At 45.7% G+C, this 202101-nt stretch overlaps 11 protein-coding genes across 30 annotated transcripts; 8 read left to right on the forward strand and 3 right to left on the reverse strand.

The window, feature by feature from the left end:
- The first annotated feature begins 4856 nt into the window (after window positions 1-4856).
- Window positions 4857-18289, forward strand: KCTD21 (potassium channel tetramerization domain containing 21). 3 transcript variants are annotated; one of them, XR_007708706.1, is made up of 3 exons: window positions 4863-4912; window positions 12228-14040; window positions 15598-18289. XR_007708706.1 is itself a non-coding variant. In XM_050712816.1 (2 exons), the coding sequence occupies exon 2, from the start codon at window positions 12258-12260 to the stop codon at window positions 13038-13040; it is 783 nt and encodes a 260-aa protein (XP_050568773.1). In that variant the 5' UTR covers window positions 4857-4912; window positions 12228-12257; the 3' UTR covers window positions 13041-18283. The 3 variants fall into 3 exon arrangements, 1 of the variants encoding a protein (XP_050568773.1); XR_007708707.1 differs by having other exon boundaries at window positions 15602-18283; XM_050712816.1 differs by having other exon boundaries at window positions 4857-4912; window positions 12228-18283.
- A 1768-nt stretch (window positions 18290-20057) lies between these two features.
- ALG8 (ALG8 alpha-1,3-glucosyltransferase) lies at window positions 20058-31029 on the forward strand. Its single transcript, XM_035560444.1, has 13 exons — window positions 20058-20183; window positions 20779-20857; window positions 21848-22041; window positions 22895-23004; window positions 23916-23983; window positions 24550-24676; window positions 25541-25644; window positions 25764-25884; window positions 26204-26343; window positions 26628-26767; window positions 28005-28102; window positions 29193-29265; window positions 30352-31029. Exons 1-13 carry the CDS (start codon window positions 20104-20106, stop codon window positions 30581-30583), a joined length of 1566 nt encoding a protein of 521 aa, XP_035416337.1. The 5' UTR covers window positions 20058-20103; the 3' UTR covers window positions 30584-31029.
- A 1890-nt stretch (window positions 31030-32919) lies between these two features.
- Window positions 32920-36529, forward strand: NDUFC2 (NADH:ubiquinone oxidoreductase subunit C2). Its single transcript, XM_035560464.2, has 3 exons — window positions 32920-33118; window positions 35139-35282; window positions 36328-36529. Exons 1-3 carry the CDS (start codon window positions 32980-32982, stop codon window positions 36375-36377), a joined length of 333 nt encoding a protein of 110 aa, XP_035416357.1. The 5' UTR covers window positions 32920-32979; the 3' UTR covers window positions 36378-36529.
- A 1725-nt stretch (window positions 36530-38254) lies between these two features.
- LOC118254812 (thyroid hormone-inducible hepatic protein-like) lies at window positions 38255-39192 on the reverse strand. Its single transcript, XM_035560451.2, has 2 exons — window positions 38737-39192; window positions 38255-38610 (listed from the first exon to the last, which is right to left on the reverse strand). Exon 1 carries the CDS (start codon window positions 39154-39156, stop codon window positions 38755-38757), a length of 402 nt encoding a protein of 133 aa, XP_035416344.1. The 5' UTR covers window positions 39157-39192; the 3' UTR covers window positions 38255-38610; window positions 38737-38754.
- A 5682-nt stretch (window positions 39193-44874) lies between these two features.
- Window positions 44875-45815, forward strand: LOC118254813 (thyroid hormone-inducible hepatic protein-like). The gene is made up of 2 exons (XM_035560452.2): window positions 44875-45330; window positions 45457-45815. The coding sequence occupies exon 1, from the start codon at window positions 44911-44913 to the stop codon at window positions 45310-45312; it is 402 nt and encodes a 133-aa protein (XP_035416345.1). The 5' UTR covers window positions 44875-44910; the 3' UTR covers window positions 45313-45330; window positions 45457-45815.
- A 9538-nt stretch (window positions 45816-55353) lies between these two features.
- KCTD14 (potassium channel tetramerization domain containing 14) lies at window positions 55354-60277 on the forward strand. 9 transcript variants are annotated; one of them, XM_035560461.2, is made up of 5 exons: window positions 55356-56142; window positions 56248-56349; window positions 56941-57025; window positions 57185-57241; window positions 58267-60277. In XM_035560461.2, the coding sequence occupies exons 4-5, from the start codon at window positions 57218-57220 to the stop codon at window positions 58936-58938; spliced, it is 696 nt and encodes a 231-aa protein (XP_035416354.1). In that variant the 5' UTR covers window positions 55356-56142; window positions 56248-56349; window positions 56941-57025; window positions 57185-57217; the 3' UTR covers window positions 58939-60277. The 9 variants fall into 9 exon arrangements, with proteins under 9 accessions (XP_035416347.1, XP_035416348.1, XP_035416349.1 ...); XM_035560458.2 differs by lacking the exon at window positions 56941-57025; XM_035560459.2 differs by lacking the exon at window positions 56941-57025 and having other exon boundaries at window positions 56059-56142; window positions 56217-56349.
- Window positions 60278-62563: 2286 nt separating this feature from the next.
- Window positions 62564-95891, forward strand: INTS4 (integrator complex subunit 4). Its single transcript, XM_035560425.2, has 23 exons — window positions 62564-62677; window positions 63188-63382; window positions 66140-66257; window positions 67029-67135; window positions 67681-67866; window positions 68982-69032; window positions 70111-70199; window positions 70465-70585; window positions 71104-71175; window positions 72014-72188; window positions 74899-75104; window positions 77029-77171; window positions 78218-78333; window positions 79593-79726; window positions 80501-80658; window positions 83442-83535; window positions 85730-85810; window positions 87725-87855; window positions 88809-88868; window positions 91567-91726; window positions 92115-92258; window positions 92987-93107; window positions 95198-95891. Exons 1-23 carry the CDS (start codon window positions 62624-62626, stop codon window positions 95389-95391), a joined length of 2910 nt encoding a protein of 969 aa, XP_035416318.1. The 5' UTR covers window positions 62564-62623; the 3' UTR covers window positions 95392-95891.
- A 4777-nt stretch (window positions 95892-100668) lies between these two features.
- Window positions 100669-111803, reverse strand: AAMDC (adipogenesis associated Mth938 domain containing). 6 transcript variants are annotated; one of them, XM_050712755.1, is made up of 5 exons: window positions 111512-111803; window positions 106729-106879; window positions 102943-103038; window positions 102118-102228; window positions 100669-100749 (listed from the first exon to the last, which is right to left on the reverse strand). In XM_050712755.1, exons 2-5 carry the CDS (start codon window positions 106858-106860, stop codon window positions 100684-100686), a joined length of 405 nt encoding a protein of 134 aa, XP_050568712.1. In that variant the 5' UTR covers window positions 106861-106879; window positions 111512-111803; the 3' UTR covers window positions 100669-100683. The 6 variants fall into 6 exon arrangements, with proteins under 6 accessions (XP_050568712.1, XP_050568719.1, XP_035416327.2 ...); XM_050712762.1 differs by lacking the exon at window positions 111512-111803 and adding an exon at window positions 110109-110173; XM_035560434.2 differs by lacking the exon at window positions 111512-111803 and adding an exon at window positions 109120-109190.
- Window positions 110417-165652, forward strand: RSF1 (remodeling and spacing factor 1). 3 transcript variants are annotated; one of them, XM_035560427.2, is made up of 16 exons: window positions 110417-110625; window positions 130797-130888; window positions 134955-135047; window positions 135337-135542; window positions 137572-137729; window positions 141131-142863; window positions 145038-145235; window positions 146476-146580; window positions 148216-148295; window positions 152902-152956; window positions 154325-154434; window positions 157319-157386; window positions 158548-158755; window positions 159934-160157; window positions 162413-162604; window positions 164376-165652. In XM_035560427.2, the coding sequence occupies exons 1-16, from the start codon at window positions 110439-110441 to the stop codon at window positions 164948-164950; spliced, it is 4284 nt and encodes a 1427-aa protein (XP_035416320.1). In that variant the 5' UTR covers window positions 110417-110438; the 3' UTR covers window positions 164951-165652. The 3 variants fall into 3 exon arrangements, with proteins under 3 accessions (XP_035416320.1, XP_035416319.1, XP_035416321.1); XM_035560426.2 differs by having other exon boundaries at window positions 110419-110625; window positions 130797-131008; XM_035560428.2 differs by having other exon boundaries at window positions 110419-110625; window positions 130797-131008; window positions 162413-162545; window positions 164376-164557.
- A 10544-nt stretch (window positions 165653-176196) lies between these two features.
- Window positions 176197-185809, forward strand: CLNS1A (chloride nucleotide-sensitive channel 1A). 2 transcript variants are annotated; one of them, XM_035560482.2, is made up of 7 exons: window positions 176197-176385; window positions 177860-177996; window positions 180292-180399; window positions 181123-181233; window positions 181670-181843; window positions 183071-183155; window positions 185207-185809. In XM_035560482.2, exons 1-6 carry the CDS (start codon window positions 176267-176269, stop codon window positions 183136-183138), a joined length of 717 nt encoding a protein of 238 aa, XP_035416375.1. In that variant the 5' UTR covers window positions 176197-176266; the 3' UTR covers window positions 183139-183155; window positions 185207-185809. The 2 variants fall into 2 exon arrangements, with proteins under 2 accessions (XP_035416375.1, XP_035416374.1); XM_035560481.2 differs by lacking the exon at window positions 176197-176385 and adding an exon at window positions 177013-177468.
- Window positions 185810-185963: 154 nt separating this feature from the next.
- AQP11 (aquaporin 11) lies at window positions 185964-201572 on the reverse strand. Of its 2 annotated transcripts, XM_035560480.2 has the most exons (4): window positions 201432-201566; window positions 200429-201108; window positions 195136-195252; window positions 188484-190122 (listed from the first exon to the last, which is right to left on the reverse strand). In XM_035560480.2, the coding sequence occupies exons 2-4, from the start codon at window positions 201021-201023 to the stop codon at window positions 190052-190054; spliced, it is 783 nt and encodes a 260-aa protein (XP_035416373.1). In that variant the 5' UTR covers window positions 201024-201108; window positions 201432-201566; the 3' UTR covers window positions 188484-190051. The 2 variants fall into 2 exon arrangements, with proteins under 2 accessions (XP_050570466.1, XP_035416373.1); XM_050714509.1 differs by having other exon boundaries at window positions 185964-190122; window positions 200429-201572.
- Window positions 201573-202101: the final 529 nt, after the last annotated feature.

Below are 202101 nucleotides of genomic sequence, written 5' to 3' on the forward strand. Positions count from 1 at the left end.
AAAAAGCTGCGAAAAGATAGATCTGAGATTTACCTTACCTTCAGGAAATCTTGGTAATAAATTCAGCACATTTCCTATAGTGGCATCCGGATTGTTTTGTGCTACATAGATTGATAAATACTACTAGAGGAGGGGTAAAATCCCACCGTTCAAATGTAGGCTGATAAATAATGTGACTTCTTACTTAAAAAGAAGACAAAATCATGATCTACTTCCCTAAATGCTCTGGAGGTCTGGAAGTATAGAAACAAGAGTCACCTTTTATTGTCCTTAACTCCTGCTCAAGTGGTTCCTTTTATGTCAGCCAAGACATTACTGTTATTCTTCCTTCATCCTCCAGGCAGCCAGGCAATTAGGGCTCAATCCTGCAGGATGCTGAGCTGCTGCAGGATGGAGGTGAGTGCAGACAGCACCTTCCTAGAGCACAACATACTGCACAACAGTATTCTCTGAAATTTCTGTAAAATTTGCTGTGACTTATAGTGCAAACTTGTCCAAAGAAGCAGCCCTTGTTGCCACACACCTCTCTAGGTCTGTTTTACAGGAACATCGAAGGAATTTGCAGTCCTAATATTTTTATTTATTTATTTATTTATTTATTTAGAGGGAACAAATATGTCCTTAATTCATAAGCAATGGGGATATTTTTGGTCCAAAGTACCTGTCCATCCATCGTGCTGAGGAGGGCAAACAGCCTGCAACACATCAGTACCACATCCATTAGATGTAGCCTCACCAGCAGGTATCGAGCAAGCACAAGCAGTCATTATCTCTTCCCTGACTTTTTTTTTTCCTAAAACGCTAAAAAAACTTCTGTAAATAACCATAAAGAAATTGCAATTGACCTACAGAGTTGTAAATCATCAAATAAAGGCCGTCATCACTGCTGCCACATCCCCTACTCTTTTCTCCCTGTGATCTATTATAGTTTACACAATCAGTTACACTCTTAATTTAGCTGGGATCTAGCTGTTTTGGCTAAATCACCTGAATTAATTGAAGTGATGTGATGCCAGCTCTGTGATCTTCCGTGCATGCCTCGAGCACTCACAATGACTTAATGCTGCGGTTTCTTTCTCAAGTCCTCTCAGTGACACAAGTGCTGCTTCCCTCTTTATTTCTTTCTTAATTATTTGACATCCTGCTGTTCATTAATATCTAAAGCCTCCGACTGCCTTATTTATTATTTGCACTGTAATAATGTCTGGAAGCTTCAACTGAAGTAGTGCCCGCTGTTCTACAAACTGTGTGTATCTATAGGAATATGCACAGAGGAACATGCACAGAGGAACATACATCTCATTTGTGAGACAAGGCAGATAGCACTGACGCTGTTGCAGCAATACAACAGAAACTCAGAGCTAATAACTTCCCCCAAAAATGCAGCTAAATAGCCCTTTAGAAACCAAAGTGAGACTCTACCCATCTGCAGTCGTAGCAGGGAAATATTGCCAGCACGGAAGCCTGGCCAAAATTTTCACATGTAATTACAATCTGCCTTTTCTAATCCACCTTCTCTTTTCAAGGAGATAACATATTCCTCACTTCCTGTCCCAAACTGCTTTCCAGTGACAGATTGCACTTGTGTTGCGTGTCTCCTACTCACTACAGCTAATTAATTTGGGCTCGTAAGGCTCTTCCACGCTTTCCTGCCCTCTGATGTACTCCATGAGAAGCACCCTGAGTGCTTGCGGGGCTCCTCATCCCGCTGCTGGTGGAGCCATGGGCGGGTCTGGACCAGGAGGTTGTCCCCATGCTCTGCAGGACTTCCTGCCCTGCCCAGCACCTTCCTGTCCTCTCCAGAAACTAAAGATTCATCCGAGTATCATCGCCCAGCTGGACCAGCAGCATTTTGTGGGGCTTTGCTGTACAGCAGGAGCTCCGCCTTGGGATCAGCAGGCTTCTTGTGCCCACACATTTCTCTGAGGGGTCCCAAAAAAGTAACCAGCCAAAGTGCATGTGTGCAGTCAGCCTAAATTTACCAGATAGTAGTCCATATCTTTACTCAATTCTGTTAACGTTTCTAAAATCTGTTGGTTTTTCTCCTATGAAGCCAGAGCTGGGGGTGGTGGGCCTGGGGAAGAGAAGGCCCCGGGGAGAGCTGCCAGCGGCCTGCCAGGGCCTGCAGGGGGGGCAGGAAGGCTGGGGAGGGACTCTTGGTCAGGGCTGGGGGGACAGGACGAGGGGCACCGGCTGGAGCCTGGCAGGGGGGAGGCTTCGGGGAGGCGTTGGGAAGAAATTCTTCCCTCTGAGGGTGCTGAGGCCCTGGCCCAGGCTGCCCAGAGGAGCTGAAGGCAGCTGCCTCAGCTACCCTGCTCTCTGATCTCCAGTGCTGCTCCTTGGATCCCTTTGGTGCACACAAACCCCAAAGCCTCTTCTCTTGCTTTATGTTTCTCTCTGTTAGGCACTCAGTCATCAGACAAAAAAAAAAAAAAGGCTTTGGCTAGATGTCAAAGCAATGAGTGCAGTAATGCCAAATAAAGCCTAAGGCCCTGACATTTTATCCTCTCTGTCTCCAGACTCCTCCCAGCTCCATTCCTCCCCTCCAGACAACAGATACACGCACAGCTCTAATACATGTCAGCATCCTTTTCTAATAAAGCATCTCAAAAGCATTGCTAGCATGTTATCAGCCATCATCTCCAGCTGTGGCTGCAGAAACTGAGGCACAAGGAATTACATTTCCCTATCGCATTGCCCCCGAATTCAGTAGGAAAGGCACAGGAACCAGGACTTAGACCACCACTGACAAACCACTGGCTTTATGGCTAAACCCAGCACCAACCACAGACAAAATTTCTTCCTCCCAAAGCCTTCTGCTTTCCTCCCTAGCCAGAGCTCCCAGCCAGGGCTGCGTTTCTCTGCTGCCCCTGTGTGATACCAGGAGTGCCCGGCTCCTGCCCTGACCTTCAGACCAGCGTCCTTTCTCTTATCATCCCCAGGGACTGTAAATACATCTACTCTAGAAGGCTTTTTTTGAGGTATTTATAGAGTAAACATCACTCTCCTTCCTTCACATTTCTGTCTGCTTTTATCTGTGTATAGAAATAAAAGCCCTGGAGATTGCCCAAGCGAAAACCACGTCCCCTTCACCAAAGCACACCGGACTGAGCGCTGGCTGGGATTCATCAGACCCTGCCTGGGATTCATCAGACCCTGCCTAACTGCTTGGAGATACAGAGACCTCCAGTTTTCAGGAAATATGGGATATGTCCCTCATTTTAAACCTCGGTTTCCCTGCAGCCCCCAAATATTCGGCTGTGCCTCAGCCAGTCCAGGAACCAGGAAGGCCAACTGAGATCGTGGCAAACTGAGACCATGGCAAATTTTACTGACCCTGTCACAAAATGTGCTCTGAATCTTTCAGGGCCTTTTGGCTCCCTATGGGATGGGAACATCCCTGGATGTTCCTCTCCCCAGGTCAGGTTCCCTGGGTGAAAACCTGAACACAATCTTGAGCAGCTCCTCGGGGCAAGCTGCTGCCTTGCAAAGGAAGGTTTGCAGAGCTCTGCAGGCACCAGGGGAATGCACACACACCCACTCACCCAGCATCGCTCTGGGGTTCCTCACCTGCATCCTGAGCACCCCCTTTGCATCCCAACCTTTAGTCCAGCCATCTCTTCTGTATACCTGCCTCCAAGCCTTCTCCTGTACCCCGATCCCCAAGCATTTTCCTTCCCTGTGATGCACCCCTCCTGCATCACAACCCCCCTTCTGCGCCCATTCCCCCAAACATCCCTCCCTCTGGGCATGCCTCCCTTTGAGCATCCCAGCTCCTGAGTACCCCTCCTGCATCCAGACCCCCCCCAAGCACCCCAATCTCCCTCCTGCATCCTGAGCCCTGAACACTCCTCCTGCACCCTGAACCCCAAGCCCCCATTAATCCCAGTCCCCTCCCCCATCCCAATCCCTGAGCATCCCATTCTCTGAGCATCCTGGCCTCCAAACATCCCTCTGAGAATCCTTGCTTTATCCTGAAGCCCCAAGCAACCCTCCCTCTAAGCATCCTGACCCTTGAACATCCCTACTTCAAGTATCTTTCCTGGACCCTGAAGCCCCGAGCATCCCAACCCCTGAGCATCCTTCCCTCTGAGCATCGCAAGCCCTGAACATCCCTCTCTGTGAGCACCCCGAGCCCCAAACACCTCTCCTGCATCCCTCCCTCTGAACATCCCTCCTGCATCCCTTCCCCGGAGCATCCTGAGCATCTCGCCAACTCCCAAATAACAGTCTTGCATCCCGACCCCCGAACACCCCTCCTTTGAGAATCCATCCTATATCCTGAAGCCCCGAGCATCCCAACCTCCGAGCATCCTCTGAGCAGCCCGATCCCCCAGTGCCAATCCTGCACCCCGACCCCTGAGCATCCCTCCTGCATCCTGACCCCCAGCATCCCTCTCTCGAGCATCCCTCCTGTATCCTGAAGCCCCAAACATCCCAAACCCCGAGCATCCCTTCCTCTGAGCATCCCTCCAGCATCCCTCCCCCGGAGCATCCCAAACGCCCCTCTCTGAGCATCCCTCCCCCTCGGAGCATCCCTTCCCAGGAGCATCCCTCCTGCATCCCTCACCCAGAGCATCCTTCCTGCCTCCCTCCACCCTTTTACACCCCAAACCACCCCCCAGCACCCCGACCCCTAACCTCCCCCCCTCCTCCTGCCCCCCGTTACCTCCCCCCCGGAGCCGTGCCGAGCCGTGCCAGGCTGCTTCGCTCCTCGCTACGGCAGAAGAGCCGCAGCCCTGCGGGCAGCTCCGGGGGCAGGGCGAAGGGAAGGCGACGAACTACAAATCCCAGCTCTGGCCGCACCGGGAGAGCCGGGCTCGCCGCCCCCTTGCTTCCTCCTCCTCCTCCTCCTCCTCCTCCTCCTCCTCCTGCGGCGCCCGGGCGGGGACGGGGCTCGGCGGGGCCGCAGGTGGGTGCGGGGCCAGCGGGCGCTTGGGGGGAGCCACCCCAATAGGGGGGAGTGGGATGGGTTGGGGTCACCCCCTTCCCATCCCACCCCGAGCTGGGGAAACTGAGGCACGGGTGGGATTTTTTTTTGGGGGGGAGCTGCCTGCTGGGCCAGAGAGGCCAGAGGGAGAAGGGCTTTGGGATGCGGGGAGGGTTTATTGGATTTATTCCCATTATTACTACCACCGTTGTTATAATTACTGTTCGGATGATTTTAGCATTTCATTCTGCTTTAGTGAATTCCCGGCTGTGCAGGGAGGAGCCATCCCCACGGTGCCTCTCAGCATGGCGCAGCAGCGCCCGGCAAACTTTGTCCCCGTCCCCCCCCCCCCCCGCTGCTTTCCCCAATCCGATTTTTCTGCATTTCACGGATTTTCAGCACTTTGGGGAACGCAGAGCGAGCCCTGCACGCCCACTGCTGGCTCCGCGGGCGGCCGGGTCGGATCCTGGCTGGCCCCTACTTCATTCGTGCGATTTCTGAGCACTTTTTGGGTCGTGGGTTGGCGATCGCTCAGCAGGACACAGGTGGTCGCCTTCCACATGTGTAGGATCAGCAAAGAAATGAGTATCTGGAAGGTACTCCAGCGGTGCAGACGCTTGGCCATGAGAAACCAGGGCAAACCTTTACCGGGGCTAGCATTACAGTGGCACAGGCTCCCTCCCTGCCCTCCTGGCGATCTGCTTTGCCAGCACGGCCTGCAGATTTCGGAGGTCACAGCCAGGAGGGTGCTGAGAGCCCCCACACCCTGGCTTTTATTCCCTGAGCATCCCTGCAGCCGCATCTCTCTGGCTCTGCGCTCCCCGTCCCCCTCCATCTTGTCTTGTACGTTCTCCTTCAGCAGCTGTCACCTTCATTTCTTTTCCCTTCTCCCCACCGCGTGCTGACACTCTCATTCCTCGTATCTCAGTATGAACCTGACCTTTGTTTTATATTTTCTTCCCCTTACTGTGCACCAGCCATATTTTCCTTCCCCCATCTCCCACCCCCCCTTCTCTTTGCCCAGAGCTGCACATTGCTTAAATTCAGCATCTGCAGGTGCAGCCTTCTGCGGTCACCTCCATCCCTCAGCAAGCAGCAGCAGCCTGGACCTCCTGCCAGGAGATGCTCCAGACCCCAGGGAAGGAGGGTCCTGGCCTTGGAAGGGATGGAGGTGCAGCACCGCCCCGCCAGCGAGCCGGGGATGTTAGGAAAGTCGGGTTCATGCTTCCCTGTCGTCTCATCAGCAAAGGGGTATTCCTGTGTTTAATGCAGTGTGATTAGAAAATAAAACTCAAGCCACTGGTGAGCTTTTCCCCGGTATTGCAGCAGGCAGCAGATGGCCAGGGATGTTTCCTCGAGGCTATAGGGGAAGGGTGAGGTGGCGTTTCCTGCATGGTGCCTGCCGGGAGCTGGAGTCCCCTCCCGCAGCTCTCCGCGTATTGCAGAGGCTGGCAGAGCTCCTCGTGCTCAGCCCGGTGGCCAGACCGAGGCGGGATTGGTTTCCATCCTGCAGCGACGGAAAAACGTGGGCTTTCCTCTGTAGGATTACTGTAAATAAGCACGTAGTGTGTAGAAGGCGTGTTGCAAATATTTAACCTGCCGGAGCTGAGCATCAGCTGAGATCAGTAAGTGCATCAGTGGTACCCCAGGGGAGGATTAAGCCCCTCCTTATAACACATTTTACCCCAAATCCTTCCTTAAACCCAGCTCTCACGTGATGCCTGCTGGGTGCTGGGGGCTGCCTCTCACTAAGGAAGCTGTGAGCTGAGTTTTATTTTTCTTTTCTAAATCCTTCTTATTTTATTTCCACTTTCCATTTGTCATTCTTCATTATGATTTTTCTCCAAGCTATCACTGTAGGGTGTCACCTATACTGTATGCTGTACTACAGCTGTACTACAGCTGTACTACAGCTATACTGTAGGGTATCACCTGGATGTCAAAGTGCTTTTTCTGAAGTCCCCATAACACAAATTCCTAGCTGAGGGTCTTGCTTTCCCCTACAAAATCACCCCCTAGAAAAGGGACGAGGTGACCGCAGGGCTGGTGTCTCCACCTAAACCCAGATTTCGCAGCCTAACGAATGTTTTTCCACAGGACTCGGATGTTTCGTAGAAAGTGGGATTTTCACCCCAAACTGACGTGCTCTGTTGTAGCCAGACATGCTGGTGCAAAGCGTGGGGAATTGGGAACAGAGCCCAAACCCGATCAGCCTTTGGCTGCTTATTTATTTGACATTAATGCACTCTAACGAAGCAGACTGGAGCCCAGTGCTGGGAACAACCATCTCCTCCTGCCGAACCGTGTCTGAAGTCTCCGGCTGCTTGGATATTTATTTTTTTTTCATCCCTCCTTTTTACCCCAAATCAATCTGGCCCCTCCCGGCACAGAGCTGCTTCCTGCAGTGCATTACCTGGCCGGCCTCGCGCGGCGTTTCTGCAGCCGCCACGGCTCTCACCGGCTCTCTTGGGCAATACTCAAAAGCCAGGGAGGTTTTTTAGTCTGGCTCTTCCTCCTGGTGCTTAGCAGAAACGGTCCCCGTCTTGCTTTCGATTTATTGCCACTTAGGCTTTCGTCGTTGCGCCCACCTAAATAATTCATCTCTTATTTTTGCTGCGTGTGTGCTTCGCTGCTTGTTGTTACTCTGCAGCTCTTTCTTAACTAAGCTGCATGTTTCACTGTCTTAAACACAGGTTTCCAAAGTTTCAGCTGTGGAGGGATGTTTTATGGGTTGGGAATCGAAGGGTACACTGTAAAATTAATCAGCGGGGCAGTGGCATCTATATAAAATTAAAATTAAAATGCACTCCTCCCACATCACAGACCTCGCCCTTTGCTGCTCCGCGTTTAATTCATTTCACTAACGAGATCCTCTGGATGATGCTCTGAGCAGCCTGTTAACCCCGTCTTACGTGCTGCCTCCCCAAAATCCCCCAAAATGGATTCATTTTCTTTCCCTGCCACTTGTAAAGGGAAACCTGTGTCTGTAACCAATTGCTGCTGCTTTTGTTTTCTGACTCCCAGCAAATGCTTGGGTTTACTTATTAGGGAAACCAAGCCATTGCTACACCTTTTCCCAAATAAAAACTTCATTTTGTTTTCTCATCTGCTTAGTATCTTTTGTATCTTTTCTCTGCCCTGCCAGTATTTCTAGTTTGGCCAAGCTAGTATTATCTTTATTTTGTTAATGCAGAGACAGTTTTCTCCAAACATTTAATGAGATTGTGAAACAGAACCAGACATTTAATCCCTCATGTTTCATCAACTCGCTGTTTCGGGGTAGTTTTTTTTTTAACTGGAATGATCAATTTTTATCCCAATAAGCAACCAGAAAACTCATATTAAAAATGGCTTTTCCTGTGCTTTATATATATATGCAAATGTATATATTCCTTAAGGAAAGGTCCCTGTTGTTTTTCGTTTTTTGAAAATGTTATAAACATAATTTAAAGTTTACAGCAACCTGCATGTTCTGGCTAAAAAGGGTAAACTGCAGCTTTGCTCATTTTTCAGAGAGGTTAAATACTTAGCAATAGTTGTGCCATTTGCACCATTTTTACTTAAGGAGAAACATCATGAATGATGCATTTTTGGATGACTACTTGTACACGTGTGTTTTGTTTTTTTCCAAGTTGGGTGAAACTGGCACTCCATTAAATTATACATGCAGAATTTTATTTATTATCTAATTAAAGCACTCTTAAATGCAATGAATAAATAAGAGGGGAAATAAGCTTGTCCAAAGCTGTTTTGCATTTAAAATTGTTAAAGGAAGCATTGCAGATAATGAAGGAACTGAGCTGGTGGTTATAAATATGTGAAGATGTCAGTAAGTGAAAATGGGTAGATTTTGTCATTTCCCACACCGTTTCCTTGCTTCCTGCTGTGTCAGCCCCATGACTCTCTCAGGTTCAGACCAATTATTTGCTGAGCTAAACTTCTGGAATAGAAGGTCCTTATAGAAGTGGTTGCTTTGCATCTGCTGAGGATGCTCCTGCCAGTAAAACCCAACTTAAAATTTACAAACCCTGGTCTGCTGAAATGCTCAGATGCTCAAGCAGCAGCTTTGACTCAGAAGTTGGACTTCTCAATAAAAAATCATCATGAAGCAACGCTAGTTTCTCTCAATTTACATTATCTGAAAAGATTATGTCTTTAAATAACTGTAGGTTTTTATTTATTTATTTCCATAACACTAAATTACATCTGTTTTTTTGAAAGAAAAATGTATTTAAACACAAATCACTCTAAAAGCACCTAATAATACTGTGCTCTTTGGTGAAATCCACATCATCAGCTCTCAAATTAGATCTCTAGGTGATCTAATCTGACTGAATTTTAAGTACTGCTTTGGGAGCAGCTACACAAAAGGCTTTACTGTAATTCTCCGCTTCCAAGAACTATAACCCAATTCGTACTTGTCCTTGGGGACTGCAGGTTATAGCCACCCACGTCCAACTCATATGCTCTCCTGGAACCTCATCTTCGTGCAATGCCACCAAGCAGCAGTGAACTCTGTGCTGCATTCTTGGAGAGCCTTTATCTTAGGTTAGCAAAGCAGCCATGTCTGATAAACCAGGGCACTGCCATGCTGGTTGGGCGAGCAAAGAGAGAACTCACAACCTGTTTCATCTGCTTTACTTCATATTTAGGGGTTTGTAAGGGAAAAGCAGCAGAGATTGATCTTTGACCACACCACCTGGAGTGCTGGGCCCAGCACTGGGCCCCCCAGCACCAGCCAGAGCTGGGCACCCCGGGGAGAGCCCAGCGCAGGGCCCCCGAGGTGCCGAAGGGCCTGGAGCACCTCTGCCGTGAGGAGAGGCTGCGAGAGCTGGGGCTGCTGGGCCTGGAGCAGAGGAGGCTCCGGGGGCTGCCAGCCATGGCCACCAGCACTGCCGGGAGGTGCCGAGAGGCCGGAGCCAGGCCCTTTTTTTTTAGTGTTATCCATTCAGATCAGACTGAGATGTCTGCCTCTCGTTAATATGTGTATAACCAGCCAGGTTTGGGATCAGAATGAACTTAGGGTGGATGTTGAGTTTGAAATGGACACTGTCTTATCTTCTCAGTGAAGATTTGGGCCATCTGGTGGTCTTTAGGTTCTTGATGAGGGAATGCGCCAAGAGAAGGCTGTGACAGACCCACAGAGGGGGACATCTTGATGCAGCTGCCACAGGCTGGCAGACAGCATGCGAAAACTCCTCCCGTGGTACAAATAAGCAGGCGTGGGCTCAAAAATCTGCAAACATGACCTATAAAGAAAGAACAGAAAAATTTGGGTTGTTTAGTCTAAAACAGCCCAAGTGCTGGCAGAGGAGGGAAGCAGTGAACAGGCCTGTGGGGCCACTGTCAGTCCTGCCTCTGCAGTCTGCGTTATTTGCAGGGAGATGTTGGGAACACTTCTGTTCTTGGATGAAACTTGAAAAAATATGCATTTGGGGCTGGTTTTGTGAATGTCAGATTGTGTTTGTAGCAACACTTTTACAGGCATATTGCAAGCCCTTAGGGGAAAAAATACACGGCAGCCACTCGTACAACAGAATTAGACCAGTTGGAGCCTATATATGATGGGTTTAAACAGCTCTTGACTCTAATTTGGGTTGAAGCCTTCAAGAGTGGGAAGTATGCTGAGACTACAGTGCTGAGGGGAGGTTAACACTGAAACAAATAGCTTTTTTTTCAGGGTGCTTTTGACTGAAGTTAGTAACAAGGACGGTCTTTGGTCTTGGGGGTGGAGTGGGTGTTGTGTTGCTTTACACATGCGTCTTTATTTTCCAGTTTTATTGGATACTGGGTGCTAAGGCTTACACAAGCAAAGCCCTCAGTGGATTTACAGATCTGATTATTTCCCCTAATTATTGTGCAGTGACATATAAGCTGTGTGCTAAGGGCCAACATGGGCTAAAGGGCTAAGGGAACGTTATACTTGAAGTGAAATGCAGATTCTCCTTCGATCTGTTCATTCGCTACTTTAGTGTGGGTGAGTTTTTCACAGGAAAATGTGCTTGCTGCCTAGAGGTGTAGTCATTTTAGGGTGCTATTACCAACATTATTCGGGTTTGAGCAGCCATAAAATCGGTATTACAGCACACGATGAAGTTCTTCCAACCTGTATTTTGCTGTGACTGCAGAGCTGATAACAATGTTATCCTGTCTATGATTATTCCATGACTATTTAGGCTTAATAAACTTAATTTTAAGGCAGCTGTTTGGCTGCTTTCTGTTGGATGACCATAGCTACTACAGCAAGAGCTACCTCATATCTCTGCAGCAAATACTGATGGGTTCCCTGCTGTTTTTTAAATAGTCAAAATAAAGCTGGGAATTAACTTGTTGATGGATTTGGATCCAGCAAACAAGGAAAAAACAGATGTGCAATGGAGCAGCCAGATTTGCAGATCCTCATCTGGTTCCAAGGTGTAGCAGAAACATATCCTGAATAGAAAATGATGGACTTGCTCTCTAAATAGGCTTAGCGTGGGGTCAGAAAAAGTGCTAGAGCTGGCGTAAGGAGTAAGGAAAGTATGGTAGCAGGTGAAGGGAGGTATGTACCCTCCAGAGGCAATGATGCTTAACTGCATCATAAAATCACATCCTGTTTGTCTCAGCTGATTGCAGAGGAGCTGCACAGAAGCTACGTCAACTGAGGATATGGCCCCAATTAATTAGGAAATGTTCTCTAAGGCATGGTATGTTGGAATGAGAAAGTCTGATTTTTTTTATTTTTTTATTTTTTTTTTTCTGAATGAAAGCGCTTATGGCAGCACAGTTCGCTGGCTCCCTGGTAGGATGACTGCACACAAATGTGTGCTAGGGGGATTCTGCCACCACAGCTTTGTAGCTTTAATTACATCTTGATATGCAATGGAAGATATTGGGAATGTGTCCGGTTCTTGTCCTGCCTTTCTGTTTCCTCTAAATCCTGTGGTCATGAGGGAGATGAGATCAGGTGAGCCTAGGATATAACTCCTGAAGTCGGCAGTCGTTCTGCTGTAGGCACCTGTGGGAGAGATTTCACATTTAACATGACTGTAAAGCTTTGGACGACCCATGATTTCTGGCACTAAATTAAATTAAACAAAGCCCTATTAAAGACCCTTAGGAGAAAAAACATCCTTAAGTTTCTTCTCAGGATACATCCTCCAACAGTATTTCCCAAGTTCCAATTCCTATGATGAATTATTGCCATGTAGTTACCCAGATATATTTAGTACTCTTTTTTTCCCTGTTCCTTTTGAGCAGGTTAATGCAGCTGAATGTGTGGTGTTGGATTTTTTTTTTTTTTTGCTTTATTTTTTAGAATTAGTCCCAGCACCGTGACTTTTCCATCATGTCAGAACCCATCACGCTCAATGTTGGAGGAAAACTCTATACCACCTCTCTGTCCACCCTGACTAGCTTTCCAGACTCCATGCTGGGGGCCATGTTTAGTGGAAAGATGCCAACCAAGAAGGACAGCCAAGGCAACTGCTTTATCGACAGAGATGGCAAAATCTTCCGCTATATCCTCAACTTCTTAAGAACTTCTCACTTGGACCTCCCTGAAGACTTTCAGGAAATGGGCTTGCTTCGGCGGGAGGTAGATTTTTATCAAATTCAGCCTCTGATTGAGGCCTTGCAGGAGAAGGAGGTGGAGCTTTCCAAAGCGGAGAAAAACGCCATGCTCAACATCACCCTCGATCAGAAGACGCAGACCGTTCACTTCACCGTTCGAGAAGCGCCCCAGATCTACAGCCTGTCCTCCTCCAACATGGAAGTGTTCAGCGCTAATATCTTCTCCACATCGTGTCTGTTCCTGAAGCTTCTCGGTTCCAAACTTTACTACTGCTTCAACGGAAACCTCTCTTCCATATCCAGCTACCTGCAGGACCCCAACCATTTGACCTTAGATTGGGTTGCAAGCGTGGAAGGCCTTCCCGAAGAGGAGTACACGCGGCAGAACTTAAAGAGACTCTGGGTGGTGCCTGATAATAAGCAAATCAATAGTTTCCAGGTGTTTGTGGAAGAAGTGCTCAAAATAGCCCTGAGTGATGGCTTCTGCATAGATTCTTCTCATCCACACACTTCGGATTTCATGAATAATAAGATTATTCGCCTAATTCGATACAAGTAGGAATGGCTGTTTATGGTGGTGCCAGCGTGGAGATAACACAGGTTAAGTGTTTCCCTTTAAAACACACTTACGGCCTAATTCAGAATCGTGCTTACCTGGATTAAGAGTCACTAACAGGGAGATGATTTTCCTTTAATGTATTTACCGATGCGATCTTCCAGAATATGTCCATATTCTAAACAGAAGGAATAGAAGCGCCTGAATTAAGGATTGGTTCTGTCTCTGCCTCCACCTCTAACCTGCTGTACAACTGTGGGGAAAATCACGTAACTTCTACCCTTACTACATTTTCCAGTTGGAAAATGGGATGGTCCTTAACCTATCCTGCAAGGGTGATGAGAATGTTCAGTAATCAAGATCTGGAAAGCAGCTGGAGATCTGATGCGGTGAAAGAAGCCATGGAGCTACAATCCAGTGGCCAGCCCAGGGGGGCACATTTTCCTTGTCTTACCATGTCACCTGCATGGAGCACGCAAGAAACTTGTTGGTTCCACAGAGAAGAAGCCTCGCCACATGGACACATCCTATATAGCTGTAAAGGACGGTGCAAACTGCAAACGAGTAGGGGATCCTGTCCTGTCGCCATCTGAAGGTGACTTGTTTGGTTTTTTTTCCTGAACCCTGGGAGGAAGCCCCTGCTGTGTTCTGCTTTCAGGGAAGCCGTGTTTGAATGATGTGACTGATGCTGGGAACGACCAAGAAAGCCATAACAGAGAGAATGATGTTCTTACAAATTGAGAAGATTGTGTCTGTTGGGGAACTTTGCTTTGGATGCTCTTAAACCTTTACATTCCAAAGTCATCCAAGACCACTGGTCCTTTTCTTTCCCTTACAACGCTATTATTTGTCCCGAGGATGCTCCCGAAAACTCTCAGAGGTGAAGATGTCAAGAGGGCAGAGGCCCCCAAATAGATTTTGAATGGTTGAACCTCTTCTGCCTGGACATGGCCTTCTTTTGTCTCCCTTGAGCAGTGCCAGGAGCATATGGGATGGTCTCGAGGTAGGATGGATTCCATCTGAAAGGACTATTTTTCCGTCATTACCCCTAGTATTTTTAATTATAAAACCAGGGGCTCAGTTTTCCTACCCCTGCACATTGAGCCATTTCTTACGTCCTTGTGAAGCGGTCAGACTGCTAAGGCAGCATTTTGCCTTCTTGCTTGGATTTACTGTCCAGTTGTCAGGGAGGTAAGGCAGGAGGAAAACAGAGGTGATGACAATGATCAAGCCCTTTCCTAAAAGCCTGGCCTGTGCTATAATGATCAAAATGATGATTAGCTCTAGGCATCATTTGTGCCACGTTCAAGGTGGTTCATTCTCAGCTAATTATGTTTGAAAGTATCCTCGGTGTCCCTAACCAGATTGCTACCAGTGTGCATGAGAGACCCTCCAGAACATTTCCCATAACCTCTAATGAGATAGAAGGGAAAATGCAATAACCAATTTTTGCATTTGCAATTTTATTGCTTCCAAAAGTTCTTGGTAGGGGGCTGCAAAGCTCAGTATCGCTCATGTTCTTGTTTCCCAAAGCAGCTAGTCTGTTGCTGTGTTAAGCTGACCCATAAGCAGCATAAAGAAGTGTTTTATACTGTTGTAAAAAACAGCGAGAGAAATGTATTTCTACTGTCCCAAGCTGTAATTGCATGAACAACACAAATCAGCATGCTGATGGTAAAAATGCACGTTCTGCAGTTATTAACAACCTACTATAAGCTTCTTGCCCTGTCTGCCTTGGTGCAAGACCCACCAGCATGATGATGGAAGTGGGACCATGTTGTTAGGAAGCGCTGACTGGCATTGAAAACCTCGGAACCATTAAACCTGGCCATTTTTGCGAGCCTTGAGGGTTGTAACCAGTATGTTGTGGCCAAATTCCAGCTTGTGGCACCATTCTTCTGGGTTTAGCTGCATTAGGAAGAACTTTCTTTTCCCCGCTCCTGCCCTGAACTGTGAAGCAGGAGTCATCTGTTCTAGGAGTTGCCGCATGCCACTGACAAAGCAAAGCAAGGCCAATGTGAATCTTATTTCTGCCACGAGTTTGCCAGTCAATTGGACATTCATAGTGATGATCTATGCATGTGATATTATTATGAGCTATAAAATACCATACCCGAACCCTCTTTCATCAAATCTATGCCTTCAAATAGGTATGCCCTTGCTGAATTTATGATAACAGTTTTTGGGGGATGTCAACCGTGTATTTTTTAAACTCAAGCCCTTGAGAGTAGATTTTAAATGATTCGTAACAGGAATTCTTGTATGTCAGGACTAAGAGTACTAATCTGTAATTAGTTTCCTTTCAGCTTGAGTTCATCAAGGGGCAAGAGCAGTGTGCTTAAATCTCATTTGAAAGGGGGGGGAAGGTCTGACCTACGCCCCTTAGAGCTCTGGATTGGTACTACCCCATTCTGTTTCAGAAAAAAAAAAAAAAGAGAGAGAGATTTGTATCATTCATTTTCTGGTGAAAAGCATGTAAGAGTCACCAAAAGCACTATGCATAGCTTTATAGAGAGCTTTAATCCTCCATTTTGCCCCCACCCCTTTTTCTTTTCTTCAGACAGTAGCAGAACCCACACTAAAAGCAGTCATATAGTTCCTTAAAAATCTGGGCAAGAAATGAAGAGTGCCCCAACGTGGCCCTAGTAACTGGGGCAATCTGCTGAGATGGAAATACGGGTTTGAATCTCCACAGACCAAGGAGAGAACTGATCCAGGTCTTCATCTGGAGTGCCTGAACCCATCAGGCTGTTATGCAAAAGATGGACCACTTGAATCGACATTTTTCTGTGCTCAGGTAACTAAATCAGGCGAAGGTAGGGTTGACCACAAATCTCTGTTATTTATTAATATGCAGAGAGATGCAAAATTTCCTACCACTGTAAAGACAGGAATGAAAACAGGCTTTGGGAGGAACACAAAAGCTTGAAATACCTCTAAATTGTTAGACAGAATAAACACCTTTGAGAATGAGGTATTATTTATAGTACCACAGCAGTTCTGCGTGCTACCAAGTATGTGAAAGAAGTGCTAAGCAAATCATCTGGGATTGCAATCAAACATGTTATACAAACGTAGTTGCTATTTCAGCGTACATGCTAAGCTAAATTTATAGCTGCTCCCTAATTTTGCACTCTGCGAGTTATGTTGTAATGACTGTTTGTAGGCACATTCTCTCTCTGAAGCATTTGTTCCCTTGTTATCTTGATAGCTGGCTTTTGCTTACCTTCTTTTTCTGAGCCCTAGGGGTGTAACTTGCTTTTCTTTCACCAGTCAGTAGCACTGGTGATTCTTGTTCTCTGCAGTTCTCCTGAGTTAAAGAAAAGTGAACATGCACAAAGCCATATCAAGTGCTTAGGATACAGCACAACCTCATCTCTAGTCATGGAAAGCACTTGACATTTATTAGCAGTAACATCTAAAAATTATTTCACTGTTGGAGTGGAATATTTCCTCTGAGAACAAACTTATTTTTTTCCTTAAAACAAGGAAAGAATCTTTCTTTCCCTTAAAGTTTGAAGGATGGTTTCTTCCACACCTCAGAGCTTATCTCCTGTTCTGATTCTGCCATCAGCCTGTCCCCTTCACCACCTCCATCTATAAAATGAGGCTGACATGCACTTTTTTTTTTTTTTTAATGGCCTAAATGCTGAGAGAGTCGCTGGGTAGAGAGATCAATAGTTTTAGAGCAGAAAAACATCAGAGTTAGGGCAGATGATAAATAAGTTATTAGCTGTACCATAATGGCATTTTCAGACATGTGCATGTCCATGGCACAGTGGGATTTCTTATAAGACAGAAAGATTATTATAAAGCATCTTAGTGGAGTCCAGAAAGAATCAGTCATGGATTTATCTTACGTGTTTTTTGGCTTGATATCTCTTAATTGTCTAATAATGTCCAGTTATGATAAAAGGACTGAAACCATACCTAAATACTAAGATGTCTTTGGGTCATGCTGCTGTTGTTCAGAGTCATTAGGAGACGGTGAGAGGAGTGTTTGTTTCTGCAGGTGGTGGTAGGGAAATAAAAGGTGTAAAATGTTAGACCTGGAAGAATTCTTAAGTTAACAAGAATGTGAAGGGAGAGAATAAAGAATCTAGGCGTGTTCAGGAAAAGAAAACAGCAAGGTAAACAATGGAGACAAAGATTTTGTTGTGGAAGAAGGCTGTGATTAAAATGACTCACTGGTCCTCTCCAGTTTTAATCTCCTATTAAGCAACTTAAATATTGTCCATGCCAACAGTTATGCTAGTACCCTGTCAGATGCAGACAGCTTTGCTTAAATTTGCACGTGCTTTAAATCGCCAAACATACGCACTGCTGTAGTTACCCATATTTTAACTTGGATGCTGAATATAAATTGCTACTTGAGTTTACTGGCAGTAAGTATCTGCAATCAATCAGATTTATTCCCACTCTGGAGAAGGCTGGTGGAGTCTGTACGTAAAGTTCAAAGGGTTGATAAATACTGCCTTCATCCCATGCCATGGACTGTGTAAAATAAATCTATAATCTTCTGATACTTCACAGATAAATGGAGAAGTTATGAAGAAGACTTCTTTTGGAAGCTTCGTTTTCACCCCATCCCTTTTAACTTGGTGTCACTGCTCAGAATTTCCATGTCTTTGGGAATATGAAACTGTCCTTGTGGCATGAGCAAAATTCTTTAATATCTCCTTTACCCACACACGGCTGGTCACAAACGTGCAGGGTACAAGCAGTGCTAATTAATATGTGATGCTCCCAGTAAAAGTCTCGCACATGAATTAGTACAGTCAGACATGTAGGTATTCTATGTGAGAAGGGCTGGATCAGACATAAGTATGCAGATCATGCTGTCAGATTCACTCAGGAATAATAGGAGCAATGGTTTTCCTATGGATTCAGAAAATTAAAAATAAAAAAAAAGGAGCTACAGGGGAGGGCTCCATGGAGTAAATAATATATTTTCTCTTCCTCCTCTTTCCATTCTCCTCCCTCTTATTTTCTTGTTCCTAACCCCAATTTGGGATTTTTCAGGATTTTTCTGTTGATCAGAACTTGGTCCCTGATTCACTAAGAGCTATACTTTCGAATGAATGCTTTTTGGAAAGTGTCAAAAGATGGTTTTACTTTCTTATCACTTTTATAGAGATCCTGTTGGGTATCACACTTGAAAATCTGGTTGCATTTATCTGCCTATAAGTCTTCTGTGAACTGTTACTAATATGTATTTTAGAAGACAGTAAATAAAATGTGAATGAAGCAGTAGATGCTCTGCCTGACATACATTTCCATGCAGTGATCTCTGCTGAATCTATAGCTTTTCCTCTTAGGATTCTACACAGTGTGTCATTGCAATGCTTCCCAAGAAGTCTCCACAACTGAGAATTATAGGAAGCTCACAAAAAAATAGTGTCATTTTAGAAAACATGCTTTTCTAAATAATCCAAGCCATTTAAAATGTTGTAGCTCATTCACGTTTCAAACGTGTAATACAGAGTATTCATTTTTGAACAAACCTTAATGTATTGCTGATGTACAGGAAAAAATAAGTTTAACATATTATTAACATGATTTCAAGCTGCCCCTATGAGTACTATTCCTAGAAGGACAAAGGTTTGCTGTAAGCAACCAAAAAAAGCATCTTCTTTGCACGTATCTGCCCTCTAGGCTGGCAGAACTATCAAATGGAGTGTGTTCCTCTAGAAGAGCACGTTGCACCTGGAAGGTGACACCACCCCCAGTGACATTGTTTGGAGATGGCACCTGCCTGGAAGAGGGCTAAGCTGGTAAATTTTGAAGTGGCTTCTGCGCGATTCAAGGGAACTGTTGGCATGAGAGCTGCTACACACTTTCTTCCTGCCTTAATGCACCCACAAACACCGTGCTTCTGGCGCTATGGGGGAACCTTTCACAAATCAGATCAACAGGGTTAAACCTGTGCTGATGCGTAGATTGGCATGGGGGACTACCCAGCACACTGCCCATTGCCGCAGAGGAGATGCAAAGGAATGACAAGAGAGATCCTAAAAGATCACCCAGATCCAGAGTGAGCCAGATCCTCCCGTCTCTGTGACCATATCCCAGGGCTGTCCTGGAAGAAGCAGCAGCTGATGTTGAACCCTGTAGGAATAGCATTTCTCAGCTGTAGTAAAAATGGAGAAGGAGCATGAAGGGAGGGCGATGGGGCAGTGCTTGGGCAAAACCAACCCTGCATGAGACCAGTAATGATAGACGCGTAACTGGCACCACAGACTGTCCCCTCCTCATGGAGGTGCTGGCCACCAGCAGCAGCTCAAGCCCTGGTAGCAAATACAGCCTCAGAGTGGCTCCACACCAACCAACCCCACATCCCCCAGGTCCAACACAACCCAACTCCATATGCAGTCCCGCAGCCACCCAAACTCACTGCTGGTCCCACACCCCTGAACCCCACATCACCCAAGCCTACCACCACCCAATACCACTGGTGGGCCCACAAGAGCCAACCCTACTCCTGGTCCCACAGCACTCAACCCCATGCTTTCTCCTGCGCCATGCCTGACCCCATAACACCCCAGCACCAATCCTGACCCCACGACACCCAATGTCACTCCCAAACTCAAGGGGAAGACGTATGGGGGGTGGCTGAGGACATTTGGTGTGTTCAGCCCAGAGAAGAGGAGACTGAGGGAAGGCCTCATGGTGGCCTGCAGCTTCCTCATGAGGGGAGCGGAGGGGCAGGCGCTGAGCTCTGCTCTCTGGGGACAACGACAGGACCCGAGGGAACAGCACGGAGCCACGACAGGAAGGGTCAGGCTGAGTGTTAGGGCAAAGTTAGGGTGGTTGTGCCCTGGGACAGCCTCCCCAGGTCAGTGCTCACAGCACCGAGCCTGCAGGACTACAAGAAGCATTTGGACGCCGCTCTCAAACACAGAACTTTACTTTTATGTGGTGCAGCGTGGAACCAAGAGCTCCACTCCCAACCCCTCTCTGTCCCCTCCAAGCACCGCCATTACCCCCCCCGCGCCTCCCCTCACGCACCACTCCGGCGCATGCGTGGGGGGGGGGGGAGTGGACGCGTAATGGCGGCGGGCCCATAATGGCGGCGAGCGGGAGGAGCTGGTTCGGCGCCCTGGCGCTCGGCGTCTCCTTCCTCAAGTGCCTCCTCATCCCCACGTAGTAAGGAGGGGACAGGGATGGGGGCTGCTGGTTCTGCCCCTTCTTGGTGCAGGGGACGGGGCATTCGGTGTGGGGACGGCCCCGAGGGGGTTTGTTTCCCTCAGGTATTGCTGTCCCTGGGGTGTCGCCACCTCATCCTCTGGGCGGTGTAAAAGGGGATTAAGTTTGGGCTTGAAGGTGCTTACAGCCAACCTGGCTGTTGTTCGGGGGCTTTAATATGTTGAAACAGGCACGCTTTCTAATTAATAGGGAAAATTAATAGGGAAAAAAATGCAGTTTTCCCCTCAGAAACTTTAAATTGCTATTTATAGGTCAGTAACTCCAGGAATTTTTGCATTAATTGTAAGAAAAGGCTGAGCTATAAGTCGTTCTTGACCCATAATATAAATATATTATACCTATAACGTGCCTTGTCCTATATCCATCTGTGTCCTGGGTACAAAGTTTGTGCAGCATCTCTGTTACTGCCCAAATTATTAGATCACAGTCTGGGAGCTGGGTGATGTAGGCCCCCTATTTATCTGCCTCTGGTCTTGTACTCGGTTATGTTTCTCCTTCAGGTGCATGCGTGTGACTTAACCTAAACCTTCTGTAGTCATTCCACAGATTTTGAAGTGCACAGGAATTGGCTTGCCATCACGCACAATTTACCTCTCTCTCAGTGGTACTATGAAGTAAGTTTCTTTATGGGGCAAGGGTTTAATGTTCTTTTATTAGTTGTGTACAAGTTATAGATGTATTGGTTATGCCAGCCTCTCTGAGTGCTAGAGGAAAAAGAACTTTATTTGCAGGACATACGTGCCAGGGATACTGATGGCTGGCAGCTGGATAGCTGTGCTACAGAAGCGTATCGATCCCAATTCATTGGCCTTATGTAATGCTTAAAAAAATATTTGTTTGGGACAGCTGCTAGTATTTATGAAGGCAAACTGGGAAAGACAATTAATGCACGTGGTTTATTAAAAAGGTTGCCTAACAGGAGCAAGCTGTGTGGTAGTCTTGCATTGTTGCTGTCTTTGCTGTTGTCATTAATAATTCATAGTTATTGCAATAAAGAATGAATCTCATAAACAGGTCTGTGCATTATGAAGTTAATTAGGATATTAAAGTTGTGGTCCTCTGCTGGCATCCTACTAGCATGCATTGATTTTAACCTAGATGGATCACCTTCAACTTGATAATAGGTTAAAACCCAGTTGTGTAGGCCACTATCTCAAAATATTTCTTGGCGTTCTGGGATAAAGATCAGTCTCTAGGACTCCATGTAAGCATTTGGGAACTGTGTGTCCAGGGATAAATGATGTGTGTATGTCAGAAGTTTCCAACAGGCTGATCTAACAGTGTAAAAAAGTTAATCATTGGTTAGGGCATAACAACTGTCCTTTTAAGAAAAGATTAAATAATACTGTTGAATCCAAATAATTCCAAATAAATAATACTATTGAATCCAAATCCAAAAATTTTGGTGAAAAAAGGGTTATTAAAAGTAACATGTAAAAAGTAATTTTGAGACCAAGAAGATTGATTGTGCTGGTGAATTCTTTCATGCAGACAAAACATAAGATTGAGATAAAATGTCAACTGATCTGATGTCATGAACTGGATATGAAGAACCGTAAACAGCACGGGTTGTGTTAAATTATTTATTCTCATTTTATCTTCAGGCAACTTCAGAATGGACCCTGGATTATCCACCTTTTTTTGCTTGGTTTGAGTATGCGCTATCACATATTGCCAAGTACTTCGACCCCAAGATGTTGGTCATTGAAAATCTAAATTACAGCAGTCATGCAACCGTCTTCTTCCAAAGATTTTCAGTCATCTTTACGGATATCCTTTTCATCTATGCAGTTCGTGAGTAAGTCTTAATGCCCTGATTGTAGGGACAGTGGGTTCAGTATTCTAACTTCTAGAGTAACAACAAAAATATTTGTACAAACTTTGTAGGAGCTGTGGGTCAGCTTGGGTGAGCACGACTGTTTTTTCCTATTTTCTTATCACTCTCTTCTTTTAAAATAGAAGTGTATAAGAAACCTGTGATGAAATGTCAGTATGATCTCAGATATGCTAAGTCACTCCAGTGTTTTTGATGTTCTTGGTGATAAACTGATTATTCCAAGTCTAATTTAGCAGTATTAAGATTCTGTGCTTTTAGGGTGCCCTGGCTTTCTGAGGGAGAAGAATGATGCTACTAGTAGCAATAAAACACATCACCCACAAATTTTTAATCTGATCTTCAACATGTGAACCAAATGGCTTCATACTGAAGTTAGAAGATGTTCTTAGCTAGTAAGCATGTAGCTCACAGTACCAGGGGAAAGCCAGCTTAATGTCCTGACTGGGGACTTTAAATACAACCCAGTACATTGTCTCCAGATACAGCAATACTCTCTTCTTTGATAAGAAGCTGACAGCAAACAGGCAGTAAAAAACTGTAGTGTTATAATTGAAGATGAGGTGTGACCGAGACCAGGTTACTTAACAAACCTTAGCATGTGGAAAATGTTACAGCTACTGGTATTTTAAATCCTTTTTTCCTAGTAAACTTTATCAGTTATGTTCTATTCTCTTGATGAGTTTAGCAAGAACTCTATCATTGCCTTCCAGCCATATGATATCCTCAGGTTAAGTGCATGTCTCAACTTTTAAAAGCAACGTGGTTTCGTTAGTTCTTTCAATTAAGACTTAACGCTTCTTCTGCTGTTGTTCAGATGCTGCCGATATGTAAGTGGGAAGCGAGCTGCAAAGGATATTTTGGAAAAACCAACGTTTATTCTTGCTGTTCTGCTCTTGTGGAACTTCGGGCTGTTAATTGTGGATCGTATCCTTTCAAATCAGGTTGTTTGTGGGGTTAACCTTTTACAGCGTGTGGTACAAACCCATGGGTATTCTTACTGTCGCAGCAAGTAGTACTACTGTTCGTGTTCTGGGGTTAGTTGAATAACTTCATGTTTTCTTTGCAATTATCTGTCAAAATGGAAAATGTTCAGGTTTTGGTCTGATTCGCCAGAGCTGCTGAAGGACCAGTCTGGCAGCAACGTGCCTGTTCCGGCTGGCTGCTCCCCCTCCGCCTTCCTACAGAAGTCTTAGCAGAGAGCTTCTTTTTCCTGGGTGCAGTTCTAGGTTTGTCCCGTGTAAAGGAAAACCTTACAAGTGCTTTGTGTCTGGGATGTGTTTAAATGGTAATGCTGTATGATAAATAGCAAATTTTCTTTAAAGAGGATATAAAAATAATGCTGGGAGGTCCAATTATTGTCAGTCAGTTTTGACATAATGTGTGTTGACGTTGTTGAAGAGGGAACAGAAGGGAAAACAGCAGTCCTTAACAGGAAGGACTCACTCTGTGCTTCCCTGTTTTTGTCCAAAGTTGTATGCTGGTAGGTGATAAGTGAGGACTGCTGTCTCCATCGATAAACCAATGTTAGGCAGAAACCGGTATATAAAAATTCAAAAAGTGGACGATTAACCTATTATTATTTTGTCATGTAGCTTCTTGATAGATACGTAGTCAGATTGCTAAGCTTCATTTCATCACGATAATACTCTGGGGTTAGTAGTCTGTGTGTCTGTACTTAACGTACTTACAGGTAAGATTAATGACTTTGAGTCAAGTGAATTTAAGGTTAATTTCTTGACTTAAGTTCTATTTTAATTTGATTATGTCTTTAAGCCTCCAAAACTCTAATAGTAGTAGAGAATGCTTACTTTATTCCTTTCTTGACTCAAATTCAGATATTCACTTTCAGTACAATGGCTTTCTATTTGGCCTGATGCTTCTCTCTGTTGCTCGACTATGTCAGGTAAATTTAAGTGGCTCTTTTCTCTTTATTTGCGTATACATTTTAGGTACATCAATTCACTTCCTTGGGCTGCTACTATTGAAGCTAATGGGAGTGGCTCCAAGTTGGTGTGCCCTAAATCTGGGTGTCGAGTTATTTGTTGAGTCTGGGGGGAAGAAGAGAACCTGAATGTAACCACAGTTGCTTATTGATGCTGCAGCGTTTCAGTTCCCTGTGAGAAAGCTAAATCCTGTGTTACACCTGAGCAAAGTGACATGGTTTGCTGCCATCTTGCCTCCTTCCAAATCACCAGTCCTTAAAAAATGTACTTCAGAAGCTGCAGGCAGGGGGGTCCTTTCCCAGTTTTCAAAGCAACATCTGACAATGCAGCTTCCTTCTCTATTTATTCATGACTATATTGTTTGTAATTTGAAGTAAACACTTAATTTGTTTTTATGCTTATGATAATTGTCCTGTCACCTTAGGATCAGACCAGAGGGCTTTTTCAAAGTTTATACAAAGGAAGACCAAGTAGAAAATCTTGGATTTTTTTGGACTTTTTTATTCTTTTTTTTTTTTTACTTTAGAAAAGGTATTTGGAGGGCGCTCTTCTTTTTGCTATTCTTCTGCATTTCAAACACATCTACGTGTATGTGGCCCCAGCATACGGCATTTATTTGCTGCGATCCTATTGTTTTACTGCAAATAATGCAGGTAAGATGGAGTTTTCCTCACTTGATTTTGAGGAATTGTGTTTAATGGTGCATGGGGAAGACACAAGACACGCAGGTACCATTGGATCAGAATGGCTGTTGGTCAGGTGGGAATTCATCTTGGGGAGCAGAGCTGGAAAGATCTTCAGAGATTATTTAAAATATATTTGAGTGTCAAAAATTCCTGTTTCTAGGTAGTTCTCTATTAAGAAAATGCAATGTGAACAAACTGCAGATGGCAGTTTGAAGCTGTAAGAATTATTCTGAGTAAGAAATAATTAGATGGCTATTCCAACATCCATCTTTCAGGCTTCTGTCCACTTTTTAGCAGGGAAAAATGTGTTTATTTCTCACGTGAGCCAAGAGATTATTTCTCTTTAAAGGAGAAAAATCAAAAGATTGTATAATGCAGGAGCTGCCATGTAGAAAAAGTAAATGGGCATAGGCAAATGAAGAGCACAAACTTTACTTAACTCAAAAGAAGTGGGGCAAACTCAAGTTGTACTTTCCCTCAGTAATTAAATTCAGAATAAACTAAATACCCATAGACTTCCTCTTCTCTTGCCTGTGTGTATATATAGTGTACATAGTACACTGATATGAAATTTTTCATTTCTGTCTGGGTCAGCCTTACTTCCAGTTTTGCCAAGATGGGCAGGAGTATTTAGATGTTTAATGGGCAAAATTGGCTTTGCTTACCTTAAGTTACCTAAAAACTACCTGCTAAAGGAAGTAATTGAATATATTGATGTGAAGGACTAGGTGCTTCTTCTAGATAAGTGCTAGCATTCCACACTACCAGTGGATTGCTTTGCCTCTCCACTTGCCACAGTAACTGCACTGATAATCTGTTTTCTTCTTACAGATGGATCCCTGAAGTGGAGGAGTTTCAGCTTTCTTCACGTAACTCTTCTGGCATTGATTGTTTGTCTTGTTTCAGCTCTTTCGTTGGGCCCCTTCATAGTGTTGGTAATAACCCCTTTTTCACTTGTTATTCACCTGAACAGTTAGAAAGCTTTATTGTGAAACTAGAAACCATATCTCATCTAAAGAGACCTTTTTTGTTTCATTCTTCTTCGTTCCTGTAGGGCCAGCTGCCTCAAGTCATTTCACGGCTCTTCCCTTTCAAGCGAGGCCTCTGCCATGCTTACTGGGCCCCAAACTTCTGGGCTTTGTACAATGCCGTGGATAAAGCGCTCACAGTTGTTGGTACAGTACGCACATCTTGCGGTTTGGTGCTTACTTGCAGATAGAGCTCTCTGGATTTTAGGCTTCCTTCCCCATTTGAAATGCAGGTAGCAAATTATACTTCCAGATTGCCTTAAATCGATCGATTATCTACATAATTCAGTGTGTGACAAGCTTCCAGTGGTAGGTCAGAAATCAATCTTGCCTGTTGTATTTTAAAACAGAAAAATCTCAACCATATACTTAGTTCAGTTCTGTTCTGCAGACCAGTTTGACAGCTAGTATATTTTCTTTATTAATATTTAACAGTTTGTACTTTTTTTTATCTTATTTTTTTCAGGCTTAAAGTACAACTTCCTTGATCCCACAAAAATTCCTAAAGCCTCAATGACAGGAGGGCTGGTTCAAGAATTTCAGCACACTGTCCTTCCTTCTGTGACTCCGCTGGCAACGTTGGTCTGTACTTTCATATCTATCTTGGTAAGAACAAATCATGGTTTGGGAAACTTTTGTTTTGTCCCTAGCAGTTTTTAATCTGATTAGCATGTCCCTCGTACAAATTTTAATTCCAGGTCAAAAGATAACTTTTCTTTAAAAATAAATTATTACAATAAATATGGGGTTAATCCTTTTGGATATATTTATTTTTATTTAATATATATTTGGAGCACAGTTTTTTAACATTGGAAAGCTCTTTGGACAATGGCTTGCATTCAGGATTGCAAAACTTGACTGAAGTCCTGTTTTTTGCCTGTTGTTTCTAGCCCTCTGTTTTCTGTCTTTGGTTTAAACCTCAAGGGCCCAGAGGCTTCCTTCGGTGCCTTGTTCTTTGTGCATTGAGCTCCTTCATGTTTGGTTGGCACGTGCATGAAAAAGCAATACTCCTCGCTATTCTGCCTTTAAGGTAAGTGACTCCCGCATGTGGTAGTTGGCCAAACTGAACCTGCAGCTGCTTGTTGAAGTATCCTCAAAAGAGGATCACTTGGTTTTCAGTATATTTCATAAAATAAACACGCTTGTAGAATGCCTTAAGCTGTGAAGTTTTAATGTGTTTCAAGTGCATTAATTTCAGACACAATAAATGGTGTCTTCCAGTGCTGAGTGCTATTACGATGTGTAGTGTAACAGGAGATCTGAGTGTTTGGATTCAGACACGTGATTTTTGTTAAGATAATGGAGAAAAAAAAAGCTCATAAAGGATTCAGACTTCAGGCTGTGGGTACCCCAGAGCTCTTAAAAGAATTCATTTAGCCTCCCCTTAAAACCTCCTTTCTGTACTGACAACTTGAGAGCAAGCTTGATAAAATCATAGAATCAGAATGGTTTGGGCTGGAAGGGACCTTAAAAATAATGTAATTCAACCGCTGCCCTGGTCAGGGCCCCCTGCCCCCAGCCCAGGCTGCCCCCAGTGCTCAAGTTTGGCAAACCAGGTCTGAATTTAGTGACTAAAATCCTAACCCAGGACTTGTTCTCATGATACGTGAACGTGGCTACAATTGGAAAATAACACTGATCATGTGCTGCATCACTTGTAATTGTACGCAATCGCTTTGTGGTACTGGTGATAGAGAAGAATGGATGCTCGGACACGTGGCAAGGAAGCCTAAATGCTACTTGTGAATATGATTAGAAGCAAGATTACTACCACTTAGCTTATTGTCACAGTTTCAGATAGCTCCTGCATGTGAACTAGTGAATAGGGCTACTGCAACCACTGACATAAAACCCCAGACTGGGGTGGCAGTCGGGGGGAGGGAATTAACACTGGAAGAACAAAAGGAAGGAGAAGGAAGCAGGGATGACAGTGTTGCCAGGCAGGTGGCAAAGGAAAAAGACCATTTGTAGGGGAAAGAAGTAGTACTTCTAGAAAACTTCAGGACTTTTTGATACTTGTGTTCAGTGAGTGTGCGGTTTCCTGGGAGAGGGTTTCTTGGCTGATTTTTCTCCTGCGCTTTTAAGAAGTCAGGTGGCTTGGTAGCAGGAGATTCCATCACAGGTCCAGGATTTGGAAGGACTGGGGTCCTGTGTAACTCCACATGACCTGTTCTTCGTTCTCTTTTGTGACTTGCATAGCGTTTTTGCTGAAATGAAGTTTCTTTACTAAAAGAAAAGTGGTTAACGTAAGTTCTTGTTGTTTTTAGCTTGTTGTCTGTTCAGAGAGCAAAGGATGCTGGCATCTACTTGATCCTGACAACCACAGGGCATTTCTCCCTTTTCCCGTTGCTGTTCACAGCACCAGGTAAAGTGTCTTCTTTCTGTGCTCTCATGTCTTTACTTGTTAGTGTAGAGTGGATAATGGCTTTGGATTGTTTCATGTAATTAGTTGGAAGCTGTGAGATGCTATATGTGAGCCTGGTTTTGTAAATATGAGCTTCCAACTAGTGAAAAGAAATCTTGGTTTAAAAACACAGTGGAAAAATCATAGAATTCGAATTGAAATAGAGATGGGGAATTGTGATAGTCAATATTTGTTATCCCTCGCTCTGCCACGGTTCTAGAAACTTTCCTCTGCCTAACACTACCATGTGAAGGAAGAGGATAAAGTCAACTTGAGACTACAGATCTGTCAGGCTGTTTTCCAGACAACGTTTCCAGCTGACTACTGTTTAGTGCTATCAAATAAATAAAAATTCTTGCAGTAGCATCAATTATGTGTAGGGATAGATTTTCTGTGTGTGTGTGAATGAATGCTGTTTCTTCCTCCTGCCTCTGATTAATCAAAGGTCTGATGTGTTAAGGTGTAAATAAAATAAACAGATAACCATTGTGTAATGATTGGCATACTTCTGGTAGAACTCAAATCCAGATGCTCTCCTTCTGGTCAAATAACGCCATTTATTTGCAATAGAGGAGCTGCTGCCTTTAGACTCTAGAGACTTCCTTTATGTTCTCTGTTCACTAACTCCTGTATAGTTTGTAGCTTTGAACTAGATTTCCCTGTCGTTCATAATGTTCTGAGTTTCCTAGTAATTTCTAATCACTTTTGAATAGGAAAATCTTAATTGCAGTGCTGTCATATATTGTAATTATAATTGTGTTCACTATATATCCGGTGTGTGTTGGAGTGCTTGGCATTTTGTTTAGTAAATATATATATATATATGCTAATTCTTTTGTGCCCAAAATAAGTCTTTTGTGTCCTAAATATATATATAAATATATATTCTATGCATAAATACAAGTCCTGTAAATAATTTTGTTTGGTTTGGAGAAAATAATTAAATTGGACAATACAAGCTTGAATACTAGCACTTAAGGTTGCTATAACTTAAATGGCAGATGCTTGTTGTAACTGATTTTAAATGTATATTGTGTTCCTTACATTTCAGAACTTCCAATCAAAATACTGCTTATGCTGCTGTTTACAGTTTATAGCTTCTCTTCGCTGAAATCTCTATTCAGGTAATGAAATAAACTTGTTCCTGAAGTCAAGAATGAAACCACCTCTGTCACTGGGAACTGTGTTGTCATAAGAGACAAACAGCACTTCAGTTTCATGTTTGTGTCAGTTTTCGGTGTTAAAATGATGATGCCTCTGTTCTCCTCCCAAGAAGGAGGGCTTAAGATAAGAGTTTTATAGGACATCCTTGTTCTGTTTGAGCTGTGACAACTGTCCAGTTAGTCTCAGAAGGGTGTAAACCCAGTGTATTTTTAAGGCCGTGGATCCCCTACCCACTCAACCAAAGACAATGCTTATTATAAATCCGGTAGTCTCCACTGTCCTATTTCCCAAACTTCTTATGGCATAAGCCAAGTTGTCATGAGGATCTCTTGGAAATGCTATGAACCTGTATTTATTACATCAGTCACCTGTTTTTTATAGGTCATCCTCTTTCAACCAGACTGCTTTGTCCCCCGTAGTGTTCTGGACTCAGGTCATTCCTTCTCAAGTACCCTAACTCCCCTGTAGATGCTTAGCTTGTGTAGAGCTCAAGCTTTTGCAAATTTCTTGTTCATAACTCTGCTAAAATCAGAATATGAATGTAGCCTGTTGACTACTTGCAGTCCAAACCCTACTAGCAGTGTCCATTCTGAGAGTTGAACTTAGATTTCCTACAGAAAGCTTGTGGGGAGGGGGCGGTGGTTAGGATAAACCTGACATTTCTAGTCCTTGGGTGCAGAAGAACTTGCATGGAACAAACCCATGTATGAAGTACAGGAGATCTCTGTTTAATTGTTCTTTGGTATGATGTGAAAAGAAGCAGAGCAGCTGCTGAGATTTCCACCTAGATTCATTTCTACTCAGCAAGGGCCTGTTGGAACTCGGTGTAAAAACCACACGATTAAGGGAATTAGCTGTACTGTGTGTTACCGTGTGTTTTGCTACTGAAAACTCTGGAAGTTCTAATTGTTATTTAAAGCGTTGCTGTGAACTAGTGGGTGATACTCTCTGCACTGTTTGTGTGTCACCAGTAGTAGCTGAAAAAAATAGTTACTTTTAGTAACAACATGTATTTTAACATCTTTTTCTTGAATTTTCTCTGACAGGAGAGAGAGGCCTCTCCTTAACTGGCTTGAAATAATCTACCTCGTCCAACTGGTGCCTTTGGAAATCTTCTGTGAAATTGTATTTCCTCTGACCTCCTGGAAGCTGCAGTTTCCTTTTGTCCCTCTGTTGCTGACCTCTGTTTACTGTGCTCTGGGTGTCACGTACGCTTGGCTGAAACTGTACATCTGTGTCTTGACTGAGCACGTTTTTGTGAGGCAGAAGGCTGAGTAAAGCTGTGTTGGTGGGACCCATTCCAGGTTACCCCTTTGAGGGGATTATCCAGCACGGTGAGGTGTTGTTGTAAGGACATATGCTGCCTTACAGCCAGCTGTGTGTGTACCATCTCCGTGAGGAGAGTTTGTCTTTTTGCTTCTGTACTGTCCAACTACTATACCTCTGATCAGAAACACTCATCACAATAACGTGGTCCACTGAGACGACACTTTGCCATGAATAAACTGTGAAGCTTAACGAAAAAGGATTTTGTATTCATATTGACTATGTAAGAGGTTCAGACTTCTGTCCTGAGGAAAACCTGCCTGGCTTTCCCGTTACTGTCTGTATTTTAATAAAAAGGGAACCAGAAATTACAAGAGGTCATTGCTGTGTAGAGAGAGCATTGTAACTGCATACTGTGGAATATGAAAATAAAAGGAACTTTGGTCTCTTTGTTTTCAGCCTTTCTTGCCATTTTTTCAGCACCTGTCCAAGCCATACTGTCCGTGGAGAAACTCTCCTGGGGTGCACTGTTGAGCTTCTGAACAACTGAAGCTGCAGCTTTGCATTTTTGCTTAATACGGCCATGTCTGTTTGATCTTTCTGTTTCACGGAGTCTTTTCAAGGAAGTTTTACTGTATTCTAATCATACTTATTTTTGAAGACAAGGTTTTTGAAAACCTACATAACTGTCCCTCAGAGATTTTGCTTTAGGAATAGGATTGTTTTGGGGCCCAGCAATGTCACCCACAACTGTGGGGGAGTGCAGAGGGGATGAATCTTTTGAGCAGTTTCTGGACTTCATCACTGTCCAAGAATGTGGTCCCCTTTAGAGGGGATACTTGACTAAATGGTTACACTCTGTTCTTCGAATATTTTGAATGTTAAAGTAGTGTGTGGCTCTGGTAGGAAAGCAGGTAGCAGTTAGAGTGGTTGCTGTGGCAGCAGGGCTGCTCTGAGTAGGATTTTAGACCATCTGTGTAAACACAAGGTACTGATAAAACTTTTCACAGATAATAAGCTCATTTTCGGCTTTCTTCACTCCAGTTGTCATTACTTTCTCATAATTTCTACTATTTCTATTTCGTGAAGTGCTTTGCCATACCCCTAGCAGGGGAGAAGATGGGGGCTACTTCCATTTGTATTCCATGCTGTTTTAGCCTCAAACCTGTGCAGTGTAAGGCACTCACAACGCTTCCATCTGTAAATCCCAGGGAGGGGAGCTGTTCCCCCCTGGATGCTGCCTCCCGGCTTCACCAGCAGAGCCCCCCAGGACGTCTTGGTGTGAGCGTGAAATCCCCGTTCTTCACCTCGATGGTAACACCTGAAGCTGGTGGTGATTCAGAGACATTAAGGTTAGAAAAGCCCTCCAGGATCATCTGGTCCAACCAACCCCTACCACCAATGTCACCCACTAAACCATGTCCCCAGTCACCATGTCCAGCCTTGCCTTGAACACCCCCAGGGACGGGGACCCCACCACCTCCCTGGGCAACCCATCCCAATGCCTGACTGCTCTTGCTGAGAAGAAATGTCTCCTCATTTCCAACCTGACCCTCCCCTGGCACAACTTGAGGCCATTCCCTCTGGTCCTATCAGTGGTTACCTGTGAGAAGAGGCCGACCCCCAGCTCCCTGCTTTGAGGGAGCTCCTGCGTCACCTCCAGCACCATGCTATGGGACACCAATACCCAAACATCCTCCTTGCAGAGAGAGGCGAAGTAATAAATAGGGTTAGATGGGGAAGCGATTTAGGAGTTCTGATGCGTTCGACTATTTTTTTATGGTTATGTTGTTGTATGGTTATTGCTCTTGCAAGTGGCTTAAGGTAATTTCAGGTTCATCAAAAATCAATCTGGGTCACTCTGTTGTATTAGTCTTTAATCGTTTTGCAGGAATATTAGGAAGAACTTCTTTACTGAACGGGTTGTTAGGCATTGGAATGGGCTGCTCAGGGAGGTGGTTGAGTCACCATCCCTGGAGGTCTTTAAAAGACGTTTAGATGTAGAGCTTAGTGACATGGCTTAGTGGAGGACTTGGTAGCGTTAGGTCAGAGGTTGGACTCGGTGATCTTGGAGGTCTCTTCCAACCTAGATGATTCTGTGATTCTGTGAAAACGAATGGGGTTTGATTCAGTTTAACCAAAACGTACGCCCCCGAAAGCTGACACCGGAGCAAAAGCCTCACAAGCCGCCGCGACCCCTGCTCGACCACCACGAGAGGGCTCACCCCCATTAACGCCGCCCGCTCTGGGGTGGGGGCGAGGGGTATTTGGGGGGCCGTTGCGTTAAAAATAAACAATAAAACCGAGGAAGGAAGGCGGCGGAACCCGCGTCAGGCGGCCAGCGCGCGCGGCGGAGGGCGGGCAGCGCCGCACGGCGGCGGGCGGTCACCTTGGGCGGGCCGGGCGCCATGGCGTTCCTGCCTGAGGAGGCGCGGGAGCTGCCGCCGCCGCCGCTGGTGAACAAGGTGTCGGCGTGGCTGGGTGCGGCCGGCTGGGCGGCGGCACTGCTGGGCAACGGCTTCAGCCAGCGGCCCGTCCTCACCGCCGGTGGGTGCAGGGGGTAGGGGCAGGGTGAGGGGCTGGGGGGTAGGGGGATGGTGTGTGAGGGGGTTGGGGAGCTGAGGAATTGGGGGGGGGAGAGGCTTGGGTTGAGGGGTTGGGGAGGGGTTGGGGGGGGCTCTGAGGGGTTGGGCAGGGATTTGGGGGGTCCGAGGGGTAATGGGGAGGATCTAGGGGGGACTCTGAGGGGTTGGGCAGGGATTTGGGGGGTCTGAGGGGTAATGGGGAGGATCTAGGGGGGACTCTGAGGGGTTGGGCAGGGATTTGGGGGGTCCGAGGGGTAATGGGGAGGATCTAGGGGGGACTCTGAGGGGTTGGGCAGGGATCTGGGGGGTCCGAGGGGTAATGGGGAGGATCTAGGGGGGACTCTGAGGGGTTGGGCAGGGATTTGGGGGGATTCCCTGGGGTCATAGGGAGGGATGTGGGAGGACTGAGGGGTAATGGGGAGGATCTAGGGGGGACTTAGAGGGGTTGGGAGGGGTTTGGGGGGACTCTGAGGGGTAATGGGGAGGGATTTGGGGAGTCTAAGAGGATGTGGTGAGGAGTTTAGGAGGACTGAGGGGTGATGGGGAGGATTTGAGGGGGGTCTGAGGGATAATGGGGAATGATTTGGGGGGATTCTGAGGGGTAATGGGGAGGGATTTGGGGGGGTTCTGAGGGATAATCTCTGGGGGTTCTGAGGGGTTGGGGAGGAATGTGGGGGACTATGAGGGGCAATGGGGAGGGATTTGGGGTATTCTGAGAGGTTGAGTGGTTTGGCGGGGATTCTGAAGGGTGCTGGGGGGGGATTTGGGATTCTGAGGGGTAGGGCAGGATTTGGGGAGATTGAGGGGATGTGGAGAGGGATTTAGGAGGACCCTGAGGTATAATGGGGAAGATTTGAGGGGACTCTGAGGGATATGGGGAGAGATTTGGTGAGATTCTGAGGGGTAATGGGGAGGATCTGAGGGGATTCTGAGGGATGTTGGGGGGAGCCCTGGGGTGAGTGACTGGAGAGGGATGGGATGTGGGGAGGGGTGTAGGAGGACTCTGAGGGATAATGGGGAGGATTTGAGGGGGTTCTGAGATATATGGGGGGATATGGGGGAACTGTAAGAGCTGTGGGGGGGAAGCTTTGAAGTGAGGGGCTGGATAGGGTTGTTAGGGGACTTTGAGGGATATGGGGGTCGAGGGGATTTAGGGGCATGGGGAGGGGAATCCCTGAGGTGAGGGATGTTGAGGGGGATTTGGGATATTCTGAGGTATAAGGGGTTTGGGGGAATTCAGGGATATGGGGGGAACCCTGAGGTGACAGGCTGGGGGAGGATTTGGGGTGACTCTAAGGGATTTTGGAGGGGGATTTGGGGAGAACCTGAGGGATATTGTGGGGGGATTTGTGGGGACTCTTGAGGGATATGGGGCAGGAGGGGATGGAAGGGGTTTGCTTGGTTTTGCTTGGAAGTTTGCAGGGCAGCTGGGGAAGGCAGGGAGGAGGATTTGGGGGGCCTGCACGAGGGAGAAAATGGAGGGAGCCCTGAGGTGAGGGATCTGGGGGGACAGCATGCCTCGCAAGGGGCTCGGGGTGTGAAGTGGGGAGTGTTGGTGCATGAGGGGAACAGGGCGGCCGTCCTGCTCGTGTCAGCCCTGCAAGGCGAAGGCTGCCTCAGGCACTGCTGGCACAGGTCAGGGGGCGGCCTCCTGTCACTGCTGTCACCACCAGCGCATGGCGTCGTGAGCTGTGTAAATGTTAAGATAACCCAAAAGGGCGCTTTCCGTTGTGTTGGGATGTCCTTTGTGCCACGCGGGGGGAATCGGTGTGCTTCGTGCTGCCGGATGCAAAAAAAAAATCACACAGCCAGAGAGTCACTGAGCTGAATTCAGAGCAGGTTTAAAAAGGAGAGGGAGCATCCCCAAGGATTCACCCGGGAGGTTTCTGGTGTTGTTAAGGGGTTTGGGGCCTTTTTTAGGGGCTATTTGTGTCTTGCTCGATGTCAAATCATCACTTTGGTGTTTCTTTTTCACCTTGCAGGTGTTCACCGCCAGATTCTGTTCGCTACCGTGGGCTGGTTCGTTGGCTACTTCCTTGCTAAACGCACTGAGTATATTCACGCTAAGCAGGACCGAGAAATGTTTGAGTATATCAGGCACCATCCGGAAGACTTTAAGACAGCAGGTTGGTATTTTAAGAAGGACCTCAGCCTGCCGTAGCATGCGGGTTAATAAGCAGCAATATATATAAAGATGTTGATATCCTGCTTGCAGAATCTGCTCTTTTTTGACAAGTCATGCTGAGTCGTTGATGCTTTTTCACGGTATAAATTGTAACAGTAGTCAGGAGTCAGCATCTGAAAGCAGATGTTCTTACCAAGCTGATCAGCTTGATGACCAACTCTTCCTCTTAATAACTTATTTCAATATAAAAATGGCAGGGCCAAAACTAAAGAAGGAAAGTCCCAGAAAGCAATGAAAATCAGAAATCACAATCTTTGTTGTTTTTATTGTAAAATTGAGATGCCCTGGTGGAGATGAGGATAATTTTGTTGGCGTTCCAGGCATTGTACAACTTAGAGCCAGAACAGGTCCTTGTCCGTGCAGGTTTTCCTTTAGCAGTGACAGGTCACGCGTGGGAACGTTGCTCCCTGTTATGTGCTGACTGAGCACCGTCCCTAAGCAGTGCCCTGAGCTGCCCGAGGTTGCGGTGCATTTTGATTCCAAAGCGCTGTGATGAGCCTTCAGAAAATAAGTAGAGCAGGGGGGAAAAGGAATAAATAGAAACGTCAGCCCGAAATGCAGTTGGCTGCCTGACGGGCGTTATTTAAAAAAGCCTCAGTAAATAAATGTTGCGCTAAACGTACTCAGCTGAACCCAGCAATGCAACGGCACGGCTAAGGGCAGAATCGTTTGTTTTCTAATAAAACACAGCCAGGTGGCTGCCTGTTGGGTAACAATCGCATCATGCGGTGTCAGCGGGCATCTGCAGATGTAAAGAAGCGTTGCAGTAGCGAGATCCCTTTTCAGGGATCTGCAGTTCTGCCCCATGGAAGAGAAATTGCGTGCTTGGTTTGTGCAGCAAGCTAGCTGGTAGCAAGAGACAGGTTTTCTGTAGCGTGTTAACCTTTTGAACAGAAAAATAGTGATGGTTTGAGCATTTCAATCTTTAAAATTGATCTCAAATGTTGAGTAGGGGTTTTCCTAAACCGACTCATTGCCCCTTGCAGGAAAGAAAAGAATAGGAGAGCTTCTGGAGGACTTCATTCCGAATCGCTGAGGGTTTCTCCGGCAGCTACAAGCCTGTGTCTCACAAAGCATCCGCTGAACAAATTCCATCCTGAGAACTCCTGCAGGCTGCCTGCAGCCGGTCATGGCTTGGGAAAAGAACTATCATTCATTTTCACTGAATAAAAGTTAAGATTAAATACAGAGTATTCAGTTTTTTATTCTTCTGTTACATTATATCAATATGTTTTGCATTCTTACCTTGCTTTTTCTTTGCTGGCGATCAGGATTCAATCTTTCTGCCCTGGTTTGTGGATCCTCAGTAAGCACGTTGACCCCAAATGTTTTCCAGACATGCTGAGAATCCGCAGCTCTCCCGAATTTCACTGCAGGCTGCTCAGCACGTCTGGAGGCAGAAGTACTTCCAGTTGTATTTAAACGTTCAGGTCTGGAAGCACAAAAAGGTGAGAGAAAATATTGCAGGTGTGGCCTTGGCAAGGTCACCAATGGTTTGAGGGCCTCAGGGAAATGTCCAAAAATGGTGTTTAAACCCCAGCATGGTGTGCAGCCAGCCTTTGGCGTGACTTTTTGCTACCCAGCACCTGTAATTCTCACCTCTTTTCTCGGGGAAGCTCCGGCTGAGCTCTGTGTGCCTTCAGCTTGTCCCAGCGGGTGAGCTTCCAGGCATTGCACGCAGCCGGGTTTCTTTCCTTCTCCCATAACCAGCGCCCGAGTGCTCCCAGCGATGTTTCAGCACAGCTTCCCGGCTCTTTGGAGCTCTGAATTCCCTCGGCATCCCTTGGGAGCAGCCAGGGTGCTGCGGGGAGCTGGGGAGAGCTTCGATGCATGGCAGTGACAGCCTGGGGCGCGTGCGGAGGAGCCCGTGCCCAGGGAGGGTTTTGGAGCAGAACAGAGCCCGGCGTCCCCTGCCGTGGTGGCGGGGGCCTGATCCGCCATGGGGTGCTGCCAGGGACCTTTGGAGCTCGTGGCAGGTCGCAGACCTTTTCTGGAACATCTTGGGGCTCTTACCAGTCACGTTCATCAGCACTGGGCTGTTCCTCCCCAGGTGCAGGGCTTCGTGCTTCTCCTCACTGAACTGCAGGAGACGTTTCTCAGCCCACCTCGCCAGCCTGTCCAGGTCCCTCTGCATGGCAGCACGGCCCCCTGCTGGATCCCCCACTCCCCATGGGACTTTCCTCCAAAAATTTGAAATTTCTCCCCAGCTGCAGGTCACGTTGCAACAGGACAGCCTCAGTGCCTCCCAGCATCACCATCGATGCTCCAACGGTTGGGGATCAGGCAGAAGACCACAACTGTGCCGGGAACAAGGGGACACATGGGACACGGATCTATCCTGAGTCTGGGGCATTCCTCCATGGTGGTGCCACGCAGACACCTCCTTGCTTACCTGCAAGGACTGGAGGTGGCCCCGCTTAATCCCCATTCTGCTGCTTTTGTGACCCCCTCCCTGCCCCATCACCACACGCCCCTTGTTCACAGCCCCGTGCATGGCTCGTGTACAGGGCTGCTGCCTGCCCTCTCCCTCCCAGCTCCTGCCGGGTTTCCATCCTCCTTATGGGCTCAGCCATCCCTGTGGGGTCAGCCCTCCTCATGGGGTCACCTCCTCTTGACAAAACCGTCTTTGCCCCGCTTGGAGAGGTGGCTCCTGCCTCTCCCCAGCACACGCTGAGCCTCACGCAGGGTCCCACGGCCCCACAACCCAAACCGTCCCTCTCCCAGCTCCCCGTGTCCCCTCTCCTGGGCCACCTGTCCCAGCTGGAGGTGGCAGCGCACCCCCAGTGCCCCCCTCCCGCCCCGTGCCGGGGGTGCAGACAGAACCCGGTGTGGGGTTGGGGCCCTGTTTGTCCCCGTGTAGGGGCGCTGGGTGCTGGGCCCTTCCCGTGTCCCACAATGACAGAACCACACGGCCGCTTCAGAGGGGTCCTTTTATTAGCAAAGAGAGGGGAAAAGTCCCGCGCGTGTCCAGGTACCAGCTGGAAACGGCTCCGGCGTTCACCGGGGCTCCGCAGAGCTCAGTGCAAGAGAGCGAGGCCGCCGCCTGCCGCCGCCGCCGCCGCCGCTGCCGCCGCTGCTGCTGCTGCTGCTCTTTGAAAATAAAGAGGAGGGCACGAGGCGGGCAGCTCCGCTGGTGGCCCCAGGAGGGAACCGATGGCTCTTCCTATGAGGATACGGCCCCATCGCGTTCCCCGCGGGTCCCGGCTGCGGCTGGCGGGCAGTCCTGGCGCTGGAGGTCAGCTGCCGCGGTGCGAGGAGGCCGAGCGGGGCTGGGGGAAGAGGCAGAGATGCTGCGTGATGACCAGCACCTCTCCTGCGTGCCCAGCACCCGGCCCTGGGCTCCGGGAGCACCTCCGCGGGGCCCCCCCGGGCTCTGTCCCCCAGCGCTCGCTCACCTGGAGGCCGCGGCAGGTTCACCAGCTGGGCTGCCCATCGCCGGGGCTGATCTGCTCCAGGATCTGGCTGTACCTGCGCGTGAGGGCGTTGGTGTCCCTGGTGAGGTGGGTGAGGACCTGCTGCAAGCCGGCCAGGTGGTGGGACAGGCGCTCCTCCAGGCGAGCGTCCACGGCGGCGTCATCTGCGTCGGCGTCGCCGTCGGTGTCCCCGCTGGGGCTCGGGTCGGTGACGGAGGCCAGGCCTCGCTCCACCACGGGCTTGATGGCCTTGAGGAGCTGGTAGCGCTCGTACAGGTCCGCGGGGCCGCCCTCGTGCGGGGCCGCCCCGTCCTGGTCCTGCTGCGGGAAGACCCCTCGCAGCAGGCTGGGGAACATCACCTCCTGCTCCATCTTCTGGGTGGCCGAGAAGTACTGCTCCATGGCCCTGAGCACCTCTGCCACTGCTCCCCGGGTGTCCTGCCGCTGCCCGGCCCCGCAGAGGCTTTTTATGGGGCCGGGCACGGCCCCGCTCTGCTCTCCTCTCCTCCCCTCTGCTTCCTCCTACCCTGGCCGGGCTGGGCAGCACGGGGCCGGGCTTGGCTCCAGCTCCATGTCCCTGGCTCTGCCCGCGCGTGGCCTTGGCCCCAGCTGGCCCCCGGTGCCGCCGAGTCCCCGGGGGTGCAGGGAGCCAGACAGAGAGGAGGGGAGGTGCTGTGTGGCCTCTGTCTGAAGATTTCCTGTCCCCCAAGCCGCGCCCGCTCCCTCCCGTCCCGTCCCTGGGTACCCCTGGGAAGAGCCGGGCTCCATCCGCCCACCTCTCCCCCGCCAGCTCTTTGGTGCCTCCATGGACGCCCCTGAGCCTCCTCTCGTCCGGGCTCAGCAGAGGCCTCCCCCTCAGCCTCACCGTGCCTGGAGGCTGCTCCGGTCCCTTCACCTCCTCCGGGGTCCTCGGCTGGACTCACGGCCACGTTCGTCCTGCACTGGGGAGCCCTGGACGCGGGCCAGCCGCAGGATGTGTCCCACCGGGAGCAGGGATCCCCTCCCTCGCCCTGCTGGTGCGGCTCCTCCGAAGGCAGCCCGGGCGGCTGGAGGCTGTCTGCTGGTGGGGTGGCTTCGGCTGGGACTTGGTGGCCGCGCCGTGTCCCTGGCTCTGCTCCCCCAGCCCCAACGGTGGTGCTGCCCGGGGGGACGTCACCTCTGTCCCCGTGCCTGTCCCCCGCCGCCCCGTCAGTGCTGCGGGTGTTGAGCAAGGCCCTGACGCAGCCACCGGCACGGAGGTGACGGCAGACGCCAGAGGCCTCGGCGTCGCACGCAAAATGCCCCCGGGGGTCCCAGGGACGTGGTGCCAGCCGGCAGCCAGGCACCAGGGGAGCCCAGAAATGTCCTCTCGCACGGGGCTGCCCCACAGCGAGCTGCGACGGGGATGGGGACCTGGCCTCCTGGCCACTGGCCTCTCCCAAATCCGGGCTGGGTTTGGGCACGGAGGGGACGCTGCTGGTTGTTCCCAGCCTGCCCGAGGGACCCAGAGCATCCCTGAGGTGAATGGGGTGCTGCCACCCCATGCACGGGCCTCTGGGCCACCACGGAGCTGCTGGGACAGGCAGGGCATTGCCGGGCTCCTGGGGCAGAGGGACACACAGCAGGACACCGCCTCCTGCTCCCCACTTCTGGGCTGAGCGTTGTCCTCCTGGGCTGCTGCGGAGCTGGGGGCAGCGGATGGGGGCAGCGGGGGCTCAGCAGCCCAAGGGTGGGCCCCAGCACCACATCGTGTCCCCACGTGGTGGTGGTGCTGCTCACAGGGCACACTGAGGGGGCACAGACAGCTCAGAGCTCAAACCAGGGCTGAAGTTCCGCTGAAATCCCACCGGGAGCGCGACCTGCAGCGTTGCCTGGCGCTTGCAAAAGGGCCAAAGGACAGGCTGCCAGGGAGTGTGGCAACCGGCTCCTATTTTGGGATCGGCCGCAGGGTCCTTTGGCCCTTTTGCAACCCTCGCTGGTGGCAGCTCTCCCCCGCATGCACACCGCGGGACACAGCCCCAGACACACACACGCCGGGGACCCATGGCTGCCCCCACCTCTTCCCATCGTGCGCGTTGGAGTTGCATTTGTCCACTTCCCACCCTGCTGCTCCATGAGCCTCTCCAGCTGCCAAGCGCACAGCCCGAGCCAGAAGCAACGCCTGAGGTGAGCGCAGCCTTCCTCGCTGTGCCTGCCAGCTCCTCCCCCTCATACAGGTCCCGTCCTCCTGCTCCTGCCGGGTAAATGACCGCAGGGACGTCCCCCTGCAGCACCCGAGTGGCTGCTGGTGTCGGGCAGCTGCGGGTCCCCGTGGTGCTGGGGGGCCCAGCGCTGGGCCCAGTGCTCCAGGGGCGGCCTCAGCAGCGCTGAGCAGAGGGGAAGGATCACCTCCCTCGGCCTGCTGGCCCTGCTCTGCCCCAGGCAGCCCAGGAGACCACGAGGCCTCTGAGCACCAAGGGCACGTGGCTGCCTCCCGTTCCAGCCGGTGCCCACCAGGACCCCCAGGGCCATTTCTGCCCAGCTGGGGTCCCCAGCACGTCCTGGTGCCTGGGGCTCTTTTTCCCCAGGTGCAGGGCTTCGTGCTTCTCCTCACTGAACTGCAGGAGACGTTTCTCAGCCCACCTCGCCAGCCTGTCCAAGTCCTTCTGGATGGCTCTATGGCCCTCTGTCCGATCTGCCCCTCCTCCCAGTTTCGTGTCATCTGCAGACTTGCTGAGGACGCAATCTGCTGAATCGCCCAGATCATTAATGAAGTTGTCAAACAAGGCTGGATCCTGCACTGACCACCAGCTGCTCCACGTGTGTCTAGCCTCCAGCTAGACCTTGCACCACTGACCACTCTCTCTGGATCGAGCCATTCAGCCAATTTTCGAAACACCTCGCTGTCCTCTCACCCTTCCCCTGCTTCAGCAGCTTCTCCATGAGGATGTTATGGGGGACAGTGTCAAAGCCTTACTGAAATCCAAGAAGACAAAATCCACTGCTCCCCCCTCACCCATCAAGCTGGTGTTTTCCTTTTTGCAGCTTCTCAGGTAGGTCAGGCATGACTTCCCCTTGTTGTATCCACGCTGGCTGCTCCTAAGCATTTTCTTCTCCTTCGTGTGCCTGGAAATGGTTTCCAGGATGAGCTGTTCCATCACCTTCCAGGGACTGAGGTGAAGATGATCAGCCTCTAATTCCCCAGGTCCTCCTTGTTTGCCTTCTTGAAGCCAGGAGTGACATTTGCATTCCTCCAGTCTTTGGTCACTGCTCCTACTCTCCATGACTGATCAAAAATTATCAGGAGTGGCCTCACAGTGACACCTGCCAGCTCCATCAGCACCCATGGGTGCATCCTATGAGGGCCCATGGACTCGTTTGTGTCCAGTCTGCTCAAATATTTTGTGACTCGGTCCATTTCCACCAAGGGTACATCTTCCTTGCTCTGTTTTTTTCCCGTTGGTTTCTGAGAGCTGGGATTCCTTAAGGTCAGGCTTTCCTGACTGAGGCAAAGAAGGCATTCGGGACCTCGGCCTTTTCACTGCCGTGTGTAACCAGATCCCCCTTTTTGTTCAACAGTGGGCACAAATTTTCCCCAGTCTTCCTTTTGTCACCAGTGTACTTACAGAAGCCCTTCTTGTCTTGACATCCCTGGCCAGGTTCAATTCCATTTGGGCTTTAGCTCTCCTAAACACATCCCTGGATGCTTGGACAATGTCTTTGTGTTCCTCCCAGGCTACCCATCCTTGCTTCCACCCTCTGTAGGCCTCCTTTTTGTGTTTGAGTTTGTCCAGGAACTCCTTGTTCATCCATGCAGACATTTCGACCTTTTTGCCTAATTTCCTCTCTGTTGGGATGAATCACTCCTGAGCTGGGAGAAGGTGATCCTTGAATATTAACCAGCTTTCTTGGCCCCCTCTTCCCTCCAGGGCCTTATGCTATGGGAGTCCACCAAGCAGATCCTTGAGGACGTCAAAGCCAGCTCTCCTGCAGTCCAGGTGGTGAGCTTGCTGGGCACCCTGCTCACTGCCCTGAGGATCCTGAACTTCACCACCTCATGGTCACTGCAGCCAAGGCTGCCTTTGACCTTCCCATTCCCAACAAATCCCTCATCGTTGGTGAGAATGAAGTCCAGCAGAGCATTTCTCCTCATTATCTCCTCTTCTTGTCTCCCGAGCCTACCCTTCCCAAAGAGCCTACTTCAGGACACAGGCATTGCTGCAGTCATGGGAGCCATCCCGCTGTGCCTCTGTCATACAAATAAGACCGTAGCACTACAGCTGAAACACATTTCTAACTCATTTTGTGCATTCCTCATCCTGTCTGTGTTAGTGTACAGGCACCAGCATGCCGGGTACCACAGGGTAGCAGCCAGTGGTGAAAGTCTGGTGTGGGGATCTCCAGCAGCCGCCTGGACGTGGGGCTGGGCCCCCTGCTCGGGGTGGCCCTGGTGGAGCAGGGCTGGCACCACAGGGACCCGCAGCTGCCCGACACCACCAGCCACTCGGGGTCCTGTGCCTTGGGGTCTCCAGCCCCTGGTTGTTTAGTGGCACGATGGGAAGAGGTGGGGGCAGCCATGGGTCCCCGGCGTGTGTGTGTCTGGGGCTGTGTCCCGCGGTGTGCATGCGGGGGAGAGCTGCCACCAGCGAGGGTTGCAAAAGGGCCAAAGGACCCTGCGGCCGATCCCAAAATAGGAGCCGGTTGCCACACTCCCTGGCAGCCTGTCCTTTGGCCCTTTTGCAAGCGCCAGGCAACGCTGCAGGTCGCGCTCCCGGTGGGATTTCAGCGGAACTTCAGCCCTGGTTTGAGCTCTGAGCTGTCTGTGCCCCCTCAGTGTGCCCTGTGAGCAGCACCACCACCACGTGGGGACACGATGTGGTGCTGGGGCCCACCCTTGGGCTGCTGAGCCCCCGCTGCCCCCATCCGCTGCCCCCAGCTCCGCAGCAGCCCAGGAGGACAACGCTCAGCCCAGAAGTGGGGAGCAGGAGGCAGTGTCCTGCTGTGTGTCCCTCTGCCCCAGGAGCCCGGCAATGCCCTGCCTGTCCCAGCAGCTCCGTGGTGGCCCAGAGGCCCGTGCATGGGGTGGCAGCACCCCATTCACCTCAGGGATGCTCTGGGTCCCTCGGGCAGGCTGGGAACAACCAGCAGCGTCCCCTCCGTGCCCAAACCCAGCCCGGATTTGGGAGAGGCCAGTGGCCAGGAGGCCAGGTCCCCATCCCCGTCGCAGCTCGCTGTGGGACAGCCCCGTGCGAGAGGACATTTCTGGGCTCCCCTGGTGCCTGGCTGCCGGCTGGCACCACGTCCCTGGGACCCCCGGGGGCATTTTGCGTGCGACGCCGAGGCCTCTGGCGTCTGCCGTCACCTCCGTGCCGGTGGCTGCGTCAGGGCCTTGCTCAACACCCGCAGCACTGACGGGGCGGCGGGGGACAGGCACGGGGACAGAGGTGACGTCCCCCCGGGCAGCACCACCGTTGGGGCTGGGGGAGCAGAGCCAGGGACACGGCGCGGCCACCAAGTCCCAGCCGAAGCCACCCCACCGGCAGACAGCCTCCAGCCGCCCGGGCTGCCTTCGGAGGAGCCGCACCAGCAGGGCGAGGGAGGGGATCCCTGCTCCCGGTGGGACACATCCTGCGGCTGGCCCGCGTCCAGGGCTCCCCAGTGCAGGACGAACGTGGCCGTGAGTCCAGCCGAGGACCCCGGAGGAGGTGAAGGGACCGGAGCAGCCTCCAGGCACGGTGAGGCTGAGGGGGAGGCCTCTGCTGAGCCCGGACGAGAGGAGGCTCAGGGGCGTCCATGGAGGCACCAAAGAGCTGGCGGGGGAGAGGTGGGCGGATGGAGCCCGGCTCTTCCCAGGGGTACCCAGGGACGGGACGGGAGGGAGCGGGCGCAGCTTGGGGGACAGGAAATCTTCAGACAGAGGCCACACAGCACCTCCCCTCCTCTCTGTCTGGCTCCCTGCACCCCCGGGGACTCGGCGGCACCGGGGGCCAGCTGGGGCCAAGGCCACGCGCAGGCAGAGCCAGGGACATGGAGCTGGAGCCAAGCCCGGCCCCGTGCTGCCCAGCCCGGCCAGGGTAGGAGGAAGCAGAGGGGAGGAGAGGAGAGCAGAGCGGGGCCGTGCCCGGCCCCATAAAAAGCCTCTGCGGGGCCGGGCAGCGGCAGGACACCCGGGGAGCAGTGGCAGAGGCGCTCAGGGCCATGGAGCAGTACTTCTCGGCCACCCAGAAGATGGAGCAGGAGGTGATGTTCCCCAGCCTGCTGCGAGGGGTCTTCCCGCAGCAGGACCAGGACGGGGCGGCCCCGCACGAGGGCGGCCCCGCGGACCTGTACGAGCGCTACCAGCTCCTCAAGGCCATCAAGCCCGTGGTGGAGCGAGGCCTGGCCTCCGTCACCGACCCGAGCCCCAGCGGGGACACCGACGGCGACGCCGACGCAGATGACGCCGCCGTGGACGCTCGCCTGGAGGAGCGCCTGTCCCACCACCTGGCCGGCTTGCAGCAGGTCCTCACCCACCTCACCAGGGACACCAACGCCCTCACGCGCAGGTACAGCCAGATCCTGGAGCAGATCAGCCCCGGCGACGGGCAGCCCAGCTGGTGAACCTGCCGCGGCCTCCAGGTGAGCGAGCGCTGGGGGACAGAGCCCGGGGGGGCCCCGCGGAGGTGCTCCCGGAGCCCAGGGCCGGGTGCTGGGCACGCAGGAGAGGTGCTGGTCATCACGCAGCATCTCTGCCTCTTCCCCCAGCCCCGCTCGGCCTCCTCGCACCGCGGCAGCTGACCTCCAGCGCCAGGACTGCCCGCCAGCCGCAGCCGGGACGCGCGGGGAACGCGATGGGGCCGTATCCTCATAGGAAGAGCCATCGGTTCCCTCCTGGGGCCACCAGCGGAGCTGCCCGCCTCGTGCCCTCCTCTTTATTTTCAAAGAGCAGCAGCAGCAGCGGCGGCGGCGGCGGCGGCGGCGGCGGCGGCGGCGGCAGGCGGCGGCCTCGCTCTCTTGCACTGAGCTCTGCGGAGCCCCGGTGAACGCCGGAGCCGTTTCCAGCTGGTACCTGGACACGCGCGGGACTTTTCCCCTCTCTTTGCTAATAAAAGGACCCCTCTGAAGCGGCCGTGTGGTTCTGTCGTTGTGGGACACGGGAAGGGCCCAGCACCCAGCGCCCCTACACGGGGACAAACAGGGCCCCAACCCCACACCGGGTTCTGTCTGCACCCCCGGCACGGGGCGGGAGGGGGGCACTGGGGGTGCGCTGCCACCTCCAGCTGGGACAGGTGGCCCAGGAGAGGGGACACGGGGAGCTGGGAGAGGGACGGTTTGGGTTGTGGGGCCGTGGGACCCTGCGTGAGGCTCAGCGTGTGCTGGGGAGAGGCAGGAGCCACCTCTCCAAGCGGGGCAAAGACGGTTTTGTCAAGAGGAGGTGACCCCATGAGGAGGGCTGACCCCACAGGGATGGCTGAGCCCATAAGGAGGATGGAAACCCGGCAGGAGCTGGGAGGGAGAGGGCAGGCAGCAGCCCTGTACACGAGCCATGCACGGGGCTGTGAACAAGGGGCGTGTGGTGATGGGGCAGGGAGGGGGTCACAAAAGCAGCAGAATGGGGATTAAGCGGGGCCACCTCCAGTCCTTGCAGGTAAGCAAGGAGGTGTCTGCGTGGCACCACCATGGAGGAATGCCCCAGACTCAGGATAGATCCGTGTCCCATGTGTCCCCTTGTTCCCGGCACAGTTGTGGTCTTCTGCCTGATCCCCAACCGTTGGAGCATCGATGGTGATGCTGGGAGGCACTGAGGCTGTCCTGTTGCAACGTGACCTGCAGCTGGGGAGAAATTTCAAATTTTTGGAGGAAAGTCCCATGGGGAGTGGGGGATCCAGCAGGGGGCCGTGCTGCCATGCAGAGGGACCTGGACAGGCTGGCGAGGTGGGCTGAGAAACGTCTCCTGCGGTTCAGTGAGGAGAAGCACGAAGCCCTGCACCTGGGGAAAAAGAGCCCCAGGCACCAGGACGTGCTGGGGACCCCAGCTGGGCAGAAATGGCCCTGGGGGTCCTGGTGGGCACCGGGTGGAACGGGAGGCAGCCACGTGCCCTTGGTGCTCAGAGGCCTCGTGGTCTCCTGGGCTGCCTGGGGCAGAGCAGGGCCAGCAGGCCGAGGGAGGTGATCCTTCCCCTCTGCTCAGCGCTGCTGAGGCCGCCCCAGGAGTGCTGGGCCCAGCGCTGGGCCCCCCAGCACCACGGGGACCCGCAGCTGCCCGACACCAGCAGCCACTCGGGTGCTGCAGGGGGACGTCCCTGCGGTCATTTACCCGGCAGGAGCAGGAGGACGGGACCTGTATGAGGGGGAGGAGCTGGCAGGCACAGCGAGGAAGGCTGCGCTCATCTCAGGCGTTGCTTCTGGCTCAGGATCTTTGCTTGGCAGCTGGAGAGGCTCATGGTGCCCTGGGAAGTGTCGCATCAGGACATCCGGAGAAGTGCTCTACACCGCTGATGAACGTGATTGATAAGAGCCCCAAGATGTTCCAGAAAGGCTCTGTGACCTGCGACGAGCTCCAAAGGTCCCTGGCAGCACCCCATGGCAGATCAGGCCCTCTCCACCACGGCAGGGGACGCCGGGCTCTGCTCTGCTCCAAAACCCTCCCTGGGCACGGCCTCCTCCACACGCACCCCAGGCTGTTACTGCCTGGGAATGGAGAACCCAAACCAGTCATGGTCACGGATGGTCCTTGTCCTCGCAGAGCCAGCACAGGCTGGAGGAGAAGGGTCTGGTCTCAGACCTCTGTGCACACAGAGGGGCAATGCAGGACTCGGTGCGGCTCTGCAAGGGCTCGGGGCGCAGTCACTGTTGCCAGCTGCCACGAGGAAAAATTCTGCCACCACTCACAGCTTTACCTTGGCTCTCTGCTTGGGGTTCTCCGCTTCACAACAGGAACTGATCCCAAAATCAGTGAGCTGAGCATACAGCCAGTAGCAGGAACACAGGGATAAACCACAATGCTGGACTGAAGGTGTCCAGCACCCACAAACTGCCCAATGCCCTCCCACCACCAGTGCCACCAAGTCCCAACCAAACCCACCCCACCAGGCAGCATGAGCTGCCCGTGAGCCTCCTCGCCTTCCAGCTCCCTGGGCACCCAGGGACACGGCGGCACCGGGGGCCAGCTGGGACCAAGGCCACGCGTGGGCAGAGCCAGGGACACAGCGCAGCTGAGCCCCAGCGGGGTTGGAGCTGGAGCCAAGCCCGGCCCCATGGTGCCCAGCCCGGCCAAGGAACAGGGAGCAGAGGGGAGGAGAGGAGAGCAGAGCGGGGCCGTGCCCGGCCCCATAAAAAGCCTCTGCGGGGCCGGGCAGCGGCAGGACACCCGGGGAGCAGTGGCAGAGGCGCTCAGGGCCATGGAGCAGTACTTCTCGGCCACCCAGAAGATGGAGCAGGAGGTGATGTTCCCCAGCCTGCTGCGAGGGGTCTTCCCGCAGCAGGACCAGGACGGGGCGGCCCCGCACGAGGGCGGCCCCGCGGACCTGTACGAGCGCTACCAGCTCCTCAAGGCCATCAAGCCCGTGGTGGAGCGAGGCCTGGCCTCCGTCACCGACCCGAGCCCCAGCGGGGACACCGACGGCGACGCCGACGCGGCCCCAGATGACGGAGCGGAAGCCAGTCTGGAGGAGCGCCTGTCCCACCACGTGAACGGCTTGCAACAGGTTCTTACCGACCTCACCAGGGACACCAACGCCCTCACGCGCAGGTACAGCCAGATCCTGGAGCAGATCAACCTCAGTGACGATCAGTCCAGCTCATGAGCCTGCACCCCCAGCCTCTGAGGTAAGAGTTTGAGGAGATGCAGAGCCGAGGAGGAGCTGGTCAAGGGGTAACACGTGTTGTCTTCTTGCCCCATCAGCTGGGCGTCTTTCCAGTGTTTGCATCACTCCCCGAAACCCCGGGAGTTTTGAGCCCTGGTCCTCTGCACTTCATTGCTCAACAGATCCTACAGTGTTTGTTCCTCTCAGTTGCCAACTGGCACAGGCTGTGCCGCTGAACAAAGGTCACTCAGTGAGCTCCAGGTTGTCCCCAAGGGTCCCCAGCTTGCAGCATAGGCAATGTCTGGCTCCTGCTGGGCGGACTCAAAATACCCCAAAGCATCTTCAGGGAGGAAAGGGACAGGTGCTTGGGAGACCCTGAGTTTTGGGAGACTCTGAGTTTTGAACTGCAGAAGCTGCCAGACACCAGTGCTCCAGCTGCTTCTCTTTCCTCTCTGAGGAAAACCACAGAATTAATTTTTCAGGGTGTAAATTGGCCCTTTTTGGTCTCCAAACGTTTAAATGTGATGTGCCATCTGCCAACAGCTCAGCTACCTCAATCCTCCCCTAGCCTGGAAAACAAACCCAGGCTCTGGGCTGGTGGAACTTCAATCCTTCAGTCCCTTTGGCCCCTGTACCTAACGCCAGCCATGGGCTCAGGACCAAACAGAGCTCTGACAGTGAAACAGAGTATAGTAAGGATGCCCTACACAGCAATGTCAACCCTAATTTTGGACGAAACACAACCAAGGACGAGGACTTTCCAGCCAAACCGTGTCCGTTCTCCCCGCAGGGTGATCTGTCGTCCACAGCCCAGTGGCAGCTTTTCTCCTGCGCCAAGTCCCACCGAGGAACGTCCTTCGTGACCAGCGCAGAGCTTGGCCGGCTGCCCGCCGGGCGCTGCCTGTACCATCCAAGTTGCCCCGCAGCCAATCCCGCTGGCTTGGTCTCACCTCAGTCCCCTGGAAGTGAAATTTCCCTGCAGCAGGGAAGAAGCAAGTGTTCCGTGTTATTGCTTTGTAGAAGGTATCCATAACTTCGAAGCAATGCTTTTTTTCCTTCTGCGTGTGTCTAAACCACCTCCCGCCGGTCTCTGATGATGTAACTGCTTCCCAAGGGTGGTCTGAAATAAAATGCAAAGCCTCAAGCAAATGTGCATGTGTGTTTTCTACAAGCTGGTGTGTCTATATAGCTACCGTCCCCAAGCCCACGATGACAAGGATGTCTTGGTCACCGAGGTCAAGCTCCAGTGCAGGGAGGTTTCTCCCTTGGGGAGTGGGAGTTGGGTTTGTGCTGGGATGGCTGTTCCTGTGCCAGGTGCTGGGAGCCTGATCTGTCCCCCAGCATCCTTCCCTTCCCTTCCCTTCCCTTCCCTTCCCTTCCCTTCCCTTCCCTTCCCTTCCCTTCCCTTCCCTTCCCTTCCCTTCCCTTCCCTTCCCTTCCCTTCCCTTCCCTTCCCTTCCCTTCCCTTCCCTTCCCTTCCCTTCCCTTCCCTTCCCTTCCCTTCCCTTCCCTTCCCTTCCCTTCCCTTCCCTTCCCTTCCCTTCCCTTCCCTTCCCTTCCCTTCCCTTCCCTTCCCTTCCCTTCCCTTCCCTTCCCTTCCCTTCCCTTCCCTTCCCTTCCCTTCCCTTCCCACTGAACTGGGCACTAGAGGGAGGTGTCCCCTTGCCTCTTCAGGCCTCTGAAACAAACACAACTGCGGAAACACCAATACTTCGGATGAACAAATCCCGGCGCTCCACCAGGCTTCAGTTTTGATTAAAGAAACCGGAGATCTCAGAGCATCTGTGCCTCTTTCCAATATCAGCTCCGTGCCGTGGCCGTGTGCTCGTGTCCACGTTAACCCCCAGAGTGGGACCCTGGTGGCTCAGTAGCACTTCAAGGAAACACAAGAGCAGGAACTTCATTGCTGGCTTGTATTTCAGTGAAACTCTAACAGCACAGAAGACAGAAAACTCATTTCATGATTTATCGCTGTGGCTTCAAAGCATCCCCCACCCTCCCGCCCCCTGCCATAACATCTTCAGCAACGGTAAAGGCTATCCTGAAATCAGCCCCACTGAAATCTCTGCACAGTCTCAAAAAACACCGTGGAAAAACTGATGTCCTCCTGTCCTTGCTCAGGAGGAACCCAGCAGCCGATAGCTGATGTCCCACATCGCTTCTCAGGGGAATAAATTATTTTTGCTCACCCCGTATCCAGGCAGAGCTTTGCCAGCTATTAAAATGAAACCGACCTCTTTTATTCTGCTCTCATAGATTAAAACAGGTGAGGAACCGGGCTGCATTAATTGAAACCAGGCAATTAATCGTGTGCTGCCACGTGTGCCACAAGACCGTGCCGTGTATGTGCGCCACAAGACTGTGCCGTGTACGCCGATGCCATTCACCCACCGTGGGTCAACGGAGGTGCTTTGCTGCCTTGGCTTTTGATGGAGTCCTGGGGACTTTCCAAAGCCAGCTCAGACACCTCCTGAGCCGCCAGCCACACATTCCCCAGGCACGCAAAGGTGGGTGGAGGAGCTAAAGGGCTGGAAGTGCTGTCGGCGTTTGCGCAGCGCATGGCTGTTTGACTTAGGAGTGGCTCCTGGAGCGCAGAGCCACCTGCCCAGCGGCACCGGTGCAATTTCTCAGCAGACCCGGAGCAAACTGCTGCTGGTTTTGCTTTTCGGCCATGCCATGCCTCGTCCCGCTAGGCTGGAGGTGTCCCCAGTCCTGTGTCCCCAGTGCAGGAGTAGGAGCAAATCCCCGGGATGTGGCCACGCGGCGATGTCCACGAGAGCTGGTGTGGATCAGCTCGTGGATCCCAAGGGAGATGTGGTGGGATAATAGCAAGTAAAGTCCAAATAAGAGTTCAGAATAGCTGTGCGAAGTGTGTTGCCTCTCCTCGTTGCCAGCCCATCCACTGCTGTTTGCTATTACCTGGCTCTTTCCCAGCTTTCCGTGGGAATCTCCTTCCCTGAGATGCCCTGGAGCAGGTGGGTCCTGGGAACCGGGCTCTTCAGGTGCCCTTTGCACCAGTTGATCCTCACTCCCAGCAGTGCTAACACCGGTTATAAGCAATACGACTGCAATATGACTCTAAAATGACATGAAGGGTGGAGATCAGCTATGGATCACCTCCTACACGCTCCAGGCAAACGGAGCAAAGTGGCTTTATCTCCTCAAGTAACTTCTACACTAGGCAAAAGGGGGATAAAAGGCAAACAGGAGCCGCTCAGTGCTGCTTCCAAGCTGCTTCCCCGCATCCAAGCTTCTCATTTCCCTTTCTGCTTTCACAGCTGCTTTCTGTAATCATCCAATTATTTTTTCCCCTCGGACTTAGTGTATTTACTTGTAGAGGGGTATAAAACCCAGATATGAATGTCGTTGACCTAATTCTCTTTAACAGAAGTTGCCAACTGAATGTGTTAAGGAAATAAATCTGTTATAAATACTTGTATGGGCAACACTGTTTTCCAATCGGATGTACGTATGAGCATAGAGTTGTTCCAGTTCATTGTTACGTACATATTTACACAATTTTCAGAAACACATATTTATTCCCCACAAAGCCATTGTCAAGTTATCCATTCCTCAGCAGACACCGAGTTATTTATTGTGATTATTTTTGTGACTCGCATTGTGGTTGCTTGTACACAGCCCAGGCATAGGGTAATCCTTTTAGGCAATGAAAGGACAGTCCTTTAGAGTCTTGGAGAGGTTCTTCCATTCAAAAGCTGGGGACAGTGGGAGATCTACTTCTGAAGTGTCTACAGAAGGAAGAAATGTCAGGGCAATCAGCCACCCCAAGAATAGGCAAGAGGCCCAAAGCATTGGTGTGCATGAGGAGCCAGAAGAGGAGTGGAGAACATCTAAATGGCTCTTGTTGGGTGTCCTCCTCGTGGCTCCATGACCCTTTTTGGCATCTGGCCTCTCTGATAGGTGTTGGCAACCTTCCCTTTGAGAACAGGAAGGGATCTATGACACTCCGAGCTTCTCACTAACCTCTCCTCAGTGGCAGGGTGCCCCCAAATCCATCAAACCTCCAGGTTTTCTCTTTCCAGCTCAGTGCAACCATCGGAAAAGCAGCAGAAGCAAAGCCACCCATGCCCTACAAGAAAGGGTGGCCATGCCCGAATGGCTCGTAAACCCCGGTGGAAGCTCAGCAGCACGGGGTGTTCAGCACGAGCCAGAACCAACATGGTCAACAGGGCAAACAGTGTCACAAAAGGAACCAGCAAGGACACTGCTGAAGGCACAGAGAAGGTTGTGTTTTTCCAGAAGAAAGGCAACGGCAGCTCTAGCAAACAAGCACTGGGACCTTTCCCCAGCACCCCATCTTGTTTCCACCGTGGCCATTCCCCAAGCACCCTCAGAGCTCTCCTTTTCCGCCCAGCAGCAAGCAGGTGGGTCCCCAAAAGACCATCAGATGCAGCTTTAAGAGGCTAAATGGGTGCAGGATTTCAGGGATGCAGGCCAAGCGGTAACAAACATAAAGCCCAACAGAGATCTTGGGTAGAAATTCCAGCTTAATCCAAAGCGAATTCCATCCCTCAAAGGAAAAAAACCAGCTAACCCCACTAAAACAGCACGGTGGTGGCCAGAGCCTCCCAGGGGGTGTGGAGCAGCAGCTACAATGGGGCTGCTGGTTGTGGGAATCCCAAGACCCTGGTCGCCCAAGGCTACGGAGACATTCACGCTCTTGGCTTTTTATTTCTTTCCCAAGGGAAGAATGAAATTCAAACCAGCCTGGGTTGGCTGTTACCAGTGCTGGGAGCACTCCTCCGAAACCCTGATCCCATTTCTGCCTTTCAGTGGTTGTTCCCCACCCACCGCTTTCCCCAGCATTGCTGTGACCGTGGGGTAAAAGGAGGGACACGAGCGCCTGTTTCCACTTAGTGCAGGCTCAGAGGGCTTTGATGCAGTCAGATGCTGCCCTGCAAAACCTTCCTCGACTGGGACAGCAAACAGATTTTATGTGTGGTCCCAGTAATCCACGGTGGATTTGGTGTGACCGCCAAAAAAAGGCACCAAATCCCTGTGGGTAAGTAGCGATATGCCAATGGTTTGGGCTGCGAGAAAGTTTTTCCTTAAGGACCCTTTTCAGATCGGATGACTTTGGCAGTTTAAAGTGAATCCTCACCAAAAAGGAGAAAAAAAATATATCCAACTGGGAGTAATTTGCGTAGCAGGACTGAAAAATGCCATCTTCAAGCAAGTCAGGCGGCTGGTGGGATTAAAAAGTCCCAGAAGAAGCACGAATAAAAACAATCAGATTTTCCACATACATGGTGACCTCCAGCCAAATATCTCAAAATGCTGATTCTTTGTCCCATAAAGTGCCAGCAAAAGTGTCCAGGATGTTAAAAAAGGAGTGAGAGAGTGGAGAAAGCAGACCAGGACGTTCTTCAGGCCGAAGGACCAGCTGTGGTGGCCCTCGTAGCAGAAAAGCACTGTGTATGTCAACTAATTCCTGTTGCTGAATTGGCAACGATCAGCGTTGTGGCACTGAAAGTTTGTTCTCTCTTGTTGCCTCTCATCAGCCACCCTCGATTCTGGCACGAGGAAATCTTCTAGGCAAGGTGTTGCACGAAGCAGCCTCTTCTACTGCTCTTCACCCCTTCATTGAGTGAGCAGAGAGGCGACGGCCCACCCATCTATCCCGTTCTGCAGCCGCAGAAGGAAAGGTTATCACCTCGAGCATCGAAGACGTGCTGTGTCGAGGGAGTATGGACTCCACCTCTGTCAGGATATTTTCTGATGAGCCAGCCCATAGAACGAAAAAAAATAGAAATTAGAAATCTGCAGGAATCAAAGACTCAGAACGTTCAGATCTCCAGCTCTCCCTCCTTTCCAATAAGCACTGATTTTTAAAAATTAATTACAGGTCACAATTAGACTTCGTTTTTAACCGTATCCAGCACTATTAATTCTCCAGGTCTGGCAAGGGGGAAATGCCAGCCCTTCTATTCAGGGCAGGAGGGATAACTCAGACATTATTATTTCTGAGGATCCCTCATTATGCTTCAGAGCAGCAGAAGCAAAATATATGTTGGGTTCGGTGAGAGGTTCACCCACACGCACAAAGCATTCAAAAGAATCTGGGTCCAGCTTTGATGGAGCCGTGAGTGAGGATTGGATTTGTTTTAAAGGTGAGTGGATCAGTGCAAATTATAACACTTTTTTGCCCCATGCCTCGAGCTTCTGTTCAGACCTGTGCTATGTTCTGGGTGGATATAAATCCAGCAAAATCCTGGGAGGACGCAAAACCAGCAAAGCTGGTTGTGACAAACACAATGCCGACTTTGTGCATACCGTTTCCTTACATACCACGCTGTCATTTTTCATCATTAAAATCTCACCCAGGGAGATTTTTAGGAAGCGCTGTATTTGTCTGAGATTCTCCTTTTGGTTGCTGGAATCAGAAAGGAGCTTGAAATGAAAGACAGTGAGGCAAGGTGGGTAGAGAAGATAAAGCCTTTTATTAGACTTACGGACAAAGCCGGAAAAAAAGAGGCAAGCTGAAACAGAAGCTGACAGACCTGAGGAAGCCTCGTGTGCCCCAAAGCCTGCATGCTTTTACCCACCTCCAGCAGCTGATCTAATAAAAGACGTTGCCTCTCTTTACAAAGTTTGCTTTGGACAACCACGTCCAATTTGGCCAGTACAATGAAATGAAGACACGGAAGCGATGAGTGGCCTTAAGACAAACCTGTAAGCAACAGGGCACTCAGGAACACTCTGCATTAAAAAAAAAAAAAAAAAAGAAAAGGAATGAACACAGATTTCCTTGTGGGTGTTTCAGTGCTGTGAGAAACCGCCCCACTGCCACGCAGTCTGTGGTGTTTCCCACTTCTGATCTTTGCTGAACACGGGATATCTGAAACCAACGTGCCATGCAAAAAGATACTAACCAAATATTTCCGGCCGATTGAAAAGAATGGTTCAGGCTCCAGCAGAGATTCAGGTTTGGTTCTGTTTACCCTGCACAAATTACTCAGCACCCAGGGATTGTATTGGCAACGAGGAAAATAACACCGCCTTGGCCAGATGGTAGGCACCCTGAGCCGACGGCGTCAGACACGATAGCGGGATCGGTGAGATGGTTTGGGGCAATCGTATCGTTAAAAAAGCAGCACGCAGGGGCCAAAAAGTGGTAAAAATATTTATTTGGTTTCAATCCAGCCCAGGCACGGGTTGTGGGGCTCCCCAGAGGTGCTCTGGGTGAGGGGCCTTCTTTGGAAAGGATCATTTTGCTCTTAGTCACCGCGCAGGTAGTGTTACAGGAGGTGTGCGCTGGCAGCCAGCCCGAGTCCACCCCGCTCCTCGCTGATTGCCAGAAAGCTAACGAGCAAATACTTCCGCTTTCATGCTGTTCCCTCCCCTCCGGCTGGACCTGCAACCTGTCCCAAGGCTGTGTTAGGGCCAAAGTGGAGCTTCCGGGGAAGCAGCTTGCGTAAAAAGAGTGACCCAGAGAAGTAAAACCGAGTGAAGGAGGGCTGGAGAGGCCATCCTGTGTGCGGGGCAGGAGCTGGGCAGAAAGTACCGGGTTTTGTCGTGTGGACGAGCCACTGCCTGCCTTCTTCCCACCGTGGGTCTCGGGGAGATGAGCATTTCGTCGGAGCACAAGCCCCTCGGGAAGCAGGTCACTGGCAGCCTGCACACGGTGAGTAAGGTACGGGCTCGGGGGCACAGCTCCCTTCTTTGGGATCACAGCATCCCCTCTGGGCTTCATTATAGGCTTTCTTGTCCCCCATCTGCTACTTTGAAGACACCAGGGCTTGCCAGATGTGTGGTCACGAAGAGGATTCTACTTTGGTTACAGAAGGGCCACGTCCCTCGCAGGCATACAAGGCAGCAGCAAACAACCTAGGTGGTTATTTTTCTCTTTTGGCAAGCGGTGGAATTAATTTGAAATTTGATGTTAACTTCGATTTGCTGGATCCCTAATGTAAAAGCATGCTGTGGGGGTTGTTAGTCAGGCTACTATATTAACAAATAATATGTTTTCCATTAGTATTAGTGATAAACATTATGAAACTCTCAACCTGCCATCTGAAAAAGGAGCAAAGGCTCGAAAGCATGAGACCCTCCTGATAAATGATCTCTGCTGGGGAAAGCTGTTGTTATCACTTGGAGTAATGGCAAATTTCCTACCTAAGAGGCTTTACTGTAGAAACAGCTTTGGGGCATGCTCTTTAGTGGGTAGAAATCACTAGACATTCTCAGAGTATCATTTTCTCTTCTCTTGGCCCTGTCGCAGATGCTTGCCCTTGAGATGAAGCCACCTATGCTGGGGCAAAGCAATATTCCAGCTGGGTCTTTGGCCAGCATCTCCTGTCGTCTCCCTGGCTTGCCTAAGCTGTGAGCTCATTTCTGCTGGACCTCGTAGCTTGCTGCTGTTTAAAAGATGAGGTCTCCCTCTGCTAAGAGTTGTCTGTTCCTATCCCCTCTTTTTTGCCAGCTCTGGTGCTTGTTAAATCCTCTGTGAGCCGCTTCAGCTCACTAAAAGGAAGGAGAAGCAGAGCTGGCAGCAGAGCTGGCACAAGGTGAGAAGCATGTAGATAGGTACAGGGATGGAGAGGGGAAAAGACCCCCCCGTTTTTCTTGGTGTGAGCACTGAGATCAGCTCACGTCACCTATCTCGTGGGTATGCACCCATCCAGGCTGGATCCAGCTAAGCACTAACGTACACACTTCACTTCCAGCATGTGACTAGAAGCACTGGAGCAGATCCTTGCATGATCGGATCCAAGAAAGAGCAGGTGAGCTCCTGAAAAAGAGGGCTGGTGGTTATTGACTCACTCCTTCCCAATGGCAGGCGTGGTCCTGGGCATGTGATTTGTCACAGGAGTGACGGTGTGAGGGGAAATAAGTGCCTCATATCTTCCTCTTCTTGCTCTACTGAGCACTAAAAAACCCAAAGGGAGGCTGCTAAAATTCTTCAGCAAGGTCAGAAGTGACGCCAGGTCCAGCTCTCTGGGTAGGCCTCACCCGACATTTCAGATAGTAGTGGCATTAACGCACAGTGAACTAAAATAAATACAAATAAAAATCCAAACTTTGCGTTCTTCCTTCTTCAATCCACATCAGCTGCACAAATTATTTTCTTTACTTCCTATCTAATGCTGTCTTACGTAGATACTGAGGTAAAAAGATTCTGTGCTCCACCTCAGACATTCTGGATTTTAGTGTCTTAGGTCAGGGTTTATAACCTATCCCCCATGACAGCTGAAAGCCAATCCCACCACATCTAATGTTTCAAAGAGCTTTAATTTTGCTTTTGAAGAGAAATCTTTAACTCAGGTGAGAGGAACAGAGCTGCACAGCTTTGAGCTCTGTCCTTGTCCCTCTGCACTGCAGCAACAGGAGGGTGAAGGCGCTGATTGCTCTGTCTGAAAGCAGGGATAATGCTTGTGTGGGACTTAGGAGATCAACATCAAACCCCAAAACCACTGACAGCTTCCCCAGGACTCTTCTTGTCTGTCTTTCCTCCGGGTAAAATGACTCTGCTATGTCCCAGAGATGTGGTGAGGACTAATCCATTTAGAAATGTCCAAGTCTCTGCTGCTCTGGTTGTGAGGACCAAGTATAAATATCCTACATCTGCTTTTAGAAATAAATGATGAGGACATTCCCATCTTGGGACAAGGGTTCATCCCGCTCTTTACACTGCCGTTCCAATTTCCAGCCGCAATTGTATTTTTTTCCCCTTTTCCCTGACAATTCTATGCTGAGAGCCACCGATGGGTAATGCGTGTGGGTTTTTGTTCCCTTGTGCTACTTGCAGCTGTCACCAATCGTGGAGCTGAACGTCGGTGGGGAGATGTACACGACGACACTGAGCACCTTAAAGAAACACCCTGGCTCCAAGCTGGCAGAGATGTTCACCGGCCAGCCCAAACTCAGGAGAGACTCAGAAGGCAGGTTCTTCATCGACAGGCCGGGGACCTATTTCAAATACATCTTGGAGTACCTGCGCAGCAACCAAGTGCCCACCCAGTGCATCCAGGACGTCTACAAGGAGGCCTTGTTCTACGACATCGAGCCTCTAATCAAGCAGCTGGAGGACTCCCCGCAGATCTTTGGGGAACTCGTGGCGAGGAAGCAGTTCCTGGCCCGCGTGCCCAACTACAGCGAGAACATCGAACTGATGATCCGCATCGCGAGGGCAGAGGCGGTCGCGTCCCGCTGCTCCGGCGTCATCGTGTGCGTTGTCAGAACGGAGGAGGACGCAGCCAGGTGTCAGGATGCCTTGAACAGTTTGGACATGGACAAAAAATCCGTGGTGAAATTCGGCCCCTGGAAAGCAGCACCGAGCATTTCTGATTTGCTGGACTGCATTCAAATGGATGTTGAAGCAAAAGGGTACAAAATATCCTTTCAGCCCCACGTTGCTGAAAAAGGTTTTCGCTTCAAATCGCACGACTTCTTCTACAAGTTCCTGTTCACCTGGTGGTAGCAAAGTGCCACCACTGATGGAGAGCAAAAGAAAGCTACTATTTAAACAAGTTAACTTAGGCTGTGGAGACTGTGGGCCCACGAAAGACTCTCTGGTTGTTTGCCAATTTAAAGAGCATGTAAGAGCCACTGTTTTGTTGGGCTTTAGGGGATAACTGTACAATTTAAAAGGTGTGTGTGTCTTGAAATGCAGTATGATATTTTCCAAAATGTTTATTCCTTTTGTGTCCACTAGTACTGACTATATTGAGAAGTAAAGGCACTGCAGAGCCAGCCGAGGTACCAGGAAAAGGAGGAAATTTAATCTTTGTTGCCAACAATTAGATTAATTGAGAGAGCCAGATTTTAGAGTTGAGTCAATCTCACTCAACCTAAGGGAAATAAATAATCCCAAATATCTCTTGTGGACATGCATCATTAGTCTCTTAGTACAAACAGGAACACATTGCTGCCTTAGGGTCCAAACTTGTTACTAGGGTTAAGAGCAGCACATGGACTTGTCCCCTGTACTCAGCTTTATTTTGATTCATAAATACAAAGATCTAGAGTCTCTTCACATAAACCTGCTGACCTCAGAGCCTTCTCCTTGCTTTGAACACCCATATGTTAGGATCTGCTGTACCAGAAGCTGCACAGAGTGTAGCAGCCACAATTTTATTCCTAATAAACACGGACAGTATTGACTATAAAGGACACGGACCAACCTCTAAATACTAGCTCACATTTGCAGTGTTGAAAAAAAAATCAATTTTGTAAAGCAAGAGATCAAATTTGGAAGCAGTTTTGAGAGAGAAGACAGGAGTACATAAAATCTTTTCTCTAATTAATATTTCACTGTTTCTCATGAATAATAATCATAATTATAATCAGACATAATCTGAACTATGAAAAAAAAACACATACACGTGCAATTCCAAGTGGAATCACTGAAAGCTGTGTAAATACTTACTCAACTTGAATTTGGATCTTTAATGAGAAAGCTAAAGCTCTGTCTCTCACCGTTTTCCACGCCAGAACCTACGTTAAAAAGAATTTCAGTGTCCCATTCTCTCCTCTTGTTCCTTTCTAGCCTGCTCTCCAGACAATGTATTTATTACTGCTATTTATTATTTATTTGGAAGGAAAGATAGCTTTCCTTTCAGCTATGGTCCAGGATCAACAAAAAATAAAAACACCATCACTGATCTGAGGACACGCACTCCTCTCTCCTGTCACACTACTTCAATTTTTTTATTGTGGCATTCATTATTATTACAGCACTATATCTAATTTTATAAGCTTCTGGAAGAATAGGGAACCCCCCTGTGATTTGACTGGAAGGAAGTGCCACTGAAGCTAAAGCCTGGGGCCTTAGTGGTTATTCTGCTTTACAGCACATGTGTTGGGTCCTAAATCAGGTTTAAAAAACATCTCAATATTCCAAATGTTTTCTGTTGTTTTTGTTGGTGGTGGTGTTTTGTTTTGTTTTTTTTTAATTATTATCATTATATTTTTTTTTGGTTTTGTTTTTACTGGAGATGGCTTTTAGGTTGGTTTTAATAACTGGGGATATCTGAAAATCATGATAGCTATTTTGGTTATGGCTATATTTCTTTTACTTCTAAGAACTCTAAGAACTCCTCCCTGTTAAGGGCAATAATCTCTGGGGTGATAAACAAATATATTTTGACAGTTATTTGAATGATACAGAAGTGCTATATTTACCGACATCCTCCAAGAAAAATCCCTGAATTCAAAAGTTTTATCTTCATGCTAATGGATTTGAACCATTTCTAATTGCTTGATTTCAGATGTGCTCATCCTGACACAAATATTCCAGCAGTAAAAGTTGGGAGCCACACCACTGACCTCCATGCAGTTCAGCCATAGGTGTGAGGGGACGCGTTGAGACTTCTCACATTTATAACCTTGTTAAGAATTGGCAGAATCAAGGTCTGAAAAGGCAAAAAGATTTAGAAAATAGGATCTGTGATCATAACCAAGTGGTTGGTGGCACTTAGCCTGGAAGATAGATGGACAAGGCCTTCACATAGACAAAAGCCTGCTATAAGGAGAGGGAGATCAGTTATTTTTGATATATACTAAGGGTGGAAGAAGGGGTAATTGGCTTAAGACACAACAAAGATTAGCTAGGAAACTTCAAGCCGCATTTGTATTTCAGTTTTTACAAGATCTAGCATCACATACATCAAATATTTCCTCAAATACTTAAAACAGTCAGAGATAACCAGATTAAAACAGAATGAGGTGACACTTAGCCTTGAAAGAGACTCAAGATGTGCACTTTTTGAATAAACCAGTTTTAGTATTTTAGTATTTTCCAACATTTTTCAACCAACTGGCTGCAGTGAGAGCAACATGGGCCATTTACATCAATCAGTTCTGTGGGCCAAAACTCACTGAAGAGCCTGAGAGTTTCTCCAGTTGGCACAAAACTAGACAGCTCTTTCTTGTGTTTCAGTATTTTCAGAATAAACCTTTTGAGAGAGGTTGATGAGGACATGATTATCACGACTGAGAGGAGGAATGTCTCTTCTTTCTGCATCTACACGTGAGAAACACTCTGTAACCAATAACATAGGCTCAGGCGAGGACCTCAGTGAAGTAGCATTTTTATTCGCGATTGCAATGGTGGGCATCCCACAAGCAGGAGCGCACCTACTAGTCACATAGTACAGTTTATATACTTAATTTCTCCACGACTGGGACCCTCCCCTGTTTCCCCATTGACTGGGTAGTCCAGGTTCACAACCTATCCGATGCTTCACAGATAATACACGGCTTTCAGTTGCCAGCCCGTTATTATTCAGATTTCTTTTGACTTTCTTACTCTTTCAGGTGGTAATGTTTCTTCACTTATCTGACTTGACTTGATACCGTCAATTTCACCTAATTTGCACTAAGGAGTCTGATTGTCTGCATTTTACAAGGTTGTCTGTCAAGCTTTCTTATCACTGCAAGCATATCTCAATACCACATTCCTTCCCTCTAAACAATGTAACTGTGTGCAAAAACAACATTTTTGTTCCCACGTACATGGGTTCGCAGCATCTTTCACCACACTCAGGGAAACACCTGAGGGAAGCTGAGGGAACCACCACCACCACTTCTCACAAAAATAATAATAAATAATAAAACCACAGTGGAGCAAACCCACTGGGGCAAGGGTGGTGGGCATCAGTCTTTGGAAATGCTGCCACTTGGCTCCATGTGGAGGGTATTTCTGAGGAAAAACGAGCCCCTGTGGGGTGCACAGTTGCTCCTGGGGAGGGTCAGGTTGGAAATGAGGAGACATTTCTTCTCAGCAAGAGCGGTCAGGCATTGGGACGGGTTGCCCAGGGAGGTGGTGGAGTCCCCGTCCCTGGGGGTGTTCAAGGAAAGGTTGGACGTGGTGCTTAGGGACATGGTTTAGTGGGTGACAGTGGTGGTAGGGGGATGGTAGGAGCTCTTTCCTAACGCTGATTCTGTGATTCTATGCGTCCCCCCCACCCATAGGCGGCGCAGGCCGCGCGGCCGCCATCTTGTGGCGGCTCTCCCCGCCCCGCCGTTCCCATGGCAACAGGAGGCCGCCCCTCCCTCCCCGGACCGCCCGACCATAGAGGCGGACCTCCAGCTGGGATAGAGAGGCCGGGACTCTATGGTGCGGCGGCGGAGGGAGGGGCCAGTACGGTGGCGGCGGCGACAAGATGGCGGCGCACCTGAAGAAGCGGGTGTACGAGGAGTTCACCAAGGTGGTCCAGGTAAAGAGGGCCGGGGGCGTCTGGGAGGGCTTGGGGGGAGTCCAGGAGTCTCCCGTTAGGTGTAGGGGGGGCAGAGTTCGGGGGGGAGGCGGCTGCCGCCTCTGGGGAAGGGGGTGTGGGGGGCCGCTTGGGGTTTTCGGGGGGGGGGGGGGGCTTCTGCGAGGGGTTGTTTAGGGGTGTGGAGGGGTCTGGGGGTGTTTGTTTCGGGATTGGGAGGCTGGAGGGTCACTGGTGCTGGGGAAGGGGGGAATTGTGGTGGTGCTAGCCCGGGGAGGAGGAGGGCAAGGGGTTTTCTTAGGGCTGGAGGAGCTGCTCTGGAGGGGGAGGCGAGGGAGGAGCGGCTGTTTGGGGTTGGAAGGGGCAGGGTTTGTCACAGATAATGTTTATCTGCGGGTGGAAGCTGCCCCAGAGGGCTGGGGGGTGTTCCAGGGTAAAGAGAACCGCCAGTGACTGCCATAGGAGCTTCCTCAGGGAAATATTCACCCAGTGTTTCTGCCCCGTGCCCCGCAGCAGCAGCACGAGGACCTGTCAGCTAAGAAGCTGCGCCTGACCAAGCCCAGCAAGTCCGCAGCGCTCCATGTCGACCTGTGCAAAGCCACCTCGCCTGCGGATGCCTTGCAGTACCTGCTGCAGTTTGCCAGGAAGCCCGTGGAAGTGGAGAGCGTGGAAGGCGTTGTCAGGATCCTGCTGGAGCATTATTATAAGGTAGCGAAGCGGGGAGCCAAGCACGCGTTCAGAATTCCCCTTCTGACCTTGTTATCTTGGGATGGGGTTGGATGTGGAATAGAAATTCTCCGGCTCCTGTGTTGCTGTCTCAGTTGCTTTGCATGAGGAGAGTGAGTCCTTCACATCCACGGCTACAGCTCGTGCCACCTTGTCCCTTTGCTGAGGGTTTCAGGAGTCAGTGGCAGGGATGTGAACTACGTTATCTCTGCAGATGATCGGTGTGATTAGTTCTAAATTAACTTCACAAGCATCAGAAGACATGGCGAGAAGTTTTCCAAGGAACCAGGTTGTCCAAAGCTGGCTTAACTTATTTAAATATTTCCTAGTTTTTCTAGGAGTGGAGAAACATTTTAACTGATCCTTGCATTATGGACAGACCACCTTTAAGATGTCATTTATGAAAAACTCTTAAAGGAAAAACTTTTCAACAAAAAATTCATAGCAGCAAGACAGCAAATAAGTAACGCTTCACGCTATCTGGTTATTGATCCTTAATTTGATAAATCAAACGTTATTGTAGCTAATAAAGCTGCACTGTAAGCCGAAACATTTCTCATAAATGTCCTTGTTCTGTTTGTTCTTTGCTTTATAATTGAGTCTACTCTGCTTTGAATTCACACTAAAGCTCTAAGCTGTGTTTTATCAGGTTCTGTACTTAATTTGCTTCTGGCTTGTGTCTTGAAACTGTTTTACCTTTACGTTAAAGGAATTTACTTTCATTTTTGGACTATTCCACGCTCAAAAGAGCTAACAACTTAAGGAACCTAACTTCGTAGTTTTCTATGAAGAAAACCATGGTTCCTGATTAAATAACGCGATTGCAATTTGTGTTGCAGTCTATATCAGAAAAGAGACTCTTAAAGCTGCAGCTGCGGTCGGATTTTCAAGTGCCCAGCCAGTTACAGAAAGCAGCTTTTGAAGAGCATTGCAGTCCTGCAGCTGACCTTACGGTACTTGAGGTCAGCGTTTTCTGAAGAACTGGTTTCTGAGAATCTCCAGGAAACCTTCAGCCGAACTGGTCTTTCAGAAACTTAACCCTGAAAGTGGGAACTGCGGTGGAGGTGGTTGTGTGATGATAAAGTTTGTAGCATCCTTGTTTTATTTAAGGTCGTGCTGCATCCTCATACTCCTTTATAATGCGATAGGCCGGTAGGACTTCTGTGAACTGTTCCCTGCAATGGGTCAGGAAAACAACCTGCCTTTTTTTTCCCCCCTCCATTTTCACCTCACGGTTCCTGTGGCCATGCTGACGGTTGAATCAACGTAGCTGAGCAGGTGGCGTGCTGCGGTGGTGGGGCACAGAATAAGCTGGCCTTGCTGTCAGTGATGGCGTGCCGTTAAATAGTGCCCGAGGAGATCCCAGAAGTCTCTTCCTGACTCTTGAGCGTGGCTGGGATGAGGGGTTAGAGGCACAGTAACCTACTGGTGTTCTGCTCATTGAGATGGTGATCAGACCTTTAATATAAAGGAAAAGTTTCTCGTTCCCTGCTCGCGAACCGTTAGAAAGAAGGAGAAAAGACCTGCTGGGCTGGGAGGCTGCTTATGTCCTGGTGATGATAACGTTGCAGAGATGCACAAGGCATTTAAGAGTGCCTTTATAAGGTCCTTCTGAAATTGTTGATGTCAGCTGTGTTTGCGGAGAGGATTGTCCTTTTATTAGACGTGGGTGTAAATGTCAGATGGGTTACACCGCAGAAATCTGTGCATCCTAACACTAATGGACGTAGTCCAGCGAGAGGAACTGCTGTCCAAGCCCAAGTTTCCAGTTCTAAAGAGAGAAAATGCTTCTGGGCTCAGTTTAGAAAGAGGTCGCTCCCGCAGGCGTAGCATTTGTCAAGGGAGCATGGCACCGAAGTCTCTCCTGAACACTGCTGGAAGATGTAACAGTAATTGTAATATTACTTCACCTGTCGGAAGATATAATAGTCCTACCTGTAACGGTGCTGCACCTCTGTGTTCAGCATTGTACGCTTGCTTGGTTTAAGATCCAAACTTATTTCTGTCTTTGTATTCTGCGTTGGTTCACATTGACAGTGTGAATTTCCTTCCTCTTAGGACTAGAAGTGTTGGGTGCGCAAGTCTGTAGAATGCTCAGATTAATAACTCTTGGAAATTCGTGAACTTTTTTAAAAAGAACTTTAATAATTTGTGAAGCTCATGTAATCGTCACCTGTGACAGCTTTTGCTGTTGCTTAAATGAACAAATGTATGCAGCTAACACGATGCTTTTATTTTATTATTTTACCTTGCTGTGTTTTCTTAATTGTCAGATTGTCATGATCCCTCCCCGCTGTTAAGAGAAACACTACTTTCCACAAGCCCACAGACCGTGATGCTTAGCAGAGGTCAAGAGAGCACCAGGATCAGTTCATCTTCTAAAATTCTCATGTTTATTTATTAAAAACTTAAAAGATATGAACATTATCGACAATGAATTTTCCAGGATCTTGAAAACCTAATTATTTCAACTTTAAATTTTCAAACAGTTGGTAAGGCAATTTTGAGGAATTATGAATAAAAGGATTATTTTGAAATGTCCTGGAAGCTGCCACAGAAACGTTCCAGTGTGGTTAATTTCCTGTGAGGGGTGCTGTAAAAGCAGACAGGAGGAAGTAGGCTGACATTAAAATTCAGTCCCGTGTGCTGAATTGTAAATGGGTCCTGCCTTTGTGTAGTGTTTTTTTTTTTTGCTCTCCAAACTGAAAAAATAATAAGGATGTCTGTCGTTCCTTCCAGGAGAACGATGCCTCTGTGAGACTGAAGATTGCTTCCTTGCTGGGTTTGTTATCGAAGACTGCAGGATTCTCCCCGGACTGCATTGTGGATGATGCCATTAACACACTTCAAAATGAGAGTAAGTCACGATTTGCAGATGGTGCTTGAGGTCAGGGCAGAATCGTGTGGCATTTAAGTGTTTAGGCCAGTGTCAAGTCCCTTGCATACACACGTGCATCTGAAATCTATGATTAGTAATTATTGCTCGGAGTATTTATTTTCTGAAGTGGCACACAGCTCACTGGTCTGAGGGTAAGAAAACATTTCCTCACAAGTGTCTGCCTTATTTTTGTTTTTGTTTTTATTTTTGTTTTTGTTTTTATTTTTGTTTTTGTTTTTATTTTTGTTTTTGTTTTTATTTTTGTTTTTGTTTTTATTTTTGTTTTTGTTTTTATTTTTGTTTTTGTTTTTTACATTCGCTGTTTATATGCACGTTACTCGATGCAGTTTAATTTAATTTTAATGTCATTTAGTGGCAGTCCGGGTGCACAGTAGGCTCAGCTGTTGAGTGAGCAGTGAAGGTTCACAGGATGTAGCCAGGAGGTCGAGGGAAGAGATTATTACCCTTTACTCAGCACTAGTTGGATTTTGCCTGAAATACTCCAACTTTTGGGCTCCTGGTGCCAGATAAATGCTGGTAAGTTTGGTTGAGGTTCAGCAGAGGGTGACCAGGGTGACTGGAGGCTGTTTTACACGGTGTGTGAGGAGAAGCCAGGGCAACTGGGCTTATTTTTGGCCCTAAAAGGAGAAGGCTTTGGGAGGACCTTCAGACCTGAGTGATTCTGTGGTTCTGGGGCTGGTGAGGAGCTCAGCAGAGAGGCAGGGAACTTTTCACTCTTTTCTTTTGCAGAGTCTCATCAGGTCCTTGCTCAGCTGCTGGACACCCTGCTGGTGATCGGCACAAAGCTCACAGAGAACCCGTCTGTCAGGATGAGGCTGGTAGAGGTAGCCTGTAAGGTAAGGCAGCTGCCCTGAGGACACAGCTCCGTAGCAAAGCTCTGCTCTTGCATATTCATTTTGGGATTCAATCTGTTTTGGGAGAGAGCTTGAAGTATTACAATTTAAATCAGTGACTTGAAACTGAACGTGGTGTGAGCACACCACTGACTCAAGGTAGCAAGTCTGTAAATGGCGCTGGTGTTTGTGAGGCACCTTTGCAGCTTTTTAAGACATTTTTCTTATGTTTTATAAGCAAGTCGGTGTTTTGTAGGTGATATTTAGAAACTCAACTAAGAATATTGTCTGATAAATAGCTTGATTTATTAATAGAAAGGATTAAAAAGCATAAAATATTTAAGCAAATGCGTTTATAATCTTCTTAAATTTTCATCACTGCCAGGGGAAAAAATATGTCCTCACTGCTTAACTTATTTTATTTTTTTCATCAAACTGCTAAAATACTAAAATTTCTTCACTGCTAGAAATCCGACTATGAGTAGTTCTTTTGAAGGGATAAAAGAACGATGCAAATCCAATTATATCTATTCTCTTGTATTTTGTAGCATCTGACAGATTCTTCCCATGGTGTAAGAAATAAGTGTCTTCAGTTAATTGGCTGTCTTGGACCGGTGGAGAAAGGTGTTGCAAAAGAACCTGAAAGCCAGGCTGCCAAAGATGTCCAGAAGATAATAGGAGATCATTTTAACGACCAGGACCCTCGCGTTAGGACAGCAGCTATAAAAGCCATGGTATGTATTGCTAATACAGTGGAAGAAATCATGTGGGGTTCCGTAAGGGAGATCTTTCAGAATTTTTTAGCAGCAGAAATACGAGCCATGACCGTGCACTGGAGAATTTTGGTTGATGTGAGTTGCTTGTGAGTATATGGGTATAGAGAACTTTCTCTGTTACCCTTAAAGTTTATAACAATATCCCATCTAACCTGATGGTGAACAAGGGCATTTTAATTATTATTATTAAACTCTGAAGAAAGAAGCAAGATCCATTTGAGGGGTCACACTTCACTTGCATCTGTCCAGGATCTCCCTCCGCTGGAGGTTGCGCTCGTCCTTCATTTTCATTCGATTTTGACTTTTTTCATATGACTTTTTAAACCTGTTTAGTGACTTCTCTAATGACATTTGAAACAAATCTATATTAAAATGTATGACCTTGATTTTAATTTAAGTCAGCTCTTTTGCTTTAGTTTGAAGATCCTGAATGGATTCAGGGTCACTAACCTTTCCTAGGGTTTTTGATCATGTTTTTTGTTCCTACTGTGTTTTTTGTTGTTTTTTTATTTATTTTACACAATGTCACCAGCATGTTGTAGTTTGAAGAAACAAATACAGAAAAGCAACTGTTTCCTTTGTTCTTGACTGTATTCAAGTAGATATTGCTGCTTTTCTTGTTTGTCAGATTCATTATGTTACTTTATTTACAAAACAAGGTTTAGTACCATAGTTTTCAGTAACCCTATCAGAGGAACAGCGAAGAAGATTTACAGGTCATGAAAATTCACTACTTTTGGGTCCGTGTTTCAGGTAGTGGATGAAACTGGCTAACACTAAACAGTTGTTTGAAGGTTGGGAGAGTGGACAGACAGTGTATTTATATAAATGGTATTTATATAAATGGTATTTTCCTAAGCAATCAGGGTATAAATGGTGGTGACATTTAATAAGTTTATACTGAAGTCAAGATTTATATTTAAAATAATTGCCAGGGCCAAGATCATGAAATAGCATAATCTTAGTGGCAAACAACAAATGCAAGCAACTAATTTTACTCAAAGCAGGAGAAGTGATGAAAAATGACACTAAAACTGTAGTTATGTTTCCTTTTTTTTTTCTTTCCCCTGTAGCTGCAGCTTCATGAAAGAGGATTAAAATTACAGCAGGCTATTTACGGTCAGGTAAAACCTCGTATTCATTTGTATTAATTTTATAGTTGTTTGTCCGTCTTGCTTTTTTAGATTCTATGACAGTGTGCTTTGAGAGGTGAAAGTCAATGAACAGAGGTGAGGTATTTCACATGCAGGTTGCCTGTATTCTTTGTTGCCCTATGGCAGTGGAAATAAACTGTTTTGCATCTTTTTGATCTCGAATGCACTAAATTATGTGCTTTGATTGGAATATATTGTTTACTGGGGGGAGATAACCATAGGAAGAGCAAGGTGTTGCTTAATTATTACTGTCACCTTGCAATCTCAACGTGTTAAACCCTTGCATGTTGGAGAGTACATGTAATGCCTGGGTTTGTTACAGAACCACAGAGTGGTTTGGGGTGGAAGGGACTTTAAAGCCCACCCAGTTCCACTCCCCATGCCATGGGCAGGGACACCTCCCACCAGACCAGGTTGCTCAAAGCCTCATCCAACCTGGCCTGGAACACCTCCAGGGCTGGGGCACCCGCAGCTTCTCTGGGCAGCCTGTACCAGTGCCTCACCACCCTCTGAGGGAATAATTTCTCCCTTACATCTAATCTAAATTGATGCTCTTTTAGTTTAAAGCCCTTACTCCTTGTCCTGTCCCTACACACCCTTGTAAAATGTCTCTCCCCGTTTTTTTTATAAGCCCCTTTAAGCGTTGAATGGCTGCAATAAGCTCTCCCCAGAGCCTTCTCTTCTCCAGGCTAAACAACCCCAGCTCTTTCAGCATTTTTTTATTTATTTTTTTATTTTTTTGCTCCAGCTCTCTGATCATCTTTGTGGCCTCCTGTGGGCCTGCTCATGTTATTTCAGTAGGGTTGCAGAGCTAAGTCCTAGGAAAGATTCATGCTGTGTGCTTCCCACACAGTGCAGGCATGTCTGGAGCACACTGCGTGTGCCTAACAGACTTTATTAGGACTTCCCTACCTGATCAAGCTTGGAAATATGGGGGATTAGAAGAGAAGACTGATTTTATCCTCATTTATAATCTGTCTGAACTGATTTATGGTGAGGGTCATAAATCTGTGGGAAATGGTATATTGGGTTGCACATCTTCTTTCAGGCCTGCAAGCTGTTGGCAGACGATTATGAGCAAGTGCGCAGTGCTGCAGTTCAGCTAATTTGGGTCCTCAGTCAACTTTATCCCGAAAGGTACGTGCTGTGTACAAAGTGACTCAAAATGCAGGCACGGTAATATCCTAATCTTGGCAGTTTTGTGCCAGGAAGTCTCAGGAGCAGCTGTTAAAAATGGATGTGTTCAAAATGCTGACACCTGATGAGAAGGCACTGATCCAGATGACGTTTTGCTTCCTGATATTTATCGTACGTCCACGGGAATTCAGTTCGGTTGTTTTTTGTTTTATGTCACGCTGCATGACATCGGATCAGCAAGCTGAGTTACGTTTCTCTATTCTAGCATTGTCCCGATTCCTTCGTCTAACGAAGAAATTCGGTTGGTTGATGATGCATTTGGAAAAATCTGTCATATGGTTAGCGATGGCTCCTGGGTTGTTAGAGTGCAAGCTGCGAAATTACTGGTAAGGTGCATTCTTTTCTTCTCTATGCGAAAGTGGTTCTTGTTATCTTTTCTTTTTCCATCTACTTGAAAAGAAATGGGAGGAAATTCGATAACTGCTTAGATAAATTCATACCAGAATTCTGAGAAGGAAAAAAGAGAGGCTGAGTGCTTGGTGTTGAGTTTGTTTGTTTTTTCTTAGCTGAGCTCTGCAATGATTCTTTCCTTGAGGTTAGACAGTTGGGTATCCAATAAAAGAGCTAGTACTTGGAATAATTTCCCCTTCTACTTCCCCAGCACATGTAAACAACTGAACTCAAGAAAGACCAGATTAATTCAGTGGGAAAATAAGCTGTTCTACTCGTGTTAAGCAAACTCTTCTGGACTCTGACATGCAGCAGTGTCAAGCACCGTATAAAACCGTTAGAAAGAAAAGAAACAATTTGACCCTGTGTTGGGATGTATCAGGAAATTGTATGGTGAAATTGAGAAGAACCCTCTTACTCCCTTTTGATGTATTTTTTTTTCCCTGTCCTTTAGGGTTCCATGCAACAAGTTAGCTCCCATTTCTTGGAGCAGACCCTTGACAAGAAGCTCATGTCGGATTTGAGGGTATGTAAATGCTTGTGTTTTTTTTTTCACTGTGCACTAAAATGGCACAACACCTGTTAATGTTGAGCGCGTTTGTTTTGCGTGTCCTTGCCTCAGGGCCGCTGAGAGCTAATTGATGATGGCAGGTTTTCTTTTAGATTAAAGTCAGCGAAGCAATTGCCAGTTTTAGATTTCATTAGCTGAGCCGTGTAATAAACAGCTCTAGGCTATTCAGGTTTCACAGATGAGAGGTAAACGCTTGTGTTCTTCTGACAGTTGTTTGGCTAAAAGCTCTGTTTTGTACAGAAAGATTGCATCCTGATTTTGGGAGCAGGCTTATGGCAGCATCCTGCAAGATCTGACTGGTAGTCAGAGACATTTCAAGGGCGATGAGCATCTGGAGACTGGAACCTTTGAGCCCTATGAGCAAAAAAAACCACTTTTCAGTAAAATTTCTTCCTTAAGTAACTTGCTCAAGGTATTATGTTCCGTTTCTCTTGCTTACAAGACAATAATGAATCCAGAGCTGTGGTATCATCTGTTTTTGTAGGTTGGATATTGGATACTTGACTAGACGGGCCTTTGCTCTAACACAGTTTGGTGAAGACAAGTATTTAAGAATGTGTTAATTAGAATATATTAATTATTATCCTTTCCCAACATCAGAAGTACAAAGAATTACTGGCAATTAGAAATATTTGTAGAGGAGAAGGTATTAATAGCTTTTCTCAGCATTTGCATGACTACGTCAGTGTCTAAACCCTAAGATACATCCATTTTTGAATTAAAAAATAATAATATTTTGTTGAGTCATCGTTAAAGTTTACCGTGGTTGTAACTGAAAAACTTGTTTGGACAGAGGAAGCGCACTGCGCATGAACGAGCCAAAGAACTTTACAGCTCTGGGGAGTTTTCAAGTGGCAGAAAATGGGGAGATGATGCTCCCAAAGAGGAAATCGATACAGGTGCTGTAAACTTGATTGAATCAGGAGCTTGTGGAGCCTTTGTTCATGGCCTGGAAGATGAGATGTATGGTAAGTGTCAGCTTACGCAGCGACCAAGTTGCATAGGACATACAGGCTAATAATTCTAATGTATTTATGAACAAAAAGATCACCTGGCTGGCATGTGTCTCTGTGTGTGAGGTTTTTTGTTTAGTTTTTTTAAACTAATTGCAGACTTCAAGGTGTTGGATTTTTATTCCATTGGGATCCAGCAGTTGTTTCAAAGATGTTAGAGGTGCACAGTATTTGCGGTAGAAATATCAAACTGAGTAGCCAAAAACAAACAGTTCCCTATAAACAGTAAAGTTCTAGTAAAATATCTGGGAAGAAGTGGTTGCTTATGCTATTCAGAAACCCACTTTTTTTTTTCTGTGACTTAAATTTAACAGTTGAATGTGTTCTAAACTGGCAACATAAGTTTATGTTGTTTGAAATTAGTGTTTTTCTCTGGAGGAAGGAAAATCAGATTTGCTGAGAGGCTTATAGAACTTGGTATTTAAATCAAGGCACTGCAAGAAACCTCGTCCAGGGGGTCCAGTAAGAATTCCTTGTTAGCATTGCAGCTTCCATCCTCGCAAAGGTCAGAACTAGCGAAGACAAACCCTCATATTTCTCGAAATATTTCAGAATCCTGCAGTTCCGATGAACAGAAGTTCTCTTCTAATTTCTAACTGAAGTTTATCCACGGCCAGCTTATACCTTGTTCTTAGGCAGTGGTAGGTTCTGGATTGAATTGTAGCTGCTTCTCTCAGGGACTGGCTTTCCTAATGAATTAATCAACAAATTTAATTTTGCAAGGGGCTAAGCCGGGCTAAGTTCCTTTTGGTCAACACCGGTGTAAAAGCTTTCCTCTTGGCCAGTTAGAATGAATATTCTTGAAAGTTGATGACTGGTTCTTGATGTTTTTGGGTACGAGGATTTCAGGTGAGGTCTTGCTTATATCTTTAGCAATGTTATTTATAATTCTTTAATGGAAATACCGACGTTTTAAGATCATATTGATGTGTTCTAACATACCAGGGTCTCCCAGCCTTGCTGTGATGAACTTGGAGGCCTTCATCTGCTTTACAGCAGATTATATTTGGTCTGTTCTTTTACAAAGGATAAATTATGAGTATCAAATTGGAACACGGGCATTCTTGAGTTTTTAAACTTGGCCGTAGCATTGACTGTGCTGATGGCCTCAGGAAAGTCTGTGTGTTTTAGCCTTTCTAGCCCGACTTTCCTGGGGATAAAGTGGAGATTTGTATTTCAAAAGGCTGTTGAGAACGGCTGGTATTTGTACAAAACCATGAAAATGCTCAGCTCTGAACGTGTTATTCTGATTTTGATTCTAACACTGCTGCAAGGATGAAACTAAATCAGGAAGTAGAAAAGCTCTAACAAAAATATCTCTAGTTTATTAATCCACGACTCCCGCAAATAAAAGCGTGCTGCCCTAATAGCTAAACTCTCCCTGAAGCTCAAAAATGCAACTTTTTTTCCGACTAACAATACAAATTTTCCACTGGCTCAATCCATTGGTCTGTGAAACTCGTTCTCCAGTTTGCTGAGTATTGGGATTGCTGGTAAAATGGAGAGATGTGGGCTATGCACAGGTCTCTGAGTAGTGTGTGTGTCTTCTTCCACTGCAGCATTTTTAAATCCTGCTGAGCTATCTTCTTCCTGGCTCCCAGCGCTGCTTAATTTCTTGAATTCCATCTTTAACTTGAATCTAAATCAATGTGTCAGTTTATAAATGCAGTATTGGCAGATGCGTGGTGGTGGTGGTGGTGGTTTTCCTTCCAATACCTGGGCCTTAATGACCACGGAGACTCGTGGCTGTGACAAAGGCTTTGTCTTGCTGCGTTTGCATTTTTCTGCTCAGTCAGAATAATCAGGAATCAAGTACGTGCTTTAAGAACAATGGGCCTGAGAGCTACACGCAAGTTTTAAGTAAATGCTTTCAAGATGAGCTAATTTGAATGAAAAATAGAAGTGTGCTTAAAACAATAATGTTTGCAAGACATCAGATTAATCTTCATTCTTATGATGCCAGCACATAAATGTTATGGAAGTTAGCAGGAATGGCTGTAGGGAAGAGAAGCTCATCTCCACATAAGCTTGTTATGTTTGGTTACCCTTAAAATTTTCTGTTCTGCAGCATGAATATATTCTGAATACTCGCGGTTTTTTTTTCTTCTGCTTAAATTGAGTCATTTTAATAATTAGGTGGCATTTTTTTTTCCTTTCTTTTGAGGAAGTCGTGAAGCAGAGGAATTTCGTTCTGTTTACTGCTGAGACGCTGATCCTCTTGAGCTTTTCAGCAATTCGCAACGTGCTGCATGGCAAGCTAAAAACACAGTGAATGCTCTGAGCAATTAAAACGTCTGGAAGAATAAAGCAGGCGGAGTTTAATTATCTAAATTAGCTTGCTTAAGATACCAGGGTTATAGCTACACTTGCAAAACGTGCCATGAAATATTAATAGCTGGGCAGGAGACCTTCTTTCACCTGCAAGTCCCTATGCAGGCACTTAAAGCAGCAGCACGAGCTGTAGTGGAGGTGAGGCTTTTGATTTGAAGGCTTTCCTGTGAAAAGGTCCCCAGTGTCATGGGTCCCTGCTCAGTCTCTGTCATCCTCAGTGTTTCCTTAGCAACTCCTGTCCTTAGCCCAGTCCTTGAACAATCCGAGGCCTGGCTGTTGCTTGGCGTGTCCTTTTAAACAGCTCCAATGATCGAATCCTTCCCTTTCTTTTAAGAGGTTCGCATTGCTGCGGTCGAGGCCCTCTGTATGCTGGCTCAGTCCTCGCCTTCTTTTGCGGAGAAATGTCTCGATTTTTTGGTTGACATGTTTAACGATGAGATCGAGGAGGTGAGGTTGCAGTCGATACACACGATGAGAAAAATCTCCAACAACATCACGCTCCGGGAAGACCAGCTGGATACTGTGTTAGCTGTTTTGGAGGTAAGAGCTTCTTAAGGAGGGGAAAAAACTGCTTTTCAGCTTTCTTTCAGGAGTTACAATAATTACATAATGCTGATCAGCCCCTTCTGAGCTGGAACTGTACACTTTTTTTGTTTCCCCTCACCGCCTTTAAACGCTCCAAAGACTCCTGCTGTCTAGTAAAGACTCCTACTGTCTAGTAGCTTGTGATCTCCAGTACAACAGAATATATATTTTTTAGTAGGTGATACTCAGATAGAAGCTCTCTGCCATTGATAACCGTGCTGCTGCATCATGTGGGTTCCCTTCTGCCTCGTTTTCTGGACCAGCACTTCACAGCACTTTGTAGAATACAGCTTAATCTTTGCATTTCTTTCGTTCAGCCACTTTCCCTACACCGTTGCTCACCAAACAGAGCCAGGGCACCCACCTGAGATCTTTCTCTACTCTGGCAGCTGACTGTTAGCATGCTTTGTGGATTAGTTTTGGCTTTTCCCAACCAGTGCTGTCCCAGTCAGTGCCCAGCTGCGCGTGGTAGGCAGGTTTCTGCTTCTTTGGGGCAGTCTCCCAGCCTTGGGTGAGGATGAAAAGCCTTCATCTCTGTCTCTTTACCTGCTCTTCACTTGACCCTGTGCAACAGTGGCTGCCTTCAGTACTTTATCTTCAGTATCCGCCTGGATAAAGTACCAAAATAAAGGTTTTGGAACAAACAGCATTAACTTTGTTGCCCGAATTGTAGGGGCAGGGGTAACTTCCATTTTCCTTCAGCTGCTTTTACTTGATCTGAGTAACTCTCAGCTGCTCCTTGCTTTTCTCATCAGACTTCGCATTCTGATTTTCATGGCGTTCTTGGTCTTATTTTCAGAGCTGTGTTCCTCTCTGTCCCTTTGTAGTCTTCTGCCTTGCTCGTCTCCACCCTGCTCTAAGTGGTCCATGCAGCTCACCTGGCGTGTTTTATTTCCATGGTTATTTCATTACAGCCTTTAGAGTACATCATCTCTTCTAGTCATATCCTGCACCAAAACAAGGACCAGCTGAGCACCCCCCTGAGCTTTCCTCCTTTGGTCATTTGTGTGTGTTAGCTGTCATTTAAGAGCCTTTACAAGAGGACTGCTCTTCCTTCTTTTGTGTAAGACAGTGATGAATGTGCTGTTGATATTTAGCAAACCATAATTTAAGAAAAAAGAAAAGGGGAAAAAAAGAATCCACCACTGAAATGCAGCCAGCTCTTGTATCCTGTCAAATTTGCACGTTCTGTCCACCAGTGCCACACAAATGCTGACAGCAAGGAAGTAGAATGTATTACGGAGCTGCAAGGTGTTTTTTTGGCACAAGGCGTGCAATTAATTATGCTGGAGTCCAGCCACGCTATTTCTAAAAATACTACTTGAGGATTGCATGAGCTCCTCTCTACGATACCGCCTGAAACCCTCTGAAGGCTGGTGACTGGGGTAAAGGCTTGTGGAATCGGCCTTCAGCTGTTGCTAGGCTTCTCTGAAGAAGGTAAAACAATTTCCTGAGGTAGGTGACCAACAAAAATCTTCAAGTTCCCCAGCACGTTGAGTTTCTGTTAGTGACGTAGTGCCCTTAAGCACAGACACTTAAACCAAACGGTGGTTTCTGTTCTGTTTTGAGGTCAGTGGTGAAAAAGATTAAATTCGTTCCATTAAATGAAACACAAGCGTAGATGAGACCAGCAGCAGACTGCAGCAGTCGCCTGGTCTGTCAGTTCATCTCTGTTTTAGCTATATTAATTAAAAACATGCTGTTTTGCAGATGCCCCTAGTGCTAAGGAACAGTTCCAAGGACCAGGAACTGCTAAATTTAAACTAAGTATGTACACAGGTATGCCCCTCTCCGAGCACTCAAAGGTGGTGACGTTTGTTGTTGTGTTTTAGGATTTTTGTTCAGGAGGTTGTTTTAGGATTCTTGTTTTTTGTTTTAGGATTCTTCAAGGGACATCCGGGAAGCTCTGCACGAGCTGTTGTGTTGCACCAATGTCTCGACTAAAGAAGGCATCCATCTTGCACTGGTGGAACTTCTGAAAAACCTGACGAAGTATCCCACAGACCGAGAATCCATATGGAAGTGAGTGCGTTCAGTGTCCTCGTGTGTCTCCTTAGTTTCCTACTTTCTTAAAAATTGAGGCATTAGGCAAACGTTGAACTAGCTAAGAAGGTAACAGGTCTAAAATCCTGTTACTGGGTAAATCCTTGGAATGGCAGCTGTGCATACGTTGTATGTATTCACGACTGACATAGAGACTCCACATTTTTCTTGCTTTTCAATACTTCTGGTGGGAATCCAGAAGTGATGACCATGCTGGGGAAAAAAAACCTTTATTACAAGCAGTCACAGCATTCCCAGGGTTTCCAGAAAAGGTGTTTTCACCCTCCAGTTTAAAAGTTACCTCCTCTATGCAATTAATGTTCTGTGCTACGTCGAATAGCAATATTCTCCAGCAGCTGACTAGATCAGCCGTGACAAGTGGATGGGCTGTATGGCATTGTGCTGGTGGAGGGATTTCTTTCTGTCGGAGGAAAAATAATGAACACGTGTGGGTTTTTTTGGTTGCTTAATGGAAGTGACAAAGGAAGTGATGCTTCAGCACACGTAGCCTGGGATGGAATTCTTGGTTATTATTGGAAAAACTGTTTTTTAGTCTGCTTTTTCTTCTAGTGTGCTCGTATATTGCTTTTGGAGTTTAGTAGGGTTTGGTTTTGTTGTTTTTTTTTGTTTTGTTTTGTTTGCTTAGTCTTTTACTTCTTCACTCTTCTGGCTTTTTTGAAGAAAAAACACTTAATATTTATTATTTTGTTATCATTTAATATGAAAGTTTTTCTTAGGTTGTATAGCTCCAGCTGTTAACTATCTCTTGGACAGTTTAAACTATTTTTATTTCTGCTTGTTTTTCCAAGCTGTCTTCTCAGTTTTCTTGGATTCTCTCAAACTCTAATGCAAATCCTTAGCCTTGAAGAGACAATGGCGCCGTGAGTTTGCACATAGCCTTGAACAGGAGGATTTTTCTGGCTGCCTGACACCTCGAAGTGCCCCTACGATATAATAATAATGTTTTAAAATGCTGCACTTTGCAACGTACGTGTTTCCTAAGAAATATTTTAATCTGTTCACAGATGCTTGAAGTTCTTGGGCAGCCGGCATCCCACTTTGGTGCTTCCATTAGTCCCCGAGCTGCTGAGCACACATCCGTTCTTTGACACTCCAGAACCGGACATGGATGACCCAGCCTGTATCCTTTTAATGAAACCAGATGATTTGTTTCACTGTAAAAGACTTCTTTGTGTTTTCCTGATGCTTGCATTTATTAAACCATTTCAGACTAGCAGACAATCCCGTGGCTATTTCTGAATCCCTTTGTCACTTTTATTACTGAATTTTATTATTCGGCAAGTGGTGGAATAACTTATCTGTAACCATCTTCATGAACACCAGTGTGGTATAATTAGCCTTTTTGAATGCTGCGATGAGTGATCTGGTTATCAATTTGTCAAGGTTTAGACTTTGTAGATGAGTCCTTTGATGTGAAAATATATGTTTAGCTTGCATTAATTTGGAAAATGCTTTAGCTGAGTGGTTTTCCATGCGTTTCCATGCGACAAGTTGCTCCAGTCTGTGAAGCTAGTCCTTATTTTTCTCACAATTCAGAGGCCATTAGCTAGCAGATTAAATACCTTGTGAGGATTGAAAAAGGGCAGGGATCAGGTAGAGAAAAAGTTAAATCCTTAATCAGACAGTTAAGTAATAATTCGAGTCAATTTGTCGTAGGAGTTGAGGTTCCAAGGAACTTTGAGGGGTGAAAAGCCCTTACTTATCTCCGTGCACCTTCCTGCTCTGAACCAAGGGCTGTTAATTGAGAGAATGTTCCGGACGTAAATTGCCACCGAATTTTATGGAGAAATGTTCTGTGAAGAAAGACTTGGGAGCCAGAAACAACAAGGTAGACCTGGATGGTACTCGGCCAGTGAGTAAACTGTTCGAATGAAAACACCCTTTGTTTTTAACTAAGTGTTTAGCAGATCTGAATGAAGGTGGCTCAATAGCTTCAGCTGAAAAGTTGGAAAGGATTTGGGGCAAAGAGGAGGAACTGGTTCATCAGGTTGAAGCCTTTACGCTTGGCAGCTCACAGATACAGAAGGTTTTCAGGAGTTGAGAAACGGGTTCAGGTCCCTTTTGTGAACTCCCCCTTACCGAGCCTGTTCTGCATTTCTGATCCCTGGCTGCTATCCTTCGAGCTGCCTCGGAGCCATCCCTCGCTGGCAGTAACATCCTTTCTCCGATGTGCCCCATCCCGTAGTGTTTGCTCTTTGTACTTCATTTCTCTCTGCTCCGACAGCTGCTTCTTTGGGTTTTGCTCAGCATTCTTTGCCTGTAAAGAACTTCCTAAACAGTCTCCAGCAAAGAAAGGGCTGTTGAGTTGTTTTTAACTTGCCGTCCCCAAAGAGCTCTTCTGGTTGTTGTTTGTTTTTCTTTAACAATCCATTTCAATAGACATTGCCGTTCTGGTTCTGATTTTCAATGCTGCTAAGAGTTGCCCAACAATGCCAGCGCTGTTTTCAGATCATACATTCAGACACTATGCCTATCTTCGGGACAGTCTCTCTCATCTGGTCCCTCCGTTAAGAGTAAGTGGAATCACCAAGGTTTGTACTTCACCGCTTTGTTTTGAATACTGTTGCTCTCTTCCATGTCTGCCAGCCTGTAATACTTTGATTCTGAAATATTTTTTTTCCCCACAATGCCAAGCAAGTGAATACTGAAATATATGTTAAGAGAGCCAAATACTATATTGCTACAATATGGATTTTGTAATATTTTGGGGGAGAATAAAGTTATTGCTCTCAAGTGAGGATAGCACGTGCTCTGCAGGTTAGAAAAGAATGCTAGGAGGCAGGATCCCAGGAGCTTTCTGTAAAGCCTCCCCTATGGGGAAGGGAAGCTCAGCCTTTGTAGGTCTTGCAACATTTGGCTTATATCCTACCTAAACAGTTTGCTCAGGGATGAGGTGAGTTCCTTGCTGCTTTGAAGCAAGCTTTTCCTGAATGGAAGTACAGGTGGGATTGAAGCTGGTCCTAAATCTTGTTACAGTTCATAAACTGGATTGCAGGTTGTGTGGTCTTGGACTTCCCCTGACTTCACTGCTTCATAGTTAACAGAGGAGGAAGACGTTTCCCTCAAAGGCATGTCGATGTTTAATCTGAAGATCCCGAGCTGCAAACGGATTATAAAACAGAGTGTTAACTAACAATTTACAGACTCGAAAGCCTTGGTATAAATTTTGAATCAGAGAAATGAATTGGAGCTCGCAGTTGGTAGCTGTTAAATAATGCAGCAGCATTTTGCGGTGCTGTTACTGGTGTTGGACTTCTCTTCATATGCACGTGTTTCTTTGTGCTTAGTTGCCAGGTAGAAAGCTGGTGTCCTCCCCTGTCTCTCCCAGCATTACACCACACGAAGATCCTTCCCAGCAGTTCTTGCACCAGAGCCTGGAGAGGGTTTACAACCTCCAGCACCTCGACCCGCAGGGCATACAGGAGCTGCTGGAATTTACCATTCGGTAAGGCTGCAAGCTGTCCTGCTCATCAGAAGATGAGTTAGAATCAGCAGCTTCTCTGAAGTAGCTGCTTTGTTTCTGAATGTCGACATTTTACTTTGCCCTTTGGCATTTAGCCTGAGCCTCCTTCCCGAGAGCACTTTGGCCAAACAGAATTCATGGGATGTTTAAAATAAAACTGACGATCTTGGCTGTGCTGCACTGAATAATGAGTGAGAGTTTTAGGTGGACATCTTTTCAGGGTATGGTAAGAGTCGGATAAGGGTACTACATCTTGGACTGTTCATTTATGATAACTTTATCTTTTCATTTTTATTTTATACTTTGTTTTTATGGATGACAGCCTCGCGTGTCGTTCTTAGTTCTCCGTCCCTGTATGTGTGCCTCATTTTAATCAGATTATTTGTGATGTATGTGCACAGCGTGTTTTTTTTAGTTTGTTTGTGGGGTTTTTCCCTTCGGTCTTCCAATTTCTAGTTCTGTGGGAGAGGACCTGCTTCTGTTGCTCTGTTGGGATCTTATCACCAGTCCCACTTATAAAGGACTTTGTCATTCTTCATCAGTTTGAAATTCAGAGCGATTTTTTTCTGGAAGAGACAATGTTATTGCATGCTGCTCTCTGTCCGTGTAGATACGGTTACAGTGTGGCTTCTGAACGTAGGTTTTATGCTGCCTTTCCCATTTCATCTCGGGACTGATTTGCACAAACAAAGCACTTGAAAAGGATCCTTTCAGTGTGATTTGTCTGCTCGGAAAGAGGACAAGAGTCTTATTTTTGAGAGTTAGAAAAACAGTCTAACGTGCTCTGTTTGGATTACGGAATTCCAAAAAGCTTTTTTTCCCCAAAAAATATCTGCCTTTTCTGTATGTGTAGCTGTAAATTGCTTTCACACCCACCTGCAGTGGAGAATAAACAGCGTGCTCCTCGCTGAAAACCTGACTGTGAAAGCTACGTGGCTTCTCCTCAGCTGTTTTGAAGCTGCAACGCGCAGCCTAAAACGCAGTCGCGGAGCATTTAGTGCAGTAAATGCTTTGAGCAGGTTATCTCTTGGCAAAGCATCCGAAATCTCAGCGGCACAATGAAACGCTGGGAGCCTCAGAGGCTGTGAATGGTTTCCATTTTGAGTCTAACAGTCGTGTCTGAGATGGCTGCACGCGTAGCTGATGTGCAGCAAAGGACAGCAATGTTTGGGAGCTGGTGGAAATCATTTGCTTGGCTTTTTTTCTACAGGGATCGCCACCCAGGAGCTGCGCTAAACCGACTAGTTGTTTTTGGTTTTTTTTTTTTCCACCCTTAAGAGAAGGGAGGATTTGAGACGAAAACAAAAAGGTGCTGAAGGTCATTTTGCAGAGGGGAAGATTTTTTGCGGCACTGACGATTTTGTTGCTGGGAAGAGGGGGATAGGAGAAACAGACAGCAGTGATCCTGTGGTGGAACACGGCTCCCTCCTCATTGTCATCGGGGGAAGTAATGCAGACCTCACGGAGCTGGTGGCTGCTGGTGACTTGCGTTTCTAACCACGCTCAAGCCTGACACTCTACCCCCAGGCTTTGCAGCTGAAACTGCGCAGGCTTGTTAGTAATTTGGTCTTTGTGGTTTAGCTTCCCCGTCTGTACAACGGGATTTTTTGTCTCGTAGGAACGTTGAAATCTGTTTAAGATCTGTAAGAAAATAGAATTAGTGGTGGTGGGAACCACACAAGACTGGAAAACGGAGTCTCTGAGTAGCTTGTAGCTGAAGGATGCCATCCTGCTCCGTGTTAGTTCTCTCTTATCCCCTGGGAAAGGTGGAATCGAGTCGCTGTGTGGGGCTGTCCCTGCGTTTAGGGAAGGCACAACCCCTCTGCTTAGGAAAGGTTTTCTTTTGGTGGCAAATCCAGAGAATCTCATGGATGTGGGGTGGTGGTGGGGATGTGGTGCCAGATGACACGCTTCAGGCGTAGCAGAGCTGAAATTTCAGAATTGCATCGCAGGTACAAAGATAAATATACACCGAAAGAAAAGGGTTACATGAAGGGGAAAAAAACCACATTTTTTGGTAATACAGTAAAAAATATGAAAGCAGAGCGACAATTTTAGCACACCTTTGGATCAAAACAAAATGCAGAGAACAAAGATGCTAAATCCACGTTATCCAACTTATTTTTGGTTCTGTAACGAAAAATTAGTTTTGTTTTCTTAATGCATGTTTTAAAACATCCCTAAGAGTGGAGAACTGAAGCCTTTTCATGTTCCATTAACCATCTATTTTTTTTCCTGTCAGGATAAAAGTTACTTATAGAGCTGTTTGATTTACAAGAAATAATTGTACCAGACCGCACGCAACAGCCAGTTGGGCAAATATCAGTACATCAGATTTGAGTTTGTTTTAAAAAGGCAGCTATATTTCAGAGATGCCTGGTTACACGAGCCCAACGTGTTCCAAACAACCTTTCCCAGCCAACAGGAGTAGTTAGATTTCCCAGCGGCGTAACGCAAATGGGTCATTAGCTGCTGTAGAAAGCTGGAGCGTTGGAAGTTAAATCTGGAACTGCTCTGCCGTATGGTTCCCATCGGGCTGCGGAGTAATGCGGGCTGACAGACTTACTGCTGCCACTGTCAGCCTCCAGGAAAAACGGAGATGCCAAGTCCCAAGGTGCAAACTGGTTTGTAGTGCGTGTTTTTCTGCTGCCCGTTCTCAGGGTAAGAAAAAACAGGATGCAGGAATAGCTGGCTGCTGCATTCCGTGTGCATTTAGATCAGCCTCCTGCTGTCTCAACGCTTTTTTTCTTTTTCTCTTGCTTCAGTGATCTTCAGAGGCTTGGGGAGCTGCAGTCCGAACTGGCAGGGATGGCAGATTTCACTGCGACTTACCTTCAGTGTCAGCTGCTCCTCATCAAGGTTTGACTTCAGCTGGCTTTCTCGGGCTCTTCTTCAAAATGCCCCCAATTTACGGCAGTGGTGAACTTCATGAATTTCGATTTTAGCGCTGAAAACTGGTCTATGATGAAAACTCATACTCAGTGGATTTCTGATATCCCTGCTTCCCTTCTGTGGCAAATAATTTATGTGGTAACTCTGCAAATGACACACCATTGCAGCTCTCTGCTGTTGCACGTACACCTTTTGTTGGTTCGTATGCATTTTGCCAGCGAAGAGCTTGTTTTCTAACAGAAATCACAGTGGGCACAACCGCTCTGCAGCCTTTTACGTTAAGAGAGTTAGCTTTTCTCTGCTAGTGACCACTGGAATGCTTTTTGCTAAACTGCTGCTGAAAGTGGAGTTTTTCTAGAGTCTTTTGTAGACAGCTTTTTTGGCGCCAATGCCAAAGGAATTCTTGAGGCTTGAATGAGCAAAATATCAGTCGTGCTTGACCGTGCTGAAATGATCTATCCATTTGGTATGAGCAGATGAAGTGGTTATTTTGACACCACGGCAGCGACCCTTTTTGAAGTCAGCTTGCTATAAACAGGAACTCCGTTTTTGGCTTTGCTTCTCAAGCTTCAAGCTGACAACAGTGTGTGTGAGTTCCTTTAAGCCTTCAGACATAACCTGTACGGATGGAAAGACCGCAAACAAGTTTCCAGAAGGGATGCAGTAAGAGCTTTGTTATGTAAAACCAAGAAGGAATTTCAATGTCGTCTCTAAATACGTAGCGGCTGCTTGGAATATAGCAGCCCTCAGCTCCTTGGAATAAGTTTATAACCCAAAGAAGACGTTGTAGATGAGTGGTGTTACAATTCCCTTCATAGCTAATCAAGGCCAGGCCGGTTGGGGCTCTGGGCAGGCTGAGCTTGTGCCCCAGCCCCTGGCAGGGGGTTGGAACTAGGTGACCTTTAAGGTCACTTCCAAACCAAACCATTCCACAATTCTATGAAATTCAGAGCTTCTCCCAAAGCAGAATGTGCAGAGGACCTGCATTTGGAAGTGGCCTTGGTGCCTCTCTCCAGGGGCTGACTGGAGTGAGCCAACCTGCAGCGCTCTGTCTGGAAGAAGCAGGTAAACACTGCCCAAGCCATTCGCTCCTTGAGCTGCAGAAGAACCAGTCAGTGTCTCAGTGATGGAGAGGAGTAAGCAATGTGGCTGAAACTAAAACTAACTTGTAATATCATGCAATTAGGCATTTTGATATGTCAGAGAGAACCCTAATGTCAGAGCAGCCCTTTTCAGTAGATTTCTTTCCAATTGTGTCTTTCGCCACCAGAACAGAAACTGCTGGAGGGCGAAAGAAGCATTTTCATTTCCCAGCCCCTCAAATGCCCAAAACTCCCAGACTCTGAAAGGCTCTACGTGCCCTGCCCTTTGAGGGAATCCCATTTTTAAATGGGTTTCTGGGGCCAGCCTAGGCGAAAGATACAGTGTGTAGGTTCTTGAGCTTTGGCTACAGCCACTTTTATGTGTACTTGTATCTGAGGTCAGGCAGCTTTTAAAAAAAAAAAAAAAAAGGCAGAGCTATAAATCATCCACTAAAACCTTCTTAACTGTTTTTAACATAAACCAAAAAGCAAATAGGGTTTCTACAGTGCCAATACCAGTAGCTGTGTTACGCTCAGTAACTCCGGGATCTTTTTGGGCAAATGGGGGGTGGAAACTGTCAACAGTAAGGCTCAGAAATATGACTGCGTGGGCGTGTTTCTGGGGACAGTTATTGTTTCCACTTTTTGCCTGCAATCTGAGAATGCCCAGCTCTTAGTCTCAAGGAGGTGATAATGCAGTGGGTTATTGTTTCTCTAATAAGCGGCTGCGTTCTGCCTAAAGTTCTCCTTAAAAAGTTCTGAAGAGCTTGCAGCTTAGCCAGCCTCTCCTTCACAGCACTGTTAATGTTATTCTCAACTCCAGTTTCTTATTTTATAGCTATGTAGGTGTCTGGGTGTGCTTACATAGAAGTACATGTTTTGGAGGCTTCAGTTCCCTGTGTTGTGCTTAAAAGCAAAAAGAAACCTTTGCCCTGCTCTTTCAAACAACCTGTTGGTGTATAGCCAAGAAACAGGGCACGTTCCCTGTTCCCAAGCCCGTTTCATCTAGCACAGGGTTGTAATGCTGAGCCTAAACTGGGTATTTATTTATGATCCCTTTTCGCGGTTTCCTTCTGCAGGCCTTGCAGGAGAAGCTGTGGAACGTGGCAGCTCCTCTGTACCTGAAACAGAACGCGTTAGCATCTGCTGCAGCCAAACAGGTGAGGTTGAAGCAGCTGGGGCTGTCCTCAGATCCAGGGACCCGGATCTGGAGGCAGGCCCTCAGGTCCAGGCTTCCTTGGCCATGCAACAATAACGCGTTTCTGACCCTGTACCATAGTCTGTGCAAGTAAATCTTAGCTCCCCAAAGCGGAGCAGTTTTTTGTCATCTTCAAAAGATCAAATCGGGTGGCGATTGAGGGAGATTTATGACCACTGGAAAAAGGCAAACATCACACACGTCTTCCTGAATAGTAAGAAAGACTGGAGAACCGTGGGCTGCTCGGTCTCTGGGGAAGGCTATGGTGCAGGTCCTCTTAGAAGCCATTTCTGAACAAATGAATGTAATTGGGAACAGCCAGAATGCATTTCCCGAGGGTGGACTATGCCTGACCAACTTTATTGCCCTCTCTATGATGAGGGCACTGGTGCTGTGGACGTGGGGAGAACAGCGGATGCTGTACAGCCTGACTTCGCCAAACCCTTTGACAGAGCCTCCCTCGTTTCCTTTTCATCAAAACGGCAAAATTCTGGCTGATAAATGGGTGATAATGTGGATGGAAAATTGGCTGGACCGCCTGGCTCAAACTGGAGAGATGGGATGAGAGGAACTTCGTTCTGTTCAGCACAGGAATCCTGGTGTGTAACAAGCTGAATTAAGGAAGGGCAATTGCGTCCTGAGCATGAGAGTAGCCAGCAGGTCTGGGAAGCGATCCTCCTCTGCTTGGTGTGGAGGGGTGTTGTGCTTCGGGCTCCCCACCGCAAGGAAGGCACTGACGAGGTGCAGTGAGGGGAGCAGAGGGCCACCGAGGTGGCGAGGGGCTGGAGCACGTTCCTTGCGAGGAGAGGCTGAGGGAATTGGGCTCGGTCAGCGGGAAGAACAAAAGGCTTCAAGATTGACTGACTGCTGACCACTGCCTCATCCAAGGGTATGGATCAGGCAGAGACGGGCTCTTCTGAGATGTGCTGCTCCAGGACAAGAAATATTGGGCTGAAGTTGGCATATGAGAAGTTGTAAGGTAGAAAACATTGCCATGAGTGTGGTTTAATACTAGAACAAGTTTCGCAGAGAGGTAAGGGGGAATCTCCGTCTCTGGAAGTGTTCACAGAACACATGGCCCTGAGTAATTGGATCTAATTAGATGCACTCTGAGCAGGGGACTGGGCTCTGTGACCTCCAGGGGTCCCACCCAACCTAAATTATTCTTATTTTGTGACGTTTGACGATCCGATCCTGGAAAAAAAAATAAATAAAAAAAAAAATAAAGGTAAGTTCTTCTATCTTAAGGGACAAAATAAGCTATTAAATAATCCGGAAACAAATCTAAGGTAAAAGCAAGTTCATGGATCTGCTGGGAAGTTAGGCTGACATTTTGAGTCTCCAGTTAATTAAAATGTATTAAGAGGCAGCTACTGCTGTGCCTCAAAACCTCCTGTGCTGTTGACAGTCGTCCCCAGGGACGAGTAGAAACAAAAGCCGATCAGCTTCTTAAATCTTCTCTAATTGAACTGTCGTTCTTGGGTGCCCTTCTTAGTAGCGTGTGGACCCCCAGGGAAGTTTTTCCTATTGTGATTGTGAATGTAGATCACTGCCCGTCAGTGCAAGGTGAGGGAATCTTATTAAATAACTTGTAAGTTGTTGCTTCTGTACAGTTTTACTGAGCTCAGCGGTATTAATTTCAGCACTTCTCTTGTCTACTTAAGCCCATCTATTCAGCAGATACAGTACCATAATAAGTGAAACTCTGCGATGTGCTAAGCTTTTAACTGTGTCTAAAATAACCCAGAAGGACACTTATTTTGGGTTCATATGTTGCTGAGCATGAGGGAGAAGGGCCAGAATTTTGGGATCGTGCCTGGGCAACAAAAATTTAACAGTCTGACGGCTTGTTACCCCCCTGGTGTCTGTCTGACAGATCTTGGAAGAAACTTACAAGATGGAGTTCATGTACAGCGGTGTGGAAAATAAGCAAGTGGTCATTATTCACCACATGAGACTGCAGGCGAAGGCGTTACAGCTCATAGTGACTGCGCGCACCGCTAGAGGGTAAGGACGGTGAAAAGACCTTCTTAGGGTTACCTGGAAGCTTTGTATCCTCAAACTTTGTTTCGCAGAGTGCCAAGGCTAAGTTATACACACAAAACGTCGTGGCTTACCAATAACCAGTTGCAGAATGAAGAACCTTGTGTCTTTGGTGCAGCTATATAACGACACGGTACTAAATCAGGTGACAGAATTATTAGGAAGACATGTTTTGAAAGATGAGCTCTCTCAGTTACAAACACAAAGGAACAGAACTAGGTTAAAAAACATTACATAGGTTAAAAACATTGTCAAGAGTGTCTTAGAATTGAAACTTGGGGCATATTTAAATGAGGAAAAATCACATATTGAAGAATGCAGTAGCCACACTACTTTGCTTTGAGCTTAAATCATCATAAAAGAATTGTCTTTTTGACTGATTTACAGCCAACATTTGTGGGACAGACCAAATTCATAGCTTAGATAACAGAAGAGGCTCTACGCGGTTCATTTTGGCTGCCCACGTGAAAAAAGTTACGTTTGGGTTTAAATGGCTCTAGAATTAGAACTTCATCTGGTAGAATTAGAGGAAGATGGTTTAAATCCTTTTTTTCCTTATTTTGTTTTGAATCTGTTGCTATCAATTAACTGTGTTGCCTTAGAGGTTTGTGATATATTTGCCTCTTAACCTCTTTTATAGGTGGAAAGTTAATATTTTCTAGCCATGGCTTTGGGAACTTAGTGTCTCATGCAAACACAAAGGATTTTTTGTGGAGGGGGCTGTGGATGTGGGCAGGAAAATGGCAGCTGCTGTTTTTTTCTTTCTCCTGTGAATAATGTGTTTCTGGCCTCAGAATTGTCTTTATCTTACAGTTTTAAGGGGCTTGAACTGGCTTTCAAAACACCTGAATGCTTATGACCATAGAGCCAGTTTTCTTTATTCAAAAATAAAGTGAGGAATGTTATCTTCGTTACAGAGTGGAACCCCTTTTTGGGATGTGTGAGAAGTTCCTACAGGAAGTAGATTCCTTTCAGAGGTGAGAAACTCCATTGCTTCTTCACTTTGTATTTTAAAACTGGAGTCGATGTAAAATCGATGTAAAATGTTCTTAAGGCTGGTGACAATTCTTCCATATGTAACTTGGTCTAGAATGTGCCAAACTTGTCTTTCGTAAGTATGTAAAACTAAAATAAAATGAAATAAATTCATAGGCATATAACGGGGAAATTCTGCCCTGAATATAGGATACTTGTTTACCCTTGTGCTCACTGAAACTGCGTGTCAGGCTTTGAAAGAGGCTGTGTTACAAAATCTCCACCTCTTCAGCAGGATGCTAGGACTAGCAGTTCTGTACTGAAGGCCCTTTCAGATCTCATTGTTCGGAGTTCGTGTGGGATTTTTCTGTAGCTGGAGCAGTTTTCACATCTTTGCAAAGCGTTTGGAGGTGCTTTGTGATCCCTCATTCACTTCACAGCTTTTGCATTTGCTTGATGATTGCCATCAAATTACCTGGAACCACTGAAGCTCATTGTCATTGGGGAATATTCCGTTCATTTTTGATCTCTTCGCATCTCCCTTCCCCTGCTGCCCTCCTACATGAGGGCCTGCTGTCATGAGATAATGATAAAGCAAGAAGTAAACTCCATTCTAAACATCGAATCAGGAGTATGACAAAAGGGGAATTTCTCTTTTCCTCATACCAAATTTCCAGCTGGTAAGTTAGGAAGTGAACAATCTACGTGCTCAACATGGGGATCATCTTGCCCAGGTGTAGACATTTGCATTGTGGACCACTGCTTATGCTCTTTTTTGCACTGTAAAGATTGGTGCTTATTCATCTTACCCTCGTTTGGAGGTCTAAAATGGGTCAGATTAGTGATGCACGGGTTTTTCCTTGGAGTCAGAAGGGAATTAGCTGGACCAGAGACAGGTATCCAGAGTTGACCAAGCAGAATTCCATCTCTAGTTCTTAATTAAATTCCTGTTTACTCATTGTTTATGTTTGACAATTGTCTGACAGAAGGGAATTGGACCTGTTCCATCATGATTAGCTTATTTGGTAGCCAGTATACACAACTCTTCACTTCCTTCCTATCATTTCCTCACGCTAGATCTTGGGATCGGCAAAACTGAATCACTTTTTCTTAGGAATGCAACTCCTACAGGCAGTGACGAATTCCACAAAAGGCAATCTGAATAGTAACAGATCTTGTCAGTTAGCTGTAAGGTCACCTAGAAAATGCCTGTACTCAAAGAAAAAACAAAAAACAAACAAAAAAAAAACCTATGTCTAGGTTGTGCAGCCTCAGCCTGCCAGATTTGACCTGCATCACATGACAGAGTAGGTGAAATTTGCTGTCTGGGTAGTGGTAATCATAGGAGAGAGCGCACATTCCTGCTTAGCTCTCTTTGCATGTACAAAGGAGAGTGTGATTTTTTTTTTCTCCATCCTTGCCAAGCCATGAGCTGGTGATAGAGGCTTCCGTTTAGGGATTTTGAACTCCCGTCGAGCATCACCAGGATCTTGAAGAAGATCTCACTTCCAGGGCTTTAGGGCCTGAAGCTGATTTTTGTACAAGTCCAGAATTCCTGTCCAGGTTTAACTGTAGGTGAAAATACAGCCCAACGCTGGACTTGAAAAGCAGGGAGGAGAGCCCCTTGATCAAGAGGCTGTTCACCTACAGAAACAGTGCCTTTTATTTTATATTTTCACCAAATTGCACAAAGCATTTACTAGGCTTACAAAATAATCGTGCTAAATGTGGCAGGAATGTTGCTGACAGTAACAAATAAGCCCCCAGGGAGTCAGTTTAACAAAGCCTTTTCTGCATGTGGGGATGTATGGTGGTAGACCAATTTTGCTTCTATGTGAAGAACAAGAAATACCAAATTCTCTTCTTGTGAGCAGCTCTTGTCCCAAGTTATGGAATGAATTCTCTTCTCTGTTCTTGACCTCTAAACTAGCATATTTTTTCCTACTGATTCTAGCTTACTATTAAAATTTTACTACACAGATATAACAATTAATACTCTTACTGGTAGACCAAAGCCATTTTGGAAACTTTGCTGCAGCAGAAGGTCAGACAATTCATGTGTTGGGTGTGTGGTTATGTTAGATCCTCTAATGAGTCAGCTATTTAGTGAGCCACATGAAAGTGCACAACATAATGAGGCACATGCACGTCTTCCCCGAGACGTACCAACCTCCAAAGTTTACAAAGCAACTGTAAGAGGAGTGGCACTTCCGTCCAACTGGGTTTCTTTCTCAAGACACTGAGATTGAACGCAGAGTGCTGGAATTGCCTGTAATTTCATTTAATTAGCACTCTTACTGTCAAAATAGCATTAGAGCGGCACGTGCAGTCTTGCGTGGACACATCCTTACAGCAGCTGGTTCTCATGACTATGCTGTTGACGGGCACTTCAGCATTTCTAGCTCCTTCTGTGCAAATCTAGATTCAAATCCAGATTCCTTTGCCTGCTAGGCTCTGTACTGATGAAGGACTTAAGAAATGAGTGCTGTGTAAACATTGATGTTATCAACTTGAACACAAGGTATGGTCCCAACAGAAGTAGCCAAAATTGTTTTATGTATGAGATGTGCATCAGAAGTAGAATCTCAGTATCTCATTCTGTCATTGTAACTAAATATAAAGATTAACCAGCTTGTCTGAAGATAACAACACCATTAAATGTTGAAATAAGCTCTGTTTTTTTAATCAATCTTAATACAGATGTTTCATCTCTGAGCTCCCGCGTATGCAAGGCAGTTTTGTAGATAAATTGCTGGACTTAATGCCCAGACTTGTGACATCCAAGCCGTCAGAAGTGGTCAAGATTCTTCAAACAACGCTGCGACAAAGTACCTTCCTCCACCTTCCTCTTCCAGAGCGGGTCAGTTTAATGCAGGGAATTAAAATGCCAATAGCCTTGCAGGCTGTCTTTAGCTTCCAGATAGTTCCTAATAGACCATGAAGCTTTTATCACAGAATCACAGTATATTCCAAGTTGGAAGGGAGCCACAAAGAGCATTTAGTCCAACTCCTTTATTATTGGAGTGTTATTTCATATTAGAGGTGTTATTTCATCACTTTCTTCTCCTTAACTAGCATCTCTGAGGCTATTGCTAAAAGTCGAGAAGATTTAATAATTCCTGGCAGTATCGAAAATAAAATGATCCCAAGTTCACGCACAATTTCTATGTTAAGAACAGTAATGATGATCGCTTTCCTTTTTTTTTTTCCCCCTCCCTTATTTTTGGCAACCATTTGGCCTCTTACAGCTCTACAGAGCTAGTGCGAATATCATTGAGCCGACCGGTGAATCCGATAACCCTCTGCGGTTTACATCAGGGTTGGTAGTGGCACTGGACGTCGACGCAACTCTGGAGCACGTGCAGGATCCCCAAGGAACCGTTAAAGTTCAGGTAAGCAGTCGCTTGACACAACTGCAAACAAGACTGTGTCTTAGGGGTAGTTTGCATAAGGATGCCAATACTTCTACATTGCAAATAATTGTGTGCTTTTTTAGTAACAGTGTTGGATTTCTGTGTTTTAACCACACTTTAAAAAAGTGGCCTGTATATAGTGCACTGTGTTGACTTCTGTAGTTCCTGAGAGTTCACTTTGAGCACTTTGAAGCCATTTTGTGCTCCACACATGCTGCCCTCCGCTTTCAAATGCGCTGGGCACGTTATGTACTTGAGCCCAGGCAAGCGCTGATGAACATCCATGTTGTGTAATAGGAGAATGAGGAGCCAGAGAAGGTGCTCTGAACTGTACAGAGCTACGTGCAGGCTCCCGGCTCACCATATTTAAATCTTAGCTTTCCTCCTGCCGTTGAATCATTGGTTTCAAATGCAGCTAAGAAGGTGGCTGTGGTATGATGGCAAGTACAACATGCAAGTTCGCTGCCTAGCAGAGAAACTAAGAACTGCTTACAATGCAGAGGAAGAAGCTGATGGCAGTGTGCCTTTTCGCATATGCTATGGGCGTGGATGGACAAGTGGGCTTTAAATCTAAAGCAGCTGATCTCCTGGCTACGAGAAGCACAGCTTCCTACCTGCTGAACTTGAAAGCACCAAACTAATGCATCTTGTACAAATCTAGTCGTCATTCAGTTTGGTTTTCTACCTTTTTTTTTTTTCCCCTATAGGTACTGTATCCGGATGGACAAGCGCAGTTAATCCATCCTAAACCCGCTGACTTTCGAAATCCTGGTCCTGGAAGGCACAGACTGATAACTCAGGTTTACCTCTCACATACAGCATGGACAGGTAACGTTACCAGTACAAGTTCACGTGGTTGTATTGCTGCATGTTTCTGAGATGGGAGTGTGTCTTCCTCGCTCCTAGTCTCCTGCACATCCACAGTCTTGGCGCTCTGAGGATCGTGGAGTCTACAGGTGTCACTGGTGCTACCCTTAGCATCGCTCAGGTTTCTGTTCTTACAGCCTCTGAGCAGCTGCATCTCCCTGGTTGACAGGGCGTTGATCTCTGGAGATAACAGGAGTCTGCGCATGCAGTCTGCCAGCACTGGGAGCCTTTAAATGGAGCTCGTGTTCAACACGAGGTCACCCATTTCTGTGCAGAGCAAGATTTAGTTGTAGGAGTCAGGCCTGCATCCTCATTTAAAGGTGGTGAACTGATTGACTGTGAGTCGTCGTTTTAGATCTGACAGGTATTTGAGCATGGCAGAGAACCTTTGGATCTGTGTGTACTTAACAATATAATTTCACTGCTAATTAAACTTTTACCCTTTTAATGCCCTAAAAAAAAAAAAAGCTCACACACTCTACTCTGAAATATGCAACCCTGACGTTCACATTCAGTCATAGTTGGCATTCATACTTCCCTGTGAAAGTGCTTCAGTAATTGGCTTGTGGGATTCAAGCAACAAAAGCAAAGAATATTTTTTGGCAGCTCCCTTTCTCCTGTTTCCTTTTAAACCCTTCACATTTATCCAAACGTGGGATTTTTTTTCTGAACAGTTTATTTTCTGTTAATAGGATTTGGTGATCTGTATTTTTTAACGAAGGGATTTTTTTTTCTTTTTAGTGTTCTCTTCTGCTTACTCCATTTTATATAGCACCTCCACGGTGTATTTGTTTATTCTGCTTATCTTTGTTTTGATTTGGAGAAGAAAAAATGGTATTGTTCCTGCAGCTGGAACTATCTGGATTTAAAGGTTGATCCTGTACCAGAAGGAGCTGAATTGGGTCCTTACTTCTGCTTTTGCAGTGTTTTCTGGAAGAGCATTTCATCCCTGAGGGATTCTGCTCTGGTGTCTCCCCTAGCCAGTATTTTAGTTAACATCATTGACATTGGCACTTAGGCATATAAAATGTGGAGTGGACATCCAGCTGGGGCGGATTGAGGGAACAGGATCAGAATTCAAAGCAATTGACAAAATTACCTTAATGTATGAAAAATAAATTAATTAAGACCAGTAAAAAATGTGTGCTCAGGAAGGAGGATGTCCAAATACAAAACGGGGTTGAAGTCTTGTATATTAGAAGCAATAGCAGTGGCTGCGAGCTACAAATTGAAGAGGAGCTGACAGTGTGACAAAACGATGGATCTTGGGGTGGTGTTAGCTGAATTGTGGTAGAACTGTGGAAAAAAGGTTATTTTTTGTGCTCCATCTGGTGCTGATGAGGTCTCAGCTAGAGTGCCACTGTAGTGCTGGGCCTGTCATCTCTAAATTACATAGTTGTCCGTAGGTTTCGGTAATGTGCTCGGTAAGAAAAACCTACAAGAATAATGTTTTTCAGCCTAGAAGGGAAAATTTTTGACATTTAGCCCAGCATGCTATGCTGCTTGGTTGTACTGTGTAGGCTAAAAGCCTGCTTTCATTATGACCACTGGGAGAAAAACAAAGTGAGATCACCTTATGGGCAGTATCAGGAATATTTGTCTAACTGCTGAGCTGGAAAAACAGGGAAAAAGGCGGTCTTCCAGGGTCAGGACCTCCAGCTGAAGAGAATCTTCGAGTAATCTGTGCTGTGGGGCTTCTCAGACATCATCTGGATTTTACTTGATCCTGCCATGAATATAGAGAGGAAGGCCTGCGAGTTCTCTGCTTTTTAATGAATTTATCATTATTTGGTTGGAATAACTTTTAACAGTTATATTTTTGAATTTAGTCATAGGATTCTCTTTTTAAGCTACGGCAAAGAGGCAGAAGGGAACAAAGCAGTGCTTAGTTCTGCTGTGCTGCCTGCAATGACGAGGTTGTATTTTCAAACACCAGGCTGGATTCTGATCGGTCATCCTAGAATTAGAATACATAAGATAAAATTTCATTCAGCATTGCCTGTTCACTCTGAGGGACTCACATTTGGCTTGTTCTGTTTTTTTCTCCTCAGAGCCGTGTCAGATTGAAGTGCGGCTGCTGCTGGCCTACAATTCCAACAGGAGCAAGGCGACTGCTAAGGTTCCCAAATCTACCTGGAACGAGAGCATTGAGGCTCTCCCGCAGCCTGAGAGTGGCATAGAGGGGACCATACCTTTCAGCAAACCCGTCAAAGTTTATATAATGCCCAAACCTGCCAGACGGTGAAGTCTGTCGCTAAGAGAAATGTATTTAGGGGATTGTTGGGTTAAAAACGAAACCCATGTGCTGCGTTCCAAGACACCAAACCAGAACAGTGTTACGCTTCTGCTTTTACAAAACGTGTCAGCCAGAAAAGTAAAGCTGCTGAAGAACATTGGTCACTGTTAAGAAGCAGATAGACCAATACGGGAGTTACTCAGACAGTTAAGGAGTTTCGAGGAAATGTTATTTCTGTATTGAATCAACAAAATCAAGGCAATTCGCATTCAGCATTCCAGAAATAATTGCGCTGGCCCAAAACTCCTCAAGGCCTCTAGGTTTTCTGCTGAAGCTATTTACTATGTAAATGCTCAGGCACATAAATCTCTGCTTTTTTATTTTAACAATACTCTGAAATGAAACCAAGGAGGGTTTTTTTTTTTTTGTTTGTTTGGTTTTGTCTAAAATTTGTATCTTTGCATTGGTATCTAAATTCTTAGCCAAAAAAAAATAAAAAATTCTGAAGTGCTATTGTCCTTGTGTAGGAAGGGCGTCTTGAAGTGGAATTGCTGATTGCTGGAGGCTAAACCCTATTCTCCCTCCTGGCCAGCTGTGCTGAAGTTGGTGCAGTTCTGGGGAGGGCACAGGGTGGTGGTGGGGGTGAGGAGGAACCTGTTGGTGCAAGCAGCAGAACTTGGGTTAGGACATGGACTTTGAGTGATAGCAACACAGCAGGGTGTTACCTCTTTTGTTTACATGAAACGGGGTTGTATATACAGCTGTAGCTCTGAACTGTAATCCCACTCTCCTGTTGCACACTTGTATGCCTTTAGAAACAATGCGATTAAATAGCAGGGGTTGAAAAACGATGTAATCCCATGCCACTAAGTCGTACAGAATCTGTTTCTGAGTCCTGGTCTTGGCCTGAACTGGTACTGCGATGGGAAGGCCTGTTTAGTTTTTCAATTCAGCAGCACTTCTGGCAGTTAAAGCCTGTCTGAGGCGCTGCAGTAGCTGAACACGCTCCCAGTTAGGCAAGAGTTGGGCAGCTTGTCAGCGTTCCCTTAAGCAGCTGCGCTGAGTGCCAGGGAGCCCCTTACCAACGGGACTGGAATTGGAGCTTGTGGTCAGGGACCCAAACGCTCGGTCCTGCAGTCTGCAGCCCCTTTTTTTGTGACCCTCTGTTCACAGAGGGCCTCAAACCTAAATTTGATATTCCAATTTTAGCAATTTGTAGCAATCTTTGGTGGGATTTCCTAGGAGCACTTAATGTGTGAAACTTTGTAGTGCAGCTGCCCAGTGTTACCTGTGTTCATAAATCAGTTGTTTTTTTAAAAAAAGGGGGTGGTAGCGGTGGGGAAGGCTTAGTGCCTAAACGAAGCAGTGAAGAAATTTTCCACTTGTACAGAGATCAAACCCCCTCATGTGCTTTCCTACAATAAAATTGGAAAACCGATTCTAATTTGTTTCTCTTTATTATAAGAGTGAACCTGCGTCGTGTAGCCTAATAAGAGATTACTGGGAGGCTTTCACGATTTTTTTTAATTATTATTTTGTTTAGGACTGATATGTTGCGGTCTGAAGACTCCTAACCATAAAACTATTCAGCTGCTGTAGGAATTCTGAAGTTAAACGGGCTTTCTTCATGTAACTGCTCTTACAACCTGTTTTTTGTACCTCACCTTCAGGGCCTTCAGGGCACTGGTTTGAAAACCTCCTGCACGTGTAAAACAGCTGAGTTGCTACCGGCTGACTTCTCTCTGGCATCCCCAGCTCCGTTCCAGTGGGCTGGGGTTGATGTCCCTCTTATCACGAAGCTGTGTCCCAGGCAGACACTTGATGAGTCGAGCTAGCTCGTTACAGACTCTTTTCTCCCTCACTTTTACACTTCACCAGTATTTGTGCCGTTTGTCATCCCAATAAAGACTTCTAATTACGATCGCGTCCATACGCTCCGAGCCACGACTGGTGCTTTGGGAGGCCGAGCAGGAGCCGAGGGAGCACCTGCTCAGCCCCGCGTGCTGCCTTGTGTCGGGGCAGTGTGACGCTGATGGGCGACACTGCGAAACTTTCCTGCTCCACCTGGGGCTGCAGATAAACCCTGGGGGTGCCGGTGTTCACCAGCTGTCCGGTAGAAACTCGGCCTTTCCTCCTGCTCCGTGGTTATCGGGGAGTTAACGTTTATCGTGTGCTCCCAGGCCACAGGTGATCAGCCGGTTACTCCATTCTGGACATTTTTTCATTGGCAATATCAAAATCTTGGCATCTTTCTCGTGGGCACTGGGACTGTTTCTGCTAGCTTTCTCCCAGATGCTGTGCTTGAACTCCTTTCATTTAACACAGGAGGCAAAGTTCACACTCATTCTGCATTGCCACCGAGAATCAAGCACTGAAAGGCTTTGGAAAAGTTCCACATCTGTAATTTCAGGTGACTGAAATCACTTGAAAATTTAAGACCACTCGAATGTTTCCAACCTCCTACTAAGAGCTTTCTGTAGTTGGCTTCTCTTCTCGGTACCATCCCAGAGTTCTCTTTCTCTGGCTTCTGCTTTGAATTGGAAGAAAGCAGAGGTCCTCCTTTCCTTCGCAGGTTTCATCTCTTCAGGCAGATGACTGATTCATCACCATTTTAGCTGAACTGAAAATTGTTCTGATCATCATGATCTTAAAATTCAATGCCAAGTGGTGTTTTCTTAATGTTGCGATCCTTCCAGGATTCAAGTGTACCTTTGATTTCCCTGTACGCAGCCTCATAAACATCCCCTATATATACATGATATATATGCAGCTCTGTCTTGTTCCCTTCAGACTAAGGTTTTACACTGTACCATCACTCTTGCTGCTGCTTTCTACCTTTTCCCTTTCTATTGAAAATGTCCTTTTGTCTTAAAACTGTTTACCTCGATCTTCCTTTTATTTTTTTTTTTAAGTTTACTAATGGCGTTATTCACACCTTATCCTAACATATAGGGAATGTGAAAGGAAATTTGGCTAAAAGGTAAGCATTCCAAGGTTTCGTTGTAGATTAAATCTAGATGTTGCCTTTTTCCTCCTACCCCAAGGCTTGAGACATTCGGGCTTTTCTGCTCTCAGAAATGTTGGACCTGTGCTTGCTGTGGCGCTCTAGGAGTGTCATCTCAGAAGCACCTCTAGCACCAACGTTCACCGGCTGTCCTTTCATTTTGGATAGTGTTGGAGTTCTGCACTGCGCTAGCCTAAAAGATAATCGGTCTCAGAATGAAAAGAAAAACGAAGGGCTGCGAAGGTAACGCGCATCATTTGTCTCTGTTGAAGAGGGAGCTCAGGACTTCAGATCACGCGCCCGAGTAAGGAGATTCTGTTCTCTGAGGTGTTAGCAAGTGTAGGCGCATGGTGCTGTTACACAGCTGTAGCAACAGCGAGGTTGAGAAATAGTGAAGAGGGGGCAAATAATTGACTAAAATCTAACAGTGTTCAAACCCCTCACCTCCGCCCTGCGCGTTTTGCCTCGTAGTTAAACAAGGGAAGAGGGGTCAAGAAGCTGGCAAAGGCTGACCAACCATGTAAGGGTGGTTTGAAAACGTGTCAGCGTGTTCACCTTTAACTTTTCAGATTTAATTACACGCTGTATTCAAGCCTAGTTTTGCGTGCTTTTAATAGGAAATTCATAATCGGGTCACTTAAGAGCCTTGAAATTAATCGGGATAATTCTTAGGCCTTTGAAACTGAACACTGCAATTACCAAGTCAGGAACGCTTAAAACAATGCACAGATTTATTCAGAACAAAGTCGATGATTATGAGATGCTAACTCCAACCTGGTGTGGCTTTCATATCTTTGTTTTTATGTGCTTTTAAAAGTAAGCAGGCAGGTACAGTCGCTGCCAGAAGTGCAAAGAAAGACCTCTGAAAGAAGAAAGAACAGGGACTACGTTTAAATTGGGACCATACGATATCACCGTGGGTTCCAGCTCATGGACAGGGATTTCCTCTGCATTCCTGTGCTGCTTGCCCAAGTTCTCAGATCTTTGGACAAAGTCAGAGCTAGAAGCGCTGGTTTTATCTTACTTCACTCGCCTGTGCCAGTTCATTCTGAGGAAGTGGAGCCGTAAACGCTGCCCGCTGTCCCTTAAAAACGCTGCTCGTGGCGCGTTCGGTGCGTATCGGAGCTTTTTTACGGCCTGCTCCTCCTCGCTGCCAGCTCGCGCGTGCTGCTCCCCGCAGATAAGGGCCGGGGAGCGAAGGGCTCCGTGGCCGAACAGCTGGGCTGGGAGCTGCTGGCCACCGGCCCAGCCGCGGCTCCGCTTTAACCAGGGCAGGAGCTGGCTGCCTCCTGCGGGCTCCTCGTCCTGGTGGGAGGCAGAGAGGCCGCACACACGAGACATCCCGCCCTATAAAGTGCGTTCCCGTCATCGGGGCTGCGAGGCGGAGATGTTAACTAATTATTCACGGCTCTAGCTGAAAGCAGCCGAGAGACCATTTTGAGCTCCGCTTGGATTTCGATGAATCAGTCCCGGCTGTTTACACCACAGCAACTTCAGGCACCCAGAAGGAAATTGGGCTTTCGGTGGCTGGAGCAGCCCAAGCGGAGCAGAGTTTTGTGGGAACAGCCGCAGCCGACTCGGGCAGCTGAGACGGGAGCGGTGACGGGAGGCAGAGCTGCAAGAGACTTGCAGCAGATCATCTCCTTGTCGGCACCGAATTTTTGTGCTGCTGGGAGCAAGACGTAGCAGTTTACCTTTCAAGACAGAAACCCGTTGCCCTGCCCGCCGCAGCACCCTGCTCGAGAAGTGGAATCTCCTGTATCCTGCCGGCTGCCAAACGAAAGGAACAATCAGGAGGCCAAATGAAAGGAACAATTAAGAGGCCGTGGCACAAAGTGGGCAGGGCACACCTCTGTGTCACCTGGCACCGTGCTGCTGCTCCTGCCTGCGGGAAGGACAAAACAAAACCGGGGTGCCCACCGTACTTATCTCAAATACAGGCTCCGGGTCAAGGAGTTCTGTCGAATGTGGCTTCATCCAAAAAATTACTTCGGTGCCATATGAAAATAAAAAACAAGCCAACAAACAAGAGCAGTAGGTGAGAGAGAAAGTGTTTGCCTAACTTCTAGCAGCATAACGGTATTTAATCAACTGGAATCGTCCCCTTTGTAAAAGCCTCTTCCTAATCAAGGCCTTTTTAAGGCCCACAGGATCATGAAATATCACAAATATATCGCCGCTCAAGAGGCAGCCCCCTGCTATTAGTTAACATAACGCAAATTACATCTTTTACTCTGCGCAGATCAGTAGGAATTGGCTCCGCTGGCGTTCCCCTGGGATGACTGCAGCCTTCTGGGTCAGTCGTTCGTCTTCTGCTTCGCACAGCAAAAGTTATTCCGAAAAATGTTACGGCGCTGCAGCGGCTGAAAAGGAGTTCTTGCTGGTTTAGGTAAGATTTTTACCTCAAATGTAGCTACACGAAAATATCGCTGTAATTAGGAGATTGCAAGATAAAACGTACAAGCACTCGCTTTTCCTTCGCTTTTATGCCACGTTGTATTTTATCAGATGAAAGGTTTTAAACGGTTAGGAGAGCAAATAAACAGAAAGAGACCACGGTATTTTGTAAAGGGCTATTCTTGGGTCTTGGGAAAGTCACCCAGTTCTCGGTACCAGACTGAGCTTCTCTGCTGCTCCTTGGATAGCTCCAAGTCCCTCAGAGTTTTATTGTTCTTCTGGCAATGTGCGCAGACTTAATCTGCCCAGATGAAGACTAAGTGAGCCTAGTGGAAAAACGTAACCTACAATGGGTAACGTGTAACTGGTAACGTTAATAGAAGCCCACCAAAGAAAAGAAACAGTGGAACAGCAACTAAAAGAACTTTTAATCCTTTCACTGTAATAGTGCTTGTTGTCGTGATGTGCAAGTAGGAGACACGATGCTCAGTAAGAACCCTAACTTCCACCCCATGCTTGCTGGCAACACCTGCTGACAGCAATTTAGATTGAATTCCTACAGACCCCCTTTTTCTGCTGCAAGCTAGCTCTGAGACAGAGTTTTTGGATCATTTTAGCAAGTAGGGACTTCTTTAATGCTTGCAAGATAAATATTTCACAGCTCAGTACGCACAATGCTGGTAATGGGAAAATTCTTTAAGGCACAGACTTTACGCTTAGCCCCTGTAGACTTCTTTTTTTACTAGGTTCTAAGTAAAATTTAAAAATACAGTTATACAGTCTTCATTCATCACAGCTCTGCACGACCAATACCCTGACAGAAGTCACCAGCAGGAGGCAGAGTTGTACTGGGGTCACCTCTTTTATTTTTGTTTATTTTATCTGATTCATAACGTGATCCTCTATCACCACTTGATTGTACTCATCAGGTATTTTATGACTATGTTGCAGTAGCTAATCATGTAATCCTGGGCCATTTCCTAATAAAAGTATTCACAACTTAATAACTTAATTTAGCCCAAAGGTGAAAAGCGACCAGAATACGGTCAGTCTTCAAAAGATTAGGTCAATCTCCAGAACGTATTCAAACAGTTCTGTAATTAAATGAATTCATTAACAACCCCCCTTTGTGAGCACTCAGTTTGTTTAAATCCTGAGCTCATAAACTCTCCTTGCACTCCAGATTTCCAGCGTACATTAATGCTTTGGCATGTAAATCCCCACTGCTGGCTGTAACCTGACGCAGCCGGGAGGCCTGCCCGTGACTTGGCTGAGGTCAGGGCAGGCTCTGAGCCCGCGGTGCTTCAGCACGTCGAATGGAAGACGCCCCCCACCTTGACACCCCGAGCAGCCAGGGCGTTGTATTCTTCCACAGCCTTCTCTGTTTGCAAGACCACCACCTCAATCCCGTTTTTCTTAAGATAGTCCACGGTAGACGATGGAACCTCAGAAGGTGAAAGGAAAAAGCAAGGATTAGATACTTCCCTCTTCAAGGCTTGAAGAAAAACTGATGACATTTGTTAGCAGATGCAGTAAAGCACTGCTGGTAGTAGCCAAACTGATAACGTGCTCAGATATTTCTAAGCTTGAAACCATTTTTTCTCTTTGATAAAGTTACGTGTACGTACACACCTCCCCTCTCTCCTTACCGCAGTTTAAAGTGCAGCCTCTTCTTACAAAAGGGAGTAGAAGTTGAGCTAAAGGTAATTAATGTAAGCAAGGTGTTATTCAGCTCTCCAAAAAGAATTCCTTCTCACGAAGCTCGGCACTTCTGAGCTTTGTGTAGCTAGTTTACCTGCTGCAATGACGCCGCCAGCGCTGGTAACAAGAAGGCCTCATTATCCGAGTCTATACAGCAGGCTCGTAGCCTAGTCTAAGAGCGGGGGACTAATGACATTGTAAAAAATCCTCCTTGTTTAAATTGCTTCTGTAGCAGAACGTAAGCCTTTTTACTGTTTGACATTGACACTAACACAGAGGAGCTCAGATGATGCTTCTTTCGGGAAGAGGGTGACTCCCGGCAGGAGTTCAGTCGTGCTAAGTCAGCATCCTGATTTTTTTTCCCCTCTTGGTAAATCATTGTGGATTTTTTCCCCTAATCAGAAGGGGAGAGAAAACAAAGCCGTCTCGTTTCTGTTTAGCACGGAAGGAAAACCTACCTGCAGAGCCTCGCTCATGCCACGGCCGATCACGACGGTTTGCGCACCCTTCTTGACAACTTCTTCAAGGTCAGCCGGCTGCACTCCCGGAGAATGCTGAGCGTCAGAGGAAAAAAATAATAGCCTGAGTACTGACAGCATCAACCAGGAGGGCTTCAGCTACGGGTTCTGAACCTGTTCCTCGATTAGTGGTGTAAAGTACCCCACCAAAATGTAACACAACCCCTGCACGCACGCAGTAGATAACAGTGGTAATTTTAAAAGGTATTTTATATGCAGGTGAAGGATGACGGTTAATCAATCGATGGCAATATTGGCAGTCTTTACTAACCAGTTAAAAATGAATGATGCATTATACATCCCTAAAACATTTATGACTAACGGCATTTTGTAAATATTAAAAGTGAAATCAATAAATTGCAATACGTCGCTTTTTGTTTTCAAGCGAACAAAACCTTTTTCTAATAAAGATTGCAGCGAGCTCACGTTTACTCGCTTTAATTATAAGAAAGCTCCTCAAATAATTAAAATGATTAAATCCTTTGCCAAAGAGGACTGAAACATATTGGTTAGTGTCATTTCAGTTAGTGGTTTCAATTTCTGCTCTGTTCTTAATTTTGAGAAAGGAATATTTGAAACCCAACTCCTTTTAAAGGAAAAAGAAGAGCAATAAGAGCACGTTGGTTGTGTTTTTAAAGAAGTACACTCGCTTACTGCTAGTACCCTTTAAACATACGGATTTGTGCCGTGTAATACACGAAGATAAACCATTATTATATTACACTACTTCTCCCCCAGTTCCATGGCTCTCTGTATGGCTAAAAGTGAGACGTACAACTTGTGGCTGTACAACCTGTTGGCCACTCCTTGGTGTGCGTTATTTTTTTTAACCCACTAATACTTTTCTCCTCTCCCTGCTCCTTTTTTGCAGAGGGTAGGACTCGTAAAGAGGACTGGGACCAGCTTCTCACATGAAGCAGGTAACGCCCTGGTGGACTTCTGGAGAATGTTATTTTTCTGGAGATGCCCATAAATCTTTATCCCCTCTACTTCTTGCTCTTCCCCGAAAGCTTACATTCTTTCAGTGAATTAAGGTCAAAGAGCCAGCTTCTGTTATTTCGTTTGCGAGCTTTGTTCCATTAGGTTGCGAGCTTTTCTCTTTGACATCCTTGTGTCCTCGCCTGTTTTTTTTCTCTCCTGCCCAGGTTGCCAGCGCTGGTCCTGTAGCCTCCCACGAGGTGTCAGAATTGTTGCCAGCCCTGCCCTGTTCATCATCAACTTGCTGAACACAGCAAGAACTTTCCAGCGGAAACCAACGCTCCCGAAATTCCAGGTGAGGGAAACCTTCCATATTAGGGTGCCAGTTCTAGCAGGTGGATTAAATTATCCCACCACGGAGTATTAGGGTTGGATGGGATCTGGGATTTCAGCAGCAGAGAGAGTTCACCTTTACGGTTGCATTCCCCTTAGGTACATTTACAGTTAAAATCCCCACCTCGAACACACAGGTCGCTTCGTTATGCAGAGCTTTCTCAGGCCAAACCGTTGCGAGTACGTGTTTATGATAAAATAGGTGATGCTTTTCCTTTGGGGGTTTTTAAGGTAGGCTCAAGGCTTGGACAAAAAGAACAGGTATGGGTTACTGCAATTACGTTAATTAGCTTGCTGGGGGAAGGTTTGCTGTCATATGATAAGTACCGCTGAGACATTAATGCCGCGGAACAAAAGGATTTGCTGCGGTTACACAAGACGCCCTGATCAGGGGGCTTCCACCTGCTTTGTAGGAAAATAGTATCATCAGAGGAAATATGTAACGTGGAGGAATAACTGTATCATCGCGGTTAATAACGTGGCAGCAGGAGGGAAGGAGGACGGGCAGCAGCATTTCTTGCCCGTGTTGTTGTCTGGTCTTCTCCGCGGGACTCCTTTTTTCCCACTAGCAGGTGGCACGGACGTGCTGCCAGCCAGGGAGGCTGCCTTTTATCCCCCAGGGTTAAGGTCAGGAGCAACAGCAGTGCTTAGTTACAGGACCTTGCAGAGCCAGTTGTACAATTTTTCCCCGATGAAAGAGTGGCGTGCCAGGCATCGGTTTGAAAGCAGGAGAGGAAAGGAAGGGATTTGTTTCCAACTGGAGCGCGGGGCACGAGGGGCACTGCTTTATTGCTCAGTCTTAGGGAGTAGCTCCCCCTAGCCCCAGGTAAAACACGCTCAAAGCAAGCACGCTGCAGTCTACGACGAGGAAACGTGCAGAAAATGAGTGAATCCTATCGTTTCCAGTGCTAATTGAATAAACTCCTTTATAATCCTTCTAGAGTAGGAGATGCGGTCTATAAAAGGCTCGTTTTAGTCCTGTATTTGTTACTTGCCATTCAGTTTTAAAGACCACCCAACTCCCCCGTGGCTGCCGTAGCAGTAGGAGGGATGGGACTGACCTCCAGCAGGAGCTTTAAAAGGATCCTATATAGGAAAACCTAAATAGGTTATTTTTTTTCTGCTTACTGGTGACGTAGAAAGGATGCCAGAAAACCTGCCTCTCTGAATAACCCAACTCTTTTTTTCTCCCCTGATTTTCATTTAAAAGACTCGCCTTTCTTGTTTCAACTGCGGGATTCCTCTGAGGACTTTTATGGACTTAAAGCTTTCGTCTGTCACCTGAAGACATCCCCTGGCTGAAGCTTTAAAAGGAAGGCACGTCCTCCTAAATGCTGTAACCCAAAACAAAGCTTTGAAACGGAAGAATGAAATCAAAATGGGATCTGGAAACTATTGGGGAACGTTTCATACTGCATGTGTTCTGCTTCTCCACTCGTGCGTGCACATAGACTGAGAAAGCGTTACTGCGAAAGCTTGGATTTCTCTTGACAAGCAAAAAAGCGACATCCGCTCGCACCCCATGCCCTCCAAACGACAAAAAATTCACTTTTCTTAATCAGGCCACAAATAAAATACTGTTAAAAGGGCTACATGCACAGCTATGCTTTCCTCTGCAAACCACAAAGGTCTTTGTACAGCAGCACCACCTCTTGCTTTGCGCTGTACGCTCTTTACAGACTGAAATCTGACGGCTTAAGAAATTCTGCTCCCCAGAAGATGACACAGGAAGCTCCAAACCCAAAGTTCTGCCTCTCGCTTGTGTCAAAATGAACACAGCAGCAACCTGGGAGGGCCCACATGGATACAGTGGGGTCGACGACCCAGTGCGTAGGTCTTTTTAGCTTTGTTTCTTGCTTAGAATATGTGGATTATTGTTTTTTTTTAGTCAATACAGCTATCTTAGTGCAAGCCCTATTATAGGACAAATTATCAACTTAGGTTCCCAATGTAATAGGTATAATGCTGCTTCTGAATTTGAAACACCAATACTACTCCATGTACTTTTATAGGATTCTGATAGCAATTACAGATAAAGTTTAAGGGATACAAAATTGTGCAGGGAACCATTTAGTGCACGGCTACAAAGCCAGGTCACTGTGGTTGGCAGCCTGTGAGCTTTTCGTGGAGAAATCGTTGCAACTGATGCTGTACCTGCATACTTCTCCTCAGAAGTAAGTAGGAGGAACCCCAGGGAAAGGGACATAAACTAACTGCCCGCATTGTTCTCTGCCAAACATGTACGGTCAGTTGCTGAGGATTTCTTTTGACTTCCCATAGATTCTTTTCTATCCTACTCAAGACAACTGTTGTTTATGTGGTCTGAAAAAAGGTTGCTACCAGCCTCTTATGAAAACTGTATTCTTAATCAAGTCCTGTTCAAAATGCAGGATGGAAAGTAAAAGGCAAACTCACGTTCGTCCCCGTTTCTCGCCAGTCCCAGGTCCGACTTCCTCCCGGCCATACTTTGCAGTCCTTGTAGGTCGTGGAGCAGCCCTTCACCTTCATCTGACCCCAAGAAAGGGAAGCGATTTCAGGGGAAGACATCGCTACGCTGAACCGAAGTCTGGAAAAAAGGATATTTAATGCTTACCATCAGGCTAACATATGCAGCACATTAATAAAAAAACAAAATTGTGTCCTTGCCCCAAGGAGCTGGGAAGAAAACTCTGTTACAGGCTCGATCCGTGTGATTTTGTGACAACAGAATTGAACACAGGACCAGCAGATTTGTTGAATTACCCGTCCTCTTGGGGCTCTTGTAGGATTCGGAGCAAATCATTTTATATACTACATCTGTTAAAGTATCAGGTACTCAACTTTTAAAACAATCACCAGGGGTCAGTTCCCTGAGTATCTTTCCAAATCTGTTTGTTAATCTTTTCACTAAATATATAATGAAGCAGATCAAATTTTCCTAAAATATTTGTGGGATGCACTGTTTCTTTGGCCCTCTAAACCACGCCGGTATGTTCACGTTTATTAGTTTGAGTTAGTAAACGAGATAAAAACAAACAAGCATGGTGCTGCCTTATTAGCTTTAAGGAAAGGAGAAGACAAATGTTGAACGTGGACTTTAAACTAATGGACTTTCAGAGACCTAAAGGGCTCGAGCCTTTTTCCCAGAGTCACTCCTCAGAGACACCAAATCTCCCAGTGTAATTTCTCAGGACTGTTAAGAACCCAAATAACATCATTTTTAATGTCTAACCTCAATCTTTACTGCTTCAGTTTAATGATAAATAAATTTTAGTTCCCTTTGGCCTTCCCCTCAGTCATGCTCTCTAAATCTCTGCTTATTTTCTCATTTTTCCCCGACAGCCAACAACAACAGCCGGGCGTCAGCAGGCAGGGGCGATGCCTTGGGAAGCACCGCTTTGAAAGTTTCCGCCCTCGTCACAGTCCTTCAAGTAACTGCAACCTGATCGCCGCCGTGATTCTGGCACTCGACGGCAAGAGACCAGTCCCAGGGCTGCCTTGGAAATGCTTTAGACTTGCTCGACAGCCAAGATACGCGACTCAGGAGTGACCTTTCTGCTTTCTGCCCTTCCAGTTCAGAGCGAAGAGGATGGTCTGAAGCCTGCACTGCAAAGACAGATGCTGGTTTCTGCAGTAAAAAGAACTCTGCTCCTGGCTGACCCAGAAAACCTCTGGCAGATGCTTCCAGATATCCAAATTATCATCCTTTTCCTTTTTTTAATAATCCAAATTCACCAGGAAAATCGATTGTAGGAACCCTGGTGGTGCTGATCAAGAAAGGAGCCCTCGCAAAACAGAAATCTTTGGATTACCAAGCTTCCAGCCCTCCTGGCAGCCTCCCTTCCCATCTTGCACATGACCAGACAGGACATGAATCTCAGTGCCCTGCTTCAAACGTCGTGTGAAGTAGAAACAGCCTTACTTTGGATTCAGCACAGGACTGAGGCTGCCAGAACTGCTGCTTCCACAGAAGAACAGGGCAATTATTTCTTTCCTGCTCCTTTGTGAAGCTGGTGGCACATGCACCCTGCCAAAGAGGATGCCAGGCAAGCAGCTACGGGGGAGTGAAATTTGCCTGGATTCATATGCTCTGGATTCTCTCCTCACATACCTACAAAGCAATGGATTGACACACAAAGGGTCATCAGACTGTTATTCCAAAAGTCTGGTGAAGCAAGATTACGGCAGAAGAAATAGCTATCACTAGTCCCAGCGGAGTAAAATCAACCAAAGAGTAAAGGCAGAATCCACTACCCAGAATCTGGCTCCAAAGAATTCAAATAAATTTTCCCTGGGCTAGTTTTGAGTAGAGACTGCAGTGAGGTGAATGGCAGTGAGGTAAATGTACAATAACAAAATTAGGAATATCATTCTCCCAATCAAAATGGTATTTGCAAGGCTGGGTTAATGCAATCAAACAAGCACAAACTGCAAATAGGATGGCGAATGCATGGCTTAGCTCCATAGCGTCCAACTTCCGTCATATCTTCTTCCAACAGCACAAAAATAAGTGGCAGGAACTAAGAGACATAAACTCAAAAGCCATAAATGATGATTAGTGGTCTGAAAGCGTTTCCCATAATACTGCCAGAGAATACCAGAAACGTGAGGTTATTTGAATTAGTGAAGGTATCTTAAATTGAAGTGAATAAGAATGTTTTTTTTTTTTTTAACAGGGACTTTGGACATTCTTCATACAGGGCACGGTCCAATCACTAATCAGCACAGATTGGGAAAATATTTCCCCGACAAATGAGTTGCTTTTTAATTATTCACTATGATATCTGCTGAAATAGAGTGCAAAGTAAGATCAAATGAACTGTATACCACAAACTGTAAACTGGAGTCCAAACGTGCCAGGGAGGTCCAAGAGACAAGGAGCATAGATGGCTGAGAAATCTGTAAGCAAAGTTACAGAAAACATTGGAAATAAAGGAAGCAGAAAAGCTTAAGAGGCAAAATACCAACTTATGCAAGGAGATCGGGCTGAAAGAAAAAAAATGAATTAACGGCTAGGATGGTGGAGGAAAAAATAACTGATTAACCTAAAGAAACTTGACATAGAAGTATAGCTGGGCAAGCAGGTGGATTTAGAAACTGGTAATGTTGCTGTCTTCTGTGAAGTTAAACATTTCTGCAAAGTAGCACCTGTCAGAAACAGCTGGAATAAAAAAGGGGACCGAGATAAACACTGTATTGAGAGCTTGCTAAAGGAAATGTTTCATAAAAGCGAAGACACGCCTTGAGGTCAAGGAGGGCAAAAGAGTAAATCAAGGTATCAAAATAAGTATCAAAGTATCAAAATAAGTAAGTAAGGTATCAAAAGGTGATGTAGTCCTCCAAAACTAACAGTGAGCAAGATAAGTAGGTAAAAAGTAAGAAACTCCCTTGCATCAAAGCAACTTCACGAGGGGTACAGCAGGTACAAAAGCAGGCGAAGACTTAAAAACCGACAGCAGAAGCGCAAGGGGGAAGGATATGCGAGGTTTAAGAAGTGGGTCAGTCAGGGACTGAGGTAAAGTTGAAAAAAAAATATATATATATATATTTTGCTGAGGAGCCGCAGGACGGCGCGCAAGGGGAGGTGAGGGCGGGCGGCCAGCTTGTGACAGGAGGGAAGGCAGGGTACAAGGACACGAGAGAAGCAAGGCTCAAAGCTGCCGGGGGCCAGGCTGGCACCTGGAAATTTATTCCTATTTCTCCACAGCCCCCGACCCCCCAGCCCACCTCAGCGCTCCCCTCCCGCCCGTTCCCGCCTCTTCCCCTCACGGCCGGGGCGGCCGTTAACGGCCGGCACGCGCCCGCAACTCACTCACCGCGCGCGACCCCCGCCCGGCAGGAGCAACGAACCCCTCCCTCCCATTGGCCAGCGCCGCCTGCCGGCACCTCACCTCCACCCTTCCATTGGCCGACCCGCCCGTCCGTCCCCACCCCTGTCCCCGCCCCCTCTATAAATACCCCCGCCCCGCCTTGTTTTCATTCCCGTGCCGCACGCGGCGGCGAGGAGCCGCCCGGCGACGCTCTCTCCCCCTCCCGCCCCCCCGCCCCCGCCGCGGTGCACTGTGGGATCGTGGCGGCGCGCGGCTCGGCAGCGCCCCCTCCCTCCCCGCCCCCTCCCCTGCTCCTTCTCCATCCCCGGCCCCAAGATGGCGGCGGCGGCTCCTCCGCCTCCATCGCCGCCTCCCCCTCCCGCCGCCGGCCCGGGCTGCCCGGGTTCCTGGCCTAACTTCGCCGTCGTCTGCTCCTTCCTCGAACGCTACGGGGCTCTGCTGGACCTCCCCGAGCTGCCTTTCCCCGAGCTGGAGCGCGTCCTGCAGGAGCCCGGCGAGCAGGGTGAGCGCCCCCCCACACCCCCCGCGCTCCCCTCAGCCTTCTCCCCCCTCTCCGTTTTTCTTTCCTTCCCTCCGCCGGCTCTGAGGAGGGACGGGGGGCCGATGGGGGGGGAGGTTTGTGAGGGGTTTTGAAGTGGGGGGGAACCGGGGCTGGTCCCCCCCCGCCTCCTCCCAGCCCCGGGGGTGGAGCGCGCTGAGGGAGAGGAGGGGCCTGGGATTCCCGGCGTGAAGCCCCGGGGGGGCAGCCAGCCTCCTGCTGTGGCCTTTCCCCTTTCCCCCCTCTCCTCAACGTGGCCTTTTCGGGGTGAGCACTTGGTTGGGGAGGGGGGAAGATTCCTCCTTTCCCCCCCCCCCAATAGAAGGTGGGGGCTCCCCCTCCTCTTCCCCCCCCCAATATCGGCTGTGACCCCCCCACACCCCCTCCTTCAGCACCCCTGGGTTTGACTCGTGCAGGGAGATCAGCTTAAATAACTTATTTTTTTTTTGGTCAGCCTAACGCTGGCAGCGGGTCTTCTCCTCCTGTCCCTAGCTGGGGGGTTGCTTCAGTGCCCCCCCCCCCCCTCCACCCGTCAGTGTGTGTGTCCCTTTCTACTTCTCCCCTAAAAGAAGAATAGTGGGGGGGACACCCAGGGCAATGCCCTCAGCCTCTTTATCTTCCCCCCTCCTTTCTCCCCTGCCTATGTGGGGCGAGGAATGGGGAAGAAGGAGGGGGGGCACTAGAAGAGCCCTGAGCCCTCCCCAGTGCTGCTATTGTAGGAAATCTCCTCCCCACACACACAGCCAGCCATTGTGCTTGCTCTCCATCCCTCTCCCCTCCTCCCTTCTCTCCCAGCTGGGCAGGGGGCTAAAAGCTTGGCCCTTCTCGCCCCCCTCCAGCCCCCCACCACCTGAGCTGGGCGAGGCTGAGGGTGGCTCGGCCACTCCGCCGTTCCCTTGCCAGCTGCTCCTCCTCTCCTCTCCTTTTCCTCTCCTCTCCCTTCAGCAGCAGCAGCAGCAGCGAAGGTTTGCTTGCCAGACTCTCCAATTCCTGTGCGATGGCTGTGGGAGGGCCCCGGGCAGCGGAGCAGCCAGGGGGAGGGCTGCGAGGAGGCGGCAGCAGCAGCCGGGGATCCAGAGGGGAAGGTGCTTGTTGCTCTCGGTCTCTGTCTCGATTATTGCTTTGGTTGTTGCCTCTGCACTCTTGCCACATAGGGAGACCGCCGGGCTCACGGCGCATGCTCGCCAGGCCCCATAGAAACTTCCTGCTGCTGGAGAATCCCAGCCCAGGGCTGCTTTTGCTCCCGAAAACCCTCCTTCCTCCCCTTTTTTCCCCCTCCAAATCGACTCCCTCCTCATCAAACCCACCCCGCGGCGTAGGGATTTGGGGGTGAAATCGGCGTGGGGGTGCTTCCTCGCCTCAAGGAAGCCGTCGTTCGCAGGGCGCACGCGTCCTGCCTGAGTTCTCGCCAGCTGAAATGTAATGAGAAAAGCCTCGCGTGCCGCCTCCTCCGGCTCCTAATTCACGTGCAAAGGAAAAGCGAGCCCCACTAACTCCTAAAAGCTGGGCTACCTGCCTGGAATATCTATCAGTTCCCCCCCCCCCCCCCCAACGTTCCTGTACCTGGGATGTTACGTAAAAGGATTCGTTTGCCAAAGTCCTGTTGTGTCAAAGTTGTGCAAAACTTCTGAATAAAAGCCGCCGCTGCGCTTAAGTTTGAATTTGTGATGAAAACACCCCTTTTAAAGTAATGTCTGTAAAGAAAACTAACGCTTTTACCGTGTGACAAAATGTAAACGAGCATGTAAGAGTGATTTTTTTTTTGTGTGTGTGGACTGCAGAATAAATTAAAATTCAAGGCTGAGCTAGTGACCTGTGTTTTTAAGTATACGCATTTGATTAAAATCTGAATTTTCTGTTAACTTTAATTGCGGGGGGTGGGGGGTGGATATCAACAGGATGACAACCACAGCACAACTCGTCCCTAAAAAGCTTTTGCGTGACTTGTGCGTTGTGATGTTTGTGTTGTGGGCTATTTAGTTACGCTCTTCACGTTTCTCTTCCCATTTGGGGGGCAGGACAGGTTGTTCTCACTGCTGTACAGCGGCCCCCACAAATGGGGACGCTTTTACCTTCGGATAATGCTCTCTCTGACCTGCTTGATTTTTGCTTGTATCTGGTGTAGAGAATATTTCCCTGCGTTTGCTTATCTTTAAGGAAAGGATGAGAGTGGAAGCGTGGAAAACCAAATTTAGGTGGCCCTTGAAGCTTGATGTGATGATTTGCGCGACGGGGATTTGTGTTTTATTGATCGAGCCAACTCGCTGAGCTCGGTTCGTGGTGCCAGTAGCTGTTAGTGTATTTATGCTTTCGGAAAAACAAATGCAAAGACTAGATTTCTTTTTTTTTTACATATATTGGTTCCTGACATGGTGTCTCTAAGGGTATAAACCAGGAAGTTGCTAAGCAGTGTTTGAAAACTGAAGAGCAAGTCCTTTTATCTCTGAGCATCCCTTATTTACCAACGGTTTGTACCTTTTCCTTGGAGAGCCAGAAAGGTTTGGATTTAAGTTGTACACAGTTTCACTTTTGATACCAGTGGACTTAGGCAGAAATGTATAAAGCCACCCGAGCTGAAGGTGTTTTTTCTGAACCTCTTGGAATCTAGACCAAGTTTTAAACCTAAACTGCCAGGTAACAGCTCTGCGGAACTTCTCTCCGTGCTCATTTTGCAATCAAGGAAGGAAATCGATAGCTTGGGGGTCGTGTCGATTAGCTTTAACCTGTTTTGATGGTCAGCTGCTTCGCAGGTCGGTTTGTTTTTTAAGCACGGGCTCTCTTGTCTGAAGAGTTAATCGTGGAAGATGCCAGTAAAACAGTTTTCTTTGTACTAGGTGTCTCAAGGAGCAGTGGGAGCTCGAGGTTCAATGTTGCTCACTTGTATAACAGTCTTATTTTCTCCTGGTAATTATTCGAACAAAGAGCTCGTTCATTATTAAGTAAACAAGGTATAACCTTCTCGTGGAGGAAGGGGTGCTGCTACCTGGGAATTTCAGGAGACAGCAGCGACAGCAGTGCTCGAGTGCAGAGATTTCTTTCTCGTCCAACGCATTTAGGTATGGAATTAACCTGTTTCGGCAGCACGTTAGGTATTTTAAATGCCTGTGCAGAGGTATGGTCTTGCCAAAATGCACAAACCAAGGTAAAAGATGTGCTTTGGGATCTGGCAGATAACTTAAACTGCGTGTGAGTAGCCAAATGGCGAAGCGGTGATCCTGCCGGTCGTTATTTGGTGGTCTGAAAGAGAGGAGTGGGGTAAGCGTGGACCCGTGGGGGCACAGCTCATCCTGCTGGTGGCTCGCTCGAAAGCTGTAACTAGTCAAAGTCGCGAGACCCGGGGTCATTTGGTGAACGCTTTGCTTTATGAAGAATGATTATTTTGAGTAATGAATAATTGAATAATCTTGAGCCTTGTTCCGTATCGTGACTTGGGTTGGATTGACGACAGTCTTAAGCTTGTTCCGCCAGGAAGAGATCTGGGTGCTGATTTGGGTGGTGAGAGCCCTACCTTACAACCATGGCTAGTTGCCGTGCCTCAAAGGAAATTGCTTCTCTTAGGATTTATTAATAAGTGGTGGAATAAATGGTTTTACCTGGGGCTTTTAATGAGGACTGCGAGACGTGGTTACCCTCCGTGTTACTGTACTCGGAGGTGGCAAACCAATACACGTCGTCCTGCTGCATCTCCTTCCTTACAAAGGCAGAATGGTGCAAACTGAGCGAGTAATCCCAGGAAAACGATGCTTGTTCTCCTTGTTCTAACGCACCTACCTTGCCTGTTTTCCCAAGTTTCTCGTGTAACAGCACAGCAGTGGAAAATTTAAGATTTCAACACCTGATGGAGGAGAGCAAGAACTCTGCCTGCGCTGAGGGCTGTGTTTAAGGAACCATGATATCACATCGCCTCCTTTGTGTTGGTAAATAGCTCGAGAATTGGTATAAATGTTAATTAAGCACTCGGTCTCTTGTGAATGGAACTATTAGTAGAACGTTCGCTTGCACAACAGAGATCTAATTTTACACATGACTACGCAAAACACTCGCTAGTTTGCCAGGTTCCCCGGTGTGTGAATGGGAGAACCTCTCGCCGAGGTGGATCCTGTTCTCGGAAGCGTTCGGCTCCGCTAGCTCATCCCTTTTTGCAGGCTTTTCGGAGCAGTATGGGGCTTGATTTGTTCCTGATTGAAATTTTAACAAGTAGGCATGCTTTGCATACTGCAGCCAAACAGCGATCTTGCATCGAAGTCCTCCTGGTGATGCTAAAGTTGGGCTTGAAAGCAGCAAGTGTGTTTTGGTGGGTACATCTCCGGGCTGAGGGAGTCTGCTGCCTTCTCCCCAGGAGCTTCGGGATCTCCTTTGACTCTTGCTGACAGATTGAGCCAGCCTAGAAGTCCATCTCTTAATTACCACGTGGATGCGTTGGGTTTGGAGTTTGGTAGTAAAACTCTCTTTTCATGCTGGCTCGGGTTTAAGTGGCGTAAAGAAAGGCGATGTGAGGTGCAGGTGCCTGGGTGTAGGTCCGTTTCTGTAAGTCTTTTCTCCCCTTCCCCCTTTTTCTCTTTACAACAGGTTAGGGGCAGGTAGACTGTGGGAAAACCCGTGGAAGTTATTTATGGTTCCTTTAGTATCAAGTACTCTTAAAAGTTACATTGTACAACTGAAAAAAGTATATATTCTTTGGATCTACCAGGCTTCAGACCTTTTATAAGCTCCTTTATTTTTCTAAATCTTCTGGACACCTCACTTCTTTTTCCTTTCCAAAGGAGAGCCATTTGTTTCAGTGGGTTATGTCAGTTCCCTTACTGTCATTCCGATACCTTTGGAAAGCTTTACAGCATTAAGCTTAAGGGTTCGTACCATTCTCTGAAGAAATTAACAATTAACGATGATTTAAAGTGCTGTTCAATACTTGGCTGCCATCAGCGTACCTGGAGCTCTGTGGCTGTTTAATGCAGCAAACAAAAGCCGACGAGATCTGATGACAAGGGGCGAGACTTTCAAGCTCAAGATTAGGAACGCTCGTACTGAAGAGGGGAATAAAGTAGATTGCTCCGTTGATGTGATTGATTTTCTGGTGTTTAACAAGATCCAGCCAGTTTGTGTACCGCTGGTCCAAAGTTACGGGGTTTGATGCGACTTTTAGGCAAAAGTCCGGATACGTTGCAGTACTTTGCGGTTTGGTCAGTGTTAGAATAGAAAATAAATGGGATATGGAAGTGATCACACGCTGTTAATTACTAAATTTTAACTGAAATGGTGTGCTTGTGATTTATCGTCTGGTTTTGGTGTGGAGAGGGCAGTTTAATGTGCTGTCCTCACGTAAATGAACACTTCTGACATCCAGTATTGGGGGGGGGGTGCTTTGTTGGCTGGGTGGGGATTATTCACACAAAGTGCTGCTGGATCTTCTTCATCAAACATTAAGTGTGGGTATGTCAATATTATAAGCTTCCTGCAGCTGTAAAGATCTATCAACTGGGCTAAAGTAACTCTTTTATAGTTTTGGGAGCCTCTGCTTGTTTCTCATCACGCCCTTTCCTGTACGAGTAAGAAATGTAACTGCTGCTTTGAGTGAGGCAGTCATCCCCTACATGCAATTCAAGCTCACCTGCATTTATAAACAGAATACAGGTGGATCACTCCTGTACCTAGGGACTGAACCAAAATCATAAATACTTGTCAAAGCCATTAATCCACCTGGTAGGAAACCTGTTAGGGTAATGCAGTGTGCTTAGCTTAATAAAATATTAAGAAATAAAAGTGTTTATATTAAAGTGTCTCTGTGGACTTGCAAATAAGGGCGTACCTAGTAAACTTTTGAATATATTACTTGTGTTCTTGTTGCTTCGCTTTTGAGTATATCGGGGTTCTGCGCCTCTGGTTTGTTTAAAGTTCTGCAGCTCCGTGTTTCCAGTCGTCAGGCGAACTGCTTTTGTGAAGGTGCACTTCGCTGCGTGTAGCTGGAACTGTCAGAGTTTAACGGGCTTAAACTTGGAGCAAGCAAGCAGCACGAGTAATTGGTCTTGTACTGACTTTGTGGCAAACGAGGTTAATGCAGACTAAACTCCTCTGGTCTACGTTGCAGTCCTTTTAGGTTAAGACTAGGCCAACGTGCCTGTCCACATGCACTTTTCTTCATTTAAGAAGTGAATTAAGTTTGTCTTGGAATTAATTACTTCGTAATAGAGTATGGATGCATCTCTCTGATCTAACTAACCCTGTTCTGTTAGTTTTTCCGTGGCAAGACTTGAGGTATTTGTTGAAGACTGAGCCGGCACGTCATCCCGAGTGTGCCCAGGGATTTAGGCTGGGAACGCCATTCCGAGCCCTAGCGAGACTCCCCATCATCCAAACCTACATTGGAGATGGGCGAACACAGTGCTTCTGGGTAAACGAGCAGTTCCAGTTTCGTGTCAGTAGCACCGCTCTTCTGAAAAAGATCACAAAATGCCACACTGCATGAAGGAAAGGAACTCGGCGTGCAGATTTCTGGGTGCAAATGAGCTGTGGGGAACACCGGAGGCCCCCTGCTAAAACTCAACCCCACTGGGGTTTATGCAGGTTTTGTTGGACCTCGCACCCCATTGAGGAAGGGCATTATGTGCCTGGTCGGTGGCTTTGTTGAATTCTCTTCGCATAGCACAGAAGTGGAGAAAATCTTTTCTGGAAAGCTGATATTACTCCCAAGTAATTATGGCTTATTTCTTGACAAGTGTAAGAGTCAGGAACGCACGTGGAAGTTCTTCTGGCCAGCACGAGATGTTTACCGAAAGAAGCCCCATAACCCTATTGTGGTATATCTGCAGGAGGGACCTTCACAACCGTCAAAGTGAGCGGTGTGTGACACCATCACATGTAAGCTAGGAGCTATGTTTTGTCTAGCCCTTGTCAGTTTTTTTTGGCATGTTCAAAATAGCATCCCCGCTGGAAAACTTAAGCTTCAGCGAGGTTCTTCCCTGCCTGAAGGACTAAACCGTCCAAGCTGTTAAAGCAGTCCAAGCTGCGCTTCATCCTAACCTTCAGGATTCCAGAATTTGGGATGTCTAAAACATGTGCCAGTACCCGATATAGTGCTGGAGAGATGGGGGCTGCTTCTCCCAGCTGGCTGTGTCGGTGGCAATCCAGGAAAGGAGCTGCAGGACGTGCTTTGCTGGCACTAGAAAGACTGCTCCAGATCAAGGCAGCCATCCGTCGGCGTCTTGTCCTCGGCGCTGGTCAGCTGCAGGGGTCTACAGGAGCTGTGAGTTTCTTAGGATATTCTCCCTGCTTCCAATAGTTTGTAGCCCAGGGGCTTCCTGGTCTGTTTTTTCTTTTTACATCTTTGAAGGGAGCTTTTTTCTCTTGTTTGACGTGACTTCAAGATAATGCTGTCTAGTGTAAGAACAGGTAGCAAACGTGTGTGCAATTATTAGTGCCCCCACCTGGTACCCACACTTCGGAGCCCGTCCTGAAGCTGACGTTTAAGTTGGCTTCTTTGTGGCCTGGGCTAAACTGAGAAGCCCATGGGAGCTTCTGGAAAACTCAGAGCATTGGTGATAGGAAGATTAAAGCAGAATAACTATTCGTGGCGTTTCTGAGCTCTGCAGTAGCTGATGGATGGCATCCCTCAGGCAGAAATAACGTCTGCATACCTGGCAGGGTTTGGCATTAGTGACTTGGTAATAAGATCCTGCTGGCGGCAGAGGACAGGGATGGCAGAAATTCCTTTGTGTGGTGCGAAGGAGGGGACAGGAGCTACTGAAGGAGCTGGCGAGGGGGGACGGATGACAGGACAAACACCCAGCTGAAGATTATCGTGGCTGCGTGCTCACCGGTGCCCTGCAGATCGCTGGAAGCCTCCATTTCCACTTCCAAACCTCTTTCTGGGCCACGCGACGCCTGCGAGCAGTACAGCTGCCTTCCTCCAGATTTACAGCGGTGGGTTAACAGAGATATTCAACACTCCACGTGTGACTGCCGTGGCTGGGCCAAGCTGCCGGTGCTGTTCGTGGTTCTCCTGGTGGGACGGAGCAACGCATCCATGGCTTTGGAGTTTAATAAATGATCCGTTTGGCTCCACGTGTTAAAATCGCACTGAGAAATAAATAATCAAGCTTGTACAAAGGCGTGTGTTTTTTCCTTCCTCCAAGCCTTGCAATAACAGCGTTGGTTTTTTTTTTTTTTCCAGCCGTAGAGTACAGCGAGGTCTGCGGCTGTTCATAACGCCAAGCTGTTCTTTCCACCCTGCTTCATTCCTCTCCCTGCTTCTTCCCAAATCAATGAACTCTCCCTTGCTTCAGTTGTTCTACAAAGCCTGACAACCATTTTGGCCTTAGCAAGTATTTCGGTAGCCTCTAGCGCTTGTCAGTCCCGCACGCGCTTTGCCGTCAGCCTGATGCAGCTATTTCTCTTCCCCAGGAGTGAAACAAAGCTCTTAAAGCTGGAGTGGCGGAGGATTTCTCGGAACTCCAGGAGAAATCGTGGCCCTCGAACAGTCTGGGGAAAAACAAACAATTCCTCAAAGCGAGGCGAGGCGTGCTTGTGAAGGCGCCGGTGCTTCGGCAGCTGCGCTTTAACGTCAGGTTTCTCTTCCTCTGCGATCAGGTAGCTCTTGTAGTACCCCAGAGAAAAGTTCTGCTTACCCTTGGACTCACAGGCTGGATTGGTGGTTGGAGAAGGAACGCCAAGCGAGTCGTGCCTCGCCAGCCTCAGCCTCTTTGGTGTTTCTTTCCAGGAAAACGGCGCTCATCGGATTGCGGCTTTCGGGTATCCACCACAAAGCTTCACCTCTGTGGAGGAGGAGCAGCGGTGCTCGAAAGGGAGATAATTTAAGCTGTCCTGAAGTGGCAAGGTTGGATGCGTTAAAACATAACCCTTAGAAGAGGTTTCCCTGAAAAGATGGGAGGGCAGAAGAACCAGCCCTAAGCCAAGGGGTAAAAATGCTGCGGCACGCTCGCCAAGCTAGTAGAGGGCTCTCGATGCGTTTGCCTGACAAATGATTGTAGGGTGGAGAAGATAAGCGTAAGGGCTGAGCGTCCAAGTTGTTCTGCCAAGCAGAAGTCGTGTGAAAGGTGGAAATCCAGCCCTGGCGAAGCCCGGGAGAACATGCTGAGAGCTGGCGGTGGAAGGAAGGGAGCTGCGGAGTCTGGGGTGGCTTTGGAGAGACGAGAGTCCCACATAAAAAGAAAAGAAAGCCTGGGAAATGGGTGTCTAAAATCAGTAGCTGCAATAACTAGCACAAGGACACTGCTGAGAACTTAAGTAACTCATTTGCATAAGTCGTTATTAGGCTAATTTGTGATATCCTCCCTGTTCTGCCGCCTTTCTGGCAACGAAGGTGAAATATGATAAAAGTGACGTGTTAGGAAATGATGTCCTGGAACACCCGAATAATACGAAAGCGCGCTGCGTTGCCAGGCTCACACACTGCCTGGGCTTTCTGGAAGAGTTCGGGAATACAGCTGGTAAAAATATACAAACTGGAGCTCGGAGGACAGGAGTGGAAAACGGGCGGACTGGCACATTTTAACGAGTCTAGCAAAGATGCAGGGAATCAGACGCAAGTAGCTCTTACATCTGGTTTTGATAAACGGTAGGAAATTGTAGTTTCGTACTTTTGATAGTTACGTTGTCCTCCAAAGTAAAAATACTCTGCTCTTTTCTCTGGCTTCTTTTGAAGCAGGGATGCAGGGCTGGTGCTGGGCAGAATACTGCGGCGTGCATGCAGAAAGTCTTTTAAGGTGGTCACGGGCTGAAATGGTTGACTTGTCCTCCGCAGCACCCTTCCTGATAGGACCAAAATAGAAGCTGTCATGCCCAGCCCTTTCTTTGACGTGATCCTTTGCGGCAGGAGGAATCAGGTGAGCCGGGGAGCTCACAGCCCAACGTGTTAACACAAGCTGCTGTTGCCAGAGGTCTGTGTTTGTACTGCGGAGCGTGGATTCGGACGTGCTGAGGAGGGGATTTGCCTTCTCCACTCCACTGATTCGCATCCTCTGTGGCGGAGGGCTGGAGGGACGTGGAGGAATGCATCGCTCAACCTCTTGGGAGTCGACAGCCCAAGTGGTAATCGCTGCCGAGGGAAAGCGTCGTCCTAAACCTTAAACTGATTAACCGACGGGAAGCGGGTCAGAAGAAAGTGAATTCTCGTCATCGTGGAATGAGTAAAGTGGAATTCCTTTTTTTTTCTTTTTTTAATGCCATGGGCAGTTAATCTTACTTGCTAGGGAAACAGGAAGGAGATGAGTCCTTAAGAAAACAGATCAAATTGTAAAATGGCTGGTCCAGACCAAGGGGAAACAGCGCTGTGGATAAAACAGTGGTGTGAGCGGACAGCGAAACTGCAAGCGAAACAGTTGTAAGTTTGCATTAGAAGGGGAAATGCTTATGGTGAATACGTCACAGGATTTAAAATGAGCTGCTGAGAAAAGATTCTAGGCACTGGTGTGATGGGTCAGAGGAAAGCACCTGGGTCAGCGTGGAGCTGGAGTTAAAAAAAACCAAACAACAACAAAAAAAAACCAACTAACAGAATACCAGACAGCATGAAGAGGAGGCAGCGAATCCTACATTAAATTTGGGGACATTTTATTTTGGGTATGTGTATCTCCGTCCCATCTTGTCTGTTCTTGCTGGCCTTCAGCTTGATTTTAGTGCTCGGCGGTGGCTGCTTCACCTGGCAGGGTAACGGGGACAGGTCAGTAGGGTAAGCAGAACAGTACAGAAGTTTCTACAAAAAAAAAATAAAGTTTAAAAAAATGGATGCTGTTAACTTCAGAGATTTTTGAGTGTGTGCAAGACAAGGCTTCTGGAGGTTTGTGTTCCCTTCGTATTGTAGAAGCAGCAAAATGGCCTATTAAAATAATTTTAAAAATTAAAATATAAATGCCTTTCACGTGTTGCATAGTTACAGCCGATTGCTGCAGGTTGTTGCTGAGGCCAGAGCTCAACAAGACGTAGAAGGCAAATGCTGAGTTGCAGTAAAATACTTAAAAATAAAAGTAAGAACGCGAAGTTTCTTGCTTCTAAGTTAAACCAGGCTGTGACGACAAAGAGGATTTAAGCTAACGTGGGGGTGGGCAATTGCAGACGCGTGCTGTGGGGTTTCTGTGCCCACGTTCTGACGCAGCAGATGGTGGTCACCGTCAAACCCAAGTCCTGGATTATCGGCGCCGTGGCTCTGATGCGTTTCGTCGTCTTCTGCTCCAAGTGCTTGGCATAAACACGTTTTCTGCATAGACACAAACTGCGCCGTGGCTTTGGGGTGGTAGGTAGTGCCGACCCCACAACTGGCAGTCCCGGCTACCCGCGTGAAGCTGCAACAGCCCCAGAGTTATAACCGTTCCTTGCAATTAAAAGGATTACGTTAACGGGGGTAGACGTTTTAATGTTGTTAGCAGGTCAAAACATGAGTTTGCTTGGAGGATTTTTACTTCGGAGCTACATGTTTCAAGGAACGAAGCTTCTTTGAATCCCTGCGCTGTCTGCGATTCAATTACCAGCTCACGTAAGGACATACGCAGTTTGCTCGTCTCATGTCTGCATCATGTCTTTATTTGAGACCTAAGGTTAAGGAAATTGGTCAGAAACCACACCTGGTTTTTATTTGCTACTAACACTTCGTCAGACAATTGTCTCGGGCAGTTTTACTTCTCGAATTTCTATTCTCGCTCGCTCCCTGGTTTTCCTAAAAATAACACTGGGGAACTGTTTTTGAACAGCCTCCAATCCCGCGTTAATTGGATCAGACTTGCAAACTTTGTGCTTGTGAGTTCGTCTGTAGAATTACTTCATCCAGCTTTATGACAGTCAGAGGCATCCTCATCAGCCTCTGAAATGCGGCGTGTCTCTTTCTGAATCTCAGGTATTTCTTTAAAATATTTTAAATCTTCACTCGAACTGCTGTTAAGGTATGATGATGAACTGACATTACCTTGGAGCAGACCAAATGTGCAGGTCCTTGCTGAGAGGGAAGTGCGCTCCGTGCTGCAGAATGAGTTGTGTTGGCTTCATCTTCAAACTTTGCTCATGCTGATCCTTAAATCTTGGGCTCACACAATGCTCCGATTTGTAAAGAACCAAATGCTTACTGAGTAACGCTCAAGTTTCCTACGCAAATTCATCAAAATCTTTTGCAAAACATCGAATGTACATCTTTATCGCATGGTTATATTCCTGTATTTCTTTAGGGTCCAGTAAACTAAAAACATTTCTTGTATTACAGGACCTAAGTTCGCAAGACTGAGTTTTCTAGAAGTGGTTATCTGCAATATTTGACAGTTATAGAGAAACAGCCAAGAAACAATTCACCTGTTAGCATCGCTCCGTAAAGTTGCTGTTAAATGAAATGGTGCGAGGTTTCTAGCTAGCTGCTAGGCTTGATAGCAAATTCGATGCAGGAAAATGAAGCCTAAAGGTGTTTAAATGGGACTTGGGTGAAGTCTCCGCGCAACGACTGGAGAAAAAACCATGCTCTCTGAAAAGTCGCACCCCAAAAAGGGCAGAAATATCTTCCTGGTAGAGTTCATCTGATATATGAAAATGAAAACAAAACTCAAAAAAAAAAAAAAGATTAAAAACCCACAATACTTTGTTGTATATTTTTTCCATTGAAGGCGGAGGAATGATAACCTAACCTGGGTAATGAAACTTGTTGCAGAGAAGGGATTTTATTTATCCTGCTCTGACCATCTTAATATTGCCTTTTTATTCAAGTGAGAGATGTAGGAGAAAGTGGTTTTAGAGGATCATCAACATCCTTCTTCTGTCAATGCTGAAGAAAACTCTCAGCTCGGCACCTGAGAAATTCAGCAAAACCAACACCAGAGCGATGTTTCGAGTAACTAAACAAAGTGAGGAGTTAAAAAGCATTTAAATTTGTCCTTGTTTTCATATAATGGACTGAAAAATGACTTGCATTCAGCTTATCCTCCAACAGAGCACTGTTAAAGAAGCTCATTTCATTTGTTACGTGAATAAAGAGGACTCTAAATGAAGCTGAAGCCTTCTTAACTCCTGAATGTGCAGTTCTCTGTTGTGTTTAATCTTGATCTTCGCTTGTTTCGCTGCACTGAGGCTACTGATTTAGTTTTAGTATAAGAGGGTATGTGCTCTTTCTCTCTAAATTAAACGCTGCCATGCTCAAAGAATTGATTTTGTCTGCCAGAAATGTCTGTGCATGGACAAACCTTGTGAACCAAGGCTGGGTTTGCAGTGCTAATTCTGTGTCTGAAGGGCAGTGTAAGAGTTTAGGGGGCTGTTTAAGGATGAGATGTAACCCGCAGGAGCTGCTAACACCCCTGTGTCCGTCCCCAAGACCTTACATACCTTGGTTTTCACTGAAAAGCTTGCCAGAAACTCCGCAGCAGAATTCATCTGACTGTATTTATTGACCACGGTCACTCCGACCTCTTTCAGACGTGTGCTTTAGGATGAGCTGCCTCTAGAAGCGTGTTTCTGGCCAGGGGCTCTCGATGGATTATCTGCAACTCGCTCAGGTGTAAATATCTGCCTTTGCTTGGATGAGTCCTGCTGCTGTGCTGCTCCCCTTTCCTAGTTTTTAATGGCAAATACCTAAGAAATCCTGGGAGCTAGGAGTAAGATCTAAAACTCAGGCTCCTTTTTCACTCAAACGAGAGTCATGTTTCCTTTTCTTGTCCTTTCTTTGGCCCCTGGATCTTGTGTTTCTTGTCTTGCTCTGTGCTTTGTGGCTGGGACACCACCCTCTGAGGAGCGAGTGGTAATTTTTAACCTTCTGAAAGAAGGCATTGAATTCAACTTCACCATTTCTTGAATGCTTATGGAACTACTTAGTGCTGGTGCAAGAGGCAAATGTTGCCATCCTCACTTACTTCGCTTGCTTCCTTTTTGGTGTTTGATTCCTTTTTGGCGAGTGCTTCTTCCATTACTGTAACAGCCAGCAGATGCCTCATCCCACCCGAGATCTCCATTTTGCTGCTCACCTCTCCAGAGCCGGGTCCTGTTTCCAGCTGCCTGCCTCTTCAGCATCTCCTGTTGTACAGCTCAAGAATCCCGGCTCACCAACCCGCTGTGAAGTTCTCTGCTGCTTCCCAACTCCGTAAGACACACAGGTGCCTAACAGAGGCACGACAACGGGTGTCCGTGGCTGGTTCCGTGTGGTTCGTGGGCACAGCACGCACGCTGTGCCCGTTTGCCTTTCGCCTTCATCACAGATGCTCTGTATTTGAGAGGTATTGAGCGCTAAAGAGGGAAATGAGGAGGCTTTCCTGCTCGCAGTCTAAAAGTCTTGGCTAGTTATCACTCGTGTCTTAGAGACTCAGCAGGGAAGAGACTCCCAGAGTCATCCTTGAGGATCTCGGTTGCTGGTTTTTCCCCGCCAGAATGAAAGCTGCTGGGTCTTCACGGTTATAGGCTGTGGGCCCAGCGGCTTCGGAGAGTCAAGTGCTTGCCTCTGACTTGCTGCTAGTTAATCAGCAAGTCAAGTGGCCTTGATTTGAAATAGTTGAAGTGCGTGATGTGGTCATTGGGAGTGATTTACCGTGGAACAACAGCAATCTGTGACAATCTCACGTGGCTTTCCGGTCCTGTTTTTGAGTGCCCTCTGCTTGTTTGCACATTGCTGCTCTGCTCTGATTTTTCTCGTTCTCTCTTCGTGTATCTGGAGTCTGTGGATTTGGGCCCGTTTCTTATTCAGTACATTTTTGAGGCAGTAAACGGGGCTTTTATTTGCTGTCTTTTTTTTTCCCTGGGCTATTTCCAGTTTCTAAAATAGACCATGTGCTATTTTTTTCCTGCATTGTTTTCAAAGTCATTTCTCTTTTTTTTTCTACCTCCATTTCATTTTCCTCGCCTAGTGCAATATGCTTTTCTTTCTAAATCTTACATTTTAGTCTGTCTGTCTTGATTTTCTTACATTTTTTTCTCTTTCCTGCTGTTGCTTAATGCATTAGATTTAAAAAAAAAAAATCATCGCCGGGGACTTGGTAGCCAGAGAAAGAAACAGAGGGGACTGGTTCAGGTGAAAAACTAAACCAGCCTCTAGCTGCTAAAGGGCTGCTGAAAAAGCTGAAGTTCCTTGCAGGGATTTTGTTTGGATTGGTACAGTCTCTGGTGGTTCCAGCTGTGTGGAGAGCACCGAGTCCTCTTCTGCACCTCCAGCTTCCAGAGCCACGCTGATGACGAAGCAAACGGGGATTTTTGGTGTACGGAGAGGGGTTGACGGGTAGCAGCGCGGGCATTAGGAGCACAGGCGTGATCGCAGGGTGGATTTGCAGGCAGTAAGGGAGGGGAGGGGAAAAAAAAAAAACAACACATGGGAGGGAAGGGAGCCTAGTAACAAATCGGAGAAATGGGTCGTAAATTCCAAATGTTTGAAAATCTCACAGCTAAAAGTCAAGGTGAATTTGAAGGTCACGTCCTGGTTGCAGCTAGGACAGCGAGGTCCTTTAGGCTGGTGACACAACTCAGTAAAAGAAGCAGGGGGAAAGGCTTTTGTGGTCCAAAGCAGGGCCCCCTTGGTCACGATTCACCTGCGAGCAGCACTGGAAGAGGCTGGGATCTGTGTTTGGGATGGACGGGGGCTCTGAACGGCCCAGGAAAGCAGGCTTCTTGGGAGGCGTTTGTACAGATAAGAGGTGGAGAGGTGCTTGATATTTATATCAAAGCGATCGAGCTGCTGAGCATCCAGATCTCAGAGCCCTTCGCTAGGCTAACGAAGTCATTTAAACGGGAGCGCGGTTTGTTTGTTTTTCGTGCCTGCCAAAATCTTTCTAGGAACAGGATATAAAAAAGCTACTTGGTGACTCGCTCTGTCTGGTTGCGTTTTCAGTTTAATTACAGCTTCTTTGATTGCTCTTTTGCTTCTGCTCGGGAGGCAGAGCGGTTGCGTTTCCCCCCCTTTCCTCTGTGTCGTTTTTATGGGCAGGCAGCTTGGAGGTAGGCTGGATATACTCGTCAAGTGAATCAGCTGGAAGATATTTAGGTTGTCCTTCGGAACAGAAACTACTGCTTTTTGCGTTAGGAAACAGCATAGACATCAAATACATACCTTTATGCCAAGCCTGAATGTGAAGGGAGCCCAATATTCTGCTTGAATCTCCTTATCGTGGTTATTTTTCAGGGGTCTGCAGTAACTTCTTGCCTGGTTCACAGCAGAGGCTGTGTTCTTCCAGTTCTTCAGCGTGCCACGTTCATACCAACACCACCGTTTTCCCCTCTGGTCCGTGAACTTGGTACTAACGCATCCCAACTGTAGGGATCTCCCATTTTTCTTCGAAGGGTTGAGGTGAGGAACAAGTTAAGCAGTTCCCAACTTTCCCAACTGAGAAGTTTCCCAAACTCCTCAACGTTTACCTTGGCATGAACTGCTGCAGAAGATCCTCACCTCTTTCTCTTCCTAAATATTTCGCTAGCCATTTAATGAAGTTATCTGTGGGTGAAACCAGTCTGGAAGACAAGGTGTTTGCTGCCTCAAACTGCCCACAGACCTTCAGTTTGGTACGCAACAAAAAGAGAAGAACGAAGAAGATAAAAACGTGGTCGCTTGTCCTGTGGGCACTCCAGTGCTGATCCCTCCAGCAGAGGAAGGGGAGGCTGAAGGTGGTGGAAGCTGTCTGGCATTTCCTTGCCGTGAAACTCCTACCACGGGGTGCTGGTAGCCAGGTTTGTAGGGTGGTACACGGTGAGTGGGTGAGAAGGGGAGGTGGGATGTCCCTAAAGATCCCCTTGATCTCCACCATCCACCTGCTTAGCGTGGCTTGCTTTGGTGGTGAAGCCACCAAGCGGAGGTCACTACGGTCAAGGGAGAAAGACAAAAAGAGCCAGCAGTTAATGGAAGTACTTGCCCTGTGTCATCTTCAGAGGCACTTTTTTTTTTTCCTTCCGCTTGCCAAAGCAAGTTAGCACGGAAAAAAGGTTTTACTGGTATAACTGGGACGACCTGTTTGTGTTCGCAGAGCATGCAAGCTGCCGGCACTCTTTGCATCCCGAAATGTTACTCCCCGCAGTGCAAGGGCTTCAGCGTGCTTCTCCCTTCCTCCTCATCTTCCTCTTCATGCCCTAGATCTCTGACACTTTTATTTGTAATAGTTTTCATGATAACAAATTCCATCGTCCCTCCACACCCAGGGCTTTTTTTCCAGTTTCCTCCTTTCTTTCCTCTGCTGTTGTTTGGGAGCGTGCTGAGCTGGGAGCGTGTTCGTTTTGGCAGGGAGAAGAAGTTGAGGTCAACTGAGTGTACGGTTACATGGGAAGGTGTTAATGGGTAGCCACAACCAGGGCTTTGATCCGTGGCTGTGCAGGTGCTGGACATTAAGGCTTTTCTAACCACGGGATGGGATTTCCACGTGTTCCTACTTCTTCTCTTCCATTTCCATTTTTTGTCTTTTCCGAATTTACTAGGAACGTGGGACTGATGTCTGGGACATTCCCTGAAATGCTGGAGTAGATAGAAAAGTATTCGAAGGATATTACTGCCTGATGCCCAGACAAGGGCTTGCCCTCCAGGAAGACTCAGGACTTAACGAAATCCCCTAAAGTGCACCCGAAGCCCTGTAATTCCGTGTGCTGTGACTCATTCGTCCTGACTCACGGCTCCTTCCCATCAAAAGTCTGTGTTTCTGAGTATCTAGCAGATGGCCACGGCTTGATTTTTACTAGTTTCCTAAAAATAAGCTGCTTTCGTTTTAAAATAGCACCGTTTCCATTTTTTATTGGCCCGAAGTCTTCTCCACCATCTAAGTGTATTCTGTGAAAGTGGGCCTCGTGGTTCGAGAGTGGTACAATAGATTACTTGCCAGAGAAACCAAAGCTTCATAAAAGTTTGGCAACGTTCATTATTTTAAATATCAGCGGGTTCATTGCGTTTCTGAGATGACCGAAATATTCATCTCGTTTTCTGATGCCCTTCTTCCCCTTGTCAGCGAGGTGTTCCAGCAAGGGATGGATTTTCCACCGCTCTTCGGCCTTCCTTCCACCTCCTCGCTGGGCTGTTATCTGTCTGCGAGCCAGGGGTATGCTGCAGTGTGGGATCTGTACGGTATTTACAGTTTCTGCCTACAAACTGGACCTTGGTTTTCTTCCAAGCTCCCACCTCGTTCCTGGGCTCCTGTGTAACACAGTTCCTTGTAGGGCTCACCAGGGAGCTGGCAAAAAGCTAGCCGAGATACCTGGTCGTGTGAAGAACGTTTTGAAAGGGTAATAAATGAAAAAGGATCAGGAATGTTTGCGAAGTTTCTTTGTGAAAATAACCGTGTCAGTACGTCACCAAGATCCCAGAAATGCAAGACCTGAAATGCTCAAGCCTCAGAAAACAAGTGGGGTTTCAGAGGCTGCCAACACATCCCTGTAAGTGCTGACCAAGGGTGGGTGTGCAAAATTGCTTCCCAGTGTTTGGATTTTTAACATTCTCCGTTTCTTCAAAGAGCAGCGCTCCAGCAAAGATAGCTCGGTGCCTGGGAATTTGGCCGTTTGGAACAAATCGTCCGTGCGTCTTCAAACCGTGATTCCAATCAGTATGTACTTATAAAAAAGAGATTTAAAAAAAAAAAAAAAGGAAAATGCAGAACAAAAGCTTTGATCCAGCGAGGTTTTGAATACTCTGGCTCAGCTCCACATTACACAAACACAAGCTGAGGTTAAATTGTGTGAGCTGGCTTTGATAGAACTGCTCATGTGTATCAAGTGCTCTGGGCTTCATTTTGGCGGTGCCAAGTGCTCGGCACCTAGCAGGGCTGAGACCTTTGCTCTCGTTCCTTGTGGTGGGTTGGAGTTGTGAAATGCATCCATTTTCAGGAGAGCCGAGGAGGAGACGTGTGAGGTTTCTTCAGCACGCAACGGTAATGGAAAAAACGTGAATAAAAGAGAAAAAGTGAGGGCTGGTTCAGTCGCTAGAGAGTTATCTGCATTTAAAGGTCTCTTTTTGGCTACCAGGCTGGTGCATTCTGGGTTTAATGAGGGACTGTGGCTGTGCATTAACTTGCTGGCTGCAAACCAGGAGCTGTGGTCGTCTTCTGAAACAATGCAAGCATCTTCATCAGACCGGCATTTTACCAACTCGTGTGCACCTGGAAATAGAGGCATCGGATTGAAGGACAAGCATCAGGAGAGCGAAATCAAGTTAAATGTTGAAAAGATTCACAAAGAGACTCGAACACTTTATAGACCAGTAAAAGAAATCCTATCTAGTAATGCCTCGTCCAGAACAAATGCATTTTGTGTCCCAGCTGTTTATCGTGTGCCAAGATCAGCAGAAAAAACATAATAATAAATTATGATTGTGAGAGTTCTTGTTTTTAACTTTGTGTGTGTGTAGAGGAATGAAAATGCTTTCAAAAAATAAAGTTGTATGCAAGCAGCATGTAAGCAAAAATACTAAAAAAAGCTCTTTAATATTTTTCAATAAAATATAAATGAGACAGCTCATTTCATTAGTTGTGTGTGGTTGCGTTAATAATTACCATTTAATTAGTTTTAAAAGGCGATGATACTCTTGCTTCTAAAACTGACGTTCTGCAAATTTGCCACTTGGTGGTGCCAGCTTGATTTATAAATCCCAGCTGGGAGCTGAGAGGAGATGCTGAAGTCGCACCCGAGGTGTGTGCAGGGAGCTCCGAGCGTGCCAAGTTGGGACCATCGATGCCACGAGAGTGCAAGAGAATGAGTAGGCAGCGAGGCTGCGTCCGCGAGGACCACGCTTCTAGAACATCTCCCATGCCGCGCAGCCAGCCAAAAATAGTTTGGATTCGGTGGTATTCCAGGCACGGTGCAGAAGGCACCTTTTGGAGTCGTGGAGGCTGCCGCAGGTGTGCTGCTCGCAGTAACGAAGTGTTATTCCTGCAGGGCTGTGACTGGCGTAGTTCCTGTGCGGTTTCTATTTTAATGCTGCCGAGTTTTTAAGTATTTATCATCGAGGTGTGCTTCCTCGAGTTCAAGCGAGGGCACAGGAAGGGCAATGGTCATCATAAATGTAAATTAAGCATAAGACCCATGCAATTAATTTCATCTTGCTCTGGTTTTTTTTTAGTTGCCGGGCTGCTGTTACTCAGACTCCAAGTTACTATGTTCTATTAAAATTTCTCAATTTATCACAGTTTTTCAGTGTTTAGCATTGAAGTTTTATTTGCACCAGTCTTCATAACATCTTTTTTTTTTTTTCTCTCTCTCTCTCAATGCTGCAGTTCCAAAAGAATTGGTGGAGCTTCACTTGAAACTGATGAGAAAGATTGGGAAGTCTGTCACAGCAGACAGATGGGAAAAATATTTGATCAAGGTACAATATGCACGTTGTCTTCTTCTGCGCTGCTGCAACATGGTTACGATGAGCTGTTGTGTCAGCAAGCCCTGGTATGAATTACAGCGAGCCTTGGGCTGCCTTGTGGCCAACATCGACGTGCGTGCCCAGACTTCGGTTGCGTAAGATCCCAGCTTAACTTTCAGTCTGCCTGGGCTTGTACAAAAAGCTCTGAAAATAGACGTTATCTCCTGGGTGTAAAAGAGGTTCAGTAGCCTGCAACCAGGCTAACTTGAGCAGAAGGTTAATGTAGTAACTCTTCGTTTTAACATCGGTTGTTTGGTGACGATTGAATTAGCGTGGTTTGGTTGGTAGTCATACAGGGCCAACTCTATGGAGCTCTTGTACCATGTGCTAATAAATGAAAGTATCGCAGTGGTTTATGTCAGCATGCTCGGAATGGTAGAGCTAAGATGAAAACGTAGTTATGCCGTAGTAAAAATGGAGCATCCTGTTGTTTTACTTAATTTTATACAGGAATATTGATTGTGGCTGTGCCTCTGTTGTTGGCACCTTTCATGCAAATAGTTCTTAGTTTAAAGAATTTAAACTGCTTCAGAAAATAAAAATATACAAATACTCAAACAGATTGGCATTTCCCCTCTAGAGACCTTGCTCCATGAGCCTTTCAGTTCACAGAAACGTAGGCTTGGTGTTGTCTGCACAGCCAGGACTGCATCTTACTTAGGAATACAGTATTAGGGTAATAGCAGCAAAACAAATAAAGGCACTTAGCAGCTCCAGTTACGGTTTGCCCCGCTAAGTGCTATCTGCCAGCTTTAGAGAGGCAGGAATTTGCCCCCAGGTTTGTGTAGTCTTCAGATGATGATGTATATAGGACTGGGAGCATGTCAGGAAACAGCCTGCCAAAGGGCCCGAGGCTAAATCTAACCTCTTCACCAGTTGTAAAGTGTTTATGCTGATGTTTTTGCAATAATAACATAACTTATGCAACTGTCGTGTATTCGTGTATTACCAAGCACCATGGTTACTGAATTGTATGAAATTCGTTAATATACCCAAAGGCCGTGGCAGCGAGCTGAGAAAACCTCACTCTGACTAGAGAACGGGTAAATCCCACTGAGGCAGTTGTGTGGCAAGCAGAAAGAGGGAAAAAAACGAGTTTATTAGGGAATAGTCTGGAAAATCTTCCCTCAGCAAGGATGGGAGAGTGATAAGGAAACCGTCCCACCTACCCCTGTTAAGGCCAGTAATCAGTAATAACTTCTACTTCCTTTAGCAGTCTCCACAGCTAACTTGATATTTATTCTAGCCAGCGGTTCAAAGAAGTCTCGAGAACAAAGGAATTTGAATATAACTAATTAGAGAGGTGTGCTAATACTGTCCCCATTCTAAAAGGTATAATTAGGTTAGAGAAACAACCAACAACACTGGGAAATGCCACAAAAAGCAGGAAAAATGGAAAAAGTGTAGAACCACTGAGAGCATTCTTCATACAGAAGTCTGCAGCGTTGTTTGACTTCTTTGACTTGCTTTAAAAGGCACCGTTGACCTGTTTTTTTCCTCTTTAGACACTACTAATAGCATTGCTTTGCTAAAGCAAAGTTCAGATGACACATTCTGGTCGTGGCCATTTTCTTTTCCTATTCAGGAGGAAATTTTTAAGTGGAGGAAGTTCAAATTTGGGTGAACCACCCAAGCTGGCTCCCCAGCGTACACACCAGTCTTTTGGGGAGAAAATGGCCGTGGGGCTCCAGGAATCCAAATTTCTCCTGCACAAAGAACGTACGTGGTCGTGTACGACTCAGGTGGAGAAATGGCTTGTCCTACACATTTTAGCATCTAAGAGGAACTGTCCAGCTTTTGAGAAACATGTAGTTGACTTAATTCAGACTGCACTGCCTCCTGACCAGATGCTCGACTTGACTATTGTCAGACGTATTTTGCATTTTTATACAGATAAGATTGCTCTGGACTGGTCCGTCCGCAACCTTCAGCCCCGAAATGGGCGCGTATCTGAGCACCCTGTCCTTTGTGCCCCGCTTGTTAGAATTCAGGTGTCTGTAGTCCCACCCAAGCAGACCCCTCTGCTGTGTCTTTCACCTTCCTGTTTTCGTTGTTTAAAGGGAACGTGTGGAGCATGGTAATAGTAAGTGTCGGGTGCCATCGTAGCTGCTTGGGAAATATTTGAGAGAGATGTGTTTCAACGCCTCTTTTACAGGGTGGGAAGGTACCGGCCTGTCTGTAGCCTGCCGAAAGCAGCCGTTCCCGCAAGCAGCAGGAGTTTGATCGGTGCGAAATGTCTCCTCTGTGAAGGCAGAGACCAACGTTGCAGCGGAGTCTGAATCCATGAGATCAATAGTTCAGGGCTGTGACAGCACTTGTCAGGAGAAAGCATGATCATCTGCTTTTTAATTGTCAAGACGTCGTTTCAGTCTGAGCAGATGCCTCATCGGCCCTTGTGTCTCTTGAGTTGTCGCTTTCACAGTCATTCACTTCCGAAGCACATGAAACTTCTCATTATTGCTTTCATACTTAATGAGCAAGCAATGAACAGTGACTGGCACGTGCCCTTAGCAAGGGGGTCGATGTACAATTTCCCAGCGTTCTTCACGTTACAGTATAGAAAATGAGAGAGAAAGCAGAGGAACCTCATTTTGTGACTGTCAGCTCTGTGCCAGAGAGGTACCTGCATAACGTCCCTTAGCCTCAGAGCAGGGAAAACTGCTCCCCAGCAGAATTACCATCATCAGAGCACCGTCTTCACCATTCCCTATAGGTTGCAGAGTCAGAGGATGCTTTATGGTGTGGCTGAGCCAATCTGATTGCAAGCTGATGCCCTAAATCTTCCTTTCCTGGGCAGTCCTGAACCTTACCTCCGCTGACCCCAGAGTGAGCCGGTTTAGGCACCACAGCCAGCAGAAAAGCAACTCTCCAAAGTAAAAAGGAGAAAGAGTTTTCTGCTGTTTTGTCTGCCTTAACTAGCTTACGCTTGGGTCACTTAACAACCGGTGTCAGTGGTAGGGACAGGAGGCACACCACCACCTTGCTTGGTTGTATCCCACGTTTACAGCACTTGTGGTGGGTGAAATTTAGGGTTATTTTTGCTGCTGTTTTTCTTTGGGGATGTTCATCAGGGCTGTGGTTCCTCGCAGACTGGAGTGCAGAAGTACCTCGTGTACTAATGTGGACAGTCGGCATTCAGCAGGGGCCCTGCGAAACCTTCTCACCTGGAGACGTAGCCGTGATTAGCTCTCGCCTCCTTCTGATGGATATTCCCACCAGAGCAGCCTCGCCGGCTGGAGATCCCCCTGCTGTGTCTTCGACTGATAGCAGCTGCTGGATTTTTGCTTGTGACTCCACTCTTTCCACGAGAGTTGTCTTAAGCATGCCTGACTTGTTCAGGGAGGAGAAGGAATTCCTTCTGCGCTGTTATTATTGGAACATCCCCCTGATTCAGTCTGTTTGTCCTCTCCTGCTGCTTTTTTCACATTCTGGGCTTTGTCCACATTGGTGGCACTGAATTTATTTGCTTTTTAGTAAATTGAGGTTGGCTATACTTACAATATTTTAAAATATTTATTAAATGGCTTGAAGCTCAAGATACTTACGCCCCATAATTGCACAACGTGGAGTGAATATCAGTTCCATTTATAATCTGCAGTGCAGTTGTAGGACACGTAGGTCCCAAGAGAGCCTGGCAGCTTATGTGGTAAGTGCTGTAAAGACGTACTAAGAAACCATGTCCACTCAGGAGAATTTATATTCTAAATAGACAAGTCAGAGAAAAATGGAAGATTTTGCACGGCAAAGATGAGAATAACTTCCCAGTTCAGGGCTGTGCTGCCTAATTTAAGAGGTTTAGAGAAATTAGTAGTGGTCAGGGCCATAATGATATGTTTTTCCACGGAGATTTGTCAGTGCCTGCTGACATATCCCAGTTTTATTTTTATTTTTGTGCCGGGTTTTTTGACTTGCAGTCCTGAAGAGATCACGCGTAATTTTTTTTGTATTATTATTATTAAAGTTTAAAGGTTACTTTTATCCGCTAACCCTCCCAATCTTAATATTTCGTTTGTGACAGATATGCCAAGAATTCAACAGCACTTGGGCTTGGGAGATGGAAAAAAAAGGATACCTAGAAATGAGTGTGGAATGCAAGCTGGGGATTCTGAAGGTACGCGTTCCACTAAGTTTCTAAATGTCTTTTTTCCTCACTTGCTTGAATATCCTGGAGATTTGGCTTTCTCAACTCACTGAAGCACCTTGCAAATTTGACTTGATGGAACCTTAACTGGGTATATTGAACGTGGAGCTGATCTTGTAGCAGGCGAGCTGTTCGTTGTAGTGGGACAGGCCCAAACAGAAATGCTTTGCTTGCATATCTCTCATACTCAGACTTTCATACATTATTTCTCTTCATATTTTGATGTTTTAACAGTCTTTCTACTTTCTCATGTTTCCAGTATCTCTGTGAATGTCAGTTTGATGACAATCTAAAGTTTAAAAATATAATTAACGAGGAGGATGCTGATGCCATGCGTCTTCAGCCCATTGGTCGAGACAAGGATGGACTGATGTATTGGTATCAGCTAGATCAAGAGCATAATGTCAGGATGTACATAGAAGAACAGGATGACCAGGATGGATCCACATGGAAGTGCATTGTTAGGTATTCCTTTTTTTCTCCCCCTTTTTTTTCCCCATATTTCGTTGTTGTTGACTGGGTTTGGAAATTTATTTCAATAACTCTCCATTTCTCACGGAGTAGACTCATAACAGCCAGATTTTCTGCCTTCATGTACTAAATCATGTATGATTCATGTATGATTTAGTACAAAAATGTGTACAGAAATGGCTCACTGATCTGTGGGTAATAGCTAATGAGTTTTATGCTCAATCAAGCTATAGAGGATGTACGGAAGAGGAACCAAGCGAAGGCTGCCTTGAGGACAGTAGCTCCATATTGCTTCCTGGCATGCTGAGGGCCTTAGGAGATGGAGGGGGCACTATTGCTTCTTTAACTTCTGCCCTATTAAGTCAATTACAGGTGGACAGTCTTGTTCTAATGAAAATTACGCTGCAATTTTAACTTCATGAAGCTAAAAGCATTGTTGGCAATCCAGATAGGTACTAAACCCTTCCTGGAGTAGAATTCAGCTCGTAGATCACTGAAGATGAGGTATGTGATGAAGATGCAGGCTGACATGTAAATGACTCAGTGCCCCTGGGTCTCAGCTGCTGCAAATTGGTCTGATAATATTTTAGTCATCTTCCTTTGTGATTCGTGTTACATACTTTTTTCTTTCACTTTCCTACTCGATGCAAAGTATATATGGGGTCTTTCTTAATGAAAAAATAATTAATTTTACTTGTGTGTGTTTTTTCATATCTACCAGTTATCCATTTTTAATTTATCTCTGTGCAAACTTACTTTTTTTCAGCTGATTAGTTCCAAGTGGATTTAAAACTGGGCTCAACAGAATCAACTCTGACTAAAAAGTACATAGAGATGCAGAAATAGATCTTAAAAATAATATATGTTATTTAACTTTTTATTTTTCTGTTTGTAAATTTTCACTTTTATATCCATAGCTTGTTCGCATATCCATAACCTTAGTAACCTTAGTAACCGAGGCAGTCACACAGAATGGTTTAAATCACTGTCAGTGTGGGCCATAAAGTGATAAGCCTCACCACCAATGAAATTTAGACAGCTGTTGTGGGTGAACACAGTAAAGTATCTAAACAAGCCAGCCAAGAGCTGAGCAGCGTTTATCTTCTTCCCACATTAAGGACTCCAGAGGTCAATGCCAAAAGCAGAGGAAATCAGGCGTCTGCTGGGAAAGTTCTGACACACTTAGAGCAGAAAAACACAGAAATGCATTATGAAACCTGAAATGCTTCTAAACCTGTGAGATTCTACGTGTCAGGCTTGTTGCACTTCCAGTCTTCCTTTTATTAGTGTAATTAACTAGTTGTTGGATGTTGATTTTGAAAAAGAAAATGAGTCTTATTATTCTAGTCTGTTATGAAAACAACGAATGTGTTTAATGACTCACTCAAATTCATTATCTGTTAAGGCTTTGTTTTTTCTAGTTAGGTGGTCAGTTTAAATAAGGAGTTAAAGTTCACTGAGATTCACACACACACTCAGATACACAAGTATTTTCTCACTGTCATAGTAGCTGGAGTTTGTAGACATCTTTGTATTGTTTCCCGAGAGTATCTAGGATGGGCTATTTTAAAAAGTATCTAAATTATTTAATGGCTTTGAAAATTTCACTTGAATGATGTGGTTGCCCTTCTGCTGCACAGGCAGAAAGCTTACAGCTTCCTCTCTGCTGAGTTAAAGAAGAAATGGCAAAGAAAAACCAGTGAGGATCGTAAGAGGAGGATGAATGAAAGAATAACAAATAGTAGCGGCTTGGATCCGGGCCAACAGGACTTGAGTTGGGGCAGATAAAGTCCTTCCAAAAAAAAAAAAAAAAAGTAGTTTTATTTTGGTATGGATAAATTGGAAAGTTTCCGAATGCAAAATTGCAGTCGCTGGTAGGACAGGCATTTCACTGTGCTTGTGTGGAAGGTTTTCAGGGCAGCGTTCATTTAAGCAGATGGTGTTTGTTTATTTTTAATGAATCCCTTTGGGGTGAGTGAGTAAGTGGCTTATCAGACAATATGTTTTTTCTTCCGTCATCTAGAAACCGAAATGAGCTTGCAGAGACCCTTGAGCTCTTGAAAGCACAAATTGATCCTGCCCTCTTGAAAAACAACAATTCTCAGCAGGAGAATTCATCACGTGAAAGCCCAAGCATAGAAGATGAAGACACCAAAAAGGGTGAAGAAGCAGCTACACAAGGTTTTCTGCCTTTTCTCAAATTTTAAATGCTGTGCTGTGGCAGTGTCAGAATTTTCAACTTGCTGAAAAGTTACTGTTTTAGATTAGGACCTTTTTAAAAAAAATGTTTCTGTTCATAGTAAATCAAGTAAATATTGAATACTTTGATAAATATTACTGAACTTTTTAGTGCGTATTTAGGCTCAAGAGTTATTTATAAAACAAGAGATGTGTATAAATTGTTTTCCAAGTAATTTTATTTATGCTGTACATTTTGTATAGTGTTGTAAATACTTGTCATTGTATGCTTTTGTGGAGCATCAAACTGTTGCCCAGCTTTTCCTGTTCTAATTCCATTAAAATTTCAAAAAGAAAAAAATCTGTTTGTGCAATGCCATGATTGAAGTCAATACAGTATTGTGTATGTTGTTTATTTTTACTTTTAAGTTTGAATCAAAAAAAAAGGCTTTTTCCTCAATTATTTCACAATCTACACGATTTTTCAAGAAGACATGAGCTTAACTTGAATCAATTTGAAATACTAAAATATTTCTACATGAAGTGGTCTTTAGCTGTCTCCACCACATCGTTTTTACCAGCAAATAACCTTTTTTTCTTCCTTATTATCATGTCATTGCACATATTAAATATCTTGCTTGACTTGGTGGTTTGTGCATTGGTTTTACTAACGATCAGTTAGCCTGAAATATTTTGTTACAAAAATCTGATCTTTTAAAGGTTATGAAAAACTAAAAGCTTGTTATCCCAAGTAATTTTACACCAGTTACTACTTGGTGTTAACGTTTTGTTAAACTACAGGAAAAGATTTGCTCAATCAGAAACAAGATTTAAGGATTCCAGCGTGTTAGTATGTTTCTTCAAATCTGTTTAATGTAATTAGATATACAGAATTGGCAAAGACCTGTCTTTGTTCTGAGTACCAAAGATGAACACTTGCTATCTCATTCCCATTCTTTGCAAATACTGTAGAACAGAAGAAATAAATGCAACATTTAGATAAATATTTGGTTTTGTTTTGAAAATATTTAAAGGCTAGGGTAGAAATTGCAGTAAACTGGGACAAACTCCAGGAGAATTGTGTCTCTAAAACGTTTCCAGTATCTACCTTTGCATATAAGTGACAGCACAATCTGTATAGTTACTGTTACTGCAGAATTAATTCTGCAAAGTACTGATCTTGTCTTTGTCTCACTAAAAATCAGTCAAGCCAACTTAAATCGTTTAATTGAGATCTCTACTTCAAATATGATTTTACTTTAAATTGAATTCCAGAGAAGCCATTTGAAAACATTTAAATAAATGACCCCGCTTTGGGATAAGTCCCAAAGTCCTACTGCACACTCAGCCATCCAGCGTCACCTGGGTCACTACTTACACTAATTAGCCTGCAAAATCACTCCTAGGCACTAGACCCATATATGTAATCAATAATGAAATTGTTTACATGTGCTGCGATGTAAGTGCAGTGTGTATTCATTTTTGAGCTTTGATCATTTCACTCGAGAAGCTTTAGTAATTTTTCCTATTAGTCTGTACTCAAATTCTAGGAAAATATTAAAGCCCTTCACAAGTACTATGAAAAATTATCCAAAGGACTCATGCCCATTTGCTTTGGCAGCTTTCCAAATAGCATTACATTAGATTACTCAAAAATAAAGTGAACTGAACCAGTGCTTAACTTTATTTATTTTTTTACTAGCCTGTTTGACTCAAATATCGTTAAGAGAACTTGCGCATCTACTGAGTCATTTTGTGCATACAAAATGCCTTACGAGCAGTCTAGGGAGTTAAAAAAAACAAAAATAAGATCTTAAAACAACCATTGCTTGTCAGTATAGAGAGGTTTGGGGGTTCTGGAGATTCTTGATGTTAGGAGTTTGGGAGAAAGTAGGTGACGGGAAGAAATGGTTGAACAAAGTTTATCCAGAGAGAAGTGAAGAGAGGACAGAAGAATACAGACAGAAAATGTGCTGCTCACACTGTTGCAGACAAACGTCTTCAGAGAGGCAGCTTTTATTTTTATGTTACAAGAGCTCAGAGTGGTGATCACCTCTAGGAGGGGGGAAAAAACAGTCTTGAGCCTTCAGACTATTTCTGCTTCTGGTGTGCTGAGATGCATCTCTCACTCCTTTGCTAACTGCTGAGACTTATTTGGATACAGTGCTTTGCATTTGAAAACATGATAAAATGTACAAATTCCTCCTCACCACTCTTTTCTTTTGTAAAATGCTTGTTTTCTTTAAATGTAATTAATTCACCTGTCACATACTTTGCGTATTTCTAACCACTTTGGGAAGCTCTCATCTTGGAGAAGAATTACACTAGCGCGGAGGGAGAGGGGTGAGGTAGACGAAAGGAAAAACATCCTTTTGTTTGGAGTTATGACATGTTTGCAATAACATCTTCCAGGTGGTAGAAGATAATGTTACAGTGTACGCAGTGCTATCATGTTTGCTTTTTCTAATTAGTTCTATCCCTAGCTGACTCAAAAAGCACGGCAAAATAAAAACCCCAAGATATTAAGTGGCTTTAGTAGTGATAAGTAATAGGCTGAAATACAGAGCAACACAATAAACGTATGGTTTATTCTGGGTGCTGGAAGTGTACTTTAAGCCCTAATGATCCAAAATTGCCTAAGCAAAGCAGGCGTGTTCTAATTCTTTAAGCTCTGCAGGATTTTCTGGTATATGCTACTACTTGCTGTGCATGTCTGAGAAATGGCAAATGAAGTGAATGTAGAATATTACCTGTCACGTGCATTTTGACAGTACGTAGGAGATGTATTCATTGCCAAGGAATGAAGAATCCAGGTGAATTTTGCCATCAGCCCCAGTGTTCAATATTTTTCATTTTCTTTGAAATGTTAAAAACAGTTGCTTCTTGTTAAAAATAGTTAGATGTTTCTTGAAATAAAAATCTGTACAGACAGGGAACTGAATTGAACGTGGAATTTCACGTGAAGAACATGGAAGCTCACACCATGTTCTGGTTTGTGAAAAAAATCAGAAACTCAAACGAGACTTCTCTAAGCTGATGCTTCACATGCTCTCTGCTGAGGATTTATGTGTCTGTTCTCTGAAGGTCTTGTGATACCACTGAAGGAGTTGAGATGTTCATATAAATGAGGATAAGAGTAGAATTCTGCTGATAGCTTCTGAAATTTAGGTTTATCTTTGTGTATAATTAAACTGAACAGTGATTCTGTAGCTAAAATTTGGCAGCCTCCTTGTTTAATGACAACATTAGACAAACCAGCCTCCTAATCATTCCAGGAGAGAAGATTCCTTTGTGGGGCACTTGGATTGTTGTTTTTTTTAGATACGCCTTCGTTTTGATGGATGCTATTTGTAATCCTGTAGATCCCCTGGTTTTGTTTCATAGTTGTTTTTCTCTGTCAACAGAAAATCAATTAAAAATCAAAGAAGAAAAAGAGGAGATGGAGGAACAGCCCAAGGAACTGGAAAGTCTTCCTCTTCCTGTGGTCAAAGAAGATGAAAACACAATGAAAAATGAGAAGGTGGAAGAAAAAGAAATTATAAAATTGCCAGTAATAGTAAAATTAGAGAAACCTACAGAATACAATGAAGAAAAGCAAACTGTCAAAGAAGAAAGCGATTCCTTTAAAGAAAATGTCAAGCCTGTTAAAGTAGAAGTGAAGGAAAACAAGATAGAACCAAAAGACTTAAAAGACGTAAAAAGTTGTACTGACAAAATAGCTGTTCACGAGCCGGAGAGGTTAGAATTTTGTGTTAATGTCAAAACTCCCCAGGAAATTGTGGAGAAGTCTGTGGAAGAAAGCGAGAAACTTAAAAATGACCAGCAGGCAAAAATACCCCTTAAAAAGCGAGAGATCAAGCTGACGGATGACTATGACAGTCCGATAAAGGGCTCCCTGTGTAAATGCGTTACTCCAACGAAGGACGTCTTGAAGGAAGAAGGGAAACCAGAAGAAGAAACTTTTAAGAGAGTCCCTACGATTACTGCTTTGTGTCCTGATGGGAAAATACTGGTAAACGGAGAGGTTAGCAGTGAAAAAATAACCCCAAGTGTCATACAAAACAATAAGTCAGAGCACTCGGTTATTACAAAGGAAGACAGCAACTCGTTAAAAGAGAAAAATGGTAATAAGGGTGGTGAAAAGATCTCGGACTCCCTAAATTCTGTTAGTAGAATTATAAAAGCATGTGAAGTTGAGAAAAACGCAGTAACTGTGGTGAAAGAGGTAGGGGCTGTGGTCTCTGAGCTTTCTAACCAGAAAGTGCCTTTCAAGGAGGAATCTAGTCCTGTGGAAAAAGAGTCCCTCGACAATGCAGCTGCTGAAATGGTAGTGGAAGAATCTTCAAACTCTGAAGACTGTGCCAAAAATACTGAAGAGAAGCTAGCCGTGATAATCAAAAAGGACAGACTACCGCCACCCAAAGAGTGTTTAGAGAAGCTAGAAAGGTCCACAAACGCATCTGCTCCTGCAGAACTGCCCAAGCCTGCGCTGCCTGATGAGGAGGCTTTGAAAAGCAGAAGCGAGCCTGAGGAGAAGCCTGATTCTCTGAAAGCTGCTGAGACGCCTCCTTCATCTACTTCGCCTGTTACTTTAGAGAAGTCTGGTTTAGAAACAGAGGGCTCCGATACTAAACCTGCTCCCCCTGAGGAGAGCAAGGTAGAAGAAAAAGCCAGCCCTGAAAAGCAAGAGGGAGAGCCTGAAGCTGCCAAGGCAGAGCCGGATGGATTAGATGATGCCCACGCTTCTAATATGGAGGACTCCTCAGAGAGTAAAAAGGAATCTCCTGTACCTAAAAGCAAATTTAAATATAAACTAGTTTCTGAAGAGGAAAGCTGTACCACAGATAATAAGGAAATAACTTCTGAAAGACAGAAAGAAGGAATTAAATTAACAATTAGGATCTCAAGTAGGAAGAGAAAGGCAGAAACGCCACCAGAAGAGGTCAGCATTGGCCGCACGTTACGGCGATCTCCGAGAATATCCAAGCCTACCCCGAAAGTTGTGGAGACTCGGGATCAGAAATCTGAGAAAAAACGGCCTGAAGAGGATGAGGAGAAACCTGCGGCAGCACAAAAGCAGGAACGAAAAGAAGATGCAAAAAAACAGGAGAAGGAGTCAAATTCTAAAGTTAATAAGGTAACACAGTTTTACTTCTTGGGAATAGAGATTATCATGGTCTTATCTGTGAGGAGAATATGAGTTTACATAAAATATGAAGGATTACATTCCTTTGGTCAACTTCTGCGAGGAAATAGCTTTGCAATCCAGTTAGTGGACTCAACCGATCTAAAAACATCCCTTAAGAGAGCACTAATAAAATCTCTTGACTTAGCAGCTTATAAAATCATCCATTTAAGCTAAGCAAAGTAGACCAAGCCAGTGGAAGTGAATTCTCCTAACAAACAACACGATCAGACCCAAGTCAGTCTGACTGAGTGGCTGCATGGGGACTTGTAGCTCCTGTGGATTTTCTAGATGGATACTTGGTCAGTATGAGGATGATCATAAGCAAAAAATAAAGCAAAAATGGTGAAGAATAACGTGTTAGGACTTATGTTTCTAGGTGAAGCTAAAGTTATTGTTGTGGTGGCTTCATGATATAAATAGCTCTTCTTATACATGGGATAGACAATTTATACTGTGGATGGAGGTGTCTTTTTTCATTATAAACTTGTCATTGTGGGGCATAGATCTTAAAAGTATGTCAGGTAAATATAGGGAGTTAAATGTATGTATGTATAGTGCTTCTAAATCTATGTAATTTTAATCAACTTTTATTCATTTATTTTCCTTATGTTTCTGGATATGGAGTGCAAAAGAGTAAAAGGGAATAAAGAGGCTGTAATTTTAAGTACACTCTTTCATATCAACTTGAAATCCTATTAATTTTTCACTACTACACATTTCCTTACTGATTTTGTAGTTCTACCAACCCATTCACATATTTAGAAAATTCTTTTACATACTGCAGTGCTGAAAAACCTTCCTAAAAAGAACAGCTCATTTTACTGTGAATAATAACATTTATACTGAAAAATTCTGTCATATATCCAAAATAATTAAATGAAATAATGGAGGTAAAATAAAATGGTAGTAGCGATTCTAAGTTTTACAAGTAGTTTAAATTTTGAAATACTGTTGCTGTAATTTGATCTTTTTTTTTCAAGATACAGAGATCTAAACATGCTTAATTTTCTAGACAGTTTTAAAAAATTATGACAGAGGAAGAAGTTTGATAATATTACGCCTCTGTCATTTTATCAAAATGCCCTAATCTTTAATTGGATATTTTGTGTTCCTTTTCTTCCTAAAAAGGATCTTTAAAAAGAGACTTGAAATGATGGTGACCTGTGAGGAAGCCTAATATTAAATTAATACTCTCATGGATTGAGAGCAAAATTTGCCACTAAGCTTTAATGAACAGTAAAATAGCTTAAGAGCAAGAAATTAATGTTAAGAACCCAAAATGAAACTTTACCAATGTGACAAGTACTGCTGTGTAATGAGTGCATCCTGCAGGAGAATTAGAATATTTTGTACGTTTCAGTTTAGCTGGTTCAGATCAATGAGTAGTTTAGTCAAAGCTGAAAAATAGTTTGAGCTGAAAAACTTAGAAAAGTTATTTTCCTTTTTCAGTGTCCTTTTCAATGTCAGGTAAAGTGTATTTGTGAGAGCATGATGTTTATGAGAAGCAAGACAGTTAATTGCAAGAAAAGTTTCTTTTTTTTCTTACGTTGTTTTAAAGTTAAAATATCCAGGTTGTAGAATGTAGTTTTAACTAATACGAAATATGTACTTGTATGGTGCACTGATTTTATTTCAGAAAATTGTGCTTTTCTTAGAAAAACGCATGAAAAGCAATTAAATTGATATACTTTTTAGAGTGCAAACATGTTTCCTAAAGCAAAATGAAAGATATAAACTACATCAAGAAAAAATAAATGACCAAGTATTCTGTTTGGGTTGAGGAAAACTAAGAAACTTTAAATGTGGAATTTAGCTCGTGCACAAACAAGGTTGCTTTTCCAAAGTGGGGGAAAAGAGGCTGAGTCACCAGTCTGTCTTCCTATTTTTAAACCTCATTTGCAAATTTCTTTCTGCAGGTAGATAGTGTTTTTCTCCCTTTGCTATCCTGTTGAACTTTAAGGCTCTTTGAATGGTAATCTGTTCATTGAAATGCTCTGTTGTGAATTTAAAACTCTTGTGATTGAGATGAATCACTTCACTGTTGAGCCTAATATTTTTTTAGGATCTGGGAAGAAACTGTAAGTTTCCTTTGTGTTTTCTCTTTGAAATGGTGTCGCTCCTAGAGAAGCAAAGTTCGGTGGACGGGTACACGGACACGTGGCAGGTGGAAATACTCAAGTAATGAGGAAAGTGAGGGCTCAGAGAGTGAAAAAAACTCTGATGAGGAGGAGGAAGAGGAAGAAGAGGAGGAAGAAGAAGCCGCACCTGCTGATGATGATGAGCCGTGCAAGAAGTGTGGCCTTCCCAACCACCCGGAGCTGGTAGGCTTTGGGGGAAAGTTTCTCTTGAGTGTTTTTGGTAGATTAGAAGAGTATCTGAAGGCACATCATTCTTTGGGGTGGCTGTATGTGGAGTACCCTCTAGGTTTTAGGTAAAGAAGCCACGATGAAAGATGAGTTAACCTTTAACAAGCAGAGAAGGACGTTACTTCTTTTGTTTACCTCCTTTGAAATGTCTTTTACGAGGTATAACACAACTTAAGACACTGAGAATTAAGCTGGGTGAGGCTTCAAGGTTGCTCCCGCAACTTCAGTGAATACAGAAGAGACAATATAAAAAAAAAGCTGTGCAATGTATGCACTCCAGTGTCTTGTGACAGGGTTGGAGCTACGTAGTTGCTCCAGCTGGATAAAGCTGCACATCATCCTGAGGACTGAATCCAGCAAAATCACATGAAGAAAGAGCACGACCAGCTTTCAGTGTTTCTAATGTTTGTGGTTCTGGTTCATTGGTAGTAGATACCATCATGAATTCCTCTGTTTATCTGGGAAATCATAATGTGCGGTTTTGCTATGACTCCACAAAATAAGCATATTCTCAGGTGCGTGACAGATTCCTCGTATAGCTGAGACAAAGTTAGAATATTAGGATGTTAGAGGTAAATATTGCAGTGGATACTCACATAGTTTATGTCAGTTTTAATGGAATGGGATCTCCAGAGATTTTTTTACCCAGCTAAACAGCAATCCTAATAGCTGCCTAGTTCTGTATATCCCTGCGAGCCTGCGAGGCTTTATCTCGAGCTTTATCTCTACCATCCCTGGACATAAAATCATCCTGACTGAGGAAATTGCCTCAGATTGCTCAGGCTCCCTCCACATGGCCAGGTTTCCCTCGTGTAGACGTGAGCGCACAGGGAAAGCAGCTCACACCACATCTTGTCCAGATGTAGTTTTCCACTTAGGCCGGGGTCTGGAAAGCATTACCAGATTCCACAGTACGGGCACACGCTCTGCGTAGCCCAGTAGTGCTAAGAGCCTGAGAACACAACACGAGACAAAATCTGGTGTTAAAGTGGAAAACTGTGATACATAAACTTACCCATAAAAACCACCCCTGGCCCTGGAAACGGCTAGTAATAAGCGATACAGGATTTTTGGGGGTTTTGACACAGCCCAGAGCATTTATGAAGCGCTTCTGTGTTGGCAGGGAAAACAGTTCTGGAGCTCGTTACATGTTGTGAATGCCAAAAGATACTCACGATTTGTTTTGTTTCAACAGATTTTGTTATGTGACTCCTGTGACAGCGGATACCACACAGCCTGCCTTCGCCCTCCTTTGATGATAATTCCCGACGGAGAATGGTTCTGCCCACCTTGCCAGCACGTATGGACCCTCTTCGACTTCCCTTTCAGCTTTGCACTTGTGGAGGGTTGTTGGGAGTTTAACACGTTCTTCCCTTCTTTCATCTTCTTTCTGTTTTAAAGTAGACCATGATGGAGTGATGATCTTCCCTCTTAGCCATTAGTAAAACTGAGTTTTGTGGGGTCTTTTCCCTTTCCCTTTCTTCTGCTAGTGATGAATGACTACGTTGCTGGTGTGTACTCCAGCCACACTTTTTTCCTATATTTTGTTAAATAACAAAAATAATATTAAAAATATAATATCTTATTTTTTTCCCAAATGAAACATGATGTTGGCATCTGGGAGGGGGAGCAGTAAGCAGCAAGGAATATCTATATAAAATACAGTGACCAAAGCGAGCAGCTGTTTTTGGTGTGCTGTTCCTTTTCCAGAGACGTTTGCTCAAAAGCTGGTAGAGAAAGCTGCTTTTTCGGATGGGTTTCACAGTCTAGTTAGCTTCTGCTGAGAAAGGCCGTGTTGTCCCTGGCAAGTAATGGCCACTTTTTTGAAGGTTAGAAACTCCTTCTGAAGAAAAAAAGAAAGAAAAAAAGTAGTGCACATGCCCAGTTTCTAAAATAAAAGGGCATCTAAAATAGATGCAAGATTTGCAGTGATGATACTTGGAAGGATAAGCCAAAGAATGTGTGATGCTGTTCTTGTTAAATCAATGGGGAACCATCCTGTGCGCATTTTCAGCGTAATCTGCCCATCTGCAGAGGAAAAATCCTTTGCCAGAAGCGCTGTTGCTCTGCAAAAAGCTAGCCATACCAACCATGGCATGTTATGGCTGTATCACGCATCGGTTTTTCAGTTCTCTTCTGAGAAGTGTTTTTGTTTGAGTAGTCATGATCTTGAATAGTAAGAAAGTTTTCCTTACACAATTTCATATTGCAGCTTGCAGTTAAAACATCTCCTTGCTTTGTTGCTGTTTGGTATTTTTTAATATGAAAAATAACAAATTTGTGAAAGAGTGAAGATCCTTGGACATAGCGCAATAAGGCCATGATCATGAAGCAAGGCACAATTTGTCCATAAAAAGTCATTTTTACATATGGCTCCTTGCACATTACATGGCAATATGGAATATTTGGTGAGAAAGTGTTGCTGAAACGTGCCCCTACTTTTTTTTTCCTGTAGACTTTTTTTTTCCTGTAGCCCCTACTGTTTTTTTCCATAGACTTGTGTGCTGTCCAGAGATTAAGTGGCAAACAGAATCACTGTTTGCACACACAGCTTCACGTGTGTGTGTTATGTATGCCTGTGAAATCTTTAAGTTTCTCTGAGGCTAAGTTATAAATACCAACAAAAATGTGATACTAATATGGAAGTATGTTTATGGTAAACATCTTTAGTACTTGCTTTAGGTGCATTGCTTCCTGCAGTAAATTCCAGTTACTGGCAGGATGCTTCTCTAAAGACATTCATGCCCAAGCACACACGTGCTTTACGAGGACAGTCTTTGCTTTAAGCCTTGCTCATCAATGATCCTCCAGTGTAGAAGCGTTCACCCTTCCTCCAGATATCAGTTTGACAAACAGAGAAATAGTGAATGAAGTGTCTGAACAGTAGACCAAAATGGTTTAGGAAAGAAACTAACGCTGTGTTTCATTCCCTTAGAAATTACTCTGTGAGAAATTAGAAGAACAATTGCAAGATCTGGATGTTGTCTTGAAAAAGAAGGAGCGTGCAGAACGCAGGTACTACTCTTTGAACGTGCATTAATGAACCCGGGACTGGGGAGGAAGGGATAAAAGGAACTGGAAACTGGTGAGACCAGTTTTGTCTTCCCACTGGTTACAGAGGTTTCGGTGGTGCAGTGCTGGGAGAGCTTGCAAGAAGGGAGAAGTGCAGTAATTAGCCAAGGTGTCTGAGGACAATTATGGCTTGCCATAGCCGTAGTTAAATGGTTTTCAGCATGGGTTCAGCTGCATGTGTTAGCAATGCTGTCAGCCCCGTGTAAATTTCCTGTGGTAAACAAGGTAAAGTCCTGATTTTGTTACAGAGGTAACCCAGATTAATGTGTTTTTTGGGTCTTGTAACTTTAGATTCTGTTGGCTTTTGCTTGTTCTACAGGGTTATGCAGTTACTGTAACGCAGCTGAATCACAATTGGGAGTGAAATTTTGGGTTCACCTCAGCTGTTATCAAAGGCTAAATGCAAACCAGTTTGCTGTGCTTAGGGACAACATCCTTACTCTGGAACATCCTGTCTGCAGTTCTCAGACCTGAAAATGAGGGACATGAAACACAGTCTGCATAACAGACTGCTTTGGGGCATACATTGAGTACTCTGCAACGTTTAATACCATCTGCATGCATTATTAAACACAACTTTGCATGAACTGTACATTGAAAGGCAAAATTCACCTGAAGGTGAGACCCCTGTAAAGGCAGTAGTGGAGCAGGCTCGTATTTCTAGCACACGCAGTAACACCACACGGGGTGTAGTGATTTGGTGCTCAGGAGTGGAGCACAATCCCTGTCTGCCTTCAGCTTCCTTCAGATCCGTTTGTTAGCGCTGCTGCAGCAGCAACGAGAGTGACAGATCAGGTACCGCCTGTTCCTCGCTTCTGCTCAGAGTGGATTTAGATCCCGCTGTGGTAAAATTCCCCTCGGCTTGCCAATTCTAGTGAATTTGTAGCTTTGGGAATGAAACTATTAGCTATTGTTACGAGTGAGCTCAGCTTACTCCATCTGTGCAGGAGTATGGGCCACAGGAACTGTGTCTGCTGCTCTGGTTTGTGGTGGGAAGCCTCGTTGCTGGTGAACAGTATTTTTGGACCTACTTTGGTAAATATTCTGCTGGCAACCATTACTTGGAATGCCAGGTTTTTTTCCAGTCTGTCTTGCTTCCTTGTAGTCACTGGTGTTGCATGAGAGTACGGCCTTCTAACTGTTACAGGAGAGCGTACAATCGATATCGTAGCAAGTTTTCAGGGGCTGAAACAGATGTTCAACAGCCCTTTTGCAATCTGATCCTCATACCTCATCAAATTAACCTAATGCTTTCTGTTGTACACCATAAGAGGCTTTTTTTTTTTTTTTTCTTAAGTCTCTTAAAGAGAGAAATGAATTTGGGCTATAAAGGATTTCATGATCCAGTAGTTGAATATTGAAGTCCTTCAACTTAGTGGTGGTATATTTTAGGAAATTCTAAGATAAAAAGGCTGAAAAGAACGAGAATTATAATGCCAGAAGAAATGGTGGCCTTTTTTATTACAGCTTGATGTACAAATTGAAGTAGGTTGTTTAGGGCACAGAAATATTTTAACGTAATATTTCTATAAAATCACGGTATTTCTTCTGCCTTTTTGGGAAAGAGAAGACAAACAATTATCTCATCATGGGCACACACACTCCAAAGACTCTGTGAACCAGTGTTGTTACCGTGCTGTTTGAACTAGTGACACCCGTTGTGCTTTGGTTATTCTCTGCTTCTCAAGAATCTGCTTGAAACAGATTCAGCTGTTCAGCTGTATCCTCACACATCCCCCAAGTGCCACATCATGGATTTTTTATGAAAACTTTCAGTGTCACGATGACTCTGACAAATGTGTAGATCAAAGTCATACCTTTGTTTTCCTTCTGTTTGTGAATTCAAGATGCTACCGCAACAGCCCGGCTGAATTTCAGGTGTCTCATGCACACTTCGATAATCGTGTCCTATCACGAGCTGGAAGGAGCGGATGTTCAAGCTGTTATGGATGCCCCTTTTACTTCATGTTAGAGACTCCCAGACTTGATAGAAAATCCCTCTGGGGACTACTTCTCTACTTTTTCCACTCAAATCAGGTGGAGCACTTCCTTTCCTGCCCTTTTTTTTTTACTTCTCTTTAGCAACTTTTGCTGCTGTTTACATGAGAGATGTTTTCTGGGTTCTTCTGGGAAATGTTTGTAACCAGTCAGTGCTTACCTGCACCCACAGCGCCAAACCTGTTGGTTAAAATGTTTAAACCACTGGTTAAAATGTTGAGCTTCCGGGTGCTGCATCCTAATAACGAAAGCTTTGATACTTCATGGTGCGATTTGTTTTAAGACCTTTCCCTTGGCAGGACTGGCTGGTTTTATTTGCTGATTTCTTAAATAGTGTGTACCTAAGCCAGAGGGAGGTAAAGCAGATCCCAAAAACATTTAAAACCAGTTGATTTTTTCTCATCTCTCCCATCTCTTGATGTTTTGCACTGCAACAAATGAGAAACGGAGACTATAAAAGACATTTTCTGATTTTAGGAGTTGCATTCCTTGCCTTAAGATGCTATTTAAACTCATTTGCAAGAGCACAGTGACTTTGCACAGTGTATGAGAAAATTCCTCTCGTCCGACCGATCTCATGGTGCTCGGGTGGACGAAGACAATTTCTTTTGAGCTCTCACTTTGGGAAGCTGATAGTAGGAGACACAATTACTTTAATACAAAGCCAGACTTTTCAATTTAGGTCTAATGATACAGAGTTGTCAAAGCTCATGGTCTTTTTGCCTGTAAAACATTCTAAAATCCATTTCCACGTTCTGTCAGTATTACTTTAGGAACTATACCAGTTTGTGTCATTTAAAAAATATCCTGCTAAATTCTTTCAGCAGACAGTTCTTCAGAAGGTTATTTGGATAAAAATGCAGGAGGCTGGTCAGAAGGCTATTGTAAAATTTACTTAGATTCTTTATAAACTAATCAAAGTTTTAGAAACCAAATTTTTACACATAGAAGCCTGTAAGTATGTGCATAAAATAATGAAGTAAAGGCACCTCAAGTGAAGACGCACCTCAGACCTTTGTGTCCTTGTGCACCTGATGCATCCTGTTGTGACTCCAGGACGTGGGCTCAGTACAGCTGCTCCGTGCAACTGCACAGGTCTGATTCTGGCTGACTGACTGGGAATCTTTATCTCAGAAATTTAGAAGTTAGCATTGGTTCCTGCACGATTTTCTTTCGACTGGAATGGAGCTTCACTGGGCCTTGAAAGCTGGAGGTCTGCTGGCAGATGTCTAGCTCGTCCTTGTCCCTGTGCAGGATCGTTCTGTAACGTGTATGTTCAAAACTACTGTTAGTCAAATAATTTTAAATTCTGTAGGGATGTGGCTTGCTTTTAGAGTCCTTGCAGGATCCAGTAAATGCCACCAGCTTTCTTTGCTGTCTTCATTTATCCAAACTATCCCTTGTTTTCACAGAAGAAGGCCAGGCACTGCTCTTTGATAGCTGGGTTCGGCAGCCCAGAGGTCAGCACCTTGTGCTCTCGGCGAGGTGCTGGGATATCAGAGGCACCTCCTGGTGGGGCTGGAGCAGCAAGCAGAGGCCACGCACCAGGCTTGTGCCCACAGCAATTCAGATGATAACTGAATGCTCAGAGACAAGCTAAGCTTGCTGCTGCTGCTGCTCCCTAAACTCCATTTTACTCACTTTGATTTAATCCTGTTACCTACTGGTGTCCAGAAGGACAGCCTACTTCTCCTTCCAGTCGTTTTTCCTATATTTGAGCACTGTTCTCTCTCCTGCCTTTGAGCTTGCGTTCCGTAGACCAGTTGTCCCTGCTCCTTCAGCCTTTCTCAGCAGGGCACATCTGCTGTACTCCAGTAATTCCTACTGGCCGGCTCACGTCTTTCTTGAAGTATTTGTGGTGCCCAGATGGCACCGAGTACTCCAGCGTGCTGTGGATGGTGCTGAGTGCTGCGGAAGGCTTTCTTCAGTTGTCCTGTAGGCTGTTCTCCCATTCGTGTGGCCTTGTGTAATGTCATTTCTGCAGCAGCTTGACTCCAGCGATCTTTGTTCAGGCTGTCCTCCTCTCGCAAAGGCTTGCTACGCAGATGCTTGCTTGGTCCCTGCTGTTTCTGGAGCTGATTGTTCCTGCCCACATCTGAAATCTGGCACTTGTCCTGTTTGAATTGCACCCCGTCTTCATCTCATTTTTCCAGTTCAGTGTGATTTTAAATTCCCATTTTATCTTCCAGTGCCTCCAAGGTTGGTGGTGATTATAGGTTTGGTAGAGTTATCTTTATCACAGCATTAGGGATTTTCAGTTGGCTTTTTAATTGCTTTTTGTATCCGAATTCAGTCATTTCTGCGGTGCTTGCAATCTTCGAATGTTGTTTGTGAGAACTCTTTGGAAATCACTTACATTATGCACACAGGAAAATGTAATCACATGAGATCTAGTGTCTAATTCCAACTAAAATAACAGTTTTCAGTTGGAACACCTTCTTTGGATGCTTCTGTAAGTGATAGTAAGAGCTTCAAATGGTGCTAATTGCAGCATTATTTTAGATATCTGCAGTCTTTCTGTAAACTTGTGTTCTTTTTTTCTCTCCTAAAGGAAAGAGCGGTTGGTGTACGTGGGCATCAGTATTGAGAACATCATTCCACCACAGGTAAGTCACTGCATCTATGTTGTATTCTTTATTCTTTCTCAGTGGTGTGTTCAGAGAGCTAGTAGCATCTTGGAAAGAAGAATCAACGTATATTCGGGACAGAAATAATTCTGTGGCCTCCATTTTAGACTGAACTTGAATTTGAAGCCAAGGGAGCTTTCTCTTGGTTATTAGAGCCACCTGGTGCTCCACACAGTCCTCTGTCAGTGAAGATCGCAGGATTGCCTTCCCCCAGTTACACTTGGGTGTTGAGTAGAGCGCTGTGCCGTTCTGTCAGTTGTAAGGGTGCGATTCTGTGCAATTAACTCTGCTGGCTGCTGTACAGTCATCTCTGAGCTAATTGTTATAGCCTTTAGAGCTGATGGAGAGAAATCAGTGTTTCTGGCCTATGGGGGGTGAGGTTATGCGGTTCCTTTGCCTACAACAAGTTCATATTGAAGTTTGGTGAAAAACTATAAGCATTTAGTGTTCTATTAACAGAGTTTGTGCATGGTTTCCCTTTGCAGAATAGGAAAAATATTTTTACTTATGTGGTGATTGCCCTTTTTTCACTTCTTGAATGCATTTAAAAGTGAATTCCTTCATGTCATAGCCAAATGCCTTTATCCAGAGTTATATAATCTGTTCCTTACTTGCAAGTTTAAAATGAAACTTCAGTTTGTTTTAAATACAAACTTTCCATTCTGGCTGTAGTAAAGCTAATTTTCTCCCTCTGTCTGTGGATATCAGATACTTGATAACAGATTTTACAAACCTGCAAAAGACTCTCTGGCTGAGAGCAAATATTTAAAAAATATTTTTAAAAATAACTGCCCAGGGACAGATTTTATTTGTTTGTTTAACTTAATAACTTGGAAACAATGTCTTAAATTTAAACTGCGTGGAATTTCATTGGAATTTCATTGAAACTGCACCAAGGAAAGGCGTTTGTGATGGCTTAGACCAAGGAGAGCCCCTGAGCAAACCACCTGTGCCGTTAGCTGTATGGAGGCAGAGACCAGTGCGGGGGCACAGATGCAGTCTCTGTGCTTAGTAGGTAGAGATTTATGTCAGCAACAACGTGTTCAGCTGCTGCTTACAAGTCCTGGGAGGATCACCTGAGTGTTGCAGTGTAAACAGCGATGCAATAACCTGAACCCTCAAACTATGTGTTTGTGGAATTAGGCTGTCAGTAAGGGCACTGTCAGCAAGTGTTCCCATGAGATCTGCGCTGTAACGAGTCGTTGCACTGGAAATCAAAATGTGTTGTGTTGGACACACAAACTTTCTATCTTACATAAAAATCTGCACGGTAGGAGTTCAGTCATAAGAAGTCTGGAGCGAGGGAGGGAAGAGAAAACGTTTTGACTCTCTGTCTTATGTGAACAGGAGCCAGAAATACCTGAAGGTCAGGAAGAAAAAAAGAAAGATTCCAAAAAGCCCAAATCAAAGCTACTTGAAAGGAGGTCTACCAGAACCCGGAAATGCATAAGCTACAGGTAGGCAGCTTGTTTAAATAGCTTCTAAAACAACATAAAAAGTCATTGTCATTTTCTTTCTCAAGCAACCCACAGCTTCTCAAGCAGGCATTTATATTTAAAAGAGCAACCAAATTAAAGTGTCTTTGTTCTTTCCTCTGAATACTGCTTATGCTTGATGTTTCTAAAATGGAGGTGCATATTAGATAGCATAGTGAAGGGCAGATGCATAAAAAATATAAAATGCACACGGTACTTTCTTTGTTCAGGAATATTGGAGGAGATTTTGGTGTTATTGCAGTTTCTGCAGCAAGTTAAAGCAGGCCAATTATGCCCCTCCTTTCTCTTGAAAGAGAAACTTACATTTCTGTCTGAAGGCCTGAAATTCCTCTCCCTCATTTTTCCCCTTTACTGCTACTTTACACAAAAGGGGCATGAAACTTAATATGCAATTAGAAGAGAACAACTCTGCAGAGTAATTGTGATGATAAAAATGCAATTAGTAAATGAAAAATCCAAGGCATTTAGACTCTGCATTCTGAAAGTAAAAGTAGAACGAGCCACTACGGTTTCCAAAATTCAGCACAATCTTCATGTTATCTTTTGTTCTCCATGTATTATCAGAGTGTTCTATAAACTATTTTCTAAACAATGCCCTGAGATATGCCCAGTATCCTCCCCAGGCCAGCAGGGGATTAGAAAAGGACGTGGTTGGTTGCCTGAGAGCTCGTGCTTTTTGTCCCAGCTGGGTTAAGAATATAAAAAAAAAAAATCTTGCCTTTCCCACAGTACTTGTTCTGTGTAGACCTTTATCATAAAAATTTAGAACATTACAACTTCCAAAACCTTCCAGCAATAACCCTGATTAAACTCAGTCTGGTTGATGAGAGGCATAGCCTTTGTGTCTGGTGAGTTTTCCAGCCTGTTCAGAAAACTCAGCCTGACCTCACTTAGCTGTTGATTTTCGGTAACTTTTAAAATCAACAGCAGAAGCCACACTAAGGAAAATGTCATTGCTGGTTTGCAAAATCAGGTATTTCTGTAAGGAACATTATGCCACGGGCACGATTACGTAGATTTCCTGCTGTGTGTGTGACAGGTCAGGCAGCAGCTGACCAGGAGAAAAAAAAACATTGCCTGTAGGATATCTGGCATGACTTCAGCAGGGCACACATGGTACAAAGACAGTAATTTTTATCTGAAATAATGTTTAATATAACGTTGCTCTTGAAAATCAATCTTCTGATACAAAATGACAGTCTTTCCTACGGACTCCATCGTACACATAGCTTTGAGCTGGTGGAAATATTACACACGTCAGGGTGTCACTTCAGATTGATGCGTCTGCAGTGAAGTCCGACTGGTGTCAGTGAGAATTGTGTATGCTTTCCTTCAGAGTGGGAAAATAAATGCTAAACGTCTCATTCCGCTCACAGACAAATCTGTATCGTGTAGCATTCTGCTTCTCCAAAGACAGGTTAATTCCTTTGTGCCATGAGTCATCTGTGTCTTCCTCTCCCGAGCAGGTTAGCGAATGTCTGCCTTACAAATAAAGTAGCAGCAGAAGGAATAATGTTCCATTACACCTAACGGACAAGCAGTTATCAGCTCATGTTTGATATCAGGTTATTTGTTAGCAGTTTTTTGAAAGCATTAAGTGATTTCTCACATTTTAAAGAGGGTGTTTTTAGTGCTGCAGAGGGAAATAGCGTTTGAGTAATGTGGGATAAATCTTATTGATGGAATAATTTCAGAGTTAGTTTCTTACTGTGTAAAGCTGCCTTAAACATGACATACAGTTGTTCTTAGATGTACAGAGAGACCAGAAATCAATCATGTTATTTTTAAAGAAGAGTTTTATGGTTAGTATTGGTACACAGAGTGATTGCCAGATTTATTTTCGTCTTGTTCTGATGGAGTTCTCGGTGGAGGACTGAGATAAACATAGCTGTAATCTTTGGTGACTGGCAAGCCGAATATTTAATGAAAGTATTGTCCGATCACTAGTCATTTGTATTAAAAAATGGGCAAATGATTAGAAGAAAAAAATAATCTAAACAAAACGTTTTTCCTATGTAATTAATAAAATTTCTACTTTTTGCATGTAATATCTCAAGGCATCGTTTTGGTAATGCAGGTAACAGTCTTGTTGCAAGATTTGAGTTCAAAACTGAAGAAAAAGAGCAACGAAGTCATCTTCCATGTAAAAGGGCTGGATCCTTTCTCCTCCATTTGCTGTTCCCTTTCAATGAATTACGCAGTGTGCAGGGATTTGTGCAGTTTTACAAAAGCATACTCCAGTATTTTGCTTTTGTTTTTCCTATTTTTTTATCTAGCATTACATTGTGTCTGTTTGTATATAATTATGAAGTCTGTATGGTATATTTTATCTGTTCGGCTTACAATGTTGCAGATCCATAAGATGTAATTACTGTGAGCTTTAAAGAGGAGAAATGAAGCTATGTGAAATAAGTTTTCAAGGAAAAATTAGGGTGAATAATTATACTTTTCAGGTGCTTTTCAGAAAATCTGTTTTGCCAATTTTCAGTGGATAAAAGGTGTGAAAAACTGGTCTTCTGTTTGAAAAATGCCACTGATACCATTTAAAATAATTTTGGAATTATATATTGCTGAATCCTGTCATGTAAAAACGAAGGTGGTTTTCTATTCATATAAATCAATAGTAATACAGCCTGGCAATGGTAAATACTCTGCTAGCATGTCAAAATAATAAACACACCTTTTAAAAATTTGCTATTTTATCACATATCTGGCCCATTGTCTGTTGTTTTGTCATATATCCAGCCCATTTCCTATGCACTGTATTTTCTTAAGGCAATTTTAGATTTTCAGGTATGTTTTCATGATATCAAATAAAGTCATAAATGAAAGATGTTACTTTTAGGTTTGATGAATTTGATGAGGCAATTGATGAGGCAATTGAAGATGATATCAAGGAAGCTGATGGAGGAGGTATGTTTCTGACTTTGTTTTTCATTGCAGCGGGGTAAGATGAGTAAGACCAAATTTCTTTTGATATGGCAGGCAACAAATATAATCCTCTCCCTTAAAACAACATAGTTTACAGTTTTTACTACTGTACTTTTAGAGTCAGTTAACTTCCCTTGGAAACGGCCATTCCAGGCTGCCAAAAGATGGCGAAAAGTATTTGGTCTTGATAGTTAAATTCGGTGTGTACACGTTTTGATATATGAATACAGTGAAAAGCTTTTAAAATTCATTTTAAAAAAATAATTCATTTAAAATTCATTAATTAAAAATTTTAAAGAAAGCTTTTAAAATTCATTTGCTAAGTTTTGAGTTTCCGAATGGAGCGGCAGCTAGTGGAATTGGCATTTGACACCTGTAAAAATTGGGTTCACGAAGTGGTCCACGGTTGGACACTCTGAAGACTGGGTGTACAACTACATTTGTTGTCTTGAAATTATTAATCGAGATCTGCAAGCATTTCTCAGTTATAATGGATAAAGTGAAGTTACATTCTTTGTTGCTTGTTAAGACACCACAGGGGACAAAAAGAGAGATCTTCTAAAGTATCTGAGATAGATGGATTTGTGCTTCTACATCACCTTAACTTGTGTGGAGAGAACTGCTGTGAAACTTGTACAGCTTCTGGCATCTCCATAAAGACAGCGGTTCTCAGAAGGCCAGTGGCTGTATAGAGATGATCTGAAAATCAGGTGTCTGTGGTGTGTTACACAAGATTTAATAAATGTAACTAAGTCTCTCAACAGTAAAATCAGCTTGTCTGAAACTCTACTCACTGGCCAAACAGCAACTTAAACACCACATCTCCCAGGAAGGGTATTAAGCATTATGAAGATGTATTTTTTTTTTATATCTGCCCTACTCAAAAAGCACTCATATTGGGAATAATGTGGATTGTGGCTAAGTATCAGAATGCTGACATTTAGCTGCTGCCTTCTACATTGACTTCAGACCACAGCTGGGGCTGTGTGTGTCAGGAACAAGACCCCAGGCAGTGTCTTGCATGAAAAAATTATTCTGTGTTACAGAAAATAAACTGAAGCTAGAGACGTGGAAGAAAGATGTGTGTAAAGTTCAATTAAAATAAACTTGTTCTTATTTTCCCCTTTCTCTCACTGAATTCAGGCATTGGCAGAGGCAAAGACATGTCTAATATCACAGGTCACCGTGGGAAAGACATTTCCACAATCCTAGAGGAAGAAAGGAAAGAAAACAAGCGACCACAACGGGCTGCTGCAGCACGGCGCAAGAAACGACGGCGACTAAACGACCTGGATAGTGACAGTAACCTGGATGAAGAAGAGAGTGAGGATGAATTTAAGATCAGCGATGGGTAGGTCCGCAGTTTAGCTTCCACTCCCTGGCTGCTACAGGTTTCTGTGACTCTGCAGTGCCCCTAAAACGCTGATTAGGGGTGTGTGTCCTGTTCTGGAACACCACCGCACAGTGCCAGCAAAAGTACTCCTGGCCTAGTGGAACATAATTGTGCTGGAAAAACTGCACTGCAAATCATCCAACCTGCTTTTTAAGCAGAACGTATCCTTAACAAAGACATAACTGAAATGACGCAGGCTCTTTCCTTTTGAAAATGTCATGTTTTGTGGGATTTTTATTTGGCGTGATTGCCATTTAGAAATCAGAAGAGTGAAATTCTCCACCCTGACACGTGGGTTCCGAAATCAATTCTTGATTTTTGCTTTCTAAAAGGTAGAGTTTGAACACAGTCAAGAGGTTTATACTATAGAAAACAGTTATGTGAAGGTTTAGGCACTAAACGAATATTGCTTTAGCTGACTGAAGTTCTTTTTCCCTGGCATTTCTCATCTTTCAGACTGGGCAATTCCTAAAGTTAAACGATTAATAGTAATTTTAGATTTTCTTTATGCCTCAATGAAGAAACATAATGGAGGTTTAGTCTCTTTACCATCAACTTTTTAAGTTTTACACCAGTCATATGGTCAGTTTACTAAGTTTATGGATAACCTACACAACACAAATGCAAATATTTCTTGAGCTTTTTCTTCACATGTGACTTTGCCAAGGAATTTTCAGTGGCACCCTGAACAGTTAAGCAAAATGTGCTGGAAATTTCCAATCAATCAATGTAGCGTTTGGAAATCTCACGGAATTAATAGCGCATCGGTCCGTTAAAGTGTGCTCACGCATTTTCAAATCAGTTCTCTGCTGAACGCCTTCTGAATGTTGTACTGGAATTTACATTCAGCTGGCGGCCAAATGCAGTCTCAGTTTGATGTAGCATTCGTAGTCACCTGCTGTTCTGATCTGCTGCGTAATGTCACGCCCTGTAAAGCTATCTCCCCAGTATACGACTGAAACTTAATGCCAGTGACAGCAGTTTGCTCTCTGGATCTTTAGTACACATTATTTCTATAAAATTTGTGCATGTTTGTTAAAGACAATGCTTTGCATTTATTACTTGCTCATAAAATGGAGGTCACGTTTTGATCCTTTGTTTCAGATATCTCTGTTGTCTGTGGTCTCTCTGAACAGATCTCAGGACGAGTTTGTTATATCGGAGGAAAATCTGGATGAAAGTGAAGACGACCCGCCATCAAACGAGGACAGTGATTCCGAGTTCTGTGCCCGCATATCCCGGCGACACCTCTCCAGGCCCATGAGGCAAAGCCGGCGGTTACGAAGGAAAACAGTCAAGAAAAAATACTCCGAAGATGATGAAGATGAAGATTCTGAAGACAATTCTAGCAGAGAATCTGGTGAGTATAAGTAGTCCTCTAAAAGCATTTAATACTTTGTACTGGAGAGAGGAGGAATGGAAGTCTCAGTTTCCTGTCATGACTTTGACATTAATGGTTTTGGTTGCTGTGATCAAGTCATATGTCATCTTTGCTTCCTGTCTGTAAAGCAGCTTGCTGCTTGTTCTGCTGTGAGTATTCTGAAGGAAACTACTCCAGAGTACTGGCTTCTTGGCATTTTAAATAAATATATATTTAAATGTGTGCTTCTGTTACGGTTTGTCCTTTGTGGACAGCTTCAGCTATCCCGTACCTTCCTGTTTGGATCGTGATTGCAGGGAAAACAAAGGACGGAGACAAAAATATACTTCCTTACATCTGTCTGAAGACCTTCCGTATAAACTGAAAAAGCTTCTTCTGAAAGAAACATTTTCCCTCGCTTTGTATGGACAAATAATTCCTTCAGCTGCAGTGAGCCGTTGTATGGCATGCTGTGTTCTCCGGCAGGCATCAAAGCAGACTGTAACACCTTGAATCTGTCTCTTCTGCATTTATCCTTTCTCATCTGTAGTAACTAAAGACTTTGTCGCACCTAGTAATTCACTTCATTCTGCTTGTCCTTCAGGCAGTTCAGCTTCTGTTTGCACAATTTAAAGCGTGTGAATAATATCTATACAACATGCACACCTTTTGGCGATTTGCGTCGTTCTCTCAAGACCGTCCTCTGTGTTTCTGCGTCATTGGAGATTCAGTACTAAAAAGTGCCAGATATATGATCACCCTTACTTATTTTATTGTGAATTTAAGCTAGTAAGTACTCTGGGGTGTTAACTTGTCATACAGAGAGTGTTACCTTTCCAGTGGTTTATCTGTCTCTCTCAAATACAGACAAGTGTGTTGGAGTAGGTGGCTTTGAGGTGCTGGTATCCAAAAGGAGGGTTAATGCATGGGCAGATTAAGACAGCTGCATCCACTTGCTGTCTCCCTGTCCCAAATGCATCAGTGCCCTAAACGTAAGCTGTTATTAATGAAGATATTTGCAGAAGCTAGAGGGGAGCTAAAGAGATTGATCATCTACTCTATAATGCCTGTGAGCAAATCTATTCGTTCGCTGGTGGACGCTGGTGGACATGGTGGACATCTGTGAGAAAATCAGCACCCCGTACTGTACCATCCAAAGCACCCTGTTTAAAAAAGAGCAGAAAGAGGAGACACTGAACACAAATATAATTTTCTTCCTTTTCCGGCAAAATGCTGTAGGTAGAGCCTTGCCTCACTGATTCCAATGTTGTTCCTTATACATCTAACTGTGTTTTTCTTTACCCCGTTGTAGTCCCTCAGGATCCTGCCTTAACCCTGTCTTGATCTAACGAAATAACGTGCCCTGTGAGTGGCTGTTTTCAGTCTCCAGAGATGGAGTTTTTTTCTGAAGGTGGTTGTTTGTGCCGACTTGCTCTGATCCTTTCTCTAACATTGTAGGAGGTAAAGAGGGTTGCTACTTTGACCTGTGACTGATGTTAGTCAGCAACTTAAGAACATTTTGTGACCCACACAGAGATGTACTGTGACCTCAGAATAATTATTCTGTGACAGCTCAGTGAAAAAGCAGCAAAAGTTGCTGTAAAAACTGTTGTCAAGTACTGAAAATTTAAATAAATTTAATTCTTAGAGACAGTAGGTGCAGTAGTCTGGGGCAGGAAGAACTGGGAATTGCTGTAAAATTCTTCTCCACAGCTTCTGTTGTAAGCAAACTTTTAAGCTTGATTTTTGTTAATGATTTAATATTTCAAAGTCAAATTTTACCTGGATTCTCACTGTGTCATTGTTTTTCCTTTTTTTCATCTACTTCTTTTGAAAATTATTTGAGTAGAGGACACTGAATGTAAATGTACAAACCAGGAAGGACTTCCCAGTGGAAGCAGTGATGTGTGTGTCGTCACTCGGAATCAGTCAGGTTGTTTCAGCCATCAGGAATTGCAGAGGAGGCAGCTTTGGCACCAGTAGAGGGAACAAAAGCTCAGGAAGCAGACCTGTTCTGGAGGAGTTTGGTGGAGAAAGGTTTGCAAGGAGATTTTAAAATTAAGCAATTCTGCACTGACAGTGAGAGGGGGAACTGATGCGTGAGCCTGGAACAGGTCAGGGTAATGAGGCGTGCTGGCTGAGACTCTCCCGTGCTGGAACGGTGCGTGATTTTATTAGTGTTGCTCTAAAGCTTATCTAAATAGTTGAGTTTTGCTTTAATGGAGTAACAGACCTGGCTGTTTCCTTCTGCACAGAGAGCGGCGATTACACAGATTACAGCGATGACGATTACCTGGAAACCAGGAGGAGAAGATCAAGACGGAATCAGAAGAGACAAGTTAACTACAAGGAAGATTCAGAAAGCGATGGCTCCCAGAAAAGTGTCCGGTACGGAAAGGAGTTGAGAAGAGTTCATAAACGCAGGCTCTCCACTTCGGACAGCGAAGGTAAAATGAGCAGTCCGTGATTGCAGGAGCTGGTGTAATTCAGAGGTGCCCAGTGAATTTTCTTGCTAGAGTTCCTTGATGTTTCTCAGAAACTGTTTCCTTCTGAAACAGCCCACTATGACACGCTGTTACAGTTACTTCTCAAAGCCATTGCTGCCCCACTCCTGCCTTCCAGGTGGGATTTTCTGTGTCTGGCAAGGACTGCTGGGATTCCCACACTATCATTAATGTAACTATTTGGCCACTTTTCCCTTGAGAGGCCACAAAACGTCCTCCCCTGAGTCTTTAAAGATTCTCTTTTGTAAGAGAAAGGCTGTTACTGCTTGTATCTGTGCCACCCTACCTTTCTCCCTGGCAGCTCAGCCTTTTTCAGTCCCTACTCAATGTCCTGTTCGAAGGTGCTGTGCTAAGTGCGGGTATATCGCCAGGTGCTGTTACAGAGGAAGCCTGCTCCCACTAATGCCCATCACCCCGTGAGCACCCGGTGTGTATTTAGCTGCCCTATTCTCTCTTACTAAAACAACCACTGGCTTTGGGTCCTTTGCATTCTGGACACCCCGCTCACGAGACACCTTCTGACCGGCGCTCAGAGACGCCGAGCCCTGCGGGTTGCGGTGGATGCCAGGGCTCCTCAGAAAACCCGCCGCACTCGGCAGGCTGAGCGCCTCTGACTTGTAGGTAAGTTTGGGAAGTGCTGGCCCGAGTTTACGGCGTGGTACAGGATCCTCTTCCCTGAAGGGAAACAAGGACGTAATGCCTTGAAAACTCAATCCTCGATACGCAGTCTGTCCTCAGAAATAAGCTGTGCAGGCTGCCTGCTAAAAATCTGTCAGCTCCGTGGCGGCTGAGTGTTTTGCTGCCTGCATCGTGACTTCAAACAGTGCCTGACCGATGGGGTCTGTCCTACACGAAAGCCCCTTTCCTTGGGTACTTTTGGTACTGGCTTTCGGCATATTCAACCCAATGCTAGTTAACACTGCTCCAGTAGTTTCCCACAGTTCTAACGTGTCATGAGGTATGTAACAGCTGCTGGAAATGGAATGACGTTGAACATGCTGGAACTCAGATGGAGTCTCCAGCAACTTGAACCTACTCTGAATAACACCTTTAAAAACAACAATCCACATACAGTTCTCATGACAATAGGAAGGAGAAAGCCAATGGTATTTTTCAGTCTGTCTTTTCTCACCTAAGCCACCGCGTAAAGGCTGTCAGCGTGCAGGCAATATTCCAGCTTGCAAAAAAAAAAAAAAAAAAAAAAAAGGCCTTTTATTAAAGGGCAGCAACCTTCTGGGGGCGTTTAAGCGGTGTTCATATACTTGGAAAGAAGTTGTGTATGGGGATAGTATAGCTGTATGCACGTGTATATATATTTATAGATATTTTGAAGATAGTGCAGCCATTATTTGGGCCCTCAGTTTCTGGAAGGGTGTAAAATAGGTGTCGTGAGATAGGGATGCAGCTGTGTGTCATTGTTGACATGCAGTTACCACTTGGGGGTGTTTGCACCGGCCTCCAGAGCCTCGGGTACTTCTCAGACCCAAAACAGAGCAGCAACAGCTTGTTGGGCTTTGCTATTTGGGCAGTCTCTTTGAAATTTAAAAGCAAGCAAGCATTTTGCTGTGTTTGGGGGCTGAGGAAGGAGACTGAATGTGTATGGTGAGAGAGGGATGGCTTTTCGTTGAGGGTGAAAGATGAAAGAATAAGAACTTGCGTGGCTGTTGTGCGTGCACCCGTTTGCTAACGGCTTTAAGTCTGCTGCTCGTTGCAGAGAGCTACACATCCAAGAACTCGGAAGATGACGATTCCACAAAGGAGTCAAAGCGCTTGATTCGAAAGCGTCGGCGAAGCACAGACGACTACTCCGAGGAGGAAGGAGAGGACGAGGAAGACGAAGAGAGGCCTGTCCGCAAACGGCTGAACCGGATCGAAACAGACGACGAAGACAACTGCGAGAACGCGAACGACGACGCAGAGAACCCCGCTCCTGCAAACAAGCTGCCGGCACCCCAGGCTCCTCAAGACAACGCCAAGAAGCACTGCTACCGGATAGAAAGCGACGAAGAGGATGACTTTGATAACGTAGGGAAAGTAGAGAGCCCTTTGGACTACAGCCTGGTGGACTTGCCTTCCACCAACGGACAGAGCCCAGGTAAAACCATTGAGAACTTGATTGGCAAACCCAGTGAGAAGACCCAGGCCCCCAAGGACAGCACAGCCAGCGCCAGCCTGGCGCCCAACGGGACGGGGAGCGGGCAGGAAGCGGTAGGGCCGGAGGAAGACGAAGACGAACTTTTGAGAGTGACTGACCTTGTTGATTACGTCTGTAACAGTGAACAGTTATAAGACTTCCATTTTTGTGCTAATTTATTCCACGGTAGCTCATACCAGCGGGCCAGTTATTAAAAGCTGTTTTATTTTTCCTAGAAAATTCTCCACTACAGTATCACTTTTTAGAAGCAAGAATTTCACCAGTCCTGCAGTCTTTCTGTGAAGTGACCAGTTTTGAACTTTGAAGAAGAATTGCTGTAAATTCCCTCTTCCCCCCCTTCTCCTTCCAAGTCCATGGTCCTGGGTAATTTCACTCACAAAAACCTTATAACAACAAGAGATTTGTATATTTTTGACTTTATATTTCCTGAGTGCATACAAATTTGTGGAAATGGGTGGCCTAAGAAAGCATTCCAAATCGGTCAGGGCCCAAACCGGAACTGGGGTGGGTTTGGCTCACGGGGTGGGGGGATGCAGAAGCACTTGTGCTTTAGCTTTTTCATATGAGATATATATTATATTTAAATGTTCACAACTTAGATTACAACTTAACAGACAGTCTCAAAATTAATGTCTGTACTGTCGCATTTTGTGAGTTGTAGGTTAACATACCATAGCTCATTTTAGTAATCACCTTCATGGAAGCAGTTTGATTTTAATACTGGAGGCAAACAGAGTTACTAGAGGCCAAGAAGGTACCATAAACAAGAACTCTGCTATCCATTATGACTTGCAGACTTTCCTAATAAACATCCTTTAAAGTGTTTGTACAGTAAAGTGTACTGTAATGAAGTTTTTGACAGTCGAAACATGCTAGCGATGCATTTATGAGGCGATCTCACGCATAGGCCGTCAGACGATCTTCGATGCACAGTGTCTAGAGGGAGGACGCGTTGATACGAAGTTAGTCTGTAAGTTGGAAGGCATCTTGACGTGCTGCAAACGTTGACAGACAAAAGAACCCTGCAGTAGCTGCCTGGCCACTTGAATTTCACCTTCTGTCGGAGTATTCTGAACGAAATGTGTTTGTACAAACTGCGTTGACCACAGAATTACAGCGCATCAAAGGATTGAGGGATTTTCAAATAAACCGTGACTGGTCCATTCATGTCCTTAATATCTACTTCAAATTGAAGTAAACAAATGGAACAGTTTTCCTTTTGGAGGTTTTCTGTTTGGGATTTGTGTGTGTTTTTGTTTTGATTTTACTTATCTGCCTGGATGTATTAGCAGGTTTTGAATGTAGTGTTGGCCTTTGGCCATTAGAATTTTCTTAAAATACATTTTAATAATTGCCATGTGACCAACTGATTTCAAGAAGGCAGTGTTTCTGAGAGAAAACGCTTGACTCCAAGACATCTCATCACCTTTTGAGTGGGCATGAAGTGATATGTGCTTTTATTCACAAAAAAAAGAAAAAAAATGGATACTACAAAAGAAAAAAAATATCATGGGGCACGTAAGAAAGCAGAGCTGAAATTTGTTTTGGGTAGCATTGAGTTTTCTCTTCGTTCTGAATTAAGATGCAGGCTGTAGCATTTGTACGTGTTGTAGCACACAGACAGCTCAGACAGATCTGCCAAGCGTTGAAATCCAAAAAGGTCACATCTATTAATCCTTTCGCTCTGAGATTTGGATTTTTGACTGGTGTTTATGTCCGTTGCCGGCAATGGATGCACCAAAACTGCTGCTGCCACTGAGGAGTGAGTTCTCCTTTCCTGCCCCACCTGATTCCCTTCCATTGTATTGTATTTACTAGTCAGTCATTGAGCACTTCTGTTTTCTTGTGATGGAACCGGCATTAGGCCTTTACTAAATACCTCTCTAGAAAACCTAGGTCCCAAACACCTGCCTTCTGGCCTTGGGAGTCTTCTTTCTGTTACCCACCTCCCTCTCCACGAGTTCAGCCAGAGAAATCACTCTAAATGAATTCGGTGCCATTAAGATGAAATATTTTTCCACCTTATCAACTCTTCACAGTTTTCATGAGCAGACATTAAAACAGGGTAGTGAAAAGCCACAGAAGTTCAGAACGTTCTTAAAAGCGTTTGTAGCATTTGGGCTCCCAGAGCGTTTGTCTTTGCCTAGGCGATGCCTAAAGGTAGTGCTTCTGCATTTCTAATATACTCGTGTTTTAAAACAAGCAAGAACAGATGGCTTCCACTTTTTAATGTTAATAATTGCTAAGCGGTTTTAATGGTTGCAGTGCAAACTGTCTGATTCCCATGCAGCAACCAGCGATTTCTCATTTCTTTTGGCAGTGCCGTAATCTGTTCTGCTGCCAGATGGAGCCTTTCAGTGTCCGATCGGTGCTGTAGCGAACATTCTGGCTTGTAGAGGCAGCCCAAACGTTAAATGATTAGTGAGCAAGTAATTGTGCATGTGGGAAAACACCAAGGAGTTAAAACACCAAATTTAGAAACCGGGAAAAAATGGAGCGCTGCGTTAGGGAGCGGTGTAAAAGCAGGAGAGGCCAGGAAGCAGAAGTGGAGCATTGAAGCTTACATCGGGAGCGCCGAGTTTTACAAATGTGGGAAGACACCTTGTCACGAGGTTTTACTGTCTGTAGGTCGCTAGGAAAGCCAAATCTTTGGTCTTCTCAGAAGCCACCTTTGAAACCTGAGAGAGCTTCGTCCCCCAGGATCCAGAGTTCTCCCTTAGGCTAGTTTGTACGAGTGAGATCTGCCAAAATGTCCTAGAAAGGCTAACATTTTAAAACTTCCCTTTTCTCTCCTTTCTGAGGCTTGCTGCTTGCTGGGAAATGTGCGATCTATTTGGGAAGTTGTCGTTTTCAGGCCTGAGGCCAGCTGGCTGCCGCACGGGGTTCGTGCCGTTGCGTTACGTGTGTGGGGTCGTCCTCCGGGTGTTTCGGTGTCTGCACCTTGTGCTCTTCTGTCCTCGTCCTGCGATCAGAAGTTAAATGTCTGAAATTTGAGTCTCAAGTAGCACTGGAGAGGGGAAGGAACTGTAAATGCGTGGGGAGCGGGCGTCGTCGTGTGCCACAAAGCGGCGCGATGGCGGGTTGTCATCCCGCACACAGCTCGTGGAGTTGAGACAGAAAGCGCGTGGCGCGGCCGCCCTGCAGTAAGGAATGCGGGGCGGTAACTGAGCCAGAAGGGTGCCAGAATTAAGAGCTCAAAACTTCACCGCCGTTGCTGTCTTTAGTTATCAAATCTCCTAAACCTGAGCATATTTTTGATTTAAAAATGGAAAACAACATCACCAAGCTACCAAAACCCCTTGGTGTTGAAATCCTGTAGGAAGATCGGTGCTGAACAACCAGCTCTGAACTCTGATAGTTTGCCTTTGTACATATTAATTCCGTTATAGAATTAACAGCATCTTCCTGATTTTTTAATGAAAGGATTGCTCTGTTCTACCAGCACTTGAGAGAAACAGATGCTTTTTTTTTTTTCTCTAAATTGGTCACCTTCAAGATTTCTTTGGATTAAAATGCCTCAGTCACTCTTCGTACAGTGGGAGCTAAAGGCCTGGGGGGGGACTCGTTGTCTGCTCGCTCTTGATTTCTAATCGCTGTCTGAACACTTTGTGAGAGAACTTACTCAAAGAACCTCAAGGCAAAAATGTATGTTCCCGAAAGAAAACTGTATGTTAGCGGTGCACTTGTTCTGATTTATCTGAATATTCATCGTTTGAACTCTGTGGGTCTCTGGATGCTGCAATCATTTAATGATTTTAATAGTTCTCTGCCAGGGTGTCCCTTACTTACCTCTCTTTTCAGGCGCTTACAGCTTGGTGTTCGATGCTCTTCAGTAAGAAGGCCTGGTCTCAACTTCCAAGTAATTGTTTCAAGTTACATATTTTCACAAACTTCTTTTATGAAAAGTAAGTTAGGATTTTTATTTTTTTATTTTTTGTGGCACCTGCTTTTTTAATTCACTTTGTACACAGTAATCTGAATAAATGATGGCAGTAATCCTAGTCCCCAGACCCGATCTGAGCAAGAGATTTGTGTCATCTAGGTCAAAACGGCGCTAGGTAGGCTCTGAGGGTTGGTTTGGTAGATGTGCAGTGACTACTACTCACAAGCTCGTGTTGTGGATGTAATGTGCAGTGCGCACCCGTGGTACCTATTTGCATTTGAAGTATGCTTCCAATTCATTGGGCATATAAAATCCTTTAACGTATAAATATAGAGAGAAAATAGCAAATACCTTAATACAGTAACTTTCTGGAAAACGAAACGTGTTGAATATGATGGGGGAAACTCCAGCAATTCATGTGAGAAGAGCACAATTCTGCAATTCCTAGAGCATTTAAAACCTCTGTAGGAGCATTTAGGACTGTGGTCTGAAACAAGGATGCGCAGGATCAAGCCCACGTCTCCCGGTTGTCTTATTTTTCTTCCTCCCCTTCTGTAACAGGTGGGGCAGGGACTAGATCGCTTCGAATGCTGTAGGACAGGAAATAAAAAATACATCAGAACCAATACTTTTTTTTTTTTTCCAGCATATACCGATGTAAGAAAAAATTCTAAATGACTAATTTTTGATGCTTTATAGAGTTGGGTACCCAATCTGAGCCCTCACGGAAAGCTCTGGCTTCAGAAACGTTTCTGAGTTGAAAACGATCTCTGAAGCTGGACACCCGGCAATTGGGGTGTTGAAGATTGCTTGTCATTTCTGAAAACGTGCATCACTTATTGAGCTCTTATTTTAGATTAGGTGTAACTAAATGAGATAGTTCCAAACGGCAAAAAACGTGTGCTTGGGAATTGATTGTCCCAACGCTTCAGAGTAATTTAACTTATTTTGTATATTGCAAAAGATGTATATTGCTTAGTATGACACTTAAAAAAAAAAAAAAAAAAGATTGTGTACAGCTTCTGGAGGAAAGAATAGAACACTCTAAAGTAGATAAGAAGTTTTTATAATTGAGTTATGCGGTGTAAAGGCTCCAGATGTAACTGCAATTAAAAGTAAGTCCTACCACTTGGGTTTTTGACTATCATTTTGTAAATGCTGGCACCCCGCCCCTGAGCTTATGAGCAGGAGAGGGGACAATACAGCAGTTAGAGAGGACACATGCTTAACGAAGGCAGGTGTGTCTGCAAATATATCTCCTATTGCTACGTATAACCCCAAAGGTTACTAACGAAAACTGAAGGGCGGAGCTGCTCTGGTCCTTCGGTTGGTTTACTCGTGCACTTTGCAGCACTTTGTGTATAGTCAGTCTCACTGGTTCCCCAGGTGCAGACCGAGTCGGTTTCTCCTGCTGTCGGAGCGCTCTTCCAGCGGCAGCAGGAGGTGGGGAATGGGTGGAGGGAAGCGGAGCGGAAAAACGTGGATGCAAACCCCCGCAATTTGCAAGACGGGTCTTGGACAGGCCCCAAATCTGCTTCTGACTTGCCCTTTAAAGACTGTATTTCAAAAGGAACGTCTCCGTTTGAGAGACTCATCCCGACGCCCTCCTCTTCTCACCCTGAGCTTCAAAGCAACAGGAAAAAATCTACTCACGGCCTCTTCCCTTGAGGGAACCGTTCCGCCAGCGCAGCGTGGATGCGGAGGAAATTAGGATCGGTCCGCAGAGAATCGTGGTGGCGGCTGCCTTTGGGGACACTGGTCGGAGGCTGCGCAGTTTGCTTTGTTGTTCGCTCCTCTTCTCGTGTCCCGCACAGCTAAACTGATCAGTGATGCTTAGGTTAGTCTGTCAGAACCTGACTTCAATGATTCCAAGGGGATAAAGTCCTACTAAAACACGATAGGCCTAGTTACCAGTGCACCATTTGTTAGTTAGAGCAATTAAAAGTCCTTAATAGATACTAATCTGCTACTCGAGTTAGTGGTAGAGAAGGAGATCAAGTCATAACTCTACGCCTCGTTTAGTTTTCCATGTCATGCTCATTATATGGACTCTAAAATCTTGTACAGAATCTTATGCTATGCTCATTAAAATGGTACTCCCCCCTTAATTGCATTGAAGTGATTCGGTTTTAATGCCAGTCGGGTTGCTAGGTTCTCCCTGTGTTGCACAGCCCTCCCTAAAAGACCCGCAGCAGCCCCGAGGTGGTGTTTGACAAGCAGAACGTCGCTGTTCTCAGCGTGCACGATGGGTCTCAAATAGCGCAGAGGTTTAGGCAGCTGCTGGACAAACGCTGGGTGTGTTCACTGCCCCTGATAGTACAGATGGGGTTACTTGCTTGTAGGATGATCCTCCAACCTCCTGTGAGAATTAGATCCAAACTGCCAGATGGGTCTCTTAAAAAATAAGGTTATAAAGAAATTTAAGAGATACTTACACGAGATACAGTTTTTGTCTTACTCCTGCGTGCTGTTTGCATGGTCTCAAGGAAAACCTTGGGTTCCTTAAAAATGGTCTCGTTCACAGTTGGCCTCGTTTTTGTTTCCTTTCTCTAGAGAGTTGACACGGTAAAGTCCCACAAGCTGAGCTCTTCGCAGAGTTTAACCCGTGCGTTTCGCGAGTCCCGAACCTTGCTGTTAAATCCCTTCGGTCGTGGCTTGCCACAGCAGCAAAGGGAAAGGACCGAGGGGACGCACGCTGCGTGTGTGGGAGGTGGGGGGAGATGAGCTGAAAAAAAAACAAAAAACTGGAAGCGTTCTTCTCGTTGCACATAACTTGGGTGGTGCTTTCACTGTCTTCCCCCCCCCCTCCCACCGCTAACACCGCACGCACACGAAACACAGAATTAAAACTTTTCAAAATGGAAGTCACGGTGGCCTCAGTGCTCAAAGGGTTAACTGCAGTTTAATAACAGCTAATGTTTTTAGATTTGCAGTACACAACTGTTTAAATACTGTATTCCTTGTAAATGAAGTAAAAAAAAAAAAAATGTTAAGGCTGGTGCCAATATTTTTGTTAATGAATTGTTCAGCGTTGTCTCACTACAGTCTTCTGGTCAGAACTCTTTGTGTATAAGCTGGGCCTGAAGCCATTTTATAGCTTGTAGGCCTAATTGTGTAACTTTTCTTTCATAATGTTTTTGTTATAATATCTACTGTCATTTCTTTCATATAAATATGACATGTAAATTGTCATAATAAAAACAAAAATTGAAATAACTCGACGTACAAAGTATAATGTGTGTTGAAGCTGCTGCCTATCCTTGCCACGGGAATGGAGAATTCGTGTTTTATCTCAATTTTGTTAAAACTGAGTTTTCCTTTCTCTGACCTGACGACGGGGAAGATCTGATGGACTTGTTTGTGCAGTGGTGAAGATTTTCCGTGTGTGTGCTCTCTGCTCCGTGGTTTTTACATCCAGCTTCAATGATGTTGCAGGCAGCTGACAACGAACGGCAGCACGGACGGAGTTTGGCGTTTGCCTCACGCTACAACACTCGTTTTGTTTGCTGTGGAGCAACATAAACACTGCAGTGGGGAATTCTTACGAGCTGGGCTCGTTTATTTAGGCCGAGACGTGTAAAACCACTACATGCCTGCCTGCAGAGAAGCACTAAAAACGTAAATGTTCTGACACATGGCTATGGCAGCGAACACTGATAACACGAAAAAATCAGGGAGATAGGCATGAATTGGGAAAAGGATGACTCCTCTCCGTGTTAATCACCGAAGCCCATCAATCTTATATTTTTTTCCAGTGTCTGGTTATAGGTAACCTACTGTATGTCCCTGTAGCGATGAGAAATTGCTGCGAACCGAATCCTCTTGCTGGACATGAAATGCTAAAATTTTACATTTGCATTTTTAACAGCCTCTGAGCCTGATTCCGATCATCTTGCAGTAAATGCTGAAGTCTGAACCGGCCACCCCGCAGCAGGCAGTGCCGTGTAATCAGTTAGGGAAGAGAAACGGGCTCTATCAGGTGGTGAGTCCCGTGGGGTGTCCTAAGACATCCTGAACCACCCCAGGCCGGTACCTGCCTCTCCGCTGGCCCTAAACACAGCCCCGGGCTGCCTGACCCACTCCTGGACATCCAGTGCTCAGATATCAGCATGGAAGAGGATCCCAAGGTGCTTTTTTAAGCTCTTACAGCTGAGGAAAAGAACTTTTGAGTGGCGCCATTCTGGTTCGTTTGTGAACGTAAGGAATGTCTGCCTACTCACCCCAAACTTCAAGACTTGGCACTGGGGTATAAAGTATCTGGATCTTGTGAATTAGGAGAATGTGGCTTTCTGCTCCTGCTGAAGCCCTAGCCTCAAAAGCAGCTTCCCGACCTGGGCTTAAACCATGCTTTGTCCTGTCTTCCTCTGGAGGAGTGGTCTGCAACACAAGAGAAACTCATGTTGGTGTGCTGGAGGAGAAACGAACTCTGTATTGCTCCATTGCGGTGCCTTAATTCAACCTGAACCATTCAGAAAAATTAACCTAGAGCCATCTGAAGGAGTTGTCACATGATTTCCAGCTGGCTGGAGGAGAGCTGAGGACTCTGTGACTGATATAGGCAGGAATCAGCAGATGCACGAGCAGAAATGTTCATTTGTAACTGCCAAGTGCGGTGAATGGGTGTTTTCACGCATTCCATCTCACCCTACCACCTGCTGCAGTCTGGTCTGTGTTTGTGGACAAGTTGTAGGATTTCGTTTCCAGATGAGCACTTTGGTAATTTCTTGGCATGACGAACTTGAAGATGGTTTCCTCATCTACTGCCACTGGCATTTTATTCAATCTATTCTAGCGATGTTTACATTTCACCTCATTGTGAAATTTTCTTTGATTTCTGTCAAGGTGATTGTTTGTATGAATAACAGCTATCTGCATAATCAGAGTCCAAAATGGGTAGGAGTGGTTGAGGAGCTTTCCAAAGCACTCAAAAGGCTCAGTGTAGAAGAGCTGCGTATGTTCTCATTCCCGCTGGCTTCTTCACACATTTTCTTTTTCCAGAATGTGCCGCTTCGCCTCTTTGCTGTCCAAGATTAGGACTAGAAAAGTCCAGAGAAGGAAAAATGTTCAATGATTTGAAGGAAAAGTTTTTCAGTGTTCAAGAGGATTTGGATAACTTTTGGTTAGCCCTGAAGTGGTCAGGCAGTTGGACTTGATCTTTGAAGGTCCCTTCCAACTGAACTATCCTATCCTATCCTATCCTATCCTATCCTATCCTATCCTATCCTATCCTATCCTATCCTATCCTATCCTATCCTATCCTATCCTAAAGCTGAAGACCTAATTCTGTTAATAATCTCTGTGTTTGTGAGATGCCGGCTTTGTACATGTGAGTAATTAACTCCTTAAAGTGATGAAAGTGAAGGCTACAAACCATGGTAGCAGGCTGACAGTTGCAGGGGGTCTTCCTGAACATGTTGCCCTGCTGCAGCTGATGGATTTGCCAACCTGAAGAGCTTTGTCTGCTGAGGATGAAGAGAGCTTCACAGCGGTTCTGTCTCAGTGACAGTTTTCAAGAGATGGAGACAGCTCCATTGCTGCGGATTGAAGGTGGTGATCATAGAACCACAGAATCATTAAGGTTGGAAAAGCCCTCCAAGATCATCTGGTCCAACCGTCCCCCTACCACCAATGTCACCCACTAAACCATGTCCCCAAGCACCACGTCCAACCTTGCCTTGAACACCCCCAGGGATGGGGACCCCACCACCTCCCTGGGCAACCCGTCCCAATGCCTGACCGCTCTTGCTGAGAAGAAATGTCTCCTCATTTCCAACCTGAACCTCCCCTGGCACAACTTGAGGCCATTCCCTCTGGTCCTATCAGTGGTTACCTGTGAGAAGAGGCCGACCCCCAGCTCCCCATCCCTTCCTTTCAGGCAGTTGCAGAGAGCAATAAGGTCTGCCCCGAGCCTCCTCTTCCCCAGCCCAAACCCCGCCAGGTCCCTCAGCCGCTCCTCACAGGACTTGTGTCCCAGGCCCTTCCCCAGCTTCGGAGCCCTTCTCTGGACACGCTCCAGGGCCTCGATGTCCTTCTGGTAGTGAGGGGCCCAAAGCTGAACCCAGCACTCGAGGTGCGGCCTCACCAGAGCAGAGCACAGGGCGACGAGCACCTCCCTGGCCCTGCTGGCTGCACTACTCCTGATACAACCAGGATGCTGTTGGCCTTCTTGGCCACCTGGGCACACTGCTGGCTCGTGTTCAGGTGAGCGTCCATCAGCACCCCCAGATCCTTTGCACAGCTTTCCAGCCACTCTGCTTATTTACTCACCCTGCCCTGGTGTGACCCCTGCTTTTTGCTGCAATAGCAAAAGCCATAAAGGCAGCTTTCTGCAGAAGCAGCGTGAATCCAGGGGAAGAAGCAGGGGGAACGGCCCTGAACACCCCAGGCACCCCAGAAAACACACTGCCAAGGGCTGTGGCCCTGTGGTGGCTCCTGAGCACAGCCCTGCACCCACACCACCACCCAGCTGAGGGAAGGTTGGTGTGACACCATTCCTGCAGCTCAGGTACTTGGCCCTTTCATTTTCTTCTTCATGTGCCTCTCTCAGACACTGCGGTGCCAGCCACCCTCCGAAATTCCCCTTAGAGCATGCAGGGATGGTTGCTGAGAAGCAGCTCTGTTGATTTATTTTTGCCTTTGTTAGCGGCCCAGCAGAGGCCCATGGCCCAAATCATTCCCGATGTGAATTGGAGACCACCTCAGCGCCATGTTGGGGTGCCATGATGACACAGTTCTACAGTGACATGGTGACTGAGATGGCGACATGGTGACTGACAGTGACACGGTGACATGGTGACACGGTGCCATGGTGCCATGGTGGCTGACACGGTGACATGGTGATTGACACGGTGACATGATGACTGAGATGGTGCCATGGTGACTGACATGGTGACATGGTGGCTGACACGGTGACACAGTGACACGGTGATTGACATGCTGACACTGTGACATGGTGCCATGGTGGCTAACACGGTGCCATGGTGCCATGGTGGCTGACATGGTGACACATTGACATGGTGACACGTTGACATGGTGACACAGTGATTGACATGGTGACATGGTGACTGAGATGGTACCATGGTGCCATGGTGGCTGACACGGTGACACGGTGACACGGTGATTGACATGGTGCCATGGTGCCATGGTGGCTGACATGGTGACACGGTGACATGGTGATTGACACAGTGACACGGTGACTGAGATGGTGCCACGGTGACACGGTGCCATGGTGGCTGACATGGTGACATGGGGACATGGTGACTGACATGGTGCCATGATGACTGACATGGTGCCATGATGACTAACATGGTGCCATGGTGACTGACATGGTACCATGGTGCCATGGTGATTGCCATGGTGACTGGCACGGTCCCACACCGCTTCGCCCCCACGCGGGCGCTGAGGGGCGGCCCCGCTCCCCTCAGGGAAGGCGGGACCGGCTCCAAGATGGCGGCGGCGCCGCTCCCTCCCGCACCATCGAGTCGCGCCCAGAGGGGCCCGGCAGCGCCCGGCAGCGCCGCGCCTTCCGCTTCCGCAGGCGGCTGAGGGAGGAGGCGGCGGCGGCGCCATGGTGCTCCTCAAGCGGCTCCCGCCGCCCGCTCAGGGCGTCCGGCACCGGCAGCCCGACACCGAGGCGCTGCTGGCGGGGCGCTCCCTGGGAGCCGGCACCCTGTACATCGCCGAGAGGTGCGCGGGGACCTTGGGGGGGGGTATTTGTGTGTTGGTACGGGGCACGCGTTATTTAACGTGCTGCGAAACGTGATCCCTGGGACACGAGTCCTGTGAGGGGCGGCTGAGGGAACTGGGGGGGTTTGGGCTGGGGAAGAGGAGGCTCAGGGCAGACCTTATTGCTCTCTGCAACTGCCTGAAAGGAAGGGGTGGGGAGCTGGGGGTCGGCCTCTTCTCACAGGTAACCACTGATAGGACCAGAGGGAATGGCCTCAAGTTGTGCCGGGGGAGGTTCAGGCTGGAAATGAGGAGACATTTCTTCTCAGCAAGAGCGGTCAGGCGTTGGGACGGGTTGCCCAGGGAGGTGGTGGGGTCTCCATCCCTGGGGGTGTTCAAGGAAAGGCTGGACGTGGTGCTTGGGGACATGGTTTAGTGGGTGACATTGGTGGTAGGGGGATGGTTGGACCAGATGATCTTGGAGGGCTTTTCCAACCTTAATGATTCCATGTTCTCTAACCTCTTTATAATTATTATCAAACTCCCCCTGATTCATACATTTCAAGAAGCCAGCTGTTGTTAATGAATTTTCGGGTTTCCTTTGCTTGTTGAAAAGCACTCTCAATACACGATATTCCTGCAGCAGGAAAGTGGCGTTAGAACAAAGTTGTGACCTAGAACTCGCACCAAGCAGTGAGCTGCCTGCTGACTTTGACTCCGAACCATCCCTGCTGGAAGGGCTCTGAAGCCACCAGCACTTGGTGCCGTTGCATTCCTCCAGGAGAGGAACCTCCCCGGAATTCCAGTTACTGCTGTGCTCAGCTGCTTGGCCGCAGACAGAAGGCCTTCTGTTCGCACAGCAGTTGCCCTCAGTGCTTATAACACCGAGTTTCCTCCGAACTGGATCTCAAAACGTTGTGTGAGGCACCTGCGAGTCCCCCAGCCGGCTCCCATGTCTGGGGCACAGCGCGAAGCTTTCACCAGCGTCCTGAAATGCCAGCACTTGCAGGAGCGCCACGCAGGGGCAGAACCAGAGCCCGGAGCACAAAGAGCCTTTGGGTGCGCGTGCTGCCTTGTCAGAGCGTGGAAAGCTGCCCCATCGAGGTGTGTGGGGGAATTCCTTGCCCCCACTTTACCAGCTCTTGCTTTCCACCTGGTTTCCTGACACCAGGAGCCTTCTGTGGCCTTCTCATTGGTTTTATTGCCTCACTTTCTGCTGCTCCGTACTTCTGTTCGCTCTCACGCTATCCTAAAATACCCTGAGGCGGAAGAGGCCCACGGGGACCACTGAGTCAGCTCCTGGCTCCACAAAAGGAGTGTTCTCTACCCCAAAAAAACCCAAAGCGTTTCATACCTTGAGCAGCCCGTTACGCTGTGGGATCTCTCAATTACTTTGGTGTCACTTTGCTTCTCTGCAGGCATGACTCAGGTACCTTTGATTCCTCTATCACTTTCTAACTTCCTTTTTTTTTTTTTTTTTTTCCCCTTTTTTCAGCCGTCTGTCTTGGGTGGAAAACTCCGGCGTCGGGTTCTCCTTGGACTACCCCAACATAAGCCTGCACGCCATCTCCAGGGACCTGAGCGCCTTCCCGTGGGAGCACTTGTACGTCATGGTCAACGCCAGCTTTGAAGGTGCGCCCAACGCAGGGTTCCTGCCCGCTCTGAACGGTGCCATCCCATCCTCCAGAAGGGAGACATCCGGGTTTTAAAACAAATTTAATTTATTTTTGCTTCGTTCAAGTGGTATTTTCTATTTTCCTTTTTGTTTCCCTGAAGGATAATTGTTTTAAAGGAAAGTTTTCTCATTGTGTACAATCAGTTTATATTCTTCTGTATCTCGGCGTGTGGCCACTGCAGCCTGGTTCTCTGCTCTCTCACACTTATTTTAAACAATTTTGTTTGGCTGCTGTCTCACTGTGATTCCAGTGCTTACACATCATTTTTGCCTTAGTGAATTTCTGCCACCGTTGCTTCCCTCTCCGGGTTTCACGAATTCCTGCTGCTTCCCATCAGCCTGGAAGCTTTCATCCTGATTTGCCCTTAAAAAACAGAAAGACCATAGCTCGTGTTACTGAGCTTGATGGATCTTTGTACATTTCCAAAAAATGAACCTTTTGGCCAATCGTGCTCTCTACCTGTAGAAAACAAGCTTTTGATTTCTTTGTGTGCTTGAGGGTATTCTCTATTTTTGATATTTCAAATCTTTTATTCTGGTGGACACTTTAATATCTTTATTAAGTGCATCATAAACTCCACCACATCAGTTGGAAGGTAACAAGCATTCAGTCTTCAGCAGGCCTCCTTTTACAACTGGCTGTTGTAGTTAAAGGTTAGAAGCAGGCCTTTAATTTTTCTTTAACTAATCCATATGCTGGAAGTACTGTCAGGAATCTCAGGAGCCAGAACTGTTTTTACGCTATTAATACTTCTTGTTATTTCCTTCTGTCGTGCTGCTAATGTTCTCTGACAGTCTATTATTACAAAGATTACAACTAATATTCTTCTTCCTCTCTTCTAATTGTATGTGTACTCTGAAGTGAACTGTGCCTAGTGTGAAGAAAGATGTCACTTCCAACTTTTAATTCACTTTGATAAGCATTTGAAAATTTGAAACTTCTCCTGTGATAGTTCTTGTCTATAAATCCTTACTAGATTGATTTTTTTCATTATTAATATATATATATTTTTTTCTTATTTTTTTAACTGTGTGAATTCTGGCTACGGTAAGTCTCCATCTAGGAGAAACCCAAACATTTAGTTTTCAAATCTCTCCCTGCCCTGTAATTTTTAGCTGCTGAGTTAAATCCAAACCTCTCCACTTCGTTAGCTGCAGGAGTCTCGATTTCGTAGCTGGGCAGGGTACATTTTGTTCTTCCTCTGAAAGTTTTTGCTGTGCCCTGTGTTTATATGTCTTGTCCTCATGCTGTTCGTAGAAAAAGGCAGTCGGGGGTTGGCTTCCCTGAAAACAAAGCGCTGGACGGAGCAGCAGCGAGCTGAGCCTGTGGATGTCAGTTGGACGAGGACTGGGGAGCTTCCCTGGGTGCTTTATTTTTGGGGTACAGGCTGGCAGCTTCTTGGCTTCTCAATGTGCTTGGCATTGCCAATTTTGTGTGTGAGAAAAGCCACTCTTTGTGGAACAGCCTCCCTGTATTCTCCTTTTTCTGGAGAAAGCAGTTTTGAAGCTGTCATTCAGCGACCCCAGCCATGAAGCGATGAACTGTAGCCATCCTCTGCGTGGTTTTTATATGTACAGAAATCAGAACACCACCTTGTTGCTTAATTATTCAAGTACTTGGGGCACAGAGGTCAGGAAGCGAGGTTTTACTCGCAGTTGACTGTATGCTCTGAGCATACTTTTTACTCACCACCTCGCTGGCTTGCTAAGAACACGAGAAATTGGGTGCTTCTGGAAATGTCAGACCCTGGCAGGGGCCAAACTGGAAGCTTTAAGGATTATTATCCATAAAAGGATTATTATCCATAAGGATTATTATCCATAAAATTCATCTGTGATTTAAAAAAAATAAATATATATAACCCGTATCTTAAAGATATCTAGATACAGGTATATAAAGATTTGTTCAGATATAGCTAGATAGCTTTGCACAGGTAAGTGATAATGATTGTGAATTGTGGTTTTGAGTAGAGCTGCTTTACCAGTGATCAGGTATGCGTTCAGGTACTTCAGGAGAACTCAAGAGAGGGAAATCTAGAATCCTGAAACCATAAATCAAGTCTGTGTGTGCACTGTGAATGCTGTCGAGGTGCTGTGAGAGGACCTTGGGTGTCTGCAGTGCGGGTGGGAGTGTGTTTTTTGTGTCTTTCGTGGGTTGTGTCCAGGTTTCCAGTTTTATTCTTTATAAAGAATAAACCCGACTCTTCTGGACAACATAAACATGCTTCTCTAACATCTGACTTTCTCTAAAGACGAGGAGACGAAAGAGGCTCCCATGGCCGAAGGAGAGGAGGAAGACAGCGACGATGATGTTGAACCAATTGCGGAATTCAGATTTGTACCGAGCGACAAATCGGCCTGTAAGTGAAGAGGGAAATCGTGTGTTAACTTTGAGGCCCGATTGCTGGGCTGAAGCTGTAGTGCTGGCTGTAAGTGAAAGATGTCGAGGTACAGAGAGATAAATGATGTGGTTCTGCAGCGTCCTGGTCTAATTGCTCCATTTCTGTCTGCTGAGAGGAGCAAAGCAAAGTGTTTTAACTTGCTCGAAGCTGGAGAATTTTGAGCAGCAGGGAGAATTCCAGTGCTTCATAACTGAGACTTTTGAGTATAAACATGACACAAAGAATCTTACCAGTTCTCTGCAGCCGTGTACGTATTTGTTTTGTGCAGAGCTTGCCACTGTATCCAAGCTTTAAGAACCTTAGGGTTCCTTGCAGGATCTAGTACATGAGGTGGTAACCACAGACGGGGTTGTCCAGAGATAAGCCTGTCTCTAACCTTTATCATCAGTGAAATAAAGGAGGAGCGCTGTTCAGAGGATAGAGCACTTGGCTGGGTCCAGGAAATCTGATTTCTTCCTAGCCTGGCTGCTTGTTGGATGATATTAAGTACGAACTCAGTGGGTTTTGGTAAAGGAATACTCTCGGTCCCTCTGATCCCTCAGTCCAGGACTTCTTGCTTCTTGTGGGGTCTGGGTGGAGAAACAAAGGAGGTTTTTTTTCACGGCAGCCAACTGGAGGGGAACTGTCAGCATCCTTCGTTTGGCCACGTGCCCACAAGGCAGTTCTTTTCTCTTTCCCCAGTGGAAGCCATGTTCTCAGCGATGTGCGAATGCCAGGCTCTGCACCCCGACCCAGAAGATGAGGATTCGGACAACGATTACGAAGGGGAGGAGTACGACGTTGAGGCACACGGTTCGTAAGAGTTGTTTCTCTCGGAATACCTGGGACATGTGGAACTTCTCATGGTATTTGTTGTGAGAATGTTTTGATCTCTTGATGTTTTCCTTCTTTATTGCTCAACTCGCCTAAACAATCTTTCTGCCACAGGCACAATGTAAAAATTTGGAAATCTACAGAAAAATCTCTAATTTAGCTGTGGCAAATCACTGGAATTCAGCAAAAATGATGTTCTCATTTTCATAAGCCCATATATAGGTACCAGCCTTTCCTGTTCCCAGGGAAGGTACCAGCAGCAGTTCAGTGCCCGTGCTGCGGCCAGCTCGTGTCACCGAATATCTTCTGCTACTGTCGTGAGCAGCTTTGCTCAGATTCACAGATGAACTCCTGGCCTAGCTGTTGTCCTGCTTGACCCAGGCTTGGTTCTGATAAAGGTAACGGTGTCTTGCAGAGCTGGAGCAAGGCGACATCCCGACCTTCTACACGTACGAAGAAGGGTTGTCGCATTTAACCGCAGAGGGCCAGGCCACCCTGGAGAGGCTGGAGGGCATGCTGGCCCAGTCTGTCAGCAGCCAGTACAACATGGCTGGGGTGAGGACGGAGGACTCGATACGGGAGTTTGAAGGTAAGATGCTCTTTGCTCTTCCTAAAGAACCTCTGAATGCAGTGGCTCTGCAGCCTGCCTTGTCCCTAAACACCAGGGCTGAGCAGTACCGCACACTGCAGGCTAATAATTCGGTTTGCAGGGTTCAGTATGGATTTGGGATCTTGGGAATACAGTGCAACAGATTTCAAACAAACAAAAAAACCAACACCCTACCTGCTTTTCTAAGTCAGCTTTTTGAAGGATGCTATTTCTGAATGCTGCTAATTGTTTAAGTGTGTATTTAAGGAGTAATATTTCTTTTTGATGGAAAGGTTTCTAAATTTTCCCTTTTTTCATGCTGCTTTCACCTGAGTAATGAAGTTTTAAATTTATTTTATATAAATCTCAGTGTTTTAGAATGGCCTGAAATATTTTAAAGGATTCTTTTTTGAAAATGATATAGCTCGTGTGGATTTCTAGCTATCCCCTTGCCTAGAATAGCTAAAAGAACAATAATATTTTTTTCTGATTTGTGTGGATGATTTTTTTAAATCTTATTTCCTTTGTCAGTCATTTGTAGGTTCTTTTTGCTCCACGACTTTGTGACTAAATCTTATATAAAGATAACTTTAGGTGGTATGCTTGTGTTTGTGCAGTGCCCTTCATTAGAAAATTATCTGGTTTCTGAACCCCAGCATCTTGAAAATTGGAAAAAATGGGACAGCAAGTATGTCAAATGTCTCAGAGCCATCTTCATCAGCTTTATTAGCCATCCTGATCTTATTTGCTCTGGTACGGCTCCTTGGTTTCCTGCCCTTATTGAAGTCCTCAGGGCTGCTCAGTTTCAGAGTTGCTGCTCTTTGATGTTGCAGCGCGGGGCAGCTGCTCCCTTCCTCAACTTGATTGCTGAGAGCTGTTTGAGAACAGGATCTGGCTTCTTTCCATTTGAGCCTAACTAAAGCTATTAAAAGGAATCACCATTTGTTACACCAAAACTTCATAAAAAAAAAAAAGAGAGTATTTAAAATCTGGTATTTAAGTCCTTTAATAAGACAGAGTGAGATGTGGGGATGTCTTTCAGGGACCGGCTGATGCAGCTGGAAAAAAACCACAGAATTATGAGCACATCAGTGTTTCTTAGAAGTTCAGCCAAGGCGTTTTCTGCTCTGGTGATCTCTTGTCAGCAGAGGGCACTCGCTCTCTTTCGTAGGGTAACGTCCCCTTGCAAGCCTGCAGCGTTGAGTGGCACTGACTTGTTTTTTGCAGATGGGATGGAGGTGGACATAGCACCAGTAGTCGCGGGGCAGTTTGAAGATGCAGAAGTTGATCACTGAGGAGGACGCGTGCTGCTGTAAGTTCTCGTGTCTTCTGAGACCTTCCACCTCTAACGTGTGTAATGCAAACGGTCGCAGAGCTCCTACGGGAAATGTTTTGTGGTATCAGAATGACGGCAGTTGAGAGAAGGAAAAGATAGCTGTGGTTGTTGGAAGTGTGGGAAGTTTTCAGTTATCTGTCTTGGAGGTGTCCAAAAGTGCCCCACATCACCCCACGTGGGTACGTCTGCCTGCAGGATGGGTCGGCCCGTGCCAGCGTGCCCACTCGCCGACCACCCTGCACTGCTTCGCTGCCATCATTGCCACCCCAAGATGTCAGCATTTCCTTGCCGGCTGGGTGGGAGAGGACAAGGTTTATCCTGGGCCTGTGTCCGTGGAGCTGCACAGCGCCGCCACGGCTGCGCTTCTTCCACTTTCCAGCAGCGCCTGCCTCGCTCAGAAGTCAGACTGCCAGCTCCTGGGTTGAAGCGAGCACAGAACTGCTCCGCGTGAATGCCAGAGAACGAAGTTGTGGGGCAGACAGCCAAAAGCTGGGGCGGGGAGGAAGGAAAGGGCACAAATAAGAAGAAAGATGAACAAAAAGAGTGAAAATGGGTCAGAAGTAGTCAGAGGGAGATTATAGCGTCGCTGAGGAAGGGGCTGTGGTTCCTGAGAAAGGCTGTGGTGGAAAGATGGCGTGTATCTGCTCTCCTTCCCCACTGCTTCTTTTCATTTGTTCCTGAACTCCTGCAGTTCTGAAATTCTCCGAGTACGTGCTTACCGATCCCAGCCACTGCCGTTGGTCCTGAATTAGTGTTTGTTCTGTGCTGTCAGAGCCCTTGCAAATAAAGTCGAGGTACTGGTGGCCCTGTACACATTTTAAAACGAAGGAAACTCTTCAGCTCTAGATGCGGTGACTCTCGGATACTGAATGGAAAGCTTAACTCTGATGGCTTTGTCTCCAAGATTTCTGCCCATGGCTTTATGAAGATAAAAATAAAGCAGCCATTTTTAACAGCCAGCTGTTAAAAATTCAAATTTGAGGGCTTGTTGTCCTGGTTTGAACTTAGCAGGATTCAGGAGAGTTGCTGGCTGGTAGCAGCTCTGTAAGGAACCTGAAATGCTGGTGGAAGTGGCGTTGGTTGATCTTCTGGCAAAGCAAATAACACGTTCTGTCACAAAAAGCTTTGGTTGGTGGGATTCGTCCTGCACCTTGCTCTGTGCAAAGCCGGTGATTGCGCAGGGCATTCTTTTGCTTGCTGCTAAGCTGGTGCTGGTCACAGCTAACGAGCTGATCCTCATTAGGGTGGATCAGGTGATCTGCAGGTGCCACGGCAAGTGTTGCACCGAGGCTGCTGCAGGTCAGGAGCTGATGGGTTTGGTAAAAGTAACTACTGGCCTTGAGCTGTTGGTGTAATTTAAGGAATCTCGAAAAACCCGCAGCAAGAACTAAGAGAGTGATGTTGTAAGAACAGCTCGTGGAGGTCGGTGTTCATCGCCCCGCTAACAAGCGTGAGCACAAAGACAGCTTGGTTCTGCACCATCAAAGGCTCTGCGCCATCAAAATACGGGCAAGGAGGGAGCTGGCTGTTATCCTCTCAGAGCAGCTCAGTCCTTTCGGCTTTCTGAACAGCAGAAACAATCGATGCTTAGAGAGCACTGCGCTCCCTGCCTCTGAAGCAGTGCCCTTGTGGGCTGCTCGTGTCGCACATCACTGCTCGTTACCCAAATGCGATGTGGCAGCTTCCCACTGAAGCTCCTGGAAGACTCGCTGGTGGTTGGGGTGGGACGTTTCCACTGGTCTCGTGACGCGTGGCGTTTTGTCCCTCAACATTGCAGCCCCGCGATGCCTGACCCAAGCGGTGTGTGGTGGCGTGACGTGGTGCCCTGGCACAGGGATGCAGCTGACTGTCCGTGCGTGCTGCCCTTAGCTGGCCTGAGTTTGGGTCTGTCACGGACAAAGGTGCTCAATCCTCCTGAAAATTAGTGCGTCTGAAATAAAGCGCTGTCCTCTGGGTAGCTACTATAAAGATTAAGAATCGTTTCTTGTAACGCTGCTGATGTAAACGTGGTGTCTTGTATCTTTCAGATTCTTCTTGTGGCACTTCCAGAATAAGCTGTAAAACTGAAGGCATTGCAGTGACTGTCGGGAGTTAACCTTTCTTTTAATGACCTATGCTTAGACATCTCGGTCTATAAATGCTTTTATAGATGTTTAAAAAAAAGGGGTTGACATTTGTGACCACTATGGGGTTATTTTTAAAAAACCACACAAGTAAAAAAACCTCTCCCGTCTAACATAAATGGGGCTTGTCAGGGGTGATTTCAAAGAAGCCTTTGCAGGAGTTCTAGGACTGCAGAAATACAACTGTAAGTAGAACAGAGTTTTAGATTGTCCTAGAACTTCCCATATTTTTGTACCTGTTCATTGAGTAGTGGAGCGGAATGGAAATGTTACAGAGCTCAGCTGAAAGAAAATAAGGTCAGACATGGATGAAAAGCAGAGCTCAACTTAATGCCCCTCAAGTAACTGGTATCAGTTCACTGTTGTCCCTTCCATTTGTCTGGGAGCAAAGTTTGGGTGGTAGAGATGGAATAAAATCTGTAAAGTCCTGAAAATGAGAACTGGTTTGTGTCTTTGTATTAAATGTTAACAGCACTGTTAAATAAACTAAGATTTTTGTATCTCACAGCCAACTGTGTGTTGCAGTTCTCGGTCCTTTACCTTGACAAACTGCTGGCAGCTCTGAACTGACATCCCTTGAGTTTTGAGCACTATTATAATAATAAAAGTGAAGCTATTTTCATCGTTTACCTACAGGTGAGAATGAAAGGCCAGAATATTTGCAAAGTGCCTCTGTAGGACAGGAGTCCTCTGTGACACAGCCCAGATTTAGGAACCTAAATTTAGATCGCTAAGAATTGGTCCTGCTGGCCCTTCTACTGCTGCACTTCTCTGCTTTGTGATGTTTTTGCCACGGGGCAACGCTAGCAAACTTGAATTATTTTTATTCCCAATACTCAAACAGAAGTCTGTTACTAAACTTGCTCCACTTTGATTTGAAGCTGACATTTGAGATTTTGCAATATGATTAACTTGGTGTATAAACACTTTTCTTTACCAGTCCTGCACTCCTGGAGTAGTACCGAGTGGTCCCATCCTGCCTAGCCCGTTGGGATGTGGTTTGGTTTCAAGGCCCGTGAAAATTATAACCGCTCTTTGTGGAACGTTTGTTAGAAATGTCAGTCAAATTAGCCATGATTTAGCAGTATAGTGAGCTGTTGACATTGCTGAATTATTTAGCATGTTATGCAGGAATTCTTTAAGAAACTCTGTAGTCAGCTTTGAAATTCAGAGCACATCTTTATCCACAGTAACAATATGCAAAAGAATATAAGCTAATACTTTGAATTATGACTATTCTTACATTCCTGTATTGCACAGCCTGCATGCAGACCAGCAGAACATGGATCTTGTCAGATTTCTGTTTAACAATATAAATTTGGGCAGGCTTTTTGCAGTTACTCCTAGTCTTTTATATGAAAAAAAAAAAGTTGTGTAGATTTTACTAACCTAGTAGTGTGTTACAACAGTGAACTAATAAAATACCTTGAACTGCCGTCAGTGAGCAGTTCAGCGCTATAGACTACAAGGTCCAAGAAAGAAATGTTGGCTGAGGAAAAAGTCAACAGTGGTGCTCTGGTAGCAGTGCTCTAAAGCCATCAGCATTTACCGACTGTTCCACGCAACGTGCTGTACTCTGTCCTTTTGGCTACAGAGGCACACGGGGGCAGCAGCAGCAGGAATGCCAGCTACCAACTGCTATTTCGCTTTGACCTGAAAGGAGAATTCAAGCTCTGTGATGTTAACGCTTAGGTTTCTGTTTGTTGCTGAGCCTCCCAAAGCTGAGCTAAGAGGATTAAAGCAATGAAGCCAAACAGCTGATTGAGCTGCAGAGAAGAAAAAGCGTTGACTATGAGCTACCAACATTAATTTAGCTCTCGAATTAAGTTTTTCTGTGGTGGAGGTAAAAAGGTAGCAGCAGGTAGGCCTTGCATTTTCCTAATCATACTGCTTTACTAGTTCCTTCATAGAAACCAAAGAAGGAGCGCTCATAAAATCTCAAATTACCATTTGTGCCTAAAAGAGACTGATTTTTGTTATTTAGTATTTGTTTTGGTGTAACTCTTAATTGCTGAAGTGTGCTCTTTCTATTGTTTTTCACACCAAACTGCAGACTACCTGCTAGCTACCACAGCAGACAAGCAGGGTGGCCGCAGCGTTGTGCTCAGCACTGCCTCATGTCCGAGCACTAGGAAGCTCTAGAAGTGAAAATTTGTGTTGATGCAGGGCTCCAAGATCAGCTACTTTACAGTGCTTCTAGTCAAGCGATGGAGCAAGATCAGCTTTGGTCAGGTGGAAGCAAATCTGGATGAGCCCTAAGTAACATTAAGCACTGTCCAGTGTGGACTTACAAGTTTTATCCTTAATGAAAGTTTGCATTCAAGCTATTTGTAAGCGTTCTGGGAAACCTTTCATAAACGTTAATGACTTTGAACGTAAAAATATTTTGTCTGTACTACTAAAAAAAAAGTTAAAAGTTTTCGATTCCTATTCTTTATCCTTTTTTCTTTGCTTTTGTTTTCCCTTAAGGGAATTTAAGGCTTGTTTGTTTTTTTAGCAGTGACTTAAAAAAATCCAGTGACTAGAAATTGAGTGACAGCTTATTAATTACCCAGTTACATAGCAAATGTAACTTTTAAGGTGTATGCTATGCCAAAATAAATAACATAGATACAGAAATCAGAGCTGCTCTCTGTGCTTTATGGACTTTGATTGCAGTCCTTCAAAAATGATGTGGAAGTAGGGTCTCTAACCTAACAACACTGGGCTTCCTGTAGGTGTTTCTCTGCTTTCTCTTTTCCCTTTTATCTTTATTCTTTCTGAGGTTTGAGACCTTTACCCTCGGGGCCTTACAGGCTCAGAGGAGCCGTGCAGATTAATTCATTAGGTAAGGTTCATTTCCATAAGAAAGGAGGCTAAAAACTGGGCATGAGTATACCAGGAAACGCAAGCCCCAGGGAAAAAAAAACAAAACCAAACCACACACAATGTATGGATCACCTTAAAATGGATAAAAGGGATAAAAAGCAGTAAAGCAAGGAAGTGACAGGTAGCAGCTTCCCGACAAGTCTCCTTTAGAAGCAGTACACGTACAAGTATGTGGTGTTCACAGGCACGCATCGGCTTTGTTCCTTGTTACAGCCGCCCTCCGCGGCTGAGTTCTAAATAAACGGCTGAAGGATCACACTTCATCTGGCACACAGCGTGGTGGGGCGTAGCCCCTGCCTTGAAGCTTCTTACCACGCTACGTTTCCTTCAGCAAGCCTACTCGCACCAGGATCAGAGTGCTGCTGAATGATGATAACCCAGCAGTTCTAGTTCTCTTTGGTGTATTAGCAGGTTTTTTGTTTTACTGACTGAACACACGTATTAAGACCTTTATATGGAAAGCATGTGCAAACAGTGATTTCATTTCGCAATAAAATCTACACATACCTTAGAAAGTTAAAATGAGAAAAAAAGTTATCGCAAGAAGTAGGAAATGAAACTGTTTCCCGAAGTCTTGCAAAAAGGACAGTGACAACAGCAGCTATCACAATTTTAGCGTGCAAAAAGCTTGTTTGACTCTTCCTCTTTGAAGGTCAGCAATGGGAATAAAGTTTAAACAAACGAAAAAACAATGAGTAGAGGGGCCTAGTACTGGAATATTTATATAACTTGTTAACCATTTTGCCTTTCAAATCTAGTATCTATAAAGTGAAAAACTGAATTTAATCATAAATTTGAAAAATATATTCTGGTATTCTGTCACATAAAAATTAAGCATCCAGAAGAAGAAACCTCATGCCAGAGGGGAACTTGAGAGGACTGGTACCTCCGGGTGCTTTTCACCTCACCTAAGGCTATAATGGGTATATTTTTGCCCATTTGGATAGGTTGCTTTCCTATGTTTTTCTCTCTTTTATCTTATTACATTGCAAATCCGTTTATTTCAAGAAAAATATCTGATAGGATAAAAAAATAAAATCACAAAATCAACTATGCATCACGTTCCCACGTGACTCATCCATCCCTATGTAGTGTGTCTGTTCCACTGCGTGCAAAAGACAGCAAGCTGGGATGAAGTTGTTGTTTTTTTCCCCCTCTATAATCACTTTTACCTGCGTGTCTACAGAATTGTAACAGTACTTCATTAACGATCTTCTCAACCAAGATAAACATTCAATAAACTACAGGGAGAGGACGGGGCAAAGCCTTCCTGAAAGAAAGAGAGGGGTTACTTACCTGCGCTTGGGTATTAGTAAAACACTGCTGGTCCTACAGATTTTTACTTTTGGTGTAGGTTACCTCTAGAATAAAGCTGTGGTGATTCTTCTAGGGAGTAGAAAAAAAAGCAGCCAGCCTCTCTTCCTCTCAGAGGTACACGTATAGCAAGTAGGAGTATTCTGAGATCAATGTAAGAATGAAATCTTCAGCTTCATTTTCATTAGGAGCCGTCTACGGGAAGAATCCAGTAAAATCTAACCCTGAAAGGACTGGGTGTTTATCTAAACTTAGTTTTATATGCCATGGTAATTAAGGGCAGCAAACGGCACTTATGGCTAAAGTGACAAAGTTTCAGTGTTCTAACAGTCCTTCACATTCATATGGCTTAACAGAAACTGTTGGCAGGTATTCTCGGCATCCTGTTACGCTATTACAAAGTAAGTTTTTGAATACAAAGCTTTAAGTGAAATATTCCAAAACATGAAATCTGAAAATACAATTGAAAGGTGGTGTGTAAGCTGATGTCAGCATCTTTCTGGAAGCTTCAGTTCTGCAGGTGGCTGTAATTTAACTTTCTTGAAAATGTTTTTTAACGTAGTACTGCTAAAATTCGGAAGTTGGCATCTCAGGGTATCCGAGGAAGGATTTCCATACAAAAGCCACAAGTATTGTACCTGAAAAGACAAAATAAAAAAAAACAACAAACATTTATTTAAATGTATCTTGAGAAGGACACAATTCTCCATCATCAGTTGAAAATAAATGTTACGTTGAAGTACTTGGAAAGTAACATCAACAGGGTTTGCTGCAGCATGGAATTTCCTGATGAAAGGGCAGAGACAGCTGGTATTTTCTGGAAACACAAACTTTTGCACAAAGAAATCTTCAGTGGACCATACAAGTAATCCTTACGAGCTGATAACGTAGTGTTTCTTTGGATACTGAAGGTTTTATTTCTGACACGTATAAGCCAAAGACAGAGCAGTTTGGCCAGCTGAAGCCCATGTGTGCACCTTCCTGTTTCCCTATCAGGAAGGGCATACAGGTGATGGTGACCAAACCTTAATTCCTCAGTAGGTGGGATAAGGCTGAGTTGGCTAGCAGTGTCTCAGTTGGTATTAGGCATTACAAATGGCTTTAGGATAGTGGGTTTCTGTTTTGTTTTTTAAGGTCATTATAATATTAGAGGTTATTCTAAAGCAAAAAAATGGTAGTTAGAGATTGTAGGTTCTTGACAAGAAGGGCACCTAAATACAGAAAAAGTAGATTAAGACATTTTTTCCTCCTCTTGAAAAAAAACATGGAATATTCTGTTTCAGAAAGGAAGATACTCTTGCTCTCTTGCTATTTACTGCCTCCTTTCCAAAACTTTACTGTTTTACACGCAGGTATGGGAGCAAGCTTTGCTTGGGAAGAATGAGGAAAAAAAAGACATTGAGCCTTTTTCGTGCCATCCATCACTACATTTTCTCAGGGAGAGGCTTTCTGTCAAAATTCCCAGTCTAACTGCATGACAGATTGTTCCTGCACGTCAGAACGTTGCTGAGCTCGCAGCAATCTTTTGGGAAAAATCATCTTTTCACAGGATATTTCTCCCTTTGGGGCAGCTTCCCAGGGAATTCTACCTACTCATTCCCTAACTAAGCAGAACTTTGGTCTGAAGTCCAAAGTCCAAACAGCTCTGCTGTTTACCCTTCTAAGTCTTCCACTGAACTACTGTAAGGACTACAGCCCAAGAGGCCACACTCACCACCGGTTCTTCCCTGTTTGGGAGCAGGACCACTCATTGACCTGTTAGTATTTGCATTAGAGAGTGTTCTAGGAACTTCCTGGATTGCATTTGCTCAAAGCATGAGAGTTTTGCTCTCTAAGGTGATGTCTGAATAGGTGAAAAGCCCTCGGAGGACAAGAGTCATTTGTCAAATGTCCTGTCAGCAGGACATTTGCTCAATGTTTGTTGAAACCCTCCTTTGCCACCTCCTCTTGGCCAGGAGGTCTGCAACATCCCTCCATTAAAACACCCCAATGTTATTTCCCCTCCCAAGATCTAGCGACTCTTCAACAGGCGTATCACCGTTTTTTTACTGAGTTCTCCAAGGCCAAGGAACTCCTTAGCACGGAGCACAGCTCCCCCTCTTTCCCTGTCCAGGAATGCGCTCTGCTTGTGCACGCTATCCCACCAGGTCTTCGTAGTCCCTGAGATGCTGATCACTTCACTGCAAATGGACTTGCAATTCTTGTTTCTTTACTAAGCTCCATGCTTAAGTGTACTGAACCTGAATATCCTCTCCTCTGAGCAGAAAGGTGACAGTTTCACCTGTAGCCTTGTTCCTTGCTCGCCTCCTCCATTTACATCTGCTGCTTTCGTGGCATTTATTTTCTAACCTGATGGTGAAAAAAACATTTTCTTTTAAGGAACAGTAGTAATCTTTCTGGCAACACCGATCCAAACAAACGGTCATTGAGTCTCCTTTCATAGCGTCAGTAACTTGGCAGGATAAGCTGGCACCTGTCCAGCTAAGAGAGACTCGTTTTACTGCTCTCACATCCAGTATATTGCCACCAACTCTTCCACTCGTAGCTGCCATCTCCCTGGTATTGAAAGAGAAGCATTAGCTCCGTCACAGTCATTACTAATGGTGTGATCGTGCCTGGACAAGTGACATGAATTCCTTTGGCAGTGAAACAGAAACTGTTTGTTCCACCTGTACTCACTGCCTCTGTGTTCACAAGAATTTAGGCCTGCCTAAGCTAAGCCATAAACACTCGCTGACGCTTCTGTTCACTTCAGGAATCAGCTGTTTTAATGTTACTAATGTTAATGCACCGAAACTTCAGAGAAAACATTCTGAAAAATGAGTTCTTCACTACAGTTCCAAGATTACGTTACAAGAGGCTGTAAGACACTAGCAGACTTGCTTATCCTAATAGAAAACTTCCGCGTCCTCCTCCTCTTGTGAAGATGATAATCAATCTTCCTCTTGTTCCCAGAGTACTTTCTAAAACTGTTAAAGTGATGGTTAAGAACTGGCTTACAGCTAGATCAGGGAATCCATTAAAACTGAACGGCCTCAGTCTCCCAGTCCTCACGGTATTTGCTGTGGCCATAAATGAGACCGTATTATACGTGGCACAGGCAATTTGAAGTTTCATGGTATGCTAGTCCATGCTTCTGCACATGGTAGTTATTACACCACATCACAAAAAACCCTAAGTAATAGTCCTAAAAGAATTTCCCTAAACAAGAACAAAGTAATTTAACCATCTAAGATGCTGATGCTGGGAAAATGAGACGTAAATTAGCGTATCACTATGATTCTGTGGGTTTCTAGGAAGTCTGGAAGTATTTCTACTGCCACATGGCTTCTGAAAGCAGTCTTTACAACTACATTTAAAATATCCCTTCCCTCATCATCTGCTTATATATTAGAGGTTCTTTTCACAAGAATTTTCTTATCATCACAGCAGGTCATTTTCTTAGACGTTTCATAATTTAGTCCACTTTTGGAAGAATTTATATTATTATTTGCAAAATGTGCCAGAAAAAATGTCATTTCACGTTAGATTAAATTTCTCATGTCTAACATTACATGTTAGACTTGCAGATCTCCACTCACATGTTCATCAATTCTATTTTCAAATAGACTCAGCTCCTCTATACGTCCACCTCAGGCACCTTAAAATTCTTGGTTTATAATAAAACAAGGTCTATGTATTCATGAAGTTCCCTTGTTTTATGAGATATTCATGTTACCAATAGACTACTCTGCCCTTCAGGTGATCCACAGACCTGACATCTGTAATGAAATGCTTGGCTACAGTAATGCCACTGCACAAAAAGTGATCTGTCTCCAGTACTCACATCTTCACAACTACTTGGTCTGAAGTTCCTTCCCCTGGTAAAATATAAACAGTGTTTGATCTATTCTATATGTATTGTCTATATGTTGACTAGTGATAAACTGCTGTTTACGGATCTTCACAGAAATTTAACATTATTCCCCGAACACATCCTAAATTCTTCAACGCACGGTTCCATTTGAATTAGCATCTGTTGATTTTCTTACTCAGGCTGAAATCACCTGAATGCTTTCTGCAGAGCAATTCTGGAGGATGCATCTTGCTAATTAAGTAGAACACGGTGTTTCAGAATTCAGAATGCCAAGTACTGAGAACCCAGACAATCTCAAGATGGATATCAAACTGAAATAAGGTAAAGTAACAGAAAGCTAAACGTGAATTATGAGGAATATTGTACATTTGATTAGGAACCAGGTGATGCCCATCAGCTTTACCTAAGACATTTCATTAGCTGTTAATTGAAACAGCGCACATGCTTTTGTCAAGCTTACTCTATTTAGTCATCCTGTTTGGATGTGTAATTTAACAAAACTTACAAACTTTAACAAAAAAAAAATTAACAAAATAAGAATTTTTAGTTTTAACTGAAATTCATTTTCCATTTTTGACTGACCGAAAGTCACTTCAAATAGAAAATGCACAAAGAAGGAAAAAAAAAAAGTTATTTGCTATAACCGAAGAGCTGTTTCCTGTACATGTTTCACATACTCACCTTGTTTCCAATACCACTGTTGTGGATTAAGTCATGAAAGAATTTGGGATTAGCTGACTGCCTCTTTATATGTAACAGAAGGCTAAAGATTTGGTGGGAGTAACTGTAAACAATCAAGGGCATGAAGTGTTTTCATTTGTACTAGATGAACCAGAATTTAACTTAGAAAAATTCCAGTTACTCACATGTGTGTTCCTTATTCTTAAACTAAGGATAGATTGTTTCCAACAGTGACTGGGGGAAAAACATAGAATGGGAACTGCAAAGTTTGGACACTATGGAGATGAAAAAGATGTGATATTATAATAGTAATAATTGAGCATATTTTTCTAATACCTGATTATTATTATTTGTATACGTATACACACACATTTAATTTAATCATCCCCATATTCTTGTACACTGTCACAAAGCAAGACAGAAACTGCATGCTACACAACTTCTTTCTCTTTGAACTTTATCAGGCTAATGTTTACTTTCAGGTAGCCTCTTCTCCTTTTTAACACTCTGCTGTAATCTACAAGTGGGCCCTTGGTCAGTGTAAGGACATGCAGCACATCTCAAGGTGGATTTTAATACCGAGGCATAAAATCTGAAACAGCAGGCAGTCCCAAAAGGATCATGTTCCAGAGTAAACAACTGTTGGTTCATAACTAACTAGTTAACCCTCCCTATTTTCCATTTAGAATTGTGCTGTCCTGTCTCTTGCTGCATTATAGCACTCAAAGCATCCCAGAAGTACTTAGACTTTGACCATGACACATAAACTAAACAGTTATATCCTAACATGGTTGTTTCTTTAAACTGATCAAAACAGTATATATTATTTTGAGAATAAAACTGGTGTTTAAAACTCAGTGTTAAATGCTCGATTCACAAAACAGACTGTTACAGGTGCTCGACATAAAGCATTAACTAAGTTTAAAATACACAGCTTGCATTTGCAGAAGGAAACCCTGACTCTGAATGATTTCTACACATTTAATTAATTATCTTCTGGATTTTATTTAAACCGAAGACAAGTAGACTATCAAATAAAGAATATCTGCTTCTTGATTTTTGAACCATGTACTAAGTAACATTTTCTTAAATATATAAAGTATTAAGAACTTACCTAAGGATGGTGCTATCCAATAGACTAGTGAATAAATCAAAAAATTGTCGTAGAAACATTTTGGATGTAATGAAAAAGCCAACGCTGGGTTAAATATTGCTCCTGTGAGATTTCCACCTGAAACAAAATGTAAACAGTATGAAATTAAACCATCTTGCTTAATACCTACTTTAAATGCAATACTGAAACACACCTACATACCACTGCAGGAAACACATACCCTGCAATAAAATGCATCAGCAGAAACCATTTGGACAGATGAACAGTTCTGCACAGCTTTTTTCTTTTTTAAACAGATGACACATGTTTAACTTATTAACAGTTTTCTAAAATATATTTTAAAATACCCGAAGTATAGGCTACAGCTTCCTTTATCTCTTTATCACAGATATTGTGTAAAGACATGGGTTTGGCTCATGTTAAATGTTTCTGCTGACAAAACTATAATCTGTCTTGCATCATGGTTTTAGGGCAGAAATTACACAAATGTTAGCAAACAAATACCGAGCTTTTATTATATCCCCTTGTCTCACGTAACACATATGCAAGATAATCGAGAAAACTGCCAAGTGCTGTTCTTGCTAAGCTGACTTGTGTGTTTTTGAACAGAACACTAACGTTATCACATTGATTTATTGAACGCTAGGGTTATCTCAGGACAACAACTGGGGAAAAGCCTTCACATTCATTCTATGTTATTTGAAGAAAATAAAAGCAAACCCCTCTCATTCTCTTAAAAGAAGTTTAAAGAAGCTGAACATCTTCCCTTCCCTCCGGCTTTAGGTGTAAATGAACTTGCCTCAACATTCCCTAAATGAGATCCAAACATATTACATTGTGGGGACTAAGTTATCATTACCCTGCAGATGAACTGGGAGGTGTTTTTAGTTCTGATATGATTTGGTCCCCTCATTGCAATCCTTCTGAAGAAGCACTGCTCATTAAAAAGTTCTCTATTTGGTCCTATTATTTACTAACTGCCCCGTATTCGTTCTATCTATTAATTTATTCCTGTATCACAGTATGTAACTGTATCTATTTAGTTTCTTAAAACTTATTTGTGATTTTCCTAGGCCAAGTAAGCCGGCATGAGCTTTGACCTTGCCCTTTGTACAAACACCATGCTGCTGTTAATCCTCGTTTGTCATGAAAGCAATCATTTACCAGAAGTTTTAGTAAGGTCTTTCTCCTTCTCCTCTGTATTTCTCTCTATATATACTCCTCATCATTTCTTTTACCGCTATTACAGCTTGGAAAGGTTTTAATCTTTGCTGACCTATTCAGTTTGGAAAGGTTTTAATCTTTGCTGACCTATTCAGTTTACTCTGATTTGACAACAGCAACTCCTACTTACTGTGAAGTCTTACTTTGCACATTAACACATGAACAAGTTCCACCGTGGCCGGGAAGGCCATCTAACATAATTTACTTTGCTTTAATCTGTTTACAGATTCACAGCTCCTGCTTTTGTATCCACAAACACGCATTGAAGAGCAGAATTTCACTCTCAGGAGGCAGATGCTGTTTCTGAACAGATATTAAACATAAGATATAGTTTTAACTGCTACTTCTTCAGTACTAGGAACTGCTGGAATATAAACCACAGGGGACAAGGGCACTCGTACTATCTTATTTAAAGATATTTGTTAGATTAAAATGTCCTTCGGTAGCATACTACATTTAAAACGTGAAAGAATGGTAGAGCGTGATAGGAAACACAAAGCTGCACCTCAGAGAGTCTGTGTACTAGAAAGAATAAAACAGTTGACGGCAAAAAGAAGTGTAGTATCTTTGATACTACACGCATGAAAACCTAAAAATGCGAAGTAGTGAGTGCTCTGCACAACGACTGAGAAAGTAATTTTAACTTCTAAGATTACTAAAAGAAAGAAATAGGGAGAAATGTAGAATTAAAAATATGAATGTCATTTTTACCTCCATATGTTAAGCTCAGAAAGAGCTTGCCAATTTTATACAATTCGCTGTAATATTGCCTGTAAATAAAAAAGCTCTCAAAAAGTGGATTTTTTTCTTCCCCTTATAAATATTTTCTCAAAGGAAGTATCTGAATGTTCTTTACCAACATATGTATGGTCTGCATCCTTAGCTTCTGAATCATTCCTTTAATATTTATAGACATAACCTTCTCTTTCTCATTTTTAGTGGAAAAAACAAAATGAACGCAGTACTGGAGGTTTTGTTTCTTTCTCTTTTGTACAGTATCTGCTATTATAAAAATTTGGCCAGTGTAAGACAGAATTAAAAAAAAAAAATCTGAATATTTTAACCTAAAAAAGTAAAAGAAATGCTAAAGGAACAGCCTGTAATTTTGAAAAGACTTACTACATAACCGGATGTTATTTGTTGGAGTAAGTTGCATGCTTTACCTAAATAACTTTCATGGGCACACACAGTGACCTACCAACACCTACTTTTTTTCCCATCAAGCTAACTCAGTCAACAGTAAAAAGGAAAAAAAAAAACATTTTAATGTTTTCTAGCCCTGCATGTGTATCAATAAATTTAGATGGGTATAAGACACAGAGATATGGCTAAACTTTAACATTCTATCCAAACCAAATTTAATACGAGTATGAGATACTCCTTAGAGTCCCTTTTTAGGGATCATTTAGGATCATTCCTCTGGTGGGATATAGCTTTTAAACATACAGTCGAAGCTAACTGATGGGCTGAAATGTGATATACTGTGTTTGAGATGTATTTTCTAACATTTCTGATTCATTCACGACTGTAACAAACTCAGGTTCTGGAGGCACCATCAGTGTGCAAAGAAACCATTAGCAGGGACTTTATTTTCTAACCGAACGCACCTTTCAGAGCTTCTAGCCAAAACGCAATCTTTCAAACTAAAGATTGAAACAGCGACATTCACACAATATTCTAAACTGTTTGATATTTTTGTAGGATAAAGTAGGGGTGTTACCAGTTCCCCTAGATCTGGTGCTGGCTTCCTAGCCCTCCGGTGCTGGCTGAGCAAGAAAGATCCATCCCTTTTAAAGAAGCGCTCAAGTTCTTCATAAAGAGTTAACGAAGAGGCGCGGAGGATTTCCTGGGAATGACTGGCCCAGCTACGCTAAGCATCTGCCTGTCTTCAAACCCCGTACACCAGCTACCCTAATGACCAGTTTGGAAAGTGTTCACTTTTCCTTCTGCGTGCTCAAAGCACTCTTCTCCAAGCGGGAAAAGGCAACGCTCCTCCCAGCACAGGCAGGGAATGCATCTGGGGTGAACGCGTCATTCCACGATGGTAAGGATCTGTTCCACGCCTCTCACCTCATCACAGGAAGGTGCTCACAGCAGCAGCCTGCTCCCACATGTGGTGGGATACCTCAGGGGCAGGAATCTTGGCTTTTACGCCCTCTGCTACTTAAAGAGGCTTCGACCTCCACAGTAACTATCGGGCTTGTGCCTGCTGCAGGGGCAGCATGGCATTCTCACCCTTCCTTTGCGACCCGAGCGTACGCCACGGAGTGCAAACCCTAGGAAGTGTGGAGCAGGGCGAACAAGAAAGAATTAGTACATCTTCCACTGAGGAGAGGATACAACTAGGTTCCAGATCTGCTCCCTGGAATGCTTTTTTTTTTTTTTTTTTTTTAAATAGCCTTGATTTTAGATTCAGATACAGTGGAAAGAAAAACATCCAGGTTGCACAGGGCGTTCTGCACACGATACAGCACAAACTGCCTGGGAAACAGGCCTGGGCACTGCAGGTTTGGTATTTCCTAGAAATATACGCAGACTGACTGCTCTGGATTGTCACAACAAGTCCAAGTTTACGACAAGAAGCCGACTTGGTAGGCAGCCTTCCCCTGCTAGAAAGAGATGGCCTGGCCAGAAGCACCGGGCACGAATTCCCTGCATGAACTAGCTAAGGGAAAGGCAGCGTGACACGTATTATTTTACAGGAATATTTGCTAAGCAGCAAGGGAATGCTAAGAATCAGCAATCCAGGCTTCCTGGCTTGTAGGAGAGGTACCGTGATCTTTGGTTACACTTTCACCAACCCGTTCACAAATACACCTAAGTGTGCTAAAACGCAGTGACACCTCGCCTCTGCCTTCAAAGATTAACTTTAGAAAGTGGTTCAAATTGCTAATTACTGAAATTATCCGTGGAGTAAAATCTTTCAGCTATTATAATTTCAGCTAAATGTAATGAGTGAGGCTTTTTTCATTAACGCATCGGAAAATTTGGCAGTATTTTCATCCTGTTGTGTTAGGGAGCATAATACAGCTCAGCCTTTTGGACAAGAGCTCAGTACCACTGCGGATACCTGCAGGTACAACAGCGATCTCCTCTCAGAAATCGTTCCCTGGATGACTTCCTCCGTGGTGGAAGCCGCAGCATGAGCTGGGGCAAGGAGCTCCGTGACCACCTCTCCCCCAACTCCCCGCACCCCAAAGTCCAGAGGCTCCTTCCCAGGACAAGCCGCTCCCTGTCAAGCAGCCCTCAAGTGACACAACTCTGGCACCTCGCTGGGGAGCACAAGGAGCACCAGGAGCCAGCACAAATGTTCACGCTGCCTCTCTGCAGCTCTTCCTTCCCAGCCACCCAGGAAGGCTGTGCAGGTGACTGTCCCAGCTCTGGGAGGCCAGAGGTGACCCAGAGGCAAAAGCAAGGACAGGTCAACAGGGAGGGATTAAAGAGACAGGAGATCTGGAGATGCCCTGATATAAAAAACACCTTTTTTTTTTTTTCTTTTAAACATGTGGTTTCACAAGTACTTCGAGTCGTGCGACACTATTTGATCATCCTGCATGCATTCCACAAATATCCCTTCCTGCTTCTGACGTACAGATTTAACAGTTAACCAGAATAAACTGCACTGATATGCATTATGCATTTAAATGCAGAACATCCATCCCGCAGGTCTGCACAATCAGGGTTTCTTCCTGATGCAGGCAGTCGTGCTGTCTCGCAACGCCTCTCGGAAATCAGAGCACTTTGTGGCACACACTGCATGAAATCTCTCACTCTGTATCAAACTGCATTATGAAACAATCCTTCACTGAGATATTTTCAGAGCATTCCGGTGTCTCTTAACCATATTCATTTGTAGATTTAACGTTGTTTTGAATGCACAGCTCACTTCATTCTTAACCCCACACCTGCAATAGAATCTAACCAGGCAAACTTTATATAAAACTCCAAATGAACTCTGCATTTGTAGCACCAAATACTTTTCTACGAGACTTTTTAAAGAAAAATATTTTTGCTTCTCACAATTTTTAAGTTACAACTCAATTGCAGTAACGGAGAAAGAAGGACTAACCTGCATAAACGAGCATGGTGATGAGAAGAGCAATCAAATGGACTCGGTAGCTGGGCTTAACAGTTTCCACTTGTAGGATGGTCAGCTGGAAAACGACCGAGAAGAGCAGTTCTACGCAGAAAGCCTGCACCTCCGTAGTCTGCATGGGGTTGCCGCAGCCCTGCGAGAGCGCTCCAGGATGTGCCTCTGCAATCCCCAGCCTCCAGACGAAGTGCATAAAAACTCTGGCGAGCACGGCGGCCACAAACTGAGCCCCGATCTTCAGCCCACCCGCCTTGAGCGAGGTCCCACCGCCCCACAGGGGCTGCAAGACGCCGCAGGGATTGCACGTGCTGCCGGTCAGCGTCGAGCCGTGCAGGACGGTGAAACCATAGGTGAGCGTGAGCGCCGTGTGAGGCTTGGGCTCCACGTTGCCGAGCAGGCAGAGCTCGTTAGTGCACGCACACACCTGGAAGGTGCTGAAAGCCTCCAGGAGGAAGGAGCAGAGGCGTGGGTGGGCGTGCAGGCGGCGGCGAACCAGGCTCCTGCACAATCCCACCGCCGCCACGATGCCTGCCATCAGCAGCAGCGACGGCCAGATGCCACCGATGGCCATGGCGAGACGGAGAGGAGAGTTTCACAGGGCGGCAGGACTCGGAAGGGAAGCGCTGGCTCCGCTCCAGCCCCACCACCACCACCACCTACGAGGAGAAAAGAAAGAGGGAAAGGGAGGGAAGATGGAAGCGCTCAGCCCCTGAGGGAGGAGGAGGCTGCTTCTTTTCCAACCTGCCCACAGTCTGCCAGGTGGCAGGTTCCCCCTCAGCCTGACATGAGGCTGGGCGAAGGGGTGCAGGCTGAGGGTGGGGGTTCTGGCCCTGGACACCCCTCAGCCGCTGAGGAAGGCACGAGCGCCCCTTGGGCCTGCGGGGCCCCCTCAGGCGAGGCGGGACAGGGGGACAACGAGGACGAGCAGGGGCAAACCCCTCTCTACCGCCCCCGAGGAAAAAATTATCGAGCCCATTACCCCCTCGCAGCCCTCACACGGTTTAGGGAGAGTGCGGAGAGGCGAAAAGCGGTTAAAAAAAAACAAAAATAAATTAATTAAAAAAAACCCTTCTCCACACGGCGCGGCGAGGAGCGGCGGCGCCCGCCGCCTTCGCCTCACAGCCGAGCGCTGCGCGGCCAGCGGCGGCACCGCGCATGCGCGGCAAGTCCGGCTGCGCTGGGGCGGGGGGGGGAGGGCAAAATGGGAGGTGGGCGCGCGCGGGCTGCGGCTGTGGACGCTGAGAGAGCTGTGGACTCGGTCGAGCTCCTGGTCGCTTCTCCCTCTTGTACAAGTTTTCCTGACCAGGCTTGGCCCCCTCGGTGTTTGTAATAAAGGAAAAATAAAAATGCAAATGTGTCCGGTGGTCGTTGGGGAGGGAGGGGGAGGGTTGAGGGAGGCGTGTTGAGGGCTGGTGGTGGTCTCTGGCAGGGTTGGGGGGTGGTTAATGTGGTTCCATATATCCTTGGGAGCTGTGTGTGAGCCGCAGGTGTGTGTGTGGCAGGTGTGTTAGAATAAGAGTCATTAAGGTTGGAAAAGCCCTCCAGGATCATCTGGTCCCACCATCCCACTACCACCAATGTCACCCACCAAACCATGTCCCCAAGCACCACGTCCAACCTTGCCTTGAACACCCCCAGGGACGGGGACT

Source organism: Cygnus atratus, chromosome 1, assembly GCF_013377495.2.
Source record: "Cygnus atratus isolate AKBS03 ecotype Queensland, Australia chromosome 1, CAtr_DNAZoo_HiC_assembly, whole genome shotgun sequence".
Taxonomy (NCBI): Eukaryota; Metazoa; Chordata; class Aves; order Anseriformes; family Anatidae; genus Cygnus; species Cygnus atratus.

Excerpts from the sequence above, each read along its gene's own strand:
- KCTD21 (XM_050712816.1), top strand. The coding sequence starts at position 12,258 with ATGTCAGAACCCATCACGCTCAATGTTGGAGGAAAACTCTATACCACC.
- ALG8 (XM_035560444.1), top strand. The coding sequence starts at position 20,104 with ATGGCGGCGAGCGGGAGGAGCTGGTTCGGCGCCCTGGCGCTCGGCGTC. Across the intron at positions 20,184-20,778 it reads TGCCTCCTCATCCCCACGTA|TCATTCCACAGATTTTGAAG; the intron begins GTAAGGAGGGGA and ends AACCTTCTGTAG. Across the intron at positions 25,885-26,203 it reads TAAAGCGCTCACAGTTGTTG|GCTTAAAGTACAACTTCCTT; the intron begins GTACAGTACGCA and ends TATTTTTTTCAG.
- NDUFC2 (XM_035560464.2), top strand. The coding sequence starts at position 32,980 with ATGGCGTTCCTGCCTGAGGAGGCGCGGGAGCTGCCGCCGCCGCCGCTG. Across the intron at positions 33,119-35,138 it reads GCGGCCCGTCCTCACCGCCG|GTGTTCACCGCCAGATTCTG; the intron begins GTGGGTGCAGGG and ends TTCACCTTGCAG. Across the intron at positions 35,283-36,327 it reads GGAAGACTTTAAGACAGCAG|GAAAGAAAAGAATAGGAGAG; the intron begins GTTGGTATTTTA and ends TGCCCCTTGCAG.
- LOC118254812 (XM_035560451.2), bottom strand. The coding sequence starts at position 39,156 with ATGGAGCAGTACTTCTCGGCCACCCAGAAGATGGAGCAGGAGGTGATG.
- LOC118254813 (XM_035560452.2), top strand. The coding sequence starts at position 44,911 with ATGGAGCAGTACTTCTCGGCCACCCAGAAGATGGAGCAGGAGGTGATG.
- KCTD14 (XM_035560454.2), top strand. The coding sequence starts at position 56,083 with ATGAGCATTTCGTCGGAGCACAAGCCCCTCGGGAAGCAGGTCACTGGC. Across the intron at positions 56,152-57,184 it reads GCCTGCACACGGTGAGTAAG|CATGTGACTAGAAGCACTGG; the intron begins GTACGGGCTCGG and ends CTTCACTTCCAG. Across the intron at positions 57,242-58,266 it reads TCGGATCCAAGAAAGAGCAG|CTGTCACCAATCGTGGAGCT; the intron begins GTGAGCTCCTGA and ends TGCTACTTGCAG.
- INTS4 (XM_035560425.2), top strand. The coding sequence starts at position 62,624 with ATGGCGGCGCACCTGAAGAAGCGGGTGTACGAGGAGTTCACCAAGGTG. Across the intron at positions 71,176-72,013 it reads AGCTCATGTCGGATTTGAGG|AGGAAGCGCACTGCGCATGA; the intron begins GTATGTAAATGC and ends TTGTTTGGACAG. Across the intron at positions 75,105-77,028 it reads CTGTGTTAGCTGTTTTGGAG|GATTCTTCAAGGGACATCCG; the intron begins GTAAGAGCTTCT and ends TTTTTGTTTTAG.
- AAMDC (XM_050712762.1), bottom strand. The coding sequence starts at position 110,155 with ATGGGAGGGAGGGGTTCGTTGCTCCTGCCGGGCGGGGGTCGCGCGCG. Across the intron at positions 103,039-106,728 it reads GGCGAGAAACGGGGACGAAC|CATTCTCCGGGAGTGCAGCC; the intron begins GTGAGTTTGCCT and ends TCTGACGCTCAG. Across the intron at positions 100,750-102,117 it reads TGGCTGCTCGGGGTGTCAAG|CCGCTGCAGCGCCGTAACAT; the intron begins GTGGGGGGCGTC and ends ACTCCTTTTCAG.
- RSF1 (XM_035560426.2), top strand. The coding sequence starts at position 110,439 with ATGGCGGCGGCGGCTCCTCCGCCTCCATCGCCGCCTCCCCCTCCCGCC. Across the intron at positions 135,048-135,336 it reads GCAAGCTGGGGATTCTGAAG|TATCTCTGTGAATGTCAGTT; the intron begins GTACGCGTTCCA and ends TCATGTTTCCAG. Across the intron at positions 146,581-148,215 it reads TCTGCCCACCTTGCCAGCAC|AAATTACTCTGTGAGAAATT; the intron begins GTATGGACCCTC and ends TCATTCCCTTAG.
- CLNS1A (XM_035560481.2), top strand. The coding sequence starts at position 177,317 with ATGTCTGGGGCACAGCGCGAAGCTTTCACCAGCGTCCTGAAATGCCAG. Across the intron at positions 180,400-181,122 it reads ACCGAGCGACAAATCGGCCT|TGGAAGCCATGTTCTCAGCG; the intron begins GTAAGTGAAGAG and ends CTCTTTCCCCAG. Across the intron at positions 181,234-181,669 it reads GTACGACGTTGAGGCACACG|AGCTGGAGCAAGGCGACATC; the intron begins GTTCGTAAGAGT and ends GGTGTCTTGCAG.
- AQP11 (XM_050714509.1), bottom strand. The coding sequence starts at position 201,023 with ATGGCCATCGGTGGCATCTGGCCGTCGCTGCTGCTGATGGCAGGCATC. Across the intron at positions 195,253-200,428 it reads CACCATGCTCGTTTATGCAG|GTGGAAATCTCACAGGAGCA; the intron begins GTTAGTCCTTCT and ends ATTTTGTTTCAG. Across the intron at positions 190,123-195,135 it reads TTGGATAGCACCATCCTTAG|GTACAATACTTGTGGCTTTT; the intron begins GTAAGTTCTTAA and ends TTGTCTTTTCAG.